Source organism: Ovis aries, chromosome 1 (genome assembly GCF_016772045.2).
Source record: "Ovis aries strain OAR_USU_Benz2616 breed Rambouillet chromosome 1, ARS-UI_Ramb_v3.0, whole genome shotgun sequence".
NCBI classification, from domain to species: domain Eukaryota; kingdom Metazoa; phylum Chordata; class Mammalia; order Artiodactyla; family Bovidae; genus Ovis; species Ovis aries.
The window spans coordinates 174,684,427-174,972,784 of record NC_056054.1 but is presented as its reverse complement, the minus strand read 5'-3'; the positions used below and the strand labels follow the sequence as shown (position 1 = coordinate 174,972,784).

The window sequence follows — 288,358 nt, the reverse complement described above, 5'->3', positions numbered from 1 at the left end:
TCTCATAATGTACTCAGCATTTAAGTTAAATAAGTAGGGTGACAATACACAGCCTTGACATATTCCTTTTCCTATTTGGAACCATTCTGCTGTTCCATGTCCAGTTCTAACTGTTGCTTCCTGACCTGCATACAGATTTCTCAAGAGGCAGGTCAGGTGGTCTGTATTCCCATCTCTTTCAGAATTTTCCACAGTTGATTGTGATCCACACAGTCAAAAGCTTTGGCATAGTCCATAAAGCAGAAATAGATGTTTTTATGGAACTCTCTTGCTTTTTCCATGATCCAGCAGATGTTGGCAATTTGATCTCTGGTTCCTCTGCCTTTTCTAAAACCAGCTTGAACATCAGGAAGTTCACAGTTCACATATTGTTGAAGCCTGGCTTGGAGAATTTTGAGAATTACTTTACTGGCATGTGAGATGAGTACAATTGTGAGGTAGTTTGTGCATTCTTTGGCATTGCCTTTCTTTGGGATTGGAATGAAAACTGACCTTTTCCAGTCCTGTGGCCACTGCCGAGTTTTCCACATTTGCTGGCATATTGAGTGCAGCACTTTCACAGCATCATCTTTTAGGATTTGAAATAGCTCAACTGGAATTCCATCACCTCCACTAGCTTTGTTCATAGCGATGCTTCCTAAGGTCCGCTTGACTTCACATTCCAGGATATTTGGCTCTCGGTGAGTGATCACACCATTGTGATTATCTAGGTCATGAAGCTCTTTTTTGTACAGTTCTCTGTGTATTCTTGCCACCTGTTAATATCTTCTGCTTCTGTTAGGTCCATACCATTTCTGTCCTTTATCGAGCCCATCTTTGCATGAAATGTTCCCTTGATATCTCTAATTTCTTGAACAGATCTCTTTCCCTTTCTGTTGTTTTCCTCTATTTCTTTGCATTGATCACTGAAGAAGGCTTTCTTATCTCTCCTTGCTATTCTTTGGAATTCTGCATTCAAATGCTTATATCTTTCCTTTTCTCCTTTGCTTTCACTTCTCTTCTTTTCACAGCTATTTGTAAGGCTTCCTCAGACAGCCATTTTGCCTTTTTGTATTTCTTTTCCATGGGGATGATCTTGATCTCTGTCTCTTTTACAATGTCACGAACCTCTGTTCATAGTTCATCAAGCACTCTGTCTATCAGCTCTAGTCCCTTAAATCTACTTCTCACTTCCACTGTATAATCATAAGGGATTTGATTTAGGTCATACCTGAATGGCCTAGTGGCTCAGAGGTTAAAGCGTCTGCCTCCAATGCGGGAAACCCGGGTTCAATCCTTGGATCGGGAAGATCCCCTGGAGAAGGAAATGGCAACCCACTCCAGTATGCTTGCCTGGAGAATCCCATGGACAGAGGAGCTTGGTAGGCTACAGTCCACGAGGTCACAAAGAGTCGGACACTACTGAGTGACTTCACTTTCATTTTGAATGGCCTAGTGGTTTTCCCTACTGTCTTCAATTTAAGTCTGAATTTGGCAATAAAGAGTTTATGATCTGAGCCACAGTCATCTCCTAGTCTTAAATTCATATACATGAAACAAAAATATACATTTCTAAGAAGTCAGATAAAAACATATGCATGGGGATTCCCTCAGTTGTCCAGTGGTTAAGAATCCTCCTTGTAACACAGGGGGTGAGGGTTTGATCCCTGATCAAGGAGCTAAGATCCCACACGCCCTTCAAGTAAAAAGAAAAAACCAAAACATCAAACAGAAGCCATATTGTAACAAATTTAGTAAAGACTTTAAAATAAAACATATGCATTAAACCTACAAGGCATCACTCCCTTTCAAGAAGGAAAGAGATGGGAGTGGGTGGATGGATGAGAATAAATATACATATAAAAATACAGAAAGTGAAGTCGTTCAGTCGTGTGTGACTCTTTGTGACCCCGTGGACTGTAGCCCACCAGGCTCCTCTGTCCATGGGATTCTCCAGGCAAGAATACTGGAGTGGGTTGCCATTTCCTTCTCCAGGGTATCTTCCTGACTCAGGGATCAAACCCGGGTCTCCCGCATTGCAGAAGACCCTTGTATTGGAAAATAACAATGTGTCATGAACTGAGAAGTGTGATTAACTCATCTTTCTTTAACAGATGTTGCTCTCCCTCCTTGTCCCAAACATCACGAACCTAGAAAACAAGAGAGGTTATGACAACATTCAAGGGAGGACAAGAGAATTTTACAGCTGGGACAGCAATGGATCAATGTGTCTTAAGAGACATTGGTGCTTGCAGTGGGAGGAGCTAACAAGAAGCAAGCTGATTCTTGCTACAGAGGTTCAAAAGAATTAGCAGCAGGAGATAACCAGGTATGTATGGAGGCAGGGGTGCAAATGCAATCAGAAATGGGATTGGTTGAAATTCTGCTCAAGGAACAGTTACTAATATTACCTTGGGTCCCTTCCTCCAATCTAAGCAGCCAGGTCACTTCCCCTCCTCACTGTCAAGGAAGCCGAGAAGTTTGCTTTCTAGAGTGGAGAATGATTACATGGTTGGAGTAGAAGGAAGCCCATCTGAAAAATGGAGAATAAAGAAAGCTAATCTATACTGACTGATGCTAAAGCTGAAACTCCAATACTTCGGCCACCTCATGTGAAGAGTTGACTCATTGGAAAAGACTGATGCTTGGAGGGATTGGGGGCAGGAGGAGAAGGGGATGACAGAGGATGGGATGGCTGGATGGCGTCACCGCCTCAATGGACATGAGTTTGAGTGAACTCCAGGAGTTGGCGATGGACAGGGATGCCTGGCGTGCTGCAATTCATGGGGTTGCAAAGAGTCAGACACAACTGAGCCACTGAAATGAACTGAACTGAACTGACTCTATCTTGAATGGCGTGTCTGTTCAGCTCATCTTTCCCTCTTTCATCCCAGAACCCCAGGAGCTCGGTTTATACTATGTCTACCTCTCCGGTTAGGACACTGGACAATCTGACACACCAAGAGAAAAGATCTCCTCTGTAACTGGGGATCTCTCAGTTATATGGTGCACATCCTTCCCTCCACCTCTAGTGAGCAAGCCAGCTTGACTGAGAAACATGGAACTTTCAGTCAGTTTCTTGGCAGCTCATTCTTTTGACTGCATGAGCAGTCAAGGATGACCAGAAGCCAAAAATCAGTTTTGAATAGTCATTTTGCATTATAAAATGGATTCTGAATTATTTCTTGTTTTAAATTATCCACATCTTTGTTTTTTCCCTTGATTACAGTTTTGCCTATGATCCTTAAATGAACAAGGACCTATGTAAATCTTTGCTGAATTTCATGACCTCCTGTAACAATGTGAGGCTTCTGGTCAGACTGAAGGAGGAGAAAATTGCTTTTGGTTCCGATACATATTGACTGGGATCTAAATCAGAGTATTCTGTTATCTGCAGTTTTTTTTTTTTCAATTGGAGGCTAATTGCTTTGCAATACTGTAGTGGTTTTTGCCATACATGGACAGGAATCAGCCATGGGCGTACATGTGTTTTGGGTGTACACGCTTGTGTGCGTGTGTATGCACACGTGTACCTATGTTCCTTTATGCATGCACTCATCACTCAGGCTCCACTGCAAACCAGTAAGTGTTTGTCAAGCTCCCTGACAGGAAATGCACCAGACTACTGGTACACTTTGACTTTTCTTCTTGAGAAATCAAGAATTTAGCAAAACAGTCAGAACCCCAGAGGAGATACCCTTCTTGCTGAACTCAGAGCCATCCATGTGACCGTTCTGCGGAAGTCAGCCAGTGTTGTCACCAGTGAACATCTTGGCTGATGAATTAAAACCTGCATACAATCTCTAGAGAGCGCCTCTAGCTTCCCTATAGGAAGGGGGTGGGGAGAGAGAGAGAGGGAGAGAGAGACAAATGCTTGGGGAAGGACTTTCTTATCAGCATCTTTGCCGTTTTCATTAATCTTTCTTTGTGCCCATGATGCCTTTATGCACTGTTATCTTTAAGAGTGTAAACTGAAGGCACTATTGCAGGGTGATCAAATTGTTCAAATTTCCTTCTCTTAACCTCCTATGGAAAGTACAAAGACAAATGTTGCTGCTGCAGACTAAGACAAAACCACTCCTGAGTTTCTTTAATTTTCTGTATTTCGATGCTTTAACATTTGCGGTCTTGCTGACCCTTTCAGGACTAGCCAATTCTAAGACATGGTAAACAACTCACCCATTAGGATACCTTTCAAATAGAAACCAATCAATCCAGGGCTCATATTCCTGGTCACCTCCTTTATCAGGTTCTACAACTGGGGACAGTCCCTCTGCCCCAGAGCCCACTGAAATTATTTCATCCAGCCAGTCATAAACCTGCTCACTCTGTCTCTCTCATTTCTCCCCATAGAAACCAGAATTAAGACTGGTGCATGTTAGCCCTGTGCCTCTTGACTGACCCTCCTGCTTTTCCCTGTAATAACCTATGAGTAACAAACTATCATTTCAGTGTCAATAGTCTCCTGGTCTGTTGGCCTTCCCATACCTCAATAATAATAAAACAACTAAAACACGGAAAGCATGGTATACTGAGTGGCAAATCTCAAGAGGCCATCCCTGAGGTATAGTTCTTCCATGAGACTTTCCCTGACTTTATCAACTTAAAATGAACTTACTCTCCTATGAACATCCAGCATTATCACCTATGACTCTCATTAGACAGTTAAACATGTTCCTTCCTGATACTGTATGTCTTTTAAATTTCTTGTGTATATCTTGTTTTTCTAACTGAAATATAAATTTCCTCAGAGTATAATTCTTAGTATCTTCAACAATAACTGATGATTTAATGAATGAATGCGCAGATGTAACTTGTTAAACTTAATCCCAAACTCACAAAGATCTTACTATTTTTTGTCCTTTCTGAACTTTCTTGTTGCAGATAACTTTATATGATGAGCCCCAGTTATAAAACTGCTAAGTGTTTTCTTCAGACAAATAAATTTCTAAGCTAATAAATACCTAATTATTTCCCTGAACTTATCATCCCATAACTTGCTTGCTGTCTGTAGGAAGAGGAAAATGACACTGGGTGCTATTTAGGAGCACTGTTTTGGATTCAGACAGACCTACTTTAAATACTATTTATACTAACAATATATTTATTGTTAGTTGTATCTTTGGGCAAGTTCCTTGACTTTCTTGATCCTCAGTTTCTTCACCTGTAAAACAGGGAGAACAATACCTGTCTTTGAGGGATTTTATAAGGATCATATATGTAAAGTTGTTAGCATAGTACTGGCATTATGGGAGATGCCAAATAAGTAGTATGATTCTACATCTTGCTTTGTCTGGGATACTCTGCTTACTCCTATTGTTCTAACATAATTATTAACAGCACCCCCCAACTTTTACCCAGTGTTCCAAGTTTGGACAGTAAATAGTCCTATCAATGAATGTATTTTTCAACTTTTACTACTGACTACTACTACTCAATATATGTAAATGAATACATATTTATGAATGAATATATAATTATATTGGGGCTGTGCTGTAATCCTCTCCAGTAAGATCCACCTCATGCCTTTGTCTTCATTGTCAAGAAGCAGAGTATGGCACAGTGGCCGAGAGCACAGACATAGGAACCAAACAGTTTGGTCTTGAATCCCAGCTGAGCACGTTCTAATGTGTAACTTTGCAGCCCATTTACTTAGTGTGTGTCGGCTTTCTCATCAGGAAAATGGGAACAATATAAGCAATACTTTTATCATACAGTGTCAGGAGGCCAAAAGTCTATACGTATACATGAAAATGCTTACACCAGTGTCTAGTACATAGCAAACTCTCTGTAAGCAGGTGTTATGTTGTTGCCTCTATGTCAGTGGCAACTAAGCTGAAATAGCTGGGTTCTGTTTCCTGTGAATTGCTGCTGGAGCAGAAAGCAGTTCTGATACTGCATTCAGTTCAGCTGGCAAGTCTGGGTGAATGTCTTTGATGATAAAGTCCTTAGATGATAAAGACAGAGGAAATTTGTACAATGTCATGTGTGGTTCTTCAGGATAAAAATGTGTTTTGATAATGTTAGGGACTGAATTACATACTCCACAACCACCAAATTTATATGTTGATGCTCTAACCCCTGCCAATGTGACTGAAGTAGGAAATAGCGCCTTTAAGGAGGTAACTAAAGTAAATGAAGTCATAAAGGTGGGATCCTAATTTGATAGAACTGGTGTCCTTATAGGGAGAGATACCAGAGATCTCTCTCTATGTGCATGCACAGAGAAGAGCCCCCTGAGGTCACGAGAGGATGACTGCCTGTAAGCTGAGAAGAGGGGTCTTACCAGATACCAACCCTGACAGCACCTCATCTTGGACTTCTAGTTTTCAGAAATGTGAGAAAATAAATTTTTGTTATTTCAGCCACCCAGTCTGTGGCATTTTGTTATTGTTGCCTATGCAGACTAATACAGATGAAAGAGCATGGTCAAGAGGTTAAATGTAGAAAGAAAAATTGTGTATAATTTGGGAATTGGCTCAGACCATTGGAGGAGCCCTCTGTTTAGGGAAGAATTACCAGGTCAGTTCAGTTCAGTTCGGTTCAGTCGCTCAGTCGTGTCCGACTCTTTGCGACCCCATGAATCGCAGCACGCCAGGCCTCCCTGTCCATCACCAACTCCCGGAGTTCACTCAGACTCGCGTCCATCGAGTCAGTGATGCCATCCAGCCATCTCATCCTCGGTCGTCCCCTTTTCCTCCTGCCCTCAATCCCTCCCAGCATCAAAGTCTTTTCCAATGAGTCAACCCTTCGCATGAGGTAGCCAAAGTACCGGAGTTTCAGCTTTAGTATCATTCCTTCCAAAGAGTATGCTAAATGAAAAGTTGGTATTGTAAATGTATGAATCTGTTCAAGGATGATACAGGGTTGGGAACTCATGTACACCTGTGGTGGATTCATGTCAATGTATGGCAAAACCAATACAGTATTGTAAAGTAAAAAAATTAAAAAATAAAAATATTAAAAAAAAAGAAAGTGAGAACTGTGGTCAAACCAGACAGTGCATGTCCTATTTAAAGGCACTGAAATTTTAATTTTCTAAAGCCCCCATACAGGTTAAGTGGAACACAATGATAAGGCACTGGTCCTTTGGCCCTGCTCCAGTGAATGTCTTTGAAAGTACAGGTGAGTAGGATTGTCCTCTGGAGAGCCCTGAGGTGGGCTTTCGTGGGTGAATAGAATCTACACAAGCAAATCAATGAGGAAAGATGGTTCCAGAGAGGAAGAGTGATACAGAACATGGTACCTACAGAACTGACTGCTGGGTTTGTTCTGTGACACAGGTAGATCAATTTTTCAGGGTACTTTTAAGATAGTCAATTTTGCTGGAGTAGAAGCACCATATAAACTACATTGGAAAAAAAGAATGGAAAGGTCTAGATTGTGTTTGGGTACAAATTCTGGAGTAATACTTGTGGACATCAAGTGATTAATTTGAGCAAGTGAATGCTACCACTAAAACAGTAGTTCCAAATTATAAGTTAGAAAGTCCAGAAATAAACCCATGAACCTATTGGTACCTTATTTCTGACAAAGGTGGCAAGAATACACAATGGGGCAAAGACAGCCTCTTCAATAAATGATGCTGGGAAAACTGGACAGCTACATGTAAAAGAATGAAGTTAGAACACTTCCTAACACCATATACAAAGATAAACTCAAAATGGATTAAAGACCAAATATAAGACCAGAAACTATACAACTCTTAGAGGAAAACATAGGCAGAACGCTCAAGGACATAAATCAAAGCAAGATCCTTTATGACCCACCTCCTAGACTAATGGAAATAAAAACAAAAGTAAACAAGTGGGACCTGATTAAACTTAAAAGCTTTTGCACAGCAAAGGAAACTATAAGCAAGGTGAAAAGACAACCCTCAGAATGGGAGAAAATAATAGCAAATGAAACAACTGACAAAGGATTAATTTCCAAAATATACAAGCAGCTCATACAACTCCATACCAGAAAAACAAACAACCCAATCAAAAAGTGGGGAAAAGACCTAAACAAACATTTCTTTAAAGAAGACATACAGATGACAAACAAACACAAGAAAGGATGCTCAACATCTCTCATTATTAGAGAAATGCAAATCAAAACTACAATGAGCTATCACCTCACACTGGTCAGAATGGCCCTCATCAAAAAGTCTACAAACAATGAATGCTGGAGAGGGTGTGGAGAAAAGGGAATGCTCTTACGCTGTTGGTGGGAATGTAAATTGATACAGCCACTATGGAAAACGGTATGGAGATTCCTTTAAAAACTAGGAATAAAACCACCATATGACCCAGCAATCCGAACTTCTAGGCATATACCCTGAGGAAACAAAAATTGAAAAAGATACATATCCTGTTATTCATTGCAGCACTATTTACAGTAGCTAGAACATGGAAGCAACCTAGATGTTCATCGACAGATGAATGGATAAAGAAGTTGTGGTACATATACACAATGGAATATTACTCAGCCATAAAAAGGAACACATTTGAGTCAGTTCTAATGAGGTGGATGAACCTAGAGCCTATTATACAGAGTGAAATAAGTCAGAAAGAGAGAGATAAATATTGCATACTAATGCATATATATGAAATCTAGAAAAATGGTGCTAACGAATCTATTTGCAGGGCAGCAATGGAGAAACAGACACAGAGAATAGACGTGGATATGGGGAGAGGGGAGGAGAGGATGAGATGTATGGAGAGAGTAGCATGGAAACTTACATTACCATATGTAAAATAGATAGCCAATGGGAATTTTCTGTATGTCTCAGGAAACCCAAAGAGGGGCTCTGTATCAACCTAGAAGGGTGAGATGGGGAGGGAGATGGGAAGGAGGTTCAAAAGGGAGGAGATACATGTATACCTAAGGCTGATTCATGTTGAGGTTTGACAAAGAACAAAATTTTGTAAAGCAATTATCCTTCAATTAAAAATAAATTTAAAAAACACAATAGTTCCAAATTAATCTTAAGTACTGGCTAAAATGCTTTGGAGGAAAAAGAAATTGGAATGAGTTCCTGTGACTGCACACATTCAAGGAAAGGCTGATTTGCCACTTCAGAATTGGTATATGGCAGGTAAGCAAATTACCTGGGGTCTTGTTATAATAGAGTCTGATTCAGCAGATCTGAGATGAGATCTGAGGTTCTACATTTTGAACAAACTGATGCTGCTGATGCTGCTGGTTCCTAACTATATTGTAAGTTGCAAAGGAAATGAATGACCTCTAAATTCATTTACAACCTATAGTTCCTTGATTTTACTACCTAGCATGCTGAGAGACAGGCTGGAAATTTGCATTTGATATTAGCTTGAGTCATTCTGCTTGTCTCTCTTCGTGAAATTTTGCATTCTGGAATGCCAAGTCGAACCATGCACAAAAGGATTAAACACAGCTCCTTGCCTTCCAATTACCTCACCACACACTGTGAGTTAACAAGAGCAAGGAGAAAATAAGCACACGATTCTGAAAAGATTGGAGCTAGACTTGAGTTTAGTGATGAAAGATACGAAAGAAAGAACTGTGGGATTTAATCCTAGATTAGTTTTGTTTTGTTTAAGAATACAGTTTAACTATGTGGAATCTAAAACAAAAATCAAACATAAAAACAGAGAGCAGAAAAATGGTTACCAGGGGCTGGAGGACGAAGTAAGCAGGGAAAGGGTGGTAAGCAGATACAAACTTTTATTATGTAGCTATAGGATAAATAAGTTCTAAGCATCTAATGTATAGGATAAATAAGTTCTAAGCATCTAATGTATAACGTGATGGCTATAGTTGGTAATACTGTTTTGCACAATTGGTATTTGCTAAGAAGGTTAAATGTTCACACACACAAAACAGAACTGTTGAAGTGATGGATATGTTTATTAACTGAATGGGGGGATTCTTTCACAATGTATTCCTATATCAAATCACCACAATGTACACTTTATTTATTTGTTTATTTTTATTTGGTTGTTCTGGGTCTTCGCGGTGGTGTGCAGGCTCTTGGTTGCGATGCATGGCTTTTCTCAGGTTGGAGCTGCAGGCTTCTCTTGTTGCTGAGCATGGGCTCTAGGGCATGTGCGCTCAGAAGTTGTGCCATGTGGGCTCTCTAGCTGTGGCATGCATGTACACTTTAAAAATCATGCAGTTGTGTATGTCAGTTATACCTCAGTAAAGCTGAAATTTAAAAATGAATCATTTAGTATTACCAGTCAATATAAAAATTAATCCCACTGTTCTGTTCAGTTCAGTTCTGTTGCGACCCCATGAATCAGGGAGGCACACCAGGCCTCCCTGTCCATCACCAACTCCCAGAGTCTACTCAAACTCATGTCCATTGAGTTGGTGATGCCATCTGACCACCTGATCCTCTGTTGTTCCCTTCTCTTCCCACATTCAATCTTTCCCAGCATCAGGGTCTTTTCAAATGAGTCAGTTCTTCACATCAGGTGGCCAAAGTATTGGAGTTTCAGCTTCAGCATCAGTCCTTCCAATTGATATTCAGGACTGATTTCCCTTAAGATGGACTGGTTGGATATCCTTGCAGTCCAAGGGACTCTCAAGAGTCTTCTCCAACACCACACTTCAAAGACATCAATTCTTCAGTGCTCAGCTTTCTTTATAGTCCAACTCTCACATCCATACATGACTACTGGAAAAACCATAGCCTTGACTAGATGGACCTTTGCTGGCAAGGTAATGTCTCTGCTTTTTAATATGCTAACTAGGTTGGTCATAACTTTTCTTCCAAGGAGCAAGCATCTTTTAATTTCATGGCTGCAGTCACCATCTGCAGTGATTTTGGAGCCCAAAAATATAAAGTCAGCCATTGTTTCCACTGTTTCTCTATCTATTTGCCATGAAGTGATGGGACCAGATGCCATGATCTTAGTTTTCTGAATTTTGAGACTGCATCATCATATAATACCCATGAAGCTACATGTGAACAAGATATTTTCTCAAATCATTTTTTCCTAATGGTTCCTTTTAGACCTTGAGATCACATACAAAATACTTAATTTGCAGTATGTCAAAAATATTTAAGACTCACAAACTTTAAAAAAAATTTATATATTTTTGGCTGTGCTGGTTCTTCATCACTGCTTGGACTTTTCTTTAGTTGTAACGAGTGGGGACTACTCTCCAGTTACAAGGCACTGGCTTCTCATTGCTGTGACTTCTCTTGCAGAGCGTGGGCTCTAGGGTATGCAGGCTTCAGCAGTTGTGGCACATGGGCTCAGTAGTTGTGGCTCCCGGGCTCTAAAGCACCGACTCAATGACTCCTAGCATTGGCAGGCAGATTCTTTACCACTGAGCCAGCTGAGAAACTCCGTATTTATACCATGGAAATCCGCAGACAGTACCCAGAAATGTTTTTCTTCCTGGTGAGCCAGTGTAGCAGCGCATCTAGACAAAATATGTGTGTGTTCCAGTATCTGGACTAGACAGTTTATCCTAGGAAGGGGAAACTGAGAGGAGGGTTGGGGGCATGGAACCCTCCATCACCCTGTTTGTTGAGGAATTTTAGAGGCGTGTTCTCCCTCTAGTTTCCGCAGTATTAAGTACATGCCCATGACTCCTTAATTTGTGAAACACAAAGATCCTGTCCTTCATATCATTCAGTCTGGTGCCAAACATAGTATTTCAAATTTTTCAGACCTTGGTTCAATTCCAAAGTGCTTCTGGTAGAATGAGAATGAGCAACCCATTAGGAAGAGAATGATCAAAAAAAGGAGTCTAAACACTGAAAATAATTTTGTATTACTTTAAACTTTAACATCTGCTATGCCTAAGGCAAGATAAGATTTCCATTAAAAGTTACTGTTATGTTTACTCCAGTCATATAGAAGGCTCCCAACAAACTTCACATCATGATTTTCATCATCACCATCAACACATCACCAGCAGCAACAGCAATCTCATCTATTGAGCAGTCACACTAAGCCAGGCCCTAGTGATTCAATCATTGTCTTATTAAGTGGTTACCATGTGCCATGCTTGTGCTAAATTAGTGGCTGTTGATTTTCTTGGACTCACGACCCCCTCACACTCTTAGAAATTGTTTTAGACCTCAAAGAAACTTTGATTATGGAGGTATAGCCATTGATATTTACTATATTAGAAAGTTAAACTGGAATATTAAAAAATTTGTATTCATGTATTCTCTTACCAATAATAATATAAATCCATTATATGCTAACATAAAACATGTTTTTATGTGAACAACTATTTTTTCAAAGGAAAAAATGTTAGTGAGAAGAGTGTTATTGTTTTACAATTTTGCAAATCTCTTCAGTAAAAGGCAGCTGGATTTTCTCATATCTGCTTCTGCATTCTATCTATTACAATATCTCTCACCATGTAGATTCTGGAAAATTCCATTCTGCACTCATTCGAGAATGAAAGTTAAAAAGCCAAATATGTCTCAGTGTTTTTAGTTTTTTTTTTTTTCATCTAACCCTCTCTTCCCCTCTCCCCATGTCCATAAGTCTATGTCTTAGTGTTTTTAATAAAATAGTTTTGACCTCAAGACTGCCCCCATCCCAAGTCCATAGATCATACTTTAAAAACTTCTGGAACTGTAAGAATGGAGTCAAATCTCTCCTACCCTCACAGAACTTACATTGCAAGGCTAAGTCTCTTTTACACCTGTTTAAGCTCATAACAAGCTCATTCCTATGAAACATCTGCTTCATTGCTTCCATATCTCGCCTAAGAAAACTGAGGACCAGAGAAGAGGTACTACTGGCAGGATTCAAAACGGCAGACCTCATGCCCAGTCTAGAGCTGATGTTCGTATCTGCTACACAATCTGCTTCCTAAGGCATGGCACAGAGTGAAGTTCTTAGCCACTCTTCAAAAGTTTCACCTAGGTAGGGAAGTTTAATCATCTTTTGAAGAGATCCTTTACGAAACAACTTTCACTCCAGTGTATTCTGTCACAACTGAAAATGATATCCCAAGGCAGGCCTTTCTTTTTTGGAAAGATAGCAAGTGCCTGAGAGGGCTGATATACTCTGAGAAGAATATGGAAGTGACAGAGAAGAATCTATATGGAAGACCTACCAGGAAACTGCAGTCTTTGAACCAAGGCTAGCTGTACTGAGAGTAAAAAAAAGAAAAAGGTTGCTTTGTTGTTTCCAGCCAGTCAGAAGAGTGAGCTGCCATGATCCAAAGGATTCTCTGCTTCCCCCAGAATTCATTCCTGCTGCAGACATACGGTGGCACAGGCCAGTAGCTTTTCTCTACTCAGATCAGACAGTAGATCTGGGTGCTACCTGGCACTGTACTTATGAGTCATTGTCAGATACACAGGGATAAACAGAAAATAACATGTAACGTCATCATCATTTATTGAAAAAACTCCTAAGGGGTTTTATAAATGAAACTCTAAAACTCTCTACTTTATACTAGCTCAGCACCATGCATATGAGCTTCTTAGGTATAACTACCATAGAATTATTTAAAGAATTCCAAGGTCTAGAAAAAAGTCCAAAGATGATCTGGCTTTTCTTCAACATTCAGATAGTGCAGTAGAAAGAGCAAAATCTTTGGAGTCCTAGAGATGAAGGTGTAACTGCAGGATTTTCCAGTGACTATGTGTATGGTTAAGTAAGTGAGCTTCTATGCTTCAATTTTTCCACCTGCAAATTGCGGAGGACAGAGTCATCCTTATAGGAACATTGTGAGTCTTGAACGAGACACTAAGGAAAGGGCATGGTCCCGTTCCTTGCATTCAAAGACAGATGTTAGAAAGATGTTACTTCCCTTTTTCCTAAGTACAGTGATCATGCAATTTATCATCCCAAATGAAGCACTTTTGGGAACAAAGAGAGGCTTAGTTAATAATTATAACTGAATAACTGACATAAACTGGGACTATCCCAGGCTAATCAGGTGCATGATCACTCTTCCTCCAAGTAAAATCTTCTGGAAGGTAGGTGTGCTTGTTGGCACTTAAATAGCTTATAAAATGTCAGTATAGTGCTTTTTTCCTTCTTCATTAATAAATTAATAAGCTTTATTTTTAGTATAGTTTTACTTTACAGAAAATTGAGGAGACAGTACATAGAGTTCCCATGTACTGCACCCCTACACATACAATTTCCTCTATTAATTTCTGGCATTAGTATGCTGCAATTGTGTGGTAGTTTGAGCATTCTTTGGCATTGTCTTCCTTTGGGATTGGAATGAAAACTGAACTTTTTCATTAATTGCACTCATCTCACACGCTAGTAAAGTAATGCTCAAAATTCTCCAAGCAAGGCTTCAGCAATACATGAACCGTGAACTTCAAGATGTTCAACCTGGTTTTAGAAAAAGCAGAGGAACCAGAGATCAAATTGCCAACATCTGCTGGATAGTCGAAAAAGCAAGAGAGTCCCAGAAAAACATCTATTTCTGCTTTACTGACTATGCCAAAGGCTTTGACTGTGTGGATCACAATAAACTGGAAAATTCTGAAAGAGACGGGAATACCAGACCACCTGACCTGCCTCTTGAGAAACCTATATGCAGGTCAGGAAGCAACAGTTAGAACTGGACATGGAACAACAGACTGGTTCCAAATAGGAAAAGGAGTATGTCAAGGCTGTATATTGTCACCCTGCTAATTTAACTTCTATGCAGAGTACATCATAAGAAACACTGGGCTGGAAGAAGCACAAGCTGGAATCAAGATTTCTGGGAGAAATCTCAATAACCTCAGATACGCAGATGACACCACCCTTATGGCAGAAAATGAAGAGGAATTAAAAAGCCTCTTAATGAAAGTGAAAGAGGAGAGTAAAAAGTTGGCTTAAAGCTCAGCATTCAGAAAACGAAGATCATGGCATCTAGTCCCATCACTTCATGGGAAATAGATGGGGAAACAGTGGAAACAGTGTCAGACTTTATTTTCCTGAGCTCCAAAATCACTGCTGATGGTGACTGCAGCCATGAAATTGAAAGACGCTTACTCCTTGGAAGGAAAGTTATGACCAACCTAGACAGTATATTCAAAAGCAGAGACATAACTTTGCCAACAAAGGTCTGTTTAGTCAAGGCTATGGTTTTTCCTGTGGTCATGTATGGATGTGAGAGTTGGACTGTGAAGAAAGCTGAGCACTGAAGAACTGATGCTTTTAAACAGTGGTGTTGGAGAAGACTCTTGAGAGTCCCTTGGACTGCAAGGAGATCCAACCAGTCCATCCTAAAGGAGATCAGTCCTGGGTGTTCATTGGAAGGACTGATGCTGAGGCTGAAACTCCAATACTTTGGCCACCTCATGCGAAGAGTTGACTCATTGGAAAAGACCCTGATGCTTGGAGGAATTGGGGGCAGGAGGAAAAGGGGACGACAGAGGATGAGATGGCTGGATGGCATCACGGACTTGATGGACATGAGTCTGGGTGAACTCCGGGAGTCGGTGATGGACAGGGAGGCCTGGCGTGCTGTGACTCATGGGGTCACAAAGAGTCGGACATGACTGAGCGACTGAACTGAACTGATGGTACATTTGTTACAAGTAATGAACCCATATTTAGACATTTTTACTAATTAAAATACATGGTTTACACTAAAGTTTATTCTATAATGAGTATTCTATGAGTTTTGGCAGTGTCATGAATCTACCATCACTGTAACATACAGAATTGTTTCACCTTCTAAAAATCCCCTGTACTTTGCCTATTTATCCCTCCCTATTTATCACCCTAGTCCTTTGGCAACCATTAATCTATTTATTCTCTCTAGTTTTGCATTTTCTGAAAGATCGTAGAGTTAGAGTCATTCAATATGTACTGTTTTCACTCTGGCTTCTTTAACTTAGTTGTATCCATGTAAGGTTTCTCCATGTCTTTTCATGGCTAGATAGCTTATATGTTTTTATTGCTAAATAATATTGCACTGTACGGATATACCACAGTTTATTTATCCACCTGTTGAAGGTTATCTTGGTTGCTTCCTATTTTGGGCCATTATGAATAATGATGCTATAAATATTTATATGTAGGCTTTTGTGTGAATGTAAGTTTTCAGCTTAATTGAGTAACTGCCTAGAAATGTGATCACTGGATCCTATGATAAGACTGTGTGTAAGCTTTGTAAGAAACTGTCCAACTGTCTTCAAAGTGGTTATACCATTTTGTATTACCAGCAATGAATACTTTCCATTGTTCTGCATTATTGCCACATGAGATATAGGCAGTTTTGAAATTCTTTTTGTTTCTCTCGACTCATCAGTAATTCATGTAGGCCTCCATATCATATACAAACAGAATTTCCTTAATTATGTAAGTCATTTTGTGCATATGTTAAAGTAATTGAATCATTTTTTCCAATTTGGGTCCCCTAAAATGCATCAAATATGATTAATTGAAAGAGACAGTCTTAACCATCAACAATAAGGAAGAAGGTCATGATTATTTTTGGTCAGATAAAGAATTTACATAAAAGATAGTATTTTCTATTTAACTATTATTTAAAAATTATTTTAAACTGGAAAGTAATATAATCTATGACTATTAATATTTTTTTCTGTTATTTTTTAATTGTTATTTTTTAAATTTTTTTAATTTTAAAATCTTTAATTCTTACATGCATTCCCAAACATGAACCCCCCTCCCACCTCCCTCCCCATAACATCTCTCTGGGTCATCCCCATGCACCAGCCCCAAGCATGCTGTATCCTGCGTCAGACATAGACTGGCGATTCAATTCTTACATGATAGTATACATGTTAGAATGCCATTCTCCCAAATCATCCCACCCTCTCCCTCTCCCTCTGACTCCAAAAGTCCATTATACACATCTGTGTCTTTTTTCCTGTCTTGCATACAGGTCGTCATTGCCATCTTTCTAAATTCCATATATATGTGTTAGTATACTGTATTGGTGTTTTTCTTTCCGGCTTACTTCACTCTGTATGATCGGCTCCAGTTTCATCCATCTCATCAGAACTGATTCAAATGAATTCTTTTTAACGGCTGAGTAATACTCCATTGTGTATACGTACCACAGCTTGCTTATCCATTCATCTGCTGATGGACATCTAGGTTGTTTCCATGTCCTGGCTATTATAAACAGTGCTGCGATGAACATTGGGGTACATGTGTCTCTTTCCATTCTGGTTTCCTCAGTGTGTATGCCCAGCAGTGGGATTGCTGGGTCATAAGGTAGTTCTATTTGCAATTTTTTAAGGAATCTCCACACTGTTCTCCAGAGTGGCTGTACTAGTTTGCATTCCCACCAACAGTGTAGGAGGGTTCCCTTTTCTCCACACCCTCTCCAGCATTTATTGCTTGCAGATTTTTGGATCGCAGCCATTTTGACTGGTGTGAAGTGGTACCTCATTGTGGTTTTGATTTGCATTTCTCTAATAATGAGCGATGTTGAGCATCTTTTCGTGTGTTTGGTAGCCATCCATATGTCTTCTTTGGAGAAATGTCTATTTAGTTCTTTGGCCCATTTTTTGATTGGGTAGTTTATTTTTCTGGAGTTGAGCTGCAGAAGTTGCTTGTATATTTTTGAGATTAGTTGTTTGTCAGTTGCTTCATTTGCTATTATTTTCTCCCGTTCAGAAGGCTGTCTTTTCACCTTGCTTATATTTTCCTTTGTTGTGCAGAAGCTTTTAATTTTAATTAGATCCCGTTTGTTTATTTTTGCTTTTATTTCCAGTATTCTGGGAGGTGGATCATAGAGGATCCTGCTGTGATTTATGTCTGAGAGTGTTTTGCCTATGTTCTCCTCTAGGAGTTTTATAGTTTCTGGTCTTACATTTAGATCTTTAATCCATTTTGAGTTTATTTTTGTGTGCGGTGTTAGAAAGTGATCTAGTTTCATTCTTTTACAAGTGGTTGACCAGTTTTCCCAGCACCACTTGTTAAAGAGATTGTCTTTACTCCGTTGTATATTCTTGCCTCCTTTGTCAAAGATAAGGTGTCCATATGTGTGTGGATTTATCTCTGGGCTTTCTATTTTGTTCCACTGATCTATATGTCTGTCTTTGTGCCAGTACCATACTGTTTTGATGACTGTGGCTTTGTAGTAGAGCCTGAAGTCAGGCAAGTTGATTCCTCCAGTTCCATTCTTCTTTCTCAAGATTGCTTTGGCAATTCGAGGTTTTTTGTATTTCCATACAAATCTTGAAATTATTTGTTCTAGTTCTGTGAAAAATATGGCTGGTAGCTTGATAGGGATTGCATTGAATTTGTAAATTGCTTTGGGTAGTGTACTCATTTTCACTATATTGATTCTTCTGATCCATGAACATGGTATATTTCTCCATTTATTAGTGTCCTCTTTGATTTCTTTCATCAGTGTTTTATAGTTTTCTATATATAGGTCTTTAGTTTCTTTAGGTAGATATATTCCTAAGTATTTTATTCTTTTCATTGCAATGGTGAATGGAATTGTTTCCTTAATGACTATTAATATTTAAATTGCCATGTATTCAAAAGTATTCACTGAAGAAATGAGAGACAAAAAGAGAGGTGAAGGAAGCATTTTTCAATTTAGCAAATACCATGGGTTTTTTGACTATTTACTTATTTGATGTCTGTTTTGCTTTTTTTCCAGAGTAGCACTGTCTTTTTCACATAAAAATCTTAATTAAGAAATAAGTCCATAACTTCCCAAATAAAACAGCTGTGTTTGTACGTAATATGATCTGAATATAAAGGACAAAGAAATGAGAATGGACCATGAAATTAAATGTTTTTAAAATCAAATGCGGCATCTCCTGACCTCATGAACCTATCAGATTTTCCTCCTGTCATCAACCTTTTCTGAAGGCTTCATTACCCATGTCACCCACATTTGAAATTTGGGTGTCATCTTTGACTCTTTCCTATTTCTCACCACTTAGTTATAAGCCATCATCACATAGCAGTGTTTTGTTTTGTTTATACCATTGTACACTTGGAGCAAATGAGAAAAAGACAGCTAGACTACCATGCCAAGTGTAACTTTACATGACACCGATAGACTGGAACATACAAAACTGAATCTTTAAAGGTTTTTAAAAAATTATTATAGCAGTTAGCTCTTACATAACCTATCTTCTTTAAGATTTCAAGAAAATCTTAAGAAGGCAGTCCAGTATGCTTTCGAAATCTTTCACAGTTGCTAAGGGAAAGAAGAAAATTATCTCCAATGGTCAATTATTATAATATGCCTTACTTGGTGGAATAAAGAGATTTCCTACTAAGACTTTTGCATTCTTTCATTTATCAGATTAATCAGCTAAAACCTTGGAAGAAAGGACAGAACTCACTTCTCAGCCTCCCATTTGGCCCTCCTGCAAATAATCTCCTTTCACAATGACACCAGTGGCAGTGTCTTCCTGAATGCAGAGCTAATCAAGTTAGCCTCCATATAAACCCTTCAATGGCTCTCATTACACGCAAGATGAAATCTGAAAAGTATCTGGTGATTTGCTGGTGACTTATTTTTTCCAGCCTCTCTCATCCTTGGCCAGTTCCCCAAGAGTACTGTTGTCTTTCTGCAGTGACTCTGCAGTAACTCTGCTGTCTCTTGCACAGGTCAGAAAGTCCAACCCCTGATTTTCACCTCCTAATTTCCTTACATATCTTCAAGACTTAATTTAGGAAGCATTTTTCTCTAAAGCTTACCTCAATTACCAAAGCTGAGACTCCATTACTTTGGTCACCTGATGCGAAGAACTGACTCCTTAGAAAAGACTCTGATGCTAGGAAAGATTGAAGGCAGGAGGAGAAGGGGGCGACAGGGGACGAGTTGGTTGGATGGCATCACTGACTCAATGGATTTGAGTTTGAGCAAGCTCCAGGAGGTGGTGAAGGACAGGGAAGTCTGGCATGCTGCAGCCCATGGGGTCGCAAAGAGACAGACATGACTGAGCAACTGAACAGCAACAACAGTGCTGGGTTAGCAGGTGGGTTGAATCTAATCACAAGTCCTTACAAAAGGAGAACCTTTCCCAGCTCTGGTCAGACAGAGGGCGAGAGAGAAGTGATGGGGGGCACGGGTAGGAAAGAGAGAGAAGTGATGGCGGTGGGGACAGGGGAGGGAAGAGAGAGAGGAAGAGAGAAGGGGAGAGAGAATGAATGGTGATAGCTAAAGGGGCAAAAGATGCAATACTGCTGGTTTTGATGATGGAGGAAAGAGACTATGAACCAAGGATTTCCTGAATCTGGGAAAGACAAACAGATTCCCACCAAGATTGTTCTGAAAGAAACACAGCCCTGCTGACATTTGATTCCTGTGACATGGGTGTTGGACTTCTGACCTGCTGAGCTGTAAGACTATAAATTGATATTGTTGAATCCTCTCTGGCTGTGGTAATTTGTGACAAGGCAGGAGTAAACTAATGCAGTAAGCTACTTAACACCCGTTGCGCTGGGATGATTTCACTGAGGAGGAACACTTGAACTGAGATCTAAGTGGGAAGACGAACTCAACATTGGGAACCTCGTGGGAAGAAGAGTTCAGGTAGGGGGAAATGTAAGTCTCTGAGGGTGGGGCAGACTTGGCATGTTTTAAGTCATGGTGAAAGCCAGTGTGACTGGAACATGTCACGGTGGGGAGCCCAGGATGAGGTCTGAGCTAAAGGCAGGTGCAGGCAATCAGATGTCTTTTGCTGCTGTAACTTCCAATGTGGTACTTTCATTACCATAATGGACACATAAGGAAACCCCTCATACACTTGAGCCCTCAAGATCCTTTAGAGCAGGGATTGCTCCCATTCATCATTGACCCTCAGCACAAAGTATTGTGGTGGCTCAAACATGAAGTGAAGTCACTCAATCATGTCCAACTCTTTGCAACCCCATGGACTGTAGTCCACCAGGCTTATCTGTCCTTGGAGTTTTCCAGGCAGGAGTTCTGGAGAGGGCTCAAACATAACAAGTCACAAATGTATGACTGCGGGGTCAGTGTTTGAGATTCTTCAGAAAAACAGAGCATTAGTAAGATTCATCTCTGTTGTTTGGGAAATATCCACACTTGGGAGCTCCCTAAGTTTAATTTCTTCCTGCTAGTCATCATTTGGGTAACCATTTTATGGTACATTAAGGGAAAATGATCTGTGTTGGTATGTGAACTAAAAAGCAGAAATTCAGGTGATAAAACAAAATCGTTGACTGGGGCCCCTAGGGGAAGTTTCTTCAACACTGTTGTCATAATCAGGCATATTTCTAGCTTAAAAAATGTACCCCCTGTGTGCTTATAAGATGAAGAATTTTTTTATAATTAAACCTGTTTTGGAAACCAAAGTGGAGATATGTGCATTCGATTACTGCAAGCATGTATTTGTAGAGCCTATTACGTGCCTAAAGCTCATCTCCTAAAGATTATCTCCCACTCCACGTCTCTGAAGTCGGGGCACTTATCATTGCTGTTTCATGATGGCAAACTTAGCCACAGTGGGATCAAGTAATGCAACCAAGGAGATGGGAAGGGAATGGGAACACCACAATGCTAGGAAGGGAACTATGGCCCAGGCCTCTGGCTCCAGAGACTGCATTCTTCAGTGTGTGTGTGTGTGTGTGTGTGTGTGTGTTAGTCGCTTAGTTGTGTCTGACCCTTTGCAACCTATGGATTGTAGCCCACCAGGCTCCTCTGTCCATGGAATTCTCTAGGTAAGAATACTGGAGTGGGAAGTCATTCCCTTCTCCAAGGGATCTTCCCGACCCAGGGATTGAACCCAGGTCTCCCGCGTTGCAGGAAGTTTCTATAGTGTCTGAACCACCAGGGAAGCCCACATTCTTCAATACCAGACTGCATCCTCCTCATCCCTCAACAAAGGGGGAGAACCAGGATTTAAACTTCAGGCCTCTCAAGAAAAATGTCAGAGAGTGTATGGTAAATTTAAAGATTTTTAAAATTTCAGTGACACCACAAGTCATTTTTTTTCTCTGTAGTTATTGCCTGGATTAAAGATCATCAAGGAACTTCTTTTAAAAATGTACTTTTGATGAAGCAAAAGAGAGTAGAGCTAAGAAGACGTACCTTTCCTGAAATTGTCTGTTAAAAAAACATTATGATCAGAAGGAGAAAATGCAGCTGCTTTTGTCACCGTGATGGATGATAGAATATTTTGAATTTATATAATTTATTTTATTTTTATATATGAACTGCCACCTAAGACAGTTCCAATTTGTGATGTAATCTCCAGACATTTATTTTTTGTCTCTAATTTGAAGGAGTCTGGCAGTATCTCTGCTTCAGATGGGTAGTTTATATGTTTAACCAGTCAATGTTAAATTACTTTCAATAAAATTCATTCAGGCTGTCTCTATCATTGAAGGTAATTGTGTGATATATATATATATATATCTATATATATATATATATATATATATATATATATTCTCTGCTGGTTCTGTTGCTTAAGATGTTTTAGATCAATTTGAAGAAAATGAATGGAATAAGTAAAATCAACACATGAAAATAAATAACTCCATTTTTAATTTGTTCTATATGTACAGTACTCCCATCCATTAGTTAGTCTGTTTAAATTATAATGAATTGGCACAGGAGGATGGATGTCTTTTGAGATTGGATCTGCTGTGTAGATGAAACTAAAGGCCAGAAATGAAAAAAAAATATTATTAAGTTCTTAGTTCTCTTACTGATTCACTGGACAGTATGTGGATAAATTACACTGCATCTCATTAGTTTGTCTGACCACTGATATAAGAATGTGCCTTAATCCATTTGTGCTGCTATAACAGAATACCATAAACAACAGAGATTTATTTCCCATAATTCTGGAGGCGGGGAAGTTCAAAATCAAGGTGCCAGTAGCTTTGGTGTCTGGTGAAGGCCTGCTTCCTGGTTCCTAGATGTATCCTCTAGGAACATCTTCTTGCTGTGTCCTCACATAGCAGAAAGGGCAAAGGAGCTCTTTAGGGTCTTTTTTATAAAGGCACTAATCCCATTCACGAAAGTTCCACTCTCTGACCTAATCACCCCAAAGTTCCCCCTTCCAAACCCATTACATTGGAAATTAGAGTGCAATATATGTATTTTGGGGGAGTTACAAACATTTGGTCTACAGTAAAGGGTAGCAGAAAAATCTTGTGTATACCATTTACCTCCTTGATAAGCACCTTCCTGCTGCTGCTGCTGCTAAGTCGCTTTGACTCTGTGCGGACCCCATAGATGGCAGCCCACCAGGCTCCCCTGTCCCTGGGATTCTCCAGGCAAGAACACCGGAGTGGGTTGCCATTTCCTTCTCCAGTGCATGAAAGTGAAAGTGAAGTTTCTTAGTCGTGTCTGACTCTTAGCGACCCCAGGGACTACAGCCCACCAGGCTCCTGCGCCCATGAGATTTTCAGGCAAGAGTACTGGAGTGGGGTGCCATTGCCTTCTCCAAAACATCTTCCTAAATAGTACCAATTTGCTCATCAAATTCTCACTGCATACACATCACCATCCTGGATATTGGTGGAGTTACAAATATAAATCTCTTATAAATCTTGATCTTAAAAAGCTTATACTACAATAGTGTAATAGTATAAATTTATACTATAGTAGTATAAGTATATACTGTAAGTATAAAACATAGTATCATAGAAAAGCTGTTATTATAAAGATGGCATAAACATACTACTTTCATGCATCCTTTAAAACCTGAATCTAAAGCTATCTCCTCAGTGAGCATTTGCCTGATTCCCCCAGGCTGAGTAAGCTGTCTGTCCTTTGTGTACACATGGTTTGTCATTTGAGTTTCTGTAATTCATCTGTATGGGGCTTCCCAGGTGGCTCCGTGGTAAAGAATCTGCCTGCCAATGCAGGAGACACAGGAGACGCGGGTTTGATCCCTGGGTCAGGAAAATCCTCTGGAGGAGGAAAAGACAACCCACTCTAGCATTCTTGCCTGGAGAATCCCATGGACAGACAGCCTGGCGGACTGCAGTCCATGGGGTCGCAGAGTCAGCCATGACTGAGTGACTGAGCACAACCCAATTCATTTGGATAAATACAATAGATATTTATCACTTTTCCTGAATATAACTCTATGGGGAAGGGACTATGTCTCAGTCCTCTTTGTATCTCTACTTTGACTAGGCCAGAGAGAGATGGCCATAGTGTTTGTTAGATAAGTAAATAAATGAATCAATAAATGATGCAAAGTAGCAAGAATATTTCAGGGGAGTAGAGGAAATAAATAGGAGAGAAACCAGACAGACCATGGGGAGCTTTGAGTTCTGGGCAACAGAATTCTAGAGCAATATTGTGGTAAGTGAAAAGAGCATGAACTTTCATGTAACCTTTGGCAAGGTAAGAATAGCTCACTTTTTTTCTTAAGAGTAATAGCTAGCTTTTATTGAGTGTTTGTATACATGCCAGGCAGTGTTCTAAGTGCTTTGTGCATACCATTTTAAGTATTCCTCACATTAATTATTATCACAATTATTCCCACATTACAGAAGAGAAAACTGAGGCCCAGAGAGGTAAGTTACTTGCACAAGATGGCATAGCTAGCAATGGTAAAGCCAGCATTTAAGTGTAGACATTCTACCATTTTAGAGCTGCCTCTAAGTTAGCTGTATCAGCAGAATATATCTAAGCCTTAATTTTTTTCTTTAAGGTAGGATCTGCAGGACCTGCCTTATCAGAATGCTATCCTAATTTAATACAATAAAGTATATAAACTGTCCAGTATAGTACACAAGAAAGACTATGTCAGTAAAAAAATTGTTTTCTCCCCTCTTAATCAGCCAAAAGTTTTAAAACAATGGCAGGGGTTTTTTTGATATATAACAATATTAGAGCCATGCTTCTTATGAATTGCATTGAGGAAGACTTAGAATTGTTTCCTTGGGCTAGTTTAGCATTGGAACATCTAATGGGAAACCATATGAAATAACATTTCAGGAATTCTGGAGGGCAGAGTATCCAAGAGACCACCGAAAGGATCAATCTGATTTTGGGCGTATTGGTTAACTGGTTCTATAAAAAAAATGCTGAAAACCTAGCAGATAATGTTTATGTAATGAGAGTGAAGTTGGTCAGCCTCAATTTGCACCAAGGTCTCAGTGGAGTCTGAATTTAGTGGTAATATCATTGTCAATCAGTTCCACTTAAATACTGGCCTTTTTAATCAATTAGACAAAGAGAGTAAATCAACACAGTTCCCTTTAAGCCCTAAAATGAAAACTTTCTAGTTAGAAGAATGCAGAGTCACCACAGCATATATGTTCTTAATGCTACAATGGAACATGTGAACACCCCAGCCAGAGGTCATGTAGAGTCTCAGGAAGTAAGGGAGCAGAAGGGTAGTCTCTGATCCTCTCTGTTTTTCCTGATATTGTCCAGATTGCTTTAGGTTGTTCTGGACCTTTAAAAATGTTGAGAGTCTTCAGTCTTTAAATAGGCAGACTTTTACTTAAGGTTTATAAATTAGATACAGACTTAAAAAATATCCCCTTTCCCCCACCAAAAAAAAAAAAAATCACTATGTCAATTCACATACCATTGGGAAAATAATCAGTTAAATGGAGTCAATCAGATAATTGGTATCTCAATATAATCAATTTCTTTAAACACTGAATTCAGAGTAGTTGTATTCTAAGCCAATTTTGTATGTGGATGCTAAATATGTGGTATCTGGGTTTTCTTAAAACCTGTCTATACAACTGACTGCTCACTTCCTGCTCAGTTATGTGGAAGTTAACCACTAGATTTCTAGATAAGTTATAGGGTAGACCTAGGTTTTCTTTGTAGTTCATTTTCTGATATATTAATTTGTAATGATTTTTCATAAAGTTATCTTTAAATAAGAAACCTTCTTTCCATGCTTGTTTGATCAGATGACAATCTAATTGTAGAATTGTTTCTTAATGTTTACCTACTTCAAAATCAACATGGTAGCTAACTTATAAGTTCCCATTATTAGTGCCTCACAATTCACTAAGATTCTTTCTTATGTTATACTGAATAAAATGAATCAAAGTCTTTTTCTTTTTTCCCTACCATATATTGCTCCAGTCACAACTGAGTGTGTGTGTGTGTGTGTGTGTGTGTGTGTGTGTGTGTGTGTGTGTGTAGACAATTTAATCACTTAAAATAGGTTGTAATGGTTAATTTTATGTGTCAACTTGGCTGGGCCACTCTGCTCAGATATGTCTTCAAACATTATTCTGCGTGTTTCAGTGAGGGTGCTTTTGGGTGAGATTAACAGTTAAATTAGTGGATTTGAGTAAAGCAGATTACCTTCTGTAACTCATCCAATCAGTTAAAGGCCTGACAACAGGCTGACCTCTCCTGAGCAAGAGGGAATTCTGCCAGCAGATGGCTTTAGGCCTAGGACTGCAAGATTAGCTCTTCCCTGGTTTTCTAGCCCAGTGGTCTTTAGACTTGAATTGTAACATTGATTCTTCTCTAGTCCCCAGTCTGCCAACCTATCCTGTAGTTTTGGACTCTGCATCATTTGTAAACATGAGTGGATTCCTTAATCTCTTTCCATTTATATACACATTCTATTGATTCTGACTCTGAGGATCCCTGAACAATACATAGACATTCTCTACTTTTTTTTATTCGACAATGAAAGTGTAGAACTTTGTGGTAGCAAAATGTATGTTATTGTTGTCAAATTTATTTCTTAGTATAAAACCAAATGATTTATTTTCTTTCATTTGGTTCTGCTTTGATTAAAAAATCTGTTTATCTGTATTAGAAAAGGATAACAGTTAACATAATAAATTATGCATTAGCTTCAAATCTCTCACTGGAAATATCTCTAAGGGATGGGATCAGAAATGTGGAATACTGAGTAGTCGCCGGTGCCCTTTTGGAGAATAAAGTGCTAGGCAGCATCATTACAGTGCAACTCTTGGCATCTGATTTTTGCTGCTGAAAAAATGTTCAAGACTGTTTTAAGACCATTAGATCAACTATGTTCTTGCAAGGATGCTTTTATTTACCAAAAGAAATCCCTGCAGAGAACAATTGATGCAGGTGTACAGAGAAATGGACTTTTGAAGGCAAATCCACTTATCTGTGATTTGGGGGAGTGTCTTGATGATTGGTTGTATCATCTCTCAGTACTTCTTAAACTAGACTGCTGAAGTATTCCATGGATATACGGGAAACTATAGGATAAATGTAGTCCACTTTTCTGTAGAGTCAATTTTTCAGCTTTATTGGAAAGATGAATAAAAGCACATGACTGGTAAGTTTAAAATATTATTTCTTCTTTTTAAAAAAAAAAATAGCTTCAGAAAATGTATTAGTGGTTACTAGGGGCTGGGCCGTGGTGGGGATGGGGAATGACTGATAATGGATGTGAGACTTCTTTAAAGTTGTTGTTTCATATTAAAACAATCATAAATATATTATAAACCAGAATACAAAAAATGCACAAATTTTACAAAATTTCTAAGGAAAGCTTACAGATTTGTGGGTTCCGCTGGATTCCTAGTCATCATCTATTTCCCAAAACGAGTTACGATTTTGTTCTCTATTTATTGCCCACAGCAGTACAGCTTTGATTTAAAAAAAGTATGGTCTTGGAATAGATTGGCTTTGTTGTTGTTCAGGAAGTGACAAATATTGAAGAAAAGAGGCGAGGACCAGCTCCATGTGAGAGATTCCATTTCCTTCCTTGAATGGAAAGTGAACTAACTCTCCCAAAGAAAAGGCAGTAGAATGTAGGAGTTACCAACAGGAGGTTTGTTTTGTTTTGTTTCCTTTTTGGACAGTTTTTAAAATTTTAATTATTTTTTAAAACTTTGGCTGCATCTGGACTTAGTTGCAGTGCGCAGGATCTTTTCTGTGGAATGTGGCATCTTTTATTAAGGTGCACAGGCTTTTCTCCAGTTGCAGCGCTTGGGCCCTATAGCACTCAGGCTCTGTAGCTGTGGTGCCCAGACTTCCCTGCGGCATGTGAAATATTAGTTCTCCGACCAGGGACTGACCTCTCATCCCCTGCATTGAAAGGCAGATTCTTAACCACTGGACCACCAAGGAAATCCCTGGACAGAGAGCTTTAATGACACTATGTTTTGCTTTATATTTTCTGTTCTCATAAAAGCTCCTTTTTGGTAAATGTTATTACTACAGTCTTTATTTCAGTTATCATTTTAAAAGCTACCATTTATTGAGAACTTCTAATTCGAAGTATCAGTGTGGATTTCCATATTTACTCCTTTCAACAGCTCCATGAGGCAGACATAAATAATACAGTAAGTGGTGTGGATTTGCCCTCAGGTCCCAAAAGCTGGTGGTTGGGGTACATTGCCGCTTTTGGGGTCCCACTATTCTTGTTATCCTGGTTTAACCAGCAAGGTACATTTACTGGGCAGTAGACATGTCAAGGGTGAAAGTACTCAGATTCAGATAATACTGTGCTGTCGTTTTCAAAGCAGTCCAAGTTTCATGAGCCTGCAACAGAAGAAACTTAAGTCATGATCTCTCAGTATTTAGGACATATCTCATCAATTATTCTGATTATAATGCAGATATTCCTGAAAGACTGAAAGAAACACTATGGAAGAGTAAGGTTTGGTTTTCACACTTTCAGTGATCTGTTTACTCAAGTGCTCAAATATTTTGCAGTACATATGGGGCCATGGGGTGAAACAATGCAGTTGAGTCTTGTTACATTATGGTAACTGCCAGTTGATTATAGCAATAGTCTACAATTATAGGCAAGAATGTGCTTGGAAATTTCAATATTCCATAAAGAAGACCCAGTCTACCAGCTTATGTAATTATTTTATTTGCCAAATAAACAAATGTCTTGTTTTAATACCTCTAAATGATGGCTGTTGGAGAAAAACAGGCATAAAACTAAATGCATTATTCAAGCTGGTGTTTTTCAACAACAAATGCTAAGCAAAAACAAGCTGATCCTAGTTGACCAGTTAAAATCCAGCCAAGCAGAGTGAGGATAAGACCCAGGCCCCAGCAAAACAAGGACATTCATTTCTTTCTGACTTTATGTTATATAAATATATTATTTATATACTCTTATGACTGGTGCTAATCAGAGCCTGATAGAGTGAAAAGAAAGAATAAATAATTGAAGGAATTAATTAATTAATCAATTAATTGCACATTTTTATTTCCTAAATTACAAAATTATAGTGGAAAGTCATGAATAGTTGAGATCCTCAAATAATCCAGCAATTTCATCTGGCCTGGAGTTTCAATGTCGTCTTCCATCAAAAAAGTAAGAATGAAATAAAACTGGGTAATGAAAATGTCTTCATTTCTCTTGGGGTGAGAATACAAATAAATAGGATAATGAACAGCAAGCAAGAAGATGAAGGAAGGACGGTAAAGTATTGGAAAATTATCACAGAATAAAACTAGCTAGTCAACTGCTAAGAGGGAACTAAAATATGACCATGATCCCTCCATCCATCTGCCCAACCATATAATAATTAATTCACTGAAACTAGAGAATAATGACCTTGATGGATAAGACAACCACCTTACATTTTTAGTCTAGGTAGGGAGATCAGGTGCATGCAACAAATAATTCCAGGGTGACATTTGAGAACTATTCACACGTGAACAGCTTGCAAAGATGAGAGAAGAAGGAAGGACAGATGCCCTCCTGGAAAGAAAGAAAAGGCTTCAGAAAGAAGGGAACATTTCATCTTAGTCTTGAAGGAGGAGGTGGAATTTACCAGATGAAAGCTTCTTCATGGGGAGGAAAGAGCAGGTATAGCTCAGGACAGCTAGAGAGAAAAATAGGAATTGGGCTGGTGGTGTGTAATGCCAGCTGCTACCATGCTTATTTAAAAATAGAGATGGTGCATATGTATAACTGAATCACTTTGTTGTACACCTGAAACTAACACAACATTGTTAACCAACTGTATGCCAATATAAAATAAAAATTCCATTTTTATTAAAAAGGGAGATAGTGAAGGGCCTTTTGTTTGTAATGCAAATACCTGGTCAACCAGTGTGTTTCCCCACGTATTCGGGCTGTGATCTGGGTTCCAGTAATCCTGCGAATATATGTGTCTTTTGAGACGTAGGAACTGGTTTGCTGGGTCCTCCAATAAAAATGGTGCTCCCAGTACTCCTGTAATTGAGTCCAACAGCACAGCATCTTTTAAGGCAATAGTTTACATCTCAGTGTTTCCTCTTAAAGAAACTGTGTCCTCTTAAAGCAGCCATGGTGCTTGAGAGGAAGGGCACCTAAGAAGGAAACTCTGAAATCTATGCCCTGGGGCCGATGGCCGCTCCTCAATCCTTTGGCGTCTTTGTCCTGTCATCACCCTTGTGACCTACGTATCACACAGCATGCAGCCAATGCTGTGTGGTGGGTGGAGAAGAGTTTCAGAGTTCTGTTCATGAATGGGAGACTGCAGACTTAAATTCAAATTTCAGCTCTATCCCTTTTTTCGGCAAGTTGCTTAGTTTCTCTGAGCTCTATTTTTCCTGTCTGTAAGGAGATGTAATAATAATAAAAACAATAATAACACAGACAATAACAGGCTCACTATAAAGGTTGGATAAATTAACAGATGTAAACCACTTGGTTCAAACCTGTAAGTCTACAATTTTATTTTTGCTTTCTCAGCCTGTTAAATTAGAATGTATCTTTCATTTTGAAGTAGACTGATCCCAAACTGTAGTTAAGATTGTTAACATTGAGAGAGCCTTCTTTAAATGCAAGCAGGCTTGCATTTTCTATCTTCTTCTCACTCTAGAATTAAGAAAAAAATAATTTAAAAAAACCCATACATCTTTAGGATCTTGAAATTTTAACAGTCTATATTATGCTTTCATTCTTGAATAAAACACAGTCATGTTATAAAAGAAGAACATACTCCTGACTTATTAATGGTAACAATATAAATCTGTTCATTGCTTGTGACAAAGAAGCATTTATTATGAATCAAACTGTAAGTAATGTTACATTAGACACTTTATATCTTCATTATTAACAAGCCTTCATTGACCAATAATCTGTATAGGTTAGGATTACAGTTATCTATAAATATGAAACCTCCCTTCTATAGGAAAGGGGATAAAGGGTCCAAGATACAAAACAAAACGAGGATACACAGGATTTGACTGTGCTAAGGGAGCTTCCCTGGTGGCTCAGATGGTAAAGAATCTGCCTGTAATGCAGGAGACCTAGGTTTGATCCCTGGGTTGGGAAGATGCCCTGGGCTGGGAAGATCCCCTGGCAACCCACTCAAGTATTCTTGCCTGGAGAATCCCATGAACAGAGGAGCCTGGCAGGCTATGGTCTATCGGGCTGCAAAGAATCAGACAAGACTGAGCGACTAAAACTTTCAGTACTTTCACTTACTTTCAAGGGAGCTTAGGAAGCATTGGAGTACCAGAGCACAAGCAGATATTGTAATGGTCAGGGAAACTGCTTAACCTATTCTGTGAAGGGAAGATTATGTCTAGCATAAGAAAAGAAGGGGAAAGTCTTTTATTTGAATCTTAAAAAGTGATGTGAACAAAAGTATGACATTAGGAAATCTACAAGACCAATGTCTGAAAACAGTGGTTAGAGGTGGCTGGATAGAGTTTTATATAAATTTGGTTAACATTTATTGAGCATTGTGCTAAATATTATACCTGAATTACCTTATTTACTGGAGTGGGTAGCCTTGCCCTTCTCCAGCAGATCTTCCTGACTCAGGAATTGGACCGAGGTCTCCTGCATTGGAGGCAGATTCTTTACCAACTGAGCTATCAGGGAAGCCCTTATTTAATACTCACAACAAACCTAAGAAGTGGTACTGTTAATCACTTTATTTTGTATACGAGGGAACTAAAGCACAAAAAAAGTTAAGTAATAGGTCTAAGGCCGCAGAGCTAGTGGGAGAGGGAGATAGAATTCTCCCTTCAGAGCCATTGCACTATATTATTACTAAGAGTGAGGGTTGCTTGGGGTCAGATTATAAAAATATTGTATGTTTATGGAAAAAAAGGAAATAATCATTACTTATACATTCCTTATGCTCTCATGCTTTCCCAAGATCGGCCTTGAGTTCTAAGCAGGATTCTAGTTATCACCTCTATTATTTCTAGTGTAGTTTGTCAATCTAGTAAGCTCTAGTTCCAAACAGGTATTGAAAATGATAGTCTATTGAATGGATAAGGAGAATGTGGGACATATATACAATAGAATACTACTCAGTCATTAAAAAGAGTGAAATAATGCCATGTGCAGCAACATGGATGGAACTAGAGATTGTCATCGGGAGTGAAGTAAGTCAGACAAAGAAAGAGAAGTATCATATGATAACCCTTAAGTATCATATGATATCCCGTATGTGAGGAAACTAAAAAGAAATGATACAAATGAACTTATTTACAAAACAAAAAGACTCAGAGCCTTAGAGAACAAACTATGGTTACCAGTGGGGAAGAGTGGGAGGATGGTATAGTTAGGGAGTTTGGAATCAACATGCATACACTGCTTTATTTTAAATGGATAACCAGCAAGGGCCTACTGTATAGCACAGGGAACTCTGCTTAATGTTATGTGACAGCCTGGATGGGAGGGATGTTTAGGGGAGAATGGATACGTGTATATATATGGTTGAGTCCATTTGCTGTCCGCCTGAAACTATCACGACATTGCTAGTCAGCAATACTTCAATATAATAATTTTTTTAAAAAAGAAAACAACAGCCTCTCTGGATATTATACATCAGTCAAGATGCCTCTGGGTGCAAAACACAGTACTACTAACAGAGGATCGAAAAATGACTCAGACATATTCTCCATTTATAAAAAATTAGCATTTTTATTTATTCAGTGATTTAAAAGTAAAAAGCAAATGTTGACTTCAGAAGCTAATAGTTACTAACCTGCTGCTAGGTAATCTAATCAACACAATCAAAGTAACCTGTCTATGAAAGCCATCCTCTAGGATGATCCCCAAAGATCCCTGCCTGCTAGTATTCATGTGGTCCCCTCTTTCCCTTAGTAGGGCTGACCTGTGTAATCACAGACTACTGAGGCAACGTGGCTATGACATAAAAGACATTACAGCTCCTGCTGTGCCCTGCTCTTGGATGGCTTACACTAAGGGCAGTCACCTGCCATGTTGTAAGGACACTCAAGCAGCCCTAAAGGAGAGGCCAGCACATCAAGGAACTGAAGTGTTCCACAAACAGTCATGTAAGTGAACCACCTGCGAACCTGATGCTTTTGCTCCAGCCAAGCCTTAAGGGGACCACAGGTCCTATTAGTATCTTTACTACAACCTCATGAGAGATCCTCAGTCAGAACCCGAGACACTTCCAAATTGCTGACACTTAGAAATCATGAAATAATAAGTATTTAACGTTTTAAGCTGCTAAAGTTTGGGGAAATTAGTTATGCTGTAGTAGATAAATAAAACAATGCATGATAAGCACTAACTGGTGTCAGTATAAACTGCTAAATACCAGAGTTGAGATTAGATGAGGCAAGTGAAGTCAGTAGGGCATAAAATATAAAAAGGAATTAACTGACATATGGGGGAGTGAGGGGCAGAGAGATAAAACAATAAGGACCTACTGTATAGCCCAGGGAACTATATTCAGTATTTTATAAAAACCTATAATGGGAAAGAATCTGAAAAAATGTGTGTATATATATATATATATATATGTATAAATGAATCACTTTGTTGTATGCTTGAAACTAACACAAACTTGTAAATGAACTATATCTCAATTTAAAATATACAAAAAAGTAAAGAATTCACTTGTGTTATTTGGTAAGTTGCAACCCCATGGACTAGAACCCGCCAGGCTCCTCTGTCCATAGAATTCTCCAGGCAAGAATACTGCAGTGGGTTGCCATTCTCTTCTCCAGGGGAATCTTCCAGACCCAGGGATTGGACCTGCATCTCCCAGATTGCAGGCAAATTCTTTACCATCTGAGCCACTAGGGAAGCCCCATTTGAAACTAACACAACATTGTAAATGAAATATACCTCAATTTAAAAAGTACAAAAAAAGAGTTATCTCTTAGGATTATACAAATTTTGTGCCATAAGACCTCTACTTGCCTCACCCTAATTCCTACTCTTATAATCATCACTGCATGGAAAGATAATCAGTAAATAACTCTTGCCACTAGGAAGCACGTATTATATTCAGAATTGAAAAATAATTATAAAAAGATATATTTTGACTAGATTATCTGAAGGGGCAGTAATTAATTCCAATACTGGAAGGAAGGTCTCACAGAGAAGTTGGTTCTGAGTCAAGCTTCAAAGGATGAGGTTTCCACAGTTAGGAGGAAGGGAGGGGAAGCAAAGAACACACATTCCAGGCTGAAAAAACTTGGAGAGCCGAGGATCAGAGGAGCAGAGTAAGGCACAGGGAACTACTCTGCTTGATGTTATGTGACTCAGTGACCCTCACTTTGCCAACATGACTGAAAGGCAGGGTTGTTTGTGGTATAGATGTGTCAGAGTTAATGTTGGAAAGATAAGCTGGAGCTACATTCAGGAAGATCCTACTATCATACCAAGGAATTTGGACTTTACTCTGTAAATATTTATCTTTTCTGAACAGGGAAAATGATAAGACTAGATGTACTTTTGAAATCTTTTTATTGTGATATCATTTGAATCATCTTTTATTGTATGATTCAGTGGCATCAAATATATTTGCAATGTCATGCAACCATCCCATCTCCAGACTTTTTCATCATTCCCAATAGACACTCTTTACTCTTTAAGCAATAACTCCCATTACCCTCTCCCCCAGCCCCTGGTAACCACCATTTACTTTCTGTCTTTATGAACTTGCGTATTCTAGGTATCTTAAGAGGAGGCATGCAACATTTGTCCTTTTGTATCTGACGGACTTCACTTAGTGTTCAGGGTTTATCCATGTTATAGCATATGTCAGCGTTTCATTCCTTTTTCAGGCTGAATAATATTGTGTATGTATATGCCAACATTTTGCTTATCTATTCACAGATTAACCTTGGAAAACTCCTTTGTCAGGGGTGTGGAGAACAGGTGGCAAAAGGAAGAGAGCAGAGTGAGAGGCGCAAAGTAGGAGGCTCATCAAATAGTCCAGACGAGAGGTTCGTAGGACTTGAATCAGGTAAGTGACAGCAGGAATGAGAAGACAGGCTTGATTTGTAGAGAATAGGAAACTCATTCATTCAGAATGATTTCTGTGGATGAACCAGCATTAAAATTTTGGTTTTAGCTGGGATGTGTTAATAAGTGACTTTTCAGATTTCTCTTCATTCTCTTTGAAAAGGTGTTAATTATAGTGTTACATGTTTAATGTAGATTTTTTTCTTTAAAAAAGAAAGAAAAGCAGAGGTAGTGGCTAGGCAAATAGATCTAATGACATCCATATCTAATAAATATTTTGAAATAAATTATGTTTAGAATATAAATTACAGCTACATAAGAAAGTATAGTAATTGCTTAAAATAATGTTTTATGGAACATAACATCCAAAAGTAAAACCAATATTCTGTACCATAATTATCCTGGTGTATTGTACAATAACTAAGAAAAAATGTTGTTACATAAACCTTGGCAGTGAGGCATGCTTTAAAATATAAGCCATAGCTATTTTAAGCTCTAACACTTCTGTCTTTTGTAAATCTCTATGCTTACGGAAAATGTTTCATCTCCTCTTCTTCCCACCTTCCAGAACAAAGCTCCTACCTCAGTATTACGCACCCAACAGGCACCCAATAAATATTAATTGGTGGTGATAATAACATCACCCATGAGAAAGACAAAAAGCAGTATTTATTATCCTACTTTACAAATGAGAAAATTGACATCTGGAGATGAAATGACTCACTCAAGGTCACATAGTAAGTCAGAGGCAGGGCTGGAAATAAAATGCAAGTAATATAGAAGGGCATGCTATTATCCTCTCTGCTTGAGAAGTTTTCCCTCCCTTTTTCATTCTGTCTGATCAACCTTGAAAGTTAGTGAGAGCAAGATCAGACTTGTGTTTGCAAACCTATAGAATACTGCTGGGGACTGAAAACTGAACCCTGAGTTCTATTACTCTTTTGGTTTTAAAATATGTGTGTGTGTGTGTGTGTGTGTGTGTGTGTGTGTGTGTGTGTTAATGTAAGCAGTATCAACCAGGTTAGTTTTAAACTTTATCATCATAAGCTATGAAAAAATTCTTCCTCTCTTTCTTTCCAACTCCCTACATACCTTCTTTGCTTTCATCCTGTATTATAGTCGGTTTTAATAGGACCTGTCAAGCTCAACCTATCATCTGAACATTTGTGGAATATCTTCTGCAGAAAAGCCTGTATGCTAGAAATAAGGCATACACTTCAGAATACAGAGATATTTGAAATCACAGCTTTCCCCACGCAAGCCAAGAAGGGTCAGAGACCTGGAATCTTACTCTGGCCCTGCAATAACTTAGATCACTACGCCACTTCTTTCTCCTGCATCTCCATTTTCTGCTCTGCAAAACAAGCCTGGATCATATGGTCTCTAAGGTCTTTTTCAGCTCTAACATTTTGAACTGGACTATGTTCATAACAAATAGGTCATTAACTGAAAATTACTTTCTCTCTATGATATTATATTATTGAAAGTGTAGCGGGCACAGCCCCTACTATTGTCAAGGAATTTACTGAGATTTGGTTCTGTTCAAACTGAGACAGATGGAAATAAGTGAAAGGGAAATCAAAATAGACCTGGCCAATTAAAGCAATACAAATAAAAATGTATTCACATTGTGCAAAAACATCAGATGAGTGCCCATCATGGGTTGATAGGCAGTGTGGAAGTCAGGGAAGCTGTATAGTACTTCCCTGGTGGCCCACTGCTCCCAATGCATGGGGCCCAGGTTCCATTCCTGATCAGGCAACTAGATCCCATGTACTGCAGCCAACAGTTCACATGCCTCAACTAAAGATCCCATGAGCTGCAACTAAGATGTGGTGCATCCAAATAAATAAATAATAAATAAAATAAATATTTAAAAGGGAAGCTGTATAATCAGAAATGGAAAGACTCCCCATATTGCCATTACCCAGGAGAGGTTGAAAAAGAGTCTTTAAATTTGATAATGGGGAAATGACTAAATGGTCTATATAATATGCTCATGGCTATGAAAATGGTACTTGTAATAGGAAGGGCTTCCTTGGTGGCTCAGATGGTAAAGAATCCGCCTGCAATGTGGGAGACCTGAGTTCGATCTCTGGGTCGGGAAGATCCCCTGAAGGAGGGCATGGCAACCCACTCCAGTATTCTTGCCTGGAGAATCCCCACGGACAGAGGAGGCTGGCGGGCTACAGTCCACGGGGTCACAAAGAGTTGCACATGACTGAAAACTAAGCACAGCACATATACTAAGAAGATCAGAAAGCCTGAGGTGAAACGCAAGATGCAGAATGGAAGGGCAGAGTCTGATGGCAGACTCCCTTTCTTTTTGTGCAGAGGGGGCTCCCTGAGAGCTCCCTCTTGGTAGATCCAAGAGGCATAACTTGGCATGTCCAGCTCATTCATCCTTCTTCCTCTTGAGAGTGAGCTGCCCTCAGAGGGCACACTTTTTTGCACACTTTTTGTTCTGGTTCTACAAGCTGAAACTGTGTATGAAATTTGCCGAATTCTGGGATCCAACTATGTTCCATTTGCCTCGTTAGCCTTTCTCAGTAATAAAGGGCTGCCTCCCATAATCAGCTCTGATTTATTTCTCAACTTGATCAAAATCAGGACCAAGAAGTGGACTGCTATGTGTTAGAAGGTGTCAGAGAACCCAACAGGTCAGTTGTCTCAGAGCCTCACTAAGAAACAGGAAACAAAAAAGAGCACAGACAAGGGCACTCCAACCAGTGGTAGCTTGTCATTCCTGATTCACTGTCTATTAAGTAAATGTGAAGGGATTCAGTGGGGACAGAAAGACTGCCAGAGTTTCATAGGATAAGCCCTCAGCAAGCTATTTCCCTCAGGTGTAGGGGATACTGATGCACATGCTGAACATGGAGATGAGCACTACAGTCCTGCCACCAGCTCAAAAATACTTAGGAATGGGATTCTGGAAGTAGAGCACTTAGAACTCAGTATAAGCCCCCGGTGGCTTAGATGGTAAAGAAACTGCCTGCAGTGTTGGAGACCTAGATTCAGTCCCTGGGTTGCAAAGATTCCCTGGAAAGGGGAATGGCAACCAACCAATGCCAACCAGTATTAAGAATATTTATTATTTACTATTTTTTAAGACTGAGTCTCAGCTCTTGTCCTTAAAATGTTTATGTCTTTTAAAAAAAAGAGATGAAATAGGTGCCTAGGCAATTATGTGTGCTTGTAAATTAAGTACGAAAATAAAGTATAAATGATCATTAAGAATTAAGTACAAAAGAAGATGAGGAGAAAAGAATACACAGATGTCCTGGCAATATGATAAAATTTTCAAAGATCTCTCTAACTGTAGGACAAATTTTATGATTTTGTGAGAAATTAAAATGCCCATGTTTACATTCATATTTTTGGATTTAAAAATTCTGTAAGTAAAGAATTTTCTTTACAAATAGTGAAATTGTTATTTTTTCCTTCCCACTCTAAACTTTGGTCACTAACCAAAAACTTCATGGTAGAAGATTGAAGAGTTGTATTTTAGTATAATGTATTCTCTCACTTTGCTGCAGTGCACATAAAATTGAGAAAGAGAAGGGAGGGGGAAGAGAGAAAGAGATGAGAAATTTGGATTGTGAGGGGGAAATGGTGAAGAAGAGAAAAGAAGGAAGAAGGAGAAGAGAGAAATCAAGAAAGAAAATCAAAGGAAGGAGAGACAGAAGTAGGGGAGTTACAAAGGCTATAAAAGGTGAAAAGTCAGGGGGAAAGGGGCAAGGCAAACAGGGGAAGTAAAGGCAGGAAAACAAAGAGGGTCAATGGGAGTGACCTGGAGAAAAGAAAGAGGTGCTAAGCTGTAGGACTGGCTTACAGATCCTCATGATTAACCTGTCTGTTAATAAAAAGCTTTCGAAACTGAACTTTTAACTCGGGAACTTTGGCTTTATTGACATTACCATTGCTGATGTATCGAGTACTTTGAAAAGCAAACAGAAACTGGTATTACTTGAGTTTAACGTCAATCTGTTTTAACCCACTCTCAGCACAGTAACATACACCCATATATGTACTCCCACGCATGACCATGTAATTTCCTGGGGAGTATTTTTAAAGCTGGCAGGTCTTTTATTAGTTTTTAATCTTGTGGACAGAGACATCTGTGACTCACAAAAGGCAGCTTTTTATGTGATTCAATCAGTAATGACTCCACAGTCACTGCCTACACACGTGGATGGGATTCCCAATCCTAGAGCCATAACTGATGTTGGCATGTGGGTAGGTTAACAGATTTCTACAACACATAGAGTGCTCAGTGAATCTAGTCATAGGTGGTGAGTTTATTCTCACTGCTCACTTTCTTGAAAGCAATAGTCAATCTTAAGCCAAAGCGAGTAGGTAAAATTAAGAACAAAATCTTATATAATAAACTAAAACTATATCAGGGAATATAGGCTTTCCGAGGAAGTGGAGCACTTGCAGTGATGATGGAGAAGGGCCATTCCTTCTCTGCAGAGAAGAAGGCAAAGGCAAGGATTGGAGGTACTGACAGGGTTAGGGGGAAGAACTGTGAGCTTAAAGGCTCTTGTCAAAACAAAAGCAAACAAGAAAACCTTTCAAGACAAATTGCCCTTGGTTGCTAACTCTAGATTGAAAAACAAGAGCTGGAACTATGCTAGAGAAACAGACCACAGGCCATTCACTTTTTACCCTGTCTAAAACCAGAAGGCATGCTTGCATTTTATGGCTAGATCTGACCACAGCCAACAGCATGGGCATGAACCCCCAAATTCTTTAATGGATGGGTCAGCCCCAAGGATTGGTTTACTTAGTGAAGCACTTTCCAAATATGTGCTCTTTCCATATTTCCTCTTAATGTGAAGTGGGGCTGTTTCAGGTTTTAAACTGCCCTGTTACAATACTGCAAAGCTATAATAATCAAAACAGCATAGTATTAGCACAAAAACGGACATATGGATCAATGGAACAGAATAGAGAGCCCACAAATAAACCCACCCACTTACAGTCAATTAATCTCTGACAAAAGACGTAAGTGTATACAGTGGAAAAACAGTACAGTCTCTTTAGCAAGTGATGTTAGGAGAGCTGGACTGCCACATGTAAATCGGTGAAGTGAGAACACTCCCTCACACCATATACAAAAATAAAACCCAAAATGTTTTAAAGATTTAAATATAAGACATGACACCATAGAACTCCTAGCAGGGAACCTAGGCAAAACAGTCTGGCATAAATTGTAGCAACGATTTCTTGGTCAATCTCCCAAGGCAAAGGAAATAAAAGCAGAAACAAACAAAGATCTAATGAAACTTGAAAACTTTTGCACAGCAAAGGAAGCCATAAACCAGAAGAGTCAAGCTATGGATTGGGAGAAAAACATTTGCAAACAGTGTCACTAACAAGGGCTTAACTTCCCAAACATATAAACAACTCATACAACTCAATAAAAAAAAAACAAAAAAACTAACAATACAGTCAAAAAATGGGCAGAAGACCTATGTAGATATTTCTCTGAAGAAGACATACAGATGGCCAACAGGCACATGGAAAGGTGCTCAGCATTGCTAATTATTAGAGAAATGCAAACCCAAATCACCTCACACCAGTTAGAAGAGCCATGATCAGGAAGTCTACAAATAACCAACACTGGAAAAGGTGTGGAGAAAGGGAAGCCTCCTAGACCACTGGCAGGAGTGTAACTTGGTGTAGCCACTATGGAGAACAGTCTCTTAACAAACAATAGAATTACCATATGATTCAGCAATCCCACTCATGGACTTCCAGAGAAAACTCTACTTCAAAAAGATACATGCACCCCAGTGTTCATAGCAGCACTATTTACAATAGCCAAGACATGGAACCAGCCTGTTTCCATTGATAAATGAATGAACAAAGAAGAGGTGGTACATACATATACACACATACAATGGAGTATTACTCAGCCATAAAAAAACAGTGAAATAATGCCATTTGGAGTAACATGGTTGGACCTACAGATTATCATAGTAAGTAAATAAGACAGAGAAAGATAAATATCATATGATATCACTTTCTTTGTGGAATCTTAAGAGGGAGGGAATATATGTATACTTATGGCTGATTCACAATGTAGTATGCCCTGTTGAGGAGGAACATGTTGAGTTTGGGATTTTTCTTTAAATCGGTACGACTAGGAACAGTTCTGGAGAAGGCAGTGGCACCCCACTCCAGTACTCTTGCCTGGAAAATCCCATGGATGGAGGAGCCTGGTAGGCAGCAGTCCATGGGGTCGCAAAGAGTCGAACACAACTGAGCGACTTCCCCTTCACTTTTCACTTTCATGCATTGGAGAAGGAAATGGCAACCCACTCCAGTGTTCTTGCCTGGAGAATCCCAGGGACAGAGGAGCCTGGTGGGCTGCCATCTATGGGGTTGCACAGAGTCGGACATGACTGAAGCGACTTAGCAGCAGCAGCAGGAACAGTTCTTAGTTGTGTCCTTGTTTGGCTCTATTTTCTCAGATACAATTCCCCAGCTCCCTAACTTCTGACCTTTTCTTGTGGAGCCAGTGGCTATGATTTTGGCTCTATCACTTTTGGGGGAGGAGTTGTTGTGTGCTGTGCTGCCTATCCGATGCCCCTATGAATCTGGCATCGACCATTGACTGACTGTGTATCTTGGTCATTTAACTTCTCTAAGCCTCAGTTTCCTCTTTGTACAACAAGACTCATAACACCTATTTTCAGAGTGATTATGAGAGTTGAACTAAGGTAATATATGGAAAGTCCCTGACATACAATAAATATTTAAAATAGTAGTATTAATACTTGCTGTCTTATTATAGAACAAAGCAATTCTTGACCTAAATGCTAAAGAGACGATTTTGTTTTGTTTTTTCATGAAATTGTGACACTTGGACTTCTAATTCTCTGACCAGGGAATCAGCCCCAAGGTGTATAAGTTACTATTTTGAGAAAATCAGTAAAACAATTTGGGTGCTCTGCTCATAAATTTAATTACTTAGTAGGCTCTTCAGCATTCCCACTGGGGAAAAAGATAATGAGATCTCTTCCCTACTTACTTCAAATTAAGTTCTAGACAAAAGTAATTTATTAGACAACTAATCTGTAACAGAGAAAACTTTTTTACATAATAAAAACAAACTTTAAAAAATCATTGTTTTCTTATGGCAAGAAGAAGGGCTCCAGGGAAGTGCAGATGAATAGGCTATGTTCTTAAATGAAAAAGCGGGCATGGGTGGGTGGGGAAAGAACAAAGAAAGTTGATTCAAGCTATTATTTCCTACTTTAGAGCTATGTGATTTAGAAAATGTCAGTTGAACTAGTTTTTAGTGGAACAAATGAATCTGGTTCTAATGACTTCAGTCTCCTCCACTTGCAAGCAGTAAAGGCTTCTTTCCTGAGATCTGAAGGGTTAATCCAGCAGTGTCAACATCCCTTCATCCTTGGATTCTGATCCTCAATTTGTTCTTTCATGAACTTTGACTACTTAATTTTACTTATTTATTTATCTATCAAGTACAGTTAGTCAAACCAGTTGTCTTTATAGGTAAACATACTTTCTTTGCAGCTGGACTTAAAGTTAATTCCAACTTGTTTTTAAAGAAAGTCTATAAAAGTCCATTTACAGACCATTTTCCTTTTTGGCTGGTATTTTTGACTCTGCTGTGTTCACAGATGGAGTGTGGACCAATAGTAGTGCTTTTAGCCTTGTAGTCAGTCATCCACTATCGCCCACTCTGAAGTCAACTGTGTGGATGAGCAGTCCATGCAAAGCATTGTACCACTGGATTATAATCAACCTCTTAAATGGAACCAACCTCACTTTCTTCATCTAGAGGTGTGGGCTGTAACTGGGTATGGCTGTATATGCCTTGCGGACAATGGCTTAATAAGAACTTCACTAAAATTTGCTAAATCATTTGTTTAAACATGTCCTAAATGCAAAGTTCAATATAGATTATTAAAACTCTTTGTCAAAATTAGTTATATACTTAGGAATAAAGGGCTAATTACACACACACACATATATATAAACACACATATCTAGATATAGATATGTATCTATAACTATTCATCTCTGTGTATCTCAAGGGAAATACACATTTCTTTTGGTTGGGTCTCAAGCTTATAAATGTAGAAGTTCTGATTTAAACATCTTCATCAGAAGTATTTATAAATTATAAAGATTTAAGCATGAAAATAATTTACACATTTCTAAGTATTTGGAGTTTTGTATATGAAATGACTTCTCAGTTCAATTCAGATATAAGCCACTGAGTTACTGGGTCAGTCTGGCAGCAAATCTCTGGCCTTTGGTGCCTTCAGCGCTTCTCTGAGCTACAGCTTGCCTAAAAGTTTAATGAATTCACACTCTCAAAGTACGAGGTTTCCACATAATTGTATTATGTACATATTACATTTTCTAAAAGACATTTAAAATTTTTCTTTGTTCAAGGACACCAGAGCACTTCTTTAGAGGCAGCAGTTAAATAGACTGTTTAGCAATAGTAACATGTTAATACATAATTAGGAATAAAATGATCACACATACAGTTAACACTGACACGTTCAAAACCACAGCATAACACGATAGTTTAGCTTCCCCAATGCTTTAAGTTGGCCTATGAATAAAACATGCTTGTCCATTTCTTTAAAAAGTCAAAAGAGGTTATCTATCAATCTAATAGTTATAAAAGGAATGAAAAAGAAATAGGTTCTTACCTATAAGCAATGTTGAACACAGGGCAGCTTGAAGCATTTTACAGGCCATGATCCTGTTTTGGAAACAAAAGATTTATTTATTTTAATTTAGACTGAGCAGAGCTTTAGGGCATACTGGTTACTTCCCAAGAATATGAAGCATTTCCTGCATACCTGGAAGCCCTATGACCTCAGTCAGAGAGCCTGTTGCTTGATTTGAGATGACTTTTTTTATATGACTCCTGCCTTTCTACCCTTTGGACTGTTTGGACTGACTTTTTACAGGCTGTTCTTATATGGGCCACGTATTTATTTACTAGTTTTACCATCCACACAGCCTTATGTAATCTAAAAAGCCATACCAAAACAAAGCAAAGAAGGTGGAAAAACTGGATCACTCAGACTTTGCTGGGGGATATAAAATGGTACAGTCACATTGGAAAGCAGTTTGGCAGTTTCTTATAAATCTGAGTATACAATTAATTCCCATACAACCCAGCAATTGCACTATCGGACATTCCTCTCAGGGAAATGAAAACTTATGTTCATACAAAAACCTGTATAAGGATGTTGCTAGCAGCTTTATTAATAATAGGCAAAACCTGGAAAACAAGTGTAAACAACCCAGATGTCTTCAACAGCTCAAAGTTAAATGCATTGAGGTACATCTACACCATGAATTTCTACTCAATAATAATTTAATAAAAATTATTGATAGACACAGCAACTTGGATAAATCTCAAAGGAATTATAATGAGTAAAAATAGCCAATCTCAACTGGTTACTAACCTGAATGATTCCATTTATATAACCTTCTTGAGATGACAAGATTACAGATTAAGAACATTTTATTAGTTGCTAGGGCTTAGGGATAGAATAGGGTAGGTGTGTGTGGTTATAAAAGGGCAGTGCGAGGGACACCTGTGGTGATGGAACTATTCTGTGTCTTGGCTGTGGTGGTGGGTGTGTGAACATAAATGTGATAAAATACCATGAAACTAAATCTCTCTCCCTCTCTTGCACACACACACACATATGCACACATACACACAAATGAGTACGTATGAGACTGGAGAAATCTGAGTAGCATTAGTAGATATATCAGTGTCAGTATCCTGGTTGTGAGATTGCACTGCACTGTAGTTTTACAAAATGTTACCTTTGGGGGAAGCTCAGTGAAGGACACTCAGGATCTCTCTGTATTGCACTCTTACAAATGCAAATAATTCTACAGATCTAAAAGTAAACATTTTAATGAAAGAAAAAGAGTGTTTAACTGCATGGTAAATTTGTTTGTTTCCAACAAAGCAAACAAACTACGCATCATTTAATACAATGATAAAATCAGAACACTTTTTTCATTTTTATTTTTCAAACAACTCCCTTCTTCAGTGGTATGATTAACAGTTAAATGAATAAATTCATTATTATACAATTTATTCTGAACAGCAAACTATGTACTTTCTTGTTTATTTAAAGTTTATGGAACCAAAGGAGAGATTCGTCTTCCTCTCTCCTCTTCCTTTCATCACTCAGCTTCTAAGACCTAAAATGAGGAGGGTGGGAGCAGTCCTTAGGTCATGCTTCCCTGTATTATGGTTCTGTGTGTACATTTCAGTGTTCCGGAGTAGATTACATGCTGCCTGAAGGGGCTAGTGTTGCACCTTGCTCCTATTTGTATGCCTTCGGCACACACCAGGCACAGGACCTTTCATACAACAGCCTCATATAATAGCTCTCAATAAACATTATTGAACTTAATTGAATCAACCAATTCAAATTAAACTTAACTTCATTAAACTGAGTCAGCATTTTCCTGCACTAGTCTATCAATATACAGACTTATCCTACTGGCTGCAAAACAAAACAAAAACAAAAAAAACCATAACTAAAATATAGCAGTTCTATTTTTATGTTAAGGTTAAACAGTGTTCCCGATAACTTTTCTCTTCTTATGATCTATGAAAAAAAGTCAGATCCATAAAAATTGGTAATCTTAATTATAAAGACAAGAAACTTTCTTTGAAATGAAATTTGAATATCTGTATTTGAAAAATAGAAATATCAAGTGACATGAATTAATGAAACTCATCAGTGGAGTCTGTTTACAAATTTGATGCTTTATTTTTAGAAATTATTACTTTAATGTGGTCTGATAGACCTGGTAATCTCCCTTGGTCTCTTTCATATCAGTGTAATATACATGTTAGAAGGGAAAAGTGTGAAATCAGATCTCATACTATAAAAGTTTTTTTTTTGTTTGTTAATTAAAAAAAAAGAAAATAAAGAAAACTTTATTCTACTAAGGAGCAAGCTGACTTTAATTTCTGCTTGAGTCATGCTGCCAATGCAATCAGATACAACAAACTGCAAGCAAAGCTTTGGAAAATGCAGTGCTCTTAGGGAGGGCAGAGTGCAGCCTATATTATTCAATGACATCATCAGCATCAGCAAAGGTGGAGGGTGAGCCCACGTGTTGAAGGAGGAGAGAATACTATATTCCTTATAACCACTGTACTAAGTCTTTGTGGCATTCAACCTATTGAAAATAAGCTGGTGATAGCACTTGGTTTTGTGAAGTTATTTGAGATTCTCAAAGAGTTACTACCTGAGAACAAAATTTTACCATAGTAACTGGTAAAGGAGTCAGTTTTACACTGATTGGACTGCTAATGGGTTTGGTATAGCTTATATTATAAGATAGAGATATGTCATAATAATAACATGTCATTATTATCAGGTCAAACCTCTTAGAGGTACTGTTTCCCTCCTAGGACTGAGAGACTAGCCCATCACAGTTTACAGTTTTATTTTACATCTAGGCACAAAATGGCACAGCATCTGTATCCCAAGAATGAATGAGAGCTTCTATAGTCTGTCCTGCAGGCATTAAGTAGTTTAGGGAGGCACAAGATGTCAGATTCAGATGTAGCTGGTAGAATGCAGAAACCATTTTTGAATTACTTAGGTAGAATATTGTTTTGCCTTGGAAGCTGGAACCTTTGTTTTTATTTTATTTTTCTCAGTATGTGAATACAGTGAAGCCCTGTTGAAGGCAAATAAAAAGTATAGTTTTCCTTTAACCTTCCCTCTCCACTTAAGTACAGTATATTCCTCTTACCGTCTTAACTGTTGAGTTTTCAATGCTGTTGTCAAGAAATGGAGGCACACATGCTCCTCCCACCATTTAATAATTGTAGGAGTTGGGTTCACTTGGAGAAATTAGCCAAAATGTTGGAGAAAAGTATTCTGTTTTTGTATTCATTTTCAATGTGACTGCTACAGATTTTAAAACTTGCTACAGCTTGAGATGCCTTAGGTTTAATGTGGTTTAGTAAAATTAAGTAGTTGCCTAATAGACTTCTCTTTTACCAAATGTGGGTGTTTCAGGGTCTTTGAAAGACTGAACTCATCCTGGTTTGGAGAGGAGGAGAGAGAGCCCCATACTCAGGGCTCACTGTCCTCTTGAGAGCTAGGCTACCCCTATTGTGCAAGGGTTTCTTTTCCTTCGTTCCCTAAATCTGGACACTGACCACAGAGCGGTGTGAAGCCAATGGAGAGTTTACAGATTTATCCTTCAGGTATTCCTTCACTCAGCTATTTACTGAGCCTTTCCTACGATTCAGGCACTTTTCAGAATCAGTCTGTTTTGAACACATTCCGTACACATAGATCCAAGTACTAGAGTTACAAAGATGTATCAAACATTGTTTCTTGTGTGGGAGAAGATCATTTCAGGGAAAGTTTCCCAGTGAGGCCAGTTGGATTTTTTCATGAGGACGAATCCAGATGATGGAGGAAGAAAATTCCAGGAAAGGAAAGAAAATGGGTACAGATCAAGGTGCTGGAATGCAGACAACACATTTGAGGCTATCACAAAACATTTAGGAATATTGTACTGACCTACTAAAGCAATTCTCTGTTATTGATGTTCAGTAATTTCAATGATTTCTATTGGTTGTCACTATAAACAAATACTTGGAATAATTTAAAGATGTGTCATGAATACAAATGTAGATAGTCTAGCAGTTTAAGTAAAAATGCCAATCTGTTTTATGATATGGTGTTGGAATCACACTCTTTTTGATTAAGCTTTGAGGTAATGCATGCCAAGACATCGTCCTCATTATACACTGAATAATTGATAGTTGATAATATGTGACATTTATTGAGCATCAGCAATGTGCTAGCTAGTTTACAGAGCACAAAACTATCAAGGGATCTTGCCCAGTTGGCTCACTATCAAAACACAGTCTGTCATTTGCTAAGTCTTCCATGCTCCACTAAACCAAAAGCAAAGAAAGCATTTTTCAAGAATCACTGCAGTAGTGAGTGGGGCCAGATTTTTCTCTGCAGGTGGCTCTGTGGGCATTAGTATTAGTTCCACAGGGAAGCAGTCTGTTCCCGTGGTTCTGGTAATCTCAGAAGATAAACTCAATAATCTAGTGCAGATTTGACGTAAAGGCTGTTCTGTCACTTTGTGATGCTGTTTTTCTGCTGCTGCCTATAATGGAGCCCTTGCCAGTGTGGCTTATTCACAGTGTGCCTGCATGTGCATCAGTTTACCGTATAAAAACAACGAGATGGATTCTTTAGGAAAGGAGTAGCTTTAAAGGATTTAACTTATTGCTTGTAATGCCTTGTTCCTTGAGGAAAAGATGGGGGAGTTAAGATATTGGAGAAGGTTGTGGGTGAGGGCATTTGAAAGTGCCATAGGTGGGGAGCATTAAACAGAGAATCTTGAGTCCTGGGCTGGAGGGACAAGAGTTTAAAAGAAGAACATTGGTTGGTGCAGTGGCTGGATAAGAGTGGCAGAAGCTGCTTCCCATTAATTGTTGTTGGAGAAGGGAATGACAACCCACTTCAGTATTCTTGCCTGGAGAATTCCATGGACAGAGAAGCCTGGCAAGCTACAGTCCATGGGGTTGCAAAGAGTCAGACACGACTGAGCGACTAATACTCTTACTTTCCCTGGTCGCTCAACGGGCAAAGAATCCGCCTGCCAATGCAAGAGATGTGGGTTCAATCCCTGGGTTGGGAAGACCCCATGGAGACGGAAATTGCAACCCACTCCAGTCTTCCTGCCTGGGAAATCCCACGGACAGAGAGGTCTGGCGGGCTGCAGTCCATAGGGCTGCGAACGAATTGATCATAACTGAGCGACTAAACAAGAACAAGGGGGTATTAATTTGCTAGAGCTGCCATAGCAAATGCCTCAGAATGGGTGGCACGAGCGACAGAAATTCATTTCTCAATGTGCTGGAGGTTGTAAACCCAAGATCAAGGTGTTGACAGATTTGGTTCTGAGTCCCCTCCCTTCAGCTCTTCTTTGGTCCCCCTCTTGCTGCCTCTTCACATAATTTTGCCTCTGTGCGTGCACACATCCCTGGTGTCTCTGTCCTAATCTTCGCTTCTTACAAGGACACCAATCAGATAGAATTAGAGCACTCCCTGGTGTTCTCATTTTAATTTAATCACCCCTTCAAAGGCCTTATTTCCAAGTACAGTCACATTCTTAGGTATGTATTCTTATGAATACATATGAATGGAGGGCGGTTTGCAATTCACTCCATAATAAGTTAGCAAAGGAAAAAACCTTCAAACTTGGGTAGTTTTGCTTCTCCCAACTCTTGCTTGTCCATAAGGAATAGGAAAGAGTATTTGAAAAGTTGACGGAAAATAGTAGATGGAAGAAGAGTCCCATAAGACTCTGTCAGCTGATGATATCTGGTGTGGTGAAATTGCTTTTCACTCTTCAGTAGAAGAGATAATGAAATAAAACCTCTCTCACAGGTTTCCCTCACTGTCTTTCCTGACTCAGTTTCCATCCCAGGAATTTTTAAATTGTTGAGTGATTTATATCTCTGGGTCAACATGTTGAGGCTAATGTGAAATTTTAGTTCCCATTCCCACAAAGGTTGACCACCAGGCAGGTTGATGGGTGCATTTCTTTTCCATGGAAACAAAGCGTATCAGGTCAGGTATAAATGGGAAAGAGTTAGGGAGCTTGGGAAGAGGCCTTCACACCTTGGAAACATTGGTTTTATTTTTAGGAAGTTATGCAGGTAGAATTCACAAATTTATTATAAGCACTAAAACCAGATTATTTGGTTTATTCCTGGTCATATAATAGGCATTAAGTACATTATTATACTCATGTTTTTGTTGTTATTCACTGTAATATCATTCTCAAGAAATCTTGAGAATATTATCTTTTGGAACTAAAACAATCAAATTTTACTTTAGGTTCCAGGCTCTTGAAACTGTGATTACCCCCTTACAGAGGGTTGCTATAAGGAACAGAGGTGTAACTTTTAACAGAAGGATAATGGCTATAGAATCTCAGCCTGTTTCAATGCCCCAGCACCCTTTAGGTCAGAGAGTTGTCTTATCTTCCACTGTCATCATCAGATTCTGTTCAGGATTAATAATCCTCTGGTTACTCTAGATGAGAATTATGATGTCAGAAAGAAGAGAACTTTAAGTGAGGATAAGAACAGTGAGGTGGTTTTGCAAAGAAGGATGAGAAAAAGGGAGAAACTCCGAACCCAGAAAGAATAAGCATTAGGACTCAGACTAAGATTATTAAAGATATTTTATGGTCTGCCTGATACATTATAAAGACAAGACTATGACAGAGACTGGGATATGTTTGTGCTCTAGGAGAAACTGAAAGAGAGAGAATGGGTAGGTAAATGTCCAACTATATACTGTTATATCATGCACCTAGCTCTTGAAGGAACTTTTGAGTCTCTAACTTATTAAATAGAGTGAGGCGAAATTTAATAAATCCAGCCAAGTTTAATGCACCCATTCCCTTGAACTCAGCATTTGAAGGCATGCCTCTGTGGGAGAAGATCCCACCAGTAGAAAGTTGATAATAATAATTACTCATCACCTCTGGTATTATGGGTATTTTTATCTATAAGAATTAGATATAGATAGCATCACTGACTCAATGGACATGAATTTTTAGCAAACTCTGGGTGATAGTGAAGGACAGGGAAGGCTGGAGTGCTACAGTCCACGGGGTCAAAAAGAGTCAGACATTACTTAGTAACTGAACAACAACAACAAGAAAAAAGGAAATACCACTTTTGGAGTGGTGATATCTATGGCAAATATGACTTTTCATTGGTGAGAGACTACCTCGTGATGGGAGTCCCTTAAAAGATGGGGTGATTAGATTTGGCAGGAAGTGATGTGTTGAATAGAGACAACAACCCAGTTGGCCAATTTGGTGGTTAGTGATCAGAGGGTAAGGGTGCTTCTTCTGGAAATGGGGAGGAACAAGTGAGAAAATCAATAAGAAAGAGATAACCCCTAAAGAAAGAGAGACTGAGAGAAGCATGTTACAGAAACTGACACAAAGTCAGGAAGCCACTGTGAAAAGGATGCAGGCTCTGAACACATAACTCACTTCCCACCCCCAACCTTTGTGCCACACCCAGACTGAATGATTTGGGGTGAAAGAGTATGGAATTTGGAAACTTGAGAGATCTTGTCCACTCTCAATCCCCATGTGCACACTTCATATCAAAGCCTGTTGGCATTTTTTGTCGATAGATAATTTTCCAATAGCATTACGTGTTATCAGTCACCACACCCAGGAAGGTGCTCCATCATTAAACCATGTTACTGGGGTAAAGAGAGCAAGTTGCCCCTTTTGGACAATGCTCCAGTCCCCATCCAAGGAAGGGGTATCTGGCGAGTACCTCTGAGCCAGAAGAGCAGGATGGCATCAGTGTTTGAACAGGGAACCCTGAGACTAGCTACTTCTGTATTCAGCCCACACTCAGTAATTCCTCTCCACTGCACCCTATTATTTTCCCCAGCAGTATCTGTGAAATGAAAGGTTTCACACCTTGTTGAGGAAATTTCAGGCTACAAATAACAAGATGGTGGAGTGTTAGGCTGGTGATGGAAGATCCCTGATAACACATCACAGGCTCATTTCTTTTACATGTTGGATTTTTTTTTTTGGGAGGGGGCATTATTTTGTTTTTGCATTTATGGTAGAACAAAGATAACTGAAGTTCAACAGTAAAAGAAATAAACCCAAAAACTCTTCTAAAACTGTTGTGCAGCTTTTATTATAGACAAAAGTAGTCCCTGCTCTAAAAACTTTTTTATTATTATTAGGATATTCTTTGAGCTTACCTCAAATACCAGAAGCCTGGCAATTTGATATGGGAGAGATAGAATAATAGTAAAAATAGCACATTTTACATCAGAAACAAAAGTTTAAGTACCTGAAATATGCCAGGCATTTTCTGGATGTTACTGTGGTATGATATGAGGAGAAGATAATACAATTATGGGTAAGGAAGGTCCCTAGACTGAAAATTATCTGCTGGAGACCATAGGGGATTATTTGTTTCATTTCAAAGGTCTGCACTTTGAGTTAGACAAGAAATTTTAAGAGTTGGTTCTTTTTTGCCACAGCAGGAAACATGTGCCTGCTTCTGAATTGTCAGTGATTCATTGCACATCTCTAAGTGCTGTGCGCCCAAAGGTCAGGGTACAAGCTTTACTTACATATGTGAAGTTTTTTCCTACCTTTGAACTTTTAAAGACTTTTATTACAGTGTCTCAAAGATCAACGTGTGTTGTTTCCTCACTTTGCATTCTAACAATGCACTAAATTTGGCTATTTGCAGTGATTTTTTTCTCTCTTTTTAATTTTTACTGGGGTATAGTTGACTTACAATGCTGTGTTTGTTTTGTACAGAAAAGTGAGTCAGTTATACATATACATGTATCCACTGTTTTTTAGATTCTTTTTCCACATAGGCCATTACAGAGTAATGAGTAGAGTTCTCTGTGCTATGTAGCAGGTTCTGATTAACTATCTATTTTATATATATTAGTGTGTATATGTCAGGCCCAGTCTGTTCATTTACCTCTCCCCCTCACTTTTCCCCTGGTAACTGTTAGTCTGTTTCTATATCTGTAACTTTATTTTTGTTTTGTAGCTAAAACCAGTTTTGTGGAAAGAAGACAGAACAAGTTTGAGAGCGATCTGGATACATTATTTCCCCTTCATTTTCTATGAACAAATCCCAAGAAATATAATTCTAGAAAACACTGTCTTGTTTTTTCAGGGTGAGGCTAGTATATACTTCTTGGCAACCTATTGAGTTGATACATAGTATCAATTCAGAAATTAGACATCCACGTTTAAACGGAGATTCAATACAGAAAATTTATTTGCAGATTTTTTTGGATCAGTTTTGACACTATTAACTCATGTTCAAAAAAAGTCACATTTCTCTATACATTTCCCTAAGTGTGTTTCTTTTTTTTCTGGAGTCTTTAACCAGTTTCTTCCAGTCCCATGAACTCCTCAGCCTCTAACTTCAGGGGCACACAAAGCTCAATACTTTCACTAATATCCTTCATAACACAAAATTATGTTTTATTGAAAAATGATAACCTGTCTTAACTCCATTTAAGACAGAAAAACCACATATTTGTTTAAAATGCACAGACAATCCTCTACTTGGATATGCTGTGTAATGCGAAATCCTAACATCACAAACATGAACTTATTCTCTTCTACCTTTCAAATGGGTAATTTTGGGTGACTTACCTAATACTGGCAGGAGCAAGACCATCTCCCTAGAACTTCAACCTTAAAACCATAGAGTAACTTGCCCTTTTTCTTTTTTTCCCCTGCTTCACTCAGACCCCTAAAGAACTGAGTTAAGCCAACCAAATTTGTGTTTTCTCCCTGCATTTGCTATATCTCATGATCTTACTTAGAAATTCAATTTCCACATTTTCCTAATCAAGACGTTTCATATTCATCTTTTTCTCTCTAGTCCTTATCTCCATGGTTTCTTCTCCACTTTACTGCAAATCTTCTAGAGATGACCTTTCTAGCTATCTAAGCTACCAGGGCATCCAGTCCATTTCTTTCCCCCATAACATCAAATTCTCCCCAGCCCAAGATGTTATTCCTCACTGGCTATTGCAATACTCTGCTAACTGGCCTTCCTTCTTCTAGGCTTGAACTCCTCCAACCTGGTATTCATATGCATCCAGAGTGATCTGTAGGAACCAGAAATTCACTCATAGCACTCCATTGCTGAAGGCCTGACTCTGGTTTCCCACCCCCACAGGAGCCATTCCAAATTCTTCAGTGCAGATTCAGAGTCCACCATGATCTGACTCCCACTTCCTCCCCAGTCTTCTTACAGCTTGCACCCCACACTCCAGACATGATGAGCTGTTTATAAAATGTCTGCGTAGCCTCACGCTTTTCCTGTTTTCAACTGAGCACTCTGCCTAGCATGGCAATCCTGATTCTGTTCATCTAGCAGATGTAAGATCATCTTTCAAAGTACTGTTCAAGTCCCATCACTTCTTTGAAATCTTTCCTAACTCACCTCCCTACCTGCAGTCTGAACTTCTCTCAAAGGACCTGTAACACCTTAATGCACTAATAGAAGCTTTAAAGTTTCATCAATGTGGTGGAAACGGTGCTTGTCTCCCTTAGTGACCATGTATCTTCTCTCTAATCTCTCCAGTTAGAGAGATTAAAAAACTAGAAAATATTCTTAGGTTCTGGATGTGAAAAATATTTTTTTATCTTGCTGCTATCCTGCAGGACATGAGATGCGAGTGCACAGAGGCAGTGGCCAGCCTTCGTATTCCTGTACGTGGAAACCATCCTCGTGGGTAGCTGGAGACACTCGTAGCGGAGGCATCAGGAGACTGCTGCCCTCTGTTCTGCTTCATGGTGTGAGGTTGCACTCAGCTATCCTGTGGTGGACCCCTAATTCGAGCCCTTCTATCTGCTCCATAGCTTTGGTCAAAATCTATTTCCCTTTATTATATTCCTTGGTTTCTGGTATACCTGGAATGGTTTCTTTTTCCTACATTAGAATCAAATACACTCTGCCTGTATTAAACAGTAACACCTCAAATGAAAAAAACAAGGTATTTTTACTTTTATATTCTTGGAGCCTACCATGGAGTTGGCTGTCACCAAATAAGTGATTCATTACATGAGCCAATAACAGCTCCAAATTGTACATCACACCTATGTTTTTTCCAGTAGTCATGTATGGATGTGAGAGTTGGACTGTGAAGAAGGCTGAGTGCCGAAGAATTGATGCTTTTGAAGTGTGGTGTTGGAAAAGACTCTTGAGAGTCCCTTGGACAGCAAGGAGATCCAACCAGTCCATTCTAAAGGAGGTCAGTCCTGGGTATTCTTTGGAAGGACTGATGCTAAAGCTGAAACTCCAATTTGGCCACCTCATGCGAAGAGTTGACTCATTGGAAAAGACTCTGATGCTGGAAGGGATTGGGGGCAGGAGGAGAAGGGGACGATAGAGGATGAGATGGCTGGATGGCATCACTGACTCTATGGACGCGAGTTTGAGTGAACTCCGGGAGTTGGTGATGGACAGGGAGGCCTGGCGTGCTGCAATTCATGGGGTCGCAAAGAGTCAGACACGACTGAGTGGCTGAACTGAACTGAACTGAAAAGAAAATCCAATTATAATTACTTAAACTAATAAAGATCAAGTTTTATTTCATAATGAAAAAACTGGAGGTGAGTGACTTCTGGCTATGATTTAGTAATTCAAGAATGCGTGGGACTGCTTCATACAGTTCTCTTGAACTTCCCCTCATGGATACAAATGACAACACAAATTCTGGTGTTGTGCCCGTGCTTAAGGCAGAAACAGGAAGAAAGGTGGAACCAGCCCCGCCTGTGCCTTTTATCTAGTGGCTCTCTAGAAACCACTCCGCACATGGTCTGCTTTTATCTTATGTATGAGTACTGAGTCAGATGGCCACCCTTGCTACAGGGGAGTTTAGAAAAGCATATTTTCAGCTTTGAGAATAGAAAGAGGAAAACTGGGGAAATGGCTAGTGGGTTCACCAACCCAAAGTGAATACCATATTTTCTAATTCATTTAATACCATCATTATTCTCTGGGCACGCTTTGGGCCTCATATTTGCCACCATCTCCAGGGGTGCTTATCACAGTGCTGAATATCTGGAATATGAAGATGGTCAATTATATGGGTAACAGAATTTCTGTATTGAAAACCCCACCGCTGTCTAACATGGAGTAGACTGGAAGAAATGAAAATGTACTGACTAGGTTCACACAAAAGCAAGAACATGAGCAAGAATGGTGTGAATTGCTTCCAGAGATATTTCATTGTTATCAGTTGAGGGGCATTAGCCTCTTTAAATAGTATCACCTAAACAGCATTTGCTTTCTGTGTTTATCATCATATGCTGAATTTATTTCTTATAGTTCTTTGGAGATGGCATAACAGTGTGCGTGGTTGATAGGTACAAGCATTTTTTTTAATGTTTATAAACTTTGTCTTGAGTTTAAACATGTTTGTGTAATTAAATGTTTGTTCATAGACAACTATTTAAGTGGTAGGGAGAAAGTGGAGTCTGAAAGATTTGATCCATCATTTGTGACTAATACATGAATGTTGCCAAGTTGAAATGTTTAGTCATCCCAGATTGACTGTCCTTAACATCAGGATCAACCATAAGATGAGCAGATGATGTTCTCAATTAAGATCTCCCCTCTCTGCTGTTCCCTTGGTATTTATTTTATCATGAAATAATGTTAAATGAATCTTGAGGCAGGGCTGAGGGACGTGACTAAGAGAGGCAATTCCACAAGTATACCTTAAAGAGGAACAGGAATTGCCTCTATGGCGGCAGTGTGGTGAAGCCGAGTTGAAATGGGGAAAGGACTTTTGGTGGATTGTGTACAGTAGGAAGATCCCCCTGGAGGAGGAAATGGCAACCCACTCCAGTATTCTTGCCAGGACAGATGTCCAAATCTCACGGACAGAGGAGCCTGGCAGGCTACAGTCCATGGGGTCGCAGAGGGTCAGACATGACTGAGTGACTGAGCACGCATGCACAGTGATCTCAGGACTCTTTTTCAGCCCCATCTAACAGATCCCCCTGTATTCCTGTCATCCGGGCCAGCAGTACTGTCTGGTGCTTTAGGGCTGCCCACTCAATGTAGGAGGGCTCTGCTCAGATTATTAGAAGGAGTGCTTCTGTGATAATCACACCCTTCCCTCTGATAGAAATTAGGTATCACAGCCCTTTACTAATTACAGGCTTGTGGTTCTGGTGCCCTCCCAATAGTAAATTGCTTTGAGGTAGCAGCTGGAAATTGGGGTAGTAAAATAAATCCAGAAGAGGCTCGTCAAGCTTTTCTTACCCGTAATATGAAAATAAAATGTCATATTTCACTGAAGTTCTATGAAAGGAAAAATTGGAAAGATAGCTCACATTGCTTAGTAAAGAGAATTTTGCTATCAAAACACCATCATAGCCACTGTTAAAACAAAAATGCAATCAGGAAGATTACTTGAAATGTTTATATTTACTTCCAGTTTTCAAATTAAAGTGGAGCATCATGTGTCCTTGGGTTGCCATTCAAATTCTTTCTTCCTCTATTGAGTCTTATAAATGTAGTAACTGATAAACTTCTTTCTCTAGAAGTAGAATGAGCACCCCAAAGCTGATATTGTCTTTTTTCTTTTTTGTGAGCCTCATTGCTTGTGTAATGCCTGTAAATCACCAACACAGCTAGTTCAACTTTCTTATTCCATAGAAGCTTGTTTCTGATTTTAAAACTTTCATATAAAACACCTGCCTAGTACTATTGAACTACCTTATTTGCAAGTCATTTGCCTTAGAATAAATGAGTTTGAGCAATTAGAGCCAACCAGTTCTATTAATTTCTTATTGCAGCAGGACCTTTCCATAACACATCACTGAGAAATCCTGTTTTAGCTTGGGTGTTGGTAACTGCTTTGTGTCCCCTTTTGGATAGCTGGCATACACAGCCCTTCCTTATATTTATCCCCAACCTCTCTCTTTCCACCTTCCACTTTCCCAGTTCTATCTTTCGGAACAATGCAGAATGTCTGTTCTTCAAGCCCGGCCAGCATGTCAAATAGTTGAGTTGAACGTCAGCTGACAAGTGAAAACGGTTCCCTCGGGACACACGCCTCAGCATTCTGTTCTGATGGCTTTTAGCTCTTTCCATTCTCTCTCTGGCGGATCTCTTTTCTTCTTTCTTTCCTTCAAGTGAAGAAAACACAGCCCAAGTGACATAGGTTAAGTGCTGAGTGAGAACACAAGCGTCTTTACCTCTGCGGCGTGACAGCCACACAAGGGAAACGACCCTTGTTCTCGCCCTGCCTTTCCTGCTCCTTTACCGACCTCACCACGCATTCTTCCCGTTCAGAGTGGTTTTGTGTGTCTCTGTGTGTGATCATTCCTGATCGAACTCTAACCCCAGCCTTGGGCTCTATTTTCCAGTTGGAGAATAACAGAGAACGAGTGTTTAGTAAGGTTACCTAAACCTCAGTTCGGGAAGAGGAGTCTAGCTCAGCCTCCTTAGCCTCGCCAGGTGGATCCAAGATCAGCAACAGGCTCCCCTAATCAGACGCTCGCCTAACGTCTGGGACACACCCAGTGCAGGGTGAGCTTCGCGGTCCGGCCGCCAGGGGGCGCACGTGCTCGCAGCACGGGGAGTCCGCGCGTGGGCGTGGGCCTGGGCGTGGGCGTGGAGCTGAGCGGAAAGCTGCTGGGCCCCTAGGCTTGGGCTCTGAGGGCCGCGCGGGTCGCGTTCCGGGACATGGGCGACAAGTATCCTGCTCTGCTCCGGGCCCAGCTGCATCTGGATTTCATCCACGCCAACTCGTGAGTGCCCCCTTGTAGCCGGAGCGGTGGGGAGGCTTTCCACACAATGGAGAAGACTCTTGCCCGTCTCCTCGCCAGGTGCCCTTTTTAAAAAAAAGGAACTTGGTATCATTGATTCGTGGATTTATTTATTTAAAATGTATATGCTTAAAAAAAAAAAAAAAGCAACGAAAAAGTGATGAAAATGTATGTTCTAAACCAGGCTGAAGGCCTCTGGTGCCCTTCAATGAACACCAAGTGGTAGGAAGGCCCCATATCAATCACTAGACAAAACTATTTAATTGTAGGTCGACAGAAGCCTCATTCTACCAACTTGGCCTATCTATAGTCACTTCTCTACCGAACACGCTGACATTTTAAAGATTAAGTTTGCCCTCCAGAGAGCAATGGCAACCCACTTCAGTATTCTTGCCTGTTGAATTCCATGGGCAGAGGAGCCTGGCGGACCACAGTCCATGGGGTTGCAGAGTCCCACAGGACTGAGCGACTGAAGCCAGAGAGCAGTTTGTGTTTATTGATTCCAGCTTCTGTTGCCTCCTCAGTCTTTCTGAAAGTGTAACCTCTTTGAAGACAGGAATCGCACATTCTGGTTCTTATTAGGATACTTTGTTCTGTCAGGCCAGTATCCTTTTTGAATACTCTTTAGGGGTTATTTCGAATATTCACATGGCAGAGGCAAAGGACAGTGTTTTTTCATCTGTTATTTCTAGTACAGCAAAGCCTAGCAGTGAGTGCTAGGTTGATTTGATTTTGGGGAACCTAAATCGGCCTAATTTAGGTAATTAAATTAGGTAATTTGGGTTTACCAAAAATTCTGATTGATAGAAAGAATGTGGCAGACGTGAAGCAACAAAAATGGAAGTGTGAAGCCAGGCCTTGCTGCTTGGGACAGTGTACTTCTTATAGACCACAAAAGAAAACACCCAGGCAAAATTCAGCAGGGACTTAGTTTTAACTTGTTATCATGGAGAATGATTTAAGCTGGAAAGGATGGTACAAAATGTTAAACGTTAGCTGAGGCAGAAGACAAATGCTGCTAAGTCACTTCACTCGTGTCCAACTCTGTGCGACCCCATAGACGGCTGCCCACCAGGCTCCCCCGTCCCTGGGATTCTCCAGGCAAGAACACTGGAGTGGGTTGCCATTTGCTTCTCCAATGCATGAAAGTGAAAAGTGGAAGTGAAGTCGCTCAGTCGTGTCCGACTCTTAGCGACCCCATGGACTGCAGCCCACCAGGCTCCTCCATCCATGGGATTTTCCAGGCAAGAGTGCTGGAGTGGGGTGCCATTGCCTTCTCCGGAAGACAAATGAAAAGCTAGTAATTTTGAGTACGTGGAAGAAAAATTACGACTGCTGGAAAGGCGGAATTTTATCTTAGGAAGTTCTTTAGCCTCATTTTTGTATAGTTTCTGTGGCTATTTTTCTCCCTAGCCTCCTCCTGCTCCCCAAACTACCTCCCTCAAGCCACCCCATTATCTGGTGGTCTGTTAACTTAATAACAAGAGTGACAGCAGCATGAAGCCGCAGCCACAAAATCAGCCACAACTTGGCCTACTCTCAGGTCCCTGGGATAAGATTTTTGTTTAACTTCTTATTTTGTATTGCGGTATAGCCGAGTAATAATGTGATGGTTTCAGGTGAACAGTGAAGGGGTTAGCCGTACATATACATGTACCCATTCTCCGTCAAACTCCCCTCCCATCCAGGCTGCCACATTAACACTGCGCAGAGCTCTGTGTACTATACAGTATGTTCTGGTTGGTTATCCATTTTAAAGATAGCAATGTGTATACGTCCATCCCAACAACCATAAGTTTGTTTTCTAAGTCTGTGAGTCTCTGTTTCTGTTTTGTAAATAAGTTCATTTGTATCATTTCTTTTTAGATTGTACATACAAGGGTCATCATACAGTAATTCGAGTTAAGGTTTTTGATTAACAGCAGTGATTTTTTTATCCCTCCTTTGCATCACCCCCACATCCAATCCATCTTCAAGTCCTTTTCATGCTAACTCTTGTGTCTCAAATTCATCTGTTTCTCTTCATACTTAATGCCATCTCCTTTCTGGATATCACATAGGCTCTAAACTGGATTCTCTGCTTCCTGTTCTTGCTCCCTTATGATCAGGTTTTCTGAAAGCTGCTAGAGTGAGCTTTTAAAACTTTACACCAGATACGTCACTTTATTAAAGCACAATGGTGGTTTCCAGTTGTGTGTGGACTAAGTATGCGCTCCTAACTGTGGAGAAGGAGGTGCTACATGACCTGAGCATCCCACTTCTCAATGTGATCTCCTAGATTTACTGCAGCGAGAGCAGACTGGCCTCCTTTGCTCTTTTCTGCTTCAAGGACTTTGCACTTCCTGTTCTTGCTAGAGGGTTTCCACTCTAGCTCTGCAAGGGGCTGAAGTCTCATCTTCCAGGGTTCAGTCCATGTCTTCTGTGAAGAGAGGCTCTGCCTTCCTCAGAAGACTCTTCCGCACTGCTCTTCGTCTATGGCACCGAATCACAACCTGTGTTATCATCTCTATGTTTTACTTGTGTATTTTTCATATCCCCCACTCGCTTGAGCCCCTAAAGATGTAAAGACCGTGTCTGCCCACATTGGCATGTGGCAGGAAGTCAGTAAAAGTCTTGAGTGAAATAGTACAGAAGCTTATATGGATTTCTTTCTTTTTTTTTTTTTTTTTTGGTCAGAATGATTGAAGTTACTTTTCTGAAGGATTGTTTAGAAAGGCTTATGGTTTGAAGTACTGCTTTTGTAAAGCATATCACTGACACTTTTCTTTTGTTGCATTTTAGATTTTTAAGTATAAATTTCTTTTGATTGAAGGACACATTTTTGCAACAATTGTATTAGTGGGTTTATTTTGATGAAAAATTTGAAAGCTGACTAGAGTCAAGAGATTCCTGCCGTCATCAGCATGGGTTTATAGTTTAAGATTCCCAAAATAGATATATGTATGCATTTTTAAAAAATAAATTTTTGGCTACAGTGTTGTCCTATGGTCTGGGGTATTTGGAGTTGTTGACACATTGCAGACGATCCTTTCTCCTGTACAAATGAGCAGGTTTTGTTTTTTTTTAATTGTTGACCATCCTATGCTATTTCCCTATTGAGAAATGAAGGAAATTACAGATGGTTAGTACTAATGCTAACCATATTTTAACATATCAAAATGTTAAAATACTAACATTTTGAAAGCAAAGATAGATATTTGTAAATCAAACAATGAAATCAGTCAGCATGCATAACAACTCTTCAGGGGAAAAAAATCACAGAACACTCTATGATAGCTGTATATAAGACAGTCTATTAATTTTCGTGTCATTAAAGCAAAAATTGCAATCCATGGAGTTTGTTTTTTTAAAGCTTGTACCCAAGATTTTCACTCTTATTATAAGAAGATAATATTTTCAAACTAGAGGGGATCAACAAAGTCTTTGAATACTAGCGAATTTAAGGTTTTTTAAAGGATTAAATTAAAATAAAAATAAATTCCATTTTAAATTCCAATTTAGTTATCCAAACAAAACTTCAGAGTTTTAGAAAATCGAAGCAGGAACTGAGGATTCCTTCTTCTGTCATCCTAACTATCCCAAATCTGGCAAATAGGGCCAAACTTAATTTCTCTCTAATAATGCAGGAGTGGCATAAACAGGCCAGTGAGTGGCCCTTCTGAACTATTCACAGATTAGAGTGAAACAGAGGAGGGTATAATATTAGACAAATGAGCAGATGTTTGTTGATAAATATGTTTCTTTTGCGTCTGCTACCTGTTTACTATATATAAAAAGAAAATTACTGACTGAATCTTCCTTCATAATGTTGCTGATTGAAATATCCACATCAGGAAATGGAAAGCAAATGTGGAACCTGAAGGCGATTTGATCCCACCCACAGAGAAACATTCAGCCTTCAAAGTAGAAACAGTGATGGCTATCTAGTGCTTCCTGTGCCCAGGACTTGTCAGAAAGGGTACAGGCGAGAGTGAATGCTGGTCATCTGTGAAGTTATTTAAGGCGTGGGCTTTTCTGAGGTGAAAAGATTCCACAGAAAAATGTAGGTTAGTGGCGCAGACCGGGGTAACCTGCCAATACCTGTGTCTGCAGTTGAAATCTTAAGGTCTTTCAGTGAGTCTGGGTTTTGGTCAAGGCTTTTCAGAAAGTATTTGGCCTTAAATAATATAGTTTTGATGAAACATTCTCTGAAAAACTTAAATGCTTATAAAGCAATATTAAAATGTCAAAATTTGCTCTAAGTACAGTCAGGTCCTTGAAGTCTTTATTAGGAGTAAATAAGATATTTTGCTGATAGGGTTCTTAGCCCTGGCTTTGTCATGGAGGATATGTACTTCAGAATCTTGACTGTGCTGAGAAATTTCTAGAATAACTTCTTAACTGATTATCTTCCTCAAACTAGAGAACACTGCATGTGTCTTGAACCTTTTATGTTGATTACAGAGTTGGTTTAACTTTTATTTTCCCTCTGTTTCTTCATTAGCACCACTCACAGTTTCCTTTTTGGAGCACTAGCTGAATTGTTGGACAATGCAAGGTAAGGCTTATTGTAAACAAAGGTTATTCAAAGGCATTTTGTGACATTAATAAAGTCTAGCCATATTAGATGAAAATATGATGTCATTGTCTCCACTTGGAATGCTACATGAGTTGATTTTCTATAAAATCAAGGTATGATAGGAAAAAGTACAGTTGAAGGGAGAAATTATTCATTTTTATTCAGTTTGTATTTATGATTAGACTTGAAGTACTTGTAAATTGGACATCTGTTTTTGTGTAAATAACCATGTAACGGGGCTTCCCTGGTAGCTCAGCTGGGAATCCACCTGCAATTCAGGAGACCCTGGTTCGATTCCTGGGTCAGGAAGATCTGAAAAAGAGATAGGCTACCCACTCCAGTATTCTTGGGCTTCCCTGGTGGCTCAGATGGTAAATAATCCTCCTGCAATGCGGGAGACCTAGGTTTGATCTCTGGATTGGGAAGATCCCTTGGAGGAGGGTAAGGCAACCCACTCCAGTATTTTTTCCTGGAGAATCCCCACGGATAGAGGATCCTGGTGGGCTACAGTCCATGGGGTTACAAAGAGTTGCACATTACTGAGCAGTTAAGAATAGCCCAGCACAGGGCTTCCCTGGTGGCTCAGTGGTAAAGAATCTGCTGCCAGTGCAGGAGAGATGGGTTTGATACCTGGGTCAGGAAGATACCCTGGAAGAGGAAATGGCAACCCACTCCAGTATTCTTGCCTGGAGAATCCCATGGACAGAGGAGCCTGGTGGGCTATAGCCCATGAGGTTGTAAAGAGTTGGAGATGACTTAGCAACTTAAAACAACAGCACAGTGTATATTATATATATTTAATAAATATATTCCCTGCCACTGATTGATGACTGTATTTCAGTGTTTTACATTTTCCCCTCATTTTTAGCTTTAGAAGGGAGGTGACTGTGACCATAGGGTGTAGCTGTTTCACCAGCCATCAAGACCTCCTTCCTGTTTGGCAGAGCTCAACACTAAGCACAAAGTCACTAGCACCTCTTTTTGTGAAACTCTGTTGAACAACTGGAATCATAGTCATCAAAAAAAAGTAGGGAAAAGAAGAAAAAATAAAGTTGGTTGGTCAGAAGAACTGTAAACTCAACTTAGATAGAGCTAACAGGGACCCAGCCACTGCACATGAATGTTCATGGTTAGTCTCTCTACAGGAGGGCAGGGTTTCTACTGTGTGCGGCTGCTCAAGCTCTGAAGCAATATTCCTGTATCCACTAACCCTCTGTCCTACTAAAGTTCTGTTTTCAGCAACTTGATACCTGTAACTGTGAAAGAATGTACTGGTCCATTTTGCCAACTGTCTTTTCTCCTATAAAGTTGTTTCACTTATTCATTTTAACAAAGGAGAGAAAGTCATATCAGAGTATAGAAGAAATCGAACGGTGGGACGAGTTTATGGAGAGTGACTGGCAAAGAAAGATTGACTGCAGACTCAGGGGAGTGGCAGAAATATGAACAATTGAGCAGTTCTTTGAGCAGCTCTTGTAATCTGGCAGCACCTTGACCAAGTCTAGCTTGCCTCATGTTTGACTCATAGTGAAACTTTGTACAGTATTCGTAAAGAATAAGAGGAAGGAATTGTTCATGAAGTTTGAGAAGATGAAGTGCCATGTAAAAAAAAAGAAAAACAAAACTTTTTTCCCCATGCTTTTTTTCCCCTAAGATTATATGTAGCAACTTTGAGACCAACTCAATAGGATTAGGCATGTAGCAGGTGCTCTCTTGGGACCAGCCTGTGTCTTCAGCTTTGCCATTCTCAGGGTTCTCCATGGCCAGCCTGAACTCCTCAACTTGTCTGTCTTCAGGGGATACAGGAGGTTGTCACCACTACTTCAGTTCAGTTCAGTTCAGTTGCTCAGTCTTGTCCGACTCTTTGCAACCCCATGAATCGCAGCACGCCAGGCCTCCCTGTCCATCACCAGCTCCCAGAGTTTACTTAAACTCATGTCCATCAAGTCGGTGATGCCATCCAGCCATCTCATCCTCTGTCACCCCCTTCTCCTCCTGCCCCCAATCTCTCCCAGCATCAGGGTCTTTTCCAATGAGTCAACTCTTCTCATGAGGTGGCCAAAGTATTGGAGTTTCAGCTTTAGCATCAGTCCCTCCAGTGAACACCCAGAACTGATCTCCTTTAGAATGGACTGGCTGGATCTCCTTGCAGTCCAAGGGACTCTCAAGAGTCCTCTCCAACACCACAGTTCTTATATGCCAGTAATTGACAACAGATAAAGCTATTTAACAGACCTACTCAAGATACTCTGTCAATCTTATGAAGGTCTTCTTAAAGTCCCTGTGTTACTCTTAAGATGTTATTTCATATCCTTTTCTTCAAGATTCTGATGGTTTCCTATACTTGTCTAAATTTGAACTGGAAGGTATTAAAAGAATGTTGTGGAAAGAGCAGGAAAAACTATGATGGGACAGGAAGAAAATCCTTAGGGGACTCCTAATACAAAAGGTGTTCAGAGAGAAAGTACCTGGGTTTAAGTATAAAGCTTATTATGAATATCTTAACATGCTATAAAGGTGAATCACTTTTCTTTGTCTTACCCCATGGAATTTCTCTATGAAGAAACTGTTTCTATGAAAAAAATTTAGTATAGTGGTGTTTATTGACCAATTATTGTATACATGGTACTTTGTATAATGTGTGCTTATATAATGGAGATTATGGTACCTATGTGTCATGTGTTGCGGTAAGGATTAGATGGAAAGGTTTAAGAATACCTCATTCAGAATTTGTCACATAGAAAATGCTTAAGAAATGGCCATGGTAACTCCAGAATTTCTGTGGAGGAGGCATTAGAAGTAGCAGTTGGGTAGCGAAAGGAGCAAAGGGGCCAGCTTTGTATAGCAAGGACAGTGTACCTACTTGATTGACCTATGCTAGTTTTGGGTTGAGACTTACAGAAATTTTCGGAGACACAGGTTTCCCCATCTGAGTCCTATTCTGAGCTTCCTTCTAGATTCCCCCTCAACATCCTCACTTCCTCGTCAGTTAAGACCTCATTGTCTTCCTCCTTTCTCTCACAGCTTTCATGTGGAAACCTGGATCTTCTGGCTCTTTTTCCTTGGCTTTTAAAGTTTTACTTTAAAAATTAATTTAAGAAAATACACAAATAGTATCTGTGAATTGTAGACAACTAAGAAAAAAATGAAGGGACTAGTAACCTCATCATGGGGGGCGGGGTATATACAACTTACTTCTCTGTAAAAGGCCAGGTATTAAGTATTTTCACCTTTGAAGGCCACATGTCGTCGGTTGAAGCCATTCAAATGTACCATTACAGTGTGAAGGCAGACTGTAGGCAACATGGAAACAAATATATAAATGACAAGATGTAAATAAGTGGTCATGATTGTGTCCCATTAACTTTATTCACAAAAAATAGTTATGGTCAAGATTTAGCCCATGGACCATAGATTGTCAGCCTCTGACCTAGAGAAAACCACTGTTAACATTTGATTTTTTTCCTTATAGATACACACATGTATATCATATATGTTCTTTTGAAATGTGATTATATGGTACACATCAGCAATTTTTTTTATTCTAAAATATATGAAAATCTTTATATGACTTCTGGATTATTTTCCAACCACCTTTTTTAATGTTCATATCCATTTTCTTGAGCTTCTTGAATAACTACCACTAAATTCTATCTCTTTTAAATTTCTGAGTTTTAGGCTTTGTAGCATTCTCAAATTATGAGTGATCATAAATCTTAGTCTACAGATGCAGGGAAGAATATTTTAGTAATTGTTTTTAAAGAAATTTAAGTGGGTTTCTCCATTGTTTGTTATCTGACGATAGATCATCTGTCACATGAGCGATTCAGATTAATGTAATTTTCAAAAACACAATATCAAACTGAAGCAGTAATATTTTTATATTGTTTTCAGAGATGCAGGGGCTGCGAGACTTGATGTGTTTTCAGGTGAGCACATTTGCTTTTGTATTTTTTTCTTCTAATGGAAAGCCCTGTAGTTATTTTGATTTCCTTTTATTTCATGAAAATCAAACCACATTGTATAGATTATTAATGCAATCTAAGAGCTTCATGAATTCAGGGACCCTGTGGGGAGCCAGGTTGAGAACAGTACACTCTGAGTGAAATTGTTCACTTGTTAGGGGACTCATTTACAAAATTAGATCTTTCAGGGTTTTGTGAAAGCAGCAGAGGGATTTGGAGCAGTTTGTCTGCCACAGAAAAACTGTTTTATTTTAAAATGAATATTAACTTGATGGGTATTCATAATTAACTATATGTCATTTCCAACTTATAGTCTTAAAGTGCATAAGTGAATGTGCAGTATGAATGTTGGACGGCCACCGAATTCAAACCAAGCATGTTTTCTTTACTGACTTAATTTTCAGTCACCAAATATTTATTTCCCTTACTGGGTTTTTTCTCTTATTAGAACACAGAGGAAGTTAGGTTTGTGATCCAGTGCTGTAGTTAACACTACCTGGAGAAACAGCTGTTGTGTTAAAGCTGATCCCCAATCCAGATCCTGTCAGCTCTCCTGTAAATATTGGCTGTTGATCACAGGCCAGAGGATGTGGTTCATGATGTAAATCCTTATCAGTATTTAAAAAGCGACTCAGTTCAATTCACTTTTCTAAGTGTTTAAGATTCTGTGCTAGGTGGGTGCCTCTGGCCCATGAGGAAAAGGTTTTGGTTCTGGTTCATGGACATCTTGAAAGATTTGAGGAAACGAAGTAAATGCCACTCTTCTTCCCTTTCTACTCCTTGTGTTCTTAGAAGTTTGAGAAATAAAATAAGAGCATTGGTCTTCATTGCTGACAAATTCTAGGTGGAGTGTGGAGCTCGCTGTGGGAGAGCGTCAGGCACTCGCCCTTATAGCAGCACCGTGCTCTCTGCAGGCAGCTTGCTCTCAGAGGGAACAGGAGAGATTTGAGCTGCACCTTCTCATAAGTTATTCTTCCCCAGATTACTAGTCAGATGAATGTGCTCATTGCTCCAAGAGAAGGTGATCAAGGGACAGAAACGGGTGGGCCCCTTACCACTGGTGATTGAACTCCATTCCCCATAGGAGGAAATGTCAGCAGTGGAGAAAAAGTGACCTTCCATCCATATCTAATTATATAAGTGAAAATGGGATAAAGTGTCTCTTGCCTAGGAGAAACTCGAAGCATGGTAGGAACACAGAGAAAGAATACCTCTTATTAAAGAGTCAGGGGTTGAAATATGGATATGATTTGTGTTAAGTAGTGTAGGAAGAGAAGAATTTTCCTGTCTGAGGAATAATTGTGAGAAAAAGAATGGAAGTAGACTAGTTCGGAGACTCTTTCATTTATTCAGTAACAACTTATTGAGTATCTATTACGAATGAGCCAAGCAGTTTTTCTGGGTGCTAGGGACAGAGCAAGGAGCACCATGTTTGATGAAGCCTGTGCATTCATGGAACATGCATCCTAATGAGGATAGCTAGGCAATAAAGAAGTGGACAAGTAAATAATATACCAGGCCATAATAAGTGCTGAAAAGAAAAAAGACAGGGCGATAAGAGAACAGAGAGTGATGGGAAAGATGTACTGTTTTTCATGGGGTGATTAGGAAAAGTTAAGGTAAATAGGTAGTAAGCTAGCCAAGACCTGAATGACAACAGGGGAGTGAGCCATATATATATATTTGGAGAAAAAGCATCCAAGAGACAATGGGCTAGGTTGACTAGAGCTAAGACTTAGAGCCAAATGGATGAGCACCTTGAATATCATACTAAGGTTATTTTCTTTCTGTAGCCAGTGGACCATTCAGTAGTCTAGAGCAATGTCATTTGACAAATTAGAAATGTGCTCTTTTCTTTTTAAAGAAAGCTACTCCAGCAAGAGATTACAGGATGGTTTGTAGATGGTTTGCAGAAGTGTGAAAGGATAGGAGACAAGAGGGGCTGTGGAATGATCTACACAAGATTTCATGAGGAATCAAACAGAGGCAGTAGTCCTTACAGTGGAGAAGGAAGGAAGCATTCAAGCTGAATTTCATTCAGAGCACACATAAGATTGATAAAGTGTTGAAGGGTTGAGAAGAATTATCTGGAATCACAGAGTTCAACAAATGTGATCAAGTGATCAGAATTCACACAGTATGTTCTTTTCGGGGAGTACAGGACACCAGCAGGGCATGGCAGTATTCACTTCACCCCACTTTCTCTAGCACTTGGCATTATTACAAAAAATAAACAAGCATCTTTGCAGTTTGCATTGAAAGGGGTACTTTTTTCTGTATTTAGGTTTTTATGTGTTTTGTGAAAAACTGAACTTATGGTTTTATAATTTTAAATTACCTATTCATGTTATAAAACTTTTTATTGCTGCAAACCATAATATGGCTATCAACCTAGCAAATTGATTTTTCTTGAAAAAATGAAAAATGATAAACTAGGGCAAAGGCTTATGCACCAATAGCTAGAATTAATATCAGGGTGCAAAATTAAGCACTGGACTAGTTTTTAAATTATTTACTGAGGCATGTGAGTTACTTTCCAATCTTAAGTTTCCTTTAACTTTAGAGGCTATAAAATCCAAACTGAATATGTTCGGACATGGCTGTTTTAACTGTCTGTGTATACTAGTTCTAGTAAACATGGATACGCATTCCATACATTTTTTAGTGCTTACCAAGTGCCAGGCTCTGGGCTAAGTGATGAGTATACGCAGTGCCTCCTTTTAAGAAATCACCATCCTAATAAAGGATCTGTGGAAAATACAGTATGCAGTTTCACTTTTATGAGTAGAAGGCCCTTAGCTTTCATCTCTGAGTTATCTGAGTTCCAAAAAGTAGAAGAACCACTCGTCTGGAAGAGAAATGGATGCATCAGCAGGTGTTTGAGTATACTTTGAAAAGTAGGAAACACAAGTTACAAGGAAAACATTCATTATGGCCACCTGATGATGTGGAAGGATTAGGAAGTCTTCCTAGAAGAAATAGTCTATGAACTAGAGACTGAAAGGAAAATAGGCCTGAGCCTGGAGAATCAAGCATGGAAAGTGTGAAGGAGCAAAATATATAGTTGCTTGAATCTAGAGAGAACGTAGGACGCTGATAGTGTTGCAGAATGTTTGAGATGTTCGAGATTAAGCCCAAGGTGATTATTTGTATGGAAGTGGAAGAGTGCAATATGGGCAGGGAAAGGATGGCAGGAGATGAGCCTGGAGGGTACATTAGGGTTCTTCAGAGGAACAGAACCATTGGTAGGTAGACGGAGATCTCTGCCAACCCCGTTCTCTGTCTGCCCTCTATATCTATCTATCTATCTACCTATCTACCTACCTACCTACCTGTCTGTCTGTCTGTCTGTCTATCTCAGCCTTTCTCATTCTATCTGATAGACATATGGTAGAGAGAAAGGAAGAGGAGGAGGGGCATTATTTTAAGGAGTTGACTGACTTAATTATGGGAGCTGGCAGGTGTGAAATCTGCAGGGCAACTGGCAGGTTAGAAATCCAGGTGAGAGTTGATATTGCAGTCTTGAGTTATAAATCTTTAGGCAGGCCAGCAGCCTGTACACTCAAGCAGGGTTTCTATGCTACAGTCTTGAAGCAGAAAATCGATGCTTCTTTGGGAAACCTCAGTCTTTGCTTTTACAACCTGTAACCAACCAATTGGATGAGGCCAACCCACATTATAGAGGGTACCTGCTTTACTTACAGTTAGCTGATTATAAATGTCAATTATATTCAGATACTTTCATAGCAACATCTAGTTGACCAAACAACTGACACCATAGCTTAACCAGGTTGACACATAAAATTAACCATCTTAGAGAGGTAGGAGGGTCAGTTTATGAGAGACAGATTTGTTAACTGGTTTGGCTTTCATCTTGTGGGCAGTGGGAAGGCATGCAAAGGTTATAAGCAGTTCAGTTCAGTTTAGTCGCTCAGTCGTGTCTGACTCTTTGTGACCCCATGAACCACAGCATGCCAGGCCTCCCAGTCCATTACCAACTCCCAGAGTCCACCCAAACTCATGTCCATTGAGTCAGTGATGCCATCCAACCATCTCATCCTCTGTTATCCCCTTCCCCTCATGCCCTCAATCTTTCCCAGCATCAGGGTCTTTTCAAATGAGTCAGTTGTTTGCGTCAGGTGGCCAAAGTATTGGAGTTTCAGCTTCCACATCAGTCCTACCAATGAACACCTAGGACTGACCTCCTTTAGGATGGACTGGTTGGACCTCCTTGCAGTCCAAGGGACTTATTAGCAGGAGAGCAGTGAAACACATGATTGGCTGCAGACTGGCTGAACTCTCTCATTTGAGAGAGCAAGGAGTAGAGGGGGTAGGGACTGCTGCTGGAATCCAGAAGAGCGATGGTGGTTTCCTGAACCAAGGCAGTATTGTGGGGATGGAACAAGTGGTCATATCTGAGAAACGTGAGGAGGTGGAATTGAGAAGACATGTCTCTACATCAGGTAAGGAAGTGGAGAACTTGATCCTGAGACTTTGACTTAGGCAGCCAAAGCCTAATGGCAAAGTGATGCCATTTATTGAGCAGGAAGCACAAGATGGAGGAGGTAGTCTGACAAGGGAGAAGGTGCTGTGGTTTGGTTTGGACATGCATACTTACCCGATGGCTCAGATGGTGAAGAATCTGCCTGTAATGCAGGAGACCTAGGTTCGATCCCTGGGTCAGGAAGAAGATGCCCTGGAGGAGGGTATGACAGCCCACTCAGAATTCTTGCCTAGGGACTCCCATGGGCAGAGGAGCCTGGCAGGCTGCAGTCCGTGGGGTCACAAAGAGTCAGACATGACTGAATGACTAAGAGCACGCGCGTGCACACACACACACTCTTAACCGATAGTAGAAATCAATTTGAGATCCATAGTTTTAAGGGACTGAAGTAAACAAGGCCAAGCCTTAGAATGAGTACTAGGGGAGGGAATATTACATTTTGAGGTGGTGATTGTCTGTAAGCCCTCATTGGAATTTATAGAACAATTAAGCATTGTATGGGCTTCCAAGCTGGCTCAGTGGTAAAGATGCCACCTGCCAGGGCAGGTGATGCAGGTTGGATCCCTGGATCAGGAATATCCCTTGGAGAAGGAAATGGAAACCCACTCCAGCATTCATGCCTGGGAAATCCCATGGATAAAGAAACGTGGCAGGCTCCTCTGGGGTTGCAAAGAGTCGGAAATCACTGGGCAACTGAGCATGCATATGTAACTCTTGGGAATGTTGAGTCTTTTCTATCATTCACCAAAGAAATGCCCTGCTTTCTTAGATGAGAACTATATACCAAGAGCTGCAAAATCAGTTGTCACAACTGCATAGCCTGAGACTTGTGTCAGGTGGTTCTGAGTTCTGATAAACCTTAGGGTAATCAGGAGGAGCTTCTATTCCTAAACTCCATCCGAGACCAGTTAAACTATCTCCCGATGATTCACATATGCAGCCAAGGTTGAGAGCTACTGCATTGTGCAGAGAACTCAACTGGAGTTGAGTAGAGAAGTATCAGCCTTAGTCAGGGGAGGGCTGAACAGAGCAAATTCGTAAAGAGGGTAGGAATATTCTGCCACAGAGGTTGAGGTAAGCAGACCAGAAATCAGGTAGAGAGAAGAGCTGGAGAAATGCGATGGTTGGGGAGATCCAAAGGGAGTGTAACCAGGAAGTGAACTGGAGGAGAGGGGATTATAAGTGGACACATGGCTATAACATTATGAACCCAGAAAGCTCAGGTAAGATTTTTAGGTACTTATTTATAGATTATCTTGAACATTAAAAAAATGTAGATTAGAGGTAACCGTTGAACACAGAGTTGACTTAACTGGTGTGCTAGAAATGACTCTGTTAGGATGGAATTAGTAAATCATGGCTGCCTGGAGATGGGGTGGGGATAACAGAGCAAGGAAGGGTCAGAAGGGAGAGACCTCAGGGGGCAGGAGGAGGCACCTGAGATGACGGTTATGTTCACTGCCTTGATAGGATGGTTCCACAGATATTTACCTGTGTCAGAATGTGTCAGATTGTATGTGTTAAATATGTGTAGCTTTTTAAAATATGTAATCTATTTCTCAATAAAGTTGTTGCTGAAAAAGAGAGGCTTGCTAGAATTCATATATCCAAATGTTGAAATTACTTTGAGAGCCAGATTACAAACTGTGCATTGAAATTAGTCTCCATTAGTTTTAGTTAAACCTTCACGATTTTTAAATAAGAGATTACATTATGTAATTGAATGATATCTCTTCATCATCAAAATTGATTCCAAATAACTTAGGTATTTTCAAAAATATTTACATTTTCAAGAGGTAAATATTTGCTGCCAGTAAGAAGCAGCCACAAATGGCTCTTACGGGAATTAGCTACCTGGAAGAGAGCCTGATGAGTTTAATGAGAATGACCTGGATTGACTTTAAAATTAGTGCTTTGGTGGAAGGGTATCAGCATTGATCAATTTGATAGAGAGATCCTGGAGTCACATCCCTGGCTCCTTTTATTCCCTCCTCCAGGGACAAAACACCTGAAGCTTAAAGGACCAGTCCGATTCCAAAACAGGGCATGTCATGCGGTCAGTTCTGGTCAGTCGCACAGTTGTATCCAACTATCTGCGACCCCATGGACTGCAGCACTCATCCTGTATATGTATTTTATTGACATGTTTTAAGTCAGTTTAAAGCCTTTTTGTTGCATGATTGTTTTCCCGCTGCAGCTTCTCATGAAACTATAGCCCAGATGACTTTCTGAGCTTCTTCCTTGTGCCATAACTCTGTCACTCAGTGGCTATATTTGGGGAGGACAAATAATTATGTGAGCAGCATGCCTTTCTGATGAACAAATTAAGGCCATTATTTATTAGTAATAACTGCTTTCCCTTACAGTGGATAATGAAGAACTGCAGGGTGGATTCATGTTGTGCTTCCTGGATGATGGATGTGGTATGAGCCCTGGTAAGTTAATTATTTAGATTCCTACCTGCCCGTTAGAACAAACAGTCTGAAAACCCATAAAATAAATAAGAAAAAATTGAGCTATCTATATAAAAACTGGTATGGAGCTATTAGGGAAAATAAACCCCAGACTTACTGTTGAGCTCTTTAGGCTTAAGTGTTCCCGCTGACAGAGTAAATTCATTGTAACCATCTGAAGCAAGACCAAAAGTGAAGGTAAATCAATGTTGCTGGAAAAATGACAGATGTAAGGTACAGATTTCTTATAAGGAAAAGCATCTGGGAATGAATGAACCGAACAGTAATTGGATGGGCTCAAGATGATCTACAGCACACCCTGCAGGTACTACTTGCAAGAGACCCGAGGCAGTTTCAAGTGGCTTTACACTGTTTAAAATTTTCTGCTTAACCTTGAGGTGTAGGGGTCACCTTTTCTTGTTTTTAGTGGTTTGTGTTTCTTCCCTGCGTGTTCAAAGGTTTAGTTGCTTCAATTGAATGCTTTCCCATCATAGTGAAAGCATCTGCCATGCACTGCATGATTTATCTTTGTATCTTCAAGGCTAGTAAAAGGCAGTACATAGTAGGTACAAATTACTGTTTGCTGTGGAATTGAGATATGATTCCTTTAGGGAAAGAATTTTCATGAATTGAGATGCCTTATCCTTGAATTCTTCATTTTATTTTATTTACTTATTTTATTTTTGACTGTGCTGGGTCATCGTTGCTGTGTGCAGGCTTCTAGTTGTGGCAAGTGGGGGCTGTGGTGTGCGGGCTTACTGCGGTGGTTTTCTTGTTGCAAGGCACAGACTCTGGGGTGTGCAGGCTCAGGAGTTACAGCACCTGGGCTTAGTTGCCCTGAAGCATGTGGAATCTTCCTGGACTAGGGATTGAATCCATGTTCCCTGATTTGGCAGGAAGATTCTTAACCACTAGACCACCAGGAAAGTCCTCCTAGAATTCTTATAACAGTTGTGTATATCCCACAAGCCAGATTTAACAAATGGTGAGGGAGTTCAAATAATATGGAAATGTTCTGGTCAGTTCCACACCAGAGGAAAGAATGATCGTCAGTGCGAATAGAAGCTCAGAATAAAAACTAAAGCAATTATATTCAAGTCTCAGAAGACCCCCTTGGTCTAAATAGTCAAAGACTATGTGTGATATATTCTAAGGCAATTCTTTAAAAAAGAAGCAACTCTTTTACATGGGTCTAAAAACAAAATAATCAAAACACAGACAAGTGACAAATATTGAACTCTTCAGAAGAAATCCACACTTCAGTTGACCCATACAGTTGTATTTTAAAAAGGGTCACTAGTGTTGAGAGCAATTCTTTATTAACATTGGAACTCAAGTGTTAACTGAAAATAGAATCTATCAGTTGTCCAAGCTGAGTTGGATCAGTCTCAACCTTTTGGAAGAGGTGATGTCCAAACTGTTTTCACTTCCAGCCTTGCCCCCTTACAGTGCATTCCTCACACAGCAATCCTGAGTCGGCTTTTTTCTTTTAGTAGATCATAGTGATGCCCTTGGCAATGGCACCCCACTCCAGTACTCTTGCCTGGAAAATCCCATGGATGGAGGAGCCTGGTGGGCTACAGTCCACGGGGTCAATAAGAGTCAGACACGACTGAGCGACTTCACTTTCACTTTTTTACTTTCATGCATTGGAGAAGGAAATGGCAACCCACTCCAGTGTTCTTGCTGGAGAATCCCAGGGAGGGGGGAGCCTGATGGGCTGCCGTCTGTGGGGTCGCACAGAGTTGGACACAACTGAAGCGACTTAGCAGCAGCAGCAGCAGCAGCAGCAGCAGCAGCGATGCCCTTGATTAAAGCGCTTAGTTGTTTCTCATTACTTTTGAATAAAATTCATACTCCACAACACTTTCAGTTTCTTGCATTACTTGGCCTCTATCCACCTCTTTGACCTTTTCTCGTACCTTGCACTACCTTGCTTATAGCACCCCAGCCACACCTGGCTGGCCCTCCATCATTTAAATCTCAAGTCAGAGGATACCTTATGAAGGAGGCCTTTAAATCTCAAGTCAGAGGACACCTTATGAAGGAGGCCTTTCCTGAACATTCTGTCTGCAAACTACATTTTTGTTAATTCCTTGTAACATTCTCCTCGTTTTGTTGCCTTCACTTAATACTCTCTGAAAGGATCTTGTTAGTTCGCTTTTTCCTCATTCCATGACATAAAGTTATCGAGGACAGGGATTATATCTGTCCTATTCAGTGTTCTGTCCATGTGCTCAGAACTCTGGCCACCATACATGAGAGTCTGTTCAGTGTGTGATAAAAAACCATAGGATTTGGTCTTCTACAACTCTGGGTTATAGTTCTAGGGGTACCATTTATCAGTGTGACCTTGGGAAGGTTACATAAACTTCTGAAACTTAAATTTCCTCATCTGTAACATGTAGATAATATCTTCCTTGTAGGCTTGTTGTAAATATTAAATAAGTGTTGCAGATAAAGTATATGCTGTAGTCCCTGGCATATACTGAATTATCAATAAGGGGTAGCTAATACTATCATTATTGATACCCTCATCTAATAGTCAACCCTTAATAAGAGCATGTGATAAAATGTCCAGGTAGCTTCAGACAAATGGAGTGCTTTACACAACCTGCCACCGCACGATAGCATGTCTGCACCCAGCCTGACACAGGGTCCTTAGGACAGACCTGGGGCGTGTATCCAGGGTGTGTAGCCCGACTGGGAGAGCCATTTCTGTCTTTCCCTTACCCTGGGAGCATACCTTTTTCTTAGAGGTATGTATGTTTTGAAGTTAGGAGGATTCTTTTCCAGGATTCTAGAATGCCTGGAGAGATCAAGAGAATAACTCTCAAAGTCAGAAATAGATAGCCCGTCTTCCCCAGTTAGCAACCTCACATGGGGCTGGATAAGGGCCAAAACCATGGAAAAATTACTAGTGGTACAAATAATTATAGCATCTTTAATATATTCTGTTCAGTTCAGTTCAGTTGCTCAGTCGTGTCTGACTCTTTGCGACTCCATGAATCGCAGCACGCCAGGCCTCCCTGTCCATCACCAACTCTTGGAGTTCACTCAGACTCACGTCCATCGAGTCCGTGATGCCATCCAGCCATCTCATCCTCGGTCATCCCCTTCTTCTCCTGCCCCTAATCCCTCCCAGCATCAGAGCCTTTTCCAATGAGTCAACTCTTCGCATGAGGTGGCCAAAGTACTGGAGCTTCAGCTTCAGATCATTCCTTCCAAAGAAATCCCAGAGCTGATCTTCAGAATGGACTGGTTGGATCTCCTTGCAGTCCAAGGGACTCTCAAGAGTCTTCTCCAACACCACAGTTCAAAAGCATCAATTTTTCAGCGCTCAGCCTTCTTCACAGTCCAACTCTCACATCCATACATGACTACTGGAAAAACCATAGCCTTGACTAGACAGACCTTAGTCAGTAAAGTAATGTCTCTGCTTTTGAGTATGCTATCTAGGTTGGTCATAATTTTTCTTCCAAGGAGTAAGCATCTTTTAATTTCATGGCTGCAGTCACCTTAGCATTTATCAAATGGCATGTAGTATTTTCAAGTTTGACACATCATCTCATTTATTATTTTTCTTGGTCAACAACTCTGTGATGTGTTAATAGCTCCCATCTAGGGTCAAGGAAATTAAGGCTCTACTTCCCAGGGTCACACAGCTAGGTCTCTCTGACCTCTTATCAGTACATTGCTCTTAAGATCCTGGTCAGAGATTATGGAGCCTGACAAGGATCATTTTCTCTGTGTTCACGCAAGAAGTATGGGTCTGCCCTAATATATATGTGACATCCTGACAACTGGACATCTGGCCAATGTGAAGACTCCTATGTCCTAACCACTTATATTGTCTTTGTCAATTGTAGAGGAAGCATCAGATATCATTTACTTTGGAACATCCAAGAAACGGTTATCAACCTTGAAGTTTATTGGGCAATATGGCAATGGCCTTAAAAGGTGAGGACTTCTTTCTTATAATGTAAGTATTATTGCTATTGATTATCAGGAATGATATTTGGTTAAGGGAAGTCTTACTGAGAATGATCCAAGTTTGAAAAACTTAAAAAAGGAATATAAACCCAAGAGTCCCACCTTGTTTTATAATTTCCATGCCCAAACTGACTCAAATCTTTACAGCATTTTAAAATTTAATTCACAAATGGAGGATGAGTCTCTTTTTCAGAGATTGGGGAAGTAACACCCGTGTACCATAGAGCTTCATTGCATTTCTGTGCTTGTTTCTTAATGCCTGTCTCCGCATTGGCGTTCTATGTGTCCAGAGCTTATGTGATTAGTCTGCTCAATGAAAACTGAGGACGTGAGGCCACGGCTACCTGTGTGGCACCTACCAGATGATCCTTCTTTGCTGCAACCCTGGGTAGCTCCTTATCTCAGCAGTCATATCTTAAGTGAGAATGTGGGGCTGGATTAGTTCAAACTCTGCTCTGTTTTGAGAAAACAAACAAAAAAAATTATTTTTACACTCCCTTGGTTAAGAGTCAGCAAAACAGTGGAGTTATTTCAGTGAAAAGAACAATATTGTGCTCCCCTGTCCCTTCTCGCTAATGTTTGAGATATAAACCATTATATTCTTGATTTTTAATATAGTGGATCCATGAGGATTGGAAAAGACTTTATTCTTTTTACAAAGAAGGAAGAAACGATGACCTGTGTATTTTTTTCTCAGACATTCTGTGAAAGAGAAGGTCTGAGTGAGGTAAGCGTTAAGAGTTTCCTTTGGTTTCCATGGTGATAAAGTTATTTTAATTTACCATTTCAGGAGGTAAAGTCTGTCATGGGTGCTTGCCTATTATGATTTAGAAATTTAGGAGTATATCTTGGAAATAGATAAAGGGTGGCTGGCCATTTTGGGGTCATTGGAGGCCTGTCCTATTGATCTTTTTTTGAATAGTTTTTCTAATCCTAGCCTGTTTTCAGAACATTATGTATTATCCATGTACACATATCTTCCAGAACAAGAGGCTCCCTTTGGCACTGTGAGATTTTTGGAAGAAGCCTGCAAAACATTTCCACCACCTATCCATAAATAGGTTATCACTTTTAAAGTAAATAGAATATTGGATTCAGAAGACTTGGAAAACAACATCTGAAGAAACTGAATGCAAAACAGATTTAAAAATATTACTCTCTAGACCATAATTTTAACTCCCTTTTCTGACCCAGAGACATTTTATTAATTTGCAGCATTTGAGTTTTAGTATTATGAACATCAGTTATAATTCAGTATAACAAATACATGTTGAGTAACTGCTGTTTGCCCAGCGCTGGATATACCCTGTGGAAGGTAGAAAACAAGAAGACCACCTGACCATCAGAGTGCTTTCAGTGTAGTCACAAAATAAAGCAGACATGTATGAACTGGATAAATAACAAAATGAAGGGATTTTAAAAGCATGCCGTTCAGTGAGTGTATTTCTGCTGTTAGTAAACTGTCACAAGCAGGATATGGATGAAGAGACTAGAGAGCCTTGAGTGAGAGTTTATGGGGAAAAGACCACTTGCATCTGGAAAGGCTGGAGTGGTGAGAAATGGCGCATGGCAAGTCTCAGACCTGAGATGACTGTAGGGTTTGGAGGATAGTATGGAAATATAGGATTGTCCAGCAGGAGCCCAGCATGCCTGCTGGCAGTGCTGGAGTCTGGCTAGTTAATAGGAGTAGTCTAGAAGCAACAGAGTGGAGAAGGCAATGGCACCCCACTCCAGTACTCTTGCCTGGGAAATCCCATGGGCGGAGGAGCCTGGTAGGCTGCAGTCCATGAGGTCGCTAAGAGTTGGGACAAGACTGAGCGACTTCACTTTCACTTTTCACTTTCATGCATTGGAGAAGGAAATGGCAACCCACTCCAGTGTTCTTGCCTGGAGAATCCCAGGGACGGGGGGAGCCTGGTGAGCTGCTGTCTATGGGATCGCACAGAGTCGGACACGACTGAAGTGACTTGGCAGCAGCAGAAGCAACAGAGAGTAGCTGAGTAGGATTCTGACATGAGGAAAAGCAATACTTTAAGCATTTGTGTTGTACTTTACGTGTGTAAAGGACATGGGAAATTGGACCAAAGCTGTGATTATAGCTTTGCTAAAATGAGCCATTTCCTTTTTTCTTTTTTTAAAAAAGTAAAACCAGTGACCTTCTCATTTCCACTTATATAGTGGCAATGACTTTCAACAAGGTTCAGTTAAGTTGCTCAGTCGTGTCCGACTCTTTGCCACCCCATGGACTGCAGCACGCCAGGCTTCCCTATCCATCACCAACTCTTGGAGCTTGCTCAAACTCATGTCCATAGAGTCGGTGACACCATCCAACAATCCCAGCAATTCGTTCCCCTTCTCCTGCCTTCCATCTTTCCCAGCATCAGGGAAAGTTGCTGGGAATCTCATTTCTTTTCCAGTGAGTCAGTTCTTCACATCATGTGGCCAAAGTATTGGAGTTACAGCTTCAGCATCAGTCCCTCCAATGAATACTTGGATTGATTTCCTTTAGGGTGGACTAGTTGGATCTCCTTGCAGTCCAAGGGACTCTCAAGAGTCTTCTCCAACACCACAGTTCAAAAGCATAAATTCCTTGGCACTCAGATTTCTTTATAGTCCAACTCTCACATCCATACATGACTACTGGAAAAACCGTCACTTTGACTAGACAGACCTTTGTTGGCAAAGAAATGTCTCTGCTTTTTAATGTGCTGTCTAGGTTGGTCATAACTTTTCTTCCAAGGAGCAAGCATCTTTTAATTTCATGGCTGCAGTCACCATTTTCAGTGATTTTGGAGCCCCCGAAATAAAATCTGTCACAGTTTCCACTGTTTCCCCATCTATTTGCCATGAAGTGATGGGACAAGATGCCATGATCTTAGTTTTCAGAATGTTGAGCTTGAAGCCAACTTTTTCACTCTCTTCTTTCACTTTCATTAAGAGGCTCTTTAGTTCTTCTTAGCTTTCTGCCATAAGGGTGGTGTCATCTGCATATCTGAGATAATTGGTATTTCTCCCGGCAATCTTGATTCCAGCCTGTGCTTGATCCAACCTGGCATTTCTCATGATGTACTGTGCATATAAGTAAATAAGCAGGGTGACAATATACAGCAGCTAACAATGTTAGTTAACTATTTTGATATTTTCCTGCAAATCTCTGTGTAACATGCTTGTATTGTTACTTCTTGATTTGATTTTGGCATTATCTGTTAAGCTCCCACTATAAAAGATGAGGATTTATCTATTACTTTTTCTTTGCTCCTATCACACATCTACACCCTTCCAATTCTCCACCTTCAATATAACTTGATTTTAATTTTGGTTGTGTCAATATTCAGTATTTTTATTATGAGACTATATAAGCACTATACTGGACACAATTATACCACATCCTAAGCTATTTTTCCTTTTCCTGCAGAACTTTTTATTTTAATTAACAGTTAATAATTGTTTACTTAGTGCCCTGTGTAGTTATCATTGTCACTGAATATTGGCTTGGTTTTATGTGTCTTTTTCACTGTGTTAATCCCAGTGGGCAAGCTAGTCTCCTGCCAGACAGTTTCACCTGCTGTGTTGTCAGTTCCACTTTCCTGAAGGACTCTGCTCTGCAGTCTTCTCAAATGCGGCCCCTCGCACTCCTGCTATCCATGGCTGGTGTTCAGCTGCCATCCTGGGATCTGCCCCTGCCGTCGTCCTGGCGGTTCTCTTCACCTCTCTGGTTCCAGATCATCTTCCCTAGCTTTCTGCCTCTTCTTGGTGTAACACGTCCTCCATTAGCTTTCTCAGCGAGGGTGTCTAAGAGGTAGAACATGTTGAGACTTCACATGCATGAGAATATTTCTCTCCTATCCAAACACTTACTGATAGTTTGTCTTGATTGTTTTTCTTCAAATGAATTTTCTTTCATGATTTTGAAGGCATTGCTCCATTATCATATGATTTCTGGTGAGAAGTCTGAAGCCATTTTCATTCCTGGGTCTTCTGTGTGACCCATTCTTCTCCCCACCCGCTCTGTTTTCTGAGGGTCTTTCTCCCCAGTGTTCTGATTTCAGTGTTTTGCCTTTGGGTGGGTTTATTTGTATCCATTGTGCTGGGTGTTTGTTGAATGTTTCAGTCTGAACACTCATGTTCTTTAATTCTGTGCTATTTTCCTATAGTATTTGATGATTTTCTTCCATCTGTATTATCTTTTCTCTCATTTTACAGCATTTGTTCTTAGCTTGTGGATGTCTGAAGATGATTTTAATTTTCTTATCCTTTTTCTCCTGTCTTCCATCCTTAAATTATTGTTTTGTTTTCTGGGAGATTCTCTAACATTTATCTTCCAACCCTCTTGTAGACAGGTTTTGTAATCATGTTCTTTATTTCTAAAGAGTCTTTTTAGTATCTCAGTATTCCTTTTGAAAGATACATAGTTCTTATTTCATAGATACAATATTTCTGCTTAGAGCTCTGAAGATATTAACTATGATTAATTTTTTCCTCTGAAATTTTCATTTTCCTCTTATAATTTCTGTTACCACTGAGTTGTTTTGTTTGTGCTTGTTTATTTGGTCTCTGTCTGTCACATTAGAGACTTTTCTTAGATTACTGTTAATCTTGTGTACTTTAATATAGAATATAGTTCAGTCGCTCAGTCATGTCCGACTCTTTGCAACCCCATGAACTGCAGCATGACAGGCCTCCCTGTCCATCACCAACTCCCGGAGTTTACGCAAACCCATGTCCATTGAGTCAGTGACGCCATCCAACCATCTCATCCTCTGTCGTCCCCTTCTCCTCTTGCCCTCAATCTTTCCCAGCATCAGGGTCTTTTCAAGTGAGTCAGCTCTTCGCATCAGGTGGCCAAAGTATTGGAGTTTCAGCCTCAGCATCAGTCCTTCCAGTGAACACCCAGGACTGATCTCCTTTAGGATGGACTTGTTGGATCTCCTTGCAGTCCAAGGGACTCTCAAGAGCCTTCTCCAACACCACTGTTCAAAAGCATCGATTCTTCGGTGCTCAGCTTTCTTTATAGTCCAACTCTCACATCCATACATGACCACTGGAAAAAGCATATCCTTGACTAGATGGACCTTTGTTGACAGAGTAATGTCTCTGCTTTTTAATATGCTGTCTAGGTTGGTCATAACTTTCTTTCCAAGGAGTGAGCATCTTTTAATTTCATGGCTGCAGTCACCATCTGCAGTGATTTTGGAGCCCCCCAAAATAAAGTCTGACACTGTTTCTACTGTTTCCCATCTATTTCCCATGAAGTGATGGGACTAGATGCCATGATCTTAATTTTCTGAATGTTGAGCTTTAAGCCAACTTTTTCACTCTCCTCTTTCACTTTCATCAAGAGGCTCTTTAGTTCTTCTTCACTTTTTACCCTAAGGGTGGTGTCATCTGCATATCTGAGGTGATTGATATTTCTCCTGGCAATCTTGACTCTACCTTGTGCTTCCTCCAGCCCAGCGTTTCTCATGATGTACTCTGCATATAAGTTAAATAAGCAGGGTGACAATATACAGCCTTGGCATACTCCTTTTCCTATTTGGAACCAGTCTGTTGTTCCATGTCCAGTTCTAACTATTGCTTCCTGACCTGCATATAGGTTTCTCAAGAGGCAGATCAGGTGGCCTGGTATTCCCATCTCTTTGAGAATTTTCCACAGTTTATTGTGATCCACACAGTCAAAGGCTTTGAAATAGTCAATAAATCAGAAATAGATGTTTTTCTGGAACTCTCTTGCTTTTTCAATGATCCAGCAAATGTTGGCAATTCGATCTCTGGTTCTTCTGCCGTTTCTAAAACCACCTTGAATATCTGGAAGTTCGCGGTTCACATATTGCTGAAGCCTGGCTTAGAGAATTTTGAGCATTACTTTACCAGCGTGTGAGATGAATGCAATTGTGCGGTAGGTTCAGAGGAGGCAATGGCACCCCACTCCAGTGTTCTTGCCTGGAGAATCCCTGCATCGGGGGAGCCTTGTGGGAGGCCGTCTGTGGGGTCACACAGAGTTGGACATGACTGAAGTGACTTAGCAGCAGCAGCAGCAGTGCGGTAGTTTAAGTATTCTTTGGCATTGCCTTTCTTTGGGATTGGAATGAAAACTGATCTTTTCCAGTCCTGTGGCCACTGCCGAGTTTTCCAGATTTTAAGGTTAGTCCAATAAAATGCCAGTTGAAAGCTCTGAGAGTGTGGCTGGGGCTTGGCAGCCATGCAGGTCACAATGATACATACCAGGCTGTTTTATTGAGAAATCTTCAGTGTAATTTTCCTTGTCTTTCCCTCTGGGCTGGTCAGGTATCTCAAAGAAGACTCCTACAGTCTTCTACCTGAAGGTCTAGCTGGCAGAACCCGGGAGCCAAATGAGAGAAGAGATCTGCAGTTCTCAGCATCTAATATGTGTACTTTCATTGAATCCCTCTAATCTCAGTAATGGTTTCCCTGGTAGCTCAGCTGGTAAAGAATCCGCCTGCAATGCCATGGAGACCCTGGTTTGATTCCTGGGAGGAGGGATAGGCTACCCTCTCCAGTATTCATAGGCTTCCCTGGTGGCTCAGAAGGTAAAGAATCTGCCCGCAACGCGGGAGACCTAGGTTCTATCCCTGGGTTGAGAAGATCCCCTGGAGAAGGGCCGTGGCAACTCACTCCAAAATTCTTGCCTGGACAATCCCCAGGCAAGGGACATGGGAGCCTGGTGGGCTACAGTCCATGGGGTCCCAAAATGTCAGACATGACTGAGTGGCTAAGCACACAGTCTCAGTAAGGTCACCTGCCAACTGTGCCTGACATATCCTCTAATCCAGACGTGCTCTGTTCCACTCTTTCCAGAGAGTAAACATCCATTCCCTATGGAGGAGAAGGAGGAGCTAACGCCAGATGGGGAGCTGGACTAGTTGTAGCTCTCTTCTCCTTTTACCTCCACCTCGAGAGCTAATTCATGCCATCAATCTCTGAGACTTTGAGGGGGCTCTGAATTGTAAATCAATCTGGTGCTTCTCATTTCTGGCATGGGCTTTGGATTGGTTACTTGGATATGCTGTTGTACTTTTCAACTTCTGAAATGCTGATACTGTTATTCCCTCTGCCATTTGACCCATAATTCCGTAGGGGGCTGAGGCAGATTCCATCAGTCACCATGTTCTGTAGTGGAACATTTTAGAATAAAACTCTTAAGTGTACACTTTTGTTTTGTGCCTCTTCTTCATCAAACTAGAATACCTGGGGCAAGTCCACTCTTAACCTAGTGTTGTATAATTTGGCTGGATTATAAACTGACTGACAGGGTCAGACAAAAAAAAATGATGGTTTTTATTTGTGTGTTTCATAGTAAATTGATGTGTTTTTTTTTTAATAGGTTGTGGTTCCAATACCTTCATGGTTAACAAGAACCAGAGAATCTGTCACAGATGATCCTCAAAAATTCTCAACAGAATTGTCTATAATTTATAAATATTCTCCATTTAAAACTGAAGCTGAATTGATGCAGCAATTTAATGTGATCTATGGCAAGTGTGGTAAGATCATTACAACCCTGAAACTTTAATGTGGAAGTGTTTGTTTTCAGTGTCATACAAAAGACTATAAATATGATTTCATACTTGTTTCTATTTAAAATGCCATGTGGAATCTCAAATGGGGGCAGTTATTCATTTTATTTATATAAATTTTGTCTTAGAGAGTCCAAACAGGAATAACTCTTCAGTCACTGGCACTGGGAGAAATGTTTGTACTTGTAAGAGCCTGGTGAAACCGGCTAAGGAGAGGTTGACACAGGCTGTGATCATAGGGAATCACAATCTCTGTGCCAGAGACAGCCTCTCTCCCCATCTCTCTGTATGAGGAGATGCTTTACCACAGCATCCAAGACTAGATGACCCCAGGGTTTATAAGAGAGTTGGCAGTTTATAAAGTAACAAGTCCAGGCTTCTGTGCCAGTCTTTCTCCAGACTTCTACCACCTCATATCTAGAAGCGAAAAGGTTCCTGCTCTAGAGAAAGCTATTTGCATCCTGCTTTTTCTAATGTTAACATGCACAATTCTATTCTGTTTATATTAAAGTTCTGTTTTATGTAATGTTTATAGAAAATTTCTTCTCTAACTTGTGGCAGTTTGTTTAAAAGTAATGTTTTATGTCATCCTTTTCCTTTTCTCATAGAAGAAAAATAATAGCACTTAAATATTCATTTCATTAAGATACATGGTATACTTTAAAGATGGTTAATATATAATCTCTTTAGTTGCCTTCTAATTGTGAAATACTGATGTATATACTACTGAAAGATATACTATTTCCTGAACACTTTCCTAAATGCTTTATAAAAATTAACTCATTTAATCCTCAAAACAACCCTTGTGTTTTAAATGCCTCGTGAGCTCTATCATATAGATTAGGACACTTACCTGAAGTCATTGTGATAGCAAATGGTTGGTCCAGGGTATTGACACATGTGTTTAGGCTCCCAAGTCCAAGTCCAGATTCTCCGTCACTCTGCTGTTCTCCCCTTCATTTTAGTATTACCAAAAAGAACAGTGTAATTGGTTGTTCTTCAAATTTCTCTGACAGTGCTGTTTGTCTTTATATTATAATCAACTTTATAAACACTTTGGATTGTTTTTGTTTACTGTGCTTTAGAGCAGGGATCAGCAAGCTAGGGCCTGCAGGTCAAATCGGCCCCATGGCTGTTTTTCTTAATTAACATTTACTGGAACATAGCTACGTCATTCATTTGTGTATTCCCTGCAGCAGCTTTTATACTACACTGTAGAGCTGAGTTATGAGTAGTTGTAAGAGGCCTGCAAAGTCCGCAATATTTGTTTTCTGGCCCTTTTCAGAAAAAGTTTACCAACGCCTCTGTTAGTGTCTACTTCATATTTATACACATTTATGCAAAAGCAATACTTCAGATTTATACAAATGGTAAAAATTCATCTTTGTTCTTATGTGCATTGATTTCAGTTCTGGCAATGAGAGTTTTACCTATAATACAAATTTGGCTCCGGCTTCTAACAGTTTTTATAATGCAAATTGTGAAAAGAATCCACACTGAAAGACATAATAAGTTGGATAGTTAAAAAGAAGCACAATGCTATAGAAACTCAATGCTCTTTGGCAGAAAGTGGAATTTACTATAAGACATGTATAAGACATATATATTGGAACTTACCAAGGCATTTTATTTACTGAAGTACAAAAGAAAATTTAGTCTATAGCAGGCTTAATTCCCTAGGTGAGATAATAGCACCATGAATAATGCTTAGGGTAGTTAAATATTGACAAAAGTCAAACATCTATTTTTCCACTAGGTACTTTGCTGGTTATTTATAACTTGAAGCTTCTGCTTAGTGGAGAACCTGAGTTGGATGTTAAAACTGACAGAGAAGATATACTGGTGGCTGGGGCTCTTGGAGAGTGAGTAATATGAGTGTTTGTCAGAACATGTGTCAGTGATGCCAGTGAACTGGGGTTAGGAAACCTGCATCCTGGTTCCAGGTCGGAGGCCACTGGGCCTCAGCACTAGAGCCATTCATTTTACCCCAATTACAGATAAAGTATGTTAGGCTGGACCACTGATTCCCAAATCTGGCTGAGCCTGTGAGACAGCTTCTTGAGAAGTACAAGATCCTGTCTTATACCACATCTACTGAGTCAGAATCTCTGGGTATCAAGCCTAGGAATCAATATTTTTCATATGTTTCAGAGGTGATTCAGAGGAATATCACTGAATGATAGTTCAGAATGGTCCTATGAACTGCTTACTTGCAGTTTACAAATAAATAAATGGATATTCACTTTTCTTGGCTATTGGGGATCCATAGGGAACAGAATGAGAAATTAGTAGAGGGCATGGGTGAAAAAGTATGGCGAAATATGAAATAGTGATTAAACCTAGATTTCTCTAGAGTAACTTTGTATTTCACTTTGTATTTAAAACTTATTAGCAGACAAATTGGGAGAGTAGCATTGACATGTGGAGAAGGCAATGGCACCCCACTCCAGTACTCTTGCCTGGAAAATCCCATGGACAGAGGAGCCTGGTGGGCTGCCATCTATGGGGTCGCACAGAGTCGGACACGACTGAAGCGATGCAGCAGCAGCAGCAGCAGCATTGACATGTATATACTACCAAGTGTGAAATAAGTAGCTACTGGGAAGGTACTGTGTAACACGGGGAGCTGGGCTCAGTACTCGGTACTGAGCACCAGTCTTGGTGTGAAGACCGCGAGTGCTGGCATGGGAGGAAGGGTCAAGAGAGAGGAGATATATGTAAACATATAACTGATGTACTTTGTTGTACAGCAGAAATGAATGTAACATGTAAAGCAATTATATTCCAATAATAAAAAACTTTTAATGAAAGAGGAAGAAGGAAAAAAAAGCTTATTAGCTTAAACCATTATTCTGTTAGTGTCAGAATGCTCCAGTTAGAAGGGATTTTAAAGGAATTTAATCTGGACTGATTTATTTAATGAACAATTGTGGTTCAGTAGAAATATAGTGAAAGCCAAAAATATGAACAATGTATGTCATCTTAAATTTATGAGTAGCTGCATTAGGAAAAGTAAAAAGAAATGGGTATAATTAATTTAACAATGTTTTTATTTTATCAAATATATATAAAATATTATAATTTCAATTTCAGTATGCAAAATATTAAGACATTTTCCATTCAATTTTTTCCATTCCAAATCTTTGAAATCCAGTGTGGTTTACATGTGTACCATATATCAGCTTGGACTAGTGCTCAATAGCCATTTATGGCCAGAAGCTACGGTATTGGACAGTGAAGTTTTAGACTAAGATATGGACGGAGGAGCCTGGTAGGCTGCAGTCCATGGGGTCGCTAAGAGTCAGGCACGACTGCGTGACTTCACTTTCACTTTTCACTTTCATGCATTGGAGAAGAAAATGGCAACCCACTCCAGTGTTTTTGCTTGGAGAATCCCAGGGACAGAGGAGCCTAGTAGGCTGCCATCTATGGGGTCGCACAGAGTCGGACACAACTGAAGCGACTTAGCAGCAGCAGCAGCAGCAGCATTGAGACCCAAGTAAGCACATCAGCTTAGACAACTTTTTCTTTTTCCTTGGAGGTGAAATTTTGAAAGTTCTTTTCCCAGTTAGAGACTTTAACATATGATAACCCACTTTAAATTATCCTTTCTATATTTTTCTAATGTATATTTTTTTCTCATCTCATTCTAAAATGTGGAATTCTCCTTTTACACAGAAATGAAGGTTTTTTGTTTTTGTTTTGTTTTGTTTTGTTTTTTTAGTATCCAACTTAATTACTGTTCTGCAAGTGTTGGGAACCCCTTTGCCAACATTAACATGCCAATATCAGAAAGGGCGCCCAGAACTGTTACTGGCACCTTCATTACTGTCTCCTCCTCTCTTGCTGGCCTTTTCCTCTACTTAAGAACTGGTTCCAAAACCAATATTTCATACTACTTAACAGCTTTGAGCTCAAATTTTCAAACAGTTATCTGTCAGAATGCCTTAGCCTTTCAACACTAGCATTAGGAAATAACATATGATTAGAAGAATAATTTGACAGCTAATTCTTCGGGGAAAATTCCTACTGTTCTCAGATTGTTTAATGAAGCCAGAAGCTTCTTAAGGCATTTGCTGTGCTGTGCTTAGTTGCTCAGTCATGTCCGACTCTTTGTGACCCCATGGACTATAGCCCCACAGGCTCCTCTGTGCGTGGGGATTCTCCAGGCAAGAATACTGGAGTGGGTTGCCATAGTCTCCTCCGGGGGGGGGGGGTCTTCCCAAGACCAGGAATCGAATCCAGGTCTCCCACATTGCAGGCAGATTCTTTACCATCTGAGCCACCAGGGAAGCCCTCTTAAGGCACTTAGGCAGTTAATTACAAAGTAAAGAAAATGGATCAGACCTAGGAAATACACGATTTCACTTTGGAACATTGCCCACCCTGCAATTTTTTATTTGATTGATTTTTCAACAAAATGTTTCACATTTCAATCACAAGAAAAGTTTTCTAAAGACAAGGATGGGATTTTATGAGGAAGGATTTATTGTAAAGAGGTGGCATAATTTCTGCACCAAAGATGCAGTACATTGCATGGTTTCTTTTGTAAGTACCAGCTGGTGCCAAGTAGAGAGAGCAATACTACTTCCTGGGGAGGCAGTAATAATGCCACAGTTTTCTCCTCTAAAAAGTCAGTGGATTCTGACAATAAACATCTAATTCCTCTTCACTAACGGATTAGTAAAACCATTAAAGCTTGAGGCTGAAAGAATGCATCTGGTCCCAGATGGATCTTTTTTTGACTCTTCCATTTATGACTTCTGATCTTTGAACATCTAATCAAGTACAGTTTACATATCTTGGTTTTGAGAATAAGTGGTTTGTAATAAGACAACTTTTTCACTATTTCTTTCTATTCTGGCTATGGTATCTCTTTGAAGCCACAGGGCATGATTTGACATCTGTCCAAAAACAAGTTTCAAGGTTTTGAACTAATTTTCACCTTTAGCCTTAAATGGTGAGGTCCTGCCAATTCTGAAAATAATTTAATTTTCTACATAGGAATAGGAAAACCCAAGTTTTCAGGCTTCGTTTGGCTTCAGAGAATTGATTTTCTGGTATAATTTATTTCCTTCCAATTTTTCTTATTGTAAAATCAAAAGTAAAACAATATTTTAAAACTTTTTAAGGAAAAGAATTTCTATATCATGATTATTAATTTATATTTGTCCATTCTAGTGTTTTTAAGTGCAATTTTTCAGTTTTCTTTTTTCATTTACGATTTGCTTCTAAACTTTATTCTAAGTTATATGTATAGTCTTAATAAGCCTCGTTTCATGATTTCTTGATAAGTGGCCATTGCATTGATTCATCATAAGTTATATAACAATTCCTGCATTTTTGTATAGTAACATTAATCTCAGTGTTTCAAATTATTTGTGGGTAAAAGAGTCGGACACGACTGAGCGACTAAACTGAACTGAACTGAACTGAATGTTGAAATAAACATATTTGTAAATGTGTACTTTTTTTTTGAATTATTTTCTTAAGGCAGATTCCCAGGAAGGGAACCAGTGAATGAAAGGATCTGGACTTTCATACAGTTCTTGTGAATATTTGGCATCACCAATATTTTATTATTTTAAACTTAGCAATCAGAATCCTTTGTCATTTTACCTTGGGCTGAGGCTCGAACAGTAGTAATCTGACCATTGTCAGGGCCTTGTTTCAAGATGACAGTAGCCTCATGAAAATTTCATTAAGTGTGATGTTCAAGCACAGGGAGGTGGCTTGTGCTTTGGCAGTATCAGTCTAAAGATAAACTGCTTCCACTTAAGAAAAATTATGTGTAGATATATAACATTCATCTCACAATTTCAGAATGCAGATGAGGCATAAGTTTGCATTTAATGTGTGATATATTAAACTGGGGTTTGGATCTGTGATTGTGGTATGTGGAGAGTGCAAGAGAGCGGTGCAGAGGTTCCAGGGCAACATGCAGAGAGATTTGTAGCTACAGAAAAAGAATAGTGTTGAATTATATCATGTTAAACTTAGGCAGAGTTCTTGAAAGGGAAGAAGATGGTATGAAATGCAGTTTCATAACAAAATAAAATTTGGAACAAAATGGAGGGACCGGAGAGGGCTGAGAATACTAAATATTAAAGAAATAAAAGTGAACTAATAACAGAAAACAAGGTGTCTCTTTGGGGCCTGTTTGTTTAGACAAATTTTTTAAAATTTATTATCTATTTTTAGCTGTGCTGTCTTTGCTTTGTGCGGGCTTTTCTCTAGTTGAGGTGAGAGGGGGCAACTCTCTAGTTGTGTTGTGGGGGCTTCTCCTTGCTGTGGCTTCTCTTGCTGTACAGCACAGGCTTTAGGGCCCGTGGGCTTCAGTAGCTGTGACATGTGGGCTCAGTAGTTGCAGTTCCCAGGCTCTAGAGCACAGGCTTCATAGATGTGGTGCATGGGCTTGGTTGCTCTACAACATGTGGGATCTTCCCAGATCAGGGATTGAACCCACATTTCCTGCATTGACAGGTGGATTCTTTACCACTGAGCCACCATGGACACCCCAATTTTTGTTTATTAATTTATGTTATGGTAGTTTTTGAAACTCTCAACCAAGTCCCACACCTCAAACCTTTGTAACATTTTCTCCCCCCAAACTGTTTTTTTTTCCTTGAAGTAGTCTATTTGTGCAGAATAGAATCAAGACAGAATCAAGTTAATCCATTTTTACCTTCTCACTGGTGGTTGTTAGTAACCTTCAATCACAGTCACACAGATTATTAAAATTAAAAGTCATTTTCAAAGGTTACATATTGATGGAGGGTAGTAGGACTAAGAAAGTGCAAGATGACAGGCTGGTGGAAGGTTTTAAAATGAGTCAGTGCCCATCATTAACCTCATATGTGGTTAGTGTAAATTGGCATATACAAAATCTACAGCATTGTCATTCTGCTTTGACATTCCTTACTCAGAGAGTTTATGTAGATGCCAGGTGTGGAATTGCAGTTCTGTAATTTGGATGTTTTAAGTTTCATTCATAAGACATGCAACCTTATTATGTGGATGTGTCAGTAGTTCAGTTGTGTCTGACTCTTTGTGACCCCATGGATTTGTAACCTTCCAGGCTCCTCTCTATCTGTGGAATTCTCCAGACAAGAATACTGGAGTGGGTTGCCACCCCCTTCTCTAGGGGATTTTCTCGACCCAGGGATAGAACCCAGGTCTCCCGCATTGCAGACAGATTATTTAACATCTGAGCCACCAGGGAAGCCCATTATGTGGATACTGGTATGAAATTATAATTTTATAATAAAGACTTTTCCAAATTGGCTGGCATATGGAGTGTAGCACTGTCACAGCTTCATCTGTCAGAATTTGAAACAGCTCAACTGGAATTCCATCACCTCCACTAGCTTTGTTCTTGGTGATTGCTTTCTAAGGCCCATTTGACTTCACGTTCTAGGATGTCTGGCTCTAGATGAGTGATCACACCATCGTGGTTATCTTGGTTGTGAAGATCTTTTTTGTACAGTTCTTCTGTGTATTCTTGCCACCTCTTCTTAATATCTTCTGCTTCTGTTAGGTCCATACCATTTCTGTCCTTTATCGAGCCCATCTTTGCATGAGATTTTCCCTTAGTATCTCTAATTTTCTTGAAGAGATCTCTAGTCTTTCCATTCTGTTGTTTTCCTCTATTTCTTTGCATTGATCGCTAAGGAAGCCTTTCTTATCTCTCCTGGCTATTCATTGGAACTCCGCATTCAGATGCTTATATCTTTCCTTTTCTCCTTTGCTTTTCTCTTCTCTTCTTTTCATAGCTATTTGCAAGGCCTCCCCAGACAGCCATTTTGTTTTTTTGCATTTCTTTTCCATGGGCATGGTCTTGATCCCTGTCTCCTGTACGATGTCACGAACCTCCATCCATAGTTCATCAGGCACTCTATCTATCAGATCTAGTCCCTTAAATCTATTTATCACTTCTACTGTATAATCATAAGGAATTTTATTTAGGTCATACCTGAATGGTCTAGTGGTTTTCCCTACTTTCTTCAATTTGAGTCTGAATTTGGCAATAAGGAGTTCATGATCTGAGCCACAGTCAGCTCCTGGTCTTGTTTTCCCTGACTATATAGAGCTTCTCCATCTTTGGCTGCAAAGAATATAATCAATCTGATTTTGGTGTTGACCATCTGGTGATGTCCATGTGTAGAGTCTTCTCTTGTGTTGTTGGACGAGGGTGTTTGCTATGACCAGTGCATTCTCTTGGCAAAACTCTATTAGCCTTTGCCCTTCTTCATTCCACATTCCAAGGCCAAATTTGCCTGTTACCTCAGGTATTTCTTGATTTCCTACTTTTGCATTCCAGTCTCCTATAATGAAAAGGACATCTTTTTTGAGTGTTAGTTCTAAAAGGTCTTTGTAGGTCTTCATAGAACCATTCAGCTTCAGCTTCTTCAGTGTTACTGGTTGGGGCATAGACTTGGATTACTGTGATAATGCATAGTTTACCTTGGAAACAAACATTCTGTCATTTTTGAGATTGCATCCAAGTACTGCATTTTGGACTCTTTTGTTGACCATGATGGCTACTCCATTTCTTCTAAAGGATTCCTGCCCATAGTAGTAGATATAACGGTCATCTGAGTTAAATTCACCCATTCCAGTCCATTTTAGTTCACTGATTTGTAGAATATCAATGTTCACTCTTGCCATCTCCTGTTTGAACTCAGCAGTGGCCACAGGACTGGAAAAGGTCAGTTTTCATTCCAATCCCAAAGAAAGTCAATGCCAAAGAATGCTCAAACTACCGCACAATTGTACTCATCTCACATGCTAGTAAAGTAATGCTCAAAATTCTCTAAGCCATGCTTCAGCAATACGTTAACTGTGAACTTCCAGATGTTCAAGCTGGTTTTAGAAAAGGCAGAGGAACCAGAGACCAAATTGCCAACATCGGCTGGATCATGGAAAAAGCAAGAGAGTTCCAGAAAAACATCTACTTCTGCTTTATTGACTATGCCAAAGCCTTTGACTGTATGGATCACAATAAACTGTGGAAAATTCTCAAAGAGATGAGAATACCAGACCACCTGACCTGCCTCTTGAGAAATCTGTATGCAGGTCAGGAAGCAACAGTTAGAACTGGACATGGAACAACAGACTGGTTCCAAATAGGAAAAGGAGTACGCCAAGGCTGTATATTGTCACCCTGCTTATTTAACTCTATGCAGAGTACATCATGAGAAATGCTGGACTTCAGGAAGCACAAGGTGAAATCAAGATTGCCAGGAGAAAGATCAATAACCTCAGATGTGCAGATGACACCACCCTTATGGTAAAAAGTGAAGAAGAACTAAAGAGCCTCTTGATGAAAGTGAAAGAGGAGAGTGAACAAGTTGGCTTAAAGCTCAGCATTCAGAAAATGAAGATCATGGCATCTGGTCCCATCACTTCATGGCAAATAGATGAGGAAACAGTGAAATCAGGGTCAGACTTTATTTTGGGAGGCTCCAAAATCACTGCAGATGGTGACTGCAGCCATGAAATTAAAAGACGCTTACTCCCTGGAAGGAAAGTTATGGCCCACCTAGACAGCATTATTAAAAAGCAGAGACATTACTTTGCCAACAAAGGTCCGTCTAGTCAAGGCTATGGTTTTTCCTGTGGTCGTGTATGGATGTGAGAGTTGGACTGTGAAGAAAGCTGAGTGATGAAGAATTGATGCTTTTGAACTGTGGTGTTGGAGAAGACTCTTGAGAGTCCCTTGGACTGCAAGGAGATCCAACCAGTCCATTCTAAAGGAGATCAGTCTTGGGTGTTCTTTGGAAGGACTGATGTTGAAGCTGAAGCTCCAATACTTTGGCCATCTCATGCGAAGAGTTGACTCATTGGAAAAGAGTCTGATGCTGGGAGAGATTGGGGGCAGGAGGAGAAGGGGACGACAGAGGATGAGACGGCTGGATGGCATCACCTACTCGATGGACATGAGTTTGAGTGAATTCTGGGAATTGGTGATGAACAGGGAGGCCTGGCGTGCTGCAATTCATGGGGTTGTAAAGAGTCGGACATGACTGAGTGACTGAACTTAACTGAACTGAATAAAAACTTTGCAATTGCATGTAAGATATGCCAATGAATCCTGGATCTGTGTATTAGTTTTTTTTTTACTACATCTCATTCTTGCTTGTTTACCTGGTGGTTCATCACCTGTCCCAGGGGCATTAATCTTTGGGGAAGAGGATTGAGTATGTATGACAGGAGGGGCTTCAAGTAGTATACATATATTAATTTATTGAAAACCAATCGAACTTCATAGACATACAGATCAGTGTAATAGTGCTTCCTCATTTTCTATCCCAGTTCCTTTTAAATTCTGCACCTTGAGTTTTTAAATATATCATCTAGTTTTCTTCTCAGTAATTGTCATTTTGTATTAGATTTAACACAGATTTTTTTTCTTCCTTACCTTTTTTTGAAATAATTTAAACTTTTCAAAAGGTTTGCAAAGATAATACCAAGAATTCCAATGTACTTCACTACGATTCCACAAATGTTGGTATTTTACCACACTTGCTTTATCTTTCAACCTCTTGCTCTTCCTCTTTTTATATGTAGTTTGGATCCTTGGGTTCTTTTTTATTCTTTCTATTTTCAGGATCATAATCTGTTACTGTCTGTATAAATTATTTGGCTGCTGCTAAGTCACTTCAGTCATGTCCAGCTCTGTGTGACCCCATAGACAGCAGCCCACCAGGCTTCCCCATCCCTGGGATTCTTCAGGCAAGAACACTGGAGTGGGTTGCCGTTTCCTTCTCCAGTGCATGAAAGTGAAAAGTGAAAGTGAAGTCGCTCAGTCGTGTCCTACTCTTAGCGACCCCATGGACTGCAGCCCACCAGGCTCCTCCATCCATGGGATTTGCCAGGCAAGAGTACTGGAGTGGGGTGCCATTGCCTTCTCTGAATTATTTGGCTAGAGGTGTTCTAAATTATTTGGCTAGAGGTGTTCTAAATTATTTGGCTAGAGGTGTTCTAAATTTGGCTTTGTCTAGTGGGAGCCTGTTCAAGCTGAATCTTATATTCTTTTCATGTCATCATCATTTTAAAACACTTCTGTACTTGCTGGATCCACAAGATGTTCTGGGCTCGTATTACTTTCCTCTTTTCCCTGATGTAGCACTGCAGTCATTTTTCCAAGAGACCCTGGTTCCCTTTAGAAGATAATGCTGTACTTCATTCTAAAAGATGACTTTTAAAAATGCTATGCCTTATTTTTGAAATGGCTGTATAGTGATCAATTACTGTATATTGGTATATAACAATTTTGTGTAATATTCAGTTACTATACACTACAGTATAATGTGTGGGTTTAATGTATAATATGATGTTATATATCAATGCTCCTCAATTGATTAAACTTCATTTTTTCACTCTTCAACAATGCTGATTGTTTTATTTTAGGGCACATGTGCAAATACTTCTTTGGTATTCTTAGAAAAATTATTGCTGGATTAAGTGGTAGTAATTTTCAATTTAAATAGTGCTAAAGTGCTGTGTGAAAATCCTTACATTTCTATACACCTAACCAATGGTCTGAATTTTCTCAGTGCCCTGATTCTCACCATGATTTGATGTAATCAGTCTTTAAAAATGTTGCCAAGTAGCAAATTCTTAGAACCTAGGCAAAACTCATGAAACAGATTTCTTCACAGCTCACGCAGAAAAACCAACTATGCTGACATCTTTGTCTCACAGTTCTAGTTTCTAGAACTGTGAGATAATGAATTTTTGTTACTTAAAAAAATTTAGCAGGTAGATTAAATATTTCTTTGCACTCCAGTTTCCTCCTAATTATTGAAAAAATTGAGTATATTTTCATGTTTTTTGGACACTTATTTCCATAATTTGCTTGTGTATTTTGTTTATATTTCTTTTATATAGTTTTTCTTGTTAATTTTAAGGAATATTTAATGTAGTACCGCTCTTAAGGCTTTGGGTGTTAAATATGAAGAAAACATTTTCCTCTAGTCTGACACTCTTCCCAAGTGGTATGGTGGTAAAGAATCTGCCTACCAGTGCAAGAGAAGCAAGAGGCTGAGTTCAATCCCTAAGTCAGGAAGATCCCCCGGAGGAGGAAATGGCAGCCCACTCAAGTATTCTCGCCTGGAGAATCACATGGACAGAGAACCTGGTGGGCTATAGTCCTTGAGGTTCCAAGGAGTCGGACACTACTGAGTTGACTGAACACGCACAGACTGACACTTGGCCTTTTATAAATTGAAACGTTTATTGAGATATGTATAGACTCACATGCAGTGATAAGAAGCAATACAGAGAGGCTGTGTACCCTTTCCCAGTTCCGTTCAGTTCAGTCGCTCAGTTATGTCCGACTCTTTGCGACCCCATGAATCGCAGCACGCCAGGCCTCCCTGTCCATCACCAACTCCCGGAGTTCACTCAGACTCACGTCCATCAAGTCCATGATGCCATCCAGCCATCTCATCCTCTGCCGTCCCCTTCTCCTCCTGCCCCCAATCCCTCCCAGCATCAGAGTCTTTTCCAATGAGTCAACTCTTCGCATGAGGTGGCCAGAGTACTGGAGCTTCAGCTTTAGCATCATTCCTTCCAAAGAAATCCCAGGATTGATCTCCTTCAGAATGGACTGGTTGGATCTCCTTGCAGTCCAAGGGACTCTCAAGAGTCTTCTCCAGTACCACAGTTCAAAAGCATCAATTCTTTGGCGCTCAGCCTTCTTCACAGTCCAACTCTCACATCCATACATGACTACAGGAAAAACCATAGCCTTGACTAGACAGACCTTAGTCAGCAAAGTATTGTCTCTGCTTTTGAATATACTATCTAGGTTGGTCATAACTTTTCTTTCAAGGAGTAAGTGTCTTTTAATTTCATGGCTGCAGTCACCATCTGCAGTGATTTTGGAGCCCCAAAATATAAAGTCTGACACTGTTTCTCCTGTTTCCCCATCTATTTCCCATGAAGTGATGGGACCGGATGCCATGATCTTCGTTTTCTGAATGTTGAGCTTTAAGCCAACTTTTTCACTCTCCTCTTTCACTTTCATCAAGAGGCTTTTTAGCTCCTCTTCACTTTCTGCCATAAGGGTGGTGTCATCTGTATATCTGAGATTATTGATCTTTCTCCCTGCAATCTTGATTCCAGCTTATGTTTCTTCCAGTCCAGCGTTTCTCATGATGTACTCTGCATAGAAGTTAAATAAGTAGGGTGACAATATACAGCCTTGACGTACTCCTTTTCCTATTTGGAACCAGTCTGTTGTTCCATGTCCAGTTCTAACTGTTGCTTCCTGACCTGCGTACGGATTTCTCAAGAGGCAGGTTAGGTGGTCTGGTATTCCCATCTCTTTCAGAGTTTTCCACAGTTTATTGTGATCCACACAGTCAGAGGCTTTGGCATAGTCAATAAAGCAGAAATAGATGTTTTTCTGGAACTCTCTTGCTTTTTCCATGATCCAGTGGCTGTTGGCAATTTGATCTCTGGTTCCTCTGCCTTTTCTAAAACCAGCTTGAACATCAGGGAGTTCACGGTTCACGTATTGCTGAAGCATGGCTTGAAGAATTTTGAGCATTACTTTACTAGCATGTGAGATGAGTGCAATTGTGCAGTAGTTTGAGCATTCTTTGGCACTGGCTTTCTTTGGGATTGGAATGAAAACTGACCTTCCAGTCCTGTGACTGCTGCTGAAGTTTCCAAATTTGCTGGCATATTGAGTGCAACACTTTCACAGCATCATCTTCCAGGATTTGAAATAGCTCAACTGGCATTCCATCACCTCCACTAGCTTTGTTCATAGTGATGCTTTCTAAGGCCCACTTGACTTCACATTCCAAGATGTCTGGCTCTAGATTAGTGATCACATCATCATGATTATCTGGGTTGTGAAGATCTTATTTGTACAGTTCTTCTGTGTATTCTTGCCACCTCTTCTTAATATCTTCTGCTTCTGTTAGGTCCATACCATTTCTGTCCTTTATCGAGCCCATCTTTGCATGAAATGTTCCCTTGCTATCTCTAATTTCTTGAAGAGAGCTCTAGTCTTTCCCATTCTGTTCTTTTCCTCAATTTCTTTGCATTGATCTCTGAAGAAGGCTTTCTTATCTCTTCTTGCTATTCTTTGGAACTCTGCATTCAGATGCTTATATCTTTCCTTTTCTCCTTTGCTTTTCGCCTCTCTTCTTTTCACAACATTGTAATATCATAACGAGGATACCAACATTATTATAATGAATAAACTTTGATGCAAATCCACCAGTGCATCAGCACAAGGTGCTTTCTTTTGCTTTTTATAAACACACACCTCCTTTCCTTTTTCCCCACTTGACTTGTTTTTAAGACTTTTTTTTTTTTTAATTTATTTTTGACTGTGCTGGGTTTCATTGCTGCGTGCGGGCTTTCTCCAGTTGCATCGAGCGGGCGTTGCTCTCTAGTTGCAGTGCATGGTCTTCTCATGTGGTGGCTTCTCTTGTTGCAGAGCACTGCCTCTAGGTCATGGGGTCTTCAGTAGTTGCAGAATCTGGGCTCAGTAGTTGTGGCTCCTAGGCTCTAAAGCATAGGCTCAGTGACTGCGGTGTGGAGGGTTTAGTTGCTCCGTGGCATCTGGGATCTTCCTGGACCAGGTACCGAACCTGTGTCTCCTGCGTTTGCAGGCAGATTCTTTACTTCTGAGCCACTAGGGAAGCTCCACCCTTGACTTTTAACATTGTTAGTATTGTCCTTTGTCTTACAGAAATTTTTGATTTTTTGAGGTCAAATCTGTTAATACTGATACTTTCCTTTCTCTGTTTCTTTTGCATTCTGAACTGAGAAAGTCCATCTTTAGCCAAATATGTTTTCTTATCATTTCTTTTAATGTTTGTAATTTATTTCCATATAGCCTTTTAATCTATCTGGGATTTATTTTTGAAGTTTATATGCATGGGGAAGGATAGATTAATTTTGTGCTTCCTAAAGGATATAGAATTTAAAAAATAATCCAGCCTTTTTTATTTATTTGAAGTGTATTATTAATATAAACTAGATTGCCAACCATTCATGGATCTATTTCTAGACAGTCTGTCCCTTTTCACTGATATAATTTTTTATTCCTGCTCCATTAGAATTTCTTAATTGCTATAGCCCTTATAAGGCATTTTGTTATTTGGTAAGACTACCCCTAAACTTTTTTTTTTTTTTACAAGCTAATTTTTATTTTTATTTTTTTTTAACAATGCATTTTTTTTAATTTTTTTCATTGTTGTTGTTTATTTTTTTTTAATTTTAAAATCTTTAATTCTTACATGCGTTCCCAAACATGACCCCTCCTCCCACCTCCCTCCCCACAACATCTCTCTGGGTCATCCCCATGCACCAGCCCCAAGCATGCTGCACCCTACGTCAGACATGGACAGGCGATTCAATTCTTACATGATAGTGTACATGTTAGAATTCCCATTCTCCCAAATCATCCCACCCTCTCCCTCTCCCTCTGAGTCCAAAAGTCCGTTATACACATCTGTGTCTTTTTTCCTGTCTTGCATACAGGGTCGTCATTGCCATCTTCCTAAATTCCATATATATGTGTTAGTATACTGTATTGGTGTTTTTCTTTCTGGCTTACTTCACTCTGTATAATTGGCTCCAGTTTCATCCATCTCATCAGAACTGATTCAAATGAATTCTTTTTAACGGCTGAGTAATACTCCATTGTGTATATGTACCACAGCTTTCTTATCCATTCATCTGATGATGGACATCTAGGTTGTTTCCATGTCCTGGCTATTATAAACAGTGCTGCGATGAACATTGGGGTACATGTGTCTCTTTCAATTCTGGTTTCCTCGGTGTGTATGCCCAGCAGTGGGATTGCTGGGTCAAAGGGTAGTTCTATTTGCAATTTTTTAAGGAATCTCCACACTGCTCTCCATAGTGGCTGTACTAGTTTGCATTCCCACCAACAGTGTGGGAGGGTTCCCTTTTCTCCACACCCTCTCCAGCATTTATTGCTTGCAGATTTTTGGATCGCAGCCATTCTGACTGGTGTGAAGTGGTACCTCATTGTGGTTTTGATTTGCATTTCTCTAATAATGAGTGATGTTGAGCATCTTTTCATGTGTTTGTTAGCCATCCGTATGTCTTCTCTACTACAAAGCCACAGTCATCAAGACAGTATGGTACTGGCACAAAGACAGACACATAGATCAATGGAACAAAATAGAAAGCCCAGAGATAAATCCACACACATATGGACACCTTATCTTTGACAAAGGAGGCAAGAATATACAATGGAGTAAAGACAATCTCTTTAACAAGTGGTGCTGGGAAAACTGGTCAACCACTTGTAAAAGAATGAAACTAGATCACTTTCTAACACCGTACACAAAAATAAACTCAAAATGGATTAAAGATCTAAATGTAAGATCAGAAACTATAAAACTCCTAGAGGAGAACATAGGCAAAACACTCTCTGACATAAATCACAGCAGGATCCTCTATGATCCACCTCCCAGAATTCTGGAAATAAAAGCAAAAATAAACAAATGGGATCTAATTAAAATTAAAAGCTTCTGCACAACAAAGGAAAATATAAGCAAGGTGAAAAGACAGCCTTCTGAATGGGAGAAAATAATAGCAAATGAAGCAACTGACAAACAACTAATCTCAAAAATATACAAGCAACTTATGCAGCTCAATTCCAGAAAAATAAACGACCCAATCAAAAAATGGGCCAAAGAACTAAATAGACATTCCTCCAAAGAAGACATACGGATGGCTAACAAACACATGAAAAGATGCCCCTAAACTTTTTAAAAATTGCCTTACTTGTAAATGTTCATTTTTATATGAATATTTAAAATAAGCTTTTCAAGTTTTATTACAAAAAATTCTTGGGTTTTTTTACTGGTAGTCCATTGCATTTATGGATTAATTGGGGGAGAACTAGCATATTTGTTTTGGTCCTTATTCCTGTCTACTTCTATATAGTTGAGTGGAGTTTTATAACAGCATACTATATCATACTAATTAAGAACAGAGCTTTGGTAGTTAGATTGAGTTCAATTTATAGTTCTACCTGCTGTGTTTTTATGGGGAAGGTAGTTAACCTCACAGAGCCTCAATTTACTCATTTGTAAATGGTAATGATAGTAATGGTATTATATCACAGGGTTGTTGTGAAGATTAAATGATATATGATGTAAAAAGTGCTTAAATTCTTCTTTGGCACATTGTACATACCCAGTAATTGTTAGCTATTATTATTTCTTCACTTAAGTCTTGTATATTTGTTGTTAGGTTTATTTTTGGGCATTTTCTGACTCTTATTAGCATTCAGGTAAGACTTATTTTTTTCTTCATTGCTTTTTCAAATTATTTGTTTGTTTACTGACGGTGAAGCATTGACTTTTTGCCTGTTGATTTTATATCTCATCATTTACTGAACTATTTTATTCTAATAGTTTTCAGTTAAATTTTATATGTAGTTTTATTTTTAAACAATGATGGTTTTATGTCTTCATTTCTGTTGTTCATTCACTAAGTCATGTCTCTTTTCAACCCCATGAACTGCAGAATGGCAGGCTTCCCTGACCTTCACTATCCCCCTGAGTTTGTTCAGACTCACGTCCATTGAGTCAGTGATACCTTCCAACCAACTACTTATTATTTCTTTATTCCTTGTTTTAACTAATTAGCTAGTTAAATAGAAGTGGTAATAGCAGACATGCTTTTTTGTCTTGTTTTTGTCTTAATAGAGTTTTTTTTACATTTGACTATTAGGTGTGATGATTATTCTAGTTAGTATTCCTTTGAATCAATGCCTTTTCAGTTTCAGGAAGGCAGCTATTTCTAGTTTATTGAGTTCCTTTTATTTTTTACATCAGAAAATGGGTATTAAATTTTAGTCAGTGCTTTCTGATATCTGTTGAGGTGATTTAGATTTGTTTTTCTCCTTTAATCTGTTAAAGCAATGTGTTATTATATTAGAGTTTATAATGTTGAACCATCCTTGCTTTGTTTAAATAAGCCCAACTAGTTTATGATGTATTATTCACTGTGTTAATTTTGCTAGTATTTTTTTTAATGTTTCTTTGTCTCTATGTTTACATATGAGATTGCCTATAATTATGCTTTTATTATCCTTATCCTACTATTGGTGTATAGCCTACAGTAGAATGAGCTGGAGAGTTTTTCACCTCTTTTGTTATCATATAAGAAACGAATCTCCAGTCTAGGTTCAATGCAGGATACAGAATGCTTGGGGTTGGTGCACTGGGATATCCCAGAGGGATGGTATGGGGAGGGAGGTGGGAGGGGGGTTCAGGAGTGGGAACTTATGTACACCCGTGGTGGATTCATGTTGATGTATGGCAAAACCAATACAGTATTGTAAAGTAAAAAATAAATAAATAAATAAAATTTTTAAAAAATGAATCTTTCATTTACCTATAGGTTGGATAGAAGTTCCCTGAAAATTTTGTGGTCCTATTACTAGTTTCGTTACTTTTATTACTTTTCAGCTGGGTTATAACTGTTAATCTATTCAAAATTTAAAATTCTTAGGGCAAATTTATTATTTATAATTTCTTATTAAAAATACTCATTTTGTTTAGATTTTCAAATTTGTTGGTATGGAGTTTTATGTAAAATATTCTTTTTTTTAATTGAAATATAATTTTTTTACAGTGTTGTATTAGTTTCTGCTGTACAACAAGGTGAATCAGTTATGGAGTGAAAGTTGCTTAGTCGAGTCCGACTCTTTGCAACCCCAGGGACTATACCAGTCCATGGAATTCTCCAGGCCAGAATACTGGAGTGGGTAGCCTTTCTCTTCTCCAGGGGTTCTTCCCAACCCAGGGATTGAACTCGGGTCTCCTGCATTGCAGATGGATTCTTTACCAGCTAAGTCGCAAGGGAAGCAGCTGTATGTATATGTGTATCTTCTCCTTCTTGAGCCTCCCTCCCAACCCCCCCACCAATCCACCCCACTAAGTCATCCCAGAGCTCCAAGTTGAGCTTCCTATGCTATACAGCAGCTTCCCGCATATGGCAGTATATATATGTCAGTGTTACTCTCTCCATTCGCCCCACCCTCTCCTTCCCACCCTGTGTCCACAAGTCTGTCTCATCATCTGTGTCTCTATTCATGCCTCACAAATAGATTCATCCATACCATTTTTCTAGATTCCATATATATGCGTTATTGTATGATACTTGTTTTTCCCTTTCTGACCTACTTTACTCTGTATGACAGACTCTAGATTCTGCCACCTCACTAGAACTGATTCAGATTTGTTCCTTTTCACGGCTGAGTAATATTGCATTGTATGTAAGTGTAACACGTCTTAATCCATGCATTTATTGCTGAGCATTTAGGTTGCTTCCATGTCCTGGGTATTGTCAATAGTGCTGCAACGTACATTGGGGTGTATATGTCTTTGTGAATTATGTTTTCGAATTGTGAAGGCTTAATTGCTGCTGTAGCATTTTCCCCTTTTTGTAGGGGCTAGGATCGTATAACCATTTTCATCTGGTCTGTTGTGCATGTGATTTCCTTGTACCCATGTTGCTTTCAGGTACTTATTATCTTAACATATCCAACCCTTATGATACAATGGAAGAAAGCATGGACTCTTGTCACAGATTCATGACCAAAAAAAGGCATGTCATGGAATTGACTGCCATCAAAAGGGCCTTTCATTCCCCTGGAATCCATCACAGTTCCAGATCTCAGGCAACTAGAGGAACCCATCCGACAAAGCAGTTCTGAAAGCAGTGATAGAATACAGAGTCACAGAGTTGAAATTTTGTACTAAGTAATGTTTTGAAATTAGGTGACATATTGTCAGTGTATGTATCTCTAAATTGACAGTCATTGGGCAGCATTCTGTAATGTCTCCAGTTTATGTCTTAACTGAGCTGCCTGGGAACACATCAAAAGTTACAGCTTCAAATTGTTATAATGTGCTTCTTACTGTACTATGGTTATAGTAGAGGCACTTTCATTACTTTGCAAAGCTTATAACTTTCCTTTTAAATTACCTCTTTGAGTTGACATTTCTCTTAGGTATAATCTACCCTAAGGTTAAATTTGGTTATCCCCTTTATAGTTCAGAACTTAAACTAGTTAAAAATCTTTATACACTTCTGTATATTCAAGATAATTTAGGCTTTGTTAGTTTCAACTTCAAAAAATCTTCAGAGATTTTTTTTAGGGACTTTGGCAGTAAATTTAGAAAAGTGTCTTGGTTATAACATATAATGTTTTCATGAGTAGAAATATGGCACCTCTGAGATATTCCAGAAGGGATCTAATTTAGTCCAGTAGCTGGATTTTAGAGTCATTTTCTGAACTGCAGAAGGATACCCACTCCAATATTCTTGCCTGGAGAACCCCATGGACAGTATGAAGAGGTAAAAAGATATGATGCTGAAAGATGAGTTCCCCAGGATGGGAGGTGTCCAGTATGCTACTGGGGAAGAGTGGAAGGTGATTACTAATCCTCCAGTAAGAATGAAGCAGCTGGGCCAAAGCAGAAATGATGCTCAGTTGTGGATGTGTCTGGTGGTGAAAGTAAAGTCCGATGCTGTAAGGAAAATATTGCACAGGAACCTGGAACGTTGGTTCCATGAATCAAGGTAAATTGGAAGTGGCCAAGCAGGAGATGGCAAGATTGAACATTGGCATATTAGGAATCAGTGAATTAAAATGGATGGGAATGGGCGAATTTAACTCAGATGACCATTGTATCTACTACTGTGGGCAAGAATCCCTTAGAAGAAATGGAGTAGCCCTCATAGTCAACAAGAGAGTCTGAAATGCAGTACTTGGGTGCAGCCTCAAAAACGATAGAATGATCTCAGTTCATTTCTAAAGCAAACCATTTAACATCATAGTAATCCAAGTCCATGCCCCAACCACTGATGCCAAAGAAGCTGAATGGTGCTATGAAGACCTACAAGACCTTCTAGAACTAAGACCAGAGAAAGTTGTCTTTTTCATCAAAGAGGATTGGAATACAAAAGCTGAAAGTCAAGAGATACATGGAGTAACAGGCAAGTTTAGGCCCTGGAGTACAAAATGAAGCAAGGCAAAGGCTAACCGAGTTTTGGCAAGAGAGCATGCTGGTCATAGCAAACACCCTTTTCCAACAACCCAAAGAACTGATACCTTTGAATTGTGGTGTTGGAGAAGGCTCTTGAGAGCCTCTTGGACTGAAAGGAGATCAGATCAAACCAGTTAATCCTAAAGGAAATCAATCCTGAATATTCATTGGAAGTGCTGAAGCTGAAGCTCCAATACTTTGGCCACCAGATGCAAAGAGCTGACTCATTGAAAAATATCCTGATGCTGGAAAAGATTGAAGGAAAAAGGAGAAGGGGACAGCTGAGGGTGAAATGGGTAGATAATATCACCAACTCAATGGACATGAATTTGAGCAAACTCTGGGAGATAGTGGAGGACAGAGGCACCTGGTGTGCTGCAATCCATGAGATTGCAAAATGTCAGATCCAACTTAGCAACTGAAAAACAACAGAGACTCCTCTGTTGTTCATTCTAAATTAAACCAAGGAAGTCCTGAATAATTTTCACTTATTTGACAAATACTTATTGATGAGGATGATAGCCTCATAGAGGATACAGCCTGATGGGGATACAGTAGGTAAACAGGCAGTGACGAGACTAAGTGGTGTGCATGCATGCTCAGTAACTTCATTTGTGTCTGACTCTTTCTGACCCCATGGACTGCAGCCCGCCAGGCTCCTCTGTCCATGGAACTCTCCCACTCCAGTGGGTTGCCATGCCTCCTCCCAGGGGATCTTCTCCACCCGAGGATCGGACCCAGGTCTCCTGCATTGCAGGCAGATTCTTTACTGCTGAGTCACTGGGAAGCCCAGGTCCTCTGAAAAGGAGGCACAGAAGGAGGGAAGCACTGGAAGAGAATGAGTCACCCAACCTTGGGGAGTGAGGGAAGACAGCAAATGACATCTCCTGAAGCGTGAAGAGGAGGTAACTGAAAATGGCCAACAAATTAAAATGTGCCAAGCCTTGAGGATTATAAAGCTTGATCCCATATCTGGAGAAGTCAGTAGTCCTGAATGGCTAGACTGAAGCTGGCGGGAGATCAGGCTAGAAAATTAAGTGGGGTCAGGGTCATGAAGGACCTTAAGAATCATATAAAAGCATTTGAAAATGACATTGATTGGCCTATTTCATAGACAGATTTCCTATTTAGCCTTCTTTTTCTATCACTGAACCATCATAATAGCACAAGAATTATTGCCATTCTGTTAGTCACAAGTGAATGGGAAGTTAATATTAAAAGGTTTGTTTGCAAGATTGACCCTTGGCTGGCTTCTGGGAACTTAGCTAGTAAACAGTCCCCCATCACTGATACAGAACTTTCTCTAACAGGTAAAGGTGGCTTACTGTGTACAGACTGTGCAAATAACCTGATTTATGCTGAAGATCTACATTATTTCTGGGACCCTGGAATTCTAATACATGCTAGGCAGAGGGTGCTTATATGACCAGCCCCAGGGAAAAAAAGACAGAAACAACAAAGACAAAAAACCTTGAGTACTCACTCTCTTAACGGGCTTCCCTAGGCAGAAGCATCACACACATGTTGCTACATATTCATAGCTGCAGAAGAGTATTGTCTGTCTGACCCTTCATGAGAAGGAGAGAACATGAGAAAGCCGGCAAAGATTCTTCCAGACACCGTTATCTTTTCTGCAAGAGTTCTGTATATCCTGATACATCTCCATGATGAATCTTAGCCTTGAGTACAGTTATATGCTAAGTCCTGTGAGACTTTCTAGTGTATTCCCCTCGTCACAGAGGAAGGGCTTGAGGATCCCCTACACACGTGCTGTGAATGTTCATTGAATATTTATTGAATGAGTAGAAAATGACCTATTAAGAGGTAGAAGGATTCGTGTCCTTATTTTATATTTGTGTGATGTTTTTTTAATCAAAACTTGTCTAACTCAGTTTGATCTCTTACCATATTTCTCAAATTCTCAAACTTGGCTCTGAATTACTTTTGACTTTTACCTTCAAATGACGAGAAGTGTTAGCTTTGAGGAAAGTTAAAAGAATGCTTCTAGCTGTAGGGGTAATTTAAAATTAGGAGATCCAGAAAGGATTTGAATAATGGGAAAAGTACTCAGAATTTTTATAGTGTCCCAAGGTGATTTTTTTTTTTTTCTTTATAGGTGAGGACTTAACTTGCTTGTGCAGCTTCTGGTATACTAATAATCAACTTCATTATTGCAGTGCTATTATGCCTATTCATGCACATAGCCTTTCCTGTCACGTTAAAGCTACACTCTTATTTGCCATTTAAAGACCACTGCAATTAACCTTGGGTTTCCCTGGTGGTTCAGATGGTAAAGAATCTGCTTGCAATGCAGGAGACCCACATTCGATCCCTGGGTCAGGAAGATCCCCTGGAGAAGGAAATGGCAATCCACTCCAGTATTCTTGCCTGGAGAACCCCATGGTCAGAGGAGCCCAGCGGGCTACAGTCCACGGGGTCGCAGAGAGTCAGACACGACTTAGTGACTAAACAACAGCCATGACTAGATACTTTTATATAATTAACATTGGGAAATTCTACTGAAGGCTTACTTTAAAAGGATTTATTTTTAAACAATTAATGGATTTATAATGAGCTTCAAATCCTGCCTGGAGGAACTTTCAACCAACCAGGAAATCCTTAGACTGCAAGCCTGTGAGCTTTGTCATCATTTTTATAAATTCCTTAGAGTTCTGTTCTTTCTTGCTGAGTAACTGCCAACATTGTGACCCACTGAGCAACAACACCCCCACCCAGACAGGCTTTATATTTCTTTTCCATCAGCTTGCCTCCCTCTGGACTGAGGTGGGATTGTAAAAATGATAGAGTTACTACTGCCTGCTTTCTGTTTGTGCCTTATGGCCTTCATAGCAGTCTTTTCTTGGACCTAGTAGATGAAAAGTGCTACTTCTTCAGCATGGCTAGGCCTTTTTTGATCTTTATTTCTTGTCTGTTTGGAGAGGATTTACAGTTTGTAAGTATACTTGAATTCTGAAGGTCCCTGGAGTTGTTAGTATACGGCAACACAAAGACTTCTCAACACTATGCAGTTTTTTTTTTTTTTTTTTTTTTTTTTTTTTTTAACACTATGCAGTTTTACAAGAGCAGTTTTCTTCATAGGCTGTTTACGTTGTTCCGCTTCAATTTCATTGCCTTTCCATCCTTTACTTTTCTCTTTTTACTTTTCACTTCCATTGTTGGATTCCTCCCTTCAACTGTCCATTAATATTTATTGTAATCCTTATGTTAATACTTAGTTATAGAATGAAGTTTTATGTTTCTTGTTCATAATTTTCAAGGTGAATTAAACATTTTATTGTGTTTCTCTCTGCACAGTAACTTCATGGAAATGTATTTCATTCATGAGGGCCTAGATTCTTTCTGTTATGCTTAAGCAAGGGAATTATTTTGTTTATTTGATGTGATTTTGTCTTTCTGGGCTGATAGTTTTAATGAAAAGTATCTTTTCTATTGCTGATGTAAGTCTGTGTGTGTGTGTGTCAGTTGCTCAGTCGTGTCTGACTACAACCCCATGAACGTAGCCCACCAAGCTCCTCTGTCCAAGGGATTCTCCAGGCAAGAGTACTGGAGTAGGTTGCCATTTCCTTCTCCACTGATGTAAGTCTGCTACTGCTGCTGCTGACGCTGCTGAGTCGCTTCAGTCGTGTCCGACTCTGTGCGACCCCATAGATGGCAGCCCACCAGGCTCCCCCATCCCTGGGATTCTCCAGGCAAGAACACTGGAATGGGTTGCCATTTCCTTCTCCAATGCATGAAAGGGAAAAGTGAAAGTGAAGTCGCTCAGTCGTGTCCGACTTTTTGCAACCCCGTGGACTTTAGCCCACTAGGCTTCTTTGTCCATGGATATTCTCTAGGCAAGAATGCTGGAGTGGGTTGCCACATTCTCCTCCAGGGGCTCATCCCAACCCAGGTCTCCTGCGCTGTGGGCAGTTCTAATCTAAGTGTAGGTTATTCTTACAATAACCTAAGTGTAGGTTATTACCTATACAAATACAGGTAAGCCCTTGTATTTAGGGGTCTGTGCGTGTTATAAGATTTGCTGGTATTTGTCATGTCATTAAGTTTAGGAAAAAAACTTTCTGGAGTTGCTAGTTGTAATCATTATGACTTGGTAGTCATTTTTTTCTTCTCATACAATGTCATTAATATATTCAATTATTTTCTTTCCTAGTTTTCCAGAGAGGTGGTCATTCAGAGCCTATACATCTGTTCTATATTTTGATCCTTGGATGAGAATATTCATTCAGGCCAAAAGAGTTAGAACAAAATACCTATGCTATTGCCTCTACAGACCCAGGTAATCCACTTTCGTTCAGTTGTGTTCATAGAGTTTTCATTTGTAAAATACCCCCCAACCCCAATTGTTAATTTGATTGCAGAAGTTTTACAATGGCAAATAAAATTTGAACTGCATTCTGGAAGGTTTGCTGAAGAGTAATCATATGAAACAAATATTTGGCCATAAAAGCAATATGGTGTAGTGAACACTCTCAGTCAGATTGTCCCCCTCAAGTAGGAATTTGTTATTTACTGCACTGAATCCTAGGTGCTTTGATTATGATAGGTTCTATTAAAAAAATTCAGTTCTCTTACATTTTCTTTTTATATATTTGAACTATTAAATCATATACATATATGTATATTTTATATATAGAAAGAATATATGTATGAATGTGCATCTAATTCATTTATGTTTTAGCATAAGCTTTTTTTAAGCTTATATTTGCATATTGTATAACTTACCTTGTACAACTATGTGTGCAATCAAGACAGTCTTTTTTTTAGTGTGATATGTGGGTGGTCATTCATTTATTTACTAAACATTTATCAAAACCTTCTGTGAGTCTGAGATTGTGCTAGAAAGATAAGATTAGCTCTAGCTTTCAGTTTACTATCTACTGGGAGGAACATTTAATGCTTGTACACTGTGTGTGTGCGTGTATCATTATTTAGAAATAAATAAATGTCAGAACTGGATAAGAACTCAAATTTTCTTACTCTGAATTCTTTATCAATTCAAATTCCATGCTCCTTCCCCAACAGCACACTAATTCTATATAATAGACCCACATTTGTTATGTTGTCTTATTTTCTTGAAAAAGTAGTTGCTGTCCTGAGGCCTTGCAATCACTCATGTCAATACTGATATTAAAAATTGTGGATCTCTGAATCGAAGGAGCTGACCACACACCAATGGGTTCCTCAAAAGCTTTACTTTTGATTTCTGATTATACTGTAGGTCATATTTTGAAAAATGAAGTATATGAAGCCTGAGACTTACTCTATAAATCTGTTTGTTCCCTAATTCATATCAAAGTGATACTTCTTTTCATCAGCCTCATTCTTCTGGGAAGTACCAAGAGTCTCCTGGATCAATCAATATAGCTGATCTTTTCAAATTAAATTATTTCTCTCTCAGGGAGTTTGGGTACAAAATGGTTTAAGCCAATGGAAGATGTGGGTTTGTCTCTATTTTCTGGGGAAATTTTATTAAATTGAATTTTGTCTACCTAAATTACTTAAATCAAGTGATGGCTGTTTCCCATCCTAGTGTATTTTTTAAATGCACGTTTCATTGTACTATTTTTAGATATATCTTACCAGGAATAGATATAATATAAATATTTATTTTATTCTTTAAAAGATACTTAAGGAGGCTTGAACCTTTGCCATGTGTTACACGGGGCTCTGATAAACTGTTAAATCTGATATTTGGTATCTACAGTAAGGACCTATTTAATTTTCCATGGCTTTATCCCTTAGGCTTAACTTTCTCTCCATTTGCCTTATTTACTTGCATATTATTTTCCTCACAGGTTCTCTAGTGGCAAAAGTTTTATGTAAGAAATATGTGAAGTTCTGTCCTTGTTATCTCACTACTTGTGGGGTCACCCTTACTTTATTTCTTCCCTGAAAGGCACTCTATCTCTAATGGCCGTATCAGAACAAATTAAAAGCTGGGAATGACCCTATGTGACCAGAATAGAAACATTTAAAATATATTAAAATGTTTAAATATTCTGTCCACTTGACCACCCAAGCTCCAGTATACTTCTAGAAATGAACACTGGATATTATTTGTAAGAATACATATCTATACATCAGTCATTTCTTTGTGTTTTTTTTTATTGCAAACACAAAAAAAGAACATTGGATTTTAGCTGTGTGAATTGACTTATAATTACTGGAGCTTCTTTACCCCAGTGTCTCTAACAAGTTAAAAAAGGGATTGAGGGGTATTTTTAATCCCTTAATCATATTCTGTTCAGTATGTGTATCAATAATTTGGATAAAAAGCAATTTTGAGTTCATAATTGACCCTTACCTGGGAGGAATACCTTATATCAGGCATAATATGAATATGAGTTGAAGTACAAAAGATAAATGTAATATAAATACATACAGTCCTGAATTTAGATTTTTAAAATCTATTTGTGTTAATATATTAATACTAGACTGGATACTGATTTACATGAAAAAACTAGGTATTTTCATTGACCACAAGCCTGATACAAGCTGATAGGATGATGGGGTTGCTGAAAATGTTTATGGAACTTAGTGAACAGAACAAGATGTTAATAAACTGTGTCCTGCTTACACCATGTCTGGAGGGTGATGTTCAGATGAGGATGCTTTAGAAGGGAAGGGGACTTCCTGGCTCATAGTAAGGTAACTGTCGGGTAGGGGCTAATTAATGGAATTGAGCATCATGTTGTGGAATGAGAGAAGAGTAAGTGAAAACTTGAAAGGCTGCCATGTGATGGTTGGAATTCTAGAGGGCAGAACTTGATGGCTGGGTAGAAGTAGAAGACTAGCTCAGCACAAGGGTGTTGTGCTATTTTTTTTGCAGAGACACACAGATTACCTTTTCCCACTGATGTTTAAGATAAGGACACTCAGAGAAGTCACAGAGCAGGGCACCAAACAGCATGCTCGCTGTCACTCGTCTCAGTGTTTTCTCCATGGCTGGGGTGTTCTCGAGAACTGAAGCAGCAGCCCAGTGTTGCTCAGGTTACACCTGAGCTCTAGTAAGATGACTTTGCCATGTATATTTAGTATTTGCTTCATGAAGGGTAGATTTTCCACCATCAGATTCAAAGCTTCCTTATTGGACAGAGTCTAGGGACAAGACAAGAGTTTGCGAAGGTTTGATCCCTCTCATAGTTTCCTTTGATTGAAGCAGTCCCTGGACCAGTTAGCAGGTTTGATATCCAGAATACAAAATCCCGTATGTCCAGGATGGGAAGTTTAGTTTCTCCAGACACCTGACAAGGTATAATACACCAACTCAGAGTTATGAGTGTGGCACGAAATTAATGAAGCAGTGAAAGGCACTCTCATTCAAGATGAGGACAAATTTGTCCCTAAAAGAGCCTAGATTGTAGAAAGAATTATTGTTTAGGTAAGAATTTCAGCTAGGTGATTTCTTTACATTTTTCAATGTAAAGATTTTAGAAGTCTAGGGATCTTACATACTGTTAATCTATATAATACAGACAGGCTAATACATGGCTGTATTATTTGATCTTCAGCAACAGACATTACTGATTTCCTTTGGCTTTAGATTCTTTGGGTATAGTAGAGAAATAACTCTCAGATTTATGCAGGCGTTAAATCTCTGCACATTAGGACTAAGGAAGGACACTTTTGAAAGCTCCTTAAGGGAGACAGAGCCAAAGTATCTGTTTGAAGATCTCCATTCCTCATTGTTACTGCTTTGCTGTGGATTCGTAGCAATGAAAGGAGCCCAAATGGTATGGAGTTGCAGTCCCCCATTTTCATAGGAGCAGCATGATCCTTTTAAAGATATTCAGGGACATTGAGTTTATGGTCTGCTGTTGAATATGCTGCAATGCTGTGCTTCTGGGACAGTCTTCATTTTTTAGGGATATTCCACAGCTGCTCACCTCCTACCCACTGGGACAGACTAACAATGTTTTGAAAGTGTCTCTTTTGTAAACTGTGCATCTTATGTATTCCTTCATGAGTTTGTATTATCTTATTTTTTTTATTTTTTCAATTTATTGGAGTGTACCTTATTTACAATGTTGTGTTAATTTCTGCTGTACAGCAAAGTGAATCAGTTATACATGTATGTATATCCACTCATTTTTTTTTTAGTTCTTTTCCCATATAGATCATTATAGAGCTTTGAGTAGAGTTCCAGATGCTATACAATAGAGTCTTATTAGTTACCTGTTTTATATATGGTAGTGTGTATATGTTAGTCCCAATCTCCCGATTTATACTTCTCTTCCTTTCCTCCATGGTAACTATAAGTTCGTTTTCTACATCTGTGACTCTATTTCTGTTTTGTTTTTTATTTTTTTAGTTTTTTTTTTAAATTTTAATATCTTTAATTCTTACATGCGTTCCCAAACATGAACCTCCCTCCCACCTCCCTCCCCATAACATCTCTCTGGGTCATCCCCATGCACCAGCCCCAAGCATGCTGCATCCTGCGTCAGACATAGACTGGCGATTCAATTTTTACATGATAGTATACATGTTAGAATGTCATTCTCCCAAATCATCCCACCCTCTCCCTCTCCCTCTGAGTCCAAAAGTCCATTATACACATCTGTGTCTCTTTCCCTGTCTTGCATACAGGGTCGTCATTGCCATCTTCATTTAATCTTTCAATATCTGTAAGCAGTTGAAAGCAAAATGTGGATCAGTGACACTTTGAGTTTAGGTTTTGCCTTTCGCTAGTTGTGGACCTTCAGCAATTGCTTACACTTGACACTTCTCCACTATGTATTGAAAATTCCCCTCTCCCTCAGGGTGGTTGAAAGGATTAAAATAAAAATAAGTTTATTTTAAACGTAATGCTCAGCATAGTTCCCACACATTTGTGAATAGAGATTCATGGACTGAGGGGTTTTGGATGACTATTTTAGATAGAAAATTAGAGAAGTTACTTTTTAAAGTAAAGAGCTTTTGAGCTGACAGCTGAACAAACTGAGAAAGTGAATGTATCTAACTCTGTATAAGCAAATCACCTGCAGATTGAGTGACTTAATAATAAAGTAGCCATCAGTTCTTGCTCAATGTCTGTGGGTCAGTAATTTGATAGTGGTTTTGTAGGGTAGCTTTGTTTTGGGACCTCCCATGAGGTTGACAAGAGATTTTGGCCAGGATTGCTATGGAGCTTGATGAGAAGTAAAAAGCACACTTCCAAACTGGCTGACTCCCATGGCTGGCTGGCACTTTGGTTCCTCTTTACCTCGACCACTACACAGGACTGCCTGAGTATTTGTACAGGGATTGGTTTTCACTGGAGTGTGCAATTCAAGAGAACAGAGTAGAAACTGCAGTCTTTTTGATGATAGACTCGAGAGTCACCTACCATCACTTCTTCCATATTTTGGTCACACAGATTCAATGTGGGAGAGGACTACATAAAGGCATGTACACCAGGAAGTGAGACCCATTAGAGGACATCTTGGAGGGTGGATTCTACTGTGAATTGTATAAGAATTTTATGGGATGATGTTTCCAGGAAGAGAAGAACAGCTCATAGAGGCAGGGGGGAAAGGACGGTAGAGCTAGAGCACGGTGATTGGAAAGTGGCGAGGAAGATGCCACAGGTTCTGCAGGGCTTGACCAAAACGGTAATAAGAGGAATTTGTATTGAGAATGTGAAGTCTTTTAAGAAGAATTACATTACTTAATTTATTGTTTTAGAGGATTACTGTGGCCGCTTAGTGGAGAATTGATTTTATGGGGCAAGAAGGGAGGAAGGGAAATGAGTAGAATACCATTACTGTACTCTAGGTGAGAAATTACAGCGGCTTGAGCTGAGGTGGTAATGGTAGAAGTAATGAAACATGTTTAGATTATATGTGTTTAGATTATCTTTAGATTGTAGAGATAAGAGTCCACAAGACCTCCTGATGGATTGGATGTGACACGAAGACAAGGAGCTATGAAAGCCTTCTAATGATACGGGAGGTGCGCATGTGGGGGTCGGGGAGAATGGTGATGGGTTTCTTTCCACTTGTACTGGACATGCTAAGTTTGAAAAGTCTATCTGACACCCAGGTCTCACTGTCAACATCATACGAGCCAGAAAATTCTTGATCATTCCTCATTAGATGTTTTGATAAATAATGTAGGACTATAACTATTTTACAGTGTGACTAATCAGGCAAACTTGTACTTAAAAAGAAAATAATTATGGTTTTGAGTACTATAATGGCGCAGTTCATAACTGTGAGCTGATTTTTTCTGCATAATTAGAAGTTTAGAACTTTAATTTTCTTGTAGTCTGTTTTTTCAACTTAAAATTTAAAAAATACTTTGTTTTATATTAGCCAACATGTTTTGGACCAATTTTGTAAGTATGAGCATTAAAAACCAATGAAAATTTAAATTTTTGCAGGTGATGCTGATTAAAACAGTCACTCAAAGTGCTGTATTATGCTACAGTCTATAGTTTTGCCACATAAAGTCTTAAAAATTACTAAATAGTTTTTCATATTTTGATTTCTCTTTAGAGGTTTATTTCTCTCTAGGGGATATGGTTTCATTTTACTCCTAAAATAGTAAAATTTATTAATTAAAACTCAAACAGGGGCTTCCCTGGGGTAAGAATTCATCTGTCAATGCAGGGGACACGTGTTCGATTCCTGATCAGGGAAGATCACGCAGGCCGCGGGCCAACTAGGCCTATGTGTCACGCTACTGAGCCCACACACCACTTGCCACGCCTAGAGAAAGCCCGTGCATAGCAACAAAGACCCACCACAGCAAAAAATTAAATTTAAAGAACTCATTGTTACAGTGCTAAACTGGATATGCTTGGGCATCATTTGCCACATGCATATATATGCTCAAATATGATTATTTCTGTAGAACGGATTACAGAAGTAAATTATGAGTCAGAAGATAGACACACTGTTAATTTTGAGGGGCCCTGTTAATTTACCTTCCAAGAAGTAGAGACCAATTTGTTTTTACACCAATAGTTGTGTAAGAGAGCTTTTGTGTGGTTGCAAATCCATGTGTTATTAATAGTATTTTCTTATTTTATTTTTGCCATTCTAAGGAACAAAACGTTTATTATTTATTTTGTATTGTGTTAGTTTTCATTTTTCCTCAATACTTTTCATTGACCTTATGTTTTTAAGCTCTTTTAGAAAAGAAAAATATTCAATAAATTGATTTATATAAAAAGTGGACATAAGCAAAACATTTGAATGCAATTTCATTGGTGGAGGAAAGTAGGGATGGAGAAGGTGAAATGTGTGAGGAAGAGTGGAGACATAGAATGAGGCAGAATGGGCAGAGAAAGAAGGCAGAAACAAAGTGAAAACAGAGACCACAACCTCCAGTGTGGGCAGAGATCAAGTATATTCAGAGTTTGGGAGATGGTGTTGAAACCATTCTAACCTCTGAGAAACTAGAAGCCCAGTTCTAGAGGGGAAACCATTCCCTTGCAGGGAATGTTGCCAGGACTGAGGAATAGAGCTGGATGGATTCGGTTCTTTTTCCTCCAGTATTACTCTGATTCTTAGGAGCATTTTTATCTTCAAGAGACCACGAGTAGGAAAAAATAGTGTGTGAGGCTGATGGGGGCTTCTGATTATGGATGGGGATTTGAACAAAGATTCATTCTTTTATGAGAACAGGCAGATTTGCTACCAGATTTACAAAATCACATATATTTCGTAGCTTTCTTTAACTGTTGTGAGCAGTGTGTGTGTGTGTATGTTGGTCACTGAGTCGTGTCCGACTCTTTGTGACCCCATGCACTGCAGCCTGCCAGGCTCCTCTGTCCATGGAATAATAAAATTTAAACTGTCATCTGAGATGTACACATTATCTGACAGGTTATCTCAATGACCCACGCCATGAAGAGAGAGCATTTTTTTGTTTTTGTTGTTTAAAATTAAGCACTAATGCACAGTTGGCACCTTTTATGCCACCTATATTTTCTTGTCTGTAAAAATGTAGTCTCTAAAAATGCTTGAGTAGTGTAATTCACATCATCTTTGAAGGATTACCTCATTGTTCAGTTTCTCCTTAATTTCATTTTGATTTTTTAAATAAAGATTTGATTTAAATGATTCAAATAAAAATAATTATGTGATTAATATGTGATTTTGTTTTAGAAAGCAAATGATAATTCCAGTATATAGTGGTCAATGATTTCCTACTTTAAAACTTAGATTTTGTTGTTCTCTAAATGTAACAGGGACTGATTTGAAATACACCTAGGTTATGACTTAAATGAACAATGTTTATTGTAAAAGAAAATCACAGGAACAAATGGAGAACTGTTTTACCTTAGATTTTTATGAGTGTTCCTTTCTTGTACTAACTGTGTAAATCTTCTTGGAAAATGATCATTGAAGTCAGAGGTAAAGATACATAGTCATTATAACTTGAATTGTTCATTAAACCATTGCAGTAGATGAATTTAGGATGTCATTTAGTGAGGTTTTTTGTTTTTATTGATTTTTTTAGCATTAAGCCTTTTTGTAGATAATTAGGCACACTTCCACAAGTTTTTCAGATTTTTAAAAGAACTGATTCAACTACTCATTTTATTTCATATTCCCAATGTTTATTACCTCTAAAATGCATACTAATATTTCCTCTATACCATATATCTAATAGACATAACTTATAAGGTGTTTATTAGGTAAAATACATTCTATTAAGTCAGTTTACTATGAAGCAGCATTATTCTAAGTTCTTTAGCTATGCTCTTATCTTTAATTCTCTTAACAGTCCTGTGAGACAGAAATCACTGTTTTTATCTCAATTTACAGATAAGGAAATGGAACCACAGAAAATGAAGTCATTTGCCCAGTCTTTTGTAATTTGTATTCCTAGAAAGGGACAAACAAAGGCTTTTAACCCATATAGAAGGGGCTCCAAGTAGCCCAAATCTTGATTAATCATGATGATGTTCTGTCCAGAGTATATCTCTACAGCCTCTGTTGAGATAATGGAAGAGTCTTAAATAGACTCCAGCTAACAGCCATGTAAATTATGTGTGGCCTGTTTGTATTGTGAAGAATTTGCACTACTGCTTACATTGTTTAAAAGCCAGAGCATAGAAAAGCAATTCTAGATCAAGCTCTGATTCAAAAACCATTGATATTAGCCTAGATTCTAGGGATTGGTCAACTTTTTCTATAAAGGGCCTGAGAGTAGGTATCTGGACATATTCAATCTCTTTTTCATATTTTAATTTTGTCCTTTTTAAAAAGTCTTTTAAAATGGAAAAAAAAATTCTTAGATCTTAGGCTATAATAGAAACAAGCTGCTGGCTTAATTTGGCCGAGGAGCAGTATTTTGCCTATCCCTGGCATAGACTCATTGGGCATATATATATTAATAGATTTAGACTCTCTCCTCTGCATGAACAAATTTCTCTTTTTACATGTCTTAAAATGTTCTGGCTTCAAAAGATGTTCTAGAATTCTCCATCCACCTCTCACTGTCTTTCTAAACCTTGCCTTATCAGAGAATTGTAAGCTTCCAAGTCTACATGGATATGAGAGGCAAAAGTTGTAGAATGAAGTATACAGAGCTTTGAGTATTCTCAGACCAAATATTGATCTGGAGTTTTTCTCTCTATGATGACTTAAACCAGCATTTACAATCCTTATTCCAGGAATCCTCTATTATAGAAAAACATAGTTTCAACTGCTTTCAGAGAACCTCTGATTCTGCAGAGCCTTTCTCATCTCTATTTTGCTCACTTTGAGGAAAAAAATATATATGCATTTCTTTCTCTGTGATTGTTCGAGTACCTTTGCTTTCATTAAAACCCTGAATCTTGAAAACAGGCTTCTTGAGCAATAAATTAGAAAAATGTTTTAGTAGTTTAAAATGATACATTAATGTGTGTTTTTGAGCATTTCAGTTAGAGATAATTGTTTGCGGAGAGAGAGAGGCAATTTACCCAGTATCAATGATGCTCTGGGTAAGAAGGATGGGTATATTAACCAGAAACTTTGATAATGAAGCAGTTCAATAGAAAATTTTCTTTTTAAGAAAATTATCACAGTTTACATGTTTAAGTGAATATTTGTGGGGGCAGAGATTTTCCTGTCTCTCTCCTGAAGTTTCCCTACAGAAACAAAATTGCTTAGTATTACAAAGCAAGGAATTTTTCTTAGTTATAAACTTTGCTGATTTAACAGCTGAATGTAACTTACTTGATGAATTTTAATAATAATAATAATAATGAATAATAATAATAATGAATAATAATGTATCTCTGGAGTATATAGTCTTCTTAGAGAATATTTTTGCATTATGAACTTTAAAATGATAATCTGACTTGATTATGTTCTTTCCTATTTTATTTCAGAAAGTATATGTATGTCACATCTTCTTTTAAAGGAGCATTTAAATGTGAAGTTAAAAAGGCAGAAGAAGCAGTAAAGAGAGGTATGTAATTGCTTGTGGCCTGTATCATTATTGTTATATGACCTACATCATTATTGTCCATTTAATCAGCAAACATTCATTGAAAATTATCCTGAGACATATGCTGGATTGTGTGGATCACAACAAACTGGAAAATTCTTAAAGAGATGGGGAAACCAGACCACCTGACCAGCCTCCTGAGAAATCTGTCTGCAGGTCAGGAAGCAACAGTTAGAACTGGACATGGAACAACAGACTGGTTCCAAATCCAGAAAGGAGTACATCAAGGCTGTATATTGTCACCCTACTTATTTAACTTATATGTAGAGTATATCATGAGAAATGTTTGGGCTGGATGAAGCACACGCTGGAATCAAGATTGCCAGGAGAAAGATCAATAACCTCAGATATGCAGATGACACCACCCTTATGGCAGAAAGCTAAGAAGAGCTAAAGAGCCTCTTAATGAAAGTGAAAGAGGAGAGTGAAAAAGTTGGCTTAAAACTCAACATTCAGAAAACTAAGATCATGGCATCAAGTCCCATCACTTCATGGCAAATAGATGGGGAAACAGTGGAAACAGTTCAGTTCTGTTCAGTCACTCAGTCGTGTCCAACTCTTTGCGACCCCATGAACTGCAGCACGCCAGGCCTCCTTGTCTGTCACCAACTCCAGGAGTCCACCCAAACACATGTCCATCAAGTCGGTGATGCCATCCAACCATCTCATCCTCTGTCGTCCGCTTCTCATGCCCTCAATGTTTCCCAGCATCAGGGTCTTTTCAAATGAGTCAGCACTTTGCATCAGGTGGCCAAAGTATTAGAGTTTCAGCTTCAACATCAGTCTTTCCAATGAACACCCAAGACTGATCTCCTTTAGAATGGACTGGTTGGATCTCCTTGCCATCCAAGGGACTCTCAAGAGCCTTCTCCAACACCACAGTTCAAAAGCATCAATTCTTCAGTGCTCAGCTTTCTTTATAGTCCAGCTCTCACATCCATACATGACCACTGGAAAAACAGTAGCTGACTTTATTTTGGGGAGCTCCAAAATCACTGCAGGTGGTGACTACAGCCATGAAATTAAAAGACACTTGCTCCTTGGAAGAAAAGTTATGACCAACCTAGATAGCATATTAAAAAGCAGAGACTTGACTTTGCCAACAAAGGTCTGTCTGGTCAAAGCTATGGTTTTTCTGGTAGTCATAGATGAATGTGAGTTGGACTATAAAGAAAGCTGAGCGCCAAAAAATTGATGCTTTTGAACTGTGGTGTTGGAGAAGACTCTTGAGAGTCCCTTGGACTGCAAGAAGATCTAACCAGTCCATCCTAAAGGAAATCAGTCCTGAATATTCACTGGAGGGCCTGATGCTGAAGCTGAAACTCCAGTACTTTGGCCACCTGATGTGAAGAACTGATTGATTGGAAAAAACCTTGATGCTAGGAAAGATTGAAGGTGGGAGGAGAAGGGGACGACAGAGGATAAGATGGTTGGATGGCATCATGGACTCAATGGAGATGAGTTGAGTAAGTTCCAGGAGTTGGTGATGGATGGGGAGGCCTAGCATGCTGCAGTCCATGGGGTGGCAAAGAGTCAGATACAACTGAGCAACTGAACTGAGCTGAACACTGCTCTCACCATTGCAGGAATAACCACAATTAGTCAAATGTAATTGCTCCCTCTCAGGAACTTTATAACACATTTTCCGTCTTTGGTTTTATCTAAATATGTTATTTATTATTTATTATTACAAAAATAATTAAATTCTAAGGACACACTTGAAACTAGATTGATGTATATCGGAAACCCCAGGGACTTCCCTGATGGTCCAGCGGTTAAGACTCCTTGTTGCCACTGCAGGAAGCTTGGGTTAGATCCCTGGTCAGGGAACTGGATCCCGCATGCCACAACCAAGAGTTCACATGTCGTAGCTAAAGATCCCACATGCCACAACCACCCAGCACAGCCAAAAAAAAAAAAAAAAAGAAACCCCCATTGTTCCGTTGCAGAGTTAGATAATTTTAGAGACTGACGTTACATCCACTTTAAGACAGAATGCTATACACGATCAGTCCTCCCACAAAAGGACAAAGTCATCCTTCCCCAGTGATCCAGGAGTGAGGAGTAGCTCTGAATCCATATTTCATGGATTTTAGAGCGTTTCAGTCAACCAAACATTCATTCATGACTTTTGAATTTGTATGTATATGTATAGGTGGCTCAGACATAGACAGCCCCCCTGCAATGCAGGAGATGGTGGCAGGAGCTGTAGGTTTGATTTCTAGATCAGGAGGAGGAAATGGCAACCCACTCTAGTATTCGGGAAATCTCATGGACAGAGAGAGCCTGGTGGGCTATAGTCCGTGGGGTTGCAAAGAGTCTGACATGAGTTGACAACTAAATGACAAGTGTATGCTCTGTAAGGTGTCATGCCTTAGAGGAAACACTGTATAGCTACCTAATCATGGAATGTGGGAAAACTGTAGAATATAGAATTTTCTGAAATTATTATCTGTAAGCCATTCTTACCGGTCATGTATGTGTTATGTGTATGTAATATTCATTTAAAGATGTTTGAAAGAATTTTATTTTATTAAATTATCTTGCTTCTGTTTCTAGCTGAACTCATCCTGAAAGAAGCACAGATCAAAGTAAACTACTCTGACAGAACTTCTTTGTCTTCCTCTGCCAAGGTATGACATATAGTCTTCTTAAAGGGCAAACAGGGTCATTTGCTTTTTCCTATACATAGTTGTCTCTTATCACTTACTTCCTAAACAAGCTGAGGAGATTAAGTTCGTTTTAACACAAGGGAAACAGATGAGTGCAGAGAAAGGGGAGGAAACTCAGCAAGTTGGGAAAAGGCTGAGATTGAGAGCAAAGATGAACTAAACATGGGGTGAATTGGGAACAGTGGGGAAGGGCATCACAACTCATTTCTTTAAAATGAAGGGAAAAGTATAAAGAAAGGGAGAAAATAATGAAAAGCTAAAAGGAAAAACTAGCCCATCGAGTCTCCCTGAAAATATCTCTTCAAATTATAGCTCCCTATGGACCTAAATGAATGGGGAGAGCAAAGAGAACACTAATAAGCAATCCTTCTTTCTATTGCCAGGAGCTATATACTGTAATTATGAATATTAATAACAATGCTTCCAGCTTGCAAAGCTCTTTTCTTATGAGTTATTCCACACAGTTCATAAGCATTCTCTGTAATCCTTGCAATATGCCCATGAGTAAGATAGGTTGTAAAGAACTATTATTATTAATTACAATACATAGCAACTAAGAGGAAAAGAATGTTGCTGCAGGACATGTAAGTTTGCTAACTTTTACCAAAAATACAGTACCAGACTTTCTACTGTAGTGCATATTTATCATTTGGCATATTTCTTTGCTTGCATGGGGTAAGGAGGTGTTTGGAGAAAAAAAATTCTTTACGTCACCCTTCCTTCTTCCTGTTCTGCAGTCTCAGTGTAGGAATTCTTTCTGTAATTTGCTCTTAAACTTTGAAGGACCAACGCTGTGAGGAAGAGCTCTCATATCTCATATCTGTCATGAATACGGGATGAAGTCAGAGAGTGGCACATGGTAGTTCCCCAAAGTGCTCCATGGTTTTCCCAAAACTCTTTTACCTATTTCTTTTCACTTTTTTTAAGGTAAATATAGACCTATCTTATTGTTACAGATTTTTAAAAGAAAGTTTAAGCTTTATTTTGTCTCTAAAAAAAAAATCAGTTTCCTTAGTTTTATGTGTTTGTAAGACAAAAGAAACAGACGCTTTCTAATGGGTCAGGACCTCGCTTTCTCCCTGCCTGAGCCCATTACCTCTCACCACCTCTCTGCTCTGTGCTCTAAGTCTATTGACAGGAAAGGTGGGGACATCTTTGAGCAACTTACTTTGTTGCTCTGATATGCACTGACTTCTTAACTCAGAGAAGAGAGCTAAGCAGAATGACCTCAGCTTTTGACATCTTAAATTCCTCTAGGCAGTTGAGTGGTTGAATTTGAAGTGAAATACTTACCAAGCATTTACCATTTTATTTTACAAGTCGGTGGAAATAGGTTCACTCTGGTCTACCCATCAAATGAGATGCCCATCTTTCACATCAGGTGGATGGAGCAGGTTAAAAGTTTGTTCTTATTTGTGAAATAGTGATGATGCATTATTTCTTTTCTGCCTGACTGGAGGGAAGATACTAGGGATAGTGTTATGAATGAGCTGATATATCAAGTTAGAAGAAAAGAAAGACAGGCAGGCACTGGTATGGAGGCATTCTGAAGGGGAGAAAATCCAGGGATGGGATATCCTTAAGGGGAAAGTTTGGGGAGTATTAGTGAAGACTGTGTGGAGCTTGACACAGAGGAGACATTTTCTTTTGGCCTTTGACAAAATGTTGTAGTCACAATTTCTTTTTTTTCCTGAAAAGGGCCTTAGTGATGGATCACATGGTGAAGCGTTGTCCATTCTCACAGACAAAGGCCAGGTACACTGAATGACTTTCCCAAGCTTTCACGTTGTTTGTGTGAAAGCCGCTGTGATTTTAAAGGGAGCAGTGGCTATTTCTCTAAAGACAGAGAGGACGTTGGAATATGTGCAGAAAGAGAACTGTGGGCTTGGATTTGGTTTCTCCTCTTAGCTATTGGAACTTCATATCTCTCAAGTATTTATCGAGTATTTGCTGTGGTAGAATTGCATTAGGCAGTGTGACCTATCACTGTTACCCTTGTGAAACCCCTGGATAATAGGATAATAAATATCAACTCAGCTCTCATTAATTTAGTGGCATTATGTTTTCTCCTAACCAAATGTACTTTTCTAGGATGTATTACAGAAAGCTCTGGAAGATGTTAAAGCAAAGCAGAAGATTCTTCAAGAGAAGCAGAGGTAAGACAGGAGATATTGTTTGTTGGAACCCTCTGCACTTTGTTAAACTCTGATTTCACTGTAGACAGATTTGGTGATTATTATGACAGTTTCTCTTCCTTAGCCTGTGACATTTTATGCTAGTCATCATTTTATGATGAAGAAGTGAACTGCTCAAGGGGTTACCTGGCAGCTTCACTTTCTCTATGTCCTCTGGTATTTGAACTCTGAATGGTTAGTCCCAGTTTCTTCCCTCTTCCAGTACTGCTTTCAATTTAAGATGGACGATATTTCAGGTAAAAGTGTCGCTTATATACAATTAAAATAAAAATAGCAAGCCTGTATTACAAAACCATTGTTTACATTGGTAAGGTTGACTTGCTGTCCAGCTCGAGTGTTAAACAAATTAAACTGAAAATAATAGCTGTTGTCCAAGTTAAGCCAGACTTTGAAAATTGTGGTAACTTTTAGAAACAAATTTTTAGGGAAGTGTTACTGGTTTTCAGCATGTTTTGGTATGTGTGAATTGTGATGTGCTATATGACCATGTGTGTGTGAGTTGCTCAGTCAGGTCCAACTCTTTGCAACTCCGTGGACTGTAGCCCATCAGGCTCCTCTATCCATGGAATTCTCTAGGCAAGAATACTGGAGTGGGTTGACATTCCCTTCTCCAGAGGACCTTCCTAACCCAGGGATTGAACCTGGGTCTCCTGCATTGCAGACAGATTCTTTACTGTCTGAGCCACCAGGGAAGCCCACTATATAGCCATAACTTTCCTCACAACTTAAATTTGAACTGCTAATTATGCATGTATCAAAATAAATAACAAACAATTGCCATAGGATCCTTTACTGAAAAGCAAAGGCCACTTTAAAGTCTTCAGAAGGAAAGAGCTGGTTGATGACTTTTTTGTTATCACAATGATAGACATAAAAGGTGAGAAACCTATATTTTATGATAATGCTAGTTAGGGTGGACTTGTTTTTATAGCAAAATGCTTTTTTTAATATTTGAAGACAATCAGTATGCCATATCGCAGAGTGATTATGTCATACCCTCTAATACTCTGTTTTGGGGTTCTTTACAAAATCAATATTCTTTTTAGTTAAACAGCAGGGACCTAATTATAGAGTAGACATTTTTGAGAAAAAGTTTGATTCATATATATTTAACCCTACATGTTTGTGCATTTAAAAATACATAATATATTAATTCATGTCAGTAATTCCCTCAGAAAATCTAATGTACTCTGTCATTACATCCACAGAGAAGGACTGCTGAAGCTTTATTATTGTCCTTTAATGATAGATATATTTAACCAGTCTAGCAAGTATATTGTATTAATTTTAATAGCCTATGATCATGAATTTGAAAAGAAAGAAGCTGTTTCTGTGGAATGAGGGGAGCTACAGGATGAGTGGAGGGAAAGAACTACGTTTGATACCATTCTTGGTGGAAAAGGAGAATGACATTTGCCACGCACCTAAAGTCTTCCAGACTCATGCAGAGTATCATTTCTTTTAATCTTCATGGCATCCCAAGTGGCTAGACGGATACAATGCCCATTTTTCAGATGAGACCAAAAGTTGAAGTGGCTCATCCGTAGTCATATGGTTATTACAGAGATGAGCTTGTACTCGAAGTAATGCCCCTCTTTCTGGTTCTTACATGCAAGTGCTTTTCAGCCTCCTGCTCCTATGATGGTTTCTTGTGTATTCTGCTGTCTCTTAATTTCTGCTTTTATACTTTTAATGCAAATGTCACATAAAACATAGTACAGCAGATAGAGTCAGAAAAACAGAAGCTGTTGTCCTTGTAAACATGCTTCATTAACTCTTATTTACTTTTGAATTTGGAAAAAGATAACTGAAGAATATCTTTTGGCACATTCCAATCTGTGTAGGTCAGGAAGCAACAGTTAGAACTGGGCATGGAACAACAGACTGGTTCCAAATAGGAAAAGGAGTACGTCAAGGCTGTATATTGTCACCCTGCTTATTTAACTTATATGCAGAGTACATCATGAGAAACGCTGGGCTGGAAGAAGCACAAGCTGGAATCAATAACCTCAGATATGCAGATGACACCACCCTGATGGCAGAAAGTGAAGAACTAAAGAGCTTCTTGATGAAAGTCAAAGAGGAGAGTGAAGAAGTTGGCTTAAAGCTCAATATTCAGAAAACGAAGATCATGGCATCCAGTTCCATCACTTCATGGCAAATAGATGGGGAAACAGTGGAAACAGTGGCTGACTTTATTTTGGGGGGCTCCAAAATCACTGCAGATGGTGATTGCAGCCATGAAATTAAAAGAGGCTTACTCCTTGGAAGGAAAGTTATGACCAACCTTAGATAGCATATTGAAAAGCAGACATTACTTTGCCAAAAAAGGTCCGTCTGGTCAAGGCTATGGTTTTCCCAGTGGTCATGTATGGATGGGAGAGTTGGACTGTGAAGAAGGCTGAGCACTGAAGAATTGATGCTTTTGAACTGTGGTGTTGGAGAAGACTCTTGAGAGTCCCTTGGACTGCAAGGAGATCCAACCAGTCCATCCTAAAGGAGATCAGTCCTGGGTGTTCATTGGAAGGACTGATGTTGAAGCTGAAACTCCAGTACTTTGGCCACCTGATGTAAAGAGCTGACTCATCGGAAAATACCCTGATGTTGGGAAAGATTGAAAGTAGGAGGAGAAGGAGACAACAGAGGATGAGATCATTGAGAGTCAGCATCACCGACTCAATGGACGTGAGTTTCGGTGAACTCCAGGAGTTGGTGATGGACAGGAAGGCCTGGCGTGCTGTGGTTCATGAGGTTGCAAAGAGTCAGACGCGACTGAGCGACTAAACTGAACTGAACTGAATCTGTGTAGAATATTTGGAGGTTTGAGAACATGAAGGTTAGAAGTCACATTCAGTGTTGGAAATACCTACATTTTCACATGGTCAGATGATCATTTTTCAAAAATGCTGCAATGTGCTTATTAGACCAGTTAATGTTTCACAATTCCACTGCACTTTCTAGTTCTTATAAATTTAATTGGCAAACTCATATGTGAATCAAGCAATGCTTATGTTTGACTGGTATGGTTATTGCCAAGCATGTTTATGCAAAATATTTGGCTATAGAGAGATACTGAATGCACCAACTAGGTTTTGCAAAATACCTGGATATTTTATATATATATGTATATATATAGTTCCTTTATGTTTACCTTCTGAGTTATTTAATTATTATTAGTTTGTAAAATGTATATTTTTACTTAATGTTTTTTTTTTTAACTTTCTAAATGTAATGCTAGAGAGTTAAAAAAAGCAAGGACACTCACCCTGTTCTTTGGTGTGAACATAGAAAACCGAAGCCAAGCTGGGATGTTCATTTATAGTAATAACCGCTTGATCAAAATGCACGAGAAAGTTGGCCCACAGTTGAAACTGAAGTCCTTGTAAGTATGTTTTTGTTTTCAGAGGCACAGGCAGGCTGAGGGAAGATGTGGTAGGATCCTGTCTGTGGAGTTAGATGAGTAATTAATCATAATGGGAGCAGGTGTCGTGTCCCCCATCCACCCTTCCCATTAATGTGCAGTCATTCATCTGCCTAATTTATAATATCAGTAGGATTGCATGCCTGCTCTAAGGAAAAAGCACACTTTTGGAAATTTTACCATTTCTGTGCCATCTACTCGGGTGAAGTTGCTGATATTTCTCCAATTAAAAAATAATGCAAGCAGAGTAAAGAAATTTTAGAAAAGAAAAATCCATAGTCTTGTAACACAACCCTTTCAACGTTTTGTGTAGCCCCAGCATGTATGAGTTCTTGCCAGTTACCTGCATGAGCGTATATTCTTAGCTCTCGCCAGCCTGCCTGGATTCCAGAGGAATACATTCTGGTGCTTTCCCAGTGGTTGGTCTGAAGCTCCACAAGCTGCTCTCGTGAATTACGTAGAACCCTGAAGAGAGACTGTAGAAAATTACAGAATCAGACAGGATAACCAAGAGCAATAGGATAGCTCAGGGGAACATTTCTTCATCTTGTCTCCTCACTCTCAAGGAGATCATGATTCATTCACTTGTTTATTCAGCAAGCACTGGTATTATAGTACCATGTGCCAGGCACTGTACTAAACTCTACAGACAAAATGCGGAAGACCTACTACCTTTTGCTAAGGAACTTATAGTCAGGTGAGAAGGACAAGTGTATAAATATGTATTTTTTATATTGTGTGGAAACAGTGAGAATGAGCTTTTAAAATATAAATTAGTTTACTCTCTTGCTTAAAATCCCAGTGCGTGTAGAATAGCACTGGTTTTCATGTCCTGCCAGTGATCTGGCTTCTGCCTGGCTCTGGGACATCCACTCCAATACCCACCCTCCGACAGCATTCCCTGCACACCGGCAGGCATCTTGTTTCTCAAACATCCTAAACTCATTTCTGCCTCTGGGCCTTGACATTTGCTATTCCCTCTGCACTGAACCTTTTGTCCTTAGATCTTCTTAAGTGATGGTCCTAGCATGTCGCTCAGGCATCAGCTCTGAAATCTGCTCCATAGGAAGGTTTCTTGGACTATATAATTAAAATTAGCCTCTGACATCACTCCTTCCACCTTATCTCTCTTCACATATTATGGCACCTGCTGTATTTTGCTTACACCGCTTATACCATCTGAAATTATCTTGTCACCCGTAATGGCTTTCAGCCTTTAATAGAAGAGAAATCTCATAAACAGGGACCTTGTCTTCCTTATTCATAACGTATTCCTGGTTTCTGGCATGGGACCAGGTGCTGAGCATGAATGAATTGATAAATGAACAAACAAATATCTGTTATAGGCAAGGACCAGGTGCAAAAAGACCCTCTTATGAGGGGCAGTGAACCAAACCTGAGAAAGTTAAGTTAGGTCTCCTGGAAGAAATGATGCCTAAATTTAGTCTCACAGAATGAATAGTTGAAGGAAGGGCAGGGTGGAAAGGGAAAGTGATGGAAAATATGACGGAAAGCCACAAATTGGGGAGGCATGGCTTGTGCACCAGCCGTAGGCAGAGGCCTTGGGAGCCCCTGAAGAGCCCGATTTCTGGATGCCTTTTCCCCAAACAGATTACAGCATTAAGCAGAAGAGCCCAGCCACATACATCAAGAGCTGCTGAAATGTGAAAAAAAACCAAGTTTATCCATCAGGCTATTCCTTTCTCAGATAGTACAGCCTGTATATTCCCTTAATAGATTTCACTGAGCACCCGGGGACCTCTATAATGATGAGGAGAAATCTAACCTGACAGGTGAAACAAGGATGAAAAAAAGCAACTGTCTGGCCTGTATTGTTAAGAGGACTGTGTCAGTTTATCTCTGTAAGGGATTGTTAGGGCTGTTTACTGCTTCAAGTCCTCATTTTCTTACTCACCCTGACTCCCCATGTCAGGTTATAGGTTTAGAAAAGGAGTCATATTAACTCAGTAATGACATATTAAGACATTTTATATTATGGGACCAAACACAACTGGAATGACCATAGACTTACATCAAAAAGTTATAACTTGTTAACTTTGACATGCTTTGGACCAAATGACTGAATTTATTTTTTTAATGGATTTTGAAAGATAAATACTAGCCTTTTCTGTTTTCTTAGCTTAATTTCACATAATTTACATATGTATTTATTCTTCCAGACTCGGTGCAGGTGTAGTTGGAATTGTTAATATACCCTTGGAGATCATGGAACCATCCCATAATAAGCAGGAATTTCTCAATGTCCATGAGTATAATCATCTTCTAAAAGTTATGGGACAATACTTGGTCCAGTACTGTAAGGACACCAGGATCAGTGAGTATTCAGTAGCCATGATAAGAGATGCTTAATGGGGATTAAATTGATGATGTCTGTACGGTGGAATGATTGTACTCATTCAGATAAACAGTAACCCAAAAGCCTGAAAGAGATGAATGAACTATTAATTCACCTGAATTAATAAGACAAACAAAGGGGAAATAGGAAAGAAGTTAGTCTCAGAATCTTCCCTAGAATATTATATGAAAAATAAGCCAGCAGATTAAAAATTATAAGAGGAAGGCGATCAAAGAGCAGTATGCAATGGCAGCTGATCATGTAGGAAGGGGGCAGAAGTCTGCTGGAAATACGCTGAGAACCACCCAAAGGACACTCTAGGACTCTGCTGTATAGGAGTGAAGAGTCCCACACAGACCTAAGCTGTTCCTATTGTTGTTGTTCAGTAGCTAAGTTGTGTCCAGCTCTTTGCATCTCCATGAAATACAGCACGCCAGGCTTCCCTGTCCTTCACTGTCTCCTGGAGTTTGTTCAAACTCATATCCATTGAGTCGGTAATTCCATCCAACCATCTCATCTGCCTTCTCTTCCCCTCAATCTTTCTATAGAGTAATCATTGTTGACCCTGAATAATTGTAGATATATTAAACCTTGTTTTGTATATCTGACAAGTCTTGAATATGTTAATTACAGAAAGATTTAGAAGAAAAATCACTACATACACTTGGAAATGTAAAGAGATAAACTGAACTATCTAGAAAATTTGATTTATTCAGATCACCTCACTCTCCAGAGACGCCTGACAATTAAGTGGTGTGATGATGACGAGTGATTCAGTCGCTAAGTCGTGTCTGACTCTTCCAAGTCCATGGACTGTAGCCTGCTGGGCTCCTCTGTCCTTGGAATTCTCCAGGCAAGAATTCTGGAGTGGGTTGCCATTTCCTTCCCTAGGGGATCTTCCCCACCCAGGAATCAAACCCAGGTGGAGACAGATTCTTTACCGATTGAGCTATGAGGGAAGCCACAAGAAATGGTGTGCTGTGCATTAATTAGGCTTCCTTTAAATTTTGCAGACATATTGCTTCATTTATGGAAATACACAGGCTATTGTGTATTTGTTCAGTGAATTGCATGAAGTATGTATAATTCATGCACATCAGAAATTATGTCCTACCCTTGAGACAACTTAAAATCTTATTATTGTTTCACTTGAAGTTGTAATTTTAGAATTTTTTTTGTGTGTGCACCCACTCTGCTCGATCCTGAAATTGTCTCATACCAGTGAAACAGGAAAGAGTGAAAGAACTCAGGGGAAACAAATATAAAGGTGGGAATGACATTGAGGGTGTTAATTTCCTGTGGGTGCTGGATTTTCCTGTCATAGTCTAAAGCCTCCTCAGGGTGTGGTCTGTGGACTAGCAGCATCAGCATCACCTGAGAGCTTGGTGTGCATGCAGAATCTGAGGCCCCACCCAAGACCTACTGGATTAAAATCTGCATGTTAGCAAAGTCTTCAGGAGATGCGAATATACGTGCATGTTACTTATGCTTAGCAAAGGCATACTGTTTCACATGTATGTTTTTTTCTCAGAGACATGTTTGAAGTTATAGTGAATGTAGGAAAGACTACGTTATTTGGCAGGGTGTGCTTGAAGCTATATAAAACATTGGAAGATACGGAGTGAGGTTGTGTAAATCAGTGATCTACTCACTGGTCTTTAAATGCTAGCATAACATGGTTCAAAAAGTAAACGTTAAGCATTTGAAAATTATGTAACTTCCTCCATCCTCATATTTTCTCCATAATCTCTTTGTCTTGTTTATCCTTGCATATCTTTGTTCAGTCACTAAGTTGCATCTGACTCTACGACCCTGTGAACTGCGGCACACCAGGGTTCCCTGTCCTTCAATAACTTCCAAGATTTGCTCAAATTCATGTCCATTAAGTCTGTGATGCCATCCAGCCATCTCATCCTCTGTCGCCCCCTTCTCCTCCTGCCCTCTATCTTTCCCATCATTAGCGTCTTTTTCAGTGAGTCGGCTTTTCGCATCAGTTGGCCAAAGTATTGAACCTTCAGCTTATCCTTAGAGTAAAGAATTAAGTCCTCAGAAGGAATCAGGCATTCAGTTTAAAGACTATAGGAATGATTTCAATCCAGCCCAGATTTACTCAAGACATTCATACACAGTCCTGATTATACGGGTTGTCTCTGTAAGTTCCTTTGGAGTGTGGGTGCCCTCCCAACATGGTGCTGTCAACTCCACAGAGTGTGACTTGCCAAGTTTCTCCCCTCTGTATAACTTCCTATCCCTATTTTATCTACCTAACTTTTTCGAAGTCTTCTCAACCGAAGATGTAGTATGATTCAAAATAAGTAAGTTATATTTTTATGTTAATCACTAATGGTTAAAAACATGTTGATGTCCTAGTTCCATAATTGTCCATGAATGGAGTTAGGACTAGAGGTTGCTCTCACAAAAGATGTTCCTCTAGAAAGAAAGCAGAGAGTGGAGAAAGGAGAGTGAGCATGTATATTTCCTCACATATCTCACAACTACTTCAATATCAAACTGAATCAAGTAATCAAGGTCAGAATCAGTAGTCTCAGGAACTGTGATGAGGAGATTGACCTTCAAGGTCTCTGCTTATTAATTCCCACAGGAAGAAGCAAAGTTATGTAATGCTTGACTAACCCTCTGAAAGTCAATATTACAGACACACAATTTTAATGAACAGTGTTTGGGTAGATTTTTAACCTTATAAATAAAAGATGCAATTTTTGTATTTGCTGTAAATCTGATCTGTTTCTATCGAAAATTGGGCCCTTGTATTTAAAAATCCAATCAGCAGAAAAGGAAATGGCAAGGTAATGATTTTGTGTCATTTGTCAGATCTGCATTTACTTTTGGCGCAGTTGATGCTAAGAATCTCAGAAGTATTCTTCTTGTCTCTGAATCTGTCCTCACATCACTGTCTGCTACTGTGTTTTCTGAAACTTTATGCATCCTTACAGTAAAATGGAAATATTAATCATCAGCTTTTTGGAATGGAGAGAGAAGGAGAAGGAAAAGATAGGGAGAAATAGCAAATGAAATTTGAATTTGAACAGAAGTAATTACACAGAAATGTATCACTAAAATTTTTCAAAACAGATCAGATTATAGCTGATCAGCTAAAATGAAATTTATGATGTAATAAACACAGCCTTTACCAGCAGAACGCAAACCACAGGGCCCGGGTTGGCAGTAAGGTTAAAAGTTGTTTAATCCAGTCACCCACCCGCACTGTGCATGAACCCCCGTTACCTCACCCAACCCTGCCCCAGGCACTGTGTGTGTGTCCGTCTGTTCAGTCATGTCAGTCCTGTCCACCTCTTTGAAACCCCATGAACTGTCTATCGCCCACCAGGCTCCTCTGTCCATGGGATTTCCCAGGCAAGAATACTGCAGTGGGTTGCCATTTCCTCCTCTACGGGATCTTCCTGACCCGGGGATCAGAACCACATCTCCTGCACTGGCAGGCAGGTTCTTTACCACTGAGCCGCTTGGGAAGTCCCAGGCAAGTGGGAGCCATTTTATGCCTAAACAGGGTAAAATTTTTCTCATGAAAGAAAAATTGCTCCTTCTTGAGGCAGCTATGAATCTTTGCACAACTGTGTTAGAAAATACATTCTTATATTAATGTCAAATCTGTTTCTCATGTGTTCTTTTATTCATTCATTCATTGGTGCCAGGCGCAGAATGTTACAGGACCGATACATCAGATGTGGCCCACCCTCTCTGGGAATTTACAGTTTAGTAGGGCTAACACAGTTTGACAATTAGAAATGGAATTGGTGCCCAAGAGAGAATGAGTGTGTAGGAGCCAGCAATCAGGAGCTCACAGTGTAGAAGCTAGGGAAGGCCTCCCTGAGGAAGAGATACTTCCTGAAGGATGAGGAGTTAGCAAGGCTAACGTCCTTCTTTCCCCTTGGGGCAGGAAGGATAGGCCTAAAGCCTTTTCAAATGACAGACCTTCAGGTGTTTGAAGTCTTTTGTCTCTCTTTTCAGTCTTATTTTACTCCAGCACTTTCAAGTTCTGTCGATACTCTTTCTTTGACAAGGCATTAAATATATTCACCATTTTAACATTATTCTTCATAAAGTGTATCACCTAGAAACAAATTTCAGATGAAATCTTGTGTAAAGTGGGATTATCATTTCTTTAAGTTGTAATTCTGTTGCTGTAGCGTAATATATTCATTTCAGTAAGCATATTATTGACCCTCAGTGTCTTTATTAACAATTAAAATCCTTAATAAAATGTTTAATGTGTGTGAAGTCATATCTCTTTTATGTTTTTCCAGTAAGTGTTTTTGGACACTAGAGTAGACTCTTACATTTATTCCTATTAAACGTAATCACTTTATTAGGCCTCAGTTTTTCATATGAAAAAATGGGAGCTTTTTTGGAATCTGATGTTGACTTTTACCTAATGTGCGGTTTTTCCTTGTACATGAGGTTTGGCCAGCATTTTCGCTATGAATTTTATTTAAATCCTGTAGCACAGGATACAGAAAGCAAGCACTTGGCCTTCTCCTGATGACCTCCAGTGAGGTAGAAATGGGACACTAGGTGAGGACAGTTAGCCCTCTTCGCAATTTCTCGGTCTGTATGATTTTGAGAGTAAGGGATGATATTTGTTAAATGAATAATCCTTTTTAAAACAGATAGTTCTTGATGCCTTAGCTTGGGCTGCTATAGCTAGATACCATAAACTGACCAGTTTATGAACACCATAAATTTATTTTTCATAGATTTGGATACTGGAAGTCCAAGATCAGGGTACCAGCATGGTTGGGTTCTGGTGAGAACTCTTCTTCTGGTTTTCAAACTGCTAACATCTTGTTGTATCCTCCTGTGGTGGAAACAGGTGTGAGCAAGCTCTCTGGCCTCTTCTTATAAGGGTCCTGATGCAATTCATGCTGGGTTTCCCTCATGATCTCATTGCCTTTCAAAGGCCCCTCCTCTTAATACCATCACATTAGAAATTAGATGTCAAATAGAAATTTAGGAGGTACACAAACATTCAGCCCATAACTGTGCAGTAGCCCGATAGAGTTAGCTGCCTACAGCAAAATTTTGTTTCTCTTACACTATATTTAAGTCTCTGAGATCACAGGAAAGTACTTTAAGAAAAGTGAACACAACATTCTGCTAGGAATCCACACTGAGTGAGGAGGCCTGTGGAAGTATTAAAAGGTGAGACTATGGGACAAATTTGTCTAAAGATGCCAGCTGAGAAGCAAGTCATATTTTTTTTTAGATTGATTTATTTATGGCTGTCCTGGGTCTTTACTGCTGTGCAGACTTTTCTCTAGTTGCAGAGAGCGGGGCCTGCTCTCTTGTTGCAGTACGCAGGCTTCTCGTTGTGATGGCTTCCCCTGTTGCAGAGCTTGGGCTCGAGGCCTCACGGGCTTCATTAGTTGCTGTGCATGGGCTCATCGGTTTTGGTTCCCAGGCTCTCGAGCACAGGCTCAGTAGGTGTGGGGTATGGGCCTAGTTGCTCCATGGCACGTGAGATCTTCCCAGACCAGGGTTCCAACCTGTGTCTCTTATCTTGACAGGCCGATTCTTTACCACTGAACCACCAGGGAAGCCCCAACAAGTCACATTTTTTTTTAATTCAGTTTTTGAAGTTATGAATTTTGTGTATTCTATTTTTAAAATATTGTATTTTATCTTTTATTTTAAAACATTTTCATTCTGGTGTTAGGGGCTGAACTGTGTCTCCTCTGAATTCATATGTTTTAGTCCTAATTCCCAGAACCCCCAGAATGTGATTATATTTGGAGACAGGACCCTTAAAGAGGTGATTTTGTTTAAATGACGCCATTATGGTGAACCCTAATCTAATGTGACTGGTGTCCTTACAAGAAGAGGAACTGTGGACTCACAAAGATACACCAGGGATGGGTGTGCACAGAAAACACCCCGGGAGGACACAGGGAGAAGGTGGCCATGAGCAAGCCAAGGAGAGAGGCCTCAGGAGAAACCAAACCTGCTGGCACTGTGATCTTGGACTTCCAGGCTCCAGAGCTGAGAGGAGATAAATTTGTGTTGTTTAAGCCACCGAGTATGTGGTGTTTTGTTATAACAGCCCTAGTAAACTAATGGCACCCCACTCCAGTACTCTTGCCTGAAAAATCCTATGGACGGAGGAGCCTGGTAGGCTGTAGTCCATGGGGTCGCTAAGAGTCAGACACCACTGAGCAACTTCATTTTCAGTTTTCACTTTCCTGCATTGCAGAAGGAAATGGCAACCCACTCCAGTGTTCTTGCCTGGAGAATCCCAGAGATGGGGGAGCCTTATGGGCTGCCATTTATGGGGTCGCACAGAGTCAGACACTGCTGAAGTGACTTAGCAGCAGCAGCAGCAGTAAACTAATATATATGGTAAATTGCAAATTAGATGGATTTAGAGGCAATATCTATTTCTGCTTTATTGACTATGCCAAAGCCTTTGACTGTGTGGATCACAATAAACTGTGAAAAATTCTGAAAGAGATGGAAATACCAGACCACCTGACCTGCCTCTTGAGAAACCTGTATGCAGGTCAGGAAGCATTGGTTAGAACTGGACATGGAACAACAGACTGGTTCCAAATAGGAAAAGGAGTACATCAAGGCTGTATATTATCACCCTGCTTGTTTAACTTATATGCAGAGTACAGCATGAGAAATGCTGGACTGGATGAAGCAGAAGCTGGAATCGAGATTGCTGGGAGAAATATCAGTAACCTCAGATATGCAGATGACACCACCCTTATGGCAGAAAGTAAAGAAGAACTAAAGAGCTTCTTGATGAAAGTGAAAGAGGAGAGTGAAAAAGTTGGCTTCAAGCTCAACATTCAGAAAACGAAGATCATGGCATCCAGTCCCAACACTTCACGGCAAATAGATGGGAAAACAGAGGAAACAGTGGCTGACTTTATTTTGGGGGGCTCCAAAATCACTGCAGATGGTGATTGCAGCCATGAAATTAAAAGACACTTACTCCTTGTAAGGAAAGTTATGACCAACCTAGAGAGCATATTAAAAAGCAGAGACACTAACACATATATATGGAATTTAGAAAGATGGCAATGACGACCCTGTATGCAAGACAGCAAAAAATACACAGATGTGTATAACGGACTTTTGGACTCAGAGGGAGAGGGAGAGGGTGGGATGATTTGGGAGAATGGCATTCTAACATGTATACTATCATGTAAGAATCGAATCGCCAGTCTATGTCCGACGCAGGATACAGCATGCTTGGGGCTGGTGCACGGTGATGACCCAGAGAGATGTCATGGGGAGGGAGGTGGGAGGGGGGTTCATGTTTGGGAACACATGTACACCCCTGGTGGATTCATGTCAATGTATGGCAAAACCAATGCAGTATTGTAAATTAAAGTAAAAAAGAAAAATAAAAAAAATAAAAAGCAGAGACATTACTTTGCCAACAAAGGTCTATCTAGTCAAGGCTATGGTTTTTCCAGTGGTCATGTATGGATGGGAGAGTTGGACTATAAAGAAAGCTGAGCGCTGAAGAATTGGTGTTTTTGAACTGTGGTGTTGGAAAAGACTCTTGAGAGTCCCTTGGACTGCAAGGAGATCCAACCAGTCCATCCTAAAGGAGATCAGTCCTGGGTGTTCATTGGAAGGACTGATGCTGAGGCTGAAACTCCAATACTTTGTCCACCTGATGCAAAGAGCTTACTCATTTAAAAAGACGCTGATGCTGGGAAAGATTGAGGGCAGGAAGAGAAGGGGATGACAGAGGATGAGATGGCTGGGTGGCATCACCGGCTCGATGGACATGGGCTTGGGTGAATTCCAGGAGTTGATGATGGACAGGGAGGCCTGGCGTGTGGTGGTTCATGGAGTCACAAAGAGTCGGACACAACTGAAAGACTGAACTGAACTGATTATGAAATCCATAAACCCATCATCCAACCCTAACAATTATCAACTCATCAGCAAACTGGTTTTATCCATATTTCCACCTACTCCCCCGCAACTGGAATGTGAAGGAAATTCCAGACACTTTATATCTGTATATATTTTAGCATGTATTCTTAAAGTAAGAACTCTGTTTAAAAACATGACCACAATATGAATATCACCTCTAAAAATTATCAATACTTTCTTAATATCATAAAAATATCCTATCTCTTGTTTATATTTTGAATTTTCTGTTATATTTCATAGCCCCTCCATCCTATCCTCATGTTTCTCTTTATTGCTCCCTCCCTCCCTCTCTCTCTCTCTCTCTCTCTCTCTCTCTCTCTCAGCAATTTACTTGTAGGAAGAATTGGTTGTCTTACAGTTTTCACAGTTTAATTTTTTCTGACTGCATTACTGGGTGTAGTTTAACAGATTCTTTCATTCTGTTTATTTTATTTCTCTGTAAATTGGTAGAATCTAGCAACTTGACCAAATTCAGGTGTGTTCTTTTGTTGCTGTTTTATCAAGATGCTTCATAGGTTGTAGGGTGTTCTATCAGGAGCCATAAATTGTTCTCTTTTAATAATATTAACAATTAGTGATCAAGACTCATATCCCTTTAGAATCCCAAAATCTTGCATTCTAACTCAATCAATTTTCATTGCTTATTAACTAATACTTCTATAAAGAAGAACTTCTTTTATCCACCATTTGATTACCCATGTTTGTTGAGACCTTACTCTTGACAGCAGCAACAGTAGAACTCTATACCACTAAAAAAATTGCATTGGCTAAAAGCTTTATGTGAAAGGAATTGGAGATAAAATATCAAAAAACATTATAGACATTTTTGCTTGATTTTTATTGCATAAATATATATTCTCTTTAAAATTGTTACTTTGTACCAGTTTCCAGAAAATAGCAGAATGGTTCAGGAGTTCAATGCATTGGCTTCTGTTTTTTTAAAAATATCACAGTCTTAGATTTTATCCATTTACAGTGCTTTCACCTGATAATTGAAATTATCACCATTGACAGCACTTAATGCTTCTTTTTCTTTCTGACTGCGCTTGCATTATTATCATGATAATGATATTTTTAACATCTACAAGGAAATTTCTTGCTAAAACATCTCAGAAGATCTCACCTATATTGCAAATAAAATATGAAAAAGCCAGCCCTTCTTTTGCCTAGAATTAAATACACTTTGAGTCTTACAGTTTGACTTTTCCCTGCCACACAAGAAGCAAAGCCTCAACACTCTTCATTAGCCTGCATGTGTGTACTTTAGAAAAAAGAATAAGTTGTATCTAATGACTGAATTTAAGACAGCAAAATCAGAATTAAACAATTAAACATAAGTTGTGTTAACAACAACAACAACGAATCTTTAGACTTTTGAGAACATTGTCATGGTGCTTTGTGTATGTCTAAGAGAACTAAGATTGTGGCATCCAGTCCCATCACTTCATGGCAAATAGATGGGGAAACAGAGGAAACAGTGGCTGACTTTATTTTTTGGGCTCCAAAACCACTGCAGATGGTGATTGCAGCCATGAAATTAAAAGACGCTTACTCCTTGGAAGGAAAGTTATGACCAACCTAGACAGCATATTAAAAAGGAGAGACATTACTTTGTCTACAAAGGTCCCTCTAGTCAAGGCTATGGTTTTTCCAGTGGTCATGTATGGATGTGAGAGTTGGACTGTGAAGAAGGCTGAGCACTGAAGAATTGATGCTTTTGAAGTGTGGTGTTGGAGAAGACTCTTGAGAGTCCCTTGGACTGCAAGGAGGTCCAACCAGTCCATCCTAAAGGAGATCAGTCCTGGGTGTTCATTGGAAGGACTGATGTTGAAGCTGAAACTCCAATACTTTGGCCACCTGATGCGAAGAGCTGACTCATTTGAAAAGGCCCTGATGCTGGGTAAGATTGAGGGCAGGAGGAGAAGGGGATGACAGAGGATGAGATGGCTGGATGGCATCACTGACTCAATGGAGATGAGTTTGAGTAAACTCCGGGAGTTGGTGATGGACAGGCAGGCCTGGCGTGCTGTGGTTCATGGGGTTGCAAAGAGTCAGACATGACTGAGTGACTGAACTGAACCGAAGATAAAGAGAATCCTGGTAGAAAGAAAAATTATGCTAACCTAGGTGTTGGGGAGACTTAGGTAGCTGACTAGGCTTTTGCCCATGATAACACAGTATGTTTTTTGAATATATTTATATTATTCTGTCTAATTTTGAGTTCCATTCTTTAGAAACAATAGGAAAAATTAGTGCACATACAGAAAAGCTATGAATGTGACTAAATAAAAATATAACCAAAAAAAGGAAAGTGAAATTGTTTCTTTATAAGGAAGAACTCAGTAGAAACCTAACTTTCCCTAAGTTTGTGTTTGAAGATGTCCTCATAAGGCTTCCCTCCATCTTCCTGCACATAATAGTGTGGTTCTGAACTGGGAGGAGCCACAAAGCCTAGGGGAGATTAGAGTGTGGCTTGGAATCCTTGAATCCCTGGCTACTGATGATCGTCGAAGACAGCATTATGTCTTGTACATGTATGTGCTACATATTTTCAAATATAGAGATATAGTTGTAAGTAGTAAAACATAAAACCCCTTAAAAGTATGATTGAATTCATGATTTATCTATTTATTTTGTCATCATGTATTTTCTCAAGTCAGGATGGTGGTGGTTCTAAAATCATTTTTTTCAGCTTAAGGAGATCCTCGTGGGAAGCAGCTAATATGGAATGAAAGAAAATGATGCTCCATTGTCAGGTGAAGTCATGACATTACTGCAAAGTTGGACCAACTCTGCAGATTCCTGGAGTTTTGCTATGGAGCCTGCTGTGTGCAGCTGCCACCTAATTGTACCATCGACTGTACTGTACTGGGAGATGGTACACCATCCCAACCACCTCAACCACACCCAGGAGCCAAGAGAAAGAAGGGCGCTGGAAACATCTTCACCACTGCTGAAGACATCTCGCCTCATTTTCCTTCAATTCAAATCAAGTCCTCTGGGAAGTGATCATATAGGGCCTCTCTCATCTCACATACACCGCACACTCTCTAAGCCATCACGGCAGTTCTTTCTGATAAGTGGTAGTTGGCCTCGAGAGTGTATAGGCATCACCACCAGCTGATCGGAGTTGGCATGTCACTTGAAACCAGTTTCCTATCCCTAACCCAGAGATGCTGTCGAGACCATAAATGATAAATGATCACACAAGGGTCTCATATCTGGCCTGGCTAAGAATTACAAAGATAAGGACAAACAGGACAGTATTCACCAGAGGAGAAAGTGTGATCTACAGTCCTCCAAGAATGGATGTGTAATTTCTATTTGAGATCTTTAATGTTCAGTTCAGTCACTCAGTCGTGTCCGACTCTTGCGACCCCATGGATTGCAGTACCCCAGGCTTCCCTGTCCATCATGGACTCCAGGAGCTTACCCAAACTCATGTGCATTGAGTTGATGATATCATCCAACCATCTCATCCTCTGTCATCCCCTTCTCCTCCTGCTTTTAATCAGCATCAGGATCTTTTCCAGTGACTCAGTTCTTTGCATCACGTGGCCAAAGTATTAGAGTTTCAGCTTCAGCATCACTCCCCAAGTCAGTAGGTGCCCAATATGCTACTGGAGAAGAGTGGAGAAATAACTCCAGAAAGAATGAAGAGATGGAGCCAAAGCAAAAACAACACCCAGTTGTGGATGGGACTGGTTTTGCAAGCAAAGTCCGATGCTGTAGACCAATATTGCATAGGAACCTGGAATGTTAGGTCCATGAATCAAGGCAAATTGAAAGTGGTCAAACAGGAGATGGCAAGAGTTTACCTGGAGTTTACCCAAACTCATGTCCATTGAGTCAGTGATGCCATCCAACCATCTCATCCTCTGTCGTCCCCTTCTCCTCGTGCCCTCAATCTTTCCCAGCATCAGGGTCTTTTCAAATGAGTCAGCTCTTCACATCAGATGGCCAAAGTATTGGAGTTTCAGCTTCAACATCAGTCCTTCCAATGAACACCCAGGACTGATCTCCTTTAGGATGGACTGGTTGGATCTCCTTGCAGTCCAAGGGACTCTATCAAAAGTCTTCTCCAACACCACACTTCAAAAGCATCAATTCTTCAGCACTCAGCTTTCTTTAAAGTCCAACTGTCATATCCATACATGACTACTGGAAAAACCATAACCTTGACTAGACTGGGACCTGACTGTGCTCAGATCATGAAATCTTTAAAAGTAGAACATAAATATCTATTTAGATGCAGAACTACCTGAAGGCAGGGACCTCATTTAAATACCATTGCCATCTTCAGATTTTCTTGGTGCTTTGTTTTCATAAACTGTTTTAGGTTTTATTATTTGATTGGAAACATCAAACATTGCTTTGGTAGTTTATTACTGAATTTTATTACTTTTCCACTTGGTCAGTTGATTCCCTGGATGTCATTGTACATTCAAAGAATACATATGAAACAGACCTCTAAGAGGCTATTAGATTTCTTCCCCCTTTAAGAGACAAAATCTATGTGAACTGCTCTTTTATTTACTGGGTTTTGACAACTTTTTAGTAAGTTATTTCAGTAGTTTCCATTATTTTTTCCTGAAAAATTAGATTAATTTAAACTTTGGGAATCTTCTGAATACAGTACTCCATACCTAGCTAGCAGTAAATTAGATTTTCACAGCTTGTCTCAGATACTTATTCTAGAAATTAGCAATTTAATTCTCTATGTGCATTAAGTCCTGATTATTCCATTGGTTTAACAAGCTTGTTGATTATTTAAACAAAAGTCTCAAAATATATACTCCTCTATTTCCTGTTCACGAAAGTAAAATGGATTTTAAAATCAGAATACCTTGAGGATGTTAATATAATTATGAAATTAATAATTTGGGGATTATCTACATAGCATTCTCCCTGAGTGTTACTCAGTCCTGTTCGACTGTTTGAGACCCCATGGACTGTAGCTCACTAGGTTCCTCTGTCCATGGGATTTTCCAGGCAGAAATACTGGAGTAGGTTTCCATTCTCTACTCCAGGGGATCTTCCTGACCCATGGATCAAACCTAGGTCTCCTACGTTGCAGGCAGATTCTTTATCGCCTGAACCACAAGGGAAATAGCATTCTCTATAGGTGGGGGGAAATATTTGAGACACAATATTTTGTTCTTAATTGACTTCTGGATCAAAGAGAAATTTTAAAAACTTCTTTAATACACATTAACAAAATACGGTTTATTAAAACCTTTTGAGCTTCCCTGGTGGCTCAGATGATAAAGAATCTGCCTGCAATGCAGGAGACCCAGCTTCAATCCCTGGCCTAGGCAGACCCCCTGGAGAAGGGAATGGCAACCCACTCCAGTATTCTTGCCTGGAGAATTCCGTGGACAGAGGAGTCTGGTGGGCTACAGGCTGCGGGTCACAAAGAATTGGACATGACCTAACAACTAATACTTTCACTTTCATATGTTAAGGCCTACCTAATTTAATGAATTTTATTAAACATTTTACTCTTTCTTGCCAGACTAGGATAGGCAATAATTTTTTTTCCAGGTTTCTTGAGTATAATTGACAAAAAATTATATGTGCTTAAAGTGAACAACAGAGTGATTCACTATACATATACATTGTGAAATATTTACCACAGTCAAGTTAGTTAAAACATCTTATCATCTCACCCAGTTACCATGTTGCTTATGTAGGTGTCAGAATGCTTCAGATTTACTCTCTCAGCGCATTCCAGTATACAATACAGTATTATTTAGTATAGTCACCATGCTGTGCATTAGATCCTCAGAACTTATCAAGCTTATAAATGAAAGTTTGTACCCTTTGACTGACATCTCCCCATTATCTCTGGCCCACAGTTGCCAGCAACCATGATTCTACTTTCTGTTTTTATGAATTCAACCTTATTATTAGTATTATTGGATCCCACATGTAAATCATATTATATGTTTCTCTGTCTGGCTTATTTCACTTAGTATAATCCCCTACAGTTTCATTCTTATAACAAATGGAGAATCTTCAACTCTTTTATGGCTAAATAATATTCTACTCTCTCCTCCCTCTCTCTCACATACACACACATCCATGCATACTTTCTTCAACCTTCCATCCATCATTGGACACTTAAGTCGCTTCCATATTTCCATATCTTGCCGGTACTGACTGATGTTGCAGTGAAGATGGGCGTACAGATATCTCTTCAACATACTGTCTTCATTTTCTTCAGATATATACCCAGAAGTGGGTTTCTGGATCATATAGCAGCTACATTTTTAATTTTTGAGGAAACTCCACACTATTTTCCATAATGGTTGTACCAGTTTACATTCCTACCAATGGTATATAAGGATTCCTTTTTCTCCACATCCTCAACAACACTATCACTTCTCTTTTTGACAATACCATCCTAATAGGTGTGAAGTCATAAGTTACTGTGATTTCAATTTGCTTTCCCTGATTATTAGTGATGTTAAGCATCTTTTCATGTACCTGTTGGCCATTTGTGTGTCTTTTTTTTGGAAAACTGTCTATTCGGGTCTTCAGACCATTTTTCAATAAGAGGGTTTTTTTTTTCTTTTTTTGCTATTCAATTATTTGAGTTATTTATATATTTTAGACATTAATACCTTATCATATAAATTATTTGCATATATTTTCTCCCTTTCTGTATATTGCTTTTTCATTTTTTTTTTTGGAGTGTTTCCTTTGCTATACAAAAACTTTGTAATTTGATATACTCCCACTGGAGAAGGCAATGGCAACCCACTCCAGTGTTCTTGCCTGGAGAGTCGCAGGAATGGAGGAGCCTGGTGGGCTGCCATCTATGGGGTTGCACGGAGTCGGACACAACTGAAGTGACTTAGCAGCATACTCCCACTTGTTTATTTTTTGTTCCGCTATGCTTTTAGTGTTATATCAAGAACAACGACAACAAAATTCATTGCCCAGACCAATGTTAAGGAGCTTTTTGTATATTTTCTTCTGGGAACTTTATGGTTTCAGGTCTTACCTTTAAATCATTAATTCATTTTGGGTTAATGTTTATGAGTGGTGTGAAATAGGGTCCAGCTTTGTTCTTTTGTCTGTACATCCAATTTTCCCACCATTTATTAAAAAGACTATATGTGTTCATCACTCAGTTGTGGCCAACTCTTTGTGACCGCATGGACTGTAGCCCACCAGGCTCCTTTGTCCATGAGATTTTCCAGGCAGGAATACTGGAGTGGGTTGCCGTTCCCTTCTCTACTTATTGAGGATTTTAGCATCTATGTTCACCAGTGATTCTAGACTGTATTTTTCTTTCCTTATAAAGCCCATATCTGGTTTTGGAATCAAAGTAATGCGGACCTCGTAAAAAGAGTTTGGAAATTTTCTTTCTTTAAAGAACAAAAAAATTTTGGAATAGTTTTTTGGAAGAGATTGATAGGCATTATTATTATTATTATTATTATTATTATTATGTTTGATAAAACTCAACCACTGATGTCATCTGGTCCTGGGTTTTTCTTTGTTGGGAGATTTTTAATGACTGATTCAGTATCTTTATTCACTCTTGGTCTGTTCATGTTTTCTATTTCCTCATGATTCAGTCTTGGTAGGTTGTATGTTTCTAGGAATTTACCCATTTCTTCTATGTTATATAATTTGTTGGAATATAATTTTTCATTGTAGTGTCTTAAGATCCTTTGTATTTCTGTGGTATCCACATTAATGTCTCATTTTTCATTTCTGATCTTATTTATTTGAATTTTCACTGTTATTCTTATCTAGTCTAATTAAGTGCTAATCTGTCAGTCATGTCCAACTCTTTGTGACCCCATGGGTTGTAGCCTGCCAGGCTCCCCTGTACAAGGGATTGTCTAGGCAAGAATACTAGAGTGGGTTACCATTTCCTTCTTCAGGGGATCTTCCTGACCCAGGGATCAAACCCAGATCTCCTGCATTGCAGGCAGATTCTTTACCATCTAAGCCACCTGGAAAACCCAAGTCTTATTAAGGGTTTTGCAATTTTGTTTATCTTTTCAAAAAATAGGCTCCTAGTTTGATTAATCTGTTCTATTGTTTTTTCTGTTCTCTATTTCATTTATTTCTTCTCTGATCTTTTCCATTTCTTTCCTTCTGCTAACTTGGGACTTAGTTCTTTTTCTAGTTCATTGAGGTATTTAATTTAATGTTATTTGTTATATCATTCTTGTTTATTTCTTAATGGAAGTGTTTATCGCTATGCATGGATTTATTCCTAGGTTTTCTGTCCTATTCCATTGATCTATGTTTCTGTTTTGGGGGCAGTACCATACTGTTTTGATGACTATAGCTTTGTAGTATAGTCTGAAGTCAGGGAGTCTGATTCATCCAGCTCTGTTCTTTTTTTCTCTCAAGATTCTTTCAGCCATCCAGGCTCTTTTGTATTTCCATAAATATTTTAAAATTACTAGTTCTAGTTCCATGAAAAATGCCATTGGTAATTTGATAGGGATTGCACTGAATCTACAGATCACCTTGGGTAGTATGGTTATTTTAACAATGTTGATTCTTCCAGTCCAAGAACACAGTATATCTTTCCATTTTTTTGTGTTGTTTTTGGTTTCTTTCATCAGTGTCTTATAGTTTCCAGGGTGTAGGTCTTTTGCCTCTTTGGTAGATTTATTCCTATGTATTTCATTCTTTTTGATGCAGTAGTAAATGGAATTGTTTCCTTAATTTTACCTTGCTGCTGCTACTGCTGCTAAGTCACTTCAGTTGTGTCGAACTCACCTTAATATATTTAAAATTGCCCTTTTAATTTCCCCTTTGAGTCATTGGTTTTTCAGTAGTCTGATGTTTAATTTCCACATATTTGTGAATTTTCCAGCTGTCTTCCACTTGTTGATTTTAGTTTTATACCATTATGGTCAGAAAAGATACTTGATACAATTCAGTCCTTGTAAATTTGTTAACTTGTTTTGTGACATAATATATGATCTGTCCTGGAAAATATTCCATGGGCATTTAAGAAGAATGTGAATTTTATTGCTTTTGGATGAAATATTGTATTTTCTAATGTTGGGTACATTTTATATTTAATGTCCATTTTTCCTTATAACTCTCTCTCTGGATGGTCTTATCCATTGTTAAAAGAAGGGTATTGCAGTCCCCTATATTATTGCATTGCTCTCTATTTCTACCTTTCAGTTCAGTTCAGTCGCTCAGTCGTGTCTGACTCTTTGCAACCCCATGAATCGCAGCACGCCAGGCCTCCCTGTCCATCAACCAACTCCCGGAGTTCACTCAGACTCACGTCCATCAAGTCAGTGATGCCATCCAGCCATCTCATCTTCTGTCGTCCTCTTCTCCTCCTGCCTTCAATCCCTCCCAGCATCAGAGTCTTTTCCAATGAGTCAACTCTTCGCATGAGGTGGCCAAAGTGCTGGAGTTTCAGTTTTAGCATTAGTCCTTCCAAAGAACACCCAGGACTGATCTCCTTTAGAATGGGCTGGTTGGATCTCCTTGCAGTCCTAGGGACTCTCAAGAGTCTTCTCCAACACCACACTTGAAAAGCATCAATTCTTCAGCACTCAGCTTTGTTCACAGTCTGACTCTCACAGCCATACATGACCACTAGAAAACCATAGCCTTGACTAGACGGACCTTTGTTGGCAAAGTAATGCCTCTGCTTTTCACTACGCTATCTAGATTGGTCATAACTTTCCTTCCAAGGAGTAAGCGTCTTTTAATTTCATGCCTGCAGTCACCATCTGCAGTGATTTTGGAGCCCAAAAATATAAAGTCTGACACTGTTTCCAATGTTTCCCTATCTATTTCCCATGAAGTGATGGGACAAGATGCCATGATCTTAGTTTTCTGAATATTGAGCTTTAAGCCAACTTTTTCACTTTCCTGTTTCACTTTCATCAAGAGGCTTTTTAGTTCCTCTTCACTTTCTGCATAAGGGTGGTGTCATCTGCATATCTGAGGTTATTTCTACCTTTAGGTCTGTTAATATTTGCTTAATATATTTAGGTGCTCTGATGGTGAGTGTATGTATTTATATGATGTTAATAGCCTCTTGGTGAATCAACTTCTTTATCATTAAATAATGATCTTCTTTTCTCCTCCAACGTACTTAAAGTATGTTTTGGATATAGCTACCCACTCTCTTGATTTTCATTTGTATGGTATGTTTTTTCCCATCCTTTCACTTTGAACCTATGTATATCCTTAAAACTGATGTGAGTCTTTTATAGACAGCGTATAGTGGAGTCTTGGTTTTTATCTATTCAGTAATTTTACATCTTTTGATTAGCGAATATAATCCATTTATATTTAAAATATTTAATATATTTAAATTATTTAAAATAATTATTGATAGATAAGGACTTACTATTGCCATCTTATCAGTTGTTTTCTGGCTTTTTTGTAGTTTGTTTGTTTCTTTCTCTCTTGGTCTCTTCCTTTGTGATATGATAATTTCCTGTAGTGCTATGCTTTGGCTCCTTTCTCTTTCCCTTTTGTACATCTGCTATAGATTTCTGCTTTGTGGTTGTGAAACTATAACTATGAAACATCTTATAGTTATAACAGTCTATTTTAAGTTTACAGCAACTTAACTTCAATCACATAGAAAAACCTTCTTACTCCCTCCCCCTACAAGCATTTTATGTTCTTTACTTTGCCAACAAAGGTCCATCTAGTCAAAGCTATGCTTTTTCCAGTGGTCATGTATGGATGTGAGAGTTGGACCATAAAGAAAGCTGAGCACCGAAGAATTGATGCTTTTGAACTGTGGTGTTGGAGAAGACTTTTGAGAGTCCTTTGGATTGCAAGGAGATCCAACCAGTCCATCCTAAAGGAAATCAGTCCTGAATATTCATTGGCAGAACTGATACCGAAGCTGAGACTTCAATACTTTGGCCACCTGATGTGAAGAAGTGACTCCTTGGAAAAGACCCTGATGCTGGGAAAGATTGAAGGCAGGAGGAGAAGGGGACGACAGAGGATGGATGGCATCATCAACTAAACGGACATGAGTTTGAGTAAGCTCTGGGAGTTGGTGATAGATAGGGAAGCCTGGCATGCTGCAGTCCAGGGCGTCGCAAAGAGTCAGACACAACTGAGTGACTGAACTGACTGATTTCACAGTTTACATATTTTAATATTGTGTTCATTCATAAATTATTGTAGCTATGGTTGTTTTTTGAACTTTGTCTTTTAAGCTTCATGTTAACATTAGAGTTAAGTGACTTACATACCATCATTACAGAATTAGAATATTATGAATTTGACTGTATACTTACCCTTACCAGTGAGTTTTGTATTTTCAAATTTTTAAGTTACTAGTTTCCTTTCATGTCAGCTTGAAGAATTTCCTATAGCATTTCTTGTAAGGCAGATCTAGTAATGAACCCCCTCAATTTTGTTTGTTTTGGAAATTCTTTATCTCTACCTCATTTCTGAAGGACAGTTTCAATATTGGTAATGTATTCTTGGTTGGCAGGTTATTGTTTCTCCTTTTGGTGCTTTGATTATATCATACCACTCTCTAAGACTTCTGCTGAAAATCCACTGATTATTTTTTTGTATGGGAGAAATTTTTTCCCTCTCAGGATAGTTGTATGAATCTCTGTAGACTGAGTAACACATGAAAAAAATATTTGTGTGTGGTATGTTTCCTCCCGTGGCCATTTCTTTAGCCAACTTACCCACTTGCTGAAGCATCTACGTAGTCTTCAGGGTTCATTCAATGGAAATTTGTTTTATTAACACATTAGAAATTGTGCATATTGGCATAGCTTCTGTCTGATGGGAAAAAAAAGCCAAGATTGCATTGGCAGTTAGGGAAAACCGTTTCTAATTCCTGGATTGAATATAGCTGGTTGTTTCTTTTGCCCTGATACTGACTTCAAATGGCATATCTTCTGTAAGTCCTGGTCATTAGATGTTGAGCTACTGAGTGTTCTCATGCTTTTGATAGCCAGTAATTCTTTAGAGTTATTCAGTTTCATAAGTAAACATTAAGCTCTGAATGTCAGCTAGTAAAAACAAGATCCTAAACATAGCCATTATCTTTAAGAATTTCACTTTTTAGAGGGAAAACAGGCATAAAGTGGACTGAAATATAATGTGTAAGCGTTGTAAGAGTGATATGATCACAGAGCAGCTATCACCCACCCCTGAGAGGCATGTACTTGTGTTTCTAACATCCTAGTGGTTTTCCTGCTCTTAAGATATTTATATTTGGCTTCACAGTTGATACTTGTTTTATGTTTGCTGGGTTGTGTTAGCTGTGATTAATTAATATTTTTAGGGAGAGACATTATTTCACTTTGATTTTACCCTAAAGAACACAGTAAGGAGCTATTTTGTCAAGAACGGCAGCAAAACATTTTGTGGATTTATTAGGTACAGGGTGCAGTACCTAATAAACACAGTTCCTTTTTTGAGAAGGTGAGGTGTTCTTGGGGAAATAACATTTAAAGAAAGAACAAATATGATACAGCAGCATAAGTTTCTGCACAACACTATAATTTTTAATGCACCTTCATATTTATTATTAGTGATGACCATGTAAGTAAGGTAAGTTAGAGTAGACACTCATTTTATGAATAAGAAACTTTACTGGCTTCCCACAATTACACAATAAGTGTGTGGTAGAGACAGCACTCAAAGTTACCTGACTTTAATCTACAGCTCTTTCTGCCTTAACATAGCAAGAATTGAGTAGTTCTTCTGGAAATCAGAGAACAAGACCTTAGGAGTCCTGTCCAGACACCAAAGAGTAAATCAGATTCTGGTGTACAGTGAAAGGGTAAAGTCTGGGCTGAGCCAAAACCACATGCTGAGCAAAAAGCAGAAAACTGAAAGTCTGAGTTGAGAAAGACCAAGGAAGCAGAATACAAAGGGACATTTTGGCAAGAACTAGCAGAGATTTTGTGAAGAGACAAGGTAGGAGACCAGGGAATTTGTGGGGCTAGAAGAAGCACAAGCTGGAATCAAGATTGCCAGGAGAAATATCAATAACCTCAGATATGCAGATGACACCACCCTTATGGCAGAAAGTGAAGAGGAACTAAAAAGCCTCTTGTGAAAGTGAAAGAGGAGAGTGAAAAAGTTGGCTTCCAGCTCAACATTCAGAAAACTAAGATCATGGCATCTGGTCCCATCACTTCATGGGAAATAGATGGGGAAACAGTGGAAACAGTGTCAGACTTCATTTTTGGGGGGTGGGCTCCAAAATCACTGCAGATGGTGACTGCAGCCATGAAATTAAAAGACATTTACTCCTTGGAAGAAAAGTTATGATCAACCTAGATAGCGTAGTGAAAAGCAGAGGCATTACTTTGCCAACAAAGGTCCGTCTAGTCAAGGCTATGGTTTTTCCAGTAGTCATGTATGGATGTGAGAGTTGGACTGTGAAGAAAGCTGAGAGCTGAAGAATTGATGCTTTTGAACTGTGGTGTTGGAGAAGACTCTTGAGAGTCCCTTGGACTGCAAGGAGATGCAACTAGTCCATTCTGAAGGAGATCAGCCCTGCGATTTCTTTGGAGGGAATGATGCTGAAGCTGAAACTCCAGTACTTTGGCCATCTCATGCGAAGAGTTGACTCGTTGGAAAAGACTCTGATGCTGGGAGGGATATGGGGCTGGAGGAGAAGGGGACGAGAGGATGAAATAGCTGGATGGCATCACCAGCTCGATGGACATGGGCTTGGGTGAATTCCAGGAGTTGGTGATGGACAGGGAGACCTGACGTGCTGCGATTCATGGTGTTGCAAAGAGTCGGACACAACTGAGCGACTGAACTGAACTGAACTGAACTGAATTGAACTGTCAACGCATCCAACTGCAAAGCGCCTTTTCAACACTGAGTCCCTTCCCTGCTGGTCTTAAAGGCATATAACATTCTGAACCTAAATCTTAACAGGTATAGGAAAATGTAAAGGTGTTTATTGGTGTTTTGCTTGGATTACTTGGTCATATATTAAGGTTGATATAAGGCTGGCCCTATTTTATATATTTTATTTCTAAGGTATCTATTTTAGAACCTTACATGTACTTTGATGAAATGTTCTGTGTCTTCCACATTTCAAGCGCTCAGTAGCTACGTGTGGCCAGTTGATTACCATATTGGACAGAATGTTAAATTTGAATTCTTTTTCAAAAAAGTATTTTTATTTTTTTAATATAAATTTATTTATTTTAATTGGAGGTTAATTACTTTACAACATTGTATTGGTTTTGCCATACATCAACATGAATCCACCACAGGTATACACGTGTTCCCCATCCTGAACCCCCCTCCCTCCTCCCTCCCCGTACCATCCCTCTGGGTCGTCCCAGTTTTTAAAGTAATAAATGCACATGTAAAAATACTCAAGTGTTCAGAAAGTGAAAAATGAAAATTAAAAGTACCTTTCCCTGCCTTCCTCTCTCTCTCTATCCTTTTCCCAGTGGTATCCACTATTAAAACTTTCTTTTGTTTGCTGTTAGGAAAAGAAAAGCATGGCTATCAGCATTTTATACATATACTCTTTTTTTACATTACAAAAGTTGATTATACTAGGTTTGCTATTTTACATCTTTTAAAGATCTTGACACAATAATATATTTAGCTCTAACTTTTTAATTTAAAGGTTGCCTAGTGTCCCCTTGTTTGAAAATGGGATTTGTCAGTTCCCTGAGAATCCACCTGCCAGTGCAAGAGCCGTGAGTCTGATCCCTGGTCAAAAAGATCCCTGGAGAAGGAAATGGCAACCCACTGCAGTATTCTTACCTGGGAAATCCCACGGACAGAGAAGCCTGGCGGGCTACATAATAGAGTCGGGCAGTACTCAGTGACTAAACAATTCTAGGCTCTTACTTTGTTTCCAGGGTTTGTTTTGTTTTGTTTTCCTATTCATACAGTGCTCTCATGTATATGGCCATTGTGCTGTATGTTTTGTAGGGAAGATTCCTAACAGTTCTATTGCTGGATCAGTGGGTAAGAACACAGCCTCTTAAGGAGGATGCCTGACAAGTGCTGCTTCTAAACAAGGGAGCAGTTCAGAATCCGGGGCAAGGGTAGGGCATAAACAATACAGCCTGAAAGAAAAGGGAGCCAGAGATAAAATAGAAACTGGCTGTGAAACAAGATGATAAATATTTGTACCACTAGCCTTAAGGGTGGCTTTTTAATCAGTACAGTTTTAAATGTCAGTGTATTTTATTATAACAATAAAAGTATAGATCTATTTTTATAACTGTGGTTTTATTATAATGCATATCTATTGTATATAGTTTAGAAAAGTGCAAGAAAGTATAAAGTAGAAAACAATTTCATCCATACTCAAAACCAGTGTTAAACATCTTAATCACTTGTTTCTATATGTTATTAGTTTTTACATATTTGAAATCATATTGTATGTACATGTGTTTATGTCGAAATTTCCCTTTACTTATCATCTTAATCTTATTGGTTTTACTTTCTTTCATTATTTTCTTCTTGCCTTTTTTTTTAATTTCTTTTTTTCTAGGTAACAGAAATCTAACATTATTTTGGAATGAATTTGGATACCCAGATAATAAGGACATGGAAAAATCTTCAGATTCTGTTCAGTATCAAAGAAGACAAGCCATGGCCATCCCATGCATGATTCAGTGTGGTGAGTATTAAATTCCATTCAAGTTAGCACACTTTTAGTAAGAGCCTAATATTGCAAGTCACTGTGTTAAAAAAAAAAAAAAGACAAAGATGAAGTAAGACAGGCTTCTTGCTTTCCAAGAGATTAGGGTCTAAGAGAAAGGTTAAGACAAGCATGAAAGTAATTGTAATAGAGGTGAAAATAATGTAAATAATCTCAAAGAGACCCATAATTCTTTGAGGTTTCAAAGAAAGGGAAGAGAGAAAATTGAAGCAAGCCTTCATGACAAGGCGGCCTTTGCCTTGGTCTTTCAAGTCAGTTTTTGAAAGCAGAGGTATAGTTGGAAATATGTGTTAATATATAGTGTGCCCTTCAGCTAATATTATTGTGGTGAATAATAGAAACAGTAATTTTCCAGTTTTTAATACTTAACACTGTGTTAAATAATAGTAGATACTTAGCAATTGACTACTGAGTGAATCAATAATGAGTAAATAATAAAAGATAAAATTATTAGGTTGTGTAAACATGTTCAATGGCCTTGAATGCCAGGATAAGGAGTTTTAGCTTTAATAAGCAATGGAGAGGCATTGGAAGTTTTTCAAAAGGAGAGAAATATCACTAAAGCATTGAAGCTTATTATGGGTCTCCACTGTCTGCAGGGAATCTGCCGTCCAGTGGGGGAAGCAATCAAGCAAACAAACAATCACACTGTAGCTCCTTACACAGGGCCAAGGGAACCCCTTGGACTTGAATGTGAGCAAGCTTTGGGAAATAGTGAAGGACAAGGGAGCCTGGCATGCTCCAATTCATGGGGTCTCAAAGAGTCGGACATGAGTTAGTGACAGAACAACAAGGGAACACCTCCCCAGCCTTGAGCCTGGGGTGGTCCAAACGGGACCTGACTGGTTAGATGTCACTTGTAGCAAGGTTGCTCTGGCAGCTCAGTGCAAGATGATTTGGAGAAGGCCTAAAGAAAAGGTTAGGGTCATAGCTCTGCGGACAAGACTTTTGGCATAATCCAGGATCCAGGTGAGGAATTACACAGGTCTGAATAAAGGTATGGCAGTGAGATTTAAGAGGAACACACATGACAGGCACTTAGAAGGTGTAATTGAGAAAATTGATGACTGTGTGCAACAACCTATTGGATGATAACATTGCTGGTTAAAAATGACTGTGTGTATTTGATATGTGCAACTTATTGCCAGAATCCAATCTCTAGTACCTGAAAGCCAGGTGAAATTGAGCAAATTTCTTAACTTCTCTAAGCTTCAATTTTCTTTTTTATAAAATGAAGTTAGTATTTATAGTTACATTATGCAGTTTTGTGAAAATACAATTAATTAACACATGTAAATTTTATTCAGTGCTTAGGATAGTGTATTATGTTCTCCAGAAAAAGAGAAACAATAGGATAGATAGATCTATGGATGGATGGATGGATAGATAGATATTAATCATAGGGAATTGGCTCAGATGATTGAGGAGGCTGAGAAGTCCCAAGATCTTAGTCAGCAAGCTAAAGACCTGGGAGAGCCGTTGGCTTAATTCCAGAGCTTCAAGGCCTGAGAACTAGGAGGCCTGAAAACATAGTTCCAATCTAAATATTGACAGATTTGATATCCAAGAAGAGCTGATGTTTAGTTCTAGTTTGGAGACAGGGAAAACTGATGTCTTGATTCAAGACGGAAAGAACTGTCTCTTATTTGCAAGAGGGTCAACTTTTTCCCCCAATTCAGGCCTTCAACTGATTTGTTGAGGCCCACCATATTAGATTGATTATATTCTTTGCAGCCAAATATGGAGAAGCTCTATACAGTCACCAAAAACAAGACCAGGAGCTGACTGTGGCTCAGATCATGAACTCCTTATTGCCAAATTCAGACTTAAATTGAAGAAAGTAGGGAAAACCACTAGACCATTCAGGTATGACCTAAATCAAATTCCTTATGATTATAGAATGGAAGTGAGAAATAGATTTAAGGGACTAGATCTGATAGAGTGCCTGATGAGCTATGGAATGAGGTTCGTGACATTGTACAGGAGACAGGGATCAAGACCATCCCCGTGGAAAAGAAATGCAAAAAAGAAAAGTGGCTGTCTGGGGAGGCCTTACGAATAGCTGTGAAAAGAAGGGAAGAGAAAAGCAAAGGAGAAAAGGAAAGATATAAGCATCTGAATGCAGAGTTCCAAAGAATACAAGAAGAGATAAGAAAGCCTTCCTCAGAGATCAATGCTAAGAAATAGAGGAAAACAACAGCATGGGGAAGACTAGAGATCTCTTCAAGAAAATTAGAGATACCAAGGGAACATTTCATGCAAAGATGGGCTCAATAAAGGACAGAAATGGGCTGGACCTAACAGAAGCAGAAGATATTAAGAAGAGGTGACAAGAATACACAGAAGAACTGTACAAAAAATATCTTCCCGACCAATATAATCAGTGTGGTGTGATCACTCACCTAAAATCAGACATCCTGGAATGTGAAGTCAAGAGGGCCTTAGAAGGCATCACTATGAACAAAACTAGTGGAGGTGATGGAATTCCACTTGAGCTATTTTAAATCCTGGAAGATGATGCTGTGAAAGTGCTGCACTCAATATGCCAGCAAATTTGGAAACCTTAGCAGTGGCCACAGGACTGGAAAAGTCAGTTTTCATTCCAGTCCCAAAGAAAGGCAATGCGAAAGAATGCTTAAACTGCCACACAATTGCACTCATCTCACACACTAGTAAAGTAATGCTCAAAATTCTCCAAGCAAGGCTTCAGCAATACGTGAACCATGAACTTCCAGGTGTTCAAGCTGGTTTTAGAAAAGGCAGAGAAACCAGAGATCAAATTGCCAACATCTGCTGGATCATGCAAAAAGCAAGAGAGTTCCAGAAGAACATCTATTTCTGCTTTCTTGACTATGCCAATGCCTTTGACTGTGTGGATCACAATAAACTGTAGAAAATTCTGAAAGAGATGGGAATAGCAGACAACCTGATCTGCCTCTTGAGAAACCTGTATGCAGGTCAGGAAGCAACAGTTAGAACTGGACACGGAACAACAGACTGGTTCCAAATAGGAAAAGGAGTACATCAAGGCTGTATATTGTCACCCTGCTTATTAACTTATATGCTGAGTACATAATGAGAAACGCTGGGCTGGAAGAAGCACAAGCTGGAATCAAGATTGCCGGGAGAAATATCAATAACCTCAGATATACAGATGACACCACCCTTATGGCAGAAAGTGAAGAGGAGCTAAAAAGCCTCTTGATGAAAGTGAAAGAGGAGTTGAAAAAGTTGGCTTAAAGCTCAACATTCAGAAAACGAAGTTCATGGCATCTGGTCCCATCACTTCATGGGAATCAGATGGGGAAACAGTGGAAACAGTTTCAGACTTTATTTTTGGGGCTCCAAAATCAATGCAGATGGTGATTGCAGCCATGAAATTAAGAGACGCTTACTCCTTGGAAGGAAAGTTATGACCAACCTAGATAGTGTATTAAAAAGCAGAGACATTACTTTGTCAACAAAGGTCCATCTAGTCAAGGCTATGGTTTTTCCAGTGGTCATGTATGGATGTGAGAGTTGGACTGTGAAGAAAGCTGAGTGCCAAAGAATTGATGCTTTTGAACTGTGTTGTTGGAGAAGACTCTTGAGAGTCCCGTGGACTGCATGGAGATCCAACCAGTCCATTCTAAAGATTAGTCCTGGGTGTTCTTTGGAAGGACTGATGCTAAAGCTGAAACTCCAGGACTTTGGCCACCTCATGCGAAGAGTTGACTCATTGGAAAAGACTCTGATGCTGGGAGGGATTGGGAGCAGGAGGAGAAGGGGACGACAGAAGATGAGATTGCTGGATGGCATCACCGACTTGATGAACATGAGTTTGGTTAAATTCCAGGAGTTGTTGATGGACTGGGAGGCCTGGAGTGCTGCAATTCATGGGGTCACAAAGAGTCGGACACAACTGAGCAACTGAACTGAACTCAACTGACCATATTAGGAAACATAATTTGCTTTGTTCATTCCACCAACTCAAATGTTAATCTAATCCAAAGCACTGACACCGTCAGAATAATATTTGACGAAATATCCAGGTACCCAATGGCTCTGTCAAATTGGCACATAAAATTAACCATCCCAAATGGCTACTAATGTTGTCTTTTTAATCATTATATTATATCTTAGAAGCCTCAGGAACCCCTTTTGGTAGGTAGTGAAACCACTCGTATTCTTAACCACTGTGCAGACTGCCTCCATTTCAGATGAACAGAGAGAAAGAAGTATTTACCCAAGAGCCACCAACAAAGGGTGTAGAGAGGAGTCAGGGTTGAAGTGAGGAGTAGTCTGAAGAGAGTGGAGTGCCTGGAAACGAGGAGGGACTGAGAGGGGGAAGAGACAAGGAAGTCAAGAAGTGCAGACTGGAGAGCAGAATAAGAACGCTAAGAAACGCAGAACAAGGAACTGTGTAAATGGTAGAGTTTGGTTTTCCTTCTTATCTTAGTCGTGTGGGTGGAGATGGACGGGGTTGTTGGCAGATAAACAGTGGGTCAGAAAAAAAGGAAGAGTCAGTCTGGATGCCTTCCTGTGGTTTAAGAAAAGGTGAAGAGAGACCTATTACTTCATATTCTTTTGGCTGGAACCAGCAGAAACCAACTGGAAAAAACTTAAGCAATGATGGCAATAATAATAATAATGGCAGCAACAATAATAATTTATTGATGGTGTTCTAGGTAGCTCAGAATCCTAGACCATTTGTGTCATCAAATATAATGGTATATGGTCAAGAATTCACTTGTCTTTGGACTGAAAGATAGCTTCATACTTTCAGTATATACAGCCTGACGTCTTACTATGGTAGATTCACTTCTGATTGTGGTCTTTCTTATATGTGGTTTTTGTTTTGATGATTTTAGATCTTTGCCTTAAGTGGAGAGTCTTGCCTCCTTCTACTGATTATCAGGAAAAAGAACTGTTTGATATCTGGATTTGTGCTAATAACCCTAACCTCTCGGAAAACAGGTAGTTTTTGATAGTTTTCTAAAATTCTCTATCCATTTTTAATTCCTATAATTTACATGTATGAAGCTTAAAAATGTCATCCCTTAGCAGCTATCATCCCTTGTAACTCTTTCTAGCCTATTGCCACTTCCGGAAGGATATTTCATTAGTGCTCTTTTCCATCAAGTTAAAAGACACTTGGGTGTACGTTTTTGTTAATGTTGAGTGTGCAGCTCTGCACCTCCACTGGCAGAAAACCTTACCTCGGTGTTTAAGAGTTCTGTCTTCCAGTTCATTTTCACACAAAGTACAATCTTATAGTGCAGGAGTCTTATCTAGATACTTACCATGTGCTTTTTCTGTTTAAGTCATATATTGATTTCATTGCTTTGTGCTTTTGGAGGAAGAACTTCAGACTAAAACAGGAAAAAGGTCAATTAACTATTGATGGATGTCAACCTTATTGCAAACCCTTTTTGACTTACTTGTTTTCCTTGTGGGCTAAAGAGTTAATACGCCCCTTTACCAGAGGCACCTTTAAGTGAAGCATCACTTTTCCATGGAGTTTATTCTAAGTTCTTTGACCTGGATGAGTGGATCGATATTGCTAATACAGACATTAGGGAAATAATTCTTGTTTATTTTTATCCAGCCCTGAAAAAAAAGAGCACCTGAGAAAGAAATAAGAAGGAAGAAAACATTTAGAAACTGCTACTAAAACCTCTTCAACCTGGAGTCTTCAAGTTAATCATATTTAGAGATTAATGAAAAATGTCATAGGTGATAGGACTCTTAGATTTCACATGGCCCAAGGGGTTTTTCAGTCTCTCTTTCTTGGTTTGCAGCAGAACCTTTTTTTTTTTTTTAATCCCCAAATAAAATTTGTCTCTGACCTCAGGTATATAAAACAGATAAAAACAGAACTGTCCTGATTGAATTGGAGGCTGAGAATCTTGGGGCCAGAGGTATCTACTTCTCATTTCTGTCTCCTGCTTTCTGTAAATAGCCTAGAGCTTCAGGGAGCATGATTATAAAACACTTATCTAGACTCACTTCTTCATTTAAGAGAAGTGGAAATTGAAGCCCAAACAGGGGTTGAGAAGACTATTTATGAAGCTGCTGGCCTTGATCTTCTAACTGCCAACCTGATTCTAGTCCTAACCTGTACCTTCACTATCTCTCAAATAGGAACACAATAGTGGCTCAGTTTCAATATTAAGAATAGTCTGATAGATAGTATTTTCATTGTTACTCTCATTATTTTCACCCATGTGTTGTTTAAAAGAAGATTTTTTGTTGTTTTGGTTTTGTTTTTTAAATTTCTCTGTGGAAAGGCTTGTGCTTGGAAATGTAAATAAAATTGGTCCCACCCCGCAAATGTCCAAAAATAAGGTGAAAATATTGATCACTTTCTGTGAGCTCAAAACTTTCATGCAGTGTAGGATAGTGTTTAAAGTTTAGACTCTGGGGCCAGACTGCCTGGGTTTGACTCCTGTCTCCTTTAGCCTGTGAAGCCTTAGACAAATGATAAAACCTCTCTTTAACTCATCTCCCTATCACCTAGAATAATAGAGTACAATAATAGTACCCTCTGCACCTTTTCTAGGTCCAGCTGAACCCCTTGTTAAGGACAGTCTTCAGTCCCTGGTCACTGGGAGCCCCTTAGTAATAAGCCATGAGAATTTAGATTCCTCTGCTAGCTCAGATGGTAAAGAATCTGCCTGCGATGCAAGAGATCTGGGTTGGAAAGATCCCCTAGAGAAGGAAATGGCAACCCACTCCAGTATTCTTGCCTGGAGGATTCCATGGAAAGAGGAGCCTGGCAGGCTACAGTCCACAGGATCGCAAAGAGTCGGACACAACTGAACAACTAACACTTTCACTTTTTTTTCCATTATATTTTAGCCATATGTCTATGACTTCTCACAGAACTGGGGATCTGACCTCTATAGATTCCCTTTTTTCCAGTTAACCATTATCCTTGAATTGACATGCTGGTCCCTTCTCCTTGAAAAGTGGTGATGCCATCACTGAATGTTATAAAATTAGTTTCAAAGCCATACTAATTCTGTCTCTTTTATACATCAAAACACTGCCATTTCTGATGACAGGCGAGATAAATTTGCCATGTTCACAGAAAACGGATGGCCCTTAAAAGCCTGAAATGCAAAAAGTCTTATATTTATAATTTCTTAAGTCCTTGATTCTTTAAATATACTGACATAATTTTGACCATCTGCATTTCATTTCCACTGAAAAGATGAGGACAAAAACAATGCTTAAAGTGGTAGCAAGAGATTTAGAAACGGGAGCTATGGAGAAAAACTCTTGATTATAAGGGCAGTTACTTGAAAGTTGATACTTCCTTTAAGGGAAATTATCAACAGCAATGCAGATGAAGATTCCCATGGGAAAAGAAGTTGATCTGATGACCTCATTCAGTCCTCTGATTCAGTATGTTTAAATGGACCATGCATACTTTGAGACTATGCCATGAAATAGCAAAACTCTGATATATATGCACTGTTGGACCTGGATAAAATGTGTGTTAAAGTGATGAGAAAGGAAATATAGTTATTTATTAGGCAATACTGGATGAGTGAAAGGATAGCAATATGGGGTGAAAAGTGGCATCATCTGTATTTACAGAAAATGCAGTTTATTGTCAGCAGTTAATTGCCAATTGTCAGCAGGGTTAAAGCCAGTGAACAGCATTTGAATGATCAAAGTCTGTGTAACCAGCACTGGGACAGGAAACATAATAATAGCTCCCTCTTACATTGCAGTTACATTGTCATTTCATTACAATAACCATGTGCTGCTAAGTCGCTTCAGTCGTGTCCGACTCTGTGCGACCCCATAGATGGCAGCCCACCAGGCTCCCCCGTCCCTGGGATTCTCCAGGCAAGAACACTGGAGTGGGTTGCCATTTCCTTCTCCAATGCGTGAAAGTGAAAAGTGAATGTGAAGTCACTCAGTCGTGTCCGACGTCAAGACCCCATGGACTGCAGCCCACTAGGCTCCTCCGTCCATGGAATTTTCCAGGCAAGAGTGCTGAAGTGGGGTGCCATCGCCGTCTCTGAATAACAACGTGAGCTTTCTCCATTTCTCAGAGGAGAAAACAGTGAAGCTAAGGGAGGTTCAGTGACCTGTCCACCAATCCTCCCTAAGCCTGAAACTTGAATCCAAGCACTTTGATTCAAAACCTGTGCTCTTTCTACCTTACTACTCCCCCAACTCTGTAGGGATCTTTAGCTCAGGAAGCGTAATTCCAGACAAATAATTTATGGTGGTAAAACATACCATTTTACAAATGATGGTGTTCTGCGTTGGTGACTCAGGCAGCTTAAAATGGACTCATTCTTTCCCAAGTCACCTTTTTGTTTGTTTGTTTTGTTTTCCACCTTAAGCACAGAGGGAGGCTTCACATTTTGGTCACAGTGTCCAAGAAATAAATATCAGTGTGCTTCCATTACATCCGTTCTATGTATTTGTATATATTAGAATAGGGATCACCAGCAGGGTGAAAATGATACCTATTATTTGACTAGACCCCAAAGTCTGAGTTTTGGAAAGGATATTTAAAAATATTTAAAATATGGCTTATATTGCATATTAAGATTTAATTTGTTTATAAAAATCTTTGAGGACAATCAAACAGATTGCATTTTAATAAATTAATTGAGGTTTTTCTTTTCTAAATAAAAATTTAATGTTACCACAAAGTTCTTTTCTCAAATGAAATAGAAACCTGTGTGGGTACTATCCCACAGATGTCTTCAGATGAACACTACATGTGGTTTTATATATATAGATTTTATATGTATAGGTAGGTGTCCCCCTGATTTATCTACCACCTTTCTTTGAAAATAACAATAAAAACAAATACCATATGTGGGTGGAATTAAGTGTTTTTCACAGCAGTACTTGAATTTGATTGTAGTCCTCACTCTTCTCTGTTGGTGGGGGCAAGAAAAATACATGCTGAACCCTGGGAAATAGAGAAATGTAGTGGGAGTGAGATGCTTAGCTTTCCCTGCAGTGTTTCAGATTGAAGAAGCTCTCCTCTCTATTCTCAACCTCCTCCTCCCTTTCCTAGCTTAGCACCCATGTATTTTATGACACTCACTTCCCCCTCTTTTTGGTACCTACCAGTGGTAGAAAAACTCCTGTGTAAGCCTCTGAGAATCAGCTTCAGCATTTTGTATCCCCTTCCCACACTGCATGTCCTCAGCCATGCCCTGGATTGAGGCCATGTCCAATGGGAATGGAACTTCTTGTCCCTGCCAAGCCTCCATACCAAAGTGAAATAAGATGGTAACTCAATTTTTCAGCAGTTTGGCTAGCTCAGCTCCCCAGAGCATACCCATGAAACCGGAAGTAGGGTGGAAAAAAGGCCTCAAACCTTCCCAAGCATCTGTCTCAAAAATCATTAGTATTCTTTGTAACCATAAAGACAGAAGCCCTCAGGCACAGCCTGCTTATTGCAATTTATAGACAATTCTGCTTGATTATGTAATGCATAATCAAACTGGAGACAGCCCATCAGTAAGGCTAGGAAGCTGAGAGTCCACTAGCAGCTGGTACGCCTCCAGCAGCAGAGAGAGGAAGATAGGGTGCTGGGCGGCTCGGTGGGGCTCCGCCATGTGGCTCCATAACCCCTGAGGTGATCACAGGGTGCTGCCTCCCGTCATAGTAGTCACTGGTCTTCACAGAGAGTCTCAGTCCTCAAACGAAGGATCTGTGTGCTTCCGAAGCAGAATTATTTGGTCTATTTTACAGAGACATATTGGAGAAGGAAATGACAACCCACTCCACTATTCTTGAGTGGAGAATTCCATGGACAGAGGAGCCTGGAGGGCTACAGTCTATGAGGTTGCAAAGAGCTGGACATGGCTGAGCGACTAAACCACCACCACAGATTTCTATCCCAGATTTTTTGGGAAAAGAATAATGTATGGTAGTAATGAATTAAGCGTCAGTTATCTAAAAAACATTTTTTCAAAAGTTCTCATTTGGTGATAACTCAGGATAAATGAAACGTTAGTAAATAATGAATATTCTCCCTTTCTTGTAAATCTATAGTACCCTCCACATTTTCCATTAAATTCTTTTCCAAGAAAAGTGGAGATTTAATGTATTACCTAAATTCTCAATATAATGCTATATTTGAGCAATGCTGTATTTGAGTTTTGGGTATAAGCCAGAGACAATTCCTTGTTGAAGTAAATAATCTTTTGCAGACAGTAAATAGTTTTATATTTCTTTCTGATGTTCTCTCTTATACTTGGTTGTGAAAAGTTGTCATCGGACAGAACATCTACCTTCCATACCCCTGGGCACTACGAGCATAGTATCACAGTCAAAAAATGAGAAAGACAAGCAGCTTCGAGAGTCAGTCCAGAGGTATCAAAATCAACTGGTAGAACCGCGTCAACAGGTGAGCTGTTAGTAATTCTTTCCAGAAGCTACCCAGATTCTTGAGCTGTTGATTTCATGCGAACAGATTAACTAAAGTGGTTTACCCAAGTAAATGTGTAGCTTCTTTTTCTCTTCTTTTTTTGTCACCTCCTTTTCATTTTCAATCTAAGGACTGTTCTAGAGGTGAGCACAGGTACTCCAGGGATCCAGAAAGAGAAAGGACTTCTTCAAATAATGCTGTATTTTTATATGTGATCATCTAAGTCCATCTCCACAACAGTGTGTGAGAAATAGGGGAATATATTTCCACTTACAGCCTTGTAGAGGTCCGCCAGTATGTCAAAGGTCACAGAGTCAAGTTTAGGACACAAATGTATATAATTACAAAAATTATGCTCTTTTTATCTCATTAGGCTTCTTCCCTGAGGGTAAATGTTTAGAGATAAAGAGTTATTCTCTTAAAAAATATTAGCCTCTTAATACAGGAACTTAATATCTTATTTAATTGTTAAGAAAATTCAATAAATAAAGCAGTATCAGTGAATATAGATAACCATGACAATTGGAAGTGAAAGAAAAAGTGGTGTGCAGAATTACTGTTTTTCTCTTAACTAATCAAGTAATTGCATCCCTTTGTATAGATTTAGCACCCAAGTTCAACATTTTTTAATTGTGTTGCCTGTCAAGTTCCTCAAATAGAAATTGAGGAGGTCAGCAGCATGTGTCCAAATGTGTTGACTCCTGTGTGGATGTCAGGAAATAAAATGCTCATTTGAGTAGAAAATTCCCTTCCTGAATTGGGAGTTAAGACACTCAGGCTTACTACCTGCTTATTATGTGTATTCCTGGGTTCATGGAAAATCAACTTTCTTTCCTACCCGAGCTTTATCTTCTTACCTCTCTCCCTTTGCTGGGGATCTACCATGCAGGTCAGCCACCACCTGGGGTCACAGGCAACAAACACCGACTCTTCCCTTTTAGCCTGAAGTCTCAGGGTTTCTTTGGGGAGGAGAGTGAAAGTCATTTGGAAACATATTCACCTAACCAGTCTTCAATCCTCAAAGTTGCTCAACTTTTTACACATCTTTAAGTGTCTGCTTTTGCATTTTATAACAGGTCAGACATAAAGATATCATCACTGGTTGTTATTTTTTTTTTTTTTTCTTCTCATGCATTCCCAAACATGAACCCCCCTCCCACCTCCCTCCCCATAACATCTTTCTGGGTCATCCCCATGCACCAGCCCCAAGCATGCTGCATCCTGCGTCAGACATAGACTGGCGATTCAATTCACATGATAGTATACATGTTAGAATGTCATTCTCCCAAATCATCCCACCCTCTCCCTCTCCCTCTGAGTCCAAAAAGTCCATTATACACATCTGTGTCTCTTTCCCTGTCTTGCATACAGGGTCGTCATTGCCATCTTCCTAAATTCCATATATATGTGTTAGTATACTGTATTGGTGTTTTTCTTTCTGGCTTACTTCACTCTGTATAATCGGCTCCAGTTTCATCCATCTCATCAGAACTGATTCAAATGAATTCTTTTTAACTGCTGAGTAATACTCCATTGTGTATATGTACCAAAGCTTTCTTATCCATTCATCTGCTGATGGACATCTAGGTTGTTTCCATGTCCTGGCTATTATAAACAGTGCTGCGATGAACATTGGGGTACATGTGTCTCTTTCAATTCTGGTTTCCTCGGTGTGTATGCCCAGAAGTGGGATTGCTGGGTCATAAGGTAGTTCTATTTGCAATTTTTTAAGGAATCTCCACACTGTTCTCCATAGTGGCTGTACTAGTTTGCATTCCCACCAACAGTGTAGGAGGGTTCCCTTTTCTCCACACCCTCTCCAACATTTATTGCTTGCAGATTTTTGGATCGCAGCCATTCTGACTGGTGTGAAGTGGTACCTCATTGTGGTTTTGATTTGCATTTCTCTAATAATGAGTGATGTTGAGCATCTTTTCATGTGTTTGTTAGCCATCCGTATGTCTTCTTTGGAGAAATGTCGATTTAGTTCTTTGGCCCATTTTTTGATTGGGTCGTTTGGTTGTTATTTTAATAAGCAATTATGTGAAAGAGCTTTTCAATGTTAAATATCTTTATTTGTTTTATTTCTTATTTTCCTTACCACCCCTTGTATTTTTGTGAAGGCATTCAGCACATTTTGAACTGGTTTTATCTTTATTGCAGTCTCTGGATATTTTTTTCCTATAGAGGACAGCACTGACCCTTGGATAGTGAGAGTGTCAGTCATGAAGTCTTAATTACCTTTTTCTGTTTAGGATTGGATGTTTTATTCATCATCAAGGTAGAGATTTTGATGGAGGCTGATGGAATAACAGATTTGAGCCATCCATTCTACCTATTCCTTCTTTCTTTTTTCATAAAAATTTGAGCCAGGTTTATAGATTCAGTCTGTTTCAGATATAAACAAAAAAGTTTAGCAGTGCTTGAATAGAAACCTACTCCAAACAGTTCAAAAGATGTTAAGAGTCATTATCTTCCCCTCGCCTGCTTTTGTGAAAACAATCCTTACGTCTTTAACATGCTTCCAGGGTTCGGGGTCCTTAACCGACCCTGTTTTTGTGGTAATCAAGGAAAGGTTTGGTTAGGGTTCACCTAACCATGGGCAACCAGTTAATTTTTTTTTTATTGGAGTATAGTTGAATTACAATATTGTGTTAGTTTCTGCTGTACAGCAAAGTGAATCGATCGACTATATCCACATATCCGCTCTTTGTAAGATTCTATTTCCGTATAGGACATTACAGAGTATCGAGTAGAGGTTCCTATGCTGTTCAGTAGATTCTCGTTACTTGCCTGTTTCATATATAGTAGTGTGTATACATCAATCCCAGCCATCCATTATCCTCCCTGCCCCTTATCCTCTAGTAACCATAAGTTTGTTGGCTATATCCATGGCTCTACTTCTGGTTTGTCAATAACATTTACACCTTTTTTTTTTTTTTTAGATTCCATTCATAACCACATCATATATATCTGTCCTTTTCTGTCTGGCTTACTTCAGTCAGTATGATAATCTCTAGGTCCATCCATGTTGCTGCAAAAGGCATTATTTTTTATGGCTGAGTATATAGGTGCCACATCTGCTTTATCCATTCCTCTGTTGTTGGCATAATTTTGAGGTGGTCATTAAACACATACTTGGCCTTGGCTCTGTCCTGTGCTTGGCAGGGTGAGGAATAGAGTAACTCTAATGCCAGAATGTAAGCCCCATGATTGCAAGGATAGTTTTGGTTTTGTTCACTGTCTCTGTTACCAAAAACACTGCCTGGCGTGTAGTAGTTTTCAACAGATAGTTGTTGAATCATGAAATAAAACATGACCTTGGATAATATACAGTCCCTTCGAGGACCAAGTCTGACAGCTATTTAAACATTAACAACCACTGTAAAACAGTACTAGTTCAGTACTTGTCTGATCACGTGCTGTTCTTTTTCGCTCAGTTGTGTCTGACTCTTTGTGACCCAGTGGACTGCAGCCCATCAGGCTCCTCTGTCCATGGGGATTCTCCAGATAAGAATACTGGAGAGGGTGGGTTGCCATGCCTTCCTCCAGGGGACCTTCCCAACCCAGGGATCAAACCCAGGTCTCCTGAATTGCAGACAGATTCTTTACCATAGCTGAAACTAAATCAGAAGTTTATTACAAGGAGATAGGGAGGGCAGCTTCATTCTAAAAAGTTTCATAGAGGAAGTGACACAACTTGTATCTTAAAGTCTATTTAGGGTAAATAAAGGGAAAGAACAGGGCATTCTAGGTGAGAAGAACATTATAAACAAAGACTTAGGGATGAGCATGGGCTTTTTCCTTCATGGAACCAGTCTTTTAAATTACATGCTAAACTTAGATATTTTTAAAAATAAACTCAGCATTTCTGTGACATATGTGTCTTTTAAAAACTGTATAAATCATTATAAGATATGGTAATTACTGAATAGAGGACCTCTGAAAGGTGAGCTCAGTTCCCCTTTCACAAAAATTATTTAGGAAAGTATTCAAAAACTAATTTGGTAATAGCTGTCTGATGCCAGAAAAAAAGACTCAAAACCATCCAATATTCAATGAGAATTTACTTTGTTCCTGACTGCTTTTTAGAAGAGGTGCTGTTAGACCATGACATAGGAAGGGTGGAAAAGTCAGAAAACCAGTGCATTGGTGCCATTCAGGTGCAGTGCACACACTGTTCAGGTGTAGGATAGACACCACTGGAAAATCAAGTAATGGCTAGTGTATTACCATCATTCCACTCTATCTATCAGCGGTGCCCATTCTCTCAATATCAGGAAATAATGAGTTGCATGCCGTGAAATTATGGTTTGCCCACCTCCTGTTCTCTCTTCCTGCCTCTGCATACCGATGTTCACTTAAAATGGCCCAAATCTGCATACCTTATTTCTTACTCTCTTGCATTTCCATTTTAATGGCAGAAGGCATCTTGATCTGAAAAACAAAGAGTTGACTTGGTAAATCAAAAGCCTTTCAGGATCTTAGATTCTTTGGTTCTTGGTTTTGTGTCATTGACAACCAGGGAGGATGGAATAATGGTAGGAAGGGTAGTATGATGGTACTAGTATCAGAAGTCAGCAGCTGCAGTATCTTCTCCACCCTTTATAAATACTACTGGTATGCAGAGTGACAAAGTCTAGATTCTAGGTGCCCCGCTGTAGGATGCCCTACTTAGAGAAGATTCACAGTGGGTCAGAAAACTGCTGGTAGAAGAAGTACCTCAGTGATTAGATCTTGTCCTCTAGGAGAAAGTTAAACATGTTGGTTCAAAGCTACTATCATTTCCACAGGTAGTATTGTATTTAATCCTCACATTACCGTTATAACAATTATAACATCAGAAGGAGAGTGAATTTCAGAGCAATTCAGTAAGTTGAATCAGTCATACGTCTTTAAATGGTGAAGTTAACTTTGGTTTCCTTTTTGCCTAATTCCAACACAATCTGCTCACAATCTCATATGAAAATACAGTCAAGAAGGATATGAAAACATTCACAAAGGCAACAAGCTGATGTAATGCAAATCATATTTGTTAAGAGAAATGTATAAGTTCATAAACCTAGTAGGAGGGCTCAAATCCAAGATGTAATTGATAAGTTGTGCCAGCAAGCCAAGAGCCACTTTATAAATTGTGCTTCTGAAGCAGCACATTCTGCTCCTTCTCCTCTCTGAAGAGATGAATGAGGGTTCCTCACTGTGGTTTCCCCTCATTCCTCATCACCTGCTGTTTTCTATACCGAGTGACAAGTGACACCTGCTGGCCAAGTAATGAAGCATTTTCATTTTTATCATCACTTGATTGTTTAGCTACTAATTGGTCCATCAGCTAGATAACTGTCATTCTGTTTTTCAGTAAACCTAGACGAGAATTTTAAAACCATAAGACAGAGTGTCAGAATCAAGTCCTCTGCATTTGAGGATTTGGCAGTACTCAGTTTTGCCCTTTTCTCGGTTTTAACGTCACACTTTACAGTCTTTTCTACTTTCTGTTGTTCAACAGGACAGCTGTGTCATAATCACACACGTGGAGTATTGTTTTAGGTCCATTTCATTCAGGGATTTTTGGTACCACTTTAAATCCACTTAATGCCTTCAAATCATTATAAGGCAAATGATAACTTGATTCCTTGAATGAAGCCTACTCTGTTTACCCGTTTGTACCACTGGGATGATTCCCTGGAGAAGGGATTGGCAACCCACTCCATTGGAGAATCCATTAACAATCCACTGCCTGGAGAATTCCACGGCCAGAGGGACCTGGTGAGCACAGTCCATAGCATCTCATGTAGTCGGACAAGACTGACTGACTAATACTTTCACTTTTTTCAAAGTCAGTGGGTAGTATAGCATATTTATATAATCACTTCATTTGTACAGACGTGCTGTGTTGCTTGTGTATTCTCTGGGTCCTTCTGGGTTAACCTTCTCTGATTAATGTTAATTTCCCACCTGGAGCCACAGTCCAGGCTCTCTCTAATCTGACACTAGTCCTTCGGCGGAAGTTTCTTCTCTTCTGCAGGATTCTCTCCCTGAGCTCCCCCAGGTTCCTCTGTGTTCTCCACTTCCTTGATGCCGCGTGCCTTCATTCCTGCCACTTTGTCTGAGTGCCTTTGTTCCTGCCCCTTCCCTCTTCCTTCAAGGTCCAAAACTAATGTCGTTGCTGTATGAAGTCTTCTCTCATTTCCCTGCTTGTAAAAATATCCCCTTCTTCCACTTCCCCTTACCCTTCATGTGTGTCCTTCTTAAGGGCACATTTCATTTTTAAAAAACTTTATTTATATATTTGACTGCTGCTAAGTCGCTTCAGTCGTGTCCGACTCTGTGCGACCCCAGAGACGGCAGCCCACCAGGCTCCCCCGTCCCTGGGATTCTCCAGGCAAGAACACTGGAGTGGGTTGCCATTTCCTTCTCTAATGCATGAAAGTGAAAAGTGAAAGTGAAGTCGATCCGTCGTGTCCGACTCCTCGCGACCCCATGGACTGTAGCCTCCCAGGCTCCTCCATCCACGGGATTCTCCAGGCGAGAGTGCTGGCGTGGGGTGCCCTCGCCTTCTCCATATATTTGACTGGGTCGCGTCTTATTTGTGGCATGTGGGCTTCTCTCTAGCTGCGGTGCACTGGCTTAGTTGCCCCTGTCAGGTGGGATCTTAGTTCCCCAACCAGGGATCAAACCTGCATCCCCTGCCTTGGAAGATGGATTCTCAACCACTGGACCACCAGGGAAGTCCCCGTGTTTCACTTTCTACCTGATGTTATAGTTCATCATGTGTCTGATCTGTCTCCTATGTTTGACTGTAAGATTTTTGAAATAAGGGAACATTTTTATTCATCTTTGTGTTCCCAATAACACTTAGACCTGGACCTTTTAGTAGATGTTCGCCAAGTGAGTGAAGGGTTGAAGGAACAATTTGGTTTATGCAGAATTCTTCACAATTAGATAAAAAGATAAGTATTTTTCATTGGATTGGTTGAAGCTATGTAGGTTAGACTTAAAACTGTCTACATCTATTCTTGGACACTATAATGTTCTCACACTTGGTCAAAATGAAGTGTTGCATTTGAGTGGGAGTATAGAGACTATATTTGGATTTCATTTGTTACATTCATAGTCTTTGCATCACATGAAGAGCCTTTGTAAAATTCCATGCCTGTTGAGAAAACTCAATAGCATTCTGTTCTTTCATGGTGCTTGCATGGACACAAAAACTGAGGCCGTGTGGTCTGACAGTTCCCACAGGAAGTGTACATTTTAGCAGTAAATGTAAGGCAGAGAAGCCTTGCTGAACTTTTAGCTGTGTTTTTCAAAATGAAATGGTATATCTGAGCACAACTTTATAATGAAGAATGTGAATACATTTTCCCATTTAGAATGTAATCTTTTTAATGTGTCATTGTTGTATAGGACGCTGAGATTTCTAATCTGTATACTATGGAGCTAGATGCCTTAGAAAATCTATTTGTTTATCAAGCTTTTCAGCCTCCTTACATAAACTTCCATGATCTAAAATTTATGACACCTAAGCTGTTATGACACTCTGTCTAACAAGAGGCTGATGATGCTCACTGTAATTGAAATGTTTTACTTTATTACTCTTGTGACAAAGATCTAATTTCTCTGCGGTGATGCCTGTCATTCCAAAAGAGATAATGCATGATATGGTCACATCTCTGGGCCCTGTGTTCGCAGTATAGCAAACGAGCCACTATTGCTCATGAGGAACTAGTGTGGAAATTCCTTGAGGGCAGATACCGTGAGATCACTTCCTCATGTATCTCCCCTCACTACATCTGGCTCAGTATTGGGCACAGTCGATGTCCAACAGTAGCTATTCAACTCCTTGGCTTGATTTGCTTGTTCATGATCTTTTCTTTTCTCTTGAATTTTAATTGACATACAGTGTTATGGTAGTTTCAAGTGTATACCATAATAATTCAATATTTTTATGTTACAAAATGATCACCGTGATGTTTAGCCACCGTGATGTTTAGAGAGTTATTAGAATATTACTGACTGTATCTCTTATGCTGTACATTGCATCCTCTTGATAAAAATTATTTATTTTATAATTGAAAGTTTGTACCTCCTAATCCCTTTCACCTGTTTTGCCCGTTTCCTCACCATTTTATCCTCTGACAGCCACTAACTTATATCTATGAGTCTGTTTCTTAATTGCTTTGTTTGTTCTTTTTTTTTTCCTCTTAAATTCCACATGTAAGTGAGATCATGTGATATTTGTCTTTCTCTGTCTGACTTATTTCACTTAGCTTTATACCCTGTAGGTCCATCCATGTTGTCACAAATGGCGAGAGTTTATTCTTTTTTATTGAAGAGTTGTTTATAAGTTGAGTGACCTCAGGTCCGTTTGATGTCACTAGTCCTTGATCCTAGCACACCTCTCCCCCTTCAGCCCAGTAAAAATAGGATTAAACTAGGTATTTGTGAATATCCATTCAGTTTTATCTGTTTGCAATGCAGGAGACCTGGGTTCGATCCCTGGGTCAGGAAGATCCTCTGGAGGAAGGCATAGCAACCCACTCCAGTATTCTTGCCTGGAGAATTCCATGGACAGAGGAACCTGGTGGGCTACAGTCCATGGGGTCGCAAAGAGTTGGACACCACTGAGCAACTGACGCTTTACTTTTTACTTTCACTTTTGTCCAGTTTTAGAGCCCATGAGTATTAGTTGCCCATCTTCATTTACAGGGTGTTAAGTTTGTAATGCCTGTATATATTTGTTTTATTTTGAATACAAATATGAGGTTTCTGGAGCAGAGCAGATCTATTATTTAATTATAGCAAATAATTACTCTGATTCCCTTTTGTCCTAATTTGTACCCCTGGGGAAATGGATGAGATGAGGCAGATCATATGTTATCCTACATATACTGGAGTTTGTACCATCAGCAAGAAAGTTGGAAAAAAAAAAAAAAGAATCTGGCTATTTATATAGGAGAGGGACAGCCTCCTCCCTAACTCTACTTTATTGCCTGTCAGACACACACACTTCTTTGCTCTTTGAGAAGGATCCTGGATTCTTACTGTTATCCTTTGGAATATAAATAAATCTCTTAGGGGAAAGATAAGACTAGCTTCTCTAGCTATGCTTCTGTGTCCTCAGATCTCATTCCTTCCTTAACATGTAAATACATACCTCTAGGGGGATAAATCTCTTCAGATACTCTCTCACTATTAGTCATAAATTAAATTCTAAAATTTGTTCTTCTAGGCTAGGTCTAAAGTTTTGGTAAAATTTGATCAGAAAGCCTTCATGGTACAGAAACATAAAAATATTGTCTCTACAGTCCCACTAAGCGTGAATCCAAAATTAAAAGGTAGAATTCTCTGCCTTCCAGGGCTGTGAGTCTGTGATGATCAGGTCATTGTGTAAGAACTTCACATGTTTGTAAAAATTCAGATTCCTGAGGTCTACAGCAGACTGATTCAACAAGTCTCTGAGACAGAAGCCTTGGAATCTGCTTTTCTGTCCCTCTCTTCGCATGATTCTTATGCACCACAGCCTTTTTCTCCTTTATTCCTGACTTAAGGACCCTTTGTTTTTCCTGCTGGCAGAGATACTTCATGTTCTGCAGCTTTTGCTATTGAATCTGTGATTTTCAGGACTTTCCAAACATGGAAAGAAATGTAACAGTCTTGCTGGGGAGAGTTTATGAGTATCATATAAAAACAAATACCAACATTAGCAAGCTTTCTAAGGTGATGATGAGTCTCTGAAATCTGAAGAGGTGATGGTGATGATAAAGATATTACCACTAGCAAACAATTATTCATTAAGTAACTGAGACAGAATTTGAGATGGATTAGCTATGGTACCTAGATTTCTGTTTTACAAAAAATACAAACGTGCCACCATTAGTGGTATTTTTCTATTCAAAATGTAGTTGAGACATTTTTGCTGTGTATTTTTATGATGTCTGAAGTTCTTTTGTAGAAATACAACTCTGAAATGAATATAAAAAAAGGAAAATGAATGGAATTTAAAATTTTTATTACAACTTCAGTGATGTGATTATTACTCACTGTAATAAAACTTTTTATCAAAAAGTAATTATCTTTAAGCTAGCACCAAAAGTGATACAAAGCCAAATGATGTAAGTGTATAATACCTTGTTACTAGGCTACCCTCAATCCATTTCTCTATATCAAGAACAAGACACTGGCATTTAATATAAAGCATCTCAAATATGTGATAACATCTGACAGGTAATGAAGAAGTAGTCACATTATGAGTGCAGAATAGAACTGTGGCGGTATTTCAACAGAGAAAGAAATGAGCAATAGTCTCTGGGAACATCTGTTTATCCTGTTAATCACCAACATTTTATTGAGTACCTATAAAGTGCTAAACTTTATAGGTACTTTTGTGATGGGTATTACAGATTAAAAAAAATGACTTTCAGAGAGAGATACAAGTGTTACCATGACTATGAGACAATGTGATACATACCGTGATTTCTGCTATAAATATGGCTATGTAGATGTAGCATCTTCCTGTTCTTTTCCTGGGAGTCTTGTAAGAGCAACAGGAAAACAGAGAACAAAAATGCAAACTCCAATTTCAGTCGAGCTAGGAAATATATACCAGAATACCCCAGGGCTGCCCTAGGCAGTCAAGATAATGCAAGAATCCCACAGAAGCAAAAGGAGAGAAATGGAAGAAAGAGCCCAGCAATAGCACTTCTAAAGAATCAACACAAATACACTTACTAAAGAAGGGTTCATCTGGAGATGGAAAATCTATAGCCTTGGAACCTTACTGGACCTGCTTTGGTTCACAGAAGATGTGGAATGTACATGAAAGTACTCAAAAAGCCATGTTTGCAGAAGATGAGAAAAAGAATCTCTTGGGGAGAAATGAGAAAAGAGATTTTGCCTATGGAAACAAAAAAGAAAAACTCGCCTAGACTCTTATCCTCCACCTACCCTTCCTATAGAAAATTCTGGCAGATAATTAGTCTAGGAAAACCAAACTCTTACAATGATGTGTTTAAGATGCTGTGATAGCAGCTAAATATCTACAAAAAAGAAAAGAATATCCCAGTAATATATGAATATAGCACCATATAAATATGGATGTCAGTTATTAGGGACACAGTTAAGGGCAGTGTATCCTCAGCAGTCCCTTGAAGCTCAGACCCAGGGCTCTGACCTGTGCAGAGCTATTGCTAAAGGTCAAGATTTGTTTCAGATGCTGGGAACTACACATGGAGAAAAAGGATCTCCAGAGAGGGGAGATGAGGGCTGTGGAGACAATTTCTGATACCATGGCACCCTTGGATTGCTCGTAAGATGTTTGCTTGTAATTGCTTGTAACTTTGCTTGTATTGCTTATAATACTTCATTGCATTATCTCTACTGTTCCGTCACTACCAATCATATACCATTGCTGTATGTCTAAACTGAAAGGGACTCCTTAATGACTGGCAAGAATGTGTGAGCTTGGCACTTCTTTAAAAAAATGAAGAACACTGAATTATCATAATATGCCAATTAAAAGTTGTTTTTACTTACATTTGTCTAATGATTTTTTTTCCATAATAGCCTCAGTTTATACCAGTGAATAGTATCACTGAGTTCACTAGTCCCTGCCAAGCTTCAACATCTAAGGTGAGTAATTAAAGTGGGATTGAGTCATTTGTGACATTTCCCATATGAATGATAAGACTTACCAAGGGCCAAACGTCATCATGGTTTAATATGTTCAGAAAGTGAAGCACTCATAGATATTTTTATATCATCATCATTTTTTTATTATAACAATTCATGTTTATTAGGAAAAACTCAGAAAATAATAAAGTATAAATAAGAAAATTTAAACCACCCATTGTCTTACTGTGTGGAGATGATGACCATTTTAGATATATTAACGTGTTTATAATTATATCTTTCCAGTATATTATTTATAATATATATGTGTTATATAAAATTATGCATATAAAATCAGAGAGAGAATGTGTATGTGACTCTGTGGGTATATATTTACCTAGAAATATGTTCTATACATAATTCCTACATTGTTTCTTATGTTTCCTAAATGTCATAATTACATTTTATTCCTCCAATGTCTGTTATTATCTAAAATTTAAAAATTTTTGAACCTTCAGAGTTACATCAATCACACACACAGGATTATAGAAAACTCTTTACAATTATGATTATTCAGATTTCTTAACAGGCAAATGATGAGACTGTAAACCTCAACCAAATTTTAAGCTAATCGATAGCTGACCTACATGCACCAGGGATCCAAAAGCAAGAAAATCTCTGCTCAGGAGTAAGTCAGGAAGCAACAGTGTATTACCAATTTGGAGTCTTTTGCATCTTTTTTTTTTTTTTTTTAAGATCAGACTCCTTGACTCAGCCCAGCTCTGCTGAATCAAATTCTGAATGAGCCATTATAGCAGTATACCTTTGCCAAAGTTTGTTTTCTAAGCTTCTGATTTTTAAGACTGTTGTTAGTAATAAATATCACCTAATATCATAAGATTATAAGGGAATGGTAATTAATTATAAATAAGCCAGCTACCCCAAATTAAAAGCATGTTCTTTCTTATTTAAGGGAAATAAGAAAATTCAGAGAATCAGACCTTCCAGTGATGACTTGAAGCATGAGTCTCTTTCATCCTTTGAGCTCTTGGTCAACCACAGAGGCTGGAAAAAAACAGAAGGATCAGACTCCGATGTAGAGTTTATTTCAGAGACTAAAATTATGAAAAAGTCTGGGCAGAAGAAAGTGAAACCTCAACAGCAGAGGTATCCAGCAGTTCCACTGGAAAACGTCAAACTAGCTAGCAGAGACCAGGTGATTTTTTTTTGTTGTTACTTTTTCACAAAAATGTGTAGTCATTCACTTTTCCAGAAATAACATTTTTTTTAAGGTTTTGTTTCATTTCACATTTTTTAAAGCACTCTAATTATGGCATACACATTGTAATCTGAGTTCCCTGGACAAAGTCCCAATTTCTATTTTTTCCCTACATTGTCTCTTTTGGAGGAAAAGTCAGATTGCTAATATCAGCACTGAAGGGCTCCTAAAGAACACCTCTATGGGATAAAGACTTTAATCTGTATTTAAGAGAGAAATATCCATATAGGATAAACCTGTAATCTTGAGAGTTTTGCATTCAATGTTTTATAGCAAAAATGCTTGGTCAAATTTTACATAGGTAGTTATCCCTGTAGTCCAAGTTCTGGAAAAATAAAATGTGATATTGATAATGTAGCTAAATGCTGAGCTTGATTATAATGAATGTACACCCTAGGATTTCCATGTATCTAAATGAGTTTGTTTCTTTTTTTAAAAAAATTACACTTTCATTCTTACAGTGTTGACGCTTATTTAATTCCTCTTTGAGAATCTGCTCTTAGTTTTGGTGTATAATAATAACAACACTTAAAATTGAGTGGGCATTTACCCTGTGCCTGATCAGTGTTCAGTGACCACAGGTATTATCTTACTGGCTTCCCTGGTGGCTCAGACGGTAAAGAATCTGCCTGTAACATGGGGAACCCAGGTTCGATCCCTGGATTGGGAAGATCCCCTGGGGAAGGGAATGGCTACACACTCCAGTATTCTTACCTGGAGAATTCCATGGACAGAGAAGCCTGGCAGGCTACAATCCATGAGGTCCCAAAGGGCTACAAGTCCTTGGGGTCACAAAGAGTTGAACACCACTGAACATGTAACACTTTCACTTCACTTCACTTCGTTATCTTACTACCTTTAAAAAATCTTTTATAAGCCAAAATTTATTGCTTAGTTTATCTGCCTTGTTGATAAAACTTGATTACTGATGTCTTTTTACTGTTTCTAAAAATTAACTTTACCCTGAAAGGGTGAATATGGGCCACATGGAAGATATTCCAATGAGTTGACATCATCTCTGAAAGCAAGGAACTGATTTCATTGGCAAATATCCACTGAGCTTCTGCCCTGTGTAAAATATTGTATTAAGCATGGTGGAAGACAAGATTTCAGGCATGGTTCTTTAAAAAAGAATTATTCTGAATAATAGTTACATTACAGAAATATCTCACACATTCCTTTGTAATATCTTTGGAAAATGGTATGTGGATTCTTGAAAATCTTTAGTGATATAGGCTCATTACCTCCTAAGGCAGCCTTTTCTTCATTTTTGGATAGCTCATTCTCTTAGATTATTTGAAATACAGATCCCTATAATTTTGAAGTTTTGGCCCTCAGTCTTTTCTTGAGACTGTAGAGGCCAAACTGAATCTGTCTACCCTCTTCAGAATTTTAGTTTGAATTATGCATTATATTTGAGTGTAGGAATTCATCTATTCAGCAGATACTCAACTTTTGCATGCTTATAATATAAAAAGCAGTTGTTATCACTTTATAATTATATCTCCTTTAACTCCTGATTTCATTAACTGTGGAATTTCAAGATTTGGGATTTGTAGACTTATTTTATGGGTAGATTGCATGCTCCAAAGACAACATACAAGTGATCACAAAGTTGTGTTAGAATAGCACATTTTAGAACATAAATATGGAGATTCGCATATGTATATGTGAATATATATATATGTATATATGTGTAAAATCATTTGTTTTGTGCCGTTCAGTATGTTAGCCAGCTACAGAGGATTTAGCTGTGAGCAAAACCACCTATGGTCCCAAGTCCCCGCTGAACTTATAGTCTAGTGATAGAGACAGACAATCCAATGATTATACAGATAAGTGGAAACTGACACTGAGGCTGTTTTTATGACATAGTAGTGTGAGTCCTTATAATAGGAGATTTGACCCTGGGAGGACAGGGAAGTCTTCCTTGAAAAAGTGATGACATAACTTTTAGGACTGAATTCCAATTAAGCGGCTAGATGGAGAGGAAGATCATTTCCAATCAGTGCAAACATTATTTGCTAATGAGGGAACGTGGAATACAAAGTACCTAAGAAGACAGCTGCCTGGAGAAGGGAATGGCAGCCCACTCCACTATTCTTACCTGGAGAATTCCGTGGACAGAGGAGCCTGGCAGGCTACAGACCATGGGGTTGCAAAGAGTGGGACATGACTGAGCGGCTGACACTTCACTGACACTAAGAAGACAGCTAAGCTCTGGTGGAGCAGTGAGGGAAAGGGGACTGTGGTGTGAGATGGGCAGGGAGTGATCAGAACCATGCAAGCTGATACTTTGATAAGGGATTTTGTATTTACCCTGAAAGCAACAGAAAAACACTGAAGGATTTTAAGCAGGGAAGTGGTATGATCAAAATTTCCTTTAGAAAAGATTGTTTTGGGTTAGTATGAAAAATGGATTCTCAGCAAACAGAATGAATGTGGGCAGAGCAGTTAAAAGGCTATTGCAGTGGCCTTGGGGGGAAATAATGGTGGTGTGAGTGAGGTGATCATGTGGCGGGGAGAGAAGTGGGTGTATTTGTTCCTGTGTATTTGGCTTGAGGAGAGAACACTGACCCATTTGCTGAGATATTGGGTGTAGATGATCAGAGAGGCTGAATGCCGTTGAGAGGTCAACTCAACCAGGCCAAAGGCCAAAAAAGTCCGCTAACTTAATGACTTAGTGGTAATAGGAATGATCACAGGAGGAATTTCATTGTTATCGGAGAGCATAGAAACCAGGTTACAGTGGATTGATTAGCAAGTGGAAGGGGAAGAAATGAAGACATGTTGTACATCAACTCTTGTGAAGAATTTTTAGGTTATTTGAGATTTTTCTTGTTTCTTGGGGTAAGCTTGTATCACTATAAACTTCCCTCCTAGACCTGCATATTCTATTTTGGAAAAATTTGTTTTTGTTTTCATTTATTTTTAGGTTTTTTTTTTTTTTTTAATCTCTTCAGTGATCCACTAGTTGTTTAGTAGCATATTGTTTAGCCTCCATGTGGGTTTTTTTTTTTCCAGTTTTTTCCTTGTAACTGATGACAAAATAAACTCAAAAGGGATTAAAGACCTAAATGTAAGACTGGATACTATACAACTCCTAGAGAAAAACATAGGCAGAACACTCTTTGACATAAAATCGCAGCAAGATTTTTTTTTGGATCTGTCCCCTAGAGTAATGGAAAACAAAAGCAAAAACAAACAAATGGTACCTAATTAAACTTAAAAGCTTTTGCATAGCAAAGGGAGCCACAAACCAAATGAAAAGACAACTTATAGAATGGGATAAAATATTTGCAAATGATGTAACCACAAGGGATTAAGTTCCAAAATATACAAACAACTTAATACAGCTATATATACATATATATATATATATATATATATATATATGAAACAACCTAGTCAAAAAATGGGCAGAAGATCTAAATATGCATTTCTCCTAAGAAGACATACAGAAGCCAACAAGGCACATGAGAGGATGCTCTACATCACTAATCATCAGGGAAATACAAATCAAAACCTTTGAGATATCACCTTACATCTGTCAGAATGGCTGTCATTAAAAAGAACACAAATGTTGGTGAGAAAAGAGAATCCTCGTACACTATTGGTGAGAATGTAAATTGGTGCAATCACTGTGGAAAACAGTATGGAGGTTTCTCAAAAAATAGTGTTTTGATGGGATAGAGATTGATATTTGGTTTGCAAGGTTAGCACTGCAGACTATTCTAGAAGACTTGGACTTCTAGATGAAAATCTGCTTAAAAATTTAGATATGTCTAAGAAGTCTTAATGATTACAGGGTAACCAGTGAAATTTTACATCTAGTACCAAACATTGACAACTTCAGTGTTAACCCTGAGAGCTATCAAACCGTGGACCAAATAGCTAACATCTAGTCCAATATATTAGGTTTCCTCAGTGGTGTCTCCTGGGCTGTGCTCATAGCAGGAACTTGCCAGCTTTGTCCAAATGCAGTAGTATCAACTTTTGTACAGAAATTTTCCTTGGTATTTTTTTTTAATTTTTATCTTTACTTTATGTTAGAGTATAGTTGATTAACAATGTTGTGATAGTTTCTGGTGGGCAGCAGAGACACTCAGTCATACATATACATGACCCTGAAACCCCTCTCCCATCCAAGCCACCACATAACATTGAACAGAGTTCCCTGTGCTACACAGCAGTATCTTCATTTAATATTTTATTTATTTATTTATTTATTTTTTAGTTTTTATTTTTTAAATTTTAAAATCTTTAATGGTATGTGTTTAGATTATATTAAAATGAAATTGATTGTAGACACCGAAAAAACAAAAGAACTACCCCATGATCCAGCAGTTCCACTCCTGGGTATTTATTTTTGAAAAAACCCAAACTCTAGTTTAAAAAGATACAAGCACCCCAGTGTTCATAGCAGTTCATAGCAGCATTATTTATGATTGCCAAGGTATGGAAGCAACCTTAGTGTCCATCAACAGATGAGTGGCTAAAGAGGTGGCATGTATATACAATGGAGTATTGCTCAGCCATAAAAAGAATGAAAATTTGCCATTTGCAGCAAACGTTATATGATATCACTTATATATGGAATCAAAAAATACAATAAACTAGTGAATATAAGGATAAAGAAGCAGATATATAAAGAACAAGCTAGTCATTATCAGTGAGGAAAGGGAAGAGGGCAATGTAAGTGCAGGGAATTAAGAGATACAAGCTATTATATATAAAATAAGCTACAAGGATATATTGTACAACATTGGAAATATACCCAATATTTTATAAAATGTACATTGAAACTGTCAAAAAAAATTTTTAATGACTGCAGATATCTCACATACTAGGCATATTCAACATCTACTGATTAAGGATGACATAGTAAAAGAAAGCCATCATAGATATTTTTTAATGAACATATATCTTATTCCTCCCAGCAACATCTACATAAATTTTAAGAACAATGTATATATACATATATATATCCATATGAAACATTATATATCCAATATATAGAAAGTAATTCATGCAGATTCTTTGCAAAATACTACAAAGCCCTTTGATGCACTGTTGAGTGCCATAGTCTACACCATTCATTTCATACTTAACTTGCATTATGATGTTATTTTGTTGAATTTCCTCTGTTTATCCTACAGAAGCCAGCACTTAATAGAAGCTGAAGGAAGGAAAGAGTGGCGCTGGTTTAATGTGTACCATTGATTGCTACTAATCCTTGTATATTTTTTGTTAATACCTTGCTATAGGCCTCTTGGGAAATGAAGAGAAAGAGGAGTCAAAACCTTCCTTCAATTGAAGCTGAAACCAGCAACAGCAATTCAGACATAATCCAGGTGAGACAAACTTTGCTGACTAAATGATACCTTGAAATTTATTCACATTTGTAAAGATTAGAGGAACCCAAGAGGTATTTCACATTAGTGCCCAAAGTAACTGAAACATTTAATTGAATAACCTTGCTTTTAGGTGAAGAAACAGGACTCAGAAAAGTTTTGTTACTTGCCCAAAACTACACAAATTAGTGAAAATACAACTGAGATTTATGCCTCTTGACCACTAATCTGTAGTGTTTTTCATTTTAGTTGTCAAGGTGAGAAAGCTTTAATATTGTTCAGTTGCCCAGTTGTGTCCAAATCTTTGTGACCCCATTCTATTGTATTAATGTATACATGTATATGACATTATATATATATATATATATATATAAACTGTATATGTGTGTGTGTATGTATATAAACTTGAAGTTCATCTCAAAACCTACCTACATGCCCAAATCCAAAGCATATGAACCTTTCTGTAATTCATCGTGTGGATTCTTACTAGAAAGTATAATTCTAAACTGACTTAAATTAGGACACTGCCAAAAACCCTTCAAAGAGAAGTCTCTTCAAGAAATCTGGACACGCTTCCCATGGGCTTCTCTATAGACTGTGTGTCCCTGATTCTAACTTGGTAGTCAATATCAAAGGCCTGCATATTCGTACTATTCCACCATATACCCTAGCAGAGGTCGTTTTCCTGACTGAACCTGGTGTAAAAGTCCTTGGTTCGTAGGAAGGGGGCTTCCCAGGTGGCTCAGTGGTAAAGAATCCACCTGGCAGTGCAAGGAGAGGCAGGTTTGATCCCTGAGTCAGGATGATCCTCTGGAGGAAGAAATGGCCACCCACTCTAGTGTTCTTACCGGGATAGTCCCATGGGCAGAGGAGCCTGGCAGGCTACCGTCCCTGGGGTCACAGAGTCCTACATGATTGAGCGACTCATCATGCATATGTGGGAAGAACTGACACAAAGACTATGAAAAATGCTTTATCTGTGAAGCCATGTGGAAGACTTTGTTATGTCATACGGCACCCTTTGTGTTATATAAATAATGAAAAGATTCATTTGAATATTAGAATTTAATGTCATGAAAAAAATCTATTTGATACTTTCTTTTATCAGAATATGAATTTTATTACTCACTATAGTTCTCTTTGTACCTTGATTTCCAAGAAGCTTATAACTGAACTGTAATCTATATAAGAATAACTATTTTTGCGTAGATGGTAAGTTTTTGACGTGATGATATAAGTGAGAGTATTTAGACAAATGCCTGCCTCATTTTTCATGTGTTTAGGTAAGTTATCTCAAAATGCAGTTTAGAATTATGGATTAAGTTTTAATTACAAATGAGTCAATGAGAAGCACAATGTCTTCTAATTTTAGCCTAATTTATGTGCCCTTCAGCAGAAAAACATTGTCACAAGGTACATGGCATAACAATAATGGAGGTTTATTTTAAAAAGGTTCCAAGATGGAACATTTCAAACAGCACAGTCAACCCATGTGTGCCCATTTCCTAGTTCCAACAGTTATCAATTCATGATTGACCTTGTTTCATCTGTGTCCTCCCCCTCCCCGGTCACCCCCTTTACTCCCAAATATCATATCATTTCCTCCACAATTATAATTGTTTTAAGAAGGAATCTGAAAGGATGTTGAAAAGCTCTAGAAGTGATTTGTGAATGGGAAAAGGAAAAAAACCCCTCACATTGACAGGAAGGAACAACTAAATATAGGATGTGGAGGAAGTGAGCACCAACATAGTTTCAAAAGGAAAAGGGTCCACAGCCTCTGAACCTCTTTGAAGCCAAATGGATAGAACTGTACCCTTGCATATTACTCGTCCCTACCTGCTGTGCAGAATCTTCAAAGTCTTTGTGTGTTTTTCATGTAGCCATTGCTTTGTCACTTCTCTGACCTCTGCATGCAGCTTTTAGCAAGTGCTTTTTCACAAATGAAGTATAACATTTATGTTAAAATTGTTGTTGTCTTTTCATGTAATACTTCTCAAGTTCTTATGTTACTTGCATGAATGTGTGTGGTATGACTGATTTGGGTCCCTGTGATCCTAGCAGGAAGTCCGTTTGCAAATTCATGGTATCTAATTAATCTGGATAAACACTATACATTATCCAGAGATGCCCGTTAATTTTTCTGTGTGGCTGTGGTTGCAGCAATTCAAGTAGGAAATAATCGCTTCCGCATGTTTGTCTGCCTGTACTTTGTTAAACTTAGAAATTAAAAAAGATTGTTCTTAACCCCTGGGCTCCTCCCCAGTTATCTTCTAACTGTGGTACTTGTATGTGTGTGTGTGTGTGTACGTGTGTGTGAGCTTTAATTCTGACCGTGCACCTGTCAAATTTCAAGAAAGAGGGCACGCAGGGCTGCATTGGGTTATCCCTTAAGGAAGAGTAGTTGGCTACCCACCAGTTGCCACAGTTAGGTGGTTTTTATTTATTTTGATGAATTTACTGCAGCCTAGGGTCTTATTTTCAGGGGTCATGCTATTGTTCAGTCACTAAGTTGTATCCTTCTCTTTGTGATTCCATGGACTGCAGCATGCCAGGCTTCCCTGTCCTTCACTATCTCCTGGACTTTGCTCAAACGCATGTCCATTGAGTCAGTGATGCCATCCACCCATCTCATCCTCTTCTTCCCTTTCTCCTCCTGTCTTCAATCTTTCCCAGCATCAGGGGTTTTTCCAGTGAGTCAGCTCTTCGCATCAAGTGACCAGAGTATTGGAGCTTCAGCATCAGTCCTTCTAATGACCATTCAGGGTTGATTTCCTTTAGGATTAACTGTTTTGATATCCTTGCTGTCCATGGGACTCTGCAGCACCACAGTTTGAAAGCATCAGGTGTGATAGGCTCTAAAATATATCTTCAGTTCACCAAAGAAAGTCTTATCTCACAGAAATGATTTCACATTATCCAAACTCATAAGACCGTTGTATAATATCATAGCAGCCGTTTAGTCATTTGAGAGATAAACCCAGCCTCAGTCCAATTGGAAGACACATTCTGACTTTCACCGTGTGTTTTCTCCCTTTATGCCAGTCTGCATGGGTTGGCCAGTGCAGTTTGACAGCGCTGGTAAGCTATGTGCCTGAATATTTAAAGAGCTCCCAGCTAAGACAGCCTGCTGTGTCCACTTCCCTGCACAGGATAACTGGAATGATGTGACCAGTTGCAGCTGTAACACTGGAAGGGCACTGGCCCAGCTCCCTCATCCTGTGCTCTTCCAGTGTGTATTTTTTGTTGTTGTTGTTCACATTACATGGAGAACATCTCTCTTCTTTTTTTTTTCAGTACCCAACAGTAGGCTTTATATCCACTCTTTTTAAATATTTATTGAAATACTTATTGACTTACAACATGACATTAGTTTAAGGTATATAACGTAGTCATTCACTAGTGTCATAGATCGGGTACCATACAAAGCTATTATAAAACATGGAATGCATCCCTTGTGCTATATATTACATTTTGTACCTTATTTACTTTATAACTGGTAATTTGTATCTCTTAATCTCCTTCACCTATTTCACCACTCCTCCCACCTACTTCCCTCTGGCAATCACTGGTTGGTTCTTGTATCTGTGAATCTGTTTCTGTTTTGTTATATTTATTCAAATGAATGATCTGCTCAAGGTTACAGCAGTTTGATCTGTTTTCCTAACTTCTACCTCCTCCTACTCCCCTTAATCCTTGATTGAATGCTTTTTCTATTTCTTTTATCCAAGGCCTACGGTCTCTGGAGGCTATTTAAAAAAATATTCTTTCTCAGTGGGATAATCCTTATTTTGGAGTCACTTTTGATATTTACATATCATGTATATCACATTTCACATGCTCCCTAAGCATGAATGCATGTATATGCTTACATATAAATGAAGGTATACAACATTTGTCTTTATCTGACTTATTTCACTAAGCATAATGACCTTCACGTACATCCATGTTGTCACAAATAGCGAGATTTCATTCTGCCTTAGGGCTGAGTAATATTCCACTGTACGTATTACCACATCTTCTTTATCCATTTATCTGTCATTGGACACTTAGGTTGCTTCAGTGTCTTGGCTATTCTAAATAATACTGTGAATGTCTTTATTCTGATCAGCACATTCTGTCTTTTGTGTGTTGTTAATGTCTGTCCGTCTGCCTTCGGAAAGAATCTTTTTTTCATATTAGAGTACTTCATCTTCCTCTCTTCCAAGTTTCAGACACATGTTACATTGGCTCTTGTACCAACAGTTGTGCCATTTCAAGTGAAATGATAAAAGCATTGATTGTTTTTCAGATTTATATTGAATCCAACCATTGCTGATTATTTCAGTTATATTGTCATAATCTCCAAAGTCACCTCATTTGCTGGGCTCAAGGTTACAGCAGTTTGATCTGTTTCCTAACTTCTTCCTCCTCCTACTCCCCTTAGTCCTTGATTGAATGCTTTTTATATTTCTTTTCTCCAAGGCCTAATCTCTGGAGGCTATTTTCTTAAAAAAAAAATATTCTTTCTCAGTGGGGTAATCCTTATTTTTGAGTCACTTTTAATGTTTGCATCTCATGTGTATCACCTTTCACATGCTCCTTAATCCTTCATGGGGTGCTGGACTTCATATTCCTTACCTCCAGTTCCTTCTGATCACGCAGTTTGCAGGTGTCACTTCTGTGGCAGTTTCCCTTCTTTCTCTTCCTTTTTCCTTTTTGATACTAATTTATGCTTGGCCTTTCAGCCACCATGGGCCATTCATTTTCCAAATCCATGCAGTAAGAGTGTTCTTGATAAGACCTTGCTTGCATGTCATTTGGAGCTGCGGAAATATCCAACTGGGATTCAGTTAAAACTCCAGGCATTTTTTAGAGATTAAAAACTGTCATGAAAATAATGAGTTTTGTTTTTAAGGACATCTTAACCCTCTTCAGAATGCCCTACATAGCCATTCGATTGGACCTTCAGAGATGTTATTTGTGGGATCACCAGTCTGCGCTGCAGCAGCCTTCTTTCATTATTTAGCACAAGCTTGTTAGCCATGGTTTCCTCCCCCATTTCAAGGTAACTAGTGCAATCCAGTTTTTTAAATCTCAGCTCCTGCAAAACTGCATTTTTTTTCTGAAATTTTACTCTGTGTGTGTGTGTGTACTATGTGTGTTTTCATGGAGTTAGCCTTCCTTTTTCTGTGTGACCATGATGAAATTCAGCTACGATACTTCACATGTATCATCTCATCTAATTTTTTTAATAACAGAAGGGATATGTTCTCTTTTCATCCCCATTTTTACAGATGAGGAAAGTAAACTTGTTGAGGATCACACTCTCAGGAAGTGGTCACCTTCAACCCTAGCTCCCGCTTCCTTAACCTCTCCTCACTAGGACTTCTCCCTCTGTCATTCATGTCCGTGTGCTGACCCCACATCAGTTCAGCCAGGCCATCCCACGCAGATTGGGTGGAGTGCACAGATACTCCTTACTCAGAGGTCAGGATTTGAAGGCACAGATAAATACTGCATTGATTCACATTCAGCCTATTTTGGCTTAGATAGGTTTCCAAAGTTTCATAGATGGGCATTCTCTAGCCAAGAGTCTTGAATTCATTTTTTTTAAATCCAGTCATCATCCGTTCATTGCCCAGATTAAGCTAACTTCCCTTTAATGCATTTCTTACCTTATCCACCCCAAACTTGACCTTCTGTGTGCAAGATCTGATGCTTTTCTTTCCAGTCAACCTAGAATCTCATAGTAATCATCAGGGTAATCGTCTCAGGATTGATTCCTAGAAAGGAGAGTTTTCTCCTCTCCTAAGATTGTAAGTCTGATAATAGAGTTGTGATCATAACTGTACTATCAACCCCTCCCATGAGCTGGTGTCTCCTGACCCTTGGCCTCCAGAAAATATTATTTTCCATCTTCCATGCTCAAAACACACACCCTGCCCTCCCTTTTAATGAATACTGGCTATTCTGAACCGTTTCTGTCTCAGACATTTACACACTCAAGTGTAAAGTTCAAACATGTCCCAGTTAACTCCAGAAGGGGAGGAAGTAGAAATTCTTTTGCAGCACCTCTCACAGATGTCTGAGGAATCCAAGTCTGAGTGAAGCTTGCTAGACAGTTCTGCTTTACTGGAGCAATGCCCCGTGGTACTGTTGTAATTAAGGGTTTGTCTGAGTTCAATTAAAAGCTCCTTGTGCACTGTTCTGTGATAAATTGGCAGTTCAACTTTACTCCAGGCAAAAATTTGGCATATGAGCTCCATAGGACCCTAGTGCCCCTCAAAGTGATGTGATCTGATCACCTGTCATTGTACCATGCTTAATAGAAGCAATGACAATAAAAAGGAAGCAATAGGCTAGATTCTCAAGCATCTTGTCAAAGAGGTAAGCAGTCTCAAGTTATGTCACCAGTTGAGATATAAGGAGTGACTCTATGGAATAGACATTCTCGGGGATCTATTCCGAAAGGTGATGGGGAAAATTAGGTTGCCAAACCACAACAGATGGTCAGGCAAGCAAATGATCAATTAGCAGAATGCTTCACAATGCAGGAACCTGCGGGGAATAAAATTACCAATGCCAACAGTAAGTTAGAAAAGTTCAGCAAGAATAATTTTCTGAGACTCAAGTCAGGGTGATAAAAGTACTTTTTGTTACACACATGCTTTTGTTCCTCTTGGCACAGCATGTACTCCAAGTTGACATGATGCAAATTTTCTGACTCTAACACAAAACAGCATTTACCTTTTCCTATACCAGTATCTGTTGCTTTTCCATATTTTATAATAATCTTTCTTTCAGTTACTGCTCTGAATATCATTTGCTAAGGTAAGGAAAGAATATCTAGAGTATAGCTGTTTTAACTCAGGTTGGACCTGCCTGTTTAATAATCACAAACCATACTACCATTTTGGTTGGACTCGCCTTAGCCCTTTTGTCCTCTGTGGTCATTTAAGTTTTTTTTGCTTTGTACCTGGCCTTAGGAACACACTGACAGATGGATTCCTTTCATTTTTCAAAACCACAGACATTTAAAAAACTCAGTGGCCTCATCACCACTGACAGATGTATTTTGAGAATTTGACTATGGTGTCTCCAGGGTTTTCTCTGAAAGATGTAACCTCCAGCATTTAGTTCAGAGTGTGGCACTTTCTGGGGCTGAAAAAAGATTGATGAGTAAAGGAATGAGTGGGTGGAACCATCTTCCAGTCTCAGCATAAATTAAATCCTTTACCAGTTGCACCTGATTAGCTCTTTCTGGCATCTTTCAAAAGACGCCGATGCCAGCCCAGGAAAGGCATCAACCAACTCTGAATCCCTGAGGTCATTGACAGGGCCTCTGTGGGGTAACACAGAAGCTGAGGAAGGTCTGGAAGAGCTGATGAGTTCCCCATGTCTAGGTTTATGCTTTATGGTAGTACCCCCAAGAAGCAACCCAAATCCAAAAACAAACAAAAGACAACAATAAGTTTTAGCATCAGTACTGTATGACAGTGAAAATGAAAAGATGACTCAGTAACCCAAAAAAAGATTAAAAAAAGTAAACAACTTGCATAGCTAATCCCTAAATCAGCTGCATTCACCCTTTAAATATACAAATTAGATATATAAATTTTTCAGACTTATAACAGGAAAAAAATTTAGTAGGAAACTGCATTGATATTGCCATATGATTTCAGATGATTGAAGATGTGTTACTTTCAAAAGCAGGCCGTTTCTTAGTCCATTTTCCTGGTTGATGATGTTACCATTGCCTCTGTAGGAGCCTGTATTGTCCTGTGATTGTTGCTGACGGTATCAGAAATTTCAGATATAGCAGCCCCTTTATGAGATAAAAACCAGAGCTGCCCCAAGGGCTTTGGAGGAAAAATTGTCTATACTCAGCCTCTGCAGCATCATTCATCAACTCACCGACAGATTGACAGACACAAAGACTATATGTGATACCGCCCTTGACCTAGAGGGAAGTCTCGTGGGTGGATTATAATGAATCTAAATATTCAAATACCAGCTTGTGAACTGTCAGCAACCATACACCAATTTAAGACACATTTATTGAATCTCCATTAGGGATTTGGAAGGACACACACACATACAAAAACCATTATCTCTACCCTAGAGGAGCAGAAAAATTGGAAGACAATTTTACAAAACCACGAGTTAGCATTGTTTTATGGAAAGGAGACAGACTATGAATTCTGACAGATTGATCCAGGTTCACATTCAGCCCTACATGCCACATGTCAGCTGTATCAGCTCACGGTCTTCTGTTTTCTTACCTATAAAAGGGGAATGATGATATTACCTACTCTTAGGGTTATTATGAGAACTGATGGGATGATTTGTAACAGAATGAAAATAATTCTTTATATTATGAAAAACATTTTTAAAAACCACCTTTTGTAATTCCAAAGAAGGCAGTTGCCTTCGGCGGGGCGGGGCCAGGAGGTGGGAGTAAAGAATGCAAATTGAGAGAGTGACAATGCAATGTGGAAAAGAAGCCAGAGCTGAAGAGTGACCCTGTGTGTGTGGGAAGAGGTGGGAGGGAGGGAAAAGGAGGTAATCCCACAAGTAGAAAAACACTGGTGCTGTGGAACTGGAGAGTCTGGAGGAGTAGGTGTATAGAGAGAGATGAGGCAGCTAGCAACTGAAGAAGTAAGCTAGAGTGTTTTCATGGTAATTTTAAGCTGATTTTTGCCTTCTTTAAATGTTTCCTCCTTTTCTCAACAGAATTTTCAGTAAAACCGGTATATTTATTAATGCTTTGTACAGTTGGATTTGATTTTGGGAGATGGATTCAGGTGTTGAATTCTGTTTTGAAGTGTCTTGATAAGAATCAAGGCTGCTACAAGATTCTACTCTTGTCTGGGTCCCATAGATATGAAAATAATTAAAACTATTTGTAATTTACTTTTAATACTTCTTCAGGGAAAAGAGTATATGCTAGAGCAAATTAAAAAAGACATTTTGGAAAGAGTGGGAGTTGTCTTAAAATGTGGGAGAGACTTACAAGAAAAGGAGGAGAGAATGTATTTCAGGTTGAGAGGACAGTGTGGGGCAAGGCATGGAGGCAGAAGGCTACCTGATGCTCACAGGGGATTCTGAAGAGAACTATTTTGGTTCTTACGGAGGATGCTTATTAAGAAAGACTGAAAATATTTCCAGATATCTTAGAATCACATTGAAAAGAGCTTTGAAAACCAGTTAAGGGTTTGTACCTGAAGGAGAAAGTAGTCAGGACCTAGAGCCCAGTTTTGAGAAGGAAAGTTGAATAGTGGAGATTTTCTCTAAAGAATTAATTCTTTATGTTATGAAAATGTGATAGGCAAGCAGTACTGCAAAGATGAGAAACTAAGGATGAAAAAACCAAGTTGGAATCTTCTGCCTGGAGATTTTAGTACAGAAAGACAAGGGATATTGAAACATTTTGAAGGAAAAATAGCACAACCTGGAAGGGTGTATGGTAGATTAAACCATAAACAGTGATGACAGTTTTGAGATGGAAACCTGAAACAATGATGTCATTATAAATATAAAGAGGACTTGACCAGAGGAATCTAAGTGGGCAAGGGTGGCACTGAGGATTTGAAATTTTAGCAGGGTCAGTGTCCTTAAATCAGTTGAAAATAACTGGGGCAAAGATGTGGAGTTAGGGTGGCTGATGCAGTGAAGCCATTGTTTGCATCAGTTCAGTCAGTTCAGTCGCTCAGTTGTGTCCGACTCTTCGCGACCCCATGGACCACTGCACGCCAGGCACCCCTGTCCATCACCAACTCTCGGAGTCTACTCAAACTCATGTCCATTGCGTCGGTGATGCCATCCAACCATCTCATCCTCTGTCGTCCCCTTCTCCTCGGGCCTTCAATCTTTCCCAGCATCAGGGTCTTTTCAAATGAGTCAGCTCTTCGCATCAGGTGGCCAAAGTATTGGAGTTTCAGCTTCAACATCAGCCGTTCCAGTGAACACGCAGGACTGATTTCCTTTAGGATGGACTGGTTGGATCTCCTTGCAGGCCAAGGGACTCTCAAGAGTCTTCTCCAACACCACACTTCAAAAGCATCCATTCTTCAGCACTCAGCTTTCTTTATAGTCCAGCTCTCACATCCATACATAACCACTGGAAAAACCATAGCTTTGACAAGATGGACCTTTGTTGGTAAAGTAATGTCTCTGCTTTTTAATATGCTGTCTAGGTTGGTCAAAACTTTCCTTCCAAGGAGCAAGCGTCTTTTAATTTCATGGCTGCAATCACCATCTGCAGTGATTTTGGAGCCCCCCAAAATAAAGTCAGCCACTGTTTCCACTGTTTCCCCATCTATTTGCCATGAAGCAGTGGGACCAGATGCCATGATTAGTTTTTTGAATGTTGAGCTTTAAGCCAACTTTTCCACTCTCCATTTTCACTTTCATCAAGAGGCTCTTTAGTTCTTCTTCACTTTCTGCCATAAGGGTGGTGTCATCTGCATATCTGAGGTTATTGATATTTCTCCCAGAAATCTTGATTCCAGCTTGTGCTTTATCCAGCCCAGTATTTCTCATGATGTACTCTGCATATAAGTTAAATAAGCAGGGTGACAATATACAGCCTTAACACACTCCTTTTCCTGTTTGGAACCAGTTTGTTGCTCCATGTCCAGTTCTAACTGTTGTTTCCTGACCTGCATACAGATTTCTCAGGAGGCTGGTTAGGTGGTCTGCTATTCCCATCTCTTTCAGAATTTTCCACAGTTTAGTATAATTTAACCCCCTGAAGTTTTATTTGAGGGATTGAGTATAGACAGAAAAATAATAATTACCAGGATGAGTTGGGACACAGAAGGATATCTAAATCAAGAGGGAAAAAATTCCAAGGGACTTCTGCATGCTTCTCCATATCAGTAAATGTTACCATCACTCATAGCTACTCAGGCCAAAACTTGAATTTCTCTCCATCTCTCACAGCCTGTACTTAACCTATCTACCGATCTTACTGACTCAACCTTCAAATATATACTCTGTTCTGTCACCTCCATAGCTACCCGCTTGGCCAATTCACTAACATCTCTCACCAGGACCACAATAATAGCCCTATAAATGTTTCCACTGCTTATTTTTGACTCCGCAGTGTGAAAATCTGAGTATCTCATCCAAAACATATCAGATTATGCTTTTGTCCTAATTACCAATAGAACCTCCTGATGGCTTGTTTTCGAGAAAATATTACTGAAGTATAATTGATTTAGAATGTGTGTTAATTTCTTCTGTACGGCAAGTGACACAGTTATACATACGTACATACGTATATTCTTTGTCATATTCTTTTCCACTGTGGTTTGTCACAGGATATTGAATGTAGTTCCCTCTGCTATACAGTAGGACCTTGTTTATCCACCCTATATATCGTAGCTTGCCTCTGCTAATCCCCAACTCTCAGTCCTTCCTACCCCTGCTCCCCTACCCCTTGATGCACAAGTCTGTTCTCTATGTCTGTGAGTCTGTTGTCTCATACATATGTTCATTTGTGGGGTTATTTTAGATTTCACATGTAAGTGATGTCTTATGTGTACTTGTCTTTCTCTTTCTAACTCACTTCACTTAGTATGATAATCTCTGGGTCCATCCACATTGCTGCAAATGGCATTACTCCATTCTTTTTTATGAATGAATGATATTCCGTTCTTTTTTATAGATGAATGCTGTTCCACCACTTGATCCATTCATCTGCCAGTGGACGTTTAGGTTGTCTCGATGTCTTGGCTACAGTGAATAGTGCTGCATGAACATAGGGGTTCATGTGTCTTTTTAAATTTGAGTTTTGTCTGGATATGTGCCCAGGAGTGAAATTGCTGGATCATATGGCAACTCTATTTTTAGTGTTTAAAGGAACCTCCATCGTGGCTGCACCAGTTTACATTACCACCAACAGTATGGGAGGTGAACCCTCTGATGGCTTCTGCTCACATTTAGAACAAAATGAAGTGCCCTCCAAGGCCCTGTATGACCTGGCCTCACCTCCTTTCTGTCCTCACTGCCTACTACTCATTCCTTCTCTCACTTCACTCTAGTCACCCTCATCGACCTTGGCCTCCAACTCTAAAAGTTTATTTTTCCTTCACGTCCTTTTCCCTTGTTCATAAGGCCTGGACTCAAGTCCCCACCCTCAGCGATACACATGGATTTTCTTGACTTGCTTTTTAACTCCCTTTTTTTCTATGAATATATGGAGTGTCAGTTACTGACGTAGATATTGGAGATACAGCAGGTAAAAATTAGGTCCTACTCCCAGCCTTCATGCTCCTTCCATTCTAGCGGGGGATCTGACAGCAGACAAGATGCGTAAGTAACCTCTGTTGCATGGTGGGCAATGGTAAGTGCCTAGGTGAGAAATAGAGCAGAGGGAGGGGTAGAAGTGTCCTTGTTGGGCGATGAGAGTGAGAGCGGTTTTATATAGAGGGGGCAAGCAAGGCCAAGCTGAACGAGGGTGTTTGAGGAGAGACTAGAAAAAAGTTGGGGGAATAAACAAGTCCACAGCAAGTCCAAGACCTGGAAGAGGCGAGTGTGGAAGAGAACTGTGAGCCCAGAGAGGCTGCTGTATAACTTGATTCACTCTCCTCTCAGCTGCGTTATTTTCTCACAGAACTTGCAGAGTTACACAGCTGTCATTTTTCTTGTTTAGTATCTTTCTGCCTCGCTAGAAAATAAGCTCCACAAAGGAAGGACTTTGTTGTCTTCATCATAGCAGCATCTGACCCATGCAGGAAACTCAACTTTATTGAATACATTAATGAACCAAAGGGAGGTACCTAGAACATAGCATTAACTATGAGAGAGTAAAACCAGGAAGGGTCTTGGAACTCGGCAGGAGGGCACAAACTGGCCTGGTAGCCTTCATGGGTCCTTGATAAGATGTTTGGGATGGGTGTGGAGGGGCAAGGAAACGGAGAGAAACCGAAGTGATATCAACAGTTCTCAGGCTTCCTTAAGGACGGTTGAGAGAAAATTGTTACACAGTTGACTATGATGTGTTCTTTCTCCTCTCTCCAACTTTTTTATGATTTATTTATCCTCTTAAATAGATACTTCACAAAACTGAACATGTGGTATTATGCTGATCCCTTGCATCCCTTGGAGAACTGACAAATCCCACTCTACTCATTGTTAACATAATTTTAATTAAGGTATCTAAAACCTCTCGTTAAGACTTAACTGTAATCTCATTTACTGTGTGGGAAGTGTTATCTATTTCATGACTAGAGGTAAAATCTTAGGAAAGAGATATCCCCAGACTGCAGAGTATGAGACACAGTTAAGCCTAAGAGACTGGAGAACATTCCTATAATGAAATGATGTATGTGAAAGAGCTCCGCAAGTATCAAAGTATACAAATAGTGTCACTGAAAAAACAACTACATATTTTCTTGTCTCAGCTTGAAAAAATCCAGACCTTCAAAACTACATTGTAAACAAACAAAAAACAGTTTCCTATGAACTCAGATATTTATACAGTGTCATTCAAAAAGAAATACTGTAGGCTGTGAATTATTTATCCAAAATATTTTAAACATTCCTATGCCAAAGAATAAAGGAAATATAGGAAAGGAAAAGAAGAAGTCTCTCCTGCAATAGAGATGGTAAAGCTTTGTTTAAGTAATATCTGGGCAAGGGGGGTGAGTGGACATATCTGATCCTCATGGAAACAGACCTACACATAGCCAGCTCAAAGCAGAGAGCTAAATAATAAAATGCAAAAGTAATTTCAGGAGACTGAGTTAATAATACCACCCCCAAGAGTTCCTGCTGAGAGTCCTGCCATTTTTTTTTAAGCTTGGATTCTTTTATCTTGTCTGATTTCCATCATAAGGAGAGGTTACCAAAGAAAATAAACACATCTGAGCAGGATCATCATAGATTATTACAAAGTGGTTATTACTAAAGGCGTTAAGTAGTTCATTCCTCTCCTGAGGTTCCCTTGTGATTGCTGTTAACTGTGGTGGGAAATAGTGTGTGCTGCTTCAGTGAAAGTTTTAGTCACTCAGTCCTGTCCAACTCTTTGCAACCCCATGGACTGTAGCCTGCCAGGTTTCTCTGTCCATGGAATTCTCCAGGCAAGAATACTGGAGTGGGTAGCCATGCCCTCCTACAGGGGATCTTCCTGACCGAAGATCAAACCCAGGTCCCCCACATTGTGGGTAAATTCTTTACCATCTGAGCCACCAGGTAAGCCCATGCTGCTTATAAAGTAGTCAAAAAAGATTCAGTTCAAAGGAGAGACGCTTAAAGTATGTAGATCTTCCTTACATGTCAACACATCAGAAGATAACTTTAAATTTTCTGTTACATCAGAAATAAGATAACCATTTTAAAGTCATTTTGCAAGATGAACTTTTGAAAGTATATGCATTTTATTTACTTCCTGGCACATGAATTTATTCACAGTGTAAGAATAAAAACATTTTGAAATAGACCAAAGTAGCTTAGAATCAGTTTTATTTATTTCCCCTACCTGCAAAGCTTGCTTTCTCTTGATTTGGGTGGAATAGAAAATGATGGTGATGGACAGCCTCACTGCTGTTTTGTTGCTAGGTTACATGTGTGCCCATTTAACCTGCTTCCTGACAGAGCACTGTTTCCCGAACACCGTGTAAAATACATGCCTTTGTTTCCTGGGAGAGGAGCGAAGAAGGGTTGATAGCCTCTCTGTTCCACATTTGTCTAGTAGTTTAGAGGGGACACACAAGGCGAAGGATACACACACAAAGGGTGAGCTCCAGAAAATTGACAGCTCCTCACAAACAGGTGATGTAGTCAGGAGCCTCATGCATCTCAGCACGTGTTCAGAGGTTTTCAGATCAAGGAACAGACAGAGCTTTTGCTTTGCCTCCTGTCTTCTCCATATTCCTTTTTTACTGTCTTTGCCCTACCTTCTCACACACTTGAAAACACATGGAAGGAGCTTCTGGGTCTATTTTCCTGAGTGGTATGAACAAACTCATGCTTCCCTGGTGGCTCAGACGGTGAAGAATCTGCCTGCAATGCAGAAAACCAGGGTTCAGTCCTTGGGTCAGGAAGATCCCCTGGAGAAGGGAATGGCTACCCACTCCAGTGTTTTTGCCTGGAGACTTCTGTGGACAGAGGAGCCTAGTGGGTTACAGTCCATGGGGTAGCAAAGAGTTGGACACAACTGAGCAACTCACACTTATAAATAAACTCTCTCTCTCTACTCCTCCCCCTGCCATCTCTCTGCTCTAAAGAAGTGTATTCCCAAAATGTAAATTTATTTTGTGTGAGCCTTGAAAAATAGGCTTACAGAGTTCACAAAGTTATGGGATACCTGGCTTCTGATTGTCATATTCTACCCCCCAAATTCTCCCAACTCCACTTAGCCTCCATCCCCTCCCCCTACCACCACCACCACACACACACACACGCACACGCACACACGCACACACACACGCGCACACACACACACCCCTCCCCTCACTCTCAGTGCCACCAACCCTCCTCACTCCTGCATTCAACACATGAAGGCTCTGCAACCCACTTGAAGCAGATTTCCTGTTTTGTCAGAAGACCAGGTGTCCCTTCCCTCAACTTCCCAGGTGTGCTCCCAGCCTCGGCTGCATTCTTCCCCATCGTACTCTTGGGCCCGAGGCCCCAGCCTCCCCAGACTTCTCACTGCGCTGATGTCGAGTTCATTCTCTATGTCTATTCTGTAGCAACCAGGGCTGGGACTGCCCTTCCCAACAACAGAGGCGCCATGGTTGCTCCTAGTGATCAAATACTTGGCCCATGTGTTATAGTCAACATGACGTCCACCTAAGATTTGGGTTTTTTAAAAAATCTACTGCAGTATTGGTAGGAATATAAATATTCCTTTGGAGAAATTATAGATGTAAATATGACATTTATAATGCAACCATACTTGAGCTGCATGCCAGTATAATTTTTGACAACATGTATGTTTGTCTCCCTTCATAACATGTCCCTAAAGTATACTTTATGTTCTCTCTCTGATATGGGCATTGATGTTCAAGGTCATTTTTTCACCTTACAATATACCCTTTGTTTTGGTGCAGCTTTAAATAAAGAGCTTGTTTTTCAGATTTTAGATGAAAGTGACACTGATGTTCCATTGAAACAAGAAAAAAAGGAAGTTTCTCTTATGAAAAAAGGTAAAAAAAAAAAGAATTCAGTTTACATATATTAGTTGTAATGTCTTGAGGTTTTTTTCAGTTTGACTTATGTGACATGTCTTATGGTAGCAGTTTGGATTTTGAAAAATTAAATCTGTTGTTCCAGCAGTGGGAGGAGAGGTGATAGAGACTGAGCTGCCAGCCTCCCACATTTTGAAGGGGCCTTCCCTGCCTGAGAGTAATGCCCCCTGCATGACCTCACTGCCTAGAATTCCCAAGAGTGCACAGATGCCACCCTCCTCATCGAATTTTATTTAGAAATCTGCTGTGGATTGATATCCGGTCTGTCATTTTCAGAAGCTATTTTTGAAAATGATGATGACCTTCCTCTGTTTTCAATCATTTAGCTCTTTCCCTATTTTGCATGACTCCTCTGAGATCACTAAGAGTAGTTCAACAAACACATTTATTATCCATGGGGTGTAATTTGTCTCAGATGAGAGATTTGACCTTTCTTAAAACATAAAGTTGCCATGTTATAATTTTCAATCTAAAGACAATTTCCCAGGACAGAGAAGCTGGAAACAAGCTAGACTCAGAAAATTTCATTTTCTTTAGTGTTCATTTGTTATTATTACTAGAACTCATTATGTTCATATTATTATTATACCATTGTCTCCTTTATAGTAATATTATGCCATTGGCCTAAATAGCAGAACCACTATTTTTTCATTGTCATCTTCTTAATCTGAAATAAGTTTTAAAGGCTTTCTTAGTCTCCTAAATAGGTCTCTGTTCATTTTGACTCAATCACTCCCAGTCATTTTTGTATTGATCCATGCCATCATTTCGTGTTCACCCTTAGATGTAAGCACTCTTTTCCTTTATACTTTGTTGCTTAGGTAACCTAATCAGTCATTCATTCACATCTTTATATTTGAACCCATTAGTGCGGGCCATAAGAAATCACACTTTTTCTTTTTCATCATAATTGGGATAATTTGCCATTACACAATCAAGATTTCTATTGTAAGAATCTCTTAATTTTAAAGCCAATCTTTTATAGAAGTTTCAAGCTATTAACGTGCCTTCAAGTATGTGCCAGTTGGATTTCCAAATTGTAATAGAAAAATTGTTAGTACAATTTTGATCCTAAAATTAACATTTAATTTCAAATACTCATCCTGGATTTGGAAGGAACAAATTGTGAAATATTTTCAAATGACTGTAATCATGAATTAGTTGGCTATTAGGTTAAGAAATTTCACTTTGCATGCAGATCATGAGTAAAACCAACAGTGCCTGCTGTGTGCTTGGAAAACCTCTCTGTCTATTCTCTTTTATGTCTCCTTAGAGTAGTCAGGCAGGTCCTAACCATCTAAAACATTTCTTGTTGCTTTCCTGTTCCACTTGGCCTTCAATGGCCTTGGATTTGTAGCAAGGGTTTACTTGGTGGAACAATGTCACAGTTATCACAAAGGATTCTAGAGTTAGATGGAAGAAGGACACATTGACTTATTTCTTAGGCTCTCCCCAAGATCCTCTCAAAACCAGTCCAAGGGGATCAAAGCATATCAGGCTCTTCTGTCCATGGGATTTTCCAAGCAAGAGTGCTGGAGTGGATTGCCATTTCCTTCTCCAAGGGATCTTCCCAACCCGGGAATCGAACCCAGGTCTCCCTCATTGCAGGCAGACGCTTTACCATCTGAGCCATCAGGGAAGTCTCTGCTTTTCTATGGCCTGTTAACAAAGCACTCAGTTCTCTGAACCTCTTGATTCCGAGGTTCCCTGAGTGAGAAGACGAACTCAATGATTGTAGGTCTCTTACTGCTTTAAAATCCAGCTCTCTTCTAGGGGCACATTTCTGATTGGGGTCTTTCAGGATGTCTTTGAACCTGAACCCAAAGGAAGAGAGTAAGATACTAGGGAAGACAAGTAGTTGTCTGGGTGCAGAGGCTGCTGAGAGAAGGGACACTAAACAGTTCCAGTTAGTTATCCCGTGCACACCAATAACAGAAAATAAGCATCATTAGAAGTAAATTACAAAGAAACAAGCTACAGAGGCTCTCAGATTCTTGTACACTATGTACAGTTTATTAAGAGGTTATTGTAAATTGTCTTGAGAAGATATTGGTGCAGTTTTACAAAAGAGTGTTTGAATACAAAGCCAAATTACATGCAAGTTGTTAATGAGCTGCTAACACTTCCTTTAGTTCACTCTTATGTGTGATTGCCAAAATGTGGTTATCTTCATTTTTGTCTATGTTCTTTTGAAGAAAAACACGAGCTGTGCAGTGATACCCCAGAAATAAAGAGAAATTCTTCATCACCTAAATGGGAAAGGTGAGTGTACTGCAATTATACAAAATTCCAGGGGAGTACAATTATACTGTTGAAAAGTAATTATCAGTGTTTAAATACAAGGAGAAAGAAAATAATAGCAACAAGCAAAGGCAATTAAAAGTGGAACAGAATTTTAAAGGAGACAGGAAAGAATAGAATACCCTAGATTTCTTACTCTTTTCCCAAACCTTTTATTTTCTTTTGTGAGGATTCAGGAATGGAACAGGCGTAACTTCCTACTCATAGCAAGCAACTAATTCAAATTATTCTAATATAGTCAAAGAATGAAAATGTCATGTAAGGTATGACTCTGAAGTCATGACCAAGTTTTTTTTTTGGTATGGCTTATAATCTTATTTCCATACATATATGTAAGTGTAATAATCATTGTATGCTACGACATTCTTGACATGAGGCTTTTGTCACATTTAAATGTAATCAGCTGAATATTTTGGCTATCCAATAGAGGGAAGAAGTGTTTTCAAGGAAGCAAATTCTTGCCTCACTCTGCTCTGAATGTGTCTGTGTGTGGGGGTGTGTATGTGTATACACATGTTGTCTATGTGTGTTTGTGTATTATTTCATATATTACTCTTAGGTTTTTATGAACTTTTGGTTTTCTTCAAATAATCTTTGAATCATATCTCAAATGTGAATGTTAGAACTATGATCCAGTTAAGAAAATCTTAATGGAAGAATCTTATCAAATTCATTTAGTAGTGGTAGTAATAATAAAGATGATTCTAAAGACAGTGATAACTAGGTACCCTCTACTGAGGACTTAATAACAGTCTGCATAAATTCTGTGTGTATCTTGTATCATCTTTGGCACAGCCCTGTGAAGTAGGCTCTGTTATTATGTGGCAGGAGAAGAAACGAAGGTTCAGGGAGGCATGTGTGTCTTCTGGTGTAGTGCATTTTACCCTCCATGGCAACAGCAGGCTGAGTTTCCAGCATCCCCAAAGTGGTAAAGTTAAAAAAAAAAACTTTAAGGGCTTCTCTAATAAAATTTCAGCATAAAGGAGGTTATAATTAGTAAGTGCCAGACACTGTGTGAATGTTCTTTAATGGACAATTAAGCATTAGTTATAATGTTCTTAATCTTAAATAAAGTATCAGCTCAAGTTAGACAGTATAATTAATGCCAAAGAACTGTTGACAGTAGAAGCGCTTTCCATTTGCCGTAAACTATTATCCAATTTTTTAAAAAAGACCCATATAGTGTGAATACAGGAAGCTCTCTAGAGCTGTGGTCTTAATTTATGGATGTTAGCACGAAGGGGTTAGAAAAATCTCCTTTTCACTTGATAGACAAGACTCTGCATCATCTGGTCCCAACCTACCTACCCAGGTTTGCCTCCCATATTGTGTATCCCCTAGCCCTCTTAAGCATTTTTATTCTCATAATACTGAAACCTGTAGGCCTCATTAACACACTATACACTACTTCATGAATCATCATTGTTAGTTAATCTCCATGCTGCAGCCAGTTATCCTTTTAAAACATGTGTCAATCAGATTACCTCCCTCCCATGTAAGAAACCCTCGAGTGGGAGCACCTGCTCTGCTTAAATAAGCTCCAGTCCCCACGCCATAGCCAGTACCTCTCAGGTCCACTCTGCATCTTCCTGTGTGCCCTAGCCCTGCAGCCCCGGCCTTCTCAAGTATCTCTCAAGGACCCTACTTTGTTTCTACCCTAGTATCATTACACTTCACCTGAAACCCTCTTCCTCCATCAGATCTTGACTAAATATTTCTTTCAACTGACTTTGCTTTATTTCTGGACCTACCTTTAGCACCCACTCTCCCACAGGCTGGTGGCTCAGACTGTAAAGAATCTGCCTGCAATGCAGGAGACCTGGGTTTGATCCCTGGATCAGGAAGATCCCCTGGAGAAGGAAATGGCAACCCACTCCAGTATTCTTGCCCGGAGAATTCCATGGACAGAGGAGCCTGGCAGGCCGCAAAGAGTCAGACACGACTGAAGCAACTAACATTTTCACTCTCCCACAGGCTAAAGTAGAACTTGAGTTTAAAAACTCCTTCCAACAAATAGGAGGCAAGTGGTAGATCACTGCTGTTGTTAAAAATAAAGTACTGCCAATTCTGTTTAATTGTGGTTACCCAAAAACCTTGAAACAAGATTTTTTAGGAATAAACAGTATTCATATAATTGAGAATTGCTTTTTTATATCTGTGTAAATGACAGTTTTCAGCATTACATTTATGTCCATGCATTCATTTGTTACATATTAACACCTCATTTGTTGTGTATTAATATTTTTTCATTTATTAGATCTAATATGATTTCCACTTAGAAATTCTAACCCTCAGCTTGTTTTTGCCCAGTATGCCAGTGGAAGATTTAAATCCAAGTTCTGGATATAAAGCCAGAGTTTCTGTGAGTGGTGGTTGTAAAGTTGCTTCTTCACTGACAGAATCTTCTCAAAGCACGTCTGTCAAGGAAACAGTAAGAAAACTGACATCTAATTTAAGGTAAAGATGTTTACCTGCTTTGTTGAATTTTCTAAGCAGTGACAACTCCTGATTTTCTTTCTCTATTGAGTGGTGATATTATTGAGAAAATTCAATAGAATGACTTTATGATTTGTCTCCTAACTGCACTGATTTAGATATAGTGTGGGTTACATGTCTTTTCAAATCAAATTATTGTCACTAACTGTCCTATTGTTACATGGTCCAGCAATCTAGTGGATGTTAGTTTTCTCTCCAGTGTAATAAAGAATCAGAATTTATAAGGATAGAAGATAGGACAGAAAGGGCTATTAAAAACAAAGGAATGAGGGACATTTATCAGAAAGGGGAAAAAGAAAATTGTTACTGAAGTTCTCCTTCCTTCTTCCTTCTCCTCTTCTACCTTCCCTCCTTCTCTCCCTCCTTCCCTTGTTTCCCCCCCCCTTCTTTTTTTTTTTTAATTCTGCCTCACTAAGACCCTAATGACATTATGGCCTTCTAAGAAGTCTTTTTTGTAGCTTTAGATGCTGAACTTATTGAGAGAAACTGTTCTACCTTTTGCTTCAGTGTAGAACCTTAACATTCACGGGCATGGTTAATGAGGGATTTAAATGTCTGGGTCTCAGTTCTCAAAGGATGGAGTTGTTGTTCAGTTGCTGTGTTGTGTCCAACTCTTTGAGACCCTATGGACTCTAGCCTACCAGACTTCTCTGTCTGTGGGATTTTCCAGGCAAGGATACTGGAGTGAGTTGCCATGGCCTTCTCCTGGAGTTTCAGATTCATGTCCATTGAGCTGGTGATGCCATCCAATCATCTCACCCTCTGTGGCCCCCTTATCCTCCTGCCCTCAGTCTTTCTAAGCATCAGGGTCTTTTCCAGTCAGTCAGCACTTTGCATCCAGTGGCCAAAAATTAGAACTTTAGCTTCAGCATCAGTCTTTCCAATGAATATTCAGGGTTGATCTCCTTTAGGATTGAACTGGTTTGATCTCCACGCTGTCCAAAGGACTCTCGGAAGTCTCCTCCAGCACTACAACTCGAAAGCATCAGTTTTTTGGTGCTCAGCCTTCTTTATGGCCCAAGTCTCACATCTGTACTACCGGCAAGGATGGAGACATGAGCGTAAAGTTCAAAGTTCAGAGATGTTCCAAGTAGGGGCCAAAGATAGGGGGCTTCAAGATCAAGCCAAAGAAGTGACTATACAGAAGAATGCCCTCAAATAGGTGTCATATGAGAGGGTGGGGGTCAGGAGCAGAAACACCACTAAATTAGCACAGCCAGTTGGTTTGATTGGGCTTCACAGACTGTGAGCGGCCTGGATAAGGTAAGAGACTTTTAGCAGAAGGAAACACATAGTGTGCTCTAGCTGGAATAGTATTTTCCCTTGGGACATTTTGACTTTCTTATCAGAGACTGACAATCTTCCTGAAGAAGAGAGTTGGCAAACAGGTAGGAAGAGAAAGGTGAGGTAGGGGATATATATAGGGAGCCAAGGCCCCTACTCAGGCCCAGGACAGGGTCTAGGGTCCTGTGTGTGAAAGTGAAGTCGCTCGGTCGTGTCCGACTCTTTGCAACCCCATGGACTGTAGCCTATCAGGCTCCTCCGTCCATGGGATTTTCCAGGCAAGAGTGCTGGAGTAGATTGCCATTCCTTCTCCAGGGGATCTTCCCAACCCAGGGATCGAACCCAGGTCTCCCGCATTGCAGGCAGACACTTTACTGTCCGAGCCACCAGAGAAGCCCCCTGTGTGTGAAAATAGACTGCAAACCACTGGAAGACATGGATGCCATTCTGTCGTTGCCCTGGGCTCTAGGGAAGTCTCTGTGGCAGCATCCAGGGCCATGGGGCTCTACTACATGAGATGAAGGCTCACCTGCTATCCTTTAGGAACGTAACGACTAATGCCTATCCTGCCCCAGGTGAAAGAGGGAAGCTCTTGTTGTATGTAGGTGGATCCACTTTGGACTTTGCATCAGGACACATTTTCACTAATGCCAGTGGGAACCCAGTGACAAGTTGTTGACCAAGGAATGAAGTCAGAGTGCTGCGTTCCCGAACACTAAGTCGTGACCACCAGCTCTGCATGTTGCCTGGCTGGCAAGCTTGTACTAGCATGGGAATAGAACAGAGAAAACCAGACCTCAGGACAGGACCAGTATCACCCGATTATATGGTGGATGTCCGTGTCATATTGCCATGGCCCACAGTCTAGTCCCTAAAGAATGGGATTCTCCACCCATTTTCTTGCCTTCTATCGGTACTTGATCAGAAGCTTTATGTAAGATCCTCATCTTTGATGTTGGGTAGCCATAAATTTGAATCCTGGATTCTTACTAGTTATAAGATTCAGGCATGTCAATTGGTCCCTAAGATATGGTAGTATGCAATAAATTATATATGAATATGCCTGTGTACATTTATTTATGCAAATAAATATATGCATATTATTTTCAAATGTATGGACAATGTATATGACATGTCCAATGACTGGAACATTGCTTCAAGTGAACCAGGCCTTCTTGATAATAATAGCTATCATTTAAAAATCATTATTATTTTATTTTATTCATTCACTCAAGTGGTTTTTATACATTAGCTCCTTACACGAACTTACAAAGCTGATATTATTTTTGACTATTTTTTTTAAGTTAAACTGAAAAAGAGAAACTAGGGAATTCCCTAGTGGTTCAGTAGTTAAGACATTGAGCGTCCAGTGCAGGGGGCCTGGTCTCAATTCAACTAAGGTCCCACATGCTACGTGATATGGCCAAAAAGAAAAAGGGAGATAGACACTAAGTAACTCTTGAAGTCACAGATCACAGATATAATTACACAGCTGCCAAGGACAGGGCTGTGTTTGAGTCCAGGCTCCCTGATTTGGAATTTCATCCTCTTAATCACAGTGTATACACACAGACACACACACACACATACAGATGTACACACATACACACACACACACACTTTTTGTAATACATACACACATACAGATACCACACATGCCTTGCCATCTCTACACTGTAAGCCTGGAGAGACTTGCCTGGTTGTCTTGTAGCAGAGTTTGGATGTACAACTATACATTATCATTTTCTTTATTTTTTTACTTGTCTAATTTTTGTTCTGCATCTAAGTGTATCATTACTGTTCATCTTAATGAGTTACATGTGATCAAAAAGGAGATGATCTGATTGAGAGTACTAAGACTGTAAGGTGCATCCACTTCTATAATTAGGCATCAGTCGAAAATTAAAATTTCCCAGAAACCATCTCCCTAATGAACATGCAGAATCTTTAGTACTTAAAATCATCATACTATTATCAACTGAATTCTCTGAAAGCCAAATGAGTTAATAAATAAGCTCCTTTCTATACTGGCTTGAATTTTTTTGTGGTGATTATTTTATAAAAATATTCACTGGGAAAAGAATTGCACACAACACAAGGTTTTAACTGAAATAAAAGGAGCTCCTCATTTACCTGTTTTCTCTTTTGCCTTTAGCAAGATGTAGTATATTTTCTTCAGAGAAGGCAATGGTACCCCACTCCAGTACTCCTGCCTGGTGAATCCATCCCATGGACGTTGGAGCCTGGTGGGCTGCAGTCCATGGGGTCGCTAAAGAGTCAGACATGACTGAGCGACTTCACTTTCACTTTTCCCTTTCATGCATTGGAGAAGGAAATGGCAACCCACTCCAGTGTTCTTGCCTGGAGAATCCCAGGGACGGGGGAGCCTGGTGGGCTACCGTCTGTGGAGTCACACAGAGTCGGACACAACTGAAGTGACTTAGCAGCAGCAGCAGCAGTGTGTTTTCTTACATTTCACCAATGAAGAAAGATTTCTTGCCTTCTGTGTTATGTTTTTTTTTTCCTTCTTATACTGCACTGATATATTGCTTGGTCTATATGTTAGTCCTTGTATTAACTAGACTTTAAATTCTTCCAGGCATGAAGGTTTTGGTGGCCTGTCTACAGTGTGGAGGGCACCATATTCTTTATAATCATGATTGTTCACCAGACTTGTCTTGCTTGTCACAAATAAGACAGCAGTCAGTTCCTTTGCAGGGTGCGGAGTGTTCCCTCCACTCGGGTCACTTTGAATGTGACATCATCTTTACCCCTTTCAACACTGCTAAGTGGGCCTCTTCCACTAAAAATGGAAGTTTTTATCATCCATCTTATCACCTATTATGCTCACTTTGGCATTTTCCTGTCTTGCGTTATTTTTGTTTTCTGTATATTAATTTGTTTAATCTGCAAGTATAGTAACTCCTTTGAAAACAGATTGAATCTTTCACACCATGTCTAACATATATTAGTAGATTTTCAAAGAACTCTTTTAATTAAATTGAAAGGGATTTTTGTAAAAAGCAGTGAATAATATTGCTGGATGTTAAAGTATTTTCAGATAATGGGGTGCATCTGAGTTGTGTAAGTAAGAGGTAAATAAGGTAAACTGAGATCCAGATTGCTGAATTTTGTCAGATGGTCCTAAATATTGAAGCAGTATCAAATCTCAGATCACTTTCAACAACAATAGTAATATTTATTATCCACTTATTATGTGCCAGGCACTGTCCTAAGGGCTCTGCATATGTTAACTCACTTAAATCTTACAACTGCCCTATAAATAGATAGTTTCATTATCCCTATTTTACAGATGAGAAAATTAAGGTATGCAGAGGTTAAGTAATGTGCCCAATAGTACATAACTCTTAAGTGGTAGAGCTGGGATTTAAATCTTGGCAATCTAGTCTCACAGTTTTTACTCATAAATCCTAACCTGTAGTGCCTTTTCAGTTTATCATTGTAGATGTAAACTTGATAATGTCAGACTTCATTGATTTCACCTGTACAAAAGTACAAGTATGCTTTATGTTATCTTAACTTTAAAAAATGCCAAAAAAAATTTAAAAAGAAAGTCACTTTTTATAGGTTGCTACCAGCTATGGCAACTCCCTCCAGTATTCTTGCCTGGAGAACTCCATGGACAGAGGAGCCTGGCAAGCTACAGTCCATAGGGTCGCAAAGAGTCAGACATGACTGAACAATTGAGCATGTATGCCTGTTATGGAAGCAAAAGAAAAGATCACAATTTTTTTAAAAAAAATCAGCAATTGAGGTCTGTCAAAAATCAGGATTTGACTCCTGGGTTTAAAAAGTGGAGCCATGTCATTTCTATAGCCTTTTCACTGAGGTGAAGAAGGGAGTTTCACTCTTCCTCAGGTAGGAGGCTTGCTCTTCTGCTTAGCCAAGACCAAGCTTATTATTAACTAATTTACACTTCAAAGAGAACGACAAGATAATGTGGAAACTCTGTGTATCTGTGCTCATATATAGAAAGAGTGGAGCTGTGTTAATGCAAGAAAGATTCTTCTTAAGGAAAAAGTACTCTGTTGAGAAAGGATATGACCATGGACTGAAAAGGAAATGGCCCTGAGCTGGAGATTTTCAAAGCCTGGTCATCATATATATGGAGACAGAGCTGATTCAGTGTTGTAGCTCAAGTAGTTGAACTCAGTAAAAATTTGCAGCTCAGACTTGCAGATACAGATATGGTTTCTGCAGAAATGGGCATCCTAGCTAGTCCTAGATCACAGTCCTGGATGCAAACAATAGCTCTGAAGGATCTTCAGGATACTTACGTCTTGAGCTTCCAAGAAGAGAGATAATGTTATTAAAGACAAATTCCTGATTTTATTGTCAAGTTCGGGGGTAGAACTATGAGTAAATGCTCCAAGGGAAGAAGGGGTGTTCCTGGTGCCAAAAGACTCCCGGTGAATGGCGGCACTTGGTTCGTGTGTCTGTGTGTTAGTCACTCAGTTGTGTCCGACTCTTTGTGACCCCATGGATTCTAGCCCGCCACGCTCCTCTGTCCATGGGATTTTCCAGGCAAGGATACTGGAGTAGGTTGCCATTTCCTTCTCCAGGGGATCTTCCTGACCCAGGGATCGAACCCAGGTCTCCTGCATTGCAGGCGGATACTTTACTGTCTGAGCCACTAGGAAAGCCCACTTAGTTCATGAGTCCCCCCAAAATACACAGCATCCACCTGGATACTCCAGACACCAGTTTATTCCGATTGTTTTGTGCTGAGCACCTCCTTGTGGGACCTTCTGTGGATTAGAGTATCACTGTCTCTGTCTTAAAGGGAACCTAAAGTTTGAGGGTGGAGAGAGGTTTGATGAAATATATCCTCAGGAACAAAAGAAGGTGTCATTGAAGATTATCACTGAAGAAAGGGACTCAGGGCAATAAATAACGGAATTTTTAAAGAGCTCTTAAGCATCTACATTCAGACCCTACATTTGTAATTGTTGGTAGCTTACCCTCTTTTCAGTAGTGTCTAACAGTTTTCCTGAATTAATTTTTCAGGAAAAGGAAAATGTGAAGGTCTGTGTGTTTGTACTTACAAACTGCAGAGCAGGATATTAATGATTTGTTTCCTTTGTCAGTCTCATGGGACAGAATCCCCAAGGGAAGAACTGTTTAGCAGAAGCCATGTGGAGAAGAGGGTACAAAGCTAGATACTGAGGTCCCAGAGGGAGAGGGGCAGAGAGGGAGACTGAAGGTTGGGGTGGGGATGTGCCCAGTTACTCAGCTGTGTCTGACTCTTAGTAGTCCCATGGACTGTAGCCCACCGGGCTCCTCTGTCTGTGGGATTTTCCTGGCAGGAATACTGGAATAGGTTTCCATTTCTGCTTCCAGGGGATCTTCCCTACCCAGGGATCGAACCCACGTCACCTGCATCTCCTGCACTGGCAGACAGATTCTTTACCACTGATCCTTCTGGGAAGTCCCAGGGTAGGGATGAGGGTCCTTAACGATTAGAGAACCAGACAGATTGAAGTAGGAAAAAGTCCTCAATCAAAGAGCTTCCATGAGTATTATATGAAGTTTTGTATATAAAGCCTACAGCAACATTTAGCACATTTTTAGCACTTTAGAAAGAGTGGTTGAATCTGACCAGGGCTCTCAGTGCCATCAGAAAACACTCAGTTCTCCAGCATATAGTGCGCTTGGCCTGCAATTCTTTTTTCACAGGCTGAATCCCCTGCCCCTCCAGCTGGCTAATTCCGGCTCTTCCTTTGGGGCTTCCCAAGCACAAGGTTGGGTCCCATCCTTTAGGTAACCATGAGGCTGCATTCTCATTCTAGCCTCTGTGACACTGGATTGGATAGTTTGCTTCATAATGTCTGCATTCTCTACGAGGCTGAATTCAGCGTAATAAGGTTGTATTGGGTTCCTAGCATGGGGGCATGATGCCAGTCTCTGGAAAGTGCCACTAGATACAGGCTGGGTTTTAGCAGAGGTTTGGGAAATGTCTGTGGAATGAATGAGCTTAAGGATATTGAGAAAATACAACCATGACGAGCTATTTGTAACAAGCGATTCCATAAAACCTTTATATAAAGTGTTTTACTTTAAAATGGTCTTTCCCTCTGTGTGTGTGTGTCTCTTTACCGCTCTGTCTTTAGAAATAGTAGTACACATGTGTGAGACATTATTCAGACTATAATGATGTTTCATGTAAATTTTGATGCAGAGATTTTACAGATTGAGAATAATGCAGAACTGATTCAGAACTTTGTCTCTCCTCAACCTGCCCCTTTGCCCTCTCCCACTCCCCACCACATGCCACCACCTCCACATATTTGTTTTTCTAGGAATACTTCCTTGGAAGATTGCTGATTAGCTCTAAATATAAACCCAAAAGAATTTATACCCACCGTGAAAAGGACCAGTGCTTAGATGAGGTTTCAACCCTGTGTTCATATTGGAGGGGAGGAGGCTAGATTTAGGGAAGGAAAGGGATGGTTTGGATTTAAAAACCTCTCACCAATTCTGCTTCACCAAACCAGCATACTCTTAACCACAGGCCCCCTTTCCCAGGGAGTCTAGTTGAAGCATTTATTTCTATTTGAGCTGATTTCTGCTCAGCTCAAATACCCAGAAACTCCATTTCATCTTGCCTCCTACTCGCTCAGCTTCTTACTAGCCAGGCAAATAATTCTGAGGTGTTGTATGTGTGTGTATTACTTTCACTACTGTGAAATCCTGAGGAGTTTTAACTTTTTAGATTAAATCTCCTTAAAATTACAAATGAATATCACCACCAATAATATACTTAAAATACTGGGAGTGTAAATTATATGAGAAAAAGATGTTTTTCTTTGTGTGCCAAGTTATTTTATAATTGAAAAAATTTTGTAAATCCCTTGGAAGTTCTTGGAACACTCCAACATAAAACATTGTTCACTTTTAAGATGTGGTAGCTGTAAATTTCTAGATTTCTTGTTCCTGAATGAAATGTGTATCATCTATGTGATTAATCCTAGAAAAGTCACCACACTAGGGCAGAGTGCTACTGCCTTCTGACAAAATGAAGCACCTGTCAGACAATGACCATTGCTGTCTAGAAAGGGCTGGGTCCAGTATGAGCTCTTGAAATAGTCCTGGAGGAAAAAACTGCTCCCGAGAGTTAAGTTCCTTGGTTTTCTTAGGGGAAAAAAAAAATCAGTCAGCCTCTTTTCCTCCAGGAGATTTGCAGTGTTGGCTTGGACCTCTGCCAGGGAGAACATTCAAGTAGGTGCAAGGGTCTTCTGGACTGCTTGGTTAGGGATGGGCATTGTGAGCTCATGCTCGCTTGCTTTAATCAACGTCTTATTTTAACATAAATGCAGATTCACATGCTGTTGTAAGAAATAATACAGAGGTGTCCCCTGTACCCTTTATCTGGTTTTGTAACATCTTGCAAAGCTATAGAACAATATAACAATTAGGATATTTGGCATTGACACAGCCAAGATACACACTTCCATCCCCAAGAGGATTCCTCGTGCTGCCCTTTTACAGCATAGCCACTTCCCTGTCCCCGCTACAAAAGTCAGTGCCTTTTGTAGAACAGTTTGATGCCAGTGATAAAAACTAACTATTTGCCAGTTATGAATGTTTATCTTTGCCAAGATAACTTCACAGAACCCAGGAGACAGATCTATTTCTGACATATGAGTGCTGCGTCTCTTTTCTTGGTGCATTCCCATCTCTACTGTGCTTACCTTCCTAGGGAGATTCTTCTGTATTTTTTTCCTGAGTATCAGCTACCATCAGAGTTTGGCCAGACATCTCTGGAGGAACTTACAGCAAGTTCTGAGGTAAGCTGGCTTTTTTTAAACTTTGAGGAGATGACATAATACCCTGAATTGAATCTTCAGTGAAGAGGTAAAGGGTTACCTAGAATAGATTTAGTGAATTAGGAACTTTATACCAAGTGGGTGGCTGAGAATTAAAGCTGCATTGGAAACAAACGTGGCCAAAGTTTAATTAAACTCTGGGAAGATTGTACAGACTGAGAGTAGTTGGTCACTGAGATGGAAAGAGACAGGACATAGTCCTTGACTTCCTTCCCTGCACCAGAAATAGTCCCTGTTCCTTAGATACTCTCCCTCAGCCACCTTTTATGAAGAACCAAGGAGAAGATTGGGTTAGAATCAGTAAGACATCACAGGCAAGGATGAGGAACATTGTATCCATATTTATGCAGTCTCCTCTCAGTGGCAATACTATATATGATGAGAAGGAAAACTTTGACCAGCAGCTCCCTGGGGCACACAGGATGAGTGTGGCACCGCTCACCAGGGGCAGTCCCCAAGCTGCTGAGTCCCGGCAGGCTGGGCAGAAGTTGAGTGAGGGGTGCAGGCCCGAGGCCACCAGAGCTGCTCACCAGAGCTGGAGGAGGCCCACCGGGTACACGAGGTTAGGGGGCTCTGTCTCCAATCTCATGCCTGGTGTTGCTTGTGGAAAAGATAGATGCATGTGAAAAGGTATCAGTGAAAAGAGCACCACATGATAATCTGCAGAGGTGCCGTATGCCTTCATCTGATCCTGGATGAAGTCCATCATCGCTTCTGCTTCTTCACCATCCACTCTCACCTCGTTCTCTCCCATGGAGCTTGACTCCACGACTTCACTGGGACTGTCTTGTCAGGCCACCAGTGGCCACTCTCCTGACCAATGCCGTAGTCACTTCTCTTACCTGACCTCTCAGAGACATCACTGCAGTTGGCCCCTCTTTCTTTCCTGGAGCACTTTCTTTTTGTAACTTCCATGACAGCACAAAATTCTCATTTTCCTGCTTCCCTCCCCCATCCTCTGTGCTGGCAACTTCTCTATTTGTTTGCTAGGCATTGGCATTTCTGAGGGCTTCTTCCTATACCACTTTCCTCTACTAAATGTTTCTAGGTGACCTCAACTAGTCTCTAACTTTAAATACTGACCCATGTGTCAGTGTCTCTCCCCAGATTATTGCTGTTGTGCCCCCATCCATGATATCCTAACTCCAGCTTCTTTATTTATTATTTATCATTTACTTTCCCTCACCTTGATTTTCTTTTTCATCTGCAAATTTTTAAAACCATATTGTATAATGTAAGCTATCTTAATAATTTTTAGAATGAAGTGAGGTCTACTGTAGGTAATTAATTTAACTTGGATTTTAAAAACCCATAGTACCAATATTGGCAAGTTCTAGGCTTTGATGCTTTGTTTATACTACTAGATACTTACACGCTGTAGCTCAACTGTAGACAGCTCATTCTCTAAAAGTTAATATCCTGTTCTGTTATCATTTATGAAAACAGCTGGAGCAGTGCCCAGAACAGACAAACAAAAAGCTGAAAATGTGTTTCAACCAGGTAAGCTTCCTTTCAGTGTAGTCATTTATATTCTAAATGATCCTGTATTCCAAAGGAGAAATAATACACATTTCCAAATGTTACATTTGAAAGAAAATCAAATTTGCACTCATTTATCAAGACTTAGATTAATGTGTAGCATATCAGATGTCACAAAGCAACATCTTTTTGAGTTTTAAAGATGCAAATGTTTCCAAACCATAAAGCTTATTAAACACTTGTTATTGGACTATATTTTGAACAGGAAATATGACATTTGGAGTCTTTAAGAAATAGAGTCATTGAATTTTTGATACACTGTGCTAAATCAGAAATCATTTGTATGTTAACATCTTTATTTTGGACAATATGATATCTCTCTGGGTTTTTAAAAATTCTATCAACAGATTTTTGGGTTTATGATCTTTCTATTTTGAAAGTGGCTATCAGTTCATTTCAGATCAGTTGCTCAGTCGTGTCTGACACTTTGAGACCCCATGAACCACAGCACGCCAGGCCTTCCTGTCCATCACCAACTCCCAAAGTTTACCCAAACTCATGTCCATTGAGTTGGTGATGCCATCCAACCATCTCATCCTCTGTTGTCCACTTCTCCTCCTGCCCCCAATCTTTCCCAGCATCAGGGTCTTTTTAAATGAGTCAGCTCTTCTCATCAGGTGGCCAAAGTATTGGAGCTTCAACTTCAACATCAGTCCTTCCAATGAACACCCAGGACTGATCTCCTTTAGGATGGACTGGTTGGATCTCCTTGCAGTCCAAGGGACTCTCAAGAGTCTTCTCAGCACCACAGTTCAAAAGCATCAATTCTTCGGTGCTCAGCTTTCTTCACAGTCCAACTCTCACATCCATACATGACCACTGGAAAAACCATAGCGTTGACTAGTTGGACCTTTGTTGACAAAGTAACGTCTCTGCTTTTTAATATGCTGTCTAGGTTGGTCATAACTTTCCTTCCATGGAGTAAGCATCTTTAATTTCATGGCTGCAGTCACCATCTGCAGTGATTTTGGAGCCCAAAACAATAAACTCTGACACTGTTTCCACTGTTTCCCATCTATTTCCCATGAAGTGATGGGACTCCATGCCATGATCTTAGTTTGCTGAATGTTGAGCTTGAAACCAACTTTTTCACTCTCCTCTTTCACTTTTCAAGAGGCTTTTTAGTTCTTCTTCACTTTCTGCCATAAGGGTAGTTCCATCTGCATATCTGAAGTTACTGATATTTCTCTCGGCATTCTTTATTCCAGCTTGTGCTTCTTCCAGCCCAGAGTTTCTCATGATGTACTCTGCATACAAATTAAATAAGCAGGGTGACAATATACAGCCTTGACGTACTCCTTTTCCTATTTGGAACCAGTCTGTTGTTCCATGTCCAGTTCTAGCTGTTGCTTCCTGACCTGCATACAGGTTTCTCAGGAGGCAGGTCAGGTGGTCTGCTATTCCCATCTCTTTCAGAATTTTCCACAGTTTATTGTGATCCACACAGTCAAAGGCTTTGGCATAGTCAATAAAGCAGAAATAGATGTTTTTCTGAAACTCTCTTGCTTTTTTGATGATCCAGCAGATGTTGGCAATTTGATCTCTGGTTCCTCTGCCTCTTCTAAAACCAGCTTGAACACCTGGAAGTTCACGGTTCACGTATTGCTGAAGCCTGGCTTGGAGAATTTTGAGCATTACTTTACTAGTGTGTGAGATGAGTGCAATTGTGTGGCAGTTTGAGCATTCTTTGGCATTGCCTTTCTATGGGATTGGGATGAAAATTGACCTTTTCTAGTTCTGTGGCCACTGCTGAGTTTTCCAAATTTGCTGACATATTGATTGCAGCACTTTCAGCATCATCTTTTAGGATTTGAAATAGCTCAATAGTTAATGGCAATAAAAGAAATTAAAAGGAATTTTAAGAAATTCATCCATAGTCTCAAACCATTCACAAATCACTGGTATTTTTTGGTGTATTTCATTATAATCTTTCTCTCAGCAGATGCTTTTTTTTTTTTTTTACAGTTTTCTTAGAATACTCTGTATCTAGTTCTTAAAGATGCCCTTGGTGGGGGAGGGGAAGAGAGTCCACAGAGTCCTTTGGCTCTACTGGAGAAATACCTCAAAATCATATGCCCTCAGCTTCCTTAATTCACACTCAAGGGAACTGAGATTGCAAGGTGTGAACTTGTCCCAGCCAGTACAAGGGATTAGCATTGGAGCCAGTGCCACCCCCGAAGCTCCCAGATACTTCATGGAGCCCACAACAGTCTAGAACTTTTCATGGCACCAGGATCAATGCTGAGATGTTTGGACTCCACTGACACATCACCTGTGTTTGCTCCGACAGGTGCACCAGCTCCATCACTAGCTCACATACTGGCATCTTCTTCCAAGTGCTTATGTTTACAGCCATCTTCTGGAAAGTTCTCATAATAACATGCAAATCTATAAAGATTGGGAGGTGAATCATGCTCCCTGAAGTTGTGTTCAGTATAACTATAAGCATAGGCATCTCCTTATCCTTTTTGTAGGGAATGGAGTACATTTGAATATTCATGTTTTATAAATGAAATAGAATTGGGAAGTAAGTTCCCTGAAGCATGTAACTAGGCAGACTTGAAATGAAAATTCGAACCTAATCTAGATTTCTTCTGAAAAGGCTGTGTCACAAAGTGTTTCAATTTTAGGGTGTGTCTAAACCTAATACCCCTGTTGATATATTTGCCTCTGATGTCTCTCCCTGAGTGTCTGCTGGCCTGTGATAAGCAACTGGAAATGAAGGAATATTGTAACTCTCAATTTCTCATCATTGTTCAACTGCAAAATGAATTTCTTTTCTGGATAATGTTTTTTTGAGAAAGCTGCAATTGAACATTTTCAGTATGAAGACTTAGCTGTCAGCATTCCCTGATTATAATAAAAGACAGCCTTTTTTCCAATATATTTTTGATCTTATTCTAGCACTAGTGCTAATATTTTCATCAGTGCATCTAACACTGTGATTGACTAAGAGTCACTAGTGCCAGGCACTGAACTAGGCTTTTATTTATGTTGCCTCATTTAACTCTCACAACACCTGGAAGGTAGGTGCCGCTGTCTCCATGTTAGTAATAGGGAAATGGAGAATCAGAAAGATAACATTCCAAGTCATAATACAAGTAAGTAGTAGATTCAGGGTTGGAACCCAGATTTGTCCCACTCCAGAGCTCTTCATGACCCCACTTTCTTCCATCTTTCTCTTATTCAGACTGTAACAGTTCATCTTTATAGAATTTTCATGTATTACTTGTAGTAGGTATATTACAGCCTTCTCAGGTGACTCAGTGGTTAAGAATCCTCCTGCTATGTAGGAGACATGGGTTCAACCCCTAGTCTGGAAGATCCTCTGGAGAAGGAAATGGCAACCCACTCCAGTATTCTTGCCTGGGAAATCCCATGGACAGAGGAGCCTGGTGGGCTATACAGTCCATGTGGTTCCAAAGAGTTGGGCATGACTTAGTGACTAACAGCAACAACAACAGCTATACTACAGCTTCTCAGCCTATTGGTATAAAAGATTCTTGTTTACTTACTAGCCACCTTGACATTACAGGACGAGTTGTATATGGCGAGCTACTGACAGTAAGATATGGTGTCGAGAGGGCATGTGGTAGGTAGGTTGCTCAGTGTCCCGCCAGGAATTGTCCCAAGTCTGTGGTAGCCAGCTTAACAAATTGCCAGTAAGGCTCCTGAATCTCTCAGCAGATCTTTATCTGTTGGTTAGGGAACTCTGTTTTAAATATTTACACTGTAAAACTTAGAAATTTTCTACAAATTAGTTTGTCATACATCTCAGCTTATCCAGCTATATACATGTCCTTCATATCTGTTCTAAATGATATTTTTTCAGTGTCTACACTTGATAGTGGAGCCAAGTTGTTGGGTCTTGGAGGCCAGACTGAATAACTGTTTATTCAAGATATTAATAGAGGATGAGTAGGCAATGGCACCCCACTCCAGTACTCTTGCCTGGAAAATCCCCTGGACAGAGGAGCCTGGTAGGCTGCAGTCCATGGGGTTGCTAAGAGTCACACACGACTAAGCGACTTCACTTTCACTTTTCACTTTCATGCCTTGGAGATGGAAATGGCAACCCACTCCAGTGTTCATGCCTGGAGAATCCCAGGGACGGGGGAGCCTGGTGGGCTGCCGTCTATGGGGTCGCACAGAGTCAGACATGACTGAAGCGACTTAGCAACAGCAGCAGAATCCTCTTAATGTTCAGGGCAGGTGGGATTCAAAGAATCAAAACAAATAGAGTCAGGAGACCATGAGTTCCTTTTGAAACTGAGAGCACAAGCAAAATACAGAATAATTGAAATCATGAGTTTCCTCACATGAAACTGATCTTAGGGACTTTGTTAATGTCTAGTAGCTTTAAGTGCATGGTTATAAAAACTATTAATATTAAAATCATTTGTTGAAATCTGTTAGGAGATAACTATGCACCTTGCTTTAAGGTATGTATGTTTAATGAAGAGAGGACCCCTGGCAGTTACAAACTTCTTTGGTCACCTTGCCCTGACTGCATCAGCAATTTCCATAACTACTAGAACAGCAGCTGATTCATAACAGCATTGGTGGTCCTGTGTAACCCAACCTGAACTACCATCTTTCATTCTTTCCTTTTGCAAGCCATCTGCTCCATCCAAAATGGAATTGCCCCAACCTACTACACTGGCAAGCCTCTGAGCCTTTGCCCGTGCTATCCCCCCACCAAATACTCCTTCCCATTTCCCCAGTCCACAGGTGTCTACCCACTCTTTGTAGCGCTTAGCCAATGCTGCCTTCTATGTCAAGCCTACCTTAGTCTCTCCATATGAAACTAACTCATCTTGACTTCTGTATTCTGAGAGAACCTTAAAACTATATTTTAGCATTAATTAAATTTTCTGCCTTATATTACAGTAGTTTCTTGTATTTCATTTTCTCCCCAATTAGACTATAGAATCCTTGAAATTAGCAATCTACTCATATTCTAGAGGCATCAATAAGAACCTTTGATGCATCTGGACCTTACTACTGTGCATTGAATCAAAGGTGATTATTTCTGCTGTAATGCCTGCCTGCACAAACACGTGCATATTCTTATAGAGGACTAAAATCTATAGACCTTGTAGGCCTGCCTTACTTTGTGCAAACTTGTTAGAATTCTGGAGCTCCAGAGCTGCCAGAGCTCTGACTTTTTAAATTCAAGGCAGAAAATTAAATCTCAGTTGAATATCCTTTCTTTCAAATCCTAATTCCATCCTGAATTAATAGGGTTTGGAAGAATTCCATTTTTGATCCACCACAAATACCTCTACAAAAGTGAGTTTAACCAGCAGAACTAAGCCTCTCATCCTGTTACAATTCTCTACCCACCTTAATTAAAATGTTAAAACAGCCAGAAGTCCTTTTACATTCAGCTTTCAAAGTTGTCAAAATTGTCACCTTTTATAGAAACCTTGTGGAGATGTTAGCCTGAGAAAGAAGCATAAATCAAGAAACTGGCTAAGTTAGCCAGTAGTGTTTGAAGGAAATAGGGTTCGCTGGTTACAAAATAGTGAACTTTGAGAGACTGAATATGATTTTGAATATAGTGTGCTATATAAACATTCTTAAAGCTATACTGTATTAACAGTGCTATCTTTTGAACTTAAAAAAAATTAATTGTAGATACACAGCAAATTATAGACTAGTAGAGGGGTCCCATGTACCCTTCGTCCAATTTTTCCCAGTGCTTGTATCTTTCATAATTATATAATTATAGTACAGTATCAAAACCAGGAAATTGAAATTGGTAGAATGTGTGTCTCATTTTATCATGTGTGTGGATTTGTGTCACCAGCACCACTGTCAGAATACAAGCTCCCATTAGCACAAAGATCCCCTGTGTTAGCCCGCTATAGTCAGAGGCCACCCGCACAGACACCCCTCACCCCAGGCAACCACGAATCTGTTATCCATCTCTATAGTTTTGTCATTCGAGCAATGTTAATGAAATGGAATTATAGAGTAGGTGTCATTTTATGAGTGGCTTTATTCATCAATGAAATTCCCTTCAAATCCATTAAGTGTAACAGTTGTGTGTTTCTTTTTATTGCTGATGAGCAATAAGTAATCATTGTTTTTCATATTCTGTGTTTCTTTTTAATTTTATCTATTTTGGTTTGTTTTATTATTGTTGCCTTTTATAAGAAAGTGTTTCCTGGCTATTGTTCAGGATGGCAAAAGCTATAAATTCTGAAGTTCTGAAAACTAAGAACTGTAGTTGGCTGCTGACTTCTGAACCGTCTATCACTCTGCCGTCATTATTCCCACTGTGTTGCATTATTTACCCTGCTCTCCCTTCAGGCCGTGGGAGATCTTACTTCCTAGATTTGACAGAAGCCTCCACCAGAAGTATCTATGATGCTTCCTGGAGGAGGTGGTGGTTGCCTTAGTTGTAAGCCATCAGCTTCTTGTAGGTTGAAGGAAGGATTTTCAAAAATGGCTTCCCCTCCAAGATCCAGAATGTAGCCTGTTTTTCAAGGCAGGATTGGCCCACATGTGTGAAAATCCCTTGCTGGTGAATGCTGAACATCTGCTGTCCCAGCTCTTTACTGTTTAGTTTCCTGTGGCATTGGAAATAAAGGTGCATGAAACCAGTTTTTGTTTTGTTTTGTTTTGTTTTTTTACACTGAGGTTACATTCCAAAGGGAAAGATAGATAATACACACTCAAATAAGACATAAATAAATATCCAGTGTGATGTGCTGTAAAATAATTGTGCAAGCCCAGGGGATAGACAGTCTTGGTGTGTTGGGGAAGAAGAGGCTATTTCAGATACAGAGAGCAAGGAATATCTGAGCCATGTTTTAATACTGGTTGAGGCCAGGAAGGAGCCTTGTGTAGACCTGGAGCTGAATTTACTGAACAAAGAAAGCAGCAAGTGCAAGAGGGCCTGTGACAAGAGAGAGCTTGGTGTATACCAGGAAGATCGAGGGCTAGAGTTTAGGAAGTAAGGTAAGAAGAGGGAAAGCCAGGTCAAGGATTTCAGAGTCTCACACAAACATCCCTCACACAAACATCCAGGCAATGTAAGTCTTTAAAACATCTAAGATTTCCTTACATGGCAATCTATTGATCTCAAAATGAAGTCTTGCCTTTAATACCACACATGATATATGTGAGTGTATGTATGTGTGTAAACACGTGTATATATGGCCAATGTTTGCCACTTTGGAGTGGTATTTGGGTCCCCACTCCCAAATATCCCCTCAGTTAATAGCACATGGAAGTTTACCTTTGGGGATAAATTACTGATGTTAACCTAACTCAAATACCTTAAGTTGGGACTTTAATGCTCTTCAATTTAATGGAGACTCCTCACCCTCCTCTCAACTTTAGTAATATCTGTGCCTTACTTGGGGCACAGTCCATTTTCTCCCATAAGATATAATATTCACAGACTTGTATTCTCCTATTCTATAGACTAGAAGGTTGTTGAGGGCAAAGACTGAACCCTGTATATCTCTTCATCACTATTATAAAATTCAGTGCCTTGAATTTAGGAAGTAGTCAGTGACTATTAAACAGAAATCAGTGTACCTAGGGATGTTTGTTTGTTTAAAGAATTTTATAGAAAAAGGAGAATTGTGTGTGAGGTCAAGGAGTACTGAAAGGAGATACATGGACAGTGCTGGGAAAGAGCCTGCATGTGCAGTGAGTGTGGTGGAAAACAAACACGGCTACCTTACAATTTTCCTGGCAACCCAGCCTGTTAGAACACAGAAATCTCTTTATTGCAAAAGCATTCAAATGTTTGTCAAAACAGAATTTGCCTTATATCTCTGTTCTCAGAATACCCCCTGGCCTCCTCAGAATGTTGATACAGGCAATTAATGTCATTTTGAAATTGAAGCATTTGCTGCTCCATGCCTTCTCTCTGCCCTGTAAGTGTCTCGGGCATAATAAATGTGAGCTCCGGAAAATCACCAAGGCTCTTGAATCAGCAAAGGTCATACGTGTTAGTAGATAACCATAGTCTTTATGTCATATTAAACAACCCAAGGAGAGTGACAAACTATGAATTCCTCTTATTGTAGCGTCTATGTTTTTCAGATGCTACAAATTTGAGTCATAGACAATACATAATCTGTCTGGAAACCCCAAGTTGCTGGCTGTTCTGCTGTTGCTGTGGAGAGGGGGCACAGGCGCCTGTCCCTTTGTGCCCTGAAGAATATGGTGGCCCTGTTGGGAAAACAAATCCAACCGTTACTCAGTTTCTTCTTCATTTCAAAGCAAGGGTTTCTGAGCCAACCTTGGTGTGCCCTCTCATATTATAGTTACTAGACTGTTGTACATTTTCCCTCCTTTCTCTTCCATCAGATTGTCAGTTCCTTAAGGGACCAGTCTATCTTAAACGTAGACTACCCAGAGTACATACATATAGAGACAGATGTGTGGAATTGTGATATGAAGGGGAAAGTAACATTTTTAAAATATGCTAAAACTGTTTTAAAAACTTTCCCAGATCCGTGATGTTTACATGGTCCAATATGAAAAAAAACTAAAGACCAAAATTCAGTCTGTTATCTGTGACGCAAACCACAGAGAAATGGTTAATGAAGTATCTCTCGGACAATGTGAAAAAAAAAGAAAGCTTACTGAAGATAAACTGAATAAGCTTCGTGTAAAACTGGCAGTATTATTGCAGAAGCTTCAGCTGGTAAGTAGTGAAGTGTTGTTTGATTAGTAGGAACACATGCTGTGGAGAGAGCCCTGGGCTGACTTCCTCTCCTGACATCGTCGTCCACATACTGAGTGGACGGGTCACTTACTGTAGCCCTCACTCTCCCTAAGACCTGCAAATCACGAATAAATGAGCCTTAAAAGTACAAGTTAGGACATTGTTCAAAGGCCTATTATTTTTTCCCTTAAAAAAAATCAGAAGCTTTGGGCTGTTGATATATTTCAATTATTCTGTCTTCTCATTAGCTTATTTCTGGTAGGAATTAAAAAAAATTTTTTTCAGACAACTGAAAAGATTTTAATTTTTATCCTAATATATAGGTTAAAAAATAGACTTTTCTAATCTTAGAGGCAAGGTTAGAGAAATCAGGAAATATCATGTAAGTATGAATTACTGTTCCTCTTGTTTTTTTTTATGTATTTAAATACATAAAGAATTGGGCTTCTGTGATAGATTGGGTCAGTAAGGAACAGTCTGTCTTTGATTACAGTATACAGAAATGCTGGGAAGAATCTATCAAAAATTCAAATATATATAGCCAGTGTTGAAAAAGTCTCTCTGTAGATGCTAAAAAAATAAACTGTGAAATCAGCAGTGAGCCCAGGAACTATGTCTGTGTTGCTCAGCTTTTCTCGGGGTGTAAACAAAGGTGGTTGAGTGGGACTCCTAGGAAAGATCCCTAAGAGGGGCTCAGAGAGCTTTGTGGAAGCCCTCGGGGCAGGTCTGTGTCTGGAGCAACTTGTCATCGCACACTCAGCAACGTAGATCGTGTTGCTTCCCCAGCCCTGGGGGTGGACACCGGCACACTCCTGGGGCTGCTTCACACCCAGCCTTTGGCTCAGATCATTGTCATGGTAACCTGGAAGATCCTTAGATATCATAAAACCTGCTTTAAAACTATACGGAACAGGGTCTGAAGGGGGAGAAAATTGTCTTGGGCTGCACAGAAAATTCTGACATCGGCCCTGAGTCTGGGACAGGAGACAGGTCCTTCCTGGGCCATGCAGGGTGAGAAGGCAGGAGCTGTCTCCCACAGAGAGTTCGGCCTGGAGCACAGCCTTGCTGGTGAACCACGATAGGGTTCAGTTATGCCTGTTGTTTCCCTAACAAGAAAAACTATAAAGACCAAAGTTCTTCATCACAGTAATAGAATACGGCTCTCTATCAAGAAAGTTCATAAAAACTATTGGGTCTCATAATAGCAAATCTGTTCAGCTAGGAAAAAATTAATGAAAGAATAGTAGTTTACTCTTCTTTCTGTGTCAGACCCTAGGTTTCCTCAAAGTAACCAAAGTAAGTATATCATCTCTAACTTAATTTGCTTTATTCACAAACTTTAGAAAAGAGGTGAAGGGCTTTAGCCACATTATGTGAAATGCTTTATCCAGTATTGCTGGAGAGGTGCTCAAAGGGCTCCTGCTTTCCCTAGTTGAAATTGCCATTTTCACTGCCTCTGCCTGAGCAACTACGATGGAATAGAGCAGAGACGAGAGGTTAAATGGACCTGGAGCAGTCTGTTGGGGCAACTCCTGAAGAAGCTGAGGACAAGAACCAACCTGGAGTCCTAGGAGGAAGTCTGGCCTGCTGCGTAGAAAGCAGGAGCCAGGGAATTAGACCAGACTGAACAGGCTGAGAGCTGTTAGTGTCAGAAAGGGTCACACAGGGCTTGCCTCAGGGTCTGTGAATATTTTGAAACCCTAGTGAATATCAGCATCATGGAAACCCATCTGCAGAAACAGGGTCCTAGTTACAAAGCTGGAATGCAGTATAGTACAGACTTGTTAGAGGGCTGAACAAGTCTAGGGCAAAAGGAACAAAGCAAACAACACATTTAATGGAACCAGATGAGGGATGGAGAGACTACCCTAGTGCCAGATACTTGGAAGCAGTGATAACATCAGGATTATTCCTGAAAGGTCCTTCCTGAAAATTCTCCTAACCATAAGCTCAGTTGGAGAGCAAGTTGATCCTGTGGTTGGACCTGGGGGACTGTGATTTAGGGAAAGAGGGAGCATTTGTCCAACTGTTCATGGATCAAGAAACTCAGGAAAGGAGAGCTTGAGATTACCCCAATAGAGTACTGAGAGAAAGAGGCAGAGAAAGGGAAGGGGGGACAGATCAGGGCAGCAAGCCGAAGGCTATGGGGGAAGATGCTGCAGAGGAAGGAGGAGAAACAGAGAAGTCAGAATTTGCCTACCCATCTGTTTTGCCTCTAAGACTCAAAATTCATGGATTTTAAGATGGAAGTTCAGTTCAGTTCAGTCGCTCAGTCGTGTCCGACTCTCTGCGACCCCATGAATCGCAGCACGCCAGGCCTCCCTGTCCATCACCATCTCCCGGAGTTCACTCAGACTCACGTCCATCGAGTCCGTGATGCCATCCAGCCATCTCATCCTCGGTCATCCCTAAGAGGAGAGCCTATAACACACACACAGAGACAAAAATGAGATGAGTAGGGGCTTTAGGAATATGACAAGTAATTAAATCAAAGGGGGAAGAAAAAGACCACAGTTAAACAACCTCCACTACAGAAGAAGAATAAAAAGATCTAAGGTCCTAACCACTTGTGAACATAAAATGAGATTAAATGCAAAATCATTTCAAAAGGTTAAGAGCATTATTCAGATGCAAACTGGGTTTTGTTGCTACATGATTTGTAGGGAAGACTGGTCCAAGGTCACCCAGACAACCGGGCTCAACCCTGTAGCTTCTTCCCCAGTTGTGACTGCTGCTTCTCTTTTCCAGGGTGGTCCAGCTGGAGATCTGGAGCAGATTGATGCTTATTTAGAAGCTTTGCTGAAAGAAGATAATCTCCTTTTTCAGAAGGCTTTTGTAAATAAAGTGACTACAGATACAGGGCATCGTCTCCTTTTAGAAAAACAGGAAAATATTTCTCAAAATTAGAAGTCAGAAAAGGCATTCCCTTTTTTAAAATGCTAATAAGAAAGGAAGATTTTTTTAAAAGAGAAATCTCCTCTGTTCTTGTTATTGTAAAGTTCACCTTGTTTAATGGTAAGAAAATTTTGTATTTTAAAAATGGAGACTGAGTTATAATTTGCATATTTACCAGTTCTGTTCTGTAACTATTCCTGTTCTTTCAGAAACCATTTCCAGAGTTCTCTAATTCTCATGTGAGCTACTAAGAAAGATATGTCTTTTAGGCTTATATTTTGTTTTCACTAAAAAGATTGTAAAACCATGGTTCTTAAGAGCAATACTCAAAGGACTACAGAATCACCTCCTTATGAAACTTCAGTTGAAAAAGAAAGACATTATACCCCTTCTCCACTACAGTCAGCACTCAGTAAAGCAGGTAATATACATTCCCAAAACAACTTTGAGATATATTTTGTATGATAATTTTATTATTGAGTTACAGAAAGAAACAATCTTCTAGGTATAATGTGAATACATATTACACATATATGTAAGAATTGTACATTTTCCTTGATAACTTTTGTTTAGAAATGTTTGCAACTTTGGATAAAAGCAATAAAACATTTAATAGTTTGTGTAATTGTATAATTTTATTTTTATGTACACATATGTAGTACAATTGCTCCATCGCGTCCGACTCTTTGCGACCCCATGGATGGTAGCCTACCAGGCTCCACTGTCCATGGGATTTTCCAGGCAAAAATACTGGAGTGGGCTGCCGTTTCCTTCTTCAGCAGATCTTCCCAACCCAGGGACTGAACCCAGGTCTCCTGCATTGCAGACAGATGCTTTACCATCTGAGCCACCAGGGAAGCCCTGTGGTACAAAATTGAAAACAGGTGAAATGGAATATGGTGAAAGTTTTTACCACATTCTTGCCTTTAGCTGCTTAATTACTCTTCTTAAGAGGCATGCTTTTAACAGTTACTTATGAATTCATCCAAAATCAGTCAATGTATATAAAACTTTATAAATTATTATATGGATATAAATACAGATGTAATAGCATCCAAAAATGCTGTTGTTTTTCTCCCACTTAATTTCTCTTGCCATTTTCACTCCCTCCGCCTGAACAACTATGATGGAATAGAGCAGAGACGAGAGGTTAAATGGACCTGGGACTTAATTTATCTTCAAGATCATTCCATATCAGAATTAGTACATGTAGGACTATCTCATCTTTAAACTGCTCCTTATTATTCCATTCTATAGGTACACCAAAATTTATTTTATGTAGATATACATTTTATGAGGGACATTTACATTTTTCTTTTTTCTCTTTTATAAGGCTTGTGCTTTTCATTCTTTTTTAATTAATTTTATTAAAAGTATAGTTGATTTACAATGTTTTGTTAGTTTCTAGTGTACAGCAAAGTGATTCAGTTATACATATATATAATAGTTAGCATTTGTTAATCTCAAACTCCCAGTTCATTCCTTCCCCACCCCTCTCCTCCCTTGGCAACCATAAATCTGTTCTGTATGTCTGTAAGTCTGTTTCTATTTCATAGGTAAATTCATATTTCAGGTCCCACCTATGAGTGATGCATGGTATCTGTCCTTCTCTTTCTCACTTCCTTTGCTTAGTATGATAATCTCTTGGTCCATCCATGTTGCTGCAGTTGGCCTTGTTGCATTCTTTTATGGCTAATATTGTATCTGTTTGTAGCACATCTTCTTTATCCAGTCATCTGTTGATAAACAAGTTGATTCCATGTCTTGCTATTGCAAATAGTGCTGCTGTTAACACGGAGGTGTGTGTATCTTTTGTCCGAATATATGCCCAGGAATGGGATTGTTGGATCATATGGCAATTCTATTTTTAGTTTTTTTAAGGAATCTCCATTCTGTTTTCCATAATGGCTGCACCAATTTACATCCCCTCCAGCAGTGTAGGAGGATTCCCTTTTCTCCACACCCTCTCCAGCATTCACTCTTTAGTAATGGCTGTTCTGACTGGTGTGAGGTGGTACTTCATTGTAGTTTTGATTTGCATATCTCTAATAATCAGTGATGTTAAGTATCTTTTCATGTGCCTACTGCCATCTGTATTTCTTCTTTGGATAAATGTCTATTTAGGTCTTCTGCCCATTTTTTGATTGGTTAATTTTTTTGCTGTTGTTGAGTTGTATGAGCTGTTTGTATATTTTGGAAATTGAGCCATTGTTGGTCACATGATTTGCAGATATTTTCTCCCAGTCCATAGGTTTTCTTTTTGTTTTGTTTATGGTTTCCTTTGCTCTGCAAAGGACTCCCTGATGGCTCAGACAGTAAAGTGTCTGCCTACAATGCGGGAGACCTGGGTTCGATCCCTGGGTCGGGAAGATCCTCTGGAGAAGGAAATGGCAACCCACTCCAGTACTCTTGCCTGGAAAATCCCATGAATGGAGGAGTGTGGTGGGCTACAGTCCATGGAGTTGCAGAGAGTCAAACACAACTGAGTGACTTCACTTCACTTCACTTTGCTCTGCAAAAGCTTATAACTATGATTAGGTCCCATTTGTTTATTTTTGCTTTTATTTCTATTGCGTCTGGATTCTGACCTCAGAAAACATTGGTAAGATTTGTGTCAGAGAATGTTTTTCTTATGTTTTCTTCTAGAAGTTGTATTGTCTCATGTCTTATATTTAAGTCTTTAAGCCATTTTGAATTTATTTTTGTGTATGGTGTGAGGGTGTGTTCTAACTGCATTTATTGACATGCAGCCATTCAACTTTCCCAACACCACTTTCTGAAGAGTGTCTTTTCTCCATTGTATATTCTTGCCTCCTTTGTCAAAGGTTAATTGACTGTAAATGTTTGGGCTTATTTCTGGGCTGTCTATTCTGTTCCATATGTCTGTTTTTGTGCCAGTCCCACACTGTTTTGATTACTGTAGCTTTGTAGTATTGTCTGAATCTATGAGGTTATGCCTCCTACTTTCTTCTTTTTCTTTAGGAATGCTTTGCCAATTCTGGGTCTTCTATGGTTCCATATAAATTTTAGGATTATTCTAGTTCTGTGAAAAATGTAATGGGTAATTTGATAAGGATTGTGTTAAATCTGTACGTTTCTTTGGGTAGTGTAGCCACTTTAACAATGTTAATTCTTCCAATCCAAGTGCATGGAATATCTTTCCATTTCTTTGAATCATCTTTAGTTTCCCTTATTAATATATTAGAGTTCTTAGCATATAAATCTTTCACCTCCTTGATCAAGTTTATTCCTGAATATTTTTTGATGCAATTTTAAAAGGGATTTTTTTTATATTCCCTTCCTGATATCTCATTGTTAGTATTCATTCTTTTTTCCACATTTATATTTTCTCATCCTTTTGCATTTACATGCACACAACAGTGAACATTCTTATAAATATGTTCATTTCATATGTGTGCAATTGTACTTGTTAAATAAAATTTCAGAAGATGAATTGTTGGGTCAGAGTGTATGTACATTTTATATATTGCTTAATAGCACTTCATAAAAATTGTATTAATAAACACCCCCAACAATATATGAATGCCTATTTCCTCCCATCTTCACCAAAATCATGAATTATCAAACTCTCTTATGTTGTTAATCAAATAGCTGAAAGTGATATATACTTGTAGCTTTAATACACATTTCTTTTATTTATTTATTTATTTATTTATTTATTTAAAATTTTTTATTTTTTTATTAAATTGTTTTTTTTTTAATTTTTTAATTTTTTTTTTTTAGTTTTTTATTTTTTTAATTTTAAAATCTTTAATTTTTACATGCGTTCCCAAACATGAACCCCCCTCCCACCTCCCTCCCCACAACATCTCTCTGGGTCATCCCCATGCACCAGCCCCAAGCATGCTGTATCCTGCGTCAGACATAGACTGGCAATTCAATTCTTACATGATAGTATACATGTTAGAATGCCATTCTCCCAAATCATCCCACCCTCTCCCTCTCCCTCTGAGTCCAAAAGTCCGTTATACACATCTGTGTCTTTTTTGCTGTCTTGCATACAGGGTCGTCATTGCCATCTTTCTAAATTCCATATATATGTGTTAGTATACTGTATTGGTGTTTTTCTTTCTGGCTTACTTCACTCTGTATAATCGGCTCCAGTTTCATCCATCTCATCAGAACTGATTCAAATGAATTCTTTTTAATGGCTGAGTAATACTCCATTGTGTGTATGTACAACAGCTTTCTTATCCATTCATCTGCTGATGGACATCTAGGTTGTTTCCATGTCCTGGCTATTATAAACAGTGCTGCGATGAACATTGGGGTACATGTGTCTCTTTCCATTCTGGTTTCCTCGGTGTGTATGCCCAGCAGTGGGATTGCTGGGTCATAAGGTAGTTCTATTTGCAATTTTTTAAGGAATCTCCACACTGTTCTCCAGAGTGGCTGTACTAGTTTGCATTCCCACCAACAGTGTAGGAGGGTTCCCTTTTCTCCACACCCTCTCCAGCATTTATTGCTTGCAGATTTTTGGATCGCAGCCATTCTGACTGGTGTGAAGTGGTACCTCATTGTGGTTTTGATTTGCATTTCTCTAATAATGAGAATACACATTTCTTATAAGTAAAACTGAGTGCTTTTTTGTGGTTAGAGTTCATTTGAATTTTAGAATTTGGCCTTTGTTCATTGTTCAACTTGGCTATATTTCCCTGCTAATTTATAGGAGCTATTTTTATATTTATATTAAATATTTTATATTTTTATATCTTTTATATGATGTGTATCACAAATATTTTATCACAGTTTTTCATTTTTTCATTTTTTATGGTGTTGTGAGTCATGTGAAATTTTTGGTTTAATTTCATTTATGGCCTCTGGGTTTTTAGTCATATTTAGAGAGTACTTTTCAATGCTAACATTATAAAGAAAGTTTACCTTGCTTTCTCTAATAATTTTGATAATCATATTGCTAAATCTTTGATTAATCTAGAGTTTATTTTGATGTAAGGCTTAAGTTAGAAATCTGACTTTGTTGTGTATATTTAAAGATAGCCATAATAATGAACCAGAATTAACAAACGAATAATCAATCTTTTCCCCAGTGATCTGCAATACCATATCATTGCATGTTAATTTTCTATTTGTATTTGTGCTGAGTTCTAAAAAACAAAAATTTTCTATTTTCTCTATTGATCATTTCATCTTTTATTTTCTTGTTGGATTCATGTTGTTTTGCTGCTGCTGCTAAGTCGCTTCAGTTGTGTCTGACTCTGTGCGACCCCATAGACAGCAGCCCACCAGGCTCCCCCATCCCTGGGATTCTCCAGGCAAGACCACTGGAGTGGGTTGCCATTTCCTTCTTCAATGCAGGAAAGTGAAAAGTGAAAGTGAAGTCGCTCAGTCATGCCCGACTCTTAGCGACCCCATGGACTGCAGCCCACCAGGCTCCTCCGTCCATGGGATTTTCCAGGCAAGAGTACTGGAGTGGGTTGCCATTGCCTTCTCCATTGTTTTGCTAGGGCTAGTTAATAATTTTATTTTTTGAAATATTCCTTTGTATCCTTGCATGTGCAATTCTCATTCAAACTTAGAATGAGAATTAGGTTTTCATTCAGTATTTACCCCTCAAATTTTATTGATATTTTGTTGTGTTTGTAGTAATATTATAGGTTAATATAGGGAGAATTGCTTATATATATATATCTTTCTACTCAAGACCAAATAGGCTTTTCTGTTATGTTCAAGTCTTCTTCACTAGTAACCTATATTAGAAATTTAAATTTTTCTTCAACTACATCTAGCATATTATAGTTATATTTATTGTAATTAATTAGATTTATTATATGGCCTATTATAAATGAAATGTTTTTCCCCTTTATCTTTTGACTGGTTAATGTTTCTTATAGCAAGATTTTTAGACATAAATGTTATATCCAGTGTAAGAATTCTTTTTATCTCAAGTAATCATTATACAGATTTTTTTAAAGCATAATTGGTATGACTGAGCACAGTTTCTGGGTCTCAGGTCCTTACATTCTTGATCTCTCCAAAGTTTCCCTTCCATGAGGGATATTCTTGGACCCTTAAACGTCATTATCTTCCTCTGGCATCATCAGTGTTCATTCTTCCTTTAAGAATTGGTGATTAATAAATGTTAATGGTGAGAAGTCAGTGCCTCTGAGCATTCTTCTGGCAGACATTTAGAAAGAGTCTGAAATGGGACTTCTGTAGAGAATGGTTTTTGAAAATTTTAACAGAGTATTCCTCATATTTCCTAACTGAATAATCCTCAGGGCTGAGTCCTCAGTATCTCAACTTCTTTTTACTCAGCATAAGAAATCTCATCTACTTTAATGGTTTCAAGTAATACTTCCAAATAAGTCCTAAATTTCTATGACTTTATTGAACACCTATTATCTAACTCTAATTATAAACTAGAAATTTTCTGTTGAAAGTCTACATCGATGTGTTTGAAAGAAAATTAATCATAACCGCCCTGTTCCTGTCAAGACAGTTCATTTAGACTCCAGAGGGGTTTTATAGTGAAGACTAAGGAATAGGGACTAAAGCAGTGACTAGACTTATGAACTGAGTCAGCATGGGGATTGGGGAAATAAAGTGGAGTAAGCTTAGGGGAGGAGATTCATCTTGGTACCAGATGACTCTAGGAGGAAAGAATGTAATTCTGTTACTCTTAAATATGGGTTGTAGCAAGATGGCTTGGGGACCACAGAGACAATTCACTTCCATTATTAGACCTTGGGTACAGTTTTTAGGCCCATTGGTTCAGCTTTGAAGTCCACTGGCAATTTGGGCTTGACTGGGACCAGATAAGCTCAGGGACCAGATAAGCTCAGGGACCAGAGTGGGATAAAACTAGCAGCAGAGAGTATGGTAGATGCAGGTTTGAGAGACAAAAGAGACAAGAACAGAAAAGAGGGTAGAGGCAGTGGCAAGTACAATGCCGGAAGACACAGTCAATATCTTCCTTCTTCTGCAGACTACACTTTACAGCGATCACACCCAGAACTCTTCTTACCACTTATTCTTGACTTATTTCCCTCTCTTGTACATAGAATTGCTTTCATTTTAACAATACTCAGAATGTTTCATTTTTCCATGGCTTAAAACACATTCTTCATCTAAATTTATCTTCACAATATTCAGACGTGAGAAGGAAAACGTGCTGTGTGCTAAGTCGCTCAGTTGTATCCAACTCTTTGTCACCCCTGAACTGTCCATGAGATTCTCCAGACAAGAATACTGGAGTGGGATGCTGTGTTCTCCTCCAAGGGATCTGCCTGACCCCGGGATCAAACCCGAGGCTCTTTCGTCTCCTGCCTGGGCAGGTGGGCCCTTTACCACTCGTGCCAGCTGAGCACTGGTAGAAAACTGAAAGTGACTTCCCAGCCTGTGCCAGACCACAGTCCCTCAGTGGTCTCGCTCACAGTCAAGAAGGAAAATACCCTTATTACTATTTCACTGATGAGAAACTTGAGTCTTACCAAAGTAATAGTTCTATGTAGTTAATAAGTGATGAATAAAGCCTAGAACCCACACTTCCTGATTGTAAGTTCCTTCCATTAAGCCCCACTCTACTACTCAGTAATGTAGGGGTGTGTGTGTGTGTGTGTGTGTGTGTGTGTGTGTGTGTGTGTGTGTGTACATGCTCATTCATGTCTGACTCTTTGTGACCCCGTGGACTGTGCCCTCTAGGCTCCTCTGTCCATGGAATTTTCCATGCTAGAATACTGGAGTAGGTTGCCATTTCTTTCTCCAAATATAGGCGTAATTTATGGCTAACAATATGGCAAGGATAACCCTCTAAAATATTGTCTCTGTCCTTTACAGAAAAGTATTTATCTGAATGGTAGTAAGCAACAATCCCATCAGATACTAACCGATGACCTTGGTCTTAAGATTGTACAGATGAATTAATTTCACTGGCTTTCTATTCGTATTTAGCCTATAGCTGTAAGAGGTTTGGAGGAGCTTTCTAGGAGCATATGTAAACCTCAAGTTTTAGTGAAGTGTGAGAGACTAAATTCAGAAAGACCTTACATGAAAATAGAGAAAAAGCTATATAGACTGTGGATCAGGATGGGGACTAGCAAATCTGTAGTGGGTGGTGAGACAGCAGTTCCTGCTAATGAGACCTGTGGTACAGAAAACTTACAATGGAATACCCATCCAGTCTGCAAACACTGCCTGAGTTTGACATGCTTGGGTCTGCAAGGTCTGAATCAAAAAGTCAGTCAACATGTTGATCAAGTCTGTAATACCATGGACAAGAACAAGGTAAGAACTTTTACTTATCACTTGGGTATGGTTCTGAATTTCCTCCTTTTTTCAATAAATAAAATAGCCTGAGGTAAAATGTGTGTGTTCCACTGAATTGTGAGGTCTTCAGAGAACCCGCAGCTTGTAGGTAAGTGAGTCATTAAACACATTTAGCATTGCCGGCATGAAAATAATTGGGAACTAGCCTCTCCGCCCTTGGAAATGTTCTGCATGTAGGGAATTATTTTAAAACCAAATTAAATCTCGGCATGGAATTCTGATGCTATCATTTAAACAAATCTAATAAGTGCAGATTGATTTACAAAGACTGTTTTCAAAGAATTTAATGCATTGGTGACATTTCATAGAAAAGCAAATTACAGGAACCTACTTTTAAAAGTGTGATTACATCTGGATTGGCAGATAAAATCAATACAAATTAGCCAACATGTTGTTCATACTCAAATCAAAAGTTAGAATGCTTCATAATCCTTTCCTTTTTTTTATGTCTGACCAATTTAGTTTGCGGAAAGCCAGAAAAAAAAATACAGGTTTAAATTCAGATAAATGTTAGTTTCTAAAGATTGTTACTAAACTATTGTCTCAAATTTACACATTCCTTAAGAGATACTGCATATTTAATTATATGTCTTAAAAATAGAAAAATGAGAAGAGAAAAAGCATAGGATAGGAAAAATAAGACAAAAAAGTAACAATATGAAATACTGGGCTAAAGTCTTCCTATCTGCTTTTCCTTGTACATTTCAGTTGTTTTGCCTATAGATTTGTGTATTTCAAAATGTACTGATTCCATCTAGAATAAAAGGCAAGGGAAAATACTACTCATAGAAAAATGGATGACTTTAGAAGACTGTGCATGATAATAGAAGATAAAGAAGGGATAATTAATTCAGTACAGTTAAAGCTACTGGCTGTCCATTAGGATGTATGGAATCAAATACAGCTTTTGGAGCTTTTAAGCCAAAAAAACACAAAAAACAGATGACTTAGATGTAACAGCCAGGAATTTGGGAGTTTTAAACCTGAGTAAAATTAACAGCTATTTCAATCCTTGTGGCAATGACAGAAACAGTTTTTTTTAGGACATTATTGTCCTTTGTTCTTTGTTTTCAAATATGCATTAATGACATGACGTGCTTATCATGACAGTGTTTTCTTCCTCATTAATTTAATTTAGTGTAGATGCAAGCAAACCCAGCTCTACCCCCAAAGAGCTTACAAGTCAGTAGGAAAATGAGGCAGATTGTGCTTTTGTTCTTAACTATGAAAAAGGGTTTTGATATGCTATAGACTGAATGTTTATAATCCCTTCTCAAATCCTATATTGAAACCCCAGACCCCAGTGTGATGGTCTTTGGACGTGAGGGATCTTGGGGGTGATTATATCATGAGGGCAGAGCCTCCATGAGTGGGATCCCTTATAGAGAGGCCCCAGAGAGCTCTCAGCCCATTTCTCCATAGGTGGACGTGGTGTGAAGACAGTTGGGTAAGAACCAGGAAATGGCCCCTCAGGAGACACTGAGTCTGCCTGTTCCTTTGATCTTGGACTTCCCAGCCTAAGAACTGTGAGGAATACATTTTTGTTTAGACCTTCCTGTCTATGGTATTTTTGTTGTAACAGCCTGTTGTGCCCACTCTTATGTTGTGTCTCTTTGCCTCTGCCTATGTTATGCCTTTCTCTGCATGCTTCTTCATGCGCCCACCCCCCATCATTCTCTGTGTCTAACTCACGTGGCTGTTGCTGACCTACTCCCTGTGCTTGCTGTGAGCTTCCCAGTGGAAGTCTGCTGCTACAGACTAGCTTTTCAGACTCTGACGGTGGTATTCCTGAGAGTTTAGAAAATAAGCTATCAAGTATCAAGTACTTTAGTTATTTTTCAAAGGTGTTGATGTTATGTCCCAGACCAGCAATTTTGTTGTCAGCCCTGTGTTTGTGAAAGCACTGTGGGTGTCAGAGGTTTCTATGCAAGAACAAGAACATGGTGTCAAGAAAGCAGAGGCAGACAGTGGACAAGGTGTCTGGGATGTGTGTGCCACTAGAGTGAGAATCCTGTCAGTGACAATTGTGGAACAGCCATATCAGAGCTCAACTGAAATGACCTGGAACTTCTGCTCTTCGTGATTTATCATCAGTTCAGTTCAGTTGCTCAGTCGTGTCCAACTCTTTGCGACCCCATGAATCGCAGCACGCCAGGCTTCCCTGTCCATCACCAACTCCCGGAGTTCACTCAGACCCATATCCAATGAGTCCGTGATGCCATCCAGCCATCTCATCCTCTGTCGTCCCCTTCTCCTCCTGCCCCCAATCCCTCCCAGCATCAGAGTCTTCTCCAATGAGTCAACTCTTCACATGAGGTGGCCAAAGTACTGGAGCTTCAGCTTTAGCATCATTCCTTCCAAAGAAATCCCAGGGCTGATCTCCTTCAGAATGGACTGGTTGGATCTCCTTGCAGTCCAAGGGACTCTCAAGAGTCTTCTCCAACACCACACTTCAAAAGCATCAATTCTTCGGCACTCAGCCTTCTTCACAGTCCAACTCTCACATCCATACATGACCACAGGAAAAACCATAGCCTTGACTAGATGGACCTTAGTTGGCAAAGTAATGTCTCTGCTTTTGAATATGCTATCTAGGTTGGTCATAACTTTTCTTCCAAGGAGTAAGCGTGTTTTAATTTCATGGCTGAAATCACCATCTTCAGTGATTTTGGAGCCCCCCAAAATAAAGTCTGACACTGTTTCCCCTGTTTCCCCATCTATGTCCCATGAAGTGATGGGACCAGATGCCATGATCATTCCCATGATCTTCGTTTGCTGAATGTTGAGTTTGAAGCCAACTTTTTCACTCTCCTCTTTCACTTTTATCAAGAGGCTCTTTAGTTCTTCACTTTCTGCCATAAGGGTGGTGCCGTCTGCATATCTAAGGTTATTGATATTTCTCCCGGCAATCTTGATTCCAGTTTGTCAGCCCAGCATTTCACATGATGTACTCTGCGTATAAGTTAAATAAGCAGGGTGACAAGTTAAATAAGCATTGATGCACTCCTTTCCCAATTTGGAACCATGTTGTTCCAGTCCAGTTCTAACTGTGGCTTCTTGACCTGCATACAGATTTCTCAAGAGGCAGGTCAGGTGGTCTGGTATTCCCATTTCTTTCAGAACTTCCCATAGTTTGTTTTGATCCACACAGCCAAAGGCTTTGGTGTAGTCAATAAAGCAAAAGTACATGTTTTTCTGGAACTATCTTGCTTTTTATTTGATCGAATGGATGATGTCAACTTGATGTCTGGTTCCTCTGCCTTTTCTAAATCCAGCTTGAACATCTGGAAGTTCCCGGTTCACATATTGTTGAAGCCTGTCTTGGAGAATTTTGAGCATTACTTTGCTAGCATGTGAGATGAGTGCAATTGTGCAGTAGTTTGAATGTTCTTTGGCATTGCCTTTCTTTGGGATTGGAATGAAAACGGATCTTTTCCAGTCCTGTGGCCACTGCTGAGTTTTCCAAATTTGCTGGCATAATGAGTGCAGCACTTTCACAGCATCATCTTTTAGGATTTGAAATAGCTCAACTGGAATTCCGTCATCTCCACTAGCTTTGTTTGTAGTGATGCTTCCTAAGGCCCACTTGACTTCACATTCCAGGATGTCTGGCTCTAGGTGAGAGATCACACCATCTTGATTATCTGGGTCATGAAGATCTTTTTTGCATAGTTCTTCTGTGTATTCTTGCCACCTCTTCTTAATATCTTCTGCTTCTGTTAGATCCATACCATTTCTGTCCTTTATTGATTTATCATAAAGATATTTATGATTTCTTTCTCTTTTTATGGTTTATCATAATGATACCATTTTGCTTAGGAAGCAAGTAAACCTACGCAGTGAGGATTAATGCCACAAAAGTTGTGGGGATCTCAACCTAATATCAAGTCATAAAATGAGAATAGTAAGAATTGCTCATTATCACGTGATAGCAAGACATGATATACAGTTATGCATAGGAAAACAAAAAAAGCCATATATTTAATTAGATCAATAAAACTATCAGCTGTCCAGAAACCCAGAGGATTTACTCTTTCAATGGAGCTCCTCTGCAGTTTTACTATTCTGGATGGAAATCATTCTAGAAGACTTCTACTTCCTCAAAGTGCTGGTAAACATTTTCTCGATATTAGCCATTATTATGAACATTGATTGTTACATTTATGAAATGCCAAGAAGTACGTACGCCTACTGAAGTTGCTGTGGCTACGTTTCATAATGTCAGAAATCCTGGAAGTACATGGCTTTTGTTGTGTTTGCTTTTCTGTCCTTTTCTCTGCTGTCAAACATACCATACCCAGCTTTCTGATTGTTACACTAAAAAGCTTCCAGTCTTTTTCTCTCCTGCCATTTCTGACTGGCTTTGGCGTGTACTCAAGCCTGTTAGAATAGTGCTTAGAGTAAATAGATTGAGAAATTTAGAGTATCAAGTTTATTCCTTTGGTTAATCACACTCCCTTGTAGGCTGATATTTGACACTCAGTAAAAATTTTGCGGTTGTGTCTGACTCTGCGGCCCCATGAACTGTAGCCCACCAGGCTTCTCTGTCCATGGGATTTCCCAGCAAGAATACTGGAGTGGGTTGCCATTTCCTCCTCCAGGGGATTTTCCCAAACCAGGGATTGAATTTTAGTATACCAATGGGCTATGCAGAGAACAAAATTTACCAGAGTCACTAAAATAAAACTTCTGACTTTTATATTAATCTACAATTGTTGAGAGTAATGAGGAAGACTAGTGGTATACTGGGAAATGTTAACAATTAGTGTTCTGGGGGGAAATAGCCCTGGTAACATTTGCTGGTTTCCATGGTATAAATATGCCTACCCTGGCCAATTTCAAGCTAACAATCATTTAATACTTGGCTTGCAAATTTTCTGAAAATTTAACTGTCAGCCCCTACCAGCAGGTACTCCAGCACACCACTGGGATGGGTAGAAGAGTCATAGAGTTAAATTCTTGTCATTTTCTATAACAGGAAGTAAATAAAGTCTAAAATTGATAAATCAAGATATAAGCAGAATAAGTATCTCAATTGTAAACATGTAAATAAAAGGCTAGAAAAAAAACAAAAAGTTCAAAGTTTTAAAGTATAAGTCTTTTAATTTTAGATATGTACATGTATGATATACATGATAAAAATAAAAAAAAATTTTTTAATTTTATAACAGAAATGGAATAAAGGTATTATTATATTAGCCAATCTTTGTAGGTGAGGTCAGTGATGGAAATTGCTCTCCTCCAAACTAAGGTCTGTTTCTGTGCAAGGCATGACATAGGTGCCTTCATTTCTACCACTAGGAATTATCCCTTCCATTATGGAAATCCTATGGATTTGAAGCTGAGGGTGGTGGTGTTCAGTTGCTAAGTCATGTCAGACTCTTTGCAACCCCACGGACTGCAGCACACCAGGCTCCTCTGTCCTTCACTATCTCCTGGAGTTTGCTCAAATTGATGTCCATTGAGTCAGTGATACTCTCAAGCCATCTATCCTCTGCCTCTCCCTTCTCCTTTTGCCTTCAATTTTCTCCAGCATCAGGGTGTTTTCCAATGAGTTGGCTCTTCTCATCAGGTGACCAGACTACTAGAGCTTTAGCTTCAGCCTGACCCAAACTTGGTAGTGAGTAACTTCATCAAAACATGAAATCTCCATTAAAATATACAACACAGTAAAATAATGTAATAAACCCTCATAGGGTGAGACAGCGGGACTTGAAGTTAAGTGGGCTCCAAGGACTGACCAGGGCCACCTCCTTCCCCACATGTACACCATTGATTTGCTAGGGAGAATGAGTCTTTATCTAACAACTCCCTGCCAAAGCGAAAGATGATGGAAGGCTGATGAGAATTTGAGCTGGGTCTGGGCCAGCACCAGTATTCCAAAAACATTATGAAAAATGTTATTGCTGGCTGTCAGTTCCTAAGAGGCTGTGAAAGTGGACATGGCTGCATTGTTCTTACCTGAGTATCCACATGCTTCACCTGGAGATGGATGCAAAAGGTCCAGTTCCCTGGAAACTGCCTCCTAAACTAGACGTGAACCTGCACCCTGGGCTCTAAGCATCCAGCGTGGGTGATACTGAACTTCTTAATACTTCTGCTCTGCTGAGGTCCAGGCAGAGCCTGGCAATGAAGGAGAGCTCGGACTGCTATTCTCCTGTACTCCTTTCATTCCAGCTGCACTGCTTTCTCCATGCTACACCTGCAGTTTGCTCTACTTCATTTCACTGTCCTCTTTTTAGATGCAAGTGATGCATCTATTCATCCTAATGAAACAAAAGTGCAGAAATATGAAGAATAAAAATGAAAAATGAATCATCCCCTTTAAGGCCCACATATTTCCCAAGATGAGGCACCAAGTGCAGTGGCATAAAGTGGATGTTGAACAAACGTTTACTGAGTCATTGAACAAAATAACAAGGGAAGTGACAGCTCTAGGAGCCTTTTATACATGGACCTCTTTCCATTCCTCTCTCTCTCCTTCACCTTCCCCTCTTTCCCCCATATTTATACCAAGGAGGGCTACTGTGTCTTCCAAATTTTAACCTAGTGATCAACTGGAGTGACTATCTCAATTATCTCACAAATTTTAAATTATTTTTTGTGTAGCTGGTAAGAATTTCAGCTCACACACTCAGACATTTAAAACATGTTGCTTTAGTTTCCCATAATTAAGTTCTATTTTCAGTCCCCATTTTACCTAGGAGATTTCTCCCTCAACTTTTCAGGGTTGCCTATGAAACCCAAGGGTGCCTCTAAAACTCAAGGAATTAACAGAGGGCAGAGGAGCATCTGTCCCACCCTCGTGTTTGCTGAGACAGAATCTCTCCTCATCTCCTGCTTCACGTAGAAGGTCGCTGTCTCCACACGGCTAGGCCTGCTGTGTTGGATTCTCTCCCTTGGCTCGTCTCTACTCTTAGCCATGGAGACCCGTTAGGCTGGCTCGGGATTGTCTGGGCAAACACTCCTCACAGCCTTTCCTCCCAAGCTCAATGTGTTCTACCCAGTAAATCACAGGTGCTTCTGAAACTATTAGGTAGCATTTCAGGGGCTCTGAAGAGCTCTGGTCATTTGTGTCTCGGCACAGAAAGAATTTAGCTGGAAGAAAAGTCATAGACAAGTCATTTATTAGAATAAAGTGAGAGGGTGCTGTCTTGAGTGCTTCATGACTTACATGTTTGTAATCAAAGAAAGTGGGGAGGGGAGAAGACCTTCTTCATCATTCTTGAGTGGACATTACTCTTTCATCATCAGCTTCTCCTCCTGAGCAGGGGAGTTTTCTTGTCCCTATATGGTCAAGCTAGGTTCACAAATTATTTTTTTTTAATTTTATTTTTACTTTATTTTACTTTACAATACTGTATTGGTTTTGCCATACATTGGCATGAATCTGCCACGGGTGTATACGAGCTCCCAATCTGGAATCCCCCTCCCACCTCCCACCCCATATCATCTCTCTGGATCATCCCCGTGCACCAGCCCCAAGCATCCTGTATCTTGTATCGAACATAGACTGGCGCTTTGTTTCTTACATGATAGTATACATGTTTCAATGCCATTCTCCCAAATCATCCCACCCTCTCCCTCTCCCTCACAGTCCAAAAGTCCGTTCTATACATCTGTGTCTCTTTTGCTGTCTCGCATACAGGGTTATCATTACCATCTTTCTAAATTCCATATATATGTGTCAGTATACTGTATTGGTGTTTTTCTTTCTGGCTTACTTCACTCTGTATAATCGGCTCCAGTTTCACCCATCTCATTAGAACTGATTCAAATGTATTCTTTTTAATGGCTGAGTAATACTCCATTGTGTATATGTACCACAGCTTTCTTATCCATTCATCTGCTGATGGATATCTAGGTTGTTTCCATGTCCTGGCTATTATAAACAGTGCTGCAGTGAACACTGGGGTACGTGTGTCTCTTTCAATTCTGGTTTCCTCGGTGTGTATGCCCAGCAGTGGGATTGCTGGGTCATAAGGCAGTTCTATTTGTAGTTTAAGGACTCTCCACACTATTCTCCATAGTGGCTGTACTAGTTTGCATTCCCACCAACAGTATAAGAGGGTTCCCTTTTCTCCACATCCTCTCCAGCATTTATTGCTTGTAGACTTTTGGATCACAGCCATTCTGACTGGTGTGAAATGGTACCTCATTGTGGTCTTGATTTGCCTTTCTCTGATAATGAGTGATGTTGAGCATCTTTTCATGTGTTTGTTAGCCATCCGTATGTCTTCTTTGGAGAAATGCCTATTTAGTTCTTTGGCCCACTTTTTGATTGGGTCGTTTATTTTCTGGAATTGAGCTACATAAGTTGCTTGTATATTTTTGAGATTAGTTGTTTGTCAGTTGCTTCATTTGCTATTGTTTTCTCCCATTCTGAAGGCTGTCTTTTCACCTTGCTTATATTTTCCTTTGTTGTGCAGAAGCTTTTAATTTTAATTAGATCCCGTTTGTTTATTTTTGCTTTTATTTCCAGTATTCTGGGAGGTGGATCATAGAGGATCCTGCTGTGATTTATGTCGGAGAGTGTTTTGCCTATGTTCTCCTCTAGGAGTTTTTATGTGTGCTGAGAATATGTCCTGATTTACTGAGCTCACTGGGCAGGGTGTGGGGCGCATGCTACAATTGTTTTATTGTTTGGGGTCATGTCTCTTGGTTAGGTTAAATGGTTCTGTTGCTGAGCAAGCCTGCTTGGTTTAGTGACTAAGCAAACTTTGTTTCTTGAATGATCATTAACTTACAGGTTTTAAAAAACAGAGACATCGCTTTGCCGACAAAGGTCCTTCCAGTAGTTATGTATGGATGTGAGAGTTGGACCATAAAAAAGGCTAAGCACCAAAGAATTAATGCTTTCAAACTGTGGTGCTGGGGAAGACTCTTGAGAGTCCCTGGGATAGCAAGAAGATCAAACTAGTCAGTCCTAAAAGAAATCAACCTAAATATTGATTATTGGATATTGTAAGGAGTGGGGATAGAGCTGAAACTCCAGTGCTTTGGCCACCCTGATGCAAAGAGCCAACTCATTGGAAAAGACCCTGATGCTGGGAAGACTGATGGCAAGAGGAAAAGGCAATGACAGAGGATGAGATGGTTAGATGGCATTACTGACTCAATAGACATGAGTTTGAGCAAACTCAGAGAGATAGTGAATAGGGAAGACTGGCATGCTGCAGCCCATGGCATTGCAAAGAGTTGGACACAACTGAGCAACTGAACAACAACTCATACATTTTCTATTTACAATCCTCTAATGATTTTAACTATTAATCACCAACATTTAATCACCTACTTTGTTCCTTTATTCCTATTGCTTCTACCCTTACCTCTGCCAACTGCACCTGGTGTGTCTCTCCTCTACCCTTCCAACTAGTCTGCACCCTCACAGAGCAGTGCCTTTCTTCCCACTGTCTTGCAGCTCTCCTTTCCTTCCCTATTTGTCACTTCCCCTGCCTATGGAATTCTTATTTAACTTGAGAGTAGCTAGGAGAAACTAGAGAAACTCACTCTAATTATGTGTTCTTCCAAATCTTTTGTTTATGGCATAAATTTTATGCTTTGAATCCCAAATGGCTTAAATAGTTGAAACTCAAGAGCTAAGAATGACCTCTTGATTTCTGCTTTTCTGCTGCACTGTCTTATCTCTCAGGCAGTGAATGTCTTTACTGAACATGGGAGGGCTGAATGATGGAAGGGATTACCCGGAGCAAAGTCACATCCTTAATACACCATATTATTAACTCACTCTATTTGCAAATATTTTATTGAGCTCCTGGGAGGCGTGATGTAAGGAAGGTAGGCACAAAGATGAGTGGTAATTGGTCCCTGTCCTCAAAGGCGTTTACAATCTAGCCAGATGACAAATGCATCCTCATAAAAATAGTTAGTGAATAAAGAATCAAAGATTGAAAGAAAAGCGTTATACTTACTCTCTAGCTTCATGGTTCATGATGGGTCTTGGGACTATAGGGCTGCTTTTAAAACTTGTCCAGCCTATTCTTAGGCGACCTGTCCGGAAGGGCCAGAGAGCTCTTCAATTCCTTCCCAGTAGTTCAATTAACAGGAGAAAAATCACACTCAAGTTTTGGAAGGTTGTGGAGGTGGGGTTGAGTATGTAGGTAGAAGACATGATTTCTGTGCCCTAAAAGAGTTGATAATCTAGTGGATAAAAGTCATGTCAAAATGAAATGCCTTAAGATGAAAATAAGTCAATATAATACAGTAAACTATAGCAGGGCTGTGCTATTCAAGGTACATTTACTGAGATCAGAAAATGCATTGAAAACCAAGTTCTAGAGTTAGGAAAGATTTTGTGGAGGCATTTTGAGATCTTCAAAGAAATGAAAAGATTGAATTATGCTAATAAAAGCTAATGCTTACTGAGCATTTCTGTACAAGTTGCTGTCTTAAAACACTTTATTATTTTATAAAATTCTCACAACAGTAACACAAGAGTAGGTACTATTTTTATCATTCCCATTTTACAGATCAGGACACTGAAGCACAGAGAGGCTAAGTAACTTGCCTAAAACTACACAGCAGAATTGGAATGCTGACAATCTGACACCAAAGGTTGCACTCTAAATTACTCTGGTATTTCCCACCTCTTACAAAATAGTTGAGTATTTCAACAAAGAAAACAGTTCAACTTAAAGCGTAAGGTAGAAGAGAGATGGGTCAATGAGGACCTCGCTAAAGTAGAGGGTTACTGCGGGAGCATGACTGGGGAGCACACTCTCCAGGCGCCTCACCTCCACCTTGTGCTCCGTGCAGACAGCCAGTCAATTTCTGGGACTACACTGATTCTAACATCATGGCTGAGAAATGAGGCACTCAAAGCACCTAAATGCCAGGAGTGATTTGCCTGGAGAATCTCAAAGCAGAAAGCCAGCCCTCAATCCCTGTGGCTCCTGGTCCGTATTCTTGCTGCTGCTGTAACAGGTGTGAAGGGCAATGCATAGCCCTCAGGGCCACACCTAGGCATCTGGGTATGAAACCTTGGGCTAAATCCACTTCACCTGCCTTCTCTAATCAAGATCATTTTAAAACTTGCATGTCCTCCGAGGTGCATGTAACCTCAACAATAAGATGTTTGCCTGAGTTGTTGTCCAGGTTCTTGGAGTCACATGTGCCTGGTTCAAGCTGAGCCATGAAGATTAGCGAGGACCACTGACCCTCCAACTAGGCATGTGTAAGTATCCGCTCAGCAACCTTTTGAAGGTGTAGAGGCCCATAGCCTAGTTACGCCTGTGCAGAACGATGATGACGCACTTTTTCCCACTCACCTGTCCCTACTCCCCCACACTCCTCACATCCCAGACCAATGACATGCTTCTCTAGTCCTCATCCCATAAATACCCCCACCTCTAGCCTTTGAAAGAAAGATTTGAGTTCTGTTTTTCTGTCTCTTTGTTCTGCTCTTTTGCTGCAAATAATTCTGTTTGCCTCAAATCTAGGCATCTTGGCTTGCTGTGCTTAGGTCAAAATAAACCATAGTGGTGCCCACCAAGCAGAATGCCATTTTCAGCTCTCAAACTGAATCTAAGTTTCTCTGAAAGAGATCTTTTGTCAGATACCTTCTTGAGGGCGGGGACGGAGCTGTTATCTAGTAGGGTAATGGAAGTGAGCTAACAGAAGCCTGACTGCTGGTACAGGAGGAATGTGGGGGGAGTGGGAAATGAGCCTAAAAGACTTGTTAGAAGCTTTGTCTCCTGTAAGACCAAGGTCTTACAAGGGAGGTAGAAGAGTTTCTTTGAATTTGGAATTCAAACTGTTACTGAGTCAAAGTTCGTAGGCCTTTCCTGCAAGAAGTTAGGAGATAAGATGTTGAGGCAAGAAATGGTGAGTTTGAACTATCCTAATTCAGGCTTCTCTTCTAAGGAAAAAGGGGGAGTGGGAAGGGCTTCCAGTAAAGGGAGGAAGGGGATTGCAGACCTCTTGGAGCACCACCCCCTCCTCAAAGGAAAGCATCACCTTTTTCCTCTTACTCAGAAGAGCTGGATCACAGAGCTCTGGCAAAAATTCAAGTTGTTAGCAGTTACTTTTATTTTCCCTCTCATCTCTGTTTACATGAAAGCTTTCTAGGCTAGCAGTGAATCTATCTTACAAGTAAGGATCATGGGATGGGAACTTTCTTAAGGGAACTTAAAGAGCTATTTGGGCGCAGGAAAACATCTTTTCTCTAATGCCTAACTCCTGACATGCAGGGCTAAAGTCGTCAAATCCATAAGCTAAAGAATGAGGGAAACCATTTCAATGTGGTGTGTATTCTGTTTTGTCTCTGTTCCAAAACTATAAAGTGGTGTCTGAGCCAGATAAACAGTCATCAGCAAAGATAATCAGAACACTAGGATAAAACAGCCAACACCAGTTCTCAGATTATGCAACCTCAAACCAATCCTGGGACTCAAGGGTGAGGGAATAGTGAGGAATTCTGAGAAACATGGGTGATTAACCTGTCCACAGGAAGAAAATGGAGGAAAAAGGGCAAGCTGTGGGACTGAATGATCACAATGTGAGAGTTTACCAATAATATGCATACAATTCAAATCTTTGCTTTAATATCAAAAAGTCCTGACTATTCTCAATGAGCCCTTCTGTGAATCTTCCATCAGCAGCACCTGGGAGGGGGTGGGATTGCCGGACTCTGACCCTACTCTGACCCTTACTGCTGTGTGAATCTTGGACTAGGCTCATGACCTGTGTTAGTATTAAATTCCCAAACAGAAAAAACCTATCCTTCCTATATTATCACTGTGCTTATGTGATAATGTGGGAGAAAACTCTGAAAAAATGTGTAATACAGCTTACAAAGGAGGGTATGCTTATCTGTAAAATGCAGGTGTGCATGCTAAGTCACTTCAGTCGGCTTACTCTTTGCGACCCCATGGACTGTAGTCTGCCAGGCTCCTCTGTCCATGGGATTTTCCAGGCAAGAATACTGGTGTGGGTTACCATGTCCCCTTGAAGGGGATCTTCCTGACCCAGGGATCAAACCTGAGTATCCTGCATCTCTTGCATTGGCGGGTGGGTTCTTTACCAGTAGCACCACCTGGGAAGCCAGAAAAATGCAGTTAACACTGACCTCAGCCTCCACAGAGATTCTCTCCTTGTTATAGAGCTCAAATTATATTCCCAAATGAGACATGCCTAGAGGTACAGCGGTTGCTTTCCTGCAATTTCTTGTCTTTTATTGATCTGAGTGCATCAGACATTCATTTGTGCTCTTAGGGCAACACTGTCTCCATGCAACGATAGCCAGTCACAGAATGCAGTTAATTACATGGGAATCATCTGAGGTTTTACTGTCTTGTCTAACCCAGGATACCTGAAAGGAAGCCCTAGCTCTACTCGAAATTCAGAAGTGACCTTTGGCTGTCTGAGTTCTCAGTCTCTCTTCATGTGAGAGCTCTTAAAAATTGCAGCAAGCAACCTGGCTTTTAACTGTTGTCATAATTGCTGCTGATCATTACTCCCCTGGCTGCCCTGCAGACTATAACACTGTATCTGGTTGTCTGGCCTATAATAAGGTGACCGCAATTACTGCCACTATTCATAAGACATACTTACTTGAAACATGACCATTTATTAGATTGTAAACAATTAGGCCACAATCTCTTAAGGGTGAAAAGACCAAGGCTACTAACTTCAGAACTACGACATAGGCATTCTTAGGAAGCATTTGCTGGGGAATAATAAAAACTCTCATTTGTTTAGTACTTCATAATTTATAAAGCATTTTCATATATACCACCAATTGTCAACATTTTGGCTGAGCCTCTCAGACTTTCACCCGTTAAACTATACCTGCTGAAGTAGATTTAAGCTGTTTTAACTCATATTTTAACAAAACCTGCTGGATCTCAATTCTGGCTAAATAACTAAAGTACAACTGAGTAGGACCCTATGGGACCTTCCCAGGAAAGAGCACCTCATGGCCTCTGCTTATAGAAAACTTACCTTCTGAGGCCTTCCCCAAATTCCAAAGAGCAAATTTAATCAGAAAAGTGAGAAAATGCAGAAACAAAGGAAAACAACCAAGAAAGACAGTAACAATAGCTTAGCCATTAAACACAAGCAAGGACCTTTAGTTCTTCCCGAGTCTCCATACCCTTGAGCTGTTTGCAGATACTGAAACCCCCACCAGGTGGAAGAAGTTAAACTGCATGCTGACCACAAGCCCTTAGATCCCAAATTGGTTGGAACCAGAAGGTTGATGTTGACTCCTGGCTAATTAGACTGTCCATGAGCTGATCACTCACCCTGCAAACCTCTCGCTCACCCTGTCTTTAATAAACCTTTCCCTGAAACCACTGGGGAGTTGGGGTCTTTTGAGCGTTAGAGGCTAATACTCCCTGATCAGCCTTGCAAACAAACACTGCACTTTCCTTCATCACAACCTGGCCTCAGTAGATCAGCTCTACTGTGTGCAGGCGAGTAGACACAAGTTTGATTCGGAACAGAAGCACCTGGGGATATTAATACCAGGGACTGAGTCTCCACCTCAGTCCAACTAAATCAAAATTGTTTATGCTGTAAGATGATTCAAATGTGTAGCCAGCACTGTTATACCAAAAAAAACACAAAGTGACAGAAAACTGGTTTCTCGGCCAATTTCTGCCCCCACCAAAGAACCGTGTACCGTGGATACATACAAATGGGGGAGTCTGGGTCCCAAACTAATAATTCAGAAGCAATTCCCCTGACCTTTTAGTTACAATTACAGTAAGAACAAAAAAATGCCCGGAATATACTACATACTTTCACCATCTAGTCTGCCATTGTCTGCATCCCCTATTGCCTCTCCTAGTCATTAACGAGGAGAAGGCAATAGCACCCCACTCCAATACTCTTCCCTGGAAAATCCCGTGGATGGAGGAGCCTGGTAGGCTACAGTCCATGGGGTCGCTAAGAATAGGACAAGACTGGGCGAATTCACTTTCACTTTTCACTTTTATGCATTGGAGAAGGAAATGGCAATCCACTCCAGTGTTCTTGCCTGGAAGATCCCAGGGACGGGGGGCCTGGTGAGCTGCTGTCTATGGGGTCGCACAGAGTCGGACACGACTGAAGTGACTTCAGTTCAGTTCAGTACAGTCACTCAGTCTGACTCTGTGCGACCCCATGAATTTCAGCACTCCAGGCCTCCCTGTTCATCACCAACTCCTGGAGTTCACTCAAACTCACATGCATTTGAGTAAGTGATGCCATCCAGCCATCTCATCCTATGTCGTCCCCTTCTCCTCCTGCCCTCAATCCCTCTCAGCATCAGAGTCTTTTCCAATGAGTCAACTCTTCGCATGAGGTGGCCAAAGTACTGGAGTTTCAGCTTTAGCATCATTCCTTCCAAAGAACACCCAGGACTGATCTCCTTTAGAATGGATTGGTTGGATCTCCTTGCAGTCCAAGGGACTCTCAAGAGTCTTCTCCAACACCACAGTTCAAAACCATCAATTCTTTGGCGCTCAGCTTTCTTCACAGTCCAACTCTCACATCCATACATAACTACTGGAAAAACCATAGCCTTGACTAGATGGACCTTTGTTGGCAAAGTAACGTCTCTGCTTTTGAATATGTTATCTAGGTTGGTCATAACTTTTCTTCCAAGGAGTAAGTGTCTTTTAATTTCATGGCTGCAATCACCATCTGCAGTGATTTTGGAGCCCCAGAAAATAAAGTCTGACACTGTTTCCACTGTTTCCCCATCTATTTCCCATGAAGTGATGGTACCGGATGCCATGATCTTCATTTTCTGAATGTTGAGCTTTAGGCCAGCTTTTTCACTCTCCTCTTTCACTTTCATCAAGAGGCTTTTTAGTTCCTCTTCACTTCCTGCCATAAGGGTGGTGTCATCTGCATATCTGAGGTTATTGATATTTCTCCCAGCAATCTTGATTTCAGCTTGTGCTTCTTCCAGCCTAGCGTTTCTCATGATGTACTATGCATATAAGTTAAATAAGCAGGGTGACAATATACAGCCTTGATGTACTCCTTTTCCTATTTGGAACCAGTCTGTATCATGTCCAGTTCTAAATGTTGCTTCCTGACCTGTATATAGGTTTCTCAAGAGGCAGGTCAGGTGGTCTGGTATTCCCATCTCTTTCAGAATTTTCCACAGTTTATTGTGATCCACACAGTCAAAGGCTTTGGCATAGTCAAGAAAGAAGAAATAGATGTTTTTCTGGAACTCTCTTGCTTTTTCCATGATCCAGCAGATGTTGGCAATTTGATGTTTGCTTCCTCTGCCTTTTCTAAATCCAGCTTGAACATCTGGATGTTCACGGTTCACGTATTGCTGAATCCTGGCTTGGAGAATTTTGAGCATTACTTTACTAGCATGTGAGATGAGTGCAATTGTGTGATAGTTTGAGCATTCTTTGACGTTGCCTTTCTTTGGGATTGGAATGAAAACTGACCTTTTCCAGTCCTGTGGCCACTGCTGAGTTTTCCAAATTAGCTGGCATATTGAGTGCAGCACTTTCACATCAGTCCTTAAAGAGCAAATATCCAACTCTTCCAGGAGAAATAATGCAGTCTTGGGAGACAGGCTGACTGAATTAGGGTGAGCCTAGATTTTATCTATTGTAATACGGTTTAAGGAGACATGCTGATAAGAAATCAGGAACTTGAAGTTCCTTGCAAAAGGCAGCTATTATAGTCTGGTATGGGTCTTCCATACTTAGCTCCAGGAGTGATCAAACCTGGACAATGGTCTTGCCTTCCATAAAGTGCATATGAGACCAGCTTCCAAGATATGGTGGGCAGGGCATACTGAGTTGGTGGCTTTCTAGGGGCAGATGGTCAGCTCCTGAATATCCAGGAGGAGAATGAACACGAGGAGCTAGTTTGAGAAGACCTTTGTCCCAGAATCTTCGAATCTTGTACAGTTATGGCCAAGTCAAGAACAACTGAGTCTGATTTGTGTAACAATCACATTATAGAATCCATTTCCCAGCCCAGCATATTTTCATTTTAGAGAGGCGAGCCTCCTCAGGATGTTCCAGCAATTAATTCCATGGCTGAAAGAGGTTTTGTTTGCTGTTAGAAGTCAGTAGGTGAAAATGAGCTAGGTCGTAAATGCTGAACATCAGGTTTCTCTTACAGATTTAAAAAATTCACAAAAGTATTTTTTAAAGCATTCACAAATACTTGATGTGACAGAGATAGCGCTTATTACCTACTTTCTTTTCAGTTCCTAAAATGCCAATTAAGTATCACTGACAGTTGTTGGTTCACTATATAATGTGCTTATCACTTGCTCTCTGGGTTTCCTTCTGACCATCTGAGGAACCATTTTCAAGCAGAAATTTCAATTCATATGTTGCTACTGACCTGCCACAGCTGGCAAAATGTCACTGAAGTGTCACACGTAAAAGAATGAAAACATCTCAATGTCTCCAGGTTAGGGACTGTGACGATTCACGAATTTCTTAGATAGTGATTCTGTGAAAAATAGTAGAAAGTCAATGCTGTGGGAGGAAATAAGTCTTAATCTGGGCTAAAAGTTTGGATTTTTGCTGGATTTGGATTATTTTCCTGACTACGAGGGTGTATGTGCGAGTGCTGAGTTGCTTCAGTTGGGTCTCTTTGCGACCCCATGGACCGTACCTGCCAGGCTACATGGGATTCTCCAGGCAAGAATACTGGAGTGGGTTGCCATGCCCTTCTCCAGGGGAACTTCCTGACCCAGGGATTGAACCTGTATCTCTTGCATCTTGTGCTTTGGTAAGCAGGTTCTTTACCACTGGTGCCATCTGGGAAGCCCACTCAGCTGTGGCTTTATAGCTAGTTATAATAAGTCATTTCTATTTCCATGATAATGTTACTAGAACTCAGATGTTGTACTTCTTGGTTAATACTGTTAGGGCCTTGTTAGGGTTAAATGAGCCCATATGTGTAAAGCACAATCCTAGTCCTAAATGTATAACAAGGATTACATCACACCAACAACTGTCACTGCTGTCATGATTAGTATTACTAGTCCAGCTCATTTATCATCTGAAATGAAGGACTGTTTCCAGAGCTGAAATTTCATGATTTTGAATCAATGAAATGAAGCCAAATTTTTGTAATATTATCCAGCTCATAAATTCATGGTTCTGTCATTGGGACAAAACCCTGAAGAGAATGTCCCTGAAATACACTAAGATAAATTTCAAATCTGTATCTCAAGATCACTGAAGCAAAGAGTGATGGGACCATATTGAACCTCTCAGATGATATGGACAGTGAGATTTTATCCAAAAGCTTCAGAAGTTTCCCTGCTGGCCCAGAGAGTAAAGCATCTGCCTGCAAGGCAGAAGACCTGGGTTTGATCCCTGGGTCAGGAAGGTACTCTGGAGAAGGAAATGGCAATCCAGTCCAGTACTCTTGCCTGGAAAACCCCATGGATGGAGAAGCCTGGTGCAGGCTACAGTCCATGGGGTCACAAAGAGTCGTACATGACTGAGCGACTTCACTTTGACTTTAGAAGGTGGGGAGAATGGAGGAGTGAGAGTTTTAATGCAGGTGGGAGGCCCCAAACAGGGGGAAATGATGAGCCAAAGCAAGGAGCAACTCCACAGTCATAAAGGAAGGCTCTAGTTTCCTAGCCAAGAGCGGGGGTGAGGACTAAACAGGGTCAGCTGGAAGAGAACTAGTGTGTGTATTGATTCATCTCATTGGTGCTCCTGGAGGGAGAATATCCCTGGGGTTAGCCATAAGCAATGAGAGGCTGTTGTCTATGGGGGTACATATATGTGCGTGCTCACTCAGTCATGTGTGATTCTCTGTGACACCATAGATTGTAGCCTGCCAGGCTCTTCTGTCCATGGAATTCTCCAGGCAAGAATACTGGAGTGAGTTGCCGTTTCTTTCTCCAGGGATCTTCCCAACACAGGGATTGAACCTGTGTCTCCTGCACTGGCAGGCAGATTCTTTATACTGAGCCACCTGGGAAGGCCCTGTTGTCTGTAGGGTGCTGGAGGCTAAACTGTGGGCAAGGAGGGAGGGGCCAAGAATTCCAGAATGGACAGAAGTGTTCATCAAACCTGGATGCAGGAAGGGGCTGAAAGGAGGAAGAACACCTCCTGTCCTGCTTAGCCAGGTGGCTATAGTGGCAGAGTGAGGGAGGGCCCACAGTAGAGGCTCAAGTCTCCCTGAGGCTAAATGGCTTAGAGGACATGGCCAGCTTTACCTTGGGCAGTACCAGGTCTGAAGGAAACAGCATCTTCAGACACTGAGTTACCTGAGATCCCTGGAGAAAGAAATGGCAACTCACTCCAGTATTCTTGCCTGGAGAATTCCATGGACAGAAGAGCCTGGCAGGCTGCAAGTAAGGCTGACTAGATCTTAAATCTTGGACCCACCCACATCCCAGTTTTGCTGCGTTAGCTGGTTTATTTAAACTCTGAGCATCAGCTTTCTCTTCTGTAAAATAAGAACAGTGCTACCTGTAAGGCTGTTGTTAGAGTGGGAGAGAACGCATGGAGAGCGACCAGCACGGGGCTTGGGATGCGGGCCTCCCCCGTACCGTTTCCTAAAATATACTAACGGTTGTTCTTTTACTTAATAAGAAATTAGTTATTTTCATGTGCGTATCAGCTTTAACTTTCTACCTTCATTTCCAGTTGATCCTGCTTTTAAAACAACAGATTTATGGCAGGTCGTGAATATCACCTGGAGATCATATTCCACCTGAGTATTTCCTGTTGAGCAGAAGTTGTACTGCATGACTTTGTTTCCCTTGTTTTTATCATATACTTCTAAAATTTCACCTCCTGGGGGAAAATCTTTTTCCTAAACTTTCTTTATAGATGTAAAAACTGTGCCTTAGTTTCTGAGGCACGCACATTTTAGAGAGACCTTGAGAAAGCTTAAGTTTCCATGTATTTCTCTTCCCCTCATTTGAACACCCTCTACAAAACAACATAGTAGTGGAACCAAACTCCCTCAAGAAACAGAAATTTATGCTTCCATATCTTGACCCCCATTTAACTCTTCCCTGTAATCTACTCCATCCTAAGGACATGATGTATAAATCTATAAATGTTTGGGGAGTAAAATTGTGTATAGGCTCTCAATCTCTCCTGAGGCTCACCAGATGGCTTTGTCTTCATCCAATTTCCAACCCACCCTTCAACCTCAAAGGAAGATCCTTCCCTTACCAAACTCACTTTTTAGAGTTTTGTGATTCAGAATTATGAGAAATTGGAATAAAAGAATGAAATGTTCTCGTGGTAGGGCAGGCATGTGAAGGAATGGGGCAGTGGAGACCGCTGAAGATGGAGCATCTGGATGCACGTGGAGGAGCAGATGGGCGAGGAAGGGGGTGTTGTGCAGAAACCTATAAATGTCTTGCAAGTCACGTTCCAGAAATGAAAGGCTTGCTGTTACTTTGAAATTAATTTTTGGCTAGACTGTACTCATGACTCATTCTGAGGCTGAACCTTGTGGGTCATAATTTTTCTAATTAGTCTGAATAAAGGTTTATAAATTCGTGTGAGAGTAAGCCACCATTACAGAGCCACTTGGAGAGTTGTTAGATAGTAACATTGTCTACAAAGATAGACATGGATAAGAAAAACAGAGTAGGTCCGTAATTCCCAAATCTTAGGATATGTAAGACATCACCTGTGGAACATCTTAAACTGCAGCTTCTTGGACTCCATCCCAAGTAGTTTTGATGCTGTTGTTCAGGTTAGTGTCTAGGAATCTGTATTTTGAGGTCCACTTGATTCTGACATAGAATTTATGAATCCCATTCTGGCTCAAGGCCAATGTCAGACTTCTTCCTACAGTTCTATGTGCTGTGGGGGCTCCCATAGTTCAACCACAGAAATACAAGTTTTCCTTTGGATTGCCCCAAAGAAAAGCTGGTTTGGACATTCTCTATTGCATGCCTCCTAGTCACATTTGGACAAATATCTTGCCTTTTCTGTCGTTCTTTTTTCCCCTCTCACGCATCCTAAATCTATAGATCAATTGCAGACAAGTTTTGTTCTTTTTTACAGAACAAGCATTTTACTTAAAGCCGTCTCCAAGATGAACACAAACTATTAAATTACATTCACCAGAATTGTCTCACCAACGCAAATTTATACAAAATCTTAATGGGATGAAAATTGGAAAGGGATATCTGACTGCAGATGGTGAGGATTAATTTGCCTGACTACATAACAAACAGAATGCTCCAATGAAAACAAGAAATGTTGCTTGCAGGAGCCTTTGAAAGAGGCTGCACTTGTTTAAGTAAAAGGTCTTCTCACCCATAACCATCGACTTTGGCCATAGATGAGCCAAACTGCCCATTTTAAAACCACACAATGAAAATACTTTTGCTTGTCTCCTGGTAAAGGTTGCCTAGAGCTTTAGAAGCCTGAATAAGAAAATGTGTTAGGACCACCTACCCACTGTGCCTTATCATAAAATACCAAATGTTCTAGAGACAACACTGTTCAATCTACCTTGTTGTCATCCATCATGCCAAGTTGACACTGAAAATTGTGGTCACTGAAGCAAGACTCATAAAACGAATCATCACGAAATAAAAAATATAAAGTTTTATGGAAATACTGGAGTATCCACCTTATAACAAACCAGCTCTGTCTTCGCAAGGAAGATGCTTCTGTGACCTTTTGGTAATATACATAATAACTACCCAGGAAATGGCTGTATTGATTGGTCAGCCCTGGAGTCATAGGAAAAAGACCTAGAAGCAGATGCACCTGTGGTTAGACATTGTATCACCCACCTTCTATCTTCCACACCTGCCAGTCCTGCTTCTGAAAAATAATGGTTGTGTGTCACCAAAGCTGGAGATGATACCTTGATGTCACCTTACATTTCAACTCTCTAATAATTTCCCTTGTCTCGGCCATAGCTCTGCTAGGGATTAACAAGTGAAGTGGAAGTGAGCAGTAGGAAAAGCAGGTGGAGGAAAGGTAAAACCACTTGATGTTTTGGGTACATTTGAGCTGACTTCTTTTAGGACACTTCTACCACACCCATCTGTTAGCAGAAGTCTTCTCTCTTGTAAGACATTCACTATTGATGGGATAAAGATGCCTGCCATTAAAAAATCTAATAACCTAAAGGTAGTGAAATGATTTTTAAATATTTTCTTTTTCTGACTATCCACAGTAAAACTTTAAAGTATAATACATTTTGAAGAAATGCTATAGTGATTAACACACTAGCTTACAACATCTGAGATGTTGTCTTTAAAAAAAAAACAAAACTTAAAAGCCACCAACCAAGATATTGTATATATGTCAGTGCTCCTTTCTCAGTTTTCCTATCCTTTCCTTCCCTATGTTCCTAAGTCTGTTCTCTCCATTCCTTCCCTGCAAATGGGTGCATCAATACCATTTTTTTTTTAATCTTCTAGTGGGAAGCTGCTAAATAACATAGGGTGCCCAACCTGGCACTCTGTGACAACCTGGTGAGGTAAGATGGGAGGTGGAAGGGAGGCTCAAGAGGGAGGGGATGTATGTATACTTATGGTTGATTCAAGTTGTTGTACAGCAGAAAATAAAACAACATTGTAAAATCAATAATAAAAATGACTGAATTACTTTGAAAAAAAATTTTTTTTAATGTGGGAATCTCAAAAAAGCCATTAACCAGCCAAACAGGTTTTGCTTTACATCCATAAATGCTGGTGGGTTCTCACTTTTCTTAAACTTGGTAGAATTATGTCTCAAGCCTTAAAGACTCAAAACATATCACTTTATAGACCAGTAACCCTAAAGTCCCTTATTTCCAAGGAAAAAGAATACTTTGCAACATCCTGTTTTTGTAAATAGAATTTGACATCCCAAATAGTCCAAAGAAAATCAGCAGATAGCATCTTTTCCTGGGCTGAAGATGCTGCCCATCAGCAGCTGAAAGCACATGGGAAAACAGAATGGTCAGACAGCTCCCCTACAGCTGGCCACCTTTCTTAAAATAGTCGAGCATTTGGCTGAGCAAGGTTTGAAGTATATGATCCTAAGAATGGCACAGGCTGCTTTTCAACTGAGAATGTTTTACCAATTTAAAACAGGATGAGGGGAACAACCTAAACTTGCAACCTTGAATCTTTTCTAAGATTGAACACAACAAAATCTTTAAAAAAAATTAATTTTGATTCATACTGAAAATGATGGGATTAAAAGGAAACCTGCAGATTAGCAGTTCAAAAATTTCAACCAGTTTCTCTAAAACAGTATGGAATTTAGCTACATACTGGATGTTTCCGCGTAATTGAAAATTGGTACCTGGTCTTCTCCCTGAGTAGAGGCAAAAACCTGAAGGTATTCAGAATAAACCACTGTAGGGTGTTCTCTGTGAGAACTCAGCCTTCCATCATGGCATTTCAGACTCTTTTTTGTCATAGGAAGTAAACATTTTCAGAACTTTCCTGGTGTTCCAGTGGTTAAGACTCCATGCATCCGCTGCAGCGGGGTACAGGTTCAATCTCTGGTTAGGGAACTAAGATCCCACATGCTGCGCTTGGCCAAAGGAAAGAAAAAGTATACCTTTTCTCTGAAAATGTACTCACTTATTTATAATTACTTGTCTCTATACACCTTACACCAGTTCTTTTTAATGAAGTGCCAGGGAATAGTTCCATGCCAAAATCTCATGAGTTGTATTCTATTGTACTGAAGGTCCTGCTCATGAATGATGACTTCACAAATAAAAAATAATTGGTCTTCTTAAATATTTATTTCCCTTTCTACCTTGCTTTCCATAGGATGGATTTATTGACTTAAGAGTTTATTGCTGCTGTAAATCCAGTAGTTCAAGAAAAATGAAGCAAAAATTAAGTGGCATTTTGAGCAATATGATGTAGCTGGAAATGGTTCTGTTGACTAAAGGGAACATCTGTGTGGTAAGTGAAGTAGTAAGGCATCCTTTGCAGGAGGACCTTCTAAAGTTAACTCCGTCTTCCTCCCTGTGGAGTCAGTGACAGTTCCCTATGTGGTTGGCTATTCTTGGGACCTGTATTTGGAATGGCTGAAGCAATGTCAGTCTCTATCCTGTTGGTTACTGAATGTGCAACTGCATATCAGCATTTTCTTCTAGGTGCAGTCCACTCTGAAGTTTACAAATTTAGAAGGGTATTGAGGATGAAAAATAAATGTAGGTTGGCTACCTGATGCAAGGGGCCAACTTGTCTTTGGGAAATGACACGGGGAAAGATTGAAGGCAATAGAAGGGGGCAGCAGAGAGATAAAATGGTTAGATGGCATCACTGACTCAGTGAACATGAATTTGAGCAAACTCTGGAAGATAATGAAGGACAAGGGAGCCTGGGGTGTTGCAGTCCATATGGTCACAGAGAGTCGGACACAATTTAGTGACTGGATGACAACAACTTACCTTTTTCTCTGTCTCAGTGCAGAAAGTCTCGTGGGGAGCAGCTGAAATATAAGGTGGTTTATATAGCAAGAGACATGGATGAAGAATAAAGGTCCTAAGGAATGAATCTTTCTGGGAACTTGACTAAAGCGTTTTCTAATAGATCGCTCAGGGAGCTCAGATCCTTTCCATCTCTGAAATTCAAGGACTCTCTTTATAAGTCTTAACCCCCCACTATCTGCTAATGGAGTGAGGATAATGATTATAATGGTATGAGATGAAATGTATCCCAAGTAAAATTGACTAAGTGGGGCATTGTGCCTGAATAAAGATATGAAGCAAAATAAACATTATGAATATTATACACTGAATTTGTGAATGTCAGAACTAGGATCAGATGTCACAGAGATGATATGGTCCAAATTCTCTCATTTATAGATGAAGCTGAGTCACATAATGCATGGTATAAGAGGAAAATTGTGAGGAAAAATCATTGGGTAGAGCTATAATGACTATTTCAACAAAGCTGTTACACTATTTAGTAAATATTAACACATGGGAAGAATTCAAGAGTATGATAATACTAATATTGCTTCTACTTGAATCTCATCAAAAAGAGTACCAAGATATTTTATAATTGAACTTTGTAATGTTAAAATTCAGAAATTCTGCATACTTTTTACATGTTGCAATACAAAACTGGGAATCTAAAATGTTCTATAGAGTGCCCAACCCAGTATAAATTTTTAAATAACATCTTAAATATACCTATTTTAAAAAAGACTAAGGATATAATACGGCATACAAATACTAGGGGTGCCTCAAAGCAATGCTGCAATCATGACATTTGTATCCTGGGGTCTATGGATCTATGGCCTTCAGGAATCCTTGGCCCCTCTTAGAATCAAGCACAAAATTTTGCACATAATCCACTTTTTTTTTTTCCAGGGGAGGTAGGGGGTCAGATTTCCAAAAGAACTAGGAAGAGCAAAAGGATTAACTTTTTGTTGTTGTTGTTCTAAATCTTACAGGAAAGTTTACATAGATTTTCATTAGTTGGAATGTATAACTTAAGTTAGTGAGCCAAGGAAAGAAAAATAGCTAATTTGAGTTTTTCCCTAAAATGTTTAGAAAGAACAAAATGAAAATAGGCAAAATGAAATAATTAGCAAGAGGAAAAATTAATAATTAGATGCTGTTTGTCTCTGATTAATAGAGAGTTAAAAACAGTAAGATATAATTCTGGTAAAGGCACTGTGGAGGGAGCATAAATTGAGAGGACATTCCTGAAAATGTGGTCTCATAACAGACTAAAATTTCTCTTCAGTTTTAGAGTCAGTACTTTTCGTCAGGAAAAACAATTTGCCAAAGATAAAAGTTCTGATTTACATCACGGAATCATTTAAAATAGTACATTAAAAAAAAAATCTAAAGGAGGAAAACTTTTAATGCAATGAATTATAAAAAAATCTAATTATAAAAAATCAGTGGTCTACAAACATACATTCTACATAATTACAAGTGAAGAAAAACACAAGGTAAGGAGTAATACATACTGCGTAATTTTTGCCAATACATAGCAGGATGTTAAAATGAAATTCAGCCCAGGTATCATTAAGATTTGAAGGAAGTACTAGTATAGGCAGAATTTACTAGTAGTTAAGGAAGTAGTTACATCTTAATCACACTTCAAGTGTATAAAATGGTCAAGATGAGGGCTTGGGAGAAGGATTATTGGAGAGGATTTCTCATGTAAGAGCCCTCATGTCAATTGCATGAGGTTTTAGGGAGACCAGGTAAGGTGCGGATGTGCCCTGGAGTTTAGGGAACACACTGTTCCAGTCATACCTGAGAAATCTAAAGAAGCAGACCATGGCAACAGAGTACTGGGGTAAAGTTCAGGATATGTCTGCATTCCTGGAATCTGCTGGGACCAAAAATGCTTGCGGTTTTCCTTGGATCAGATATGGGCCACTGAGAGAGGAAGCTGGTAGAGAGCTTTCTTGGATCTTGTCCAGCTGAGTCACTTGGAGAAGCGAGGAATCCTCAGGAGAAGAGAGGTGGAGAGTGGTTCTCAGCCAGGAGCGGATTTTACTCTCCTCCCTCAGGGGACAGCTGGCAAAGTCTGGAGACAATTGATGCTCAGCTGGAGAATGGGGGAGGGTGTGGTGTTGCTACTGTCTATTGTTTAGAGACCAGGGATGCTGTTAGACATTCTACCATGCATAGGACGACACAGGACAAGAAAGAGTCGAGTCCAAAATGCCAGTGGTGCAGATGTTTAGAATTGGGTTTCTAAAGAAGGAGCCTCAAGGGCTGGAATCAAAGTGCATCAATTCATGTCTAGGGAGTTGCAGGAGAGTCTCAGTAATGAACAGGGGGTGGGAGGCTTCAGAGAAAGAATGGGCTTTAAATGTCTGCTATCCAGAGAGCTCTGCGACTGTGAACATGATGGTATCTGCCAAGTCAAGGCTCTCTTGCTCTCCCTTCATCTCCTCCTCCCTCCTGCTCGCAGAGAGGTCAGAGAAAGGGCTTAGCAAGTTGGGGGAGAAACAGACGTACTAAAGGAGGAAGGAAAGAAAACAAACCATGCCTCTTTGCCGCAACCCCCCCATGCTTCTCCTCGAAGAAGAGGGGAAACAGGAGGCACCTGACAACTCCCTCCAAATTATCATCCCCTTAGGCCTTAATCTTCCAGTCAAACCTTCATTCCCACTTATGTTGCCTGGAGTTGGGTGATGGACAAATTCTAAAAATCTCATCATCTCTTACTGTGACTTAAACTGTTATGCCCAAGGTCCAAATCCCCAGAACTGAGAGAACAAGACATCCACGGCAATGCAAACACAAAAAGGGAATTTATTGCTAGCTCAAGCCAGGGCCCCGGCCACATCCAACACAGTGGAATAGAGCCAGAGCCCCAAGCCCTGGATTACAGTAGTATTTATAGGTTTAGGACAAAGACAGGGAACTGGCAAGGTTGGATTGGTTACAAGGGTTTCTTTGCATCTACTAATTGGCTAGATTTTTGCGCGCATGGGCTTTCTTAGGCGATTTCTATCCTCGTCCCAATTGTCACAGACCAGGCTACAGGGAGCATGCTGACAGGCTGAGTCCTCCCGTCACCGGCGGGGGTAATTTTGATCCCGCCTGGGCAGTGTCTCAGCTGTTTCCCAGATGCTTGCTCCAGCCTATTTTAGTCATGGCCTCTATCAGGCCTCAACAACACATGCAGTCGAATATCACTTCAGGATGTGGGAATACTGGATGCCTCGCCAAAGTTTTGAGGCTTCTGGGGTCTCTGTCAAGACAACTGAGAAATCCTAAATGTTCATCTAATAGGAGACTGACTACATGTATCTTAATCATCGCACTAAGTATTATTTAACTGAGATCTCGGCTTGCTGAGGCCAAGAGTGGTGCTTTGCCACTGTTCACTGTGATTATTCCTAGGATTTGAGATTAGTAATGTTTGGGAAGCAGCAAGAGAGAGTCCTATTTGACATACCTCTAACTGAAATGTTGCTGTTTTTCTAAAGATTCTCCTGTTCAATCAAGATAGTTACATTCGAATTCCCAGATGACCAATCCATTCTCTAATTTTATTAATTTCTACATCCAATATGGGTCATTTAATTTAGTCACCTGGGGCAAGAGTCGGGGGAGGGAGAGTGGTTAAATCATCCCTCTAGGAAATCTGGAAATGTCTTTTTCCTTATGTCCCCTGACAGCTTTTATGACAAAAAGATGCTGGCAGACTGAGAGGAATTCAGGATCCTTCCAAGGCATGCATATCTGTCTTCCCAGTTGATAGCTCTGCAAAAGGGCACAAAAAAAGCCAAACATACCAGTGGTAGAAGCCAGTGAGAAAGCATTAGATGCTTATAGAACACCCTTTTATGTTCATCATAAGATCAAAGATAAGTCTAAAACTTGAGAAAACTGTCTTTTCTGGATCCAAAACCACTGTGATATTTTCTCCAGTGGGCTGTTAGTATCTTTTGTTACTTAGTATGTTGACTGGATCCCTTTGTTCTGTGTAAAATAATACCTTAGACTAAACTCAGTTCATTTAATTTCCAAGTCTCATTACCCAGAACTGACATGCAATCTTTTTATTTGTTTTTGAACTGAAAACAGGTTGAATAGCAAACCTGAAATAAACAATTCCCTCAATTTTGTCACACCGAGGTAAGAAATGTTGCAAAATGCATTTGCTTCCAGAAGAGTTGAACTTAGATTTAGTTTGCAGAAGGTACAAGCCTTCAACCACCAGCAAACTGAGTCCTGAAGAGTTTAACACATTGGTGTTTTGTAAGAGATATAAATAGTGATAAAATAGCCCTTCACCTCAGGCTCACTTTCCTTATTGAGTAGGAGATAGATGATTTAGACAAAACCATGAACCTTTCAGGAAAACGTACTTGTGATATCACTTCAGTTCAGTTCAGTCATTCAGTCGTGTCCGACTCTTTGCAACCTCATGAACCACAGCACACCAGGCCTCCCTATCCATCACCAACTACCGCAGTCTACCCAAACCCATGTCCATTGAGTAGATGATGCCATCCAACCATCTCATCCTCTGTCACCCCCTTTTCCTGCCCTCAATCTTTCCCAGCATCTGGTCTTTTCAAATGAGTCTGCTCTTCACATCAGGTGGCCAAAGTATTGGTGTTTCAGCTTCAACACTTGGGCTTCATAATTTGACCAACGCAATGTTCTGCAGCTGATACAATTTGACTGAATATATACTGACCCCACGGAGAAGGCAATGGCACCCCACTCCGGTACTCTTGCCTGGAAAATCCCATGGACAGAGGAGCCTGGTGGGCTGCAGTCCATGGGTTCGCTAAGACTTGGACACAACTGAGCAACTTCACTTTCACTTTTCACTTTCATGCATTGGAGAAGGAAATGGCAACCCACTCCAGTGTTCTTGCCTGGAGAATCCCAGGGATAGGGGAGCCTGGTGGGCTGCCATCTATGGGGTTGCACAGAGTCGGACACGACTGAAGTGACTTAACAGCAGCATACTGACCCCATGGATTGTAGCTCGCCAGGCTCCTCTGTCCATGGGATTCTCCAGGCAAAAATACTGGAGTGAGTTGCCATGCTCCTCTCCAGGGAATCTTCCCAACCCAAGGACTGAACCTGGGTCTCCCACTTTGCAGGCAGATTCTTTACCGTCTGAGCCACCAGGGAAGCCCATATTGACCATATTTATATTCAATGCACAGTGACTGATACTTTGTATATATATATATAAAGAGTGAAGGGAGATAAAAAGGGGAAAAAGTGGGAGAGTAGGGGATGAAGGACTCTCTGCTCTTTGTTTTTAGCTATGTTTTAGGGCTCAATTTCTTTCTACTGGAGGCTTCTCATCAAATTATGAATAAACTTAAGTTTTCCTTCCTAACTTCAATTATGCCATCTTCTATCAGATTTTTCCTTCTTCTTGATGATACACTTCTGGAAAGAGTTGTCCACACTTGCCTCCATTTCTGCTCTTTCCATATTTATACTGACTGCTCACTTGTTCATCTCTTTTTTTCTTCCCTAAAACCTGGTTTCCTCTTTATCTCAGAAAAGTTGCCTTTCTTCAGAGGCAGGAACAAGAAGACACAACACAGATATTCCAAGAGAAGGGAGGGGTTTACACCAAATGGATTCAATCAAGGGATGATCTTGAAAAAGTAAGTTTGGAATTGTGGAAAATATGTTGGTAAGAGATGTTAAAAGGGGATCAGGGGAGGGAATAGATATAAGGGATTGAGAACCATGTTTGTCGTCATTCCACAGAATCAACCTACCCACCACGGATCACTTGTAGTGAACACTAGAGGGCAGTAGAGGCTCATGTTGAACGTAGCAGTTTGCTTAATCAAACGTGGCTGCTTACTCTGCAGGACGTGAGGAGGAGGAGGCTGGGAGAGAGTTCAAATGAAAGTGCTGCCATGAGCGATCCAAACATTTGGGCAAGAGTATAAAAATTCTCAGAAAAACAACTTGAAAATGTATCAAGAGCAAAGAGCTTCCTCTTAAGGACCCAGTCCCACATCTACCTCTTAGTCTGACTGACTGGTTTACTAAGATCAAAGTTGGTGTCATCACTTTATATAAGTCTACATGGATGGAGAATAAAGTAAGTCAGTACATGTGAAAGCTGCAAGGAACAATTTTAGATTGCCCAGAGTTGCTAAGGAGGCTAAGTGAAGTTAGAAAAGAACCAGAAAAATGGAAAGCAGAGGACCTGATGAGGCCAGTGAAAACCTTGATCTGAAATATGTACCTGAAATGGTAACCATCAAGCAGGAGAAATGCTGGAGATTGTTTTTTGTTTTAGACTTTAATCCTAGAGGTGCTGCAGGGTGGCAGGGACTGGAGGAGAGAGGATTAAAACCATTCAACTCAAGGTCAAAATTGTTGATCAAGGGTGAGTGTTCTGAAAGTAGATGGAACATCATGAATACTTAAGACTTGGCATCATAAGTGAATTTCAAAAGGACAGGTCAAGAACATTTGAAAATATCTATGACTCTGCTTGTAGTGCTGGTGAGGGTGGAGGGGGTATAGGAAACAGTGACTTCCCGTAGAGAGGATGGTGGTATCCTTAAGCAGAGGCTCAGTTTGAAGAGACAGATAACATGTTCCAGAAAACAGAAAATTATGCAGGAGGCATTTACATTTACGTGTAATCTTCTCAAGAACAAAGAAACAGACATATAGATCAATGGAACAAAATAGAAAGCCCAGAGATAAATCCACACACATATGGACACCTTATCTTTGACAAAGGAGGCAAGAATATACAATGGAGTAAAGACAATCTTTTTAACAAGTGGTGCTGGGAAAACTGGTCAACCACTTGTAAAAGAATGAAACTAGATCACTTTCTAACACCGCACACAAAAATAAACTCAAAATGGATTAAAGATCTAAATGTAAGATCAGAAACTATAAAACTCCTAGAGGAGAACACAGGAAAAACACTCTCAGACATAAATCACAGCAGGATCCTCTATGATCCACCTCCCAGAATTCTGGAAATAAAAGCAAAAATAAACAAATGGGATCTAATTAAAATTAAAAGCTTCTGCACAACAAAGGAAAATATAAGCAAGGTGAAAAGACAGCCTTCTGAGTGGGAGAAAATAATAGCAAATGAAGCAATTGACAAACAATTAATCTCAAAAATATACAAGCAACTTCTGCAGCTCAATTCCAGAAAAATAAACAACCCAATCAAAAAATGGGCCAAAGAACTAAATAGACATTTCTCCAAAGAAGACATACGGATGGCTAACAAACACATGAAAAGATGCTCAACATCACTCATTATCAGAGAAAGGCAAATCAAGACCACAATGAGGTACCATTTCACACCAGTCAGAATGTCTGTGATCCAAAAATCTGCAAGCAATAAATGCTGGAGAGGGTGTGGAAAAGGGAACCCTCCTACACTGTTGGTGGGAATGCAAACTAGTACAGCCACTATGGAGAACAGTGTGGAGATTCCTTAAAAAATTGCAAATAGTACTACCTTATGACCCAGCAATCCCACTGCTGGGCATACACACCAAGGAAACCAGAATGGAAAGAGACGCATGTACCCCAATGTTCATCGCAGCACTGTTTATAATAGCCAGGACATGGAAACAACCTAGATGTCCATCAGCAGATGAATGGATAAGAAAGCTGTGGTACATATACACAATGGAGTATTACTCAGCCGTTAAAAAGAATTCATTTGAATCAGTTCTGATGAGATGGATGAAACTGGAGCCAATTATACAGAGTGAAGTAAGCCAGAAAGAAAAACACCAATACAGTATACTAACACATATATATGGAATTTAGGAAGATGGCAATGACGACCCTGTATGCAAGACAGGAAAAAAGACACAGATGTGTATAACGGGCTTTTGGACTCAGAGGGAGAAGGAGAGGGTGGGATGATTTGGGAGAATGGCATTCTAACATGTATACTATCATGTAAGAATTGAATCGCCAGTCTATGTCTGACGCAGGATACAGCATGCTTGGGGCTGGTGCATGGGGATGACCCAGAGAGATGTTATGGGGAGGGAGGTGGGAGGGGGGGTTCATGTTTGGGAACGCATGTAAGAATTAAAGATTTTAAAATTTAAAAAATAAAAAACTAAAAAAATTAAAATTAAAAATTAAAAAAAAATAAAGTGTCAAGCGAGAAAAAAAAAAGAGGAAGAGATCCTTCAATATAAATATTCAATCTAAAATAATGAAAACAGGCTAGGACAGTATAGCACATGGCTTAACTAAGCTTTATATAATGAATGAAAGAAACTGAACTAGTTAGCCATAATTTAGGGTAGCTGTGACACTTTGAAATGTACAAAATATAACAAGCAGAGGACCATAAAATATTTGAATATTTTCAAAATAATTTCTTTAGTAATAACTGTATGATTTATAATGTTGTCTATGATGCAGACACAATCACTATTAATGTAAAAAAAAAAAAAAAGAACAAAGAAACAGTAAAATGGGCAGTGTGGTTGGAAAGGGCCTAGAAATAGAGCAGAGCTGAAAAACAATGTAAATCTAGAAGAGAGAAGATGTTGGCTCAGGGAATAACTGAGTTCACCTGCAATTAGGGAACTGGGATTTTTGACCTGTAATAATAACTCAGAAGAAAGGGGATACTTTATGGTTTCTGGAACAGCTTACATTTACTCCGATATAAAAACTCATATCTTAAATATCATTGGTGTTTATAAAATGAAGATACCAAACTAGTCACACCTTGTAACAACAATGAACCACTCTTTCTTGGCAAATGCATATACAGAATTAAAACCAATAGAATTTGCTTTTATTTGGAAATTATTGGAGGTGGTTGTATCATCTTAAGGGACAGCTGGGCCATTCCATGCATCAGGATAAAAGTGCTAAAATTGTTGTATAATGACAGCCCAGTGCACCAAAGGACAAGGAAGAGAAAGTAATGAAGACATAGATGGTTGATATTTGTTGAAGTATAAAAGGATTTTGCCAGAATTTGACAGAAGAGGATACAGGGCTTCACTCACACCTAAAGAGGAAATGAGTGTCACAGATGAAAATATCATTTGCATTTTTATAAGTTATATATACCTCAAATAAGACTTTTATTATTACTATTGTTATAAAAACATTGGTGTTGGTAGAAATGGAGATGTTTAAATGTAGCAGAATAGTGTTGACCATGTGCCAACATATCTTTTTCTGATTTCTCAAAATAAAAAGTAACAAACACAGCATTTGTATCTGATCCAGTGTATATTGAGGCCAAAGATAAGAAGACTCCAGCACACTCAGATACAACCAAAAAACAGAAAAAGAAAACTTCAGGGATGTATATGAAAAATCCCAATTTAACTGAAAACTGTAAAAGGATGACCAACATCAATTCTGCTGGAACAGAAAAATACAGAATAGATATTTTTAACTCCAGACATAATTATCATTGGAGTTAGCAAATCAAAGTTAGATCAAAAGAGAGGTATAATTTTAGCGCTAAGAAAATAATGCAACAAAGAGCTATAAACTCCATGAGAGCAAGAGGTATTTCTGGGTTTTTATGTACTTTGGTGTTTCTTGTGCTCTCACACTTTCTGGCACATAATAGGTTCTCCATAAATAGTTGTATAATGAGTATCTGATAAGATGTCATGGAAAACAAAGGAAAAACTAAAGAACGAGTAAGCACAGTATACATTGCTATCTGTAGGAAGAAAGGCATCTAAGAGACAAGTTTAGAAATGAACATATATGAAAATGGGTTTGTTTAGTCACTAAGTTGTATCCAACTCTTTTGCGACCCCATGAACTGTAGCCCGTCAGGCTCCTCTGTCCATGGAATTCTCCAGGCAAGAATATTGGAATGGGTTGCCATTCTCTTCTTCGGGGGATCTTCCCAACCCAGGGATTGAACCAGAGTCTCCTGCATGGCAGGCAGATTCTTTGTAGTTGAGCCACCTGGGAAGCCCAAATATGCATTACAAATGCCATAAGATATAAATACAGATCTATTAGCAGAACTTAATTGCCAATGGAAGGTGCTAACAGACGTGAGGCACAGAGAGAGGTTCAAGGTGGATTCTTTCTTTCATTACACTTCTCTGTAGTATTGTTGTTTTTTTACCATCAGCATGTATCATTGCTATTACTCAACAAGTTAGCTTATTCTTATATTATGAAGAAAAGCATCTAAGAAAGGAGATTTTGAAGAGAATCACAAAGACAGAAAATTGAAGCTCAACATTCAATATCACTGAAGAATGAAAACAGAAGGGACAGCAAGACAAGTCAGGATAAATGATCAAGCAAGGAATTCTGCAGCCTTCACTTCGGGAAGAATAGCAATTGGCATGCCACTGTGTGCCTCTTAGGGCTCATTCTTGATGTGATTTAGGAAGATTTATAGACACTTGTTCACAACCACAAGTGCAGAAACTGTCCAGACAACAAAGTACCAAATAGCCCAGGGATAAAGGAGACTTAAAGAGGCTAATAATAAACTGTGAAAGTGAAAAGAAACAGAATGAAGCCAAAGAGAAAATGAGAGGGTGGTTATTAAGGAGGTAATTTGGGGTAAATAAAAACAGGGACAGAACATGAAGACCTTTTATTGAATGATTAACCAGAAAGCCCAGTTTCTAGACTGGAACACTGGAATCAAACTGGGAAACTGGGAACTACCAGGAAATAATAGGGAAATCAAGTTTCTTTATATGAGACAAAAAAATTGCAGCTTTTTTTATAACACTCAGCTATAAAACACTACTAAATGCTTCTAGTGCCACCTTGCTAACAAATACAGAACTTGTGTCACTTTTTCTCAGCTCCTGAGACTGCAATTCCATCTTTGCTAATTTCCCAGCCCCAGCACAAAATTTCATGTTCTTATTAGAAAGAATTGGAAAGCAATTCCTTGACACTGGTTGGTTTATTTTCTAACCAACCTGACTTCTTTAGAGGGGAAAAAAAATGCTAATGGGGGCATACTCAGTACATTTTGATATTTTGGAAGGAAGAGGCAGTATGGGGCTTAAGACATTAATGGGAAGAAAGACATGATCCAGAAATACCAGCAAAACAACCAGATTCCAGAAACAAGACTAAATCTTCATGGGGCACTGTCCTATCGCCAATAAAACCACTGAACCTGGTCATGAGTGATGATGGAAAAGCACCCGTAACACTCACCTTCAGGGTCCCAAACAGCCCTATGTAATGTGGCTATACATTCTGTGTATTATGTATATTTCAATATATAAAAATTGTGCAATTTCTGAATGATACACCACAAAGATTAATGTGTTTCTAAATAGAAAACAAAAAATAAAAGCTCAAAGCTTTATTTTAGGTCCTGAGTCCCATGAGCTCTGGCTTGGTCATTTCTCATCAACTTAGACTCTTGACTGGTTGATCTTTTGATAGGAAATTTCTGGACCTGCACAGGCAATCCTTTCCAGGGAGACACAGAGCCATCCTTTTACTTCGTTTGGGCATAAATCCACAGACAAATCAAAGAGGACCGGGAAGTAATGTTTGAGAATATCAGATAAAGGAAAGCAATTCCTCAGCTGAGGTTTCCTGAGCACCTCGCATCTTTGCAGCCCTGGCTGGCCATGCTGGTAGAGGCATGCAGTGGAGGAAACGGCAACTGTAGTAAAGCTTGATGAATGTTTGAATGCTGTTTAGGAGGAAAAGAGTGAGGAAAACTTCAAAATAAGTATGCTAGAAATAGTAAATATCATTTAAGTTGCTTTTGGTAGAGGTTGGCTTAATTTGGAAAGGAGAATGTTTTTGGTAAGTGGGTTAGAGAACATGAAAAAAGCAAATATGCAGAATTCATAGGTATTTTGAAAAGCATAACAGCAGTGAAAAATTCCATCTTAAGAGTAAACCTTAAAAGCTGTGACAAGAAAAATTGTTACTACATACGGTGATAAATATTGACTAAACTTACTTTGTTGCATCAAGCTATATTGCACCCCTGAAGGTAATATGTCAGTTACATTGCAAATTTTTAAAATTCCATAAGTATTTCATCTTTTTTCTCATTTCCACATCAGTAACTTGCATGGCTTTTTAACACATGCTGCCATATCCTGTGTTTAGTTGCTCAGTCTTGTTCAACTTTGCGACCTCATGGCTTCCTCTTATTGCCTACAGTGATAAAGAAGTGTTATTACAGTTGAGGGGTCAAAACAGATTTCAGCTCCCTTATCTCCACTCCCACCTCTCTTGCGGTCATACTGAGCCCCTAGAAATCTGAAAAGTCTTTTGGGTTGTAAACCGAGCAGCTGTGTTTTCCCTTTGCAAAGAAGACATTCTTATTTATGGCCCCCTGCGCTGTGACCACTACATCATGTGACATTCCCCACTGCACGCTTACTTCTCCTTTCGAGTTTCAGATTTCCTTCCTTTTCTTTGGTTTGTTCCACAGTTGCGCTTTCCTAGGATGCATAGGGAATTCTGATCCTACCTGCTGTTACTGGGATTTTGCACAGACTTCTTTGGCATAAAAAAACATAAAGGAACAAAAATTAGATTTCTCTCTTTAAAGAAACCTTATTTTGCCATGGAAACCAAAAGAAAAGGATCTTATGAAAATGTGATTTATACTTGTTTGTATTTGAGCCACAATTGTGGTCATTAGATATTTGTCTTCATCCATTAAAGGACAGGTACAGTTGGTGATGGACAGAGAGGCCTGGCGTGCTGTGGACCATAGGGTCACACAGAGTCGGACACAACTGAGCAACTGAACTGAACAGTTAAACACTTGCTTTCAATATCCTGCTGACTTTCTGCCTCAGGTGCATATTCCCTAGTAAGTTACTCAATGTAACTTCACTTGACTTTGACTGACCTCCCACCAAGACACACACTCTATTAAGTACAATCTCCTTGAGATTTGGAAATTCATCTGTGCTTTTTAACCTGAGTATACCCATTAGTATAATCCAAATGACTTAAGTCGACAGAGAGCCCCTCCTCCACCCCCCACCGCCCAGTGTTGAAAAGTTTGTCTTGTGGGCTGAGGGTGGTGGAAAACACAGCAGCTGGTACACATGGGTATAAGTCAATAGTTTTGTAGCTAAACTGGAAAAGCTGGTCCGCGTAGACCTAAGGTTTAAGTCAAGGTGACACAATGAGAAATATAAAATCAGAAAAGGAGAGAACTACATAACTAGTGAATGAGTAAATGTTTACCCTTCTGTGCAGCTTTGGATAGTCCTTGAAGTCATTTCCTCAGGGAGAAGAATGTTAAAAACAGCCTTGTGAACAGTCATTTCCCTCTGATCTTAGAAATCGGCAGTTTTCACGTCCCTATGACTTGGCCATATCTTCAAGATTCAGTTCAGTTCATTTTAGTCACTCAGTCGTGTCCGACTCTTTGCGACCCCATGGACTGCAGCACGCCAGACCTCCCTGTCCATCACCAGCTCCCGGAGTTTACCCAAACTCATGTCCATTGAGTCAGTGACGCCATCCAACCATCTCATCCTCTGTTGTCCCCTTCTACTCCCACCCTCAATCTTTCCCAGCATCAGGATCTTTTCCAATGAGTCAGCTCTTCATATCAGGTGGCCAAAGTATTGGAGTCTCAGCTTCAACATCAGTCCATCCAATGAACACCCAGAACTGATCTCCTTTAGGATGGACTGGTTAGATCTCCTTGCAGTCCAAGGGACTCTCAAGAGTCTTCTTCAACACCACAGTTCAAAACCATCATTTCTTTGGTGCTCATCTTTCTTTACAGTCCAACTCTCATATCCATACACGACTACTGGAAAAACCATAGCCTTGACTAGATGGACCTTTGCTGGCAAACTAATGTCTCTGCTTTTGAATATGCTGTCTAGGTTGGTCATAACGTTTCTTCCAAGGAGTAAGCGTCTTTTAATTTCATGGCTGCAGTCACCATCTGCAGTGATTTTGGAGTCCAGAAAAATAGTCTGACACTGTTTCCACTGTTTCCCCATCTATTTCCCATGAAGTGATGGGACCAGATGCCATGATCTTAGTTTTCTGAATGTTGAACTTGAAGCCAACTTTTTCACTCTCCTCTTTCACTTTCATCAAGAGGCTTTTTAGTTCCTCTTCACTTTCTGCCATAAAGGTGGTGTCATCTGCATATCTGAGGTTATTGATATTTCTCCCAGAAATCTTGATTCCAGCTTGTGCTTCTTCCAGCCCAGCGTTTCTCATGATGTATTCTGCATATAAGTTAAATAAGCAGGGTGACAATATACAGCCTTGACATACTCCTTTTCCTATTTGGAACTAGTCTGTTTTTCCATGTCCAGTTCTAACTGTAGCTTCCTGACCTGCATACAGATTTTTCAAGAGGCAGGTCAGATGGTCTAGTATTCCCATCTCTTTAAGAATTTTCCACAGTTTATTGTGATCCACACAGTCAAAGGCTTTGGCATAGTCAATAAAGCAGAAGTAGATGTTTTCTGGTACTCTCTTGCTTTTTTGATGGTCCAGCAGATGTTGGCAATTTGATCTTTGCCTTTTCTAAAACCAGCTTTAACATCTGGAAGTTCATGGTTCACGTATTGCTGAAGCCTGGCTTGGATAATTTTGAGCATTACTTTGCTAGTGTGTGAGATGAGTGCAATTGTGTGGTAGTGCAGTAGTTTGAGCATTCTTTGGCATTGCCTTTCTTTGGGATTGAAGGTCAAATAATCAATACTGTATAGAGATGTTAAAAATTCATGTGTGAACGTAGGTATTATATATTACCTGATGTTCTCAACTTGAAAAGAGATTGTCACCTGTATTTTCACCAAACGACACTAGCATTGAATGCTTTTCTATGGAAGGGTATTCAAGGAATTAAAAGTCTGAGATGAAAGGACCTAAGAATACCAATAAAAATGCCAGTGAATATATAGTATGTTAGTGAGGGGTGTAGACAAAGCCTTTTGCTAATTGTTCTTATTTTCTGGGAGAATTGACTTTAGAAGGATTTATCAATGGCACAGAAAAAGATCAGGGCCTTCTGGAAATTGTTTTAAGAGCTTCAACTTTTCCAATGTACTGAAAGTAATCTGTGGTGGGAAATAGCCAGACACTGGAGAAAGGCTTCTTCTAAACCAACTGACAAGAATGGTGTAGGGACAGTGAAAGTTGAGAAGCTGTGGAATGGATGCAAAGCAAAGCACTCAGCTTTTGGTGGATTGAAAACTCTCAGCAGAGAAGAAATGTGATTTTCCTGCATGTACCTGCTATTGATTACATGCTTTTATTATCATTGGTATCCGCTTTTGAATAACCCACTTAAGTTCCACAGAGAACTCTCATAAAGATCCTAAAAAGAAGCACTGTTGCTTCTGTTTATACATCAGTCCTCTGTCCACATGTTAGAACATGATTAAACTGAAGGATTGCCTCCATAGCTATCAGTGCATTCTAGAGCTTGCATGTCTGTTTTCTTGCTCACCTAAATTAGTCTGCATCTTATAGAACTGGATTATTCAGACAGTGTCTCAACAATTTAACATTCTTAGATTAAATGCACATTTGACAAATGTATTTGCTGCCTCTTGGTTCTTGTTTCATCTGTATATTATAAATGACTGAGTTCTGGTCTGTTGAAAAACTTTTTTTCCTGCCCTTCTTTCTTATTCCTTACCCTAAACACTGTCTTGAATCAGTAATAATGTTCTGCTCCAAAGGAAAAGTCTTAAACTATGTAGTAAAAGGAGAAAATTTCTGACTGGGCAATGAGAATGTTTCCATCTGATTTGTTATAAATCTGGGTCCAGTTGTGCATGAAAATTCGATGCATCATCTGTAATTATTATGCCAGTTGGAAGTTTGATCAGAACAGCAGACAGCCAGGCTATGCAACAACAAGCACTTGACATTTTAAATGGTCCTGACATTATAGCTCTGACATTTCATTTTTTATATCCTTTCCCCCAAAATGAAATGATGAATGAGATTTCTTGATGGGCTAGAACTTTTAAAGTTTCGGGTTCTATATCACAGGCCTATTAGTACCTCTGTCAATGGCAGGCTATGCAAACAGTGGAGGTTGAAGAGCAGATGTGAGCTGTCTTTATGTTAAAAACTTCCTAATTACTCTTTCATATTCAAATTTGGGTTAAAAACACACAGAGTGGACTGTCCCTGTCTCCCTGTAGTTACAGATGTGGATCAAGTATAGAGAGGGATAAATGAGGTGCACACGGCAATAGAAATGAAGTATAAATGGAAGTAGGAAGACTTAGGTAAACAAATTGATGAAGATGCAGTTTAAGGTCATAAAGATGCAGGTAGAAATATTCTGAGTGAGTGATAGCTGCTCAGTTGTGTCTGACTTTTTGGGACCCCAGGCACTGTAGCCCATCAAGCTCCTCTGTCCATAGAATTCTCCAGGCAAGAATACTGGAGTGGATTTTCTAGGATCTTCAGAAGATTGAGATTTACAAAATACATAATGTAATGTGAAATATGTTGAAGTGGAATGATCACGGACAAAGAAAGGCAAGAAAAATCACTGAAGCTGTAAAGCCACAAAATCCTGCTCATTTGCTGATGGTGAGCTACCTGCTGGATTCTGAGCTTCCTAGCAGTAGAAGTGAAAAGGAAAACATCATTACAGTCTTACCCAGCAGCAGCCCCATCCCAGCAATGGCAGTTGATTTCATTTTTTCAACCACATTCCTCTGAGGCACCCAATGACCTTTCCACATAAAACTGGGTCCTAGTTCCCCGCTTCCAAGCTTCTAAGTTCTAATTACCTCAGCCTCTTCCTTTTGTTTCCCTTGCCTAGGATGGGAGCTGCTCCTTGCCATTTCTGTGTTACTTCAGTGTCTTGCTTGACTTTTCCAGTCCTCCAATGTCCTCTTAACCAATTCTTTCTATTAAAGAGAGAATTTAAAATATTGTGTGTGTGTGTATGCGTGCTCAGTCATGTCCAACTCTTTGTGACCCCACGGACTGGAGCTTGCCAGGCTCCTCTGTCCATGGGATTTCCTAGGCAAGAATACTGGAGTGGGTTGCCATTTCCTCCTCCAGGGTATCTTCCCAACCCAGGGAATCGGACTTGCATCTCCTGCATTGCCAGGTGGATTCCTTATCACTGTGACACTTGGGAAGCCCTTTTCTCTCTATGTACTAAGTCCTTACTATGGAATTGGCTGAGCAGGCTCATTTAATACTGATGGCCCAGTGATGTGGCTGTTATCTCTGCTTTATGCCTGGTAGCTGAGACTCAAAGAAGTGGTATCATTTTCCCAGATAGCTGCCTGGAAATATCATATCCAGGTTGAGCATAACAGGGAAACAACTGGCAACAGAGCAATGTAGTCAGTAGGATCCCAACCCGGCATCACAGTGTAAAATATGAAAAGATGGGTTTTGGAGCTGAGGGTTTATAGCTTAATTATCCACACAGATGTAATAGATAGGGTGAGCCAAGTAGACACTTAAGGACACCTCCCTACCCATAGAGACCCTAAGAACATCCGTGCTCTGCTTTATCCCATCTCCCACTTTATGTTTTGAGCCCTAGAGTTCTCAGGTGGCTTCCCAGGCTCCAGCTTCCCTGCTGCCTCCTACCTGGATGACGCTCTTCCACTCATCACCCTCTTTGGGATCGTGACTGCTTTGTCTAGTTTACCAGGCTCGCTTTCAGCTTTTTCCTTGGATGCTGCCTGGTAGGTTTCTAAGCTCTGTTCCATCACTACACCCAACACTCACTCCGGGTCTGCCTCTTCTCAAGTTGCCCCATGGCTTACGGAGAAGGTGAGAGCAGTACTCCGTTCTCTTTCCAAAGTATAGCTTTGCTCATGTGCGAGAATAGCAGACAGAGCACACGCTTGCCAGATTCTTAGGGAAATGGGTTTGTGGGTGCAGTTGAAGGATGTGAAAATGCTAGTTGCTTGTTGTAAGAGAACACATCGTAAAGTAATGTCTACTTCATAGGTTTGCTGAGGGTGGTCCTAAGGAGATGAGATGAAATCTAGGTATACAAGGATTTAGATTAAATCATGTATAGGCGAGGTAGAAAAAGAGGCTGGAAAAGCAGAACCATATTATTTCCTTTGGGACTCTGTCTCTTAATACCACATTCCTCCAAAGTCCTAGTCTCCATCATTTCTTCCGCAACTTAGCATTGTGATGCTGAGTCCAAGGAAACAGTCCTAACTGAGATATGAAGTCATATTACTTTACTTTAAAATATCTCACATTAAATTTAAATTCATCCTTTAGATAAGCTTTAATCAGAGACTTCTGCCTAACGATTTTTTTTAAATTTTGAATTTTTATTGTATTTATAGGAATTCCTCAGTTCCTGCTCCTCACCCCCCAGGGGTTTTTACAGTAAAATTTCAAGCAAAGAACCCCATGACAAGCAGGACCTGGTTTGTGAAGAACCTCAATAACTTTTAATTAAATGGGAGTGACAGCCTCAGAAATCGTCAAAGGGCAGTAGCCCAACCAGAATTACAGCCATCTAACAAGATTCTAGATAGTCCAATATATTTTCCTCTTAAAAAAATAATTCCTTGGCATTTTGAAGGAAAGGAACACTATTTTAAGAAAGATGAAAGGCATTAAAAGATCTAATTTTTACCTTATAAAAAGGACCCCTCCCCTTAAAGAAGGCTGAAATCCTATAACTCACATCTGTCTACATAGTTGAAGACTCATCAGAAGGCAGATGGCCTGATTCTTTGGCTCAATATCAACAAAGAAAGGAAGTGAAAAGGAAAAACAGATTGAGTGGCAGCTGGTCCAGGGTGACGACAGGCTCTGGTGCAATTACTTTCTCCTTGTCAATGGCTTGTGTCTACTGTTCCTTGTTTGGGTTATTTCTGGCAGAGAGAGGATAATCTCCCTAAGAGCAGCTACTGACCTGGAACTGAGGTTGAAAATACAAGAGTAGGCTGTGGAGGGCTCAGGAGAGTGGGCTATTGTTTAGTTTCTAAGTCGTGACCAACTCTTTGGTGACCCACCAGGCTCCTTTAGGTGTGGCAAATATACCCTTCATTTTTCTTTCCAAAATGTTTTGGAATAAATGTAATGGGGGACTAAATGAGAAAGCAGGGTTTGTTTAAAATTTATGTCTGAGAGGCAAATGAGGAGGCCTAAAGGAAGGTTTGCTGCATGAAAGAAACCAATGGAAAAGAGCCTGCTTCTCTACTCCCTTTCTGCCCACCCCCCCAAAAAAAATTCATATTAAAATAACCTTTAAAAATGAAAATGAAATACAGGGAAGTCCTGACATTTAAACCAAGCTAGGGTCTTATGCTTTCAAAAACCTAAATCATTAAAACAGTGTGGCCAGGGAATATCTTTCTCAATATTGAGAGTCTGTGAGGACAGTCGTAGGTAGGCAAAACCTGGACATTCATATGAAACCCAGGGAAGGCTAAGTTTATCAGTAGGATGACTGACAGCATTGAGAAAAATATTTCAGGAGGCAGCATTGCTTGGCAGAAAGAGCACTGAACTAAGACTCAGCCCTGGGTTCTTATGACATTGGACAAGTTGTTTATCCCTCAGTGTCTCAGTCCCCTCTGCTCACAAAGGGGTGTGGGTGGGGGCAAACCTCTGAAGTCCCAACTCTAGTTTTCTATGATTCCATGAAGCTTTCATAATGCAGGGAATGATACCTCAGTCCTTCAAAATGATTAGTTGTTTAGAAACACAGTTTAAGACTTGTTTGACACAAATCTCAGGAAGCCCAGATCATTTTAGGTTCAATGGCCAATGAGTTTCAGATTGCTACCCATGGGCTCTATTTCCAGTAATTACTTTGTGTCCTGTCTCTCATTCTGAGATCCTCTCCATTAATGGAAGGGAGGGCCAGTGACAGGCTGCCTACATAGAAGTCACCTGCATATCTTTTCCAAAATAAATGTTTTTATATCCCTGGTGCACCGTTGCAGCCACCTGCACTCCACAAACACATCTATTTCTACTTTATTGACTATGCCAAAGCCTTTGACTGTGTGGATCACCATAAACTGTGGAAAATTCTGAAAGAGATGGGACTACCAGACCACCTGACCTGCCTCTTAAGAAATCTGTATGCAGGTCAGGAAGAAACAGTTAGAACTGGACATGGAACAACAGACTGGTTCCAAATAGGAAAAGGAGTACATCAAGGCTGTATATTGTCACCCTGCTTATTTAACTTATATGCAGAGTACATCATGAGAAATACTGGGCTGGAGGAAGCACAGGCTGAAATCAAGACTGCCGAGAGAAATATCAATAAGCTCAGATATGCAGATGACACCACCCTTATGGCAGAAAGTGAAGAAGAAATAAAGAGACTCTTGATGAAAGTGAAAGAGGAGAGTGAAAAAGTTGGCTTAAACCTCCGCATTCAGAAAACTAAGATCATGGCATCCAGTCCCTTCACTTCATGGCAAACAGATGGGGAAACAGTGGAAACAGTGGCTGACTTTATTTTTATGGGCTCCAAAATTGCTGCAGATGGTGATTTCAGCCATGAAATTAAAAGACGCTTACTCCTTGGAAAAAAAGTTATGACCAACCTAGACAGCATATTAAAAAGCAGAGATATTACTTTGCCAACAAAGGTCCATCTGTTCAAGGCTATAGTTTTTCCAGTAGTCACGTATAGATGTGAGAGTTGGACTATAAAGAAAGCTGTGCGCAGAATTGATGCTTTTGAACTGTGGTGTTGTAGACTCTTGAGAGTCCCTTGGACTGCAAGGAGATCCAACCAGTCCATCCTAAAGGAGATCAGTCCTGGGTGTTCATTGGAAGGACTGATGTTGAAGTTGAAACTCCAATACTTTGGCTACCTGATGTGAAGAGCTGACTCATTTGGAAAGACCCTGATGCTGGGAGGGATTGAGGGCAGGAGGAGAAAGAGATAACAGAGGATGAAATGGTTGGATGGCATCACCGACTCAATGGACATGGGTTTGGGTGGACTCTGGGAGTTGGTGATGGACAGGGAGGCCTGGCGTGCTGCGGTTCATGGGGTTGCAAAGAGTCAGACACGACTGAGCGACTGAACTGAACTGATATTCCTGGTGATTCTAATGCATGACCAGATATGGAAACCACAACTGCTCACATCTGAGAGACCCACCCCCAGGGTCATCCATCCACACTGTCTCCCAGCATTGACCTTTAAGTCCTTTGGAGCCAAGGAGTCCTGCATAATTCATTTATATGATACATACAGCAGAAAAGATCAGTCTTGTATGCATGCATGCAGACTAATTTAACCCTACTGCCTCCATCACTAACTGTATTACCCTTGTCAATACAGGGTATTTCCCTCGGTGAGTCTGTTTCCACACACATGAAATGAGATTAAAAACACTCCAGTGAGTTATGAAGATGTCACAAGAGGCCATATATAAGCACCTAGCAAAGTGCCTGGCCTACTATATGCTTAGTATGTGCTTGTTCCTCTAACTTCTAGAATATTCAAGGCCTTAGATATATAGAGTTAAGGCTACTTTTTAGGTAATAGATTCCATTTTGGCATAAAGGGACACTATATGCTTTTCCCAGACATTTTTATCCCTTGGTTCTCTAGCTATTAAAGGTATGCAGCTGACAGCCTACCAGGCTCCTCTGTCCATGGGATTTTTCCAGGCAAGAATACTGGAGTGGATTGCCTTTTTCTTCTCCAGGGGATCTTCCTGAACCAGGAATCAAACCCACATCTCCTGCATTGCAGTTGGATTCTTTACTGACTGAGCTATGAGGAAAGCTTTCTCTCTAGCTATATTTACTTGGCCCTTCTAGTGAAGTCTGAGAAAATCATCATCTAAGAACTATTCAGTATTTGGGTAGGCAAAACCTTTAACACATCCACATGGAATGGGTTATCTGTCAGCTGCAAACCTTTAATATTTTGTCCAAGCTCTTCAGATGACAATGAACCTTCATATACATTTTCAGACTAGAGTCTTACAGTTAGACTGTACTCTTGGTCCCTGTTCCAGAACATGTGTTCATTCCTTCTGATCATGCACTTTACATTTCTATAACACTATACTTTTATGAGCATTTTAAGAAATATAAATAGCAGTTTAAGAATTTAGATATTACAATTATTTTATGGGCAATAGGATGAGAATATTGAGTAAAAATATCCAGAACTTGACCCCTTTGCTACCAAGCTCCCACCTCCCATACCACCAACTGCTCTAGGCTACATCATCCCTGGATTATGAGAGTAACCTCCTGAGTAGACTCTCTGCTCCCACGCTTGACCCTCCAAAATCTTTTCTTAAAAAGAGTAGCCAGAGTGCTCCAACTATAGCAAAACACAGAACATGTCAATCCAGATGTTGTGTGGCCTCTGCTGCATGCTAAGCCACTTCAGTCATGTCCAATTCTGTGACCCCATAAGCCATAGCCTGCCAGGCTCCTCTGTCCATGGGATTCTCCAGGTAAGAATACTGGAGTAGGTTGCTATGCCCTCCTCCAGGGAATCTTTTCCTGACTCAGGGATCTAACCTGTGACTCCTGCATTGCAGGCAGATTCTTTACTTTCTCTTAAAGTGAAAGTTAAAATTCTCTTCTCAGAGTGGTCTTCAGGCCTTTATGTGATCTGCCCTCCTCTCTCCTGTCACCTTTCTCAGCTTCTCTGCTGTTGCTCTTTCTCTCTTTCATCCTCTGCTCAGCCACAGTAGCCACTTTCTCTTCCTAACACATCTCAGGCACCAGCCCTCCCCAGGGACATTCTTCTTCTCTCTGACTGGTATGCTTTTCTCCAGATAGCAACCAGGCTTTTTCTGTCACCTGCTTCAAACTTTAGGCTTGACTGTCACCTTCTCCATAACCACCTGACCACCTGCCTGCTGCTGCTACTGCTAAGTCGCTTCAGTTGTGTCCAACCCTGTGCGACCCCATAGATGGCAGCCCACCAGGCTCCCCCATCCCTAGGATTCTCCAGGCAAGAACACTGGAATGGGTTGCCATTTCCTTCTCCAATGCATGAAAGAGAAAATTGAAAGTGAAGTCGCTCAGTTGTGTCCGACTCTTAGCGACCCCATGGACTGCAGCCTACCAGGCTCCTCCATCCATGGGATTTTCCAGGCAAGAGTACTGGAGTAGAGTGCCATTGCCTTCTCTGATCACCTACCTAAAATTGCAAATATATTTTCTCTCCACTCTCACACTCCAGAGGCCCCTTGTCTACTTAACTTACATGGAATAAATTTTATCTTCTAACCTACTATCTCCTTGGTTATTTTGTTTCTTGGCCTCTCCCCATTAAAACAAATTCTGCAAGCCAGAGATTGTCAGTTGTTTGGTTTATAACATATCTCCAGCACTTAAGACATAGCCCAACACATAGTAATCACTCAACAAATATTTGTGAATGAGTGGAGGTCTATGAAACTTGCCAATGATTATGCATCTTAATGGTAACTGGTGCTAACAGAGCTCTTCTGAATCTCTCTGCAGAGCCTTTCTTCCACTCCCTGTGTCCTTTTATTATGTCATGGAAGCCAAAATGGGGAATAACTTCTTCCTTCATCCTTCAAATTAACTTCTATATGAGCTCATATAATCCAACTGATGCTGCCTTTTAAAAAATGCTTTTGAAATAGGCTTTTAAGCAGCTTCTTGATCACACAAGAAAATCATAATGTTACCATATTATCACAGCTGGCTAATGCTTTTGTTTTTCAGTTTGTTCATTTTCTTACCAAAATGATATTTGTGTATCTATACTCTGGTTACCTCAATTAGCTATGAATGGTTTCTGGCTCTTTTTAGAATTAAAAATATATTCTCAAAGAGTAGAATATGTCACCATTGAGAGCAAAATGGCTCCAAAATGTGAACAGATTTTTAAACAGTTAAAAATTTAAACTATTAGACCAAAAATTTAAAAATAATTAAAATATTTGTACCAGTGTGACAATATACTTAAAATATAAAAGTTCAGACATTTATAGGTAAAACACAAACTCTGAAGATTGAAAGTTATCAAGAAAAAATCTGCAAAGGAGAAAATACAACTGATTACTGATTAACAGACACACATAAAAGCTTTTAAGGTCACAGGTAATAGGAAAAATCACCACAGATTTGAACAAAACAATTTAACATGTCAAACTTAAAGTTTATTTTAAAAGTCAGTCATGAAATGGTAATATTTGGGGACGTGGGCTACTAGATATAAGATAATTCCTTTTGTACTATTTTACAACTTTACTGTAAATCTAAAATTAGCTCAAAGTTTACAAAGAGAATAGATGGCTCTGTTCTGTCTCTATCCCTTCAATGATTTACTCTCAATTACTACAATGTTGTAATAAGTCTTTATGTGGTATCTGCTTTCTTCTTTGCAGTTGTCTCAGCATTCTTTACCCTTTCCCATATATAGTGCAAAATCAGCTGGTCAGCGTAAAATCACTATTGGGATTTTCCACTAGAATTACATTGAACTTACAGGTCAATCTGGGGAGAATGAACTGCAAGATAGGAGATGTGTATGTCTTCCTCTATCAATGCTCCCTGAGCTCCTTTCCCAGGTCCTGCATGTGGAATAAAACTGAATCTGATCAGAGCTTGCATGCCTTGCTCAGTTGCTTCAGTCATGTCCACTCTTTGTGACCCTTCAGGCTATACCCTGCCAGGCTCCTCAGTCCATGTTGTTCTCCAGGTAAGAATACTGGAGTGGGTTGCCATTTTCCCCTCCAGGGGATCTTCCCAACCCAGGGATTGAACCCAGATCTCCTGCATTGCTGGCAGATTCTTTACCACTGAGCCATTGGGAAAGCCCAGTCAGAGCTTAGATCTCTCCAGATTTACTCTCTGGTCTGATGGGTATATTCTTCCACTTGGATTATTACCTTCTGACAAAATTTTAATCTGGTATAGAAAATAAAGCATATTCTTTCTGTTTTCTAAACTAAGTCCTGTTTTAGCAGGTATGTGTATTATGGTTTAGAGTAAATAGATGACCCTACTTACACCGCCTTAGGAGTAGAGGATGCTGATTAATTCCAAAGCAGTAGTCAGTAGAAACCTAGCTCAAAATAGCTCAAGTGTTTAATAGAAAAGGGAATCTATTCACACAACAAACATTCAGACAACTAAATATAAGGCTCGAAGAACATGTCAGTTCTCTGAATCTCATGTCCAATTGTCTCTGTACTTGGCCTCATTCTCCCCTCAGGCCACAAATGAACCTAATCTGAATTATTTTTACAACTCTCCATTCCAAAGAAAGAGAGCTTCACAAGTTAAAATGATCTGCTTTGCCTTTCTGGGCATTCAAGTTCAGGGCCACTTCTAGATGCTAAGTCCTCCCTATATAACCTGGGCAAAAGGAATTATTTATGTAAGACAACCTAACTCACTAGAGTTGGGTTCACCACTGGAATAAAGGCCTCACAGTAACAAGGTGTGTTTTATAGGTCATAGAGATATGCTGCTGCTGCTAAGTCGCTTCAGTTGTGTCCGACTCTGTGCGACCCCATAGATGGCAGCCCACCAGGCTCCCCTATCCCTGGGATTCTCCAGGCAAGAACAATGGAGTGGGTTACCATTTCCTTCTCCAATGCATGAAACTGAAAAGTGAAAGTGAAGTCGCTCAGTTGTGTCCAACTCTTAGCAACCCCATGGACTGCAGCCTACCAGGCTCCTCCGTCCATGGGATTTTCCAGGCAAGAGTACTGGCGTGGGGTGCCATTGCCTTCTCTGAGAGATATGCTAGGTTCCATATATACAGAGAAATATCAATGCACGTGTTCTTATGTGTGTGCTAAGTCACTTCAGTCATGTCCGACTCTTTGCAACCCCATAAACTGGGGCCCGCCAGGCTCCTCTGTCCATGGGATCCTCCAGGCAAGAATACTGGAGTGGGTTGCCATGCCCTCCTCCAGGGGATCTTCCCAACCCAAGGATTGAACCCGTGTCTCTTACATCTCTTGCATTAGGCGCGTTCTTTACCACTAGTGCCATCTAGAAGCCCTAAAGGTTTCCTAAACTCCAAATGCTAACGTTGAAACACCTTGTATGCATGTATGTACTTGGAGATATCTTGCCTTTAACAAGAATTTCATGACTATCAAAGAGCCATTAAAGAGGTGGACGCAGAGCTCAATGCTTCGCCACCAAGACAAAATTGCAAAGAATCAGTAATTATGGGGGTGTAGGGAGTGGGAGTCTCTAGTTTTATTTAAAATTCAGGGTGTGGTGGTCATGATGATGTTGCCCAGCTTCCTCCTCAAGGAAAGACTTACTGATCCAGTCACTGAGTATATTATATCATTACACAACCTCCAGCTGTCAGCTCCTTCTGAAACTGTGCCAGCTGCAGAGAGTGGTCTCATTCAAGGTCATACCTTTGGTGGTAGGAGGGGATGGCCCACACAGCATAACTGATAAAGGGCAGGGGAGAAAGCCCTAGCCATTTCAGACCAAGAATATGCACTCTAGGATCACTTCCGCTCAAGAGCAACTCAGTGGGGTCAGACGAGGCTGTTCAGCCTACATCACAGCTGACTTTTCCCTTGCTTTCCACAGGTGTTGTTTACAGGTGCTCCATAATAAACATTCTGCACACTATCCCATCTCAGAGTCTGCTTTCCAGACAGTCTAACCTGCAACAGTGGTCTTTCTATTGTTGTTTTTCAGTTGCCCAGTTTTCTCCAACTCTTTGCGACCCCATGGACTGTAGTAGGTCAGGCCTCTCTGACCCTCACCATCTCCTGAAGTTTGCCCAAGTTCATATCCATTGCATCTGTGATGCCATCCAGCCATTGCATCCTCTGATGCCCTCTTCTCCTTCTACCGTCAATCTTTCCCAGCATCAGGGACTTTTTCCAGTGAGTCAGCTGTTCACATCAGATGACCAAAATACTGCAGTTTTAGCTTCAGCATCAGTCCTTCCAATGAGTATTCAGGGTTGATTTCCCTTAAGATTGACTGATTTGATGATCTTGCTGTCAAAGAACTCCTAGGAGTCTTCTCCAGCAACATATTTCAAAGAAATCAGTTCTTCAGCACTCCACCTTCTTTACGATCCAACTCTCACAACTGTTAGTGACCACTGGGATAATCATAGCCTTGGCTATAACGGACCTTTATCGGCAGAGTAATATATCTGCTTTTCAACACACTGTCTAGGTTTATCACAGCTTTCCTGCCAAGAAGCAAATGTCTTCTGATTCATGGCTGTAGTCACCATTCGCAGCGATTTTAGAGCCCAAGAAAAGGAAATCTGTCACTACTTCCACCTTTCCCCCTCTATTTGCCATGAAGTAATGGGGCAGGATGTGATAATCTTTGTTTCTTCCTTCACCCTCAAGAAGCCCAGTTTCTTTTTGCTTTGCTGTTAGAGTGGTATCCTCTGCATATCTGAAGTTGTTGTTTCTCCCACCTATTGTGATTCCAGCCCAGCATTTCTTATGATGGGCTAAGCATATAGATTGAATTAACAGGGTAACAGACAGTCCTGTCACACTCTTTTCTCAATCTTGAACCAATAAGTTGTTCCATACAGGATTCTAACTGTTGCTTCCTTATCCGCAGACAGGTTTCTCAGGAGACAGGTAAGATAGTCTGGTATTCCCATCTTTTAAAGAGCTTTCCACAGCTTATTATGGTCCACTCAGCCTAAGACTCTTGCACTCATCTCCCATGCCAGTAGTGTCATGCTTAAAATCTTGCTTGCTAGGCTTCAGCATTTTGTGACTCAACAACTTGCAGATGTCCAAGCTGGATTTAGGAAAGGAAGAGGAACCAAATATCAAATTACCAACATTTGCTGGATCATAGAATAAGCTAGGGAATTCAGAAAACATCTACCTCTGTTTTATAGACTATACCAAAGCCTTTGACTGTGTAGTCTTTCTATTATAAATGTATATAATAGTATATTCTTGAGAAGCCACATGTTCTGCAAAAATTGTGCTTGAAAAATTACCAGGCTTTTGGAAAGTATAGGGCTAGATGGAAAGTATTAAACAATGCTAATATATAAATAGAACACACACATACACAAAACCCAATAAAAATTGTAAGAAAATACTAAACAGTTAAATCTCCAATCACAGTCAGTAGACCCCAATGGCCTTAAACCCCAGCTCAGGTTTCCTCCATCAGTATGCGCACCCCTGACAGCATTTGCTTCTGGCAGAGGCCAACTTCATCAAAATTAAAATGAAAGGGTAGCTTTCATCAATCACCTTTTTTTAACCAAGGAGAGAATACATCTTTCACAGATTCTTTATCTGCACTCACAGCCTCAGCAGATAGCTTAACAGTATGGAAACTGAGGCAGTTCAGCCACTATTTGACTAAAAGAAGACACTCTTACAAGATGTTTAATTTTTTTTTTTTTTTTTCAGTTAACAGGAACAGGAACGTCGCTCAGTCATGTCAGACTCTTTGCTACCCCATGGACTGTAGCCTACCAGGCTCCTCTGTCCATGGGATGTTCCAGGCAATAGTACTGGAGTGGATTGCCATTTCCTTCTCCAGTGGATCTTCCCGACCCAGGGATCGAACCCGGGTCTCCCACATTGTAGACAGACGCTTTACCGTCTGAGCCACCAGGGAAGTTATTTTCCAGTTAAGGTTTCACATATTGTTAAGGTTTTTTCTTGAATTGTGAAAAAACTTGCCTTGATCACTTCAAAACACTAACAAGATGGAAGATTTCATGTAGGAAGCAAAG

The 288,358-nt window shown here is 39.6% G+C and overlaps 3 protein-coding genes across 5 annotated transcripts; 2 read left to right on the top strand and 1 right to left on the bottom strand.

The window, feature by feature from the left end:
- Positions 1 to 24,228: 24,228 nt before the first annotated feature.
- Positions 24,229 to 43,865, bottom strand: C1H3orf85 (chromosome 1 C3orf85 homolog). 2 transcript variants are annotated; one of them, XM_027965891.3, is made up of 4 exons: positions 43,834 to 43,865; positions 43,681 to 43,733; positions 29,844 to 29,977; positions 24,229 to 28,320 (listed from the first exon to the last, which is right to left on the bottom strand). In XM_027965891.3, exons 2-4 carry the CDS (start codon positions 43,727 to 43,729, stop codon positions 28,231 to 28,233), a joined length of 273 nt encoding a protein of 90 aa, XP_027821692.1. In that variant the 5' UTR covers positions 43,730 to 43,733; positions 43,834 to 43,865; the 3' UTR covers positions 24,229 to 28,230. The 2 variants fall into 2 exon arrangements, with proteins under 2 accessions (XP_027821692.1, XP_042087012.1); XM_042231078.2 differs by having other exon boundaries at positions 43,681 to 43,865.
- A 14,339-nt stretch (positions 43,866 to 58,204) lies between these two features.
- MORC1 (MORC family CW-type zinc finger 1) lies at positions 58,205 to 227,653 on the top strand. Of its 2 annotated transcripts, XM_060417522.1 has the most exons (27): positions 58,205 to 58,375; positions 62,877 to 62,930; positions 66,846 to 66,880; positions 73,787 to 73,855; positions 77,743 to 77,833; positions 78,485 to 78,593; positions 85,209 to 85,368; positions 87,158 to 87,263; positions 110,641 to 110,766; positions 120,802 to 120,881; positions 123,480 to 123,553; positions 125,684 to 125,748; positions 129,026 to 129,169; positions 131,389 to 131,543; positions 154,987 to 155,115; positions 160,008 to 160,113; positions 165,394 to 165,532; positions 177,116 to 177,181; positions 178,134 to 178,376; positions 183,707 to 183,793; positions 199,860 to 199,929; positions 202,167 to 202,233; positions 204,583 to 204,729; positions 213,773 to 213,860; positions 215,346 to 215,399; positions 223,918 to 224,112; positions 226,882 to 227,653. In XM_060417522.1, the coding sequence occupies exons 1-27, from the start codon at positions 58,311 to 58,313 to the stop codon at positions 227,038 to 227,040; spliced, it is 2,883 nt and encodes a 960-aa protein (XP_060273505.1). In that variant the 5' UTR covers positions 58,205 to 58,310; the 3' UTR covers positions 227,041 to 227,653. The 2 variants fall into 2 exon arrangements, with proteins under 2 accessions (XP_060273505.1, XP_060273509.1); XM_060417526.1 differs by lacking the exon at positions 215,346 to 215,399.
- A 7,442-nt stretch (positions 227,654 to 235,095) lies between these two features.
- On the top strand, positions 235,096 to 274,913 carry GUCA1C (guanylate cyclase activator 1C). The gene is given in 11 exon segments (XM_060397173.1): positions 235,096 to 235,150; positions 235,153 to 235,210; positions 235,212 to 235,293; positions 259,055 to 259,071; positions 259,073 to 259,111; positions 259,113 to 259,167; positions 260,611 to 260,615; positions 262,460 to 262,599; positions 274,656 to 274,715; positions 274,718 to 274,776; positions 274,779 to 274,913. Coding segments are annotated over 11 exon segments (705 nt in total).
- The last annotated feature ends 13,445 nt before the right edge of the window (positions 274,914 to 288,358 follow it).

What these genes read in the sequence shown, in the direction of transcription:
- C1H3orf85 (XM_042231078.2), bottom strand. Translation starts at nt 43,729, where the DNA reads ATGGCCTGTAAAATGCTTCAAGCTGCCCTGTGTTCAACATTGCTTATA. An exon ending in GTGTTCAACATTGCTTATAG is followed by an intron (nt 29,978 to 43,680) that starts GTAAGAACCTAT and finishes ACTCAATTACAG; the next exon opens with GAGTACTGGGAGCACCATTT. An exon ending in GAAACACACTGGTTGACCAG is followed by an intron (nt 28,321 to 29,843) that starts GTATTTGCATTA and finishes CTTCTGTTGCAG; the next exon opens with GCTCATGAAACTTGGACTGC.
- MORC1 (XM_060417522.1), top strand. Translation starts at nt 58,311, where the DNA reads ATGGGCGACAAGTATCCTGCTCTGCTCCGGGCCCAGCTGCATCTGGAT. An exon ending in AAAGAGAAGGTCTGAGTGAG is followed by an intron (nt 78,594 to 85,208) that starts GTAAGCGTTAAG and finishes TTTTTTTAATAG; the next exon opens with GTTGTGGTTCCAATACCTTC. An exon ending in CAGTTGAAACTGAAGTCCTT is followed by an intron (nt 129,170 to 131,388) that starts GTAAGTATGTTT and finishes TTATTCTTCCAG; the next exon opens with ACTCGGTGCAGGTGTAGTTG.